General features: G+C 44.5%; 8 protein-coding genes, 2 long non-coding RNA genes and 6 other non-coding genes across 42 annotated transcripts in view; 8 read left to right on the forward strand and 8 right to left on the reverse strand.

Moving 5' to 3' along the window:
- Nucleotides 1-716: 716 nt before the first annotated feature.
- Nucleotides 717-844, forward strand: LOC127219875 (small Cajal body-specific RNA 4). The gene has a single exon (XR_007834307.1). It is a non-coding gene; the product is annotated as a small Cajal body-specific RNA 4 (non-coding RNA).
- Nucleotides 845-26,198: 25,354 nt separating this feature from the next.
- On the forward strand, nt 26,199-26,270 carry Trnaw-cca (transfer RNA tryptophan (anticodon CCA)). The gene has a single exon. It is a non-coding gene; the product is annotated as a tRNA-Trp (tRNA).
- Nucleotides 26,271-34,002: 7,732 nt separating this feature from the next.
- LOC127219840 (zinc finger protein 287-like) lies at nt 34,003-40,207 on the forward strand. The gene is made up of 4 exons (XM_051181597.1): nt 34,003-34,416; nt 37,221-37,818; nt 38,407-38,498; nt 40,202-40,207. Exons 2-4 carry the CDS (start codon nt 37,416-37,418, stop codon nt 40,205-40,207), a joined length of 501 nt encoding a protein of 166 aa, XP_051037554.1. The 5' UTR covers nt 34,003-34,416; nt 37,221-37,415.
- Nucleotides 40,208-40,597: 390 nt separating this feature from the next.
- Znf287 (zinc finger protein 287) lies at nt 40,598-46,320 on the forward strand. Its single transcript, XM_051180401.1, has 3 exons — nt 40,598-40,731; nt 41,607-41,693; nt 44,687-46,320. Exons 1-3 carry the CDS (start codon nt 40,611-40,613, stop codon nt 46,312-46,314), a joined length of 1,836 nt encoding a protein of 611 aa, XP_051036358.1. The 5' UTR covers nt 40,598-40,610; the 3' UTR covers nt 46,315-46,320.
- Nucleotides 46,321-76,848: 30,528 nt separating this feature from the next.
- Nucleotides 76,849-90,555, reverse strand: LOC127219146 (uncharacterized). The gene is made up of 3 exons (XR_007834263.1): nt 90,187-90,555; nt 79,469-79,607; nt 76,849-76,960 (listed from the first exon to the last, which is right to left on the reverse strand). It is a non-coding gene; the product is annotated as an uncharacterized LOC127219146 (long non-coding RNA).
- Nucleotides 90,531-130,963, forward strand: Lrrc75a (leucine rich repeat containing 75A). The gene is made up of 4 exons (XM_051180402.1): nt 90,531-90,891; nt 117,941-118,069; nt 125,783-125,898; nt 129,621-130,963. The coding sequence occupies exons 1-4, from the start codon at nt 90,646-90,648 to the stop codon at nt 130,153-130,155; spliced, it is 1,026 nt and encodes a 341-aa protein (XP_051036359.1). The 5' UTR covers nt 90,531-90,645; the 3' UTR covers nt 130,156-130,963.
- Nucleotides 130,964-131,060: 97 nt separating this feature from the next.
- On the reverse strand, nt 131,061-132,806 carry LOC127219751 (uncharacterized). Its single transcript, XR_007834286.1, has 4 exons — nt 132,440-132,806; nt 131,959-132,007; nt 131,441-131,522; nt 131,061-131,233 (listed from the first exon to the last, which is right to left on the reverse strand). It is a non-coding gene; the product is annotated as an uncharacterized LOC127219751 (long non-coding RNA).
- LOC127219881 (small nucleolar RNA SNORD65) lies at nt 131,309-131,380 on the reverse strand. The gene has a single exon (XR_007834312.1). It is a non-coding gene; the product is annotated as a small nucleolar RNA SNORD65 (small nucleolar RNA).
- Nucleotides 132,082-132,152, reverse strand: LOC127219871 (small nucleolar RNA SNORD49). The gene has a single exon (XR_007834304.1). It is a non-coding gene; the product is annotated as a small nucleolar RNA SNORD49 (small nucleolar RNA).
- LOC127219872 (small nucleolar RNA SNORD49) lies at nt 132,568-132,639 on the reverse strand. The gene has a single exon (XR_007834305.1). It is a non-coding gene; the product is annotated as a small nucleolar RNA SNORD49 (small nucleolar RNA).
- A 2,388-nt stretch (nt 132,807-135,194) lies between the features above and the next one.
- Trpv2 (transient receptor potential cation channel subfamily V member 2) lies at nt 135,195-154,340 on the reverse strand. The gene is made up of 14 exons (XM_051180403.1): nt 154,088-154,340; nt 151,428-151,561; nt 149,167-149,457; nt 147,844-148,142; nt 144,066-144,239; nt 143,643-143,798; nt 142,961-143,059; nt 142,401-142,471; nt 141,817-141,982; nt 140,527-140,593; nt 139,412-139,722; nt 138,294-138,421; nt 137,398-137,477; nt 135,195-135,453 (listed from the first exon to the last, which is right to left on the reverse strand). Exons 1-14 carry the CDS (start codon nt 154,273-154,275, stop codon nt 135,365-135,367), a joined length of 2,253 nt encoding a protein of 750 aa, XP_051036360.1. The 5' UTR covers nt 154,276-154,340; the 3' UTR covers nt 135,195-135,364.
- A 23,732-nt stretch (nt 154,341-178,072) lies between these two features.
- Nucleotides 178,073-180,057, reverse strand: Ubb (ubiquitin B). 5 transcript variants are annotated; one of them, XM_051180407.1, is made up of 3 exons: nt 179,976-180,057; nt 178,934-179,371; nt 178,073-178,705 (listed from the first exon to the last, which is right to left on the reverse strand). In XM_051180407.1, exons 2-3 carry the CDS (start codon nt 179,363-179,365, stop codon nt 178,220-178,222), a joined length of 918 nt encoding a protein of 305 aa, XP_051036364.1. In that variant the 5' UTR covers nt 179,366-179,371; nt 179,976-180,057; the 3' UTR covers nt 178,073-178,219. The 5 variants fall into 5 exon arrangements, with proteins under 5 accessions (XP_051036364.1, XP_051036366.1, XP_051036365.1 ...); XM_051180409.1 differs by having other exon boundaries at nt 178,073-178,477; nt 178,706-179,371; XM_051180408.1 differs by having other exon boundaries at nt 178,073-178,249; nt 178,478-179,371.
- A 6,829-nt stretch (nt 180,058-186,886) lies between these two features.
- Nucleotides 186,887-186,995, forward strand: LOC127219915 (U6 spliceosomal RNA). The gene has a single exon (XR_007834340.1). It is a non-coding gene; the product is annotated as a U6 spliceosomal RNA (small nuclear RNA).
- A 7,455-nt stretch (nt 186,996-194,450) lies between these two features.
- On the forward strand, nt 194,451-209,883 carry Cenpv (centromere protein V). Its single transcript, XM_051180410.1, has 5 exons — nt 194,451-194,972; nt 197,393-197,491; nt 199,796-199,865; nt 207,370-207,484; nt 209,549-209,883. The coding sequence occupies exons 1-5, from the start codon at nt 194,611-194,613 to the stop codon at nt 209,671-209,673; spliced, it is 771 nt and encodes a 256-aa protein (XP_051036367.1). The 5' UTR covers nt 194,451-194,610; the 3' UTR covers nt 209,674-209,883.
- Nucleotides 209,884-213,207: 3,324 nt separating this feature from the next.
- Nucleotides 213,208-267,592, reverse strand: Pigl (phosphatidylinositol glycan anchor biosynthesis class L). Its single transcript, XM_051180444.1, has 7 exons — nt 267,163-267,592; nt 255,749-255,848; nt 225,642-225,732; nt 221,340-221,407; nt 216,794-216,825; nt 214,401-214,534; nt 213,208-213,763 (listed from the first exon to the last, which is right to left on the reverse strand). The coding sequence occupies exons 1-7, from the start codon at nt 267,395-267,397 to the stop codon at nt 213,665-213,667; spliced, it is 759 nt and encodes a 252-aa protein (XP_051036401.1). The 5' UTR covers nt 267,398-267,592; the 3' UTR covers nt 213,208-213,664.
- A 642-nt stretch (nt 267,593-268,234) lies between these two features.
- Nucleotides 268,235-287,245, forward strand: part of Ncor1 (nuclear receptor corepressor 1) — a 143,110-nt gene continuing 124,099 nt past the window's right edge. For 21 of the 23 annotated variants that reach the window (XM_051180411.1, XM_051180419.1, XM_051180414.1 and 18 more), the window contains exon 1: nt 268,588-268,775. The gene's annotated coding sequence lies outside the window, so the exon portion shown is untranslated. Of the gene's footprint in view, nt 268,493-268,586; nt 268,776-287,245 lie in introns of those variants that run through there. The other 2 variants (XM_051180412.1, XM_051180428.1) reach the window with 2 other exon arrangements.

Raw genomic sequence — 287,245 nt, forward strand, 5'->3', positions numbered from 1 at the left:
AATTATAGCTTGATTATATTTTAAAATGTAAAAAAAAAAGCCAAGCATAAACATTTCCATATCATTCAAGAAACCACCAGTTACAGTTGTAATTGTTATTTGAATTTCACAAATGCTGGAGCATCAGATCAGGATACCCCTCAGCAAGCCATGTATCTGTGAGAAGATAATGTAGTAAAGGAAAGGAGTTTCTACCAAAAAGTACTTGATTCCTCAGGCCAGATATAGTACCACTCACTTAGCATGGGTAGCAGAGAAAGGAGAGAGTAATTTTCTGGAAACTATAGCTAAAGTAGGCATTATATGATAAAAATGCCTTAGGGGATCAAGGCAGTCGATGGCTGAATCTGTAAAATGTCTCACAAGCATGAGGATCTGAATTCAGTCCCTAGCACTCACATAAATAAAAAGTCAAGTGTGACAATATGCATCTTTAACCCCAGTACTGGGGAGACAGAGGTAGGATGGTTCCTGTAGCCAGTCTATTCAAATCAATGAACTCCAGGTTCATCAAGAAAGCCTATCTCAGTAAGATGGAGAATGATTGAGGAAGACATTTGACAATACTCTCTGGCCACCAATACACATGGATATGTGCCCACACTTGCATAAACACACACATGATTTAGTGTTAAGGTTTTAATTACATCTAATTTAGGGAAGTCAGTGTCACCATTCAGAATATAAAACTTACTGCATAAAAAATTCTAACTGTAACTGGAGGATCAAGAAGGCCGAGTCTGATGAAGCTAGACTTTGCTGATACACTCTTCCTAGACAAAGGGGTGGAAAAAGCAGCCCTTATCAGAGAAAACCACAGGGTTGACTCTACTACCCAACTTTGTCCAGCACTGTCTTTGCTGTTCTTTTTAAATTAACATCATTGAAGAGAAGTGGGTATGCTTACTCATCACAAAAGAAAAGGGTACCAACTGTACCAATTTGGCAGGTAGTTTGGTTATCAAGTCTTTCATAGTTGTTATTTTCTTATATATATTTTCACTTGAATAAAAACAGAAAAATCTCAAGGTGGGAGCTCTATGTCTGTGTTTTCTCTTTTCTCTTCGGTCTTAGGAGTCTATTGCTATGATAAAACATCATGACCAAAAGCAACGTGGAGAGGGGAGGTTTTATTTCAGCTGATGAAGAGATGTCAGAGCCGGAACTCCAGGAAGGAACCTGGAGGCAGGAACTGATGCAGAAGTCATGGACTAGTCTTTTTGCTGGCTTGCTTCCTATGCTTTGCTCACTCTGCTTTCTTACAATGTTCAGGACAATCCACTCAGGTGTGGCACCACTCCCTGTGGGATGGGCCCATCAATCATTAATCAAGAAAATGTCCCACAGGAGGCATTTTCTCAACAGGTTCCCTTTCCCAATGGCACTAGCCTGCATCAAGTTGACATTAAAACTAGCCAAAATACCTTTTTTATTTCATTCTTTTAAGGATTCAACTGGATCATTTGGTGCCCAGAGCCACATGAGCTATCCCTTACCATATGTTTTATTGGCAAAGTGTGGGGAGAGTCTATTCCCCCTTGGTAATACATATAATATGGTGTTTATGGGCTCCTGTATAATTTGATTGCTGATGTCAAATAGATATTTTCACCATATAATTGTCTCTTTTATGAGATAGTCTGCCTTAAGGTAAGGTCATGCTGACTTATCTCCATCCACTTGGGCTCAGCCTTTTGCTGTGGGTCCAGGATTCCCATAGTTCATCCCTGCTGCCCCTTTCAGCTTTTCCTTCTAGCCCTTCTCAGTTTCTATGTGACTCTCACTGACCCACAATTGCCTTGGACCCAGGTAGGTGACCTTTATCTTCCTTTCTGTTCTCCATTCTAGTCTTCCAGGACTTACCCTTGTCTCTGCCTGCAACCTGCCCACCTAGGCTCCTCCTCCTAGCTCCATCCCCTCAGGACCTGGCCTCTTGATATAGACAACAGGAAGAAGTAATGACTAAAGAAGTGGGCAGAAATCATCAAATTCAAGGCTGAAATCAATGAAATAGAAAAAAAAATACAAGAATAAACAAAATGAAGAATTGGTTCAGTAAGAGTAATAAAACTTCAGTGAAATTGACCAAATGACAGAGAAAATTAAAATTAATAAAGTTAGAGATAAAAGAAAGACATTACAGCAGACTCCAAGGGAAGTCAAAAATCACAAGGACATATTTTAAAGATCTGCACTCCACCAAACTGGAAACCCTAAAAGAAGTGAATGGATGTGTATGTGTGATGTGTGTGTGTGTGTGTGTGTGTGTGTGTGTGTGTGTGTGTGTGTGTCCTACTAAAGTTAAACTGAGATAAAATAAATAATTTAAACAGACCCATAACCATTAGTGAAATAGAAGCAGTAATAAAAATCTCCCAACCAAAGCAAAAGCCCAAGGCCAGATGGCAGTGCTTAATTCTACTAAACCTTCATAGGAAACTACTGCCAAAATTCCTTAAATTATACTGGAAGTGAGAAACTGGAGGAACATTTCATAATTATTTTACAAAACTACTATTACCATCTTACCAAAACCACACCAAGACCCAACAAAAAGAGAAAATTTTAGAACAATAACCCTTATTAACACAGCTGCAAAGATTCTCAGTAAAATACTTGCAAACCACATCCAAAGCACATCAAAAAGATTCTCTACTAGGATTAAATCAACTTCATCCCAGAAATGCAAGCATGGCTTAACATCTGTAAATCAACAATTATTCACCATGTGAGCAGATGAAAATACAAAGTCACATGATCATCTCATTAGATGCAGAAAAGACTTTGACAAAATCCAACATCCTTTCATGATTAAAAGTCCTAGAGAGACTGGGAATACAAAGGACATACTTCAACATAATAAAGCAAGTTTATAGCAAGCTCACAGCCACTATAATCCCCAATTCAAAACATTTTCACTAAAATCAGGAACAAGACAAGGATGTCCACTCTCTCCATACCTATTAAATACTGTACTTGAAATCTTCGATGGAGCAATAAGACACCTGAAAGAGATCAAGGGGATAGTAAAGAACTAAGTCATCTGCATTTGCAGATGATATAGTTTTATACATTAAACTTCTAAAGCAATAAACAGTTTCAGCAATGTAGCAAGATACAAATTACAGGAGCCTTCCTATTTACAAATTACAAAGACACAGAGAAAGAAATGAGGAAAATAATACATTTCACAATAGCTTCAAAAACTCTAGGGGTAACTAACCAAGCAAGTGAAAGAGTTGTGTACTATAAACTTTAATACATTGAAGAAACAAACTGGAAAATATACCAAGGATGGAAAGATCCCTCATACTTATGGATCAATAGTGTTAATATTGTAAAAATGGTCATCCTACCAAAAGTAATCTTCAGATTCAATGCAATCCCCACCAAAATTCCAACACCATTCTTCACAGAAACTACAAAAACAAATTTTCTCTTCATATGGGAACACACACACACAAAAACAGAATATCTAAAACAATACTGAATAATTAAAGAACTATTGAAGGTATCAGCAGTTATACTATAACTACAGTTATAGTATAAAAACAACATGATATTGGCATAAAAACAGACATGTTGATAAATTGAATGGAATTGAAAACACAGACATTACTCTATACACTTAAATAAACCTGATTTTTGACAAAAAAAAAAAAAGCCAAAAATACATACTGGAGAAAAGATGGCATCTTCAACAAGTGGTGCTGGTCAAACAATAGCTGCATATAGAAGAATTTAAATAGATCCATATATGGTACTCTGCACCAAAACTCAACTCCAAAGGTCTCAATGATCTCAACATAATACCAAATATCCTGAATCTGGTAGAAGAGAAATAGAGACTAGTCTTAAACTAATTGGCACAGCAAGGAATTTCTGAACAGGACACCAATAATCAGTCACTAACAGTTAATGAATGGGTCCTCATAAAGCTAAAATTCTTTACAGCAAAGGACACAATCATTTGAACAAAGAGGCAACCTACAGAATGGAGAAAGGCTTTACCAATTTTACATCTGATAGAGGATTAGTACTGAGAACTAAATACTAAAGAACTAAAAAAAAAAGCAAATTTTAAAATAGGAAATAGAACTAAACAGTTCTCAAAAGATTGAAACACAAATGGCTGAGTGTGACAGTTTGAATAAGAATGGCCCACATAGGTTCTATATTTGAGTACTTGGCCACCAGTTGGTGGAACTGGGAAGGAATAAGAGGTATGGTCTTGATGGAAGAGGTGTGTCTTGGACCAGGCTTTGAGATTTCAAAAGACTCATGGGATTCTCAGTCTCTCTCTCTCTCTCTCTCTCTCTCTCTCTCTCTCTCTCTCTCTCTCTCTCTCTCTCTCTCTCATTCTCACTCTCTCAGCCTCGTACTTGTAGATCAAACATAAACTCTCAACTGTTCCTGCCTCCATCTCTTTGCTCTGCCAATATGCACTCTAACCCCCTGAAACTATACCTTGGTCATGGTGTCTTAGCACAGTAATAGAAAAGTAATTAACACACTAAGAAACACTTTAAACATTTTAACATCCTTAGCAATCAAGGAAATGCAAATTAAAACTGCTTTGAGATTTCATCTTACCCCAGTCAGAATGGCCAAGATCAATAAAACGAGTGACAGCACATGCTGGTGAGTATGAGGGGGAAAGGAAGCACATTATTGCTTTTGTGGGAGTGCAAACTGATACAACTACTATGAAGTCAGTGCAGAGAGGTTCCATTAAAAGCTGAAAATTGTTCTACCACAAGGTCCAACTATGCCATTCTTGGACATGTATCCAAGGGACTTTACATGTTACTACCGAGATACGTGCTCATCCATGTTCATTACTTCTCTATTTATAATAGGCAGAAATTTGAAACAGCATAGATGTTCATCAGTTGAATGAGTAGATAATGAAAATGTGGTACATTCATGCAATGGAATATTACTCATCTGTTAAGAAAAATGACATTATAAATTTTCAGGTAAAACCAATCATCCTGAGTGAGGTGACCCAGACCCAAAAGGACAAATATTTCATGTTTTCTCTTATATGTGAGTATTAGCTTTTAATCTTTAGATATATGCCTTCTAGTCCAAATAACCACAGAGGTTAAGTAGATAGTAAGGGCCAGGGGACAGAAGGGGCCCTCCAAGGAAGGGGAAATTGGATGTAGTGTTATAAAGAGATGACAGGAAATGAATAGGAGGATAAAAGTGGGCAGGGGTGGGAAGGCAAGATAAAAAAGGGAATGTAAATAGTAAATATATATTTAAAAAAGGAAGACGGGAATGTGGAGAGGCACAACTAATATTAAAAGCCTTTTGAAAAGCTATGTGGAAATCTACCACTGTGGAAATTTCCTAAAATATATTCATTTATGAAAGGAATCTAAATGGAGTCACCATATAATGGAGAGACAGTACCTCAGATAGGCATTCTATGCCACCAAGTAAAACCCCCAGTGCCAGGGATGGGCTACCTATTGTTGAGTCATTGACCAAAGGGATCCTATAGATACCCCAAAATATCAATGACCATAAAGAAATCAAGCTGGCACCCAATTAGAAGATTTGCCCCTACTGTTCATCACAATAGAAGGTATTTTGTATGCTACAGGAGGAAAAAGTTATCATCAGTATCACCCAGATACAAAATCTGTGACCTGTAATAGCGACCTGCCTGCAAGGTACACTGGTGCAATTGTGGCAGAAATGTTATGGGAGAAACCAATCACTTTTTTTTTTAATTTAAGGCTCACTTCATGAGCTTGAACCCATACCTGACACTGATAAAATGGTCAAGAACTTGAGACTAGATAGATCATGGGCACTAGGAAAAAAACTGTCATTATTCTGCTAACTGAGCATAGTGACACAATAACTCCTAATAACATACTGCCATGCCCATACATCAAAACATCACTCAGGCCCTCAGAGAAGCGGCTTCTTATAGTAGTTGATAATTAACAAAGAGACCTACAGTTGGACAATGTGTGGAGAGTGAGAGACTTGAGAACACTCAGCCTTAATGGGATGTCTTTATTAAACCCTTCCTCTTGGGGCTCGTGGATTTATGCAAAAGAGGAAGCAAAAAGGTTATAAGAGCCTGTGGTTGACCCCAACAGTGTCTTGCATGACACAACAGGACGGATTGATGCATATATGAACTAACAGACTGTGACAGTTCATGTAAGATCTACACAAGTTCAAAACAGGTAAAATCCAAACAGTAAGAAGGGAAGCAGCCACAAATTTCTACCTCTAAACAAATTGCAATTGATACCTGCTAGGAAAGGAAAAATCAGTTATCTCCAATGGGGTATCACTAGTATGTCAACCACACTCCAGAACACATCCAATGTGCAGAAGTAGTTGGCCAGCACAAAATGGACTGTGGTTGGGTTTTTGTTTTGTTGTTGTTGTTTGTTTGTTTTTGTTTTGGTATTTTTGTGATACTGTTTTTTGTTTGGTTTGATTTTCCTTTTTTATTGAAGGGGATCTGATTGAGAAAGAGAGATCACATGGAGCTGGGTGGAAAGGATCTGGAAGAAGTTAAGGGAAGTCAAAGAATATGATCAAAATATATTGTATAGGAAAGCTTTGAATTAAGTTGACTATGCATAATATGTGCATACCTTACTCCCCTTCTATCTTTCTATAACACAAAAAATAATTCAGAGACAGATATTGGGGTTCAAGCTTCATGCTGAAAATCAGTGAAGCAAAGCTGCTAGATACTAGCTTTTACCTTTACCTCAGCTCAGACCAAAGGGGCAATCCTCAGACTGCTCCTGACTTCACTGCTCCTCATATTCACTCAGACTGCTATGCTTTCCTCGGTGTGGTTGGAGAATCCTGAGACTTCGATGTAGCTGGAGAGTGAATGCCAGCTCTGAGACCCTGTCCCTGTCTTATATACCTCTCATGAGTCCTGGGCCTAAAGGTGTGAGCTTCAGCCACATGGTTCTAGCTTTAGAGTCAAGAATACAAGAAAGGGGTTATGGAATCTCCCTCTGCAACTGAGGAAAGCTGCTAAAGTCAGGCATGTGTCAGGGGCATCCCAGCATGGAGGCCTAGAGAGGCCATTCTCTGAAGCTGTGAAGGTGAAACCTGGTTTGTCTTGGAGACCCAAAACGTTAAAGGTGTCAGAGTTATGAGATATTTGACGAGTAAAGATGTTAACAGGAAGGGGAACCAGCCCAAGAGAAATAAGTATATTGCAATCAACAAAACTGAAAAGAGTTGGAGATCTGAAGAGCTCTTAGACATCAGAAATGGAGATGCAGAGTTTGGAGTTTGCTCAGTTGGTTTTCAGTCTTGCTTTGGTCTAGTATTTCCTCATTCGGCTTCCTTTCTTCCCTTTTGGGATGGTAATGTATATCCTGTGCCACTGTATTTTGGAAGTATGTGATCTACTCTTTCATTTTGATTTTACTGAGGGTTATAGTTAAGAAGTTGCTGTCAGTCTCAAAAGAGACTTTGAACTTTTGAACAGTGTGGAGACTATGATAGACTATAGTTACAAGTACTTTCCCACCAGCCTGGTCCCAAGGCTGTGTCAGTCCCAAAATAATACACATAGAGAGTGTATTAATTTTGAATCTGTTGGCCAGTTACTAGTGTTTCTTATTGGCTAGCTCTGTCTTAAATAATAACCCATTTCTACCAATTTAAATGTTTCCACGTGGTCTTATCTTACCAGAGAGAGGGTCCGGACCTCTTCTCTCATGTCCTACATTTGACCCCTCTCCTACTACATGTCCCAGAATCATCCTTGTTTCCTACTCCTGCCTATCTTGCTTTCCTATAGGCCAACAGTGTTTTATTCATTAACCGATAAGAGAAACATATTTACAGAATGACACCTCCCTGCATCTCCTCTTTTCTGTCTAAATAAAAGAAGGGTTTTAATGTTAACATAGTAAAATATATAACAAAACAGTTATCAAATAAGAACTATAACAATATTTACTCCATTAACATTTATCAAGATTTAAAGAAAATATTCCATCATCTATCCTATCTAAAGTCTTTTTTTGTGGAAAGTAGAACTTTAATAATTAAGTCCAACCCTATCTTGAGAAAGGGAGAGCAGTGATAATATTTATGCAACTGGAATTGTTATTTTAAAAAGATCATACACACTTTACTACAAGTCAGTTTTACTTAAATCAGGACTGTACAATAAAAACATTATTACCCATTCATGATCTGAATTTTGGTGTATGAATTAAGTTATGGTATACATTAAAAGTCATGAGATATTTGTTTGTAATAAATAAGGCAGTGGAATTACTCTTTTTTAAAATAAGCTAATAGGTCCGCCCTCTCTCCCTTTTTCTTAATCCCAGCGAAGATCATTTTTGTTCCAGGGATGTACTTTCTGGGATTCTCCAAATACTCCATCAGGGTATCCTCTCCCCAGGTGATGCCTTTGTTCTTGTTGGCATCTGTGTATGAGAATCCAGCAGCTTGACCTGTCTTCCTCCCAAACAGACCATGGAGATTTGGTCCAGTCTTATGCTTGCCTCCCTTTTCCACAGTGTGGCACTGGGCACACTTCTGAACAAAAATCTTCTTGCCTTTTTTCAACATCACCCATTTTTTATTTGCTCCCAGCTGATCAACACCACAATCTAGCCCAAGGACACGCTGGTCCACACCTATCCTATCTAAAGTCTTACATGTAACTTATCTTTAATTCTAACTAAGGAAAAGTATAACCATAACTATCTGTCTTCAACTCCATCAAAGACCATAGAAGGATAGATATAAACTCTAGAAATGACAGAGACATCTTGCTACCTGGAAAGTCATCCAAAGTTCTTCTGTAAATTGAAGTGTCCATCTTTGGCCCATAGGCCATGGTGTATCTGGCAGACTCCTCATCAAAGCAGAAAACTTTAAACTGTCCACTTGTATTGGCAGTTTGTCAGTTACTTTTCTCTGTGTCCTGCAGAATGTCTAGCAGACCCTTCAGAGAAGAAGAAACCCTGTAGCACTGTCCATCTTGTTTGAGCAGTCACTTGTGAGTTCTGCATGTCTACTTTATAAAGCATATAGTTAAACAGTCTAGACAAGAGCAGTATTTTGTCCAAATGGCTAGTCTTGTCATATTGGAATCAAACTCCATAACGAGTTTCTTCAATGTCCATCTTCCCTTCTGACGCAGTTGGTGTTACCAGGAGCAATTGTACCTCACTGTTAAGAAAAATCCTTAACCATTTTAAATGCCATATTCTTTAGGTCTTTGAAAGGTTTGAAGAATATTTATCAATCTCAAATGTATCTCTGTATATCTAGAAATCCTAACTAACATAACTAAAAGTTTTGACTATTGTAGGTAACTATCTATAATCTGTACTAAATTATACATTACATTTAAAATGAGCTATATAAACACAATACCTAAACAAGAGGAGAAATATACATATCACAAAATTGACCTTAAATTGTATCAATAAATGAAAATCCATTCCAAAACAAAGTATTCATTTCTATACCATAATCTCCTTTTTATCTTTAAAAAGAAAATGGTTGTGATCATTAACCATTTATAACCAGCCCCCTTTAAAATGAAAACAAACATTTATAGAAAATATTTGGGAATTTGGGCGTCGTTCTTTCCAAATTTCTTCCTGATGATTGGAGATGCTATAATACCATGGGAATCCTAAGAAGACACAGAAATCCTGGCTGTAGTGGTCTGCAAGGCTGCCTTGTCCCAGCTGTTTTGAATGTTGGATCACCTGGAACACTGCTTCAGGAAATCTTGCTTGATCAAACCTTGTTAGTCAGGAAGAAATCCACAGCTTTTCATTTTCTATGGAAACAAAAGTAAAAATTCTTTTTCCCAGTAACCTGTCCTTATACTTAAATTGAAGTCAGAGCATTTTTTAAAATATATAAATTGGACTAATTCAGCAGCATTGATAATCAAGTGTATTTTAGCAGTTGAGCAATTGAGCAATTCAAAGACACAATAGCATACAGTATCCAGACTCTGTGTACTTTCCATCTTCATGTGGCTTTTTTATTACTCTATTTCTTTTTCTTCTATTGTTTTTATTATTTTTTGAGATAGGGTTTCTCTGTGTAAATTTTGCCCATCTGGAATTCACTCTGTATACCAGGTTCACTTTGAAATCACAGAGATTTGCTTGCCTCTGCCTCCCGAATGCTGGAATTAAAGGCATGTGCCACTATACCCAGTTACTCTCTTTATTTCTATTTTATAAACCACTTTATCCTGTTTATTTTTCTCTCCCAAGCCTATGTATATTTTTAAACACACTGTAAAAACCTTTTAGGTTTTACTTCATCTAAATCTGTCTAAACTGTATATTTGTACCTTTTTTCTAGCCACATGTCTTTTATCTGCTAAACAACATTGATAAAATTAAAGTCTTGGCTATTTTAGCCAGCTGTTTGTGCATACAATTCAGTTGTTAGCAAGGCTTCTTAAATAGCCCTGAGGTTTTTTTCTGCTAATGTCAAGTCAGGAAACCTTCTTAAAGGAGCCACTCCAGATTCTGCTTGTCTCTAGCAAAACAGAGCCTGCCCAAGAAAAATTTGTTTACCAAGAAAACTTGTTTATCTCTGTTCTTTTGTTTCTAAAATCCCTTCTTAAGCTTTTGTCAAGTTTTAAGTGGAAGTTCTTAGTACCCATGTTGTAGGCGCCATTTTGTTACAGGCTGTTTCCCACCAGCCTGGTCCCAGAGCAGTGGCAGTCCCAAATAACACACAGAGATGCTGTATTAATTATGAAACCATTGGCTGGTTACTAGCATTTCTTATTGGCTAGCTCTGTCTTAGCTATTAACTCATTTCTATCAATCTAAGTGTTTCCAAGTGGTCTTACCTTACTGGAGAGAGGATTCAGACCACTTCTCTCATGTCCTTCATCTTGACTCCTCTCTACTACATCTCCCAGAATTCTCCTTGTCTCCTAGTCTCACCTATCTTGCTCTCCTATTGGCCAACTGTTTTATTCATTAACTAATAAGAGAAACATATTTACAGAATGACATCTCCCATCAGACTATAATTGGGGTCTTTTGAAGTTGGACTAAATGCATTTTTGCACTATGATATGACTATAAGCATATGGGGAGTAGAATATGGTGGTCTAAATGAAAATGGACCCCATAGGCTCATAGGGAATAGCACTATTAGGAGGTGTGGTTGTAACACAATAAATAAAAGACCCAGAGACAGACATTGGGGTTCAAACTTGAAACTGATGATCAACAAAGTAGAAGGTCACTACCTCTTACCACTACCTCAAGACGAATGTGGCTGGAGAATGAATTCCCGATATGGAGACCTTACCCCTGTCATATATACCTTCCTAATTTGGGGGTTAAAGGCAAGTGCTGAGATCACCTTTGTGTGAGCTGTTTTTCTTTAGGACTAAGTATATATTGTCTAGATCTGGGTGGCCTTGGACGCATTGAGATCCATCTACCTCTTAATCCTGAGTCCTAAGATTAAAGGTGTGTACCACCACTGCCTAGCTTCTGGCTGATGGGATTAAAGGTATGTGCCTGACTTCTATGGCTTGTGGCCGACTTTGCTTTCTGAATCCTCAGGCAAGCTTTAATAAATCATAAATAATATATCACTACATGTGGTTTTGTTGGAGTAGGTGTGGCCTTGTTGGAGGAAGTGTGTCACTGGGAGTGCCTTTGAGGTTCAAGCCAAGCCCAGTGTCTCTTTCTCTTCCTGCTGCCTGATAATCCAGATGTAGAACTCTTAGCTACTTCTCCAGATAGTCGGATTATATATACATGGGAAGTGTAGCTGGTATCTGGCAGGGGAAGCTTGGATACCTTTGGACCGATTTCAGGAACTATCCAACCTACAGGAGGTTATAATTTGGTAGTTTTTAAAAAGGAGAAAGTAAATATAAATATTAGAGAAAGAAGAAAAGACCTAGAAATAAGGGAAGTACATGAGATATGAATGAAAAATACAGCAAAGAATACCTTACAGTCTAGAGTGAGTGAAGAAACAAAAAAAAAACCTAAAACCTATCAACACTATACCAACAAAAGCAAAACCATGAGATTGATATGTGCCAGCCTGGAGATTAAATAATAAAAAAATGAAATGAGTACTTATGGAATGGATTACTGGCACAGCTATGGTGACTAGAAAGATGAAATTCTCAGAGGCCTCGGCTCCATTTGAAGCTGAGGTGGGAAAGATCAGTGGGATCTATTCAGTGCTGTCACACTGAGAACAAAGAGTCTAGTGACAGCCTCACAACATACACACACAATGTGACCACGTTGGGAAAAGGAACAAAAGTCCAATGACACCCTCCACCCAAGATCATCTTCACGGTCCTGACAGGAGGGTTAGGTTTAAATAGAGGACAGTCTTGGTCGAGGTGTGGTCCTGCCCATCATCTTTCTAAGACCCAGTTAGTCTCCTGTGGAAAGTGGACTGGCATGTTGTCAGAACTGTGTGAAATCTTCCTTCCAGGACACAAGTTTCCCCACATGCTGGCACCAGGAAGCATATTCTGGTTATAGAACCAGAAATTATAGTGTAGATTGGTGTCGCCCATCTTTTCTATCAAGAAGTTCCAAGTCAAACAAAAGCTTGGACATTCACCAACTCTGCGAGCTCCTGAGGCTCCCTGCTTTCTGGGTGGCTTTCTTTAGCTCCACAGAAGTGACCTGAGGGAAATGCCTTGAGGTATCTAGTGCTACTGAGTGACACGGCCAGAGACTCTAGATGCACATTTCCCTAGACCATTGAATTTCTTAGATCGTCCGGAGGGTCGATAAGTAGTAAACAGTTCCTAAGCTCCAGGAGGGGCGAGGGGGAGAGGGGAGGGAGTTCTGGGTGCTGTAGTCCGCGGGGCGGGTTGCACAGGGGCACTGGCCTATTCGACGCTGCTCCGCCACCACCCACCAAACGGCCGCCAGGAACTGCTTGCCCGGGTGCCGGCAGGGTGCGCACGCCCTTCCTAGGAGCGGAGGGCGTGGCCGGTCCGGAGCTAGCCTGGCGGACCAAGCCGGGCGCCTGGCGAGGGGTTGCCCGAGGGGCTGGTAGAAAGAGGGCTGCAGCTCCAGCAGTACGCCAGCCCTGCCACGCCCGAGCAGCGTGGATTTGAGAGCGGTTAATCGAAGGCCGTTCGCAACCGGAGCTGGGCTAGGGCTGCGAGCTGCGCTGTGTTCCTTCATCAGGCAGCCTGCACTGGCTGGCTGATTTTAAGGCATTTCATTCAAATGATAGCTTTTTAAGCCACCTGTCATTCCCTTGCACGGTCCAAGAATAAAGTGTATTGGTTGGGACATGCTGGTCTGATCCGAGGTGCTGAAGTTCTCAGCCAAAACCAGTGGGTAATGGGGCTTGCTGCTAAGTCTAATGACCAGAACCTGATGTTAAATGGAAAGGACCAACTCTCACCAAGTTGTCCTCTAACCTCCACACATGCCCTGTGGCACGCATGCTCCCTCTGCCCCCTCTGCCCAACTATCATCGTAGAGCCTTCATCCAGTAATTTATTTACATTCCAATCACAGTTCTCCCACTCTTCCTCTCCTCCCCTCTCACCTTCCCCCAGCCCACTGTCATCATCCACCAGAGGGTACAGACTACCATGGGGAATTAACAAAGCCTAGCCCCTTGAGTTGAGGCAGAACCAAGCCCCTCCCCCCTGCATTAAGACTGAGCACTAGCATCCCACCATAGGCAATGGGCTCCCACAAGCCAGCTCATGCCCCAGGAATAGATCTTGGTTCCATTGTCAGGGGCCCCTCAGATCAAGATACACAACTGTCTCCCACGGGTGTTTATCTTTCTGAGTCTAAGTTACCTCACTCAGGATGGTTTTGTTGTTGTTGTTGTTTGGTTGGTTGGTTTTGGTTTTGTTTTTCCTATTCCATCCATTTGCCTGCAAATTTCATGATGTTTTTTGTTTTTTGTTTTACAACGGAGCAATACTCCATTGTGTAAATGTACCACATTTGCTTTATCCATTCTTCGGTTGAGGGGCATCTAGGTTGTTTCCAGTTTCTGCTGTTACCGATGCATTCAAAGATACTTCACACATTCTTTTCTATCAGGTTAAATGTAACTGGATTTATGTGGAGGTCTTTGATCCACTTGGCAATAAATATGGAACTATCTGCAATCCTCTACATGTCGACACACAGCTATGCCAGCACCATTTGCTGAAGATGCTTTCCTTTTTCCATTGTACCATTTTGGCTTCTTTGTTAAAAATCAGGTGTTCATGGGTGTGTAGATTAATGTCAGTTTTCTATTCTATTATATTGGTCCATGTGTCTGTTTTTATGCCAATACCAGGCTGTTTTTATTACTTTTCTTTTCTTTTTTTTTTTTTTTTTTTTTTTTTTTTTTTTTTTTTGGTTGTGAGCCTAGCCTTTAAAGGCTGAGCCATCTCTCCAGCCCTTTATTACTATAACTCTATAGCAGAGTTTGAAGTCAGGGGTGGTAATGCCTCTAGAACTTCCTTTATTGTACAGAATTGTTTTAGCTGTTCTGGGTTTTTTGTTTTTCCATATGAAGTGGCTCATATCTTAGTTAAAAGGGAGATAAGATGCTGCAAGGTGATTAGCACTAGCCACTTATTTTTGCTCTTTGAATGAGCATTAGAGAGCTTTTAAATTTTTAATTTTAAGCATTTATTACTTGTGGCAGAGGGAGCATGCATGCCACTGAGCATGTGTAGAAGTCAGAGGACAATTTGTGAGAGTTGGTCCCTTTGTTCCCTAGGGGACCTCATCCCTGTGCTCCCTAGGAGACCTCATCCCTGTGTTCCTAGGGGACTTCATCCCTTGTTCCTTCTGTGAACTCCTCCCTGTGGTCACTCATGGGCTCATCCCTGTATTCTCTCTTGGGATCCTGTGTTCTCTCTTTGGACCCTCCTGTGTTCCCTTGTGGGATCCAGCAAATTTGTGTCAGGGTTCCACACTGATGAGCCTGTAGTTCCCAAGGCAGGACTGGTTTTCATGGCTTTCTTCTCTTCCCTACACACACCTCTTGGCAGGACAGCCTCCCTTCCAGAAAGCAGATCACAGGGGCAGACATTATGGATGCTGTGCTGCTTGTACTTGGACCTCTGGTAAGTCCGGGTCCTCTGTTTCTGACCTGCTGCACTGGGTGGAGAACTGTCTACTGTTCCTGGAATTTCGATGCTTCTCTGCCTCATCCACACTCCAACTGGGAACAGAACTAAACTTTTTGACCCATAAAAAGTGGGGCCATCACAATAAAAGTTATGATCTATAAAAAAGATTCGCTGTACGTTGGGGACACAAAGGTCCTTGTACCCACAAAGCACTAGGGAACCAGAATGTTAAATATGCAAGGGCCTCTTCTCAGTGGAGGAGATAAAATACCTGTTTTCCCACTCAGAAGACTAAGAATAGATATTGTTAATGACCTGGTGTCCTTTTTGCTATCTGTGATGGCAGACTTCATCCACCTTTTGCTATAGGGCAGACCTCACCCATATTTATCCCAGACTCCCTCCCTAGACCTTTATCTTTAGCTCCCAGTTAAACCCATCTTTGGGGGGGAGTGTCATAGGTATTTTGTAGCCTGCTGATCTCTATAATATCTGAGTCAGAGGCCACACTAGATCCTAGACTTTTTAGCTATAGAACCTACCCTGTGGTCACATTGTAAATCACAACTTAAGCTTTATTGTGCACCTGAAATTGGAGTGGTTGTTGCCTGGAAACTTTTCCCCAAATTGTGCTGTATTTGAAATGCTAATGAACCATCTGGCACTAGACTCCCCAAGTCTGATCCAAGTTGACAGTCAATCTGAACAGAGTTTAATTCTTACCTCTTTGCTGTTTGCTTCCTAGCCTGTGCACCTGTAGGATCCCCTTCAACATACTGAATAAAATATCAGGATATCTGGTCTTAAAAAAAAAAGTCTGAGTTATTTTTAAATATTATACCAGTCTTGAAATTTTACTTTTGGACTGTCTAACAGGAAATTGATTTTTAAGGTAGTAGAATTTTGTATTTTTCAATTGAGAAGGAAATTTGAGGGGGTATATGTATACACACACATGCATGCATGCACATGTGTGTACCCCTACCCCACAGGTTCTCCTGACCATGCTCAGTGATCTCTATTTTCTACCCATTAAGAAGCACTCAAGCTTAGTAGACGACATAGAAAGGTGTGTGAGACACAGCGCTTGGCCATCAGGAGCTACAGTCTCATTTAGAGTAAACAATAACCAAAAAATATATTATATAGTATGTTTAGGCAGACAGTATGTTGAAATATGGGTGTTATATAAGGAGAGAAATGGGATATTGACGTTACCCAGGTTGGTCATGGAAATCTCATGAGAATCGGTAGATCTAGGCTGTGCAGTGGGAAAGTTGTAAAAGATAGGTAAGAAACTTAGATAAAGCTGGATATTTGATGTTTCCCTGAAGATTTGTGTGCTCTTAAGTGTGTGTGAGATGAGCATTAACGCGATGAAAACTTTATTATACTGGTCATTGTGGAGTAGGCAACTCAGAAGAGAGATAATAGGGACAGGTATAATTTGTCGGCATGATGACCTGTGCATGCCTGTCCTAGTGATTTTCCATCTTTGTCATCAGACTGAATAGTGCATACATATTCTTGAAGGATGCCTCTGGAGCCCTGAATGAAAACCAAAATGCTGTTTTGGTCAGCAGGTCCAACTTTGTGTGGTGATACACCATGGATCATTCACATCCATTCCTGCCACCCAAGCTGTGGCTCACACCGTCACCACTTTTCTGGAAGCTGGGTATTTGTAGTTTTTTAGGTGAATGTGATTAGGATAACATTTTTTTCATGAAATGTCTTTATTACCCATATTTTAAACAATGACCTAAAATCTACAGTGGATAAGCACTACTAGAAAATATAGTAAATTTGACATTCATAACAATTGAGCCCTTGTAAAAAATGTAGTCTCTCAGGTTTGGAAGAGAATGGTGTTTTGTGAGAGGTCCTTGAATAATAACTGAGATACTAGTACCCACCCCCAACACTGTCCTGGATTTTCTCCCATTTTTTTATTTTTAAAATTATTTTACATGTATACATGTGTTCAAGCACACATGCATGTGTGTGTGCATGTGGAGGCCAGAGGATAACCTTAGATGTCATCCTCAGGAATTCTGTCCAACTCTCTTGAGACTGGGGTACTCTCTCCCTCTCCTTTCCCCTCTTCCTCTCCCTCCCCCACCCTTAATTATATATATGCTTGTATGTTTGTGTGGAAATACTTGTAGGTGAGTGCATTTGCTCACAGAGCCTGGAAGAGAGTTTCAGATCTCCTAGAGCTAGAGGTTTATGTGTGTGGGAGCCCACAGTGATTCTATTTCCATCTTGACTTAAGGTTGAAGAGTTCAAGCTTATTCTTGCTCTTGAAGGCCAAATAACAGGATGTTTGGCCAAAGGAGTGGCTCCTTGATGTCTTACTCTTCAAGACCAAATAATAAGATGTTTGACTTAGGGTGTGATTACTAGATGTTTTGAGACTTAAGAAAGTAATTATTCTTGTTTGTTCCTTGTATCATGGTAAAAAAAAAAAAAGTCTTTTGCCCTCCCCTTTTGCTTTGGGTATAAAAGGGCTATGAGAAATAAGTTTGAGGTGCCTATAGTATTCACTGACAACCCTCCACACTCTATCTTCTGTCTTTCATCTCTTTCTTTTCTCAGTCCTCACCTCATTTTGCAAGCATGTGTGGTGATACATTATTTATGATTTATTAAAGCTTGCCTTCGGTTTCAGAAAGTAAGGCTAGCCACAAGCCATAGCGGTCAGGCAATGGAGATTCACACATTTAATCCCAGAAGCCACACTAGCAAGCCATAGAGCCAGGCGGTGGTGGTACACACTTTTAATCCCAGGACTCAGGAGATGGGCAGATGGATCCTCTGAGTTCAAGGCTACCCTGTCCTACACAAGAGTGAAGAGTAACAGAGCTCGTGCCTTTGATCCCAGAATTGGTGAAGGTGATATCTACCATCATTTGTGAGGGGGATAAAGAGAAATGACCTTACTGCCTCTGAGCCTGTCCTTATATTCCCTGTCAGTGTAATGAATGTGGAAAAGCCTTCATTGTTTCTTCATCACTTATGGTACATCAAAGGATTCATGGTAAGGAGAAACCCTACCAGTGTAGTGTCTGTGGGAAAGGCTTTAGCCAATGTGCTCGCCTTAACCAGCATAAAAGAATTCAGACTGGAGAGAAAGCCCATAAATGCACCCAGTGTGGGAAAGCATTTAGTGATAAATCAAAACTTATGTGACATCAGGAAACTCACGATGATGAGAAGCCCTACAAATGTAATGATTTCGGGAAAGCCTTCAGAAATAAATGCTATCTTAATGTCCATCAGAAAACCCACACTGAGGGAGAAACCATACAAATGCAATGAGTGTGGAAAATCTTTCAAATATACCACGACTTTTTAATGTTCATCAAAGAATCCATACTGGAGAGAAAACTTTTAGATGTAATGCATGTGGGAAAGCCTACAGAAGCAATTCAAGCCTTATTGTACATATCAGAGCTCATACCAGGGAAAAACCATATGAACTGTGGGAAAGCCTTCAGCCGTATAGCAAATTTCACAGAGCATCAAAGAATCCATACAGGAGAGAAACCTTATAAATGTAATGAATGTGGAAAAGCATTTATTAACCATTCGTGCCTTACTGTCCACCACCAAATGCATGCAGGAGAGAAACCCTATAAATGCAGTGAATGTGGAAAGGCCTTCGTGCATTCTTCATCTCTCATAATACATCAGCGGATTCACACTGAAGAAAAACCTTACCTGTGTAATGAATGTGAAAACCTTACCTGTGTAATGAATGTGAAAACCTTACCTGTGTAATGAATGTGGGGTGTCTTTCAGGATAAAGCCACACTTAACTGTACATCAGAGGGTTCATGACTGTGAGAGAGCATTCACCAAAACGGTAAATCTCAAGGATCATCAGAAAATTCATAGTGGAATTAAACCCTCTAAATGTTATGACTGTGGAAAGTCCTTCAGGTCTAAGTCATACCTTATTGTGCATCTAAGAACCCACACTGGAGAAGAACCATATAAATGCAGTGAATGTGACAAAGCATTCACTAATACATCACAGCTAACTGTACATCAGAAAAGGCATCCCGGAGAGAAACCCTATAAATGTGATGAATGCGACAAGGTTTTCACAAGTAACTCAGGATTTAATACCAATCAGCGAACACATACCTGAGAGAAACAGTTCAAGTGTAATGACTGTGGGAAAGCATTTAGCCAGATGGTGCATGTTGCAGAGCATCAGAAGAGCCATAGTGGAGAAAAGCCCTTACAGTGCACTGGAGAACACTTACCGGAGAAAAGCCCTATACCTGTAAGGAATGTGGGAAAGGTTACATTACAGGGTCATAGCTAACTATGCATCAGAGGATTCATACTGGGGAAAAGCCTTATAAATGTGAAGAATGTGGAAAGGCCTTTATAACTCAGACTTCACTGTGCATCTGCAAATGCATACTGGAGAAAAACCCTACAAGTGTAATGACTGTTGCAAAGCCTTCAGGAGTAGCTCAAGCCTTACTGTACATCAAAAACTACATCAGAGAGGAACTCAACTAATGTAGGGAATAGTGAACCATTCAACCAGTGTTCAATCAAGAATCTTGTGAACTATATTTAATAACTATAGGGAACTTGTCAGTAGAAATTAATTAGATGCTGTTCACTAAAAAACTCTGAATGTTAGAAGAACTTAATTATATTCTTAAAAGTGATTCACACTAGATTAAAAATAGACAAATGATAACCTTCATCCATAGTTCATACTTTACTCATTTAACAAATTAAAGTTAATTGCCTTTATATACTTCTTCCTGTTTTTCTATTGGTTTGTCTTTTTTTTTTTTCAATCTTGAGATACCTTGTATATTTTTTCTATATTACTCCTTTGTCACGTGTGTAGCAAATGTTTCTCTTAATTTAACATTTGTCTTTACACTTTTATATGCCAAAATCACATTTTAATTTTTATAGTAAAATTTTACATCTTCTTAGGTTCTTAATTTTTTAATAGAAATGCCTACCTTTAATCCCTAAGTTGTACATAATCTAAATTTTGTTTGAAATTTTTGATAATTTAGTATTTACATTTAAGTCTTTAACACAACTAGCTTAAATGTCTGCTGAATGAGACTCCAAATGACCGTGGGCCTATGAAAAGATTTTAACCTAATTAGTACTCAGAGAAGCCATGTACTCTTACTTAAAGGTTGTATAGCTTATGTTTCCACCAGCAACCCAGTAACTATATACTATTTAAGTTACCCATTCTTATTTGGGAATTTATCCATAAAAATAAAGTATCATCAAATGTATGAATACAAATAAATAAGAATCTTTGTTGAAGTATTGTTCTTAATAGGGCAGAAAAGTCACAAGTAGAAATTGCCAAGTAATAGGAAAATAGATAAATGTTGATATATCCATATTTTGGAACAGCCTGGGTAACTTTTAAAATGAGTTCATATATGTTAATTTCAAGATTTCCCCCAATTTTTATAAGTAATTGCTTGTTAAAATAAATGCATATACATAAAATTTAATTTTTGTTAAACTAATTATTACCTGTTCCATGCACTCACATGAGTAACTAGATTACATGAGACAAATATAGAAGAAAGTATATCAGGCTATAAATATTAGCTACCTTGAAGGAAGGCAGAAAAGGAGGAAGGATTAAAGGGTGAAGAGACTATAAACATAGAAAAATGTGAATGTAGCATGTGTTATAAAACTACATGTGGCATTAATACTGCTATGAATTCCTGAGAGATGAATTAAAAAATAGTCTCTAAAAAGTTAGTGGTTGTTACAGAATTATCAGACCAGCAGGCTTTATTTGATGTTTCTGTGATTTTCGGTACCTTTAAATTTCTCTTTGCAACGAACATGTAATGTTTACATAAAAAGAAAAAAAATTTTTCCTTCTTCTAAAATCAATTTACTGTTCAGCTACTGCATTCCATGAAGTACTTTTTAGGTGCTGGACCTGAGGACATGGGTTGTGATATGTAGGTTCCAGGTAAGTTACTCACCATCTTGTTCCTCTTAACCTGAGTTTCAGTTGAGGTAGTGATAGAAATTTCAGATGAAAAATAAATCTAAATAATGTCCCAAATGTTTATATCAGATGTTGATCAGATGGTCACAGCCCCAGAAAGTAGTTCTACTTTCAACATTATACCAAAAGTAGTTGTTAAAGATGATTCACTGCATATCCTTAGTCAAGTACGGAGAGGAAATACCCGGAAACTTGCACATCCCTAAGTCAATACTCAGAATTTTTGAGAACACTAGGAAATGCCTACAGCCAACATGAGAACCTAGCGGCTGTAACCAGGTACCAGGTGCTCTAACAGACCATGTGCCTGATACCCAGAAGAACAAGACACGTCATGCTATACATCGTTTGGAAGTGGAGGAGCCTTTGAGAGATGGTGCCTCACTGGAGGGGAGGGGGACTGCCCCTCTTTTTTTCTGTTGTAATGTGAATTTGTGGCACTCCTGCCATAATGCACTTCTTTCTTATTACTGACCAATACAACAAGGCCAACTGATCATGGATGGCCTGGAACCTCCAAATCTTTGAGCCAAAATAAGCCTCTCTTGTAAGTTTACTGCCTCAAGCTTCTTGTTACAGTAACTGAATACATAGGTTAAGCACATTAAAGAGTCACACAGACTTTAAAAAAAAAAAAAAAAAGCACTTTCCCAACCAAGAGTGGGCCCCTGTTTGAATTCTCCACTTTTCCCCCTGTGTCTTCCATCTGTCAGTCACTTATGATTTCTTGCTAGTCTGTAGTCTGCCTGTCAGAGCCTGTCTGATTTCTGACTGTCCGACTCTGTGTCTGTGTCAGTAACAAGGGGCTGTTCTACATTTAACAGCACAGGAATTATCACAGGGGAAGGAGTGAGGGGCACAGTTTTACAAGAGATTAAGTCACTGGCCCCAACGGACCCAGATTACAAACAGGACTGCCAACACACCATTTATCAAGTAGTAGCTCTGTGTTGTTCCCAGCACTCGAGGCAGATGGGTATTTATTGAATAAGATCACTTTTGACCTATTTGTTGTTTTCAGCACATGGTTATAGCACACACACATGCAGCTCCGTCTAGGTTGCGCCTGCAAAAACATGGCCAGCAGATCCACATGAGACACGAAGGCAATCCAGTTCAATGCAACTTAGTTAGCCAGTGTTGTTTCGAACTTCTAGAGTCTGACCCTGGGCATTAACTTTTGACATATTTAAATACAATACAACTTTGAAAAACTTTTTCTGATGGCAGTGTGTACATCCCTTCTGTTGAAGAGACAAGCCTGCATGTTAACATTCTGGTTTCCCTAGTGCTTACCTGTGAGCACAAAGACCTCATGCCCTCTACACTAAGTCAATGGCATGAAATATTATATAATTTTAGATTAGAGCTGATGTTAGCTTACATTGTTAAAACTGATTACGTAGGAAACCCAAGACACAACCTTACAAAGTTTAAAGAAATCAGAGGGTGACTCTTTAAAACCAAGTATTTTGTCTCTTATAGCACTTGAAGGGAAGAAAATATTTTCAGTCCCTCGTCAGTTCCTGTTCCCAATGCCACGTGCTGTTTACATTCACTAAGGGGCAGGCTCTAGGGATGGGAGTTGGCCCTCTTACTTCAGACCCAAGCCTGTCTGTCTTGGTGTCCTTCAAAACCCCTGTCCCAAGTCAGGATGGCCCAAGGAAAAAGAACCCAAGTATAAAGGCATTGTGCTGGTAAGGACCACTAAGGGATGAACTGTTTCCAATAGAAGCTACCATTGTCTATCTCATGATAGAAAGCTGTCTATAGTAAGATTGGTTAGTGAAATACTCATCCACAGAGAAGAAAAGGATAGCTTCCTGCCTAGAAGTCACTCAGCCAGTAACTCCAACATAATCCACCTAACAGGGCTTTCTTGGTTGACTGGAAGGATGTTGAGACATCGACTTGAGTTGCTTTGCTACGTTCTCTCTATATGCTATTTACACTCATTCAAAACCAAAAGTACAGGTAGTATAGAACCTTTTCTGGGCTATACAAACTACAAACCAAAGGACAGGAGGCAGCTGCTGGGGAATTGATCATGAAAAAAAAAAAAAAAGCACAGGATGAAGAGGAGGAAGCCCAGCAGCCCCTTGCTGGTCTGTTTTGATCTAGAGGAGGAATCAAAACAATGTAAAAGACATATGGATTTTTTTAATCCTAAAATAGTTAATAAATGTTACAAATGGGGGGAAAAGAACACTTTAAAAAAAAAGAATGCCCAGCTAGGAAATGGTGGTGCACACCTTTAATCCCAACACTCAGAAGCAGAGGTGGGCAGATCTCTTGTGAGTTTGAGGCCAGCTTGGTCTACAGAGCAAGTTCCTGGACAGCCAGGGCTACACAGAGAAACCCTATCTCGAAAAACCAGAAACAAATAAGATTTTTTTAAGTGCCCAACATAATAATAAAAAAGAACATGAGGCGGGAGAGATTGCTTGACAGTTAAGAGCACGAACTGTTCCTCCAGAGGACCTGGGTTTTATTCCCAGCACACACACATGGCAGCTTACAGCCATTTGTAACAACCAGTGCAGGGGATCCAATGCCTGGTCAGGCATTGTACATATGTGATGCCTACACATATAGGAAGGCAAAAACACATAATTGTGTGTCTATTGCTATGATAAAGCACTGTGACAAAGCAATCTATAGAAAGAAGGGTATATTTGGGTTTACAGTTCCAGGAGTCCATACCATTTGTGGTAGTGTGAATGGCAATGCATACCCCATGGGCTTGCATATTTGAATGCCTGGTCCCTGGGTGGTGGAACTGTTTAAGGAGGACCAGGACAGCCACAACTACACAGAGAAACACTGTCTTGAAAAACAAAAACTAACAAAAACAAACAAAGAACTAGGAAGTGTGGCCTTGTTGGAAGAGGTATGTCATTGAGGGCAGACTTTGAGGGATTCTCATTGGCCTTATGTCCTTGGCCAGCAAAGTTGAAATAGACCCAGTGGCCAACCTCTGCATTGAAGCTGGACCATGAAAACCTACTAGAGTTCTTGAGCTGGACCACCAGCCTTCTTCATGATGTCCACCTTAAGGTGGGCAGTGATGGCAAAGATATCATCAAGCTCACTGACACCTGTGACAAAATTGGCCAGGGGTCCTTTGGATGTTCTGTCCTGTTCTCTAGGAGGACCTCTGACTGCTGGCCCTTCCTACATTGCCCCCTTGGCCAGCTTGAAGTAGAATGGTCTATACCGCCCCCCCAAAAGAAACCTCCAGAAACAGAGTGACCTCCAAGAGGGGATAACAAGAGCCCAGGAGCTACACAGATAGGGAGAGCGGCCACAGATAAATAACAAAGATAGCAAACTTCTGGCTTTTTCTTCATTTTCCTTGCCTGAAGACAAAGGCCTGGCAGACATTGTCTTCTCCTCCATGAGTAGCCCCCACCCCCTTCCATACAAACAATGGGAGTCTGTTAAAATGGTAACAGAGACAAGGAAGATGCTCGCCCCTAAAGAAGAGGAAGTGTTGACAATGGGAATAGTACGTTATTAGATGCTAGTGAGAAGAGACACTTCACAGTTAAAGGTGCCCAAAGAAATCTCTAAATCATTTATTGTGAAGAAAATTTATAGTGTAAGTTCAGAAAAGAAAAAGATATCAAAAACATAAAATACACTGAACGTTTTTTTAGTCGGAAGGCAGTGGTGTACTGGAAGACAAGAGCCCACCGGAAAGAGCTTATAATGGCTGGAGTTAAACATTTTTAGCAACAAAATAAATAAAGTTCTATGAATTAACAATATCCATGAGTCTGTATGGTGCAAGTAAATAATTGAATTACTGTCTTAGTTAGGGTTTCTATTGCTGTGAAACACCATAGTCAAAAAGCAAGTTGGGGAGGAAGGGGTTTATTTGGCTTACATTTCTACATTGTAGTCACTGGGGTAGGTCAGGACAGGAACTCAAACAGGGCAGGAACCTGGAGACAGGAGCTGATGCAGAGACAGTAGAGGGGTGCTGCTTACCCTCATTACTATAAGCCGGCTTTCTTATAGAACCCAGGGGTGGCACCACCCACAATGGACCGGCTGACCCATATCAATCACTAATTAACAAAATTCCCTGCAGGCTGCTGCACAACCCAATCTTACCAAGGCATATTCTCAGCCCAGGATTCTTCCTCTCAGATGACTACAGAGTGGGTCAAGTTGACATAAATCTAGCTAGTGCAAATACATGTGTAAATAAGAAAAACGAGCTTTCTCTCTAAGGAGAAATATAATGATGAATGTAGATGAAAATCGCCATTAGTCAAATACCGCAGTAATAATTGTTACAGGCATAATAGATACCGCAATCCGTGGCTCCAAGAGTGAGAAGAAATGTGCACGGTCGATAGTATCCGCACCCCTAGCTGTTTATTAGTATAAAAGGCAGAAGAAACTCAGCCGAACCACATGTGACCACGTGATCTAAGTAGTAAGATCTACTAAAGGTATGTACCGCCTATGCCTCAGGATGGTGGATGCTGAAAAGGGCACACCACTCCCTTAGAGGATGAGAAGGAGAGAGTGTGAAGGAAAGCAGATGGATAGTAAACCTTCCTTAGATTGAAAGTGAGCTGCATTTCCCACAGAACCACGGTGTTTATGGGTGCACCTGTGGCGGTAAACTATGTCCTGAGAGGTGGCTGCGCCTGGTTGGCAAGGCTGTGGCTCCGCCCCTTCACCTGGCTGTCAGAAGAAGGAACGCTGATGGCGGTGGGTGTGGTTTCTAATTTTTATGATGCTACCCCTTCCCATGATGTCCAATTTTCAATACGTTTAAGTTTTATAGCTACAGAAGGAAGAGGGAAAAAATTACACAACTCGGAGCATTCTGTTCTGATGCTGTTCCAGAGTCATCTTAAGTGTGACCTGGGGATCGGGTTTTCCTTGCTCCCCGCCCTGGGGCCAGGAGTTGCCTAGGCGGCTGGGCTTACCGCGCTGCCTCCGGGACTCTCCGTGCAGGTCCGAGAAGGAGTTGCATGAGGAAGCTGCCAGGATGCTGGAGCCTTAGAGGATCAAAAATCACTATGCATTGGGGACCTCGTGGCGCAATGGTAGCGCGTCTGACTCCAGATCAGAAGGTTGCGTGTTCAAATCACGTCGGGGTCAGGTATACCTGTTTTCCCATAATAGTCTGCTGTTTCGGTGAACTTTAAAAGGCAGAGTGATGACATTTTCCAATACATAGAAATGATTTACCCAACGCTTCTCTACCCCAACAGGGAACTTGGCCGCTTAAATGTAAAACCACCTCCCCCACTGCTGTGGAATTAAGCAAAGAGCCAAATCAGTTCACAGAATATGAGTGCTCGTGTAAGTTGTTTAATAAATATATTAAGAGAAACAACAGAATGAAAGTGAAATTTCAAATGAAACTCTGAGTTTTGTTTAATTGGCTGGTTAGTTTTATTGTGGGTGTCGGGGGCCTGAATACATTTAAACTGAAGTTGGTATGATCAAAAACTTTTCGCTGAAGTCCTTTGCTCCATATTTCAAGCTGCGGAGCACAGCAGAGACTTGAAACACAGGAATGAGAGGAATTACAATGATTATAAAGAGTTGTCTTCACTCAGCTGGTTTAGGAAGGCTTTCTGACATATTTCTAATGCTTTTAGCGTAGTACCTGAAGTAACATGTTTTAATGGAGTCTAAATCTCCCTAATTAACAGGAAACACCTTTGCATTCATCCACAACTCCTATAATTCATGTTTAATTCACTGCCAAACACGAACTCTTTAAGTTCATTAGATTCTTCAACCTTTCCAAATGTTTATAGTTAGTGAATCTCTTTTTTAGCAGTATATTCTAAGGATTAACTCTGTGGAAACATTTTTAATATCTAATGCTCAAGGTTCTGAATTGATAAAAAAAAATTCACACATGTCTCTAAGTCAGGGCAGCCGACTCAGTGGGTATCCAGTTAGTGGTTAACCTTATGATTCTTTGTTAGAAGAGATTTATAGATTTTAAATTATACTGAAGAAAAAAATAATAAAGCTAGTGAGTATTTCCAAGTAAGATTAGTCTCTAAAGTTTAAGATAATGGGCTGAAGAGAGTCAACCTGCAGTCTGGCACTGCCCTCTGGTGGCTACATGGGAATATTACGTGACCACTAGGTTTGCCCATGGTTTTTACAACAAATGGAGCCAGCATGCACTGGTCCAGAGTACCTTCACCTGCCTTCTGGTACATCTGATCCAAGCCTGTAAGATTCGGTGTCTTAGAAATGCCTTCTAGACGAATCCACTTTTCCATGTCACACTCTGGAAAGGGGGGCTGCGTCCAAAGTAGTCTATCATGGGAACCAGAGTCAAGGCCTGGATCACAGTGATTAGCAGGGCCTGGTTTACACCACAGCTGTGTGTGGTTACACCCTATAGGGTACACTTTGCTTGTCTCATTCCGTTCGGTACAGGTAATAAACCTATCTCTCGGGCACAAGGCATCCCCCTGAACCAGCCTGTGCCTGCTAGCAGGAGGCTACAGCCCACTGTTCTGTTTTTCCAGAGAAAAAGCCCCACAAAAATGAAAGTCAAAATAAACAAAGACCAATAAGACCAAAACAAAATTTAAAAACAGAGTAAAATGAAACAAAAAATACCACTGCGTTCATTTTGTTCATTTTGTGTTAACCTATTAATTACTGCTGGGCATTGTACCTGCCCTGGGATGTGGTTGATATACCCAGTGATGTCCCACTGGATAATATTGGTTTTCCCTTGGCCAGGGGTGTCAGTTGCAGATAGCTTCACGGTTAAGAGAGAGTCCTGTTGACCTCCCCCTCTCAGTGCTAGGACCCTGCTTAGCTTGAACCTGTGCAGGCTCTGTGCATGCTGCCACAGTCTCTGGCACTATCATGCCAGATAGAGTCTGGAAGCCACTATTTCCTTCCTTGGAGTCATCCATCACCTCTGACGCTACAATCATTCTGTAGCTGCCTGAGCCTTGTGAGGAGGGGTCTGATTTTTTTTAAAACGTCCTATTTAGGACTGTGAGTGCTCCAAGGTCACTCTGTGCATGATATCCAGTTTTGAGTCTCTGTGATATTCCCATCTACAGCAAGAAGCTTCTCTAATGTGAACTGAGCAAGGTGCTGATCTTCAAGTACAGCAGTATGTCCTTACGAGTCATTTTATTGCTATATTCCTTTAGCAGAGGTACAGTGTTTGCTTTTCCTCTAGACCCAGGACCTATCTAGTCCTGGGTTTCTGTCCACTCTAACAGTGTCAGGTATGGGTTCTTTCTCATGGAGTGAGAAATTAAATTAATTAAAACTAGTTAAAAAGTGGTTGCTTTCTCCCTTAGCATGTTGCCTCTATTGCACCAGTGTGTCTTGCAGGCTGGCCACATTGCACCTGCAGTCAGCAAGCAGAAAGCAATACATGCTAATACTCAGCTCAACTTGATCCTCCTTTCTATTTGTTCCAGAACCCCAGCCCGTGGAAGTTTGCTACTCACAGTTAAAGTGGGTCTTCCCACCCAGATTAGCCTAATCTAGACAATCTCTCACAGCATGGGTCAGAGCTTGTCTTGTAGGGGAGTCTAGATCCTGTCGAGTTGACAACAGTAATCCCTTGTCAACTTGACACCCAAACAATACGTTATTTAAATAATAACTTTCCACCCTTGTCCCCATAGGCACATGACAGTCTCACAATGCAAAATGTAGTCACCAAAAGTCCCCATCATTTTTAATGAGTCCGACACTCTTCAAACGTCCACACTTCACCTGAGAGCTAAGGCAGTTTTTGAACGGTGAGGACCTAATAGCCAAAAATGAGCTACATAGTTACAGCATACAGTGCTATAAAATAAGCATGGAATTCCAAAAGGGAAGGGTGGAGGCCGAGCAAGGAATGATCATACCAAAGCAAGACCAAACCAGTAAGGAAAAAGTCAGATCCTCCAAGTTTATGTCTGGGAAGAGAGTAACTCCCAAAAAGTCCTCTGATCTTCACCTGCGTGCTATGGCATACATACACACACACATACATACATACATACACACATACATACATATATATGTCACACATACCATACATACACATACCATAAGTATACACATACATATGTACGTACCATACACACACACATATATACCATATACACACATATACTATACATCATATACACACACACACATATAATAAAGAAATGTAAAGAAAGTCTAGGCTCAGACTGCAAAATTTGACCACGCTCTTAAAAAGAACAAACATAGAGAAGGAAGGATAACTGCTTCCAACTCTTTTTATGAAGCCAGTATTATCCTGACACCAAAGCCAGATAAAAGCACAGTAAAAAAATTACACAACATTCTCCCCTGGTGAGCAAAGAAAAGAAAAACAATAAAATACAAAGTGAATTCAAGAACGCATCAAAAAAGAGCATTCACCACAATCAATTTGGCTTCATTTTAGGGATGCAGGGATAGCCCAACTAATCAGTAACTATAATAAATAACATAAATAGACTCAAAGATTAAAGTCATACAATCATTTCAACAGATGCAAGAAAGGGCCTTTGACAAACTCTAACATCCCTTCATCTTTGAAAACACTGAATAGAAAGGAATAGAAGGAACATATGTAAACATGATAAAAGCTATTCATGACAATTCTATAGACAGAAAAGCTGGAAGCATTTTCACCAAAATCATGAACAAGGGTGTCTGCACTTTCTATCCCTGTTCAAGATAGTCCTTAAAGCCTGAGAGCAACAAGACATGAGGAAAAACATAAAAAAGAATACAAACAGGAAGAAAAGAAGATGCCAAAGTACCCTTAACTACAGACTGTGGAGGTTTTAATGTAATTGACCCCCATAAGCTCATAGGAAGAGGCATCATTAGGAGATGTGGCCTGTTGAAGTAGGTATGGCCTTGTTGGAGAAAGTGTGGGAGTGGACTTTAAGGTCTTATATATGCTCAAGCCACACCTAGTGTCTCAGACCACTTCCTGTTGCCTGTGGAATCAAGACGTAGTTCCAAAGTTGTCATGCCTGCCTGCATGCCACCACATCCCACCATGATGACAATGAACTAAACCTCTGAACTGTAAGCCAGCCAATGAAATGTTTTCCTTTATAAAATTTACCACAGTCATGGTGTCAGAGTAATGACTCTACCAAGAAACTGTCAAGAGTCAGTAAACATTTTTAGTAAACTTACAGAACACAAATTTAACATACAAAAATCAGAAGCCTTATTATATACCAATGTTAAGCATACAGAAACAGAAATCAGAGAAATGATTATATTCACAATAGCAACATAAACAATAAAAACACCTTGGAGTAAACCTAAGCAAGGAAGTGTAAGATTTCTACAGAGCAAGCTTTAAAACAACTAATAAAGGAATTGAGGAAAACACTGGGAAGACTTCCCATATTTGTGGATTGGAAGAATTAATACTCTAGAAATGACTGTCCTACCAAAATCAATTTATAGATTTAAAGCAATGCCCATCAAAACTGCAGGGTCATCCATCAACAAATGGGACCTTATGAAATTAAAAGACTTCTGTGCAGCAAAGGAAACTGTTAATTGAGTGAAAAGAATAGAATAAATTCTTCACCATCTGATAGAGGACTAGTATACAGAATATACAAAGAACTCAAGAAACTAAACATCAAGTAAGCAAACAACCCAATCAGAAAATTAATTATAGAATTGAACAGATATTTCCCAAAAGAAGAAATATAAATTGCCAACAAATATTTTGAAAAGTATTCAGATCCTTAATAATTATGGAAATACAAATTATAGCTACTCTGAGCTTCTATCTTATGCTAATCAGAATGGCTATAATAAAGGTTAAAAAGATTAAAAAAATTGTTAATGAGGCTGAAGAAAAAGAGGAGCATCAATGTTACTTGTGCTGGCGGGTCTTATGTCAACTTGACATACAAACTAGAGTTATCTGAAGGAGGTGATCTTAACTGAGAAAATGCCTCCTTAAGATCCAGCAGTTGTAAGGTGGTGGTGGTGGCACACAGCTTTAATCCCAGCACTCAGGAGGCAGAGGCAGGCAGATCTCTTTGTAAGTTCAAGGCCAGCCTGGTCCACAGGGTGAGTTCCAGGACAGCCAGGGCTGTTACACAGAAAAACCCTGTCTTGAAAACAAAAAGAAAAAAGATCCAGCTGTAAGACATTTTTTAAATTAGTGATTGATGGGAGAGAGTCCAGTCCACTGTGGGTTGTTCCATCCCTGGGCTGATGGTCCTGGATTCTATTATAAAGCAGGCTAAGCAAGCCATGGGAAGCAAGCCAGTAAGCAGCATCCCTCCGTGGACTCTGCATAAACTCCTGCCTCCATGTCCCTGCCCTGTTTGAGTTCTTGTGCTGACTTCCCTTGATGATGAACTGTGATATGGAGGTATAAACTGAATAAACCCTTTCTTCCCCAACTTGAATTTTTGGTCCTGATGTTTCATCACAGCAATAGTAATCCTAACTAAGTGGGAATATAAACTAGTACAACAACCATGAAAATTACCATAGAGTTGCCTCAAAAAGACCATCCTCTTAGATCAGCAGAATTGATATTGTGGAAATGCCATATTACCAAGACTAATCTACAAATGAAATACAGTCCTCATTGAAATACCAATGGCATTCTCCACAGGAATGGGGGGGGTCATAAAATTCATATGGAAATGAAAATACCATGGATACCCAAATCAATTTTAGGCAGAAAGACATAGCGTTATCACATGACCTAGCTTCAAAATATGCTACAGAGCCATAATGACAAAAACAGACATGGAGATAAATGAAACATAATATAGGACACAGGCATGGAACCCTATTCAATAAACGGTGCTGATAAAACTAGATGTTCATCTTCAGAAGAATGAAATTAAATCAATATCTCTCATCCTGAGCCAAATCATCAATCCAAGCTGGGTCAAAAACCCTAACTTAAAATCATAAATGTTGAAGCTGCTAGAGGAAACTACAGGGGAAACATTTTGGAATACAGGTTTACACAAGAAATTTCTGACTAGCACTGGCAAACTGGATTTCTTTAAAGCAGTAGTTCTCAACCTTCCTAATGCTGCAACCCTTTAATACAGTTCCTAATGTTGTGGTGATCCCCGCACAAGCCATAAAATTATTTTTCTTACTGCTTCATGACTGTAACCTTGTTTCTGTTATGAATGGTAAATGTAAATATCTGTTATGTAGGATATCTGATATGAGAGCCTGAGCACAGATTGAAACATGCTTCTTTAAGATAAAGGCACCCGCACAGCAGAAGAAACTGCCAACACATTCTCTATAGAGGGGGAACCTCTGACAGGTACACTTCAGACAAGTTAGACTAGTGGTTCTCAACCTCGCTAATGCTGTGTGACCCTCATGCTGTGGTAACCTCACCACCACCACCACCATAAAATTATTTCGTTGCTACCTCATAACAGTAATTTTGCTACTGAACCTGGGTCTTCTGTAAAAATAAAAAGCACTCTTAACCAATTGCCATCTCTTCAGTCTTTTCTTTGCTCATTATGTAGTCCATGTAGCCTTGAACTGGTTACATACACTTGGCTGGCCTCAAACTCAGAGACTCGCCTCTCTCCTGCTTTGCACCTGGTTTTAATGACCCAGTGCATTTAACTGGTTTTGCTTCTGTGAGCATGAGTAGGGAAAAAAATTGTTATTTTGGCATTGGGGGAACCCACACAGAAATGCTGGAAATTACAAACTCAGTGAAATAAACAGAAAAACAGTGGTGACACCACCAATACACTGGGCCAAGCAGAATAAAGAATATCAAGGACAAAGGACAAGAAGTCTGGGTTTCGATCAGAATACCAAACCAAAGAATACACAGACCAGAAGAAGGAACTGAGAGAAACACTAAAGACAGACAATTTGTCTATCAGTTTAATATGAGGATCCCTGTTGTAGACTATTATTTTAAGGTGTGGCACATTTGTTTCTGCTGTGGAACATTCGATTAATGGTGAAAAGATGTGTTACATTCTTTTTTAGTATTTATTTTTCTTATTTTACATTCCAACCAAAGTTCTCCCTCCCACCCCTTCTCCTGCCCTTGCTTGCCTCCTGCTCAGCCCACACACCCACCCCCCATTCACTCCTCCCAACAGGGAAGGACTCCCATGGAGGGGCCTACATAGTTTGGCACATTAAGTTGGGACAGGACCAAGCCCCTGTGTTGCATTCTTTTAATGTTGCATTTGTTTAATTCTGTGAAGCTGTGTTACTATGCGCTTAAAACACGTGACTGGTCTGATAAAAGAGGTGAAAGCCAATAGAAAGGCAGGAGAAAGGATAGGCAGGGCTAGCAGGCAGAGGGAATAAACAGAAGGAAAAATCTGAAAGAAAGGTAGAAGAAGCAAGAGAGGAGAAGGGAGCCAGAAAAGGGGCCAGCCATCCAGCCACATAGTCAAACATGACAAATAATAAGCCTCCGTGTGATTAATTTGGGAGCTGGGAGGCGGGCTCCCCAAAAGAGCTCAAAAAGCAAAAGAGTCTTAAGTAGACAATCAGGGTCATTATGTATTTATGCACATTACACCCTGAAAGGAGTGTGGATTCTCCTCCCTGCAAGCCATATCTTCAACTCCTATCTATCTCGGCTTTACTCTCCAAGCGCTTTCCCAGCTGCTGTTACATCCCCGACGTCCAAGTCATGTGCCAGGCAGGCCTGTCTCTACCCAGGGAAACTTTAAAGTTTCACGTCAAGACCTTGCAGCTAACAAGCAAGTCATGGTGATGGGTGGAGGAGGTTACCATGGAGACAGGTCCAGGGCCAGGGACTCTGGATGGGGAGGCCCGGGTTCAGCTTCCCATTGGCTCTAAGGACGCGCAGCGTTCCTGTAGCACATGCGCAGTGGCGCCGAGGCGAGGTCGCTGCGAAGCCCAGGCGCTGGGGATTCTAGCCCGGGCCTCTGGGGACCGAGCTGGGACTTGCGCGTCTTGGCGGCTCGCGGCTCTTCCTGGAGAGGAAAGCCGTGAAGCTGAGACCCCCACCCCACACACACACACACACACACACCCGTGCAGCTCGGGGTCGAACCTGCCACGCAGGCGCCCACTACGCCGCCGCCATTGTTGCCCGTGCTGCGCGGACGGGGCCGAGCGACAGGTACTGATGTCCCCGCGAGTGTCCACGGGGAGGCCGGGCCCGGGCGAGGCCGGGAAGGGGAGGCGACTGAAGGCGAGGACGGCACATCTCCTCGGGGCATGACTGCGGATGAGCTGGGCAGGGAGTTGGAGCCCCGGACAAGTACGTGTGGGTTCTTCTCCGCGTCTGGATACTTTTGAGGTTGGCGTTGGGGATCGTGCTTTCGGTTTATACTTGAGGAGGCTCCTGATCGGCCTCCAATCACGGTCCAACGGGCTTGTTTTCCTTGCTCCGAGAGTAGAGTAGATAATGCAAGGCAGATAAATAGATCGCCTTGGCCCCACCCCCCACGAGGTTGTTTGGAAACCTCCAGTTTGTCCTAGTAATCGCAGATTTGTGGTTGCTGAGAACACCGGGAACATCAGAGACTAAGATAGTAAGATAGTGAAACATTTCTTCTGTAAGATTAGTTTTTTTTAACAAGTTAGAAGTTAATCATTGTCATAATTCTTTGAATTATTGCATACACATACACTTCCTCTAAGATAAGTATATTCTAAGTCCAAGGATAGAGGGAAGGAAGACCGGGATGAATCCTATGTGTCTATCCAAGCATTCTGCAGAGTCTGTCTCTGAATGATGAGTAGCATGGTATACCAGGAATTCTTGAGCTTATGGTCCATTCTCATGCTGGATAGTTTATGTCAACTTGACATGATCTATAGTCATCTGAAAGGAGGGACCTCTATAAGACTAAGCTGTAGGCAAGACTGTGGAACATTTTCTTAATGATATAGGAGGGCTCAGTCCATTGTGGTTGGAGCCACACCTGGGCAAGAGGTCCTGGGTTCTACAGAACGCAGGCTGAGCAAGCCAGTAAGCAGCATGCCTCCATGGCCTCTCTCTGCTCCTGACTCCAGGTCCCTATCCTGTTTGAGTTCCTGTCCTGACTCCTTTTGATGATGGACAGTGATATGGAAGTGTAAGCCAGATAAATCCTTTCCTCCCAAGTTGTTTTTGCTCGTGGTGTTTTGTCATAGCAGTAGTAACCCTAAGACAGGAACTAGAAGTGGGGTACTGCTATTACAGACCTGACCATGTTTGGGGAGGATTGTGGAAGGATGTTGGGCTAGAAAAGCCATTGGGTGTTTGAGAGCTCAGTGGGCTGTTTTGTAGGAGCTGAAGATAAAGTTGGAAACAGAGCAGATGATGGTCTGGTGTGTGACGTTTCAGAGGGAAGCAAACTTGGCCTTTTTCTGTGGAGAATCTTTGGTGTCTGGTACCTGGAACTGAATAGTCACCTGTGATTAAGAAGAGACCGGCATCACAGAGGTGAAGTCTTATGGGAAGTGTTTCCTTGGGATCAGCACACTGAAGCTGTGCTCCTGAAGCAGCCAAGGTTGTACCTCCTGACGGCCGAACTTGTCAGGGTAAGAGTCACTCAGGTGGTACTGGTTTTGATGACATGAAGGGGTCATAGAGAGTAGCTTTTTGGCACTGTGGCGGGGCTGGCATCCCTGAAGGAAGTCCAGGAGAGGCTGTCTTAGTTAGGGTTCCTGTTGTTGTTTTGAAACACCCTGACCAAAAAGCAAGCTGAGGAGGAAAGAGTTTATGGGGCTTGTACTTCATATTGCTGTTCCTCTTCAAAGGAAGTCGGGATAGGGACCCCAAACACAGCAGGAACCTTGGAGGCGGGAGCTGATACAGAGGCCATGGAGGGGTGCTGCTTACCGGCTTGCTCCCCTGGCTTGCTCAGCTTGCTTTCTAATAGAATCCAAGACCACCAGCACCAGAATGGAACAACCCACATTGGACTGTGCCCTCTCCCATCTATCACTAATTAAGAAAATGTCTTACAGCTGGATCTTATGGCAGCATTTTCTCAGTAGAGGTTGCCTCCTTTAAGATAACTCTAGTATGTGTGTCAAGTTGATAAGACTAGCCAACCCAGAGGCTATTTGGTGAAAAGTACAGCCCAGTTTCAGCAAAAGACCCCAACATTTTGGAGATGCCAGTACCACGGGGTGATCCCCAAGACTCAGCAATAGCAGTGGACCAGAGCCTAGAAAACAAGCTTTGTGTGCTGCTGGAGGCAGGGCTGGAGAAGTGACCCAAGCCCCTCAAAGGAGCCTAGAAGATCGTGACTGGATTCCATACATTGGACACTGAGTTATTCACACAATTGGAGGTTTTGCTTGTTTGTGTTTGTCCTGGAATCCACTCTATAGACCAGGCTTGCTTCAAACTTATAAATCTGCATGCCTCTGCCTCCCAAGTGCTGGGATTAAGCTCATGCACTGGTTTTGGTTTGATTGTGACTGTTCTCTGGTGCTCTCCTTTTGAAATAAGAAAGTATTTAATTAAATTTTCATTTTATAGGAGCCACAGTTGAGACTTTGGATTTTAAAAGAAACTACATTTTTTTTTTAAGTGTTTGGGGAGCTTTTACGTTTAAAAATGTTTTATACTGTGATGTTGATATTAATGTATGGTCTTGGGAATAAACCATAAAAGAAAGGTTGTGGCTTAACAGTGATGTTGTGTGTCAAGGTAACAAGAGGTCAGTTGTGTTGACTAGTTTTATGTCAACTTGCAAGCTGTAGTGATCTGAGGGGAGGGAATCTCAATTGAGAAAATGCTTCCAAAAGATATGGCTGTAAGGCATTTTCTTAATTAGTGATTGACATGGAGGGCCCAGCCCATTGTGGATGGTGCTATCCATGGTGGTCCTGAGGTTCTATTAGAAAACAGGCTAAGCAAACCTTGGAGAGCAAGCCAGTAAGCAGCACTCCTCCATGGCCTCCACATCAGTTCCTGCCCTGTTTGAGTTCCTGTCCTAACTTCTTTGATGATGAAAAGTGATGTGGACGTGTAAGCCAGATAAACCCTCTCCTCCCATCTTGCTTTTGCTCATAGTGTTTCATCACAGCAAGGTAACCCTAACTAAGATAATTCTTGTGTTTCAGGTTCTTGCTCATCCTTTCAAGTTCTAGGCGCAGAATTTGTTACAGGCTGCTAGCTTTACTGTGGTTCCATTCTGGCCCTGGCTGTATTAGCCATTGAGGAAAAAATAATTGTGACTGTAGCATGAGACTTCAAGCAGTTGGCTCAATACTGGAAAAATAAAAGACCCTGCCAGATCAGTTCTCCTGTCTATAGCAATGTTTGCCTCAAGAAAGAGGATGGCCAACTCTTCACGCTCACAGGTCCTCCTGATGTGGAAGCCAGACAAGGTTCAAAGCGGGCCCTGCAGTGACGAGAAGCAAACACTCACTTCAAGACTCTTGCGTGACACTGAGACCTGTCGGCAGAATTTTAGGAATTTCTCATACCCGGATGTGGCAGGTCCCCGGAAAGCATTGAGTCAGCTCCGAGAGCTCTGCCTTAAGTGGCTGAGACCTGAGGTTCACTCCAAGGAACAAATCCTGGAGCTGCTGGTGCTGGAGCAATTCCTGACCATCCTGCCTGGGGAGGTTAGGGCTTGGGTGAAGTCTCAGTACCCAGAGAACAGCGAGGAAGTGGTGACTCTGGTGGAGGATGTGACTCAGATTCTACAAGAGGAAGGTGAGAATTATACAGCAGAGATGGATAGGGACCCTGGGTGGTTAGGAGACACCTAGGGCCTCTGAGACCGCCCCCCCTTAAATGAAACTGGGGAGAATGTGGTCAGTGAGTAATGAGCTTTAACACGAGGTCCATGCCTCATTGTGTCCCCTTCCAGAGTACTTGGGACCTCTGTGACTCGAAGAGGTTTGCACCATTATGCTAATAAACCGTTAGTTTTATGAATTATGTTTTACAAAAATATACTTCAAAAATAGTGGAAGTATCCAAAGAACATTCATGTATAGAGACAACTCATAACTTTGTATCCGAGACTTAGAGAGCAGGGGACATGTGTAGCCTGGTGGTGGAGTGCAAGGTTCAGGGTTCAATGCCAGCACCACCCCCCAAAAAAGAGGTGTATGGATTTTCTGCATATATTCAGTGCTGAAGCAGGCTTGTTTTTTAAATCTGCCCTGGTGAGTTAGGGCAGTCATTGGCCTTTTTCTATGAAGTATTAATGAAGTTTTCACTTGTCCTTTGCCTTCTCACATTGATGAAGTGTGTCCTAGACCATGCAAACAAACTAATCATCATTGTCTTCCCCAGCTCCTCAGAACCCTGCCCTTCCCCAGGAAGTCCCAGAGGAAGAACCCAAAGCTGCTTTCCAGGCAGGGTGGCTCAATGACTTGGTGGCCAATGTGAGTTTGACTTTCTTTTGTAATTTTAAAGCTTCTTCTTAGTGTATGAGGACATTCTGTTCTGGGCCTGTAAATACTAAGCTCTCAGAAGTCCCATTCAGAGCCTAGGCCTCAGTTTCCCCTGGTAAGCACCGTGCTTCCCTCCCTCCCTTGTCTCTATCACCCTGACTTCAGTATTGTGTGAAGGTTAAGAGTCTGACCCCACTGCTAGATGGTATCTGTGGGGTGACTATGCTAGTCACTTTGTGATTTGAGACAAGATTCTTAACCACTCACAGCCTAAGTTCTTCAGAGCCAAAAAGGAGACTTTACCTTTTAGATTGTAGACACTAAATATGAGATATCTGATTATTTTAGATTATAGTAGTGGTTGCTAATATTTTTCCTCATCAATAAGTAAAGGCCATATATTCTATGATCAACTGTTTGAATGACAGTCTCTTATTTATGAAATAATACCTCAAGCAGGATTTATTGGAGGCAGAATATGTATATGCATGTATCTCTCTGTGTGTGTGTGTGTGTGTGTGTGTGTGTGTAGCCTCTGGTACCTACACTGATTTTTTTATAGTTGATATAAACATATTTACTTGGAAAATCAGAAAACCAAGGGGAAATATATTAGAATAGAAACAGACTGCTATAGAAAATAACACACAAAAATATATCCCATGTTATATAAAGATCATATGATTAAAATAAAAGATTAGTCTGTACCATACACACAAAAGGAAACTTTAAGATAGCTAGAACTAAGTATAGTATGGACTTTATAGTATTTTCATATCCTTTGTCATTTTATGGGATGTTAAAAAAAAAAAACCTTGAATAATTGCAAAGCTGGCATCTTCCTAAATTATAAACTTAGTATGATTTTAGCCTCTCAATTTTTCAGTTGAGCAGAGCTAAAGCAATAGTGTCCTGAATTCAAGACCAGCATAGGCTACACATTAAGACCTTGACTTAAAAATATATGAATTTTTTTTTTAAGATACAACCACAAAAAAGGAGCATGCCAGAATAATGAAGAGCCTAGCCTGATGGTACGCATCTTTAATCCCAGCACTAGGGGAGCAGAAGTAGGTAGATCTCTGTGAGTTCAAGAAACCAGCCTGGTCTATTCAGTGAGTTCTAGGCTAGCCAGAGCTACATAGCAGAGATTAAAGCATTTTTTGGTTGTGAGCCTAGCCTTTAAAGCCTGAGCCGTCTCTCCAGCCCAAAAAATAACAAAAGAAAGAAAGAAAGAAAGAAAGAAAGAAAGAAAGAAAGAAGAAAGGAAAAGGATAACGAGAATGATTCTGCATTTCATTGTAGAGAATACAGATTTTTAATTATAGCAAAACCAACTCTGCCATCTAGTTTTCAGCCTATCCTGTGGGCTTGAGAGATGACTTAGTTGGCAAAGTACTTGCCACACATATATGAGGACCTGAGTTTGATCCCCAGAACCCACATAAGCTAGAAGTGATAATGGGCATCCATAACCCAGAGCTCTTGTGGCAAGATAGGCAGCAGAGACAGAGAATTCTAGGAGTTCACAGGCGAGCCAGAAAACAAGAGGCCCTGTCTCAAATACACCTGAGGTTGTCTCTGACTGCCACGTGCGTCCTAACACACACACACACACCAGAGCACGCATGCATGCACACACACACAAAGTCATTTTCTTCCCCCCTGCCCACCTCCTTTTTTTTGTTTTACAGTGCTAGGGGTGAAATCTGAGTCTAGAATCCACTAGACAAGTTCTCTACCACTGAGCTACTCTGCAGCCCTTTTCTTCTTTAAGATGGAGCCACTGAATGCATGTGCTAATAACATCTGAAAACAGTATATTTTACCTTATTTTTAAATGTCCCTTTAAGGACCTTTTAAGGTTACTATGGAGTCAGCCACACATTGGATGAGGGTTTGGGGGCCTTGGTTTGGTTGGTTGGTTGAAGACAGGATCTCACCATGTACTTCAGGCTAGTCCAGAACTCATTGAATACTGGTATTACAAGTGTGGGCCACCACACCCAGTAGGATGACCACCACAGACACACCCAGTGTCACCTCTGTCTCCTTCCTCTAGTTCTCAGCTGAGTTAGGGTATGTTTGACATTTTAGGAGTCAATGACATTCACAGATGTGGCCGTGGATATCACCCAAGAGGACTGGGAACTGATGCGCCCCGTTCAGAAGGAACTGTATAAGACTGTGACTTTACAGAACTATTGGAACATGGTTTCTCTAGGTAAGGTCCATACCTCTCCTCCCAAAAGGCCAGCCACAGTATGTCCCTGCCCTCCTTACTAAAAATCGTGTTAGGTGCCTGAAGGGCCTGACTGAAGACAGTCTAGACGTGAGAAGTCTCCTGCAGGCACTAAACTGTCATGTTCTACTGTTCCCCAAAAGAAAGGCTTACTGGGTGGGTCAGTGGGCATCACAGCACACAGCTGTGCAGTGCAGCTGCTGGGTGGGTCAGTATACATCACAGCACACAGCTGTGCAGTGCTGCTGCTGGGTGGGTCAGTGCGCATCATCACAGCACACAGCTAGCTGTACAGTGCTGCTGATGGGTGGGTCAGTGTGCATCACAGCACACAGCTGTACTGATGGGAGATGTCATTCTGTAAATATGTTTTAAGTATTGGTTAATGAATAAAGCACTGTTGGCCAATAGGAAAGCAAGATAGGCAGGACTAGGAGACAAGGAGAAGAAAGGAAGTAGTAGGGAGGAGTTCCAAGATGGAGGATGGAGAGAGGAAAACACTAGCCCCTCTCTCCAGTAAGATGAGACCACATGGAAATACTTAAATTAATAGAAATGGGTTAATATTTAAGACAGAGCTAGCCGGTAAGAAATTAGTAACTGGCCAAGACCATTTATATCTAATACAGAGTCTCTGTGTGTTAATTGGGACTGGTGCTGCGGTGGGTCCAGGCTGGCAGGAAAAACCTACTTGTAACACTGTACAGTGCTGCCTCTGGATGCTCCCTCACACCTAGTTCTCCTACTAGGTCATGTCCATGAGTCATTGTCTCCCCACAGAAGCCCAAGTAGAAATCAGGTATCAAAGGCACATAGTTCCTTACCACAGGGTAAACTCCTTCTGTTCTCCTAAGCAGGACTGACCGTCTACAGGCCAACTGTGATTCCCATCTTAGAAGAGCCATGGATGGTGATAAAAGAAATTGTAGAAGGCCCTAGCCCAGGTGAGAAGGAAAGCCAATGCATGACCTTACACTCAAGAATCTGTGTCCTCGGTGTAGTGATACTTGATTTGTAAACATAGCAAGGTGACTGCAGAGGCATCCAGCTGGTCCAAAACCCAGAGCTGCTGACATCATTGCCTTATGGGAAGTCTTCAGGAAAAGTTTCTGAGTGTCATTTTTATGCCTTTGCCAGTGTCTGCACTTTTTATCCTCAAAGATCCCTAGATCCCATCTCTACATCTCTAGGGCTTCACAGTGCCATTCCCCATCCCTGTATACATAAGTGTTATCAGGGCTCTCTACAGGAGCAGGCTGACTGAATGAAATATATTTATATGGGTGATTTCTCTCTGTCTCTGTCTCTCTCTCTCTCTGTGTGTGTGTGTGTGTGTGTGTGTGTGTGTGTGTGTGTGTTTGTTTGTGTGTGTGTGTGTGTGTTTATGAAAGTGAAATTTAAAGACTGGTCTGAGTAGTTCAACAGTGGCTATCTCCCACTAGAAATGCCAAGAATCGACTGACAATGATGGCGCATGCCTTTAATCTCAGCACTTGGGAGGTAGAGACAGGCAGATCTCAGTGAGTTCAAGGCCAGCCTGGTCTACAGAGTGAGTTCCAGAACTGCCAGCTACACAGAGAAACCGTCTGAAAAAAAAAATCAGTATTGTAAGGAGTAAGGTTTTTCCACCCGCCTCTGGTCTTGTCCCGCTGCCGTGCCAGCCCCAATTAACACACAGAGACTCTGTATTTGATACAATGCTATTGGCCTGGTACTAGTTTCTTATCGGCTAGCTCTGTCCTAAGTATTAACCCATTTCTATCTATTTCCACGTGGTTTCACCTACCCGGGAGTGGCATCTCGTCTCCCCAGTCTCTTCATGCTGACTCCTCCTTACCACTTCCTCTTTCCTCCTTGTCTCCTAGTCCCTCCTATCTTCCTTTCCTATTGGCCAACAGTGCTTTTATTCATTAACCAGCATGAGAAACATTTACAGAATGACATCTCCCATCACAATATAACTATACTTCCAGCACCGAATAGCAGTAAAAGTAACAGCTAATTTGTTGGAAATTAGAAAAACTATTATTTTTCACTTCTTCATGATAGCATTTTCTCATTTGATATTACTCCTAGACATGTTCTGCTGTCGGCTGTGGTTTTTTTTTATTCAAATCAAAGTAATAAAAATGGTTTGTAAATTCAAGCTGCGTGAGAGAGCAAATTAAATGTGTGGCTTCTCCCCTCAGCGATTGCCAGGACCTGGTCCCTCACGCCATCAACATTTCCATCCGTGATACATGCAGCATGTCTTTAGAGATAAGACCACCCTTGGTCCATGTGCTGCTTTACCCCTGCTTTCGTTCACTCAGTGTGCCTGTCCCACTTTTCCTAGATCGCCAGTACTCCACACATGCCCTGCTCATAGATGCAGATTTTCATTATCAGGGGCCACACACTGTCCTGTTGATCTGACAGGTCGGTAAAGTTATCATACCTTGAGCTTGAGCTGCATTTAGTTTCTGAACCATCCAGTACTGTTTTCTATATTATACATTATTCACCATATTATATAACTAAGACTTACGTTATATATTGCCCACTTGGCTTCATAGAGGTGTAGCATAAAATTTGTTTTAAATCATCTATTGGAAACATAGCAACAGGTATCAATAAATGCATACTTGAGTGCCTTGAAACCAGGTTTTGGGTTAGAGATTCTTTTTGTTTGTATTTTGTATAAACAAATCATTATCATTACAAGTTATATCATTTTTCTAAGTTTATTTGGGCCATTTTCTGAAGGAAATGAAAAAAAAAAAAAAAAAAAAGATACAACCTGTTTCCAGAGATTACATCTAAGTTGAAAATATGTTATGAAATACAAAGTTGTTAAATAATTATATAAGGGCAAGTTCTGTCATTGTATTAAGTTGAACCATACTGAGATTGCTGATAGTCAGCCTTTGGCCTTTGAGAAGACAGCTTAATCTTTCATTCATCACCTCTATATTTAGGTCATAGGAAGGAATGTTGTGAAGGAAACAAAGTGAACGGCAAGCATCTCTCTATATAGGTAGGAGCAGACAGTTTGGAATTAGCATGGTGCTTAGACTGAACATAGCTTTGAATTTAAGTTAAACTAAATATGAGGTACAAAAGACATAAGAAGGTAAAAGGCTAGATTATTTGGGGCTAAATGCCAAGAAGAGGTATTTTGAACTTTTGCGGGGAGGGGGTCCTTTTTTAGTCTTTAGGCTGCTTGTCCTCCCAACTTTTCTGTGGAACAAAATGGCATTCTGTGCTTGCTAAAGCAAATCGTTCAAACTTACCACTGGTGTCCTTAAATAAGTTTAGGGTGGGACCCAGTCATTTCAACTTATTTACAGATGACGATGAAACTTATACTGCTAGTTCGGGGACAGTAGATTCAAGAACCTTTGTTAAGGCTGCTAGCTACATACTTGAGAGTAGAAAGCACTCCATGAGATTATTTTTAAAGTATTATGTGAGTTGGGCTTAGTGGTACACACCTGTAATCCCAGCACTAAAGAGGCAGAAGCAGGTAGATCTGAGTTCAAGATCAGACTGGTCTACAGAGCTAGTTCCAGGACAGCCAGAGCTACATAGACCCTGTCTCAAAAAGAAAACAAAATGTATTATCATTATTATTATTTGGGGTTGTGTCTATAGATTGGAAGGGAAAAATAAAGCAGCATGGCTTCTTTATGAGATCACTGTATGTATAAATGATACCATGTTTCTCTTAACACTGGCACCTGTCACCTCTATGCGCTTTATACCATACTAACAAGTAAGAAGCCCCTCCATTCTCAGTGATTTGTCTCCTCCTTTTCTAATCATTCATTTTCCTTCCCTGCACTTTAAGGACCATAGTGAAGTTATCAGAACTGTAGTCTTCAGAAATTTTATTCATGTATATTGTTTTGTTTCCTTTAAAGAGAGTAAGACTTTTAATGTTTTTTTTAAATTTCAGAATGGGAAACGAAAGCTCAAGCACATATCCCATTAAAGGATCTTCCTAAACTCAAACAGAATGGAACCCAAACCATCAAAATGGAAGAAACCTATGACTATGATGACAGATTAGAGAGGCAGCCAGTGTATGCCTTCAGGAAGATGCACATGGATGAAAGAGACTTCAATTTGAAGTCAGAGATTTCACAAGAAGACCCAACAGAAGAATATCTTAGTAAATATGATATATATGGAAATGACTTTGAAAAGCACACAAACCTAATTGTACATTTTGATACCCAGTCAGATAATAAAACTTCTCTGTATAATGAAAGCAAGCCAACTTTCAGTAATGTCTCATCTGGTATTGTACATGGGAAAATACTTCCTGGAGATAAGCCTTATTCGTGTAATGTCTGTGGGAAAAAATTTAGAAAATACCCATCACTCCTGGCACACCGAAATAGCCATGCCAAAGAGAAATCTTATGAATGTGAAGAATGTGGGAAAGAGTTTAAGCATATCTCATCCCTCATTGCACACCAGAGAATGCATACTGGAGAAAAACCATATGAATGTCACCAGTGTGGCAAAGCCTTCAGCCAGCGTGCACACCTTACTATACATCAGAGAATTCATACTGGAGAAAAACCCTACAAGTGTGATGATTGTGGAAAAGACTTTAGTCAGCGTGCACATCTTACTATACATCAAAGGACACATACTGGTGAGAAACCTTATAAATGTTTGGAATGCAGTAAAACCTTTAGCCATAGTTCATCATTGATTAATCATCAGAGAGTTCATACTGGAGAAAAACCTTATATATGCAATGAATGTGGGAAGACTTTCAGTCAGAGCACACACCTTCTCCAACATCAAAAGATTCATACTGGGAAAAAACCATATAAGTGCAATGAGTGTTGGAAGGTGTTTAGTCAGAGCACTTATCTTATTCGACATCAGAGAATTCATTCTGGAGAGAAGTGCTATAAATGCAATGAATGTGGAAAGGCCTTTGCTCATTCCTCAACTCTTATACAACACCAAACTACCCACACTGGAGAGAAAGCCTATATATGTAATGTGTGTGGGAAAGCCTTCAGCCAGAGCGCAAACCTTACTCAGCATCATAGAACACATACTGGAGAGAAACCGTATAAATGTAATGTGTGTGGGAAAGCCTTCAGCCAGAGTGTGCACCTTACTCAACACCAGAGGATTCACAATGGAGAAAAGCCCTTTAAATGTAATGTGTGTGGGAAAGCATATAGACAAGGTGCAAATCTTACTCAACATCAAAGGATTCATACTGGAGAAAAACCCTATAAATGTAATCAATGTGGAAAAGCTTTTATTTATTCTTCATCCCTTAATCAACATCGAAGAACTCACACTGGAGAGAGACCCTATAAATGTAATCACTGTAACAAAGATTTTAGCCAGAGAACATGCCTTATTCAGCACCAGAGAATTCACACAGGAGAGAAACCCTATGCATGCCGTATATGTGGGAAAAGTTTCACCCAGAGTACCAATCTTATTCAACATCAGCGTGTGCATACAGGTGTCAGACACCGCAACAGGTGCCAGACACCACAGTTATTTGACATGACTTTGTTTAAGCTTTCAAACTTGATTGCTTAAATTTCATGTTGTGTGCTGTATCAAACTATTTGAAAGAAATCTGAAGTGCAATATGCTAGATACCATAGTAGCAGAAGTACCAGAGTTAGTAATATGGCTCTTGTCCATTTAGATTCTAGTGTGAAACTTAAAGCTCCATCAGCTGCTTAGCTTTTGTCTCATATCACTTTAATTCATCCCAGAAAGAAATACTGTGAAAGGGTATTTCAAAACCTGTGACTCATCAACTCTTATCATATTTCAAGTATGTTTTATTGAGGCCTTATGACTATAACTTGGGCAAGTGTCTGTCACACTAGATTACTCACACTAAAAAGTAATCCTGACATTGTAGGAAAGAAGGTATGGATGCTTTGGGGGTCTTAGCTCCTTTGCTTCATCCTAGCTTTGAAGCCTTAAAATAAGTAAAAGGCCCCTCCCATTTCCTCTTTTCCCATTACAACGTCCATGTGAAGCCCAGTAAGCTTGAGGCAGAAACCTGAAAGGCTATTTTTTGTTTGTTTGTTTGTTTGTTTTTCAAGACAGGTTTTCTCTGTATTACTTTGGAGCCTTCCTGGAACTAGCTCTGTAAACCAGGCTGGCCTCGAACTCACAGAAATCTGACTGCTTTTGTCTCCCTATAGACCATGCTGGCCTCGAACTCAGAGAAATCCAACTGCCTCTGCCTCCTGAGTGCTGGGATTAAAGGCGTGTGCCACCAATGCCCAGGGATCTGAAAAGTTCTTAAAAGATTTCTATATGACCACTGTTAACTACACTTCCTCCAGGAGAGGAGGCAATCTGATAAGATAAAGCAGTGTGTACAAAACCTTAGACATAACAAACTCAGACACAGATTAAACACCCCAAGCTTAAAGTTACCTTTTAGTACAACAGTATTTTTAGTTTCATTGGGTTTTGACATCCAGTGTCACCCTGAAGAAAAAAAAGGCTCACTGTTGCCATTTTTTTCCAGCTAACTTTTTAATTTCCCCATGGCTCTTGCTGTAGCAAAGCCATTTCTTTCATTAAAACACATTTCCTAAGAGCCTACTGTGTTCAGGACAGACTTTTGTATTGATCCCTTTCAGTTAACAAAGATCTTTAAAGAAAAGAACATGCTCTTAACTACTTCATCATGAAACAAGCATTGTCCTACCTAAATGAGTTTCCAAATACTACCCTATCAGCCAAGTTCCGTGAGCAGTGAACATAGCTTTATAAATAATTTGAGAGTAAGTAATAGAAAAGATTCTGGTCCAGTGTGCAGAGGGAGCAAGGGAAACCCAGGGTGGAAAGGAGTGAGGAAGGGAGGTATGCAAATAGCTGATGTGACTTGAAATATAATTGGACCCCCTTTACCTAAGGAAATCATAGTGGTAACAAATTAAACTATTCATAGAAAACTAAAAATGAAATTATTTTCAGTAATAAGAAGCCTAGTACTCCTCCATACATGGTAGTAAAACAGAAATTATACTTAATGTGTTAGGAAAATACTTCATTGGAAAAAAATATTGGTACAGAAACTATCATTAACCAGTAACCATTAAATAACTGAGTTCATGGGTCTTAACAGCATAAAAGAAAGATTAGCAGGAATTGATTTTTATTTGTTGTTGCATTTACTATCCATAGCATCACACCCTCAGAATATAAAGCAGAGCTTCATTTTGCTCATTCTTGTTTCCCTACTGCCTTACATATGATTAATATATGTTGGCTGAATTGATATATAAATTAGAGTTGAGTAGTAAGGTAAAATCACAGGCATGGAGAGAAAATTGGTGGGACTGAAAATAACTGTGTCAGTGTCTCACATGTTTAACAAAAACTACTGTGTAATAACAGCTTACCAGTGGAGAATCAGGTAGGGTGGCAGTGGCACATGACTTTAATCCTGGTACTCCGGAGGCAGAGGCAAGCAGATTTCTGTGAGTTCAAAGCCAGCCTGATCTACAAAGCTAGTTCCAGGACAGCTAGTGCTGTTACACAAAGAGACCCTGTCTCAAAAAAAAAAAAAAAAAATCAGAAGTTGTGGGGCATCATTGCCCAATGAACTTTCACTTAACTAAATGGAAAAAAAAAACAAATAATGGGCCATAATATAACCTAAGCTTATATTGACAATACAGCATCACTAACACCTCAAAGAGGTTGAAGAGAAGGTTGAGGCGCTGCCATCCTGAGTGTGTTTTGGTTGGTTGGTTGGTTGGTTGGTTTTTTTGTTTTTTTTTTTGTTTGTTTGTTTGTTTGTTTTGTTTTGTTTTTTTGGTGGGGGAGGTTGGTTGGTTGGTTGGTCTGGGTTATTGGTTAGTTTTTCAAGACAAGGGTTTCACTGTATAGCCCTGGCTGCCCTGGAACTTTCTGTAGACCAGGCTGCTTCTGCCTCCCTCAAAGTCATGTGCCCCCACTGCCACCACCATCCAGCTGTGTTTTCTTAATGAAATTGTCACTTTCTTTTTTTCCTGACAATAATTACCTTGACTTCATTAGTATTCACAACATACTGGTTAAAAAAAATACAAAGATGATGCTCATTCCTCAGTTATGTTAGCCATAGCAATTGTATTTACTAGTTGGTTTTTGATGTTGCTTAATGCCTTGCATAATGCTTCTCTCTGCTGGGATGAGTGTTGTGTGGTACAGGCCATAGGGCAGTGCTTTGTGTTTCCTGCCTTTGTGTGTTTTGTGTAAATAATATAAAGTCTTCCACTGATACACAGAGGCAAGTAAGGCTCCTATAAAAAAAAAAAATAGAACAATAGTACAGAATCCTGTCTTTGTGTGGTTTTCCCTCATTTTAAAGTTGTCTAGCCCATAAGCAATTCAACAGATTTGCACAAGTATTTCCTACAACTTTTTATTAGGAACATTGCTAAATAGTTTTTTTTTAAGTTTAGAAATCATAAAATCAGCTGATCAGTTAATATTTTGTCATATTGAAAAGTAACTTAAAGACATTTCACCTCTAAATACATCTCATAAAAGTAAGTTATTCACATAACTATATTACCTCAAAGAAAATGGGCCGTCCTTTCTAACATCTAAATACCTGATCCATTTTTTTATTTCCCGCATTGAGCCAGTGAGTTTCTGCACACCCTTTATAGGATCTGTTTCCTCCCACTAGAACAGCCCCTCTCATTTTTGTTTTCAGGATGTGTCAATTGTCACATTTGAGATTTAGATAGTTTATGCATGGCTTGCACACTGTTTATGGCATGACAATTGGCTATTGAGGTAAACACCAGATTGTCCCAATATAATTCTTCCTGTTATGGTTAACCATCTGTGGACTGACACTTGAGCAATTATTAACCAATAATTTTGTACTTAGTCATATTGTTATCTAACAGTAATCCTTGCCTGGGTCAATCTTTTCATTAAGGTCTGCAAAACAAGAGATTTTCTATTGCTCTTTCCACATTTGCTGAGCAGTATTCTATAAGGAAGAATTTTCCCTCATTAGCTGAAAATGCATTAGAAGCAAAATAATGCTAGCTCTTTTCCACTAATTAACCAGTTTAGAAGTTTCTTGTGTTATCTACAGTGATGACAGATGAGTCAATGTGTTAGTCAATTACAGTCACTGTTTCTGTCAACCCTTCTGGTATTGTCTCTCTAGTCTCTGGGTGCTTTATTGCCTTCTAACACATGATATCTCAAGTTCATTCCTACATTTCCAAAATTGCCCCATACCCAGATGGAAACAGCTCTCCTGAAACCCCTGGCTCCTTTTATAATTAGCTATTTAGAAACAAGATCTGGGCACTAACACACACTCATTGCATTAGCAAATGTTTACAACCAACTTTATAAAGAAGAAATCCTCTCCATTCATTTTGTGTGTGTGTGTGTGTGTGTGTGTGTGTGTGTGTGTGTGTGTGTGTGTATACATATATATATATTGCACTTTTACAGTGGGTAACTTGGGAACAAACCACCAGGTCTTATAACCATCAAAGAAAATTGAACTGAAAGGTACAATTACAACCACAGAAGGTCTGGTGCAAGGTCATCAGCCGTTTGGAGGAATGGAGTTTGTCAGTTAATCTGGCAGTGGGTTAAATGCAGGGCATTTATGAAACCAAGCAGGTTTTATTTGGGATGCTGATTGAACCCAGGGCCTCACAGGTTAAACTAATGCTTTACTACTAAGCTACACCACCAGATCCCTACCATATTTCTTTTGTGTGTATGATGTATGCATGTACATGTATGTGATGCACTTGTGTATATGTTCTTATGTACATGTGTGTGTGTAGACCAAAGGTCAGTGTTGGATGTTCTCAATCGTTCTTATTTTTTTAATCTACTCTTTTATTTTATGTGTACGGGTGTTTTGCTTGCATGTACATCTGTGCACTGTATGCATGCAGCCCCTGCTGCAGCTAGAAGAGAGCATCAGATTCCCCCTGATCGGGAGTTACAGATGATTGTCAATCACTATGTGGGTTCTGGGAATCGAACCCTGGTCCTCTAGTAGAGCAACCAGTGCTCTCTTAATCACCAAGCCATTTCTCCTGCCCTCCACCTTACTTTTTGAGACTGGGTCTTTTCACTGAAGCTGAACCTCACAGATTCCACCAGACTGGCAGAACAGCAAGGTGTCACCTGTCTGTGACACCTCAGTGCCAGGTTGCACATCTGGCTGTTACATGTGTGCCAAAGATGTGAGCTCAGGTCCTCATGGCTGCACAACAGACACTCCACCAGCAGCCATCATCCCCGCCCCTGCATCATATTTCTTACGCTAGTTCTCTGAGGATCTGTTGAATGCAAATATAAGCAGTGCTTTGTCTGTTTCAGGCAGGGTCTCACTGTATAGCCAGCCTGGAACTCATTATCCTCCTGTTTCAGCCTCCATAGTGCTGAAACCATCACTGTGTACCAACAACCGGGCTTAGCAATACTTTTGGTCTTGTTTGACTGAGTTTTAGTACTGAAACCTTTAAGGTGTAATGATTCACTTTTGCTTGCTCTTGTGGCCACTCATGTTTAAGTCTATAAACAGAATTTGCATCCCCCATCTTGCTCTCGACAGGGCTCTGTATTTCACTATAATTGTCCCAAAAACATTAGAACCATTAAAGATGCTAAGTGTGTTCACTTTGGTTATACGTTAAACATCATCTGGTGCTCCACACTGTAAGCAAGGGGAAAGCGAGCCATGGTGTTGAAGTGTCATTTTATAGGTCACGTAGTGACAGAATGTGATTTGAAACCCATACCTTTCAGCACTTGAGTTCTTGTAAAATAATAGCAAGTAGAAGCTCTAAGTACAACTAGTATGTATATAGCTCTACAAAGTTATTAGAACACTATTCCTGCTTTTTTTTTTTTTTTTTTTTTTTGTCCTGGAACTCACTCTTTAGACCAGGCTGGCCTTGAACTTAGATCCACCTGCCTCTGCTTCCCGAGTGCTGAGATTAAAGGTATCTATACCTGCCTTTTCGCCTTTTCATACATGGCTTCCTTAAATAGGAAGCTCAAGATCACCTCCCATATCCTCACAATGTTTCAGAACTATATAGTCAGTGATCACTCAGAACACCTGAGTAATACCTCAAGTAGTTTGAAACGTAACTGTTTTAACCCTAAAAGGCTTTTTAAACTCACTGCACCTGATGAGAAAGCTGGAAGCCAATGTCTTCATCATAACTTAGTCCTGATGATTCTTACAATGAAGTTCCCTGTTTTGTGCTTACTGAGTGATGTCTTCTCCTGAAGACCAGTCTTAGGCCATATTCAAAAAAGATCTGTGTCTAAAAGTGAAAAATATGTCAGGCATGATGGTGCATGCTTTTAATTCCAATACTGGGGGTGAGGGGATAGAGGCAGTCAGATCTCTGTGATTTCAAGACCAGCCTGCTCTACAAAGCAAATTCCAGGACACAAGACAGCCAGGGATGCTATGTCACAGAGAACCCCTGTCTCAAAAAACAAAAACAAAAGAAAAAGAATTATCTCACTCCACTGGAATTTGATTTAAAATACAATGTAGTGGACCACCAAGATGGCTCCCCAGGTGTTTGCCACATAAGCCTAGTAGAAGGAGAGAACCAAGCCCACAAAGTTGTCCTCTGACCTTGATGTCACACACACAGAGTATACGCTAACAACGGTGTTTATTTCAGTGCTACCTAGAGGCTAGCTGGAGGCAGGAGCTGATGCAGAGGCCATGGAGGAGTATAGCTTCCTGGCTTGCTCCCCATGGCTTGCTCAGCCTGCTTTCTTATAGAACCCAGGACCATCAGCCCAGGGGTGGCCCTGCCACTATAAGCTGGGCCCTCCTCCATCAATCACTAACTAAGAAAATGCCCTACAGGGTTATGTACAACCTGATCTAAGGGAGGCATTTTCTGCATTGAGGCTGCCTCCTTTCAGACAACTCTGCTTGTACAAAGCTGACCTACAACTATCCAGGACAGATACTTTCTTCTATGATAGACCATCAGTCATACAATTTATGATATGAAGTAATTAGAAAACATTCACACATAAGTAACCCCACACTCGTTTCCTTTAGGGCTATACAGTGTTTCCCAAAATTGGCAAAGGTATCCCAGTACCCAGAAGAGCTCTAACAGGGGACACTTTTTAGAACATTATATGGTAAAGGGAAGAACAGTATTAATTTTGTGAAAACTGGAAACCAAAGAGCAAAGGTGCAATCCCACCTGAGACCTAGCTGCAAAGACAAGGGTTAGCTATTTCTTCCCTTCCGGGCTGTAAGGCAGAGGAAGGGGAAAGGCAGACACTCAGGCCTCCTTGAGGTGCTCTGTGCTGCAGTGAAAGGGCCAGTGTGACCTTGAACAAGTCCTGCTCTCTCCACATCCACAGACACGGGCTGTGAATTTTGTTCCCTTTTGGCATCCACTTCCCTGAACTGCCAGAAGGTCTAGGCAGAGCCTTGTTCCACAGTCAAGATTTGGCAAACTATTGCTGGATGGCAGCTTAGGCTAAGAATGGAGGGGGAAAACTAACTCATAACATAGGAGAAGTATGTAAAGCTAGGCTAAGAATTCGAGTCCAGGATGGTCTGGCAGCCTTGCAAAAGGTAGTGGTGGGTTCAAGCTCCACTGTGTGGACACATGATCTCAATGTTCTTTCCTCTAACTTGAGTCCTTTAGACAAATCTGCAAGGAGGGCAGCTTCTCAGGTGTGAGTCCCTTTTCCTACTTTTTTTGAGAGCCCTCCACCCAAGCCCTATCAACTTTCTCCAAATAGGTGCCCATCTCCTGCCCCTGGAGAACATATGCTGACAACCAACCCCTTCCAAAATCACTCAAGGAGTCTGAGCAGGAGACTGCCTTTCTCCAACCTCATAGCAGGGTCAGGTAGCCAAGGCCCAGAAAGGCTTCAAGGGCTGCTGGGAGGCTGGGTGGCTAAGGACAGAGTTCTGGGAAATGTGGTCCTGCCTGCTTGACTTCATTATCCCAAGCCCACAGGAGACACACCAGCCCTGGGGGAATCTGGTGCCAGTAACTTAACAGCAGAGCATGGACTCATGCCTATAATGCCAACATTTGGGAGGCTGAGGCAGGAGGACCGAAGTAAGTTCAAGGCCAATTGAGATTATGGAATAAGACCCTTTCTCAAGTTTGGAAGATGGCCCAGGAGTTAAGAGCACTCACTGATTGCCCTTATAGAAGACTCCAGTTTGATTCCCAGCCCCTACTTGGTGATTCACATCTACCTGTAACTCCAGTCCCAGGTTGTTCAATGCCCTCTTCTGGTTCCCATAGCCACACAAGGTAAACAGCAACAGGCAGATAAAACATTTATACATCTAGAACTGAAAAACAAAAGTTATGGAAAGTGGTTAAGCAGTAAAGCCCTTACGGCCCAAGCTGTAGACTAGGGTTGAAGTCCCCAGTATCCACATAAATGAGTGGACCTGGCCAGGGAAGCTAGGAAAGCTAATAGCCAGACTACGCTTTCGACGAGCTGTGACTTTGGTCTTTGCAATTACCATATGTACCTGTTTGGTGCTGATCAAGTTAACCACACAGAAGCCACTAGGGCTGTACAAGGACTTGTGATGGCTTAGAAATTGCAGGTTCATGGCTGGAAAGAGAGAGTGTAGTTATTATTTATGCCGAAATCCTTGCTCCATGCTGGCAAGAGGCTTCAATCTGATTTCTGGATGAAGGACTTGTCTTAGTCAGGGTTTCTAGGACTGTGAACAGGCACCATGACAAGGGCAACTCTGATAAAGGGAAACATTTAATTGTGTGTCTTACAGTTCAGAGATTCAGTCCATTATTATCACAGTAGGACATGGTGACATGCAGGCAGACATGGTAGCTGAGAGTTGTACATCTTGTGCAGGCCAACAGGAAGTGGTCTATCTCACTGGGAGTGGCTTGAGCATTTATGAGACCTCAAAGTCCATCTCCACAGTGACATGTTTCCTCCAATAAAACCACACCTACTCCAACAAGGCCACACTCATAATAGTGCCATTCCCTTTGGGGGCCATTCTCTTTCAAGTCATCTCTGTCCTGCCTTAATGTAGGCACCCACTGGTAGTCATCACATAGGTCTAATAATCAACAAGAGGAGAGTTGTGGTGATATTTATGATTTATAAAGCTTCCTTGAGGGTTCAGAAAGCCAAGTCAGTCACAAGCCATAGAAGCCAGGCACATACCTTTAATCCCAGAATCAGGATTAAAAGGTAGGCAGATCTCTGTTAGTTCAAGGCCACACTAAGCTACTCGAAACTGACCTAGTCCTAAAGAGAAACAGCTCACACAAAGACGATCCCAGCACCTGGGATCACACACCTTTAATCCCAGCATTAGGAAGATATATAAGACAGGAGCAAGGTCTCAGTATCAGGGACTCATTCTCCAGCCACATTGAGAATAGGAAGACATGAAGTCTCAGGATTCTCCAGCCATGATGAGGAGAGGCAGCAGCCTGAGGTTTGGTGGAACTTTCCTGACCTTCAGCTTGAACCCCAATATCAGTTTCTGGGTCCTTTTATTTTTTGTGCTACAGAGATTAGCTGTCTGCTTTATTTAGTTTGACAGTTTTTTAAGTTTAGTTAGGAGTGGGTGTAATGTGTTTCAAATTCATTGTGATTATCTTTTTTAAAGATTCATTTTTATGTACATGAGTGTTTTACCTACATATATGTATGTATGTATACCACATTCCTACCTGGTACCCTTGGAGGTCAGAAAAGGGCATTGGAATCCCCTGGAACTGTTGTTACCTACCATGTGTGAGCTACCATGTGTATGATGGGAGCTGAACCCAGTCCTCTGGAGAAGTGGCCAACACTCTTGACCACTGAACTATCTCTCCAGCCTATAGTATTCTTTACTGACTATTAAATTATGTCTTAGTCAGGGTTTCTACTGCTGTGAAGAGACACCATGACTACAGCAACTCTTATAAAGGAAAACATTTAATTGACTTACAGTTCAGAGCTAGCTTTTCTCTTTTTTTAAATTTTTTTTATTTTACATAGCCCAGTTCCCTCTCCCTCCCATCCTCCCATGTCCCCCTCCCCCTCCCGTCCCATTCCCTACCCACTCCCTAGGAAGGGTGAGGCCTTCCAGGAGGGATCATTAAAATCCGTTAAGTCATTTGGGGTAGGGCCCAGGCCCTCCCCTGTGTCTCTAGGCTAAGGGAGTATCCCTCCTTGGGGGATGTGCTCCCAGAGTCCTTTTGTGCATCAGGGATCCATCCTGGCCCCATAGATTGCGCAGGCCTTCTAACTGAGACCCACGTTCAGGGGGTCTGGGTCGGTCCTATGCTGGTTTCCCAGCTATCTGGAGTTCATGAGCTCCTCCTTGTTCAGGTCAGCTGTCTCTGTGGGTTTCTGCAGCTGGGTTTTGACTCCTTTCAGGCCTAGTTTTTCTTAAATTATCCCATCTACCTTTTGCCTCTGAGCTTTTTACCTTCCTCTATTCTCTACACCTTTTGTTCCTTCTTACTCCATGGCTGGCTGTGTGTAGCTGGGTGCTGGTCCCCTGCTGTCCTCCTTTTCTCGCTCCTCTCCTCTCTTTTTCCCCTCCTATGTATTCTCTCTCCTGCCTTGCTATTGGCCTTTCAGCTCTTTATTAGATCAATCACAGCTTCACAGAGTTAAACAAATGCAACGTCAAAGAAAGAAACACATCTTTGCATCATTAAACAAATACACCACAGCATAAACAAATGTAACGCATCTTAATAATAATCTGCAACACCCCAGCTTCCCAACTACTCAAACTACAGGCATCTCATCACATCTGTCACTACGTTCTTAATTACACCAATATAGCTAGTCATTTATATTACCAAGCAGTATGTTTTTTAAAAATCCTAGACTAACCATATCACCAGCAACATCATTGAAACCTGCTGATTTGAGTTTGACGTTGTGAATTTCAGTTTGGGATTAAGACAGAATTTCCAACATTAGCAGTTATAAATCAAATGTCATTCAATTCTGAAAATTGATGAGGATGGTTTGTGTCCTACAGTACTAAATAAATAGTTAGCTAAGACTACTGTGTGTGTGTACTATAAATAAGCCCATCTAGCCTATTAGTATGAAATTTTGCTTTCATCTTTAGCAAGTGATAAAGTTCCATGTATACCAAAAGATTATTTTAAAATTAATTTCTCTATTTTATTTCTTTAAATCAGTAACTGTTTGATTTGTATGGATGTTTCTTTCCTTTTTTTTTTTTTTTTTTTTTTTTTTTTTTTTTTTTTTTTGCTTGCATGCATTCATGGGTGTTTTGCCTGCATGCCTGGAGTTACTAGAAGGTTGTGAGACACCAATGTGGGTGTTGGGAAATGCACCAAGATCCTCTGAAAGAGAAATCTGTGCTCCTAACCACTGATCCATGTATCTCTTTAGTCCTTGTGTACATGTTTTGTAAACCTATATACCTAGGGTCACAGAGAATTTTCTGAGTGGAGATTTTTCTAAGGAGCCCTTTAATCCCAGCACTTCTCCCAAGTGCTGGGATTAAAGGGAGGTGAGTGGATTACTGTGTGTTTGAGGACAGCCTGGTCTACAGAGCAAGTTCCAGGGCAAGCAGCAGCTCCGGAATTAATAATGGCCCCAAATACATCCACACCCCAATTCCTGAATTTGTGAACGTGGAATTTTTTGTTTTGTTTTGGCCAAGTGCCAGGATTACACTGGGGATTGAATTGTTTCATGAGAGCTGGGCAAGCACTCTTATTTTAAGGAAAAGTAGTGGAGAAAGAGATAGGCGAAGTCATCCTGCATTACCTGGGAGTGAGTGCTACGTTGAAGTCACAAATGCATTGGAAGAGACAGAGGACAATTTAGTAGGAGAGAAAGTAAGGAGAGCACCAAAACCAAAACAACGCTGAGTCATACTCAAGCCACCCAAACCGAAAGGACGGGTCTAGATTTTACCACTAGAGGGAGCAACAGCACTGGCATCTTGAGGCCTCGCAAGTGAAACCCATAAACTGCGTTGATCCCGCGGTCCAGTTCACTTCCTCTAATAGCTAGCCATGGTCAACTTCACGATTTTCTCGCCGCTATCTTAACAGAAGGAAATACAAACACATAGTCATTTTCTTGCTTCTCTTTGTTGAATAAAACACGGTAAGGACATCTCTCCACCTTGGTTTTTTACCTAAAAAGACACAGTAGACTCCCTACAATGTTTCCTTCCCACTCCTAATCTTAGTAACTAAAATCCTAACACAAAGCCTCTTGCTCTGGATCTTTTATCCTCTAGCTGTGTTAAAGTCAAAGGGGCCTCGATGATTGATTGGCTGGTACAACATTTGCATAGTGCCATATCCCGAAGCTGTGGTTGCTTGCATAGGCAATATTCTTCTACCCTGGGAATAATAAAGAAGAGGAACTAACACCCATGCTTCTCAAAGTACTCCATAAGCTAAGAAAGAAAGGAACATTAAACTTTTTTTAGTATGATGTCAAGACCAGATAAAGACACAGCAACAACAACAAAGATTATAGATTAATCTCTTTGATAAACATAGACACAAAAATTCTTAGGTTCTAGTCTGTATTGTGGAAAGGGTCGTGTGTGTGTGTGTGTGTGTGTGTTTTCCCGCTTGACAGTTTTGATGATGTTGAGGATTGAAGCTAACTCATCATGCATATGAGGCAAGCAGTCTGCCAGCTTCCTTCCTACAGGCAAAAATTCTAAACAAAATCATTGTAAGTCAAATTTGAGATACATCAAAGGTGCTAGAGAGATTGTCCCAAAGTTAAGAGTACTGGTGGTTCTTGTAGAGGACCTGAGTTCAGTTCCCAGCACCCACACAGCAGCTCGTGGCCATCAGTAACTCCAGTCCCAGGACATTTTATGCTCTTTCAGCTGCTGGGAACACCAGGCATGCACGGGTTATACAGACACACATGCAGGCAAACAATAACAAACATAAAATAAAATTTTAAAAAGAATACATCTAAAAGATCATTCACCATGATTATACTGTCTTTATTCCAATGATGCAGGGACTAGTCTCTGCAATAAATATAATACCAAGTAAATGGACTCAAGAACAAAAATTTCATGACCATCTCAATAGGTAAAGAAAATGCTACTGACAAAATCCAACATCCCTTCTCCATAAAATCCTTCAAGACACTAGGAACATATCTCAAGACAATAAAGGCTATATATGGTAAACCCACAGCCAGCACTTAATACTAAGTGTGTGTGGGGAGCATTTCCACTAAAGAAAAGACAAGCATGTCTACTTTCTTGGCTCTCATTCATTATAGTTCTGGAAGTCTGAGATAGAACAGTAAGATAGAGAAGCAAAAACCTAGAAGTAGAAAGCATCATTGTTTACACATTACAGGATTCTATAGATGAGATGAGAGAGACTGAACTATACCCTTGGTACTGATGAACACTTTCAGCCAAGTGGAAGGATATGAAATTAACACATGAAAGTCCATAGCCTTCCTACAAACCAGTGAAAAATATGCTGAGGAAGAAATCATAGAAACAATCTCATTCATAACAGCCTCAGGATAAGGGGACACCTAGCAAAGGAAATAAAAGACCTCTATAATGACAACTTTAAAACAAGAGAGACATTAAATTCTGAATGGTGGTGACGCATGCCTTTAGTCCCAGCACTCAGGAGGCAGAGGCAGGCAGATCTCTGAACTCGAGGCCAGCCTGGTCTACAGCTCAAGTTCCAGGATAGGCTCTAAAGCTACATAGAGAAACTCTGTCTTGAAAAACCAAAAAAAAAAAAAAAGAGAGAGAGAGAGATTAAAGAAGACACCATAGGGTAAAAAGACCTCTCATATTCATGGATCAGAACAATATTGTGAAAACATCTCTTACCTGTAGCAATCTATAGATCAACGTAATCCTAATCAAAATTCCAATCTTGTTCTCCCCACCCCCCCCCCACACACACGCACACACACACACACACAAACAATCTTAGAATTCAAAAGACCTTGGCTAGCTAATCTGGAGGCAAAGGAGTTGGCTGGAGGTGTCACCATAACTAATTTCAGGTTGTATTTGGAGACCTAGTAACCAAACACATGGTGCTGACACAACAGACATGCTGATTAATGGGACAGAATAGAAGATTCAGATATAAATGCATGCAGCTACAGCCACCAGCTACCTGACTTGCTTGAAATGCTGGCTGGAGAAGGGTACCTCTCACATGGTGCTGGGAAAATCTGGGCATCTACATGTAGAAGAAACAGAGCCTCACCTCTCGCCCTAGACAAAATCAGCTCCAAATCACTCAAAGCCTTTGATATAAGACTTGAAACTCAGAAACCATTAGAGGAAAAAGTAAACAAAACACCTCAGATATCAGCCTAGGTAAGGACTCCCTGAGCAGGGCTGCAGTTGCTTGGGAAATAAGGCCAGCAGTTGATAAATGGGGCCTCCTAAGATTAAACGGATTCAGTAAACCAAAGGAAACCGTTGATCAAGTTAAGACAGCCTAGAGAATAGGAGGAAAATCTACTCGATACACATCCAACAAAAAATTAATATCCAGAATACCAAATGGCTCAGAAAAACTAAGCAACTCAGGCTGGAGAGACGACTCAGTAGTTCAAAGTACTCACCACTCTCGTCCAGGACCTGAATTTACCTCTCAGCAACCACGTCAGACAGCACAGACACCTGTAGCTTCAATTCCAGGGGATCAGATGCCCTCTGATCTCTACTGGAAACTTCAATCACATGCCCAAACCCACACATAGATACACACACACACACACACACACACACACACACACACACACACACACACGATTGGAGTTTTTTTTATAATCTTAAAAAAAAAAAAAAAAAAAAAAAAAAAGGGGGGGGAAACTGCCAGGTGGCCATGCACACACCTTTAATCCCAGCACTCGGAAGCAGAGGCGGGGGGATCAATGTGAGTTCAAGGCCAGTCTGGTCTACAGAGTGAGTTTCAGGAGAAACCCTGTCTCAGAAAATGAAAAAAGGAAAGAAAACCAAACAATAAGAAAACAAATGGCCAGTACTTATTTATAGCAGGCTTTCTTTTGGGCCAAAAACCAGCTCACAAATCATGACATGGAGACTTATTACTAGTTATAAATGCTCATCCGTGTCTTATGCTTGTCCCACTAGCTCTTATAACTTAATTTAACCTGTTTCTCTTCATCTGCGTTTTGCCTCCAGGCTTTTTACCTTTCCTTTATTCTGTATGTCCTGCTCTGTGTCTGACTGGCTGGCAGTTGTCTGGCTGGCTGGCTGGCTGGCCCTGGGTGTCTTCTCTTTTCCCCTCATTCTCTCTGTCTTCTCTCCTACCTAGATTCCTCCTCCTACTTATTCCTTCTGCCTATCAATCCCATCTATCCCTCTACTGACTACCTATTGGCCTTTCAGCTTTTTATTAAACCAATCAGGTGTCTTAGCCGAGCAAAGCAACGCATTGTTACATCATTAAACAAATGCAGCATAAACAAATGTAACACATTTTTCCTAGTTAAATATTCCACAACACACATTTTTAAAGTGTTTAACACCCATAGCCATCAGGAAGACTAAGATTAGAATTATTTGAAATTCTGTCTCACCCCTGTAAGAATGTCTGTCATTAAGAAAACAAAAGACAATGATGCTAGCTAGCAAGGATGTTGGAGGAAGAGAACTGTACTCTAAAATCGGACTGCTGTGTGCCCCAGCTATTTTACTCCTAGGCATTTTCTCATGTACCCTACCATGAAGACACTTGTACATCAATTTTTATTGCTGTTCTAGTCACAGTACTGAGGAAATGAAATCAGCCTGGATGTCCATCAACAGATGAATGGAAAATTTAAAAAAAAATGATACATAATCACAATTTTATTCAGCCATAAGAATAAAATTATGAAGCTTACAGCAAAATTCATGGAACTAGAAAATGTTATATTAAGTGAGATAACCCGGTCCTAGAAAGATAAATATCACGTTCTCATATGCAAGCCTAGCTTCTCTCTCTCTCTCTCTCTCTCTCTCTCATTTTTCAAGACAGGGTCTCTCTGTGTGTAGCACTGGATGTCTTGGAACTCTCTTTGTAGATCAGGCTGGTCTTGAACCCACAGAGCTCTGCCTTCCTCTGTCTCCTGAGTGCTGGGATTAAAGGCAGGCGTGCGCCACCATCATCTGACCTAGCTTCTAATTTTTATGTGACTCTATGTGAGCATGAGTGCATAGAGACCAGAAAGTCAGAAAGGTGTTCATGAGGGGGAGAAAAAAGAGGCTTTGGCAGGACTGACTAAATGCATCGTATGAAGCTAGAAGGGCAATACCAGGGGAGGAAGTTTGAGGGCCAACCAAAGCTGAGTATATGTGAAAAAGCAATAAGAAATCCACTACCTCTTAAGATACTTAAAAAATAAAATCAAAGCCAGTTGGTGGCGATGCACACCTTTAATCCCAGCACTCGAGAGGCAGAGGCAGGTGGATCTCTGTGAGTTCGAGACCAGCCTGGTCTACACGAGCTAGTTCCGGGACAGCCTCCAAAGCCACAGAGAAACCCTGTCTCGAAAAACAAAACAAAACATGTTTTCTGGATTCCAGTGAGCCCTGTCCGGTGGCTGTGTCATCTGAAGATCGGGGGACAGGGACAGACACCATAAGAAGCGATCACACAGGAAAGCAGAGGTCTGAGTGCTCTGACAGTGAAGGAGTACCACCAGAAGGCAACCACCAGAAGCTCGAGAGAGCAGGGAAGAGAAGCCCCTCAGAGGATGCAGCCCAGAAGACATTGCCACCATGCAAGAACACATCTGTGTTGTTTTAAGCCACCTGCTTATGGGTCTTTTTTATAACACCCCTACCATACTAATGCAGTCATTAGTGGAACTGGGGAGCAAACATATTAGAGACCCATAGCAGCTGCACTACGCATAGCAGCCTTCTCGCCCTGGGCAGCTCTAATGCCATTTAAGGAAACCCATTTTAACAGTGTGGAATATAGGCTTCGTGGACCTCGTCGATTGCAGCTCCTAATGGTAGATGCTAAGATTGCCTCCAACTCTTGGCTACTAGATAGGGGTGTGTGTGTGTGTGTGTGTGTGTGTGTGTGTGTGTGTGTGTGTGTGTGTGTCCCAGCCTGTATTTGTAATAGTTGGCTATTTAAGTGGAGAAACCAGAAGTAAATATTACAAGATGTTAACCTCTGCTAATATGGATGACAGACATGTAGGTGTGGTATTTTTTAATGTGTGAAATACTCTAATCAAAATTATATTCAAACATCATTCAAACAGAATAAAGAAATGGCTCACTCAGTGTAAGTCATTCTGTGGAATTTCTTCTGATAACAGTTTCCAGGTGACAATCCTGCCAAAAAGCCTCAAAATGATTCATAATGAAACTCATTATTTTGTATGCTAATGAAAAAAACATAAAAGAAAAAAGGAGCTGGGTTTGGTGGCTCACATCTGTAACCACAGCACTGGGAAGCTAAGGAAGAGGATTACTGTGAGTTCTAGTCCAGCCTGATGGGCAGAATGAGACCCTATCTTTAAAAACAAAATAAACAAAAGTAGTCAATAATTGTTCCTATGTGTGTGTGTGTGTCTTCATCTTAGGAATTCCATGCAGAGGTTTTAGAACATTCACACTGTGGACAACCCTCACCACCATCTAGTTCCACGTTGTCACTCCCCGTAGGAAGCCTCTGGCACACTAGTGGCTCCACAGTCCTCCATTCTCCAGCTCCCGCTGGCCACTGATCTGCTTTCTGTCTGTGGGTTGAGCTGCTCTGGGAGCTGCATGTGAATGGAATCACATGGAAAGGCCTCTTGTGGACCAGCTTCTCTGAATTATCCCTTTGGGGGTTCACCCACATTGAAACACACGCTGGCTCCTCCTTCCTTTTTATTACTGAGTGACATCCACCAGGGGGATGTGCCGGGCTCTGTCCATTCATCGTGGAGCTTCTGGGCTGCTTCTGTCCTGTGACTGTTATGACTTGTACTGTTATTCATAACAGTACATGGACGATTTGTTTTGGTTGGTTTTAGAATTTTTTATCTTATTTGGGCAGGGGTGTAAATGCCTAGGAATGGGATTGCTAGGCAAGTGACGAATCTACACTTAACTGAGGGGCTGCCAGCCCATTTTCCACAGTAGCTGCACTGTTTTCTCACTCACCAGCAACAGCAGTCCCAACTTCTTCACCCTACCCCTTGACCCCCCTCCCCACCTACCTTCACCCCCGTGACGCCTAAGCCATGACAGCCATCCTGTGAGGTGAACTGGGTTTGCTTTTGCTTTCTCATTGTTTGGCTCTCTGGCCACAAGTAAGCTAACTCCTGGTTCATATTTTCTCACTCATTAAGAAATGAACAATGAGCCAAGCAGCAATGACAAATGCCTGTAAATCCTTAAATCCCAGCACTCAGGAGGCAGAGGCAGGTGGATCTCTCAGTTTAGGCCAGCCTGGTCTATAGAGTGAATTCCAGGACAGCCAGGGCTACACAGAGAAACCCTATCTTGAAAGAAAAAAAAAGAAGAAGAAATGAACAACTTCTCAGAAGTTCCATGAGTATTAAATGAAATGGCATGTGTGAAGTGTTCGTCTGGAACAGTATGACAGGTCCTGAAAAGATGACATATAGATTTGTCACATGTGGTGGTTTGCATGTGGAATGCCTTCCAAAAAAAGAATGTATTAAAGGTGTGGTTATCAGCTGATGGGCTCTAGGGAGGCAATTGTATCACGTAGGCTCTGACTTTATCTGTGGGTGAAAACAGAATATCAGCCTAAGGTTCTCAGGCTGCACGCATTCCAGCATAGCTAACAGATATAGCTCAACACATACTGCAATAAAAAGGCTGGACAGCTGACCCACTGATTCAGAAATTAATGACAGTATTGAGAGATGGTACAAACTATTAGAGACAGCAGACCATGTATTAAAACCACTGGAAATGACCTAAAATAAAACTTTCCTGTTTTAAATTGCTCCTACAAGTTATTTGTCATGGTAACAAAAAATACTAATATGATCCTGCAATTCCACTCCTGGGTATATACCCAGGAGACTGAGAGCAGGACTCAAGCGGGTACTTACACACTTACATCACAGAAGTCTTATCTGTTACGAACGCTTTCCTGACAGCCTGGTCCCTCAGCCGAGTCAGCCCCAAATAACATACAGAAATGCTGTAGTAGATATAAAGTGGTTAGCCTGTTACTAGCATTTCTTATTGGCTAGCTCTGTCTTAAATATTAACCCATTTCTATTAAGGTAAGTATTTCCACGTGGTCTTATCTTACTCGAGGGCCCGGAGTTCTGTCCTCTAGGTCCTACACATTGAAACTGTTCCTACCTCTCCCTGGAATCCTCCTTATCGCCTAGCCCTGCCTATCTTGCTTCCCTATTTGGCCAACAGTGCTTTATTTATTAACCAATAAGAGAAACATATTTACAGAATGACATCTCCCATCACTGACACCTCTGAAACCAGGAGCCCAAACGAATCTTCCCTCTCTGCAGCCACCTCACCTGTGATGTCACAGTTATCGAGAACCCATCCTTCATGAGTGCAGGTGTTCCCTCACAGTGGATGCTCAAAACAGAAGATAGTAGCAAACCCTACCTACACTGAACCTTAGCACACCCTTTTTCTACACACCCTTAGCACACAGTTTAGCTTACAAATTAGATCCAGAAAGAGTCCACCACCAACAATAAGATAGATGGGCCATAGCAAAATGGCCAGCACCCCTTGTGTTGCTCTTTGAAGAAATTGTTGAGGAAAATATAGGCAACTGGAAAATAAGCGTGTGTGACCGCGGCAGTGACTCTGACAATGTGGATGGCCATTAGTATATGTTCACACAGATACTCTGGACAAAGGCATAGTTCATGTCCTGGGTGGACCAGAGCCAGACAGAGCCAACTTCATCATAATATGCATAAGGCATTGCTGATTTTCTAGAATTTTCCATTTTATTACTTTGACCCAGGTGGACCAAATGAACACCTGTGAATTCTGAACTTCGGTATTTCCAAGGGCCGAGCAAGCTCTGATGGCATTTGCAGGTGGTAACATAGTTGGAGAATGGTGACATAGTTCTTGCAAATGCCAAAACTCACACAGATTCCTGGATAATACTGATTAGGTAGCTGAAGCGACCAGGAGCATGATGCCCAGGATTAGGCCTCAGCACAGATGACGCTGCCTTCCCCTTCCCTCCCCTGAAAACACTGTCTCCTTGTGGCCATCCCTCCCTCTGGGTCTGTTCATAATCCTCTTACCCATCCACCAGGTGGCAGGAGAGGGATACCCAGCTGAACTGTCCATGGGCAGTCTCAACAAATTGTCCTGACTTCCTCTTTAACCATGCTTTTGGACTCAGAGGGCAGAACATATCGATGGAGGCTCCTCTGAGATGCTGAAGGGTTGTTTCCTAAGGTACAATTAGGGCGACACCAGTGTGGAAGACATAGCAAAGAAGGATCTTGGGTGAGGAGTAAGTGGCGCTGAGCAGATGTTCTGGAGCAAAGCTTTGCTGGCCACTGTGGCAGAGGTGACGACCCCCCTTTATATGCTCCATGGCTCCACCTTGCTGATCTGTCTCCTCGAGACTACTGGGCATCCCCATGTGGCAGCACATTCTGTGATCCCGGCACTCCAAGGTGGAAACAGAAGAATCTGGAGTTCAAAGTCATCCTCAGCTACACAGCAAGATCAAAGCTAGCCTGTGCTACATAATACTCTATCTCCATTAATAATAATAAAAATAATGGTGGTGGTGGCGGTGATGGCGATAATACCACCATTGGGTAGGAGAAGCTGGTCCCAACAAGGCAGCCTATGCAATGCTACAAAGACTGTCCAACTTTTCACTAGGCTCCTGGGGAGTTTGAGGACACACACACTGAAAAGCAAGCACACAGACAGAGCTTGGCCTCTGAAATGTGGGAAGCTGCAGGTGTGGCTTAGGCACCATTCTGGTGAATCCTAATAATGTCTTACTTCTTCCTAGCGTTTTGAGACAGGCTTTCTCTGTGTAGCCCTGGCTATCCTGGAATAAGATCTGTAGACCAGGCTGGCCTCGAACTCAGAGAAATCCACCTGCCTCTGCCTCCCTAGTGCTGGGATTACAGGTGTGCGCCACCATGCCCAGCTTCAAAGCATTTTTCCATGTGTATACTACTGTCAGCAGCATCACCAAGGCCAGGTACAGTGAGTGGACTGGGCCAGAGTTCCCGATCTCCATCTTCTCGGAGGATTCTGCAGCACAGGTGACATAGAGGACCTCTGCTTCTCTGAATCACCAGGTGACCTTTGCTCTATAGGAGTCTCAAGTCCTGGCAGCTTGACTCCTTCCTTTCATTCCCACAGCTCCTTACTATTCTGACTCTGGCTCCTCAGTGTGCAGGTTCATGCCTTTGGGTCCTCCAACACCTGTGCAAACAACTTTTATATTAAATATTCAATTCTGAGAGAGAGAGAGAGAGAGAGAGAGAGAGATTGGGTGGGGCACAGCTCCCCAGCTGGTTGGAGCAGGGATGAAACTAGCAGATGCTGACCCCTGCCTCCCAGCTATCCTCTTCCTACCACAGAGGGCTAGGGAAGAGATGCGGACAGGATTTTTTCTTCCTTCCCATGCCCCTTGTCTAACTCAAGCTCCATCATTTACCAGCAGTGTGGCCACAGTGATGTGATTTGATCTGCCCAGGCCTAGGTGCTTCTGGAAAATGGATTTGGGTTGGACCTATATCTCAAGGTTACGAGAACAGAATGAGATTGTTTGTTCCCAGGGTTTCCCATGAATACAGCACTTTATAAAGGACAGAATTTAATGCCACACAGAATACGTAGTGGTCAGAAAAGCAATTCATTTTTAAATGGTCAAAACTGGGGCTAGATAGCTCAAACTGTTCTTCCAGAGGACCTGGGTTCAATTCCCAGCCCCAACATGGCAGCTCACAGTTCCAAAGGATCAGACACCCTCTTCGGATGTCCCATCAGATATGTACATACATGCATGCAAAACACCAATAAACATAAAATAAAATAAATAGCATGCTGCCCGGCCGTGCTAGTGCACATCTTTGATCCCAGCACTTGGGAGGCAGAGGCAGGCAGAGCTATGTGAATTCAAGGCCAGCCTGGTCTATAGAGCAAGTGCCAGGACAGGCTCTAAAGCTACACAGAGAAACCCTGACTGGAATATCAAAATAAATAAATAAATAACATGAAAATAAAGTTATAATAGTAAAAGGCTAGGTGGGGTGGTGCACACCTCAGTCTGAGCACTCAGGAGGCAGAGGCATCTGGGTCAAAGGCAAACCTGACAAACTGAGTGAATTTCAAGCCAGTCACTGCAACATAGTGAAACCATGTCTGAAAAGAGTAAAAAAAAAAAAAAAAGCAAAAGTGACCAAAGGACTTGAATAAACATTTCTCCAAGGACACATGCAGTCAGACAATGGGCTGAGGGATGGCAGCACTAGTGACATGCTCACTGCACAAGCTTGAGGACCCGAGTCCCACCCCCAGCGCCCGTGGGTTGCTTTTTGCTTTTTGTTTTTTATGTGGCTCCAGGGCTGTGGTGGCATGGCAGTGTGCAATCCCAGGAGCAGGAGGTGAGACAGGAGAATTGATTCCCTGGGCTCCCTAGCCCATCAGTCAAGACAAATCAGCAAGCTTGAGGTTCAGTGGGAGACGCTGTCCCAGAGAAATAAGGCGTAGAGTGACAGAGGCCAATGCTCTGTCTGTACCTCTGTTTTCCACATACCTGAACACACATGTGTACACGTACACACACACATACATACACACACACATACTCAGAGAGAGAGAGACAGAGACAAAGAGCGAGGCAGAGGCTGTCTGAGAGGCTCATCCCTTCTCATTAGGGAAATGCAAGCTAAAGCCACAATGAAATGCTGCTTCATACTTACTGGCATGGCTACCATCAAAAATGCAGAGGGCTCAGAGCCATCAGCGGGTAAAGTTCTTGCTGTGCAAGTGTGAGGACCAGCATTTGGGTTTCCAGAACCCACATGAAAGCTGGCAGATATGGTGGTAACCACGGCATTTGGAGGTAGAGACAGGATCCCCAAAGCAAGCTGGCTAGATAAGCTAGTACATCCAACAAGCTTCAGTTTCAGTGAAAGTCCCTGCCTGAGTAAATACAGCAGAGAGCAACCCAGGAATGTACTCATGGTCAACCCTGACCTACATGTATGCACAACCTTGGCTGCGACACACAAAGACACATAAAAAAATTTTAAAAATTAAAAAAAGGAAGGGAAGCTGGGAGGGTAACTCACCATGTGAAAGACTGAGTCCCATCCCTAGCAGAGGAATGAGAGGAAGGAATAAGGATGTGGGACCTTTGGACATCATTGACAGGTTTACAAGGGGTGCAGCCACTAGAGAAAACACTATGGAGTTCCCCAAATTAGGAATAGATATGACGGGAGCTGGAGAGACGGCTCATCAATGAAGAACACTGGCTGCGATTCCAGAGGTCCTGAGTTCAATTCCCAGCAACCACGTGACAACTCACAAACACTTGTAGTGAGATCTGGTGTCCTCTTCTGGCCTGCAGGGATACATGCAGACAGAACACTGCATACATAATAAATAAATCTTTAAAAAAAAAAAAGAATAAATATTACAGCAAGGTAGTGATAGCACACACCTTTAATCCCAGCACTCTGAATTTGAGGTCAGCCTGGTCTACAAACTGAGTTCCAGAGCAGCCAGGGCTAGTCAGAGAAACCCTCTGATGATGATGATGATGATGATGATGATGGAGGAGGAAGAAGAGGAAGAGATATGACATCCCAGCTCTGGATAGTTATCTAAAAGAATTGAAAACAAGGTACCACTCCACTCGTGGGACTTACAGCAGTACCCTTAGCAGGTTTCTCGTTCTGTAGTTTTAGTTACTGGAGACACCGGCAAGCCCATGTTAGGTCACACCAGCCGGGGGGGGGGGGCACCTCAAGAGTCCATCAACAGATTAGCACAAAGAGACAGTGTAGTGTGCAGACACAACGTAAGAGCCTGCATGTTTTAAAACTAAGGAAATCCTGTCATACGATACGCGATGGAGCCTGAGGGCATTGTGCTAAGAAAAATAAGCCAGTTACGACGGGACAGGTGAAAGTTACACAAAGGATGCAAACAAACAGCTAGCTCCCTTCCCGTTTCCCTCTAAACTGCACAAGGAGTCAGGAACGACGGAAACCATCCTTTCCTTCTACCACACTTCCTCTTGTTCACCGTTTATTTACTGAATAAATGTTTGTCTCGGATCTATTGTATGCTAAGCCCCAGGGTTGGCTGTGGAAACTACAGTGGTAAGAAAGGCAGAATGCTGCTCTCCAGTCAACAAAGTAACTTCAGAAAGTAGAGATGTCATGCTGAGGAGAAACAGATCTGCCAGACTCAAGGACAGCTTAAAGTGAGAAATACCAAGCTGGGAGCAATGGTAACTTCTGCTAGAGGAAACACACACAAAAGCCCAGAGACAGAAGACAGCTCACCATATCCAAGAACAAAGAAAGGCAGCACTGCTGGAGGAGAGGCATGAGAGCAGCTGGAGATGTGTGACAACAGACTTGCTGGGCTCGATAGGCATGGCGGGAAACTAGATAACATAATGGTTTGGTACAGTGAGGAAAATGACAGCTCTGAACACCAGGACATGAGTGAAGGATGGGATCGGACATCCTCAAGTTCTCACGCAAGGTTTGCATGTGACTCCTATGAGCCCTAATCCAAGGGTTCTCAAAGCTGGATACGCACTCGGATCACCTAGTCTTATATAACAGGTTCCTGGGCCACCCCAGTTTGATCAGGTAAATCTGGCCAGAGTCCAGAATTTGCACATCACACTCAAGCCAATATTGCTGATGCCGGCAGTCCTCCACCACACAGAATACGATGCTGGAAGCAAGTCTGAGGTCCTTTCAGAATGTCCCTTCTGGAAAGGTGCCCTTCTGTCCTCGTGGGCATGGCTATCAAAAGAGAGAAAATATGTCCAGGAAAGCTGTGGGTGGGGGTGGGGTGGGGAAGTATCTTCCTGTGTAGTCCTGGCTGCCCTTGAATTCACTAGGTAGACCAGGCTGGCCTTGCAGCCTGCAGCAATCCTCCAGCTTTTGCTGGGATCACAGGCATGTGCCACTATGCCTGCTGGGAAAGCCTTTTATAAAAGGAAAAAGACAAACACATGGAATCACTACCTTCAAGATGCGCCCTTCCCATCTGCTTCCTTCATAGTTTATAAGAAATGTTCTCATCTAAGAGGTGCAGCTGACTGCTTAGGAGCAATAGCGATTTTATGCTGTTTATCATGTCTGGTCATTTGAACATGTGAGCAGCTGCTAACCCACAACATTATGGCAATAGCTATCTTGCCCTGTCTTGGAGAAACCTTACATTCACCTCTATTGTTCTCTTTGCCGGTAGAGCTCCATACCGCCTTCGAGGACCCATGGTTATTTTTGTCAACCATCATTTCGTCCCACTCCTCCCAAACAAAGCTCTCCTGTGAGTCATCTGGGGAACCCAGAGGCATGTGACAGTTGCTCAGCTGGTATCTGGCCATTCAGAAGGAGAATATTAATATTCTCTTGCACACAGTTGGAACAACAACACAGATTCGTGGGCTGCTTAACACTCCAGAATCTAGAATATGCATATATGATAAATGCTTAGCGTGTGTAAGTCTGTTTACCTTCATTCACAAACTCTAATTATTTGGGGACTATCTGTTATGTACCAGATACTGTTGTAGGTTCTACAGACACAGCAGTGTGCAAAACAGAGCCCCCCCCTTCCATGGAGTTTATTAATGTTCCACTCTTGGGACATACAGCAGTGCCCCTCATCAAGGTTTTTCTCTCCAGTCTCAGTTACCTAGTGTTGACTGCAGTCCAAAGAAATGTTAAAAGGAAGATTCTAGAAACAAGCGGTGGGTATGTTTTAAACTGAAATCTAGTGCCAGCATCATGTGAATTATCTCTTTATCTTGAGTATCCATGCAGTGTATGTTTCCCACCTGTTACTCTCTTAGTGGCTGTCTGGGTTATCAGACTGAAAAAAAAATATTATCTAACAGACTCAGTACTTTGCAGACATCTACTCTAGGTCTCGGATGTGTCCCCAGCACATAAGGAAGACCAGTGTATTCTGAAAGTGTACTTGTATGTCAGGTGTTGACAGAGGAGACAGCCACGTAATCAAATAGGTGAATTAAATGTAACAGGGATTTTGATGGAGGCAAATATGGGCTGGGGTATAATAAAACATAAAGAAGGAAAGGCAAGACAATTAGGTATTCAATGGTGGGTGTCATTTCCCAGGTTCACTAAGGGGAAGCTGTTGTGGATTGAATCTAGACTCCACAAAATTCTGACATGTAGGGGTCCTAACATGACCTTTCTCCGTTCCCCTTTCCTTTGGGCTTGGGAAGTCTAGGTCATGTTTGCCCCACTAGTTTATTTTGGAAGCATGTAATGTATGGTTCAGTTTCACAGGATCACAGCTGGAGAGAAACTTTCATTCAGGAAGATCCACTCCTGGAATTTATCCAACACATGATTTAGATGAGATATTGGACTTAGAGTAGATTTGGGAAAGGTTAGGACATCGGTGGCTGTGAGAATGGACTGGATATATTTGCATATGAGAATTACTTTTTTTTTTTTTTTTTTTGGGTCAGGAGAAAGAATATTACAGGATGAATAGAACCCCCCCAATTACATGTTGGAGTTCAATCCCTAGAACAAGATTATGAGTGTCTTTAAAGACATAATTATGCTAAAATGAGGTCACTAGTAAGGGCGGAATCCTTATGAAGAAGACAATACAAACACACGAAGGGAGGTCTACATGAAGACAAAGAAGACATCCATCTATAAGCCAAGGAGAGAATCCTGGGAGGAAGGAACCCAAGCCAATTCCTTGATCTTGGCTCCTAGCCTCCAGAATTTAACCATGTTGCTTGCTTCCTCGTATCTACCTAGGTCCTGTCCTGTCATTGAGGATCCCCTGCCTAGGAAATGGTGCCACCCATAGTGGGCTGTCTTCCTACATCAATTAACAATCAAGACAATCCCCCACAGACAAACCTGCAAGTGTCCTGAAGACATGGAGTGTACTGTTCGAGGGATGGAGAGGAGGCTGGAGAATCCGGGAGGGGCTTGGCAGTGAAGGCCCTCCAATGATGAGGATTTGGGCTTAATTTTGTATCCATGGTATCCAGGTGTTGAAAGACTGAAGCCAAGGGTTATATGACAGTGCTGGTCTAGGAATGGTAGCAATTTAACAGGACAGTACAGCTAAGAGAGATGCGGATTGTACTCATAGCATAGGTTATGTCCATGAGATGTTAAATGGTACGGCTTTGTACTAAAGCAAGGGTAGCCTGGATGGGGGAGCAGAATCCCTCAGAGGGGCAGGGAATGTAGATCCGACAGGTCGTGGCTCCCCTGTGAATGAAGACCAGGAAAATCCCGGGGGGAAGGAAACAAGACACAAGTGGGTGGAGAAAATACTGCTTCCATTCTGCATAAATGGAGTCAGAAATGCATATTGCAAAAGGACAGGAATGTTCATTAACTAAAAACAGGCAATCTTGGACCAGCCCACAAGAGGGCAACCCAACCCAACAGTGCTAGAGCTTGTGGTGGTTTGAGTAAGAATGGCCTCCTGAGGGAGGGCGTAGTCCCTACTCCAAATGACTTGACAGATTTTGTTGATCCCTCCTGGAAGGCATCACCCTCCCTGTGCAGCAGGGGTAGGGGATGGGGGGGAGTAGGAATGGGATGGGAGGGGGGTATGGGAGGGTGGGAGAGAGGGAACTGGGATCGATATGTAAAATAAGAAAAAGAAAGGCTCTTTGAGAAATAGTTTTTTTTGTTGTTGTTTTTTTTTTTAAATAAAACAGATTAGGGCTAATGCTGAAGGCAGTGTACTTATTCTAGAGTTTTGTTTTTTGTTTTTTTTTTTTTTTCTGAAAAGTAGCAAAGAAGGTGTCTTATCCTACATAGGTTCATACGGTCATTGGACAACTCTCATAAGGAAAATGAAGCTGGCCCAGGATTCAGTGAGCATGGTTCATACAGGCTGCATTAATACGCAGGAGGACAGGAACTCTGGTTGGTGGGTCCCCGGAGCCCATGTCTAAAGAGCAATTCTGCATTGCCCAATGTGTGTTCATTCACTGCTTATCCAAACATTATCCTGAAGATTTCTGGGTGCTGACTTAGCACTGCAGCAAATGTTTACTTAGAGCAGACATACTCTTTGCTCAAGGAGGGCCTTGGACGGAGGATTCAGCTTTTCCCATTAGAATCAAACTGGTTGGGGCCAGAGAACTAAGTGAAGATGCTTGCCACCAGACTGAGCACACATCATAGGTTTGATCTTTGGGACCCACATGGTAAAAGGAGCAAACTGACTCCCAAAAGTTGTCCTCTGACTTAGACAGAGAGAGAGAGAGAGAGAGAGAGAGAGAGAGAGAGAGAGAGAGAGAGAGAGAGAGAGAGAGAGAGAAAGAAAATACATCTTTAAAACTTTTAATTAAAAAAAAAAAAAAAAAAAAGAATGGCCTCCTGAGACTGGTAAGTGTGAATACTTGATCCCCAGTCTGGGAAGGATTAGGAGATGTGGCCTTGATGGAGGTGTGTCACTGGCAGTGGCCCTCAGGTTTAAAAGCTTTGCATCATTCCCAGTCTCTCTTTTTCTCTCTGCATGAACTCTCAGCCATTCGTGCCACCATGTCTTTGCTCGGCCATCATGTACTGAAACTGTAAGTCTAATTAAACACTTCTTTTTACAAGTTGCCTTGGCCCTGGTGTTCTGCCACTGCAACAGAAAAGTAATTAAGACAGGTGTCTTGGAATGGGAAGAGGGCCACAGACAGGTCAGAAGGGCCATATGGCGTTCAACACGTTGGAGGAGGAAGGGACTCTCTGGAGAGCTGTCAAAGGAAGGAGGAAGGAAATACAGGCTTCCTTTACTACAGCCGGGGGCAGGAAAATCCAGACAGCAAAGAGCAGCAACCAGTCTGAATGCTGCAGACCAGTCAACATGGCGTCTGGGGTTCACAGAATAAATTGAGCCTTTCCTGATAAATATGTATGGAAAAAAAGCCAAGTATGCTGGTGCACCCCTTAAATCCTAGTGCTTGAGGCAGAGGCAGGTGGATCTCTGTGAGTTCAAGACCAGCCTGATACACACACACACACACACACACACATATATATATATATATTGAGTTCCAGGTCAGTCTCACTCTACCTCCCTCTCCCTCCCCCCCCCCCACACAATAACACTCATATCCTTGCCCCTCCAACAAAACACAAGCAAAGACACATCAAGCACTAAGTCAGGCATGAGGGACACCACAAGGAACCAAGGCAAACAGGATCTGGCCCTCAGGGAGGTGACATTCTTATAGAAGTAGACCATAAGGACAAGTAAACAAACCAAGCACAAACATAACCAACTGCTAACCAAAAAAAAAAAAAAAAAAAAAAATTGGGGGGAGGGGGGAATTCATCTGTACTGAATTTATGCATTTTATTATCATCATTCCCTAAACAATGCAGTATGACTTTTTTTTTTACAGAATTTACATGGTATTAGGTAATATACATAATGTAGAGATGACTAAAAGTACATGGGGGGTAGGCATAGGTTATATGCAAATACCACGTCATTTAAAAACTACTTGAGCATCATTTTCTAAAAACTACCTAAGCATGGGAGGATTCTGGTTCCTGTAGATGGCTGTAGAATCAGTTTTACACAAACACATGCACACGCCCCTTGTTGATTCCTGTCCTCTGACAAAGCCTCACACATTTGCAAATGGCAGACTCTCATATGGAGCCATGAGCACAAAAGGGAAGTGGATGGTTAACCAGACCATAGAAAGCGACACATGGAATTGGCCACAGACATTCTTACTGGCAGGGCAAGGATTTCTCCACCTCTTATCCCCGCTGCTCTGGAACACTGGCCTCCATCTCTCCTTCACAGTTAGGCCTCTTCACACAAGGAAAATCATCACCAGTCTGAGAACTGGGAAGAGACTTGGTGAGAGCCGCAATGAAGACCTGGACCGCACATTGTGAAAACCCCCACATCCCTCAAGAATGTAGTCAGCGAGCAGAGCCCAGGGAAGCCTATAGGCAAGTCTGAGAACCAGCAGGCTCAACGAGCAAGAAGGGCTGATGTTTGAATTGAGGGGACAGAGCCAGAGAAAGAGCAATGTCTCAGCTCAAGCACGGAGGAGCATGTCTCTTCCTTTTTGTTCCACTCAGTCCCTTGACTGGGTTAGGTCCACGTGCATTACTGAGGGCCCTCTGCTTTACTCAGGCTGAGATTCAAATGTTTGCTTCATCCAAAAACATCTCCACAGCTGTTCAACTTCCTACAGCTGAGACAGGGTACCTGTGATAAATATCTTTTTGGGTTTTTGTTTTTGGTTATAGTTTTTATTATTATTAAGTCTGAAACATCAATAAAAATAAAATACTGACGTGTAGTTGGTGTCTTACATTCCCAATGCCAGTACTTAATTCTGCTTCTGTCCTGTTACTTAACTTGTAAAAAGCTGAGCAGGGCAATGATTCAAACTTCAGAACTTCAACAGCATGTCAGAAGATGATGCGCTCATGTTTTGAAGCACGTGTTGTATCCAGAGGCTGGAACAGTCCACGACCAGGATGACGAAACACATAAAAAGATGGGCGATTCCGTAAGGCGTCGAAAGATTTATCCTTTAGTTCTGAAGTGGCATCCCTGTCTTTGAACTCCCCTGCAGTATGAACTACACCATAACAGGTAACTGCAAAGGCCAGAAGTGTCTGCAGAACTATGTCTGTTGGCAGCGGCTCACACCCCTTTTCTGCCACTCGTGTATGAGAATGATGCTGCGCAGCCGAAAAGGCAGCGTGGGCGAGGGCAAAGAGGCCCATGCCTACCAACCCCTTCCACAGCCACAGCACCATGACTCAGAAGGTGTGGCAGCCCCAGAGCTATCCTTCCACACAGGGATGAATATCTTAGAAACGGGGGGGGGGGGGGGGGATTTGTCCTGGCTCACAGTTTCAAAGTCCCCGTGCTCATTTGGCCTCGTTGCTTCAGGCTTGTATCGGCATCATGATGGGAGCACTTAGCAGAATAGTGTTCGGCTCACGGCCACTGGGAAGCAAAGAGAGAAAGGATCAAGGACATAGCCCCAGTGACTTAACTTCCCCACTAAGCCCGCATCTTTTCCTCTTTCCGGTTATTGCAGACAGTGTCTCACTATTTAGCTCAGGTTGGCCTCACATTTGTGGCAATCCTCCTGCCTCAGCTTCCTGGGTATTGAGATTACAAATACTGCCCCACCACATCCTGCCGGTCCTACCTCTGAAATGTTCTCCTGCTTCTCAATGGTGCCATAGGCTGCAACCAAGCCTTTAATACACGAATCTTGTAGGAAAACACCACAGACCCAATTGGAGCACAGAAATGGTCAGAACAAATAAATACCTGGACATCCTGGGGCTCAATCAAGTTGACCAGCTTGATGTAGCTGGATCACAAAGAGCAGGAATGGCCCTTCATGGCAAGCTTAGAAACAACCGAAGGCTAATCTCAGGGACAAAGGCAACTTGAATGCTTTCTTCCCCTGCCCCTTTGGTTGTTAGACACAGGGTTTCTCTGTGTAGCTCTGGCTGCCCTGGAACTCGCTCTGTGGACCAGGCTGGCCTCAAACTCACAGATCTGCCTGCCTCTGCCTCCTGAGTGCTGGGGTTAGTGTGACACCACGCCCAGCTCTGGCATGCTTCTCCTAATGTGCTTTCTACTTGTTTGTTTATAGGTGTGGGGCAACTTATTCACTGAGATATGCTTTTGTGACTCCTGTAGACTTAAACACAAAAGCTCACTGTTTTCTAGCACATCTGCAAGCCAGACATGGTGGCTCATGCCTCTAAGCCCAGCACCTGTGATTCCTGGTACCTATGGCGGCTCAGAACTCTAGTTTAGGGGATCCCACACCTTTTTCTGCCTCTGAGGGCACCAGGCATGCATGAGATGCACAGACATACATGCAGGCAAAACATAACAAAATAAACTAAAAGTAAGTAATGAAATAAACACAGTTGTCCTTTTTGTTTTGTTTGTTTTCAAGACAGGGGTTCTCTGTGCAGCCCTGGCTACCCTGGAAATCACTCTGTAGACCAGGCTGGCCCTGAACTCAGTGATCCACCTGCCTCTTGCCTCCTAAAGGCTGGGATTAAAGGTGTGTGCCCCAACACCCAACCACACCATGATTGTTTCGGTAGCACACATTAAAGTCCCAGCACTCCTATGGCAAGATGGAAACCTGTAAACTTGAGGACCAGCTAGCCTAGAATACACAGGAGGAGGAAAGATGTGAGACCCCCCACTTCAACAAAGTGGAAGGAAAATCAACTCCCAAAAGTTGTCCTCTGACCTCCATATGTATGCTATAACACATGTAACCAGCACAGCACACACATATACATCACATGCACAGTAATACCAAAAGAATAAATTTTTTAAAATTCCACCTATATTTGCAGTAGATGCCCCAGATGGTGACTCAGGGTCTAGGTTCCAACTGTGGCTCTCCTACAGACCCTAGTCATCATCTCCATCTTGCCAGAAGGAAAGAGAACCCTTGGAGAGCAGTAGCACATTTCATTTTAGGTGATATACAATTGGTGAGAACCAGTCACATGCTCACGCTGCAAAGGGGCTAGGGTCTTGCACTGCGCAGTAACTCTCAATTCTGTGTCAGGCTTTCTTTTAGATTTGGAACTAGAGTGACAGATGGCCTTGAGCCACCATGTGGGTGCTGGGAACTGAACTGGGTCCTCTGGAAGAGCAACAAGTGCTCTTAACTACATAACCCACTCTACAGCTCCCATATCAAGGCTTTTCAATTTTGACACCATTGCATAACTACTTTTTATTTTAGTTCAGAAAGAGGAGGTTGTACAGTGCAGAGCAGGATGTTTCATAACACCTCTGGCTTCCACATATCTGTTGCCAGTAGTACCCCAGTCCCAGTCATAACAATATATTAAGGATGTCTTGCCAGCTAGACAAGATGGCACATACCTTTAACCCCAGCACTCATGAGACAAAAGCAGGTGAATCTTTGAGTTCATAGCCAGCCTGGTCTACATAGCAAGTTCCAAAACAGGGTTATATAAAGAAACCCTGTTTCCAAAAAAAAAAGAAAAAAAAGAAAAAAAGTCTCTCCACACAGATATCATAGCAACATAAATAAATAAATGTAAGAAAATGTTTTAATGTCTCTAAGCGTTAGAAAATGTAACTGGAGTTACAGAAGGTTGTGAGCCACATGGGGGCTCTGCGAATAGGACTGAGGTCTCTGTGAGAGCATCAAGTGCTTTAACTGAGCCATCTCTCCAGTCCCAAACTGATGGCTACAACCCCATGTTCACTGTCTTCTATAAACAGGGTGAAACCCCAGTTTTATGACTTCTTCCCTTGCTATTTAATTTGGAAATAAGTTTGGAAACCTTGGACAGGAACTCACCCCCCCCCACACACACACATACACCCACCCACCCCAACTAAGAATTGTTCTACATAAGAAAGAAACAGGATAGGATATATGTCAGCTAGATAATAAATGTAATGAAATAGCATGTTGGGTTTATCACTTACAAAGCTCAGGGGATCGCTGTTAGTTTTTGACAGAACAGCAGAGGCGCTGACTTGAAGATCCAGAGAGAAGTGCGTGACGCTTCCTCGAGCTCTCGGCTGTGCTGTTCCGAATAGGACAATAATCTCCAGAGGTACCACACTGCTTGGCAAAACCAGAAACACTGCTTGGCAAAACCAGAAACACTGCCTCCTCCTCTGAAGCTTAGTGTGACCATGTGACAGCTACAGAAGAGACCTAAAGTGATGCGTGCCACTCCTAGCTAGGGTTCCTAAGATTTCTCTTCCCCTGTGACTAGAATTAAGTCATTTTTGTTTGCTTGTTTTGTTTTAGCGTGCTGTGAAGAACAGACACTCTGAACTAATTGTTACAAATTCCCTGAAACTTCTGCACAGAAACAAGGTTTGTTTCTGATAATTTGCCTAACGCAAGACAGTATTTGTCAGCGCCTGGGTTCTTGCTCTTTTTGAGGGTGATGAAATAGATTGTCAGGGAGGACATTATTTCCAGGAAATGGACTAACTGATGAGGGTTCCCTTTGGCCTGATGAAAACAGGAAGTGGTAACATCCAGACAAGCCTTGGGGCTATCTCCTAGACGCCTAACAGCAGTGTCTTGCTTTCCTAAACAGCTTTCCAGGCTGATGGGGGAGTCCTTCACACTCCATGGAAAGCTTTTGGACAAGTGTCTGGGTTTAGTTTGTAGTCCCAATGAACTCCAGGTTTGCAGCCAGCTACCAATATAAAATATCAGTCTCTGTACTCGGCAAATACACAAGGCTCTAGAAACAAATAAACGTGGTTATTGGAAAACAACTTGATTGTAATCAAATGCAAGGTGCTATCAACAAAAATTAATTTGAAGCACAACTGGAAAAAAGTAATCTAGCTGCTGGAGTTTCCATGAGAGAAGAATTCACATGTCAATCCTGGGGTGTCCCTGCCGCGTGGAGCAAGGATCTGAATAGGTGAACTTTTAAGATTTTTGGTTTGTGTATATGAGTGCAATGCCTGCACAGGCCAGAAGGGGACATCCTATCCCTGGGAACAGGAGTTACAGGCGTTTGAGCCACCATGTGTGTGCTGAAAACCAAGCAGGGGGCCTCTATAAAGGTATCAAGCGCGCTTAACTGTTGAGCCTTTGTTCTAGCCCTACAACTGATGTTTTACAGCCCCACATGTATAAAAATCTCTATAAGCAGGCCTGAAAACACCTACCTTTATTACCCTCCCCACCCACCCCCCATCCCACCCCAGGTTTTTCAAGACAAGGTTTCTCTGGGTAGCCCTGGCTGTCCTGGAACTCCCTCTGTAGGTTGGCCTTAAACTCACAGAGATCTACCTGCCTCTGCCTCCCAAGTGCTGGCATTAAGGGTGCGCACCACCACCTCCCAGCCTCTCTGTACGTTTTTATAAGACTGAAACAATACAAAAAAGGAAAGCCATTTATATTACAAAGTATGATGATCCTGTTCACTGATTAATTTGGTCTTTCCTATATCATGTCATATTTTTTACAGTTCAATTTTTTTTCCTCCCCTGTGTGACTAGATGGCATTTTTACGTAGCTGTTTGTCAGTTGTCTTAGGTTAGTTCTGACTTATGGCTGTTGTGAATTAGTTGTGAGGCTTTTTGGTTTGGTTTTGGTTGATTGGTTTTGTTGTTATTGTTTAGAGACAGAGTCTCACTGTGTAGCTCTGGTTGTCCTGGAACTCATTTTGTAGACCAGGCTAGCCTTGAACTCTGCCTCCCGAGTGCTGAGATTAGAGGTGTGTGCCACTATGCCTGGCAAGTTCTGTTGCTTTAATCTACCAAAATTGTGGTACTTTGTTACAGCTTTGACTCAGAACAACACAGCAACCTAACAGAGACACAAGCAAGATATACAGATGTTCAACAGAAAAGGAAACATGAAGAGGTAGTCAACATCTCAGGTTGACCTAGTCAGTTTGTGCCGCTGCCATAGCAAACCCACAGGGTGGGTGGTAGAACAGAAATGTATCCCCTCAGTTCTGAAAGCTAAAGGCCAGCAGGTGGAGTCCTAGTAAGAATCCTTCCCAGCTTCTAGCAGCTTCCTCCTTGCTGTGTTTGAAACGGCCTTTCCTTGGGGACATGAAGGACACAGTAAGTTCTATGGTCTCAAGAGCCCAAACCTCCAGACTTCATCTAAAGCTAATTACTTCCCAAAAGCCAGTCCCTAAATAGCATCACACCAGGGGCTAAAGCTTCTGCATGTGACCCGTGAGAGGATGCAATTCAGTCTGAAGCACCCCACTCCAGGTCCACAAAGCTTATTTTCTTTCTTTCTTTCTTCCTTCCTTGTTTTAAAAATGAGCATGCAGGGACTGGAGAGATGGCTTCGCAGTTAAGAGCACTGGCTGCTCTTCCAGAAAAGCGGGGTTTGATCCCCAGCACCTGCAAGGCAGCTCACAGCTGTCTCTATACTCCAGTTCTAGGGGATCCTATGCCGCCGGCCTGCAAGGCACCTGCACGCTTGTGCACATGCCCACTTGCAGGCACACACACCTACATACAATTAAAACAAATAAATCCTTTCTTTAAAAATACAGTCAGAGCAGTGCTCTTCCCAACAGCAAAAACCCACAAACAAATTGAGCTGCATCAGTGACAGGGCGGAAAAATAAGCCAAGGGTTACGCATGCAAGGGGCCATTACACAAAGTGAATGATCCATGATGACACACTGCAGGGTTCTACCGATATATTAATAGTACATGAAAAAAGTTGCTCCAGCAGGGTGTTGGTGGTGCACACCTTTAATCCCAGTACTCGGGAGGCAGAGGCAGGTGGATCTCTGAGTTCGAGGCCAGCCTGGTCTACAGAGCTAACTCCAGAGACAGGCTCCCAGAGACAGGGAAACCCTGTTTTGAAAAAAAGAAAGAAAAAGGTTGCTCCACAAAAAAATTTCATTCAGCAAGATGCATTTTTATAAAGTTAAAAATAACCCAAAGCAAGAGTAGATACTCTTCAGAAACATACACAGAACACAACTGCCTAAAGGGGGTAGGAACCACAGGCCCCCAGCCTCAGAGGTTCAAGGCCTACCTGAGCCACACGAGGTCAAGGCCAGAAAAAAAATGCCACCTCAAAATAAAAGCATAAATGGGAGCCTGGGGATATAACTCAGGGATGGAGTGCCTATGCAGAAAGCACAGGGCCCTAGGTTGGACCCAGCACCACAAACAACCAAATTAGAACTGGAAAGGGATGAAGGTTGATAAAGCAAGATCAGACTAGTCTCTTGAGCTGTGAATGTTTGAAATTTTCTACTTGAGTAAACTTTTAAAAATATATGAAAGGGAAAAAGCAAAGACTGATATACATCGAATTCAGGGTGTGGGTTACTCAAGCAGTGGGAGACAGAATCTTGGGGTAGAAGAGAAGCCTACAATCCCGTTCCAGTTCCTGCTAAGTGTTAGTTAACTTTCTGTTACTATCACAAAAGGCCTTGGCAATCAACTTACAAAGATGAAAGGTCTTTGTGGGGCTCACAATTTTGGAGGTTGATCCCCACTGATTTTTCATCCTTTTCTACATTTATCTTACATGTGTGGGTGTTTTGCCTGCATGTATGCCTGTACACCACTTGCATGCCTGGTGCCCTCAGAAGCCAGGAGAGGGCATCAGGTCCCTTAGGACTGGAATTATAGACAGTTGTGAGCAGCCATGTGGATGCTGGAAATTGACCCGGGGTTATTTTTAACTTCATAAAAAAGCGTTCATTGCTCTTAACCACGTCCATTGCTCTTAACCACTGAGCCATTGCTCCAGCCCCTCCATAGCTTTTGAGTCTATGACAGGGCAGTACATCCTGGCAGGAGTAGAGGAAGCTGCTTGTGGAAGCTAGGAAATGAAAGAAAGCAGTAAAACAAAGGGGGGGGGGGATAAAACCTTCAAGAGCATGTCCACAATGACCTAATGCTTCCCAGCAGGCCTCACCAAGTACAAGGTCCACCACCTCCTCAGAGAACCAAGCCTGGGACCTCACCTTTGAGCACACATTCCAGGTCCAAGTGATACCATCCCAGCTAATGTGCTGCTCGGTTTGGTTTTGGAGGATGAGTTTATGAGCTTCTATTATAGAACAAACTAAATAACTAGATTAAGGTAGGCCATGTATGGCATAATGAAAAACAATCAGAGTGGAAAGCAAAGCGTGAAATGACTGTCCACAGTACTTGGCAGCACGAGGCAGGCAGAGCCCAGGATGTGTGCCTCTGGCTCTGTGAGGAGATAGCACAGACTAAAGACTTGGCTGCTAGCTCTCCTGCCCTTCCCTGGCTCGCCCTCCCTGGAAGATCTTTTCTTTCATCAGTATCTCTGACCAGCATTGACCAGCAAAAAATCTGAGGTATTCTCAGGCTTCTGGATTCCTGACTAAGAGAGGTGCTGGATACTTAGGATGTCACACAATTAGTTGGCTCGGACTAACCTCTATTGTTGTTGGACTAACCAACAGAGGTTTACATCTATCTGTCCTTGGCATATGCCTTTGTAATACTGACTGTCAGGACCTAATAGACTCACCTAATAGACAAAGCTCTGGGCATGTTTCTGAGAAAGTTTCTAGATAGGGTTAGCAAAAGTTGGAAGATCCATCGTAAATGTGAGTGGAACCATTCCAAGGGCTAAAGAAGGCCTAGACTGAATAAAAAGAAGGGGGGAAAATCTGCTGGGCAGTGGTGGCACCCGTCTTTAATTCCAGGACACAGAAGGCAGAGGCAGGTGGATCTCTGTGAGTTTGAGGCCAGCCTAGTCTACAGAATGAGTTCCAGGACATCCAGGACTACACAGAGAAATTCTGACTCAAAAAAAAAAAAATTGAGATAGGGTCTCAATTATGCAACTCTGGCTGGCCTGGAACTCAGAGTCACCTGCCTCTGCCTCCAGAGTGCCAGGATTAAGGGCATACATTGTCATACTCAGCCAAAAATCTTTAAAAAAAAAAATTAATAGACAAAGCAATCAAGAGAAGTTCTAACATCTGTCTGCTTCCTAACTACAGATGTGGTGTGATCTCATGCTGCTATGACTTTGCCACCATGATAGACTTATATTACCCTCAGCCTATGAGCCAAAAAGATCTCTTCCTTCATCTGACTGCCAGGTGTTGTGTCACAGCAAGGAGAAAAAGCAACAAAGGAACCCTAAAGGTACGGGGTGCCAGACCCATGATAGAGAAATGAATGGGCTACTGTGGACAGACACCCTAGAAAGGCGATAACTGGACTACCATGGACACCTCTGCAGAGAAAATGAACCTGTCAAAGAGAAAAGGTTCCATACCTGTAAAAGTAGCACAAAGAAAACCTTACCCGAGATCGGGTCCCCAAGTTAGAGACCACTAACTACAGCAGACCTTCAGTTTAGAGAGAAGTGGAGCTCAACCCCAAGTACAGCACAGACAGGGAGATTTAGGGTAAGGGTCAGCGGATGGAAAATTACCAAGAGGACACAGGAAAAGTAAGAGGGAGTCTGGCTAAACTGACCTGACAGGATTCTTACTGAAGACAAGCCAGCGTGAACAAGTGCTACCCAGAGCTTGGTGCAGACTAAAGAAGCCTGATCGTGGGAGCAATCAGATAATGAAGACAGAGGGTTCTGGACAAATGACCTTGGCAGAGTTCTTTGCCAAAACCAGATCTTACAGGAAATACACAGATGGGCCTAGGAGAGAGTTCAAACTAAAGAGATTGGCTAAAATTTGATCAAGCAGAAGATGGCTGACAAGAGACAGAAAAATCCTTTGTTGTACGGAGGTGGGGGGTGGGGGAGATGAAGGGACTGATGTCCACTAAAGGTCAGTACTAAAGTTGTCTCAGTCCAGAAATGATCATGAGACTGAGGGGAGAAAAGCTCGCACTGACTCTCTCACACCCCAGCACCTCTAGCTCTCCTGTGGTCCCAGACCTGAGCTGACTGGCAGCCTAAGTATCTACAACAACTCCTCAATGCAAATGCCCTCAGTCACTTAGGCACTGCTGTAACCACACCAACCAGAAACTACTGAAGTGGGGGAGGTTTGTTTTGGCTCACAGTTCCAGAGGATCTCAGTGCATCATGGAAGGGAAGACAGAGCAGAACGGGTCAGTCCATGGTAGTAAGAGCACATGGAAGAAGTTCAAGATGGCTAATCCTCATTATCAACTTCATTGCATTCAGAATCACCTAGGAAACACATCTCTGGGCAGCAGCATCCCATGGGCTGGAGTCCTGAACAGAACAGAAAGAAAGAAAGAGAGAGAGAGAGAGAGAGAGAGAGAGAGAGAGAGAGAAAGAGAGAGAAGAGGGAAGGAGGGAGGGAAAGGAAGAAAGAGCAACACCAAAGGTCTCTAGTGTGGCACTACTTGAAGGCAGTGAAAACATGAAGAGGTGGACCCTGGTGGGAACTACTAAGACCACTGAGGTCACAGAATGGAAGGACTGATTTCTCTTTCACTTCTCAGACACACAGTGAACAGCTTTGTCCTTCTATGCACTCCCCACCATTGCTACCAAGCACCAAAACAGTGACCTAAAAGCTCTGAGTCTTCCTGACCATGGACTGAAAAACCTCTAAAAGTCTGAATCTGTTGGATGTGTTGACTCACACCTATAATCCCAGCATTTGAAGCTAAAGCAGAAGGACTGTAAGTTCTGAGTCCAGCCTGCGCTGCATAGTAAGATGCTATCTGGAAGGAAGAAAAGACTAATTTTAAAATAAAAACAGGAGCTAGAGAGATGCTCAGCAGCTGAGTGCATACTGCTCTTGCACACACCTGGGTGGCTCATCACTACCATTAACTCTAGCTACAGGGAATCTGATGCTCTCTTCTGGCCTCTAAGGGCAACTGCATTTGGGTGCACAGACCTATACAGATACACACCAAAGCAGTAGCTGTCTATCAGAGAGGGATGTATACTAAAAGGAAGACCAATGGCATGAAGTACTAACAATACAGGCTTCCAGACAGACTTAAATTCAACTCTCTGGCTCTGCCCTTCACCATCCATGTGACTTTGAACAAATGAGAGGCCATTTTTCACCTGGGAAATCAGGACCATAAAAAAGCAAACCTCACAGCAAACCTGCAGACAGGATGAAATAGAACAATATATGCAAATGACACAACCCAAAGCAAGGCATGTGGAGAACCAGAGACCCCGCAACAGAGCAGAGCCGCCAGCCTTGTTGTCGGCGTGAGCAGACTCAGTTAGTTAGGTGCAGGTACTCTCTCCAGGGTCTCTGGCCTGTCCCTGACAGTGAGCAGAGACCGGAGTGCTCCACCTGGGCAGCAGGCCTGGGAGAGGACATACTCACTGGAAGAAGGTGAGGGGCCTGCTGTTGAAAGACAGTCCTCCAGGAGCCTGGCACTCTCTCACATCTTGTGAATGGAAAGACTCCCCCTTTTTACTTGAGCCTCTTCTCAGTGCTGCGCTTATAACAAGCAACCTTGAAGGATGCCATACTACTGCCCTCCAGGGTAAAGAGCAGTCTTATTTGCTGCTTCCTTTATAAGCCGTAGATCTCCCCACCCCACCCCCAAGCTCCATGTTTCTCAGCTATGACACAAACCATCTGCTAGCAGGGCATCCATCTGGGCCCATCATGCTGCCCCTGCAGGACTTGGAGGCAAGAAGAACTTACACAAATATGCTGATACTCCTGCTATTTGCTCTGCCGGGGCAGCAAAGTCCTAGGTCTCTAATCTCGAAGTCACATGTCTTCTGCCAATAACCAATGGCAAGTTCGCTTATTAGCTCATAAACTAGAAGGAGTCAGGGTTACCCGTGTGTGCACGGTGTGAAAGCCATGGGTATAAATGGCAAAGCGTACAAGGAGGGTTCAGACAATACCTGTGTGCCAACAAGTGAAAGACAGAGGTAAGAAAGAGGGCTCCAGAGGACTCAGGAAGGAAAGCATACAGGCTCTGGGTTCTGTCTCCAGCACGGCAAGAGGAAACCCGCAGAGTACCTCCTTTTCAAGCAGGCTTCCTCTATAGCCCAAGTAGTCCTCTATAGCCTATGTAGCCTCAAACTTGCCATCCTCCTGCCTCAGTCTTCCGAGTGCTGGCATTACAGGGCTGCACCATCAGGCCAGACTAGAAAGTAGTTTCAACCAAAACTGAGTAGGCAACAGGATGAGATGCCGCATATCCTAGTAAGATGAAGGAAGACCAAAAGTAGCCACTGAATTTAGCAACTAGGTCACTGGCAAGATACATTTCAATGATGTGGCGTGGCCAGAAGCCAAACTGTAGTAGAAGAAGAATGAATGGAGGTAAAGAAGTTGTAACAATAAATACCAGGCATTTCTTAAAAGCTTGGCTGAAATGGAAGGAGGGGGTGGGGCATCGGTGGCAAGAGGAGGTGGGGGCAAACTCAGCCCGTCTCTTAATAAATGGAGATCTGCACTGTTATCTCTGAAAGCAAGGCTAGAAAGAGAAAATGAAGAAGAAGAAGAAGAAGAAGAAGAAGAAGAAGAAGAAGAAGGAAGAAGAAGAAGAAAAAGAAGAAGAAAGCCTCAGATCCTGACGAGACTGCATCTGCTCCAAAGAAGAAGAAGAAGAAAGAAGAAGAAGAAGAAAAAGAAGAAGAAAGCCTCAGATCCTGACGAGACTGCATCTGCTCCAATCACACATCCCCAGGTCAGCCTGCTGACTCAAGAGTGGTGTAGCTCTATCTCCAGGGATGTGGAGGGCCCCCACCAGTAGGGGTCCTCCCTCCATAGCTACTTCCATGGGTTGTCATGCAGGCCATAAGACACAGGAGGATTTCCCAAACAGGATTCTCAAGACACCAGTAGGTGTGTTCTGCATACAAAAGCACAAGTGGTTTGGAATGCTATGCTAAGCTGTGGAGTCAGAGTAGTATTCTCAAAGAAAGTCCAAAAGTCCAAGAAAGTCTGCAAAAGGAATCTGGGGAGACCCAAGGCCTCCTCCTCAAGGCACTCAGGGTTGGCAGAGAAGGGAAGAAGGAAAAGAATTCTCACTTCGGCAACACCTCTGCTTGGAGTTCATCTATGGATAAGAGTCTCTGCTTAGCCACACTTGTCAGGCTCCTGAATTGTTCCAGGCCCATCATGCACTTTCTTGTAGAAAGAGTTTTATCAAGTCAGTTTAGGAAGAGCTGGGGATAGCTGATCACCGGCAATATCTGATGAGGTTTTTTCATCCTCTACCAGACTGCAGGGGATGCTGACTCTGTCTTCAGCAATTCTGTTAGGCCAGTTTAGCCAGAATCCCCTTATATGTGCTTCCACTTAGTCATTTTCCATCCATCAACACCCACCCTGCTGTGTTGCTATAAACTCAGAGCCAAACTAGGTCTCTCCCCCTTAGTGCCAAACCCTGAGGATGGTCTTGAATAACAAGTGTCATTACATAATTTTTCCAAAGTTTCCACTGGACTGAGACACAGCTCAGTTGGTGAGTTTGATATCAATAACTTACTTTTTAAAAGAATGAAAAAAAAATTTTTTTGTTCGAGATAGGGTTTCTCTGTATTGTTTTGGAGCCTGTCCTGGAACTCACTCTGTAGATCAGGCTGGCCTCAAACTCCCAGAGATCCCCCTGCCTCTGCCTCTGCCTCCCGAGCACTGAGATTAAAGGTGTGTGCCACCAACGTCCCGCCAAAAGAATGAAATTTTTAATTGATTTAAAATTTAAATTTACCGAGGCAGTAGTGGTACATGCCGTTAATACCAGTACTGGGGGTGTGTGGGGGGTTACCAAAAGGCAGGCAGGTCTCTGAGTTCAAGGTCAACCTGGTGGTCTACATAGAAAGATCCAGGTTAGCCAGGGATACATAATGTGACCTGGCTTTTACGAAAAGCCAAGTGTGGCAGCATTCACCTAACAATTCTAAACTAGGAAGGAGGAAGATAGGTGGATTTCTGTGGCTCATTGGCCAGCCAAACTAGTCCCTTAGGGAGTTCAGACCAGTGAGAAACCTTGTTAAACAAACAAACAAAAAAAACCAAGTGTATAGACACACACACACACATACACACAGAGAGAGAGAAAGAGAGAGAGAGAGAGAGTGAGAGAGAGAGAGAGAGAGAGAGAGAGAGAGAGAGTGCCAGAGAGAGAGAGAGCAGCTGAAGGCTACCATGATATGGCTCAGCAGGTGGTAAACTCCAGCCCTCTTGCCTGAAGAAACAAGAGCTAACAAAACTGCGGTCGCTCCTACAGCTACCAACAGGGCAGTCACAGGCCTCCCAAAGTACCTTATCAAAGCACCATGAGTTCCCAGGGGGTTGGCAGAAGAAACCCGGGAAGAAGGCAACAGGAACGTACAAGAAATCGCATTTCCGTTTTGAAGGAGTAGGGCGACGTAAAGGGCCCCTCTCAGCAGAGGGAGAACAAGAATGCAGAGTTCACAAAAAACAAACAGTTCAGAGGATCCGGGTCTGACTCCGTGCACAAGCCACCATCACTCTGAAAGCCACCGGGGCTCCAGGAGTGAGCATCGGAACCACCCAATATGCTAGCTAAATGCACATTTCCAGGCCCAGAGAAGAGACTCATTCAATGGGCATGGAGCCAGGCCTGCGATCCTGCGCTTCCAGCCAGCTCCTCGGACAATCTGCAGTACCGGGTCTCTGCGGAGCCCACTCTGAGAAAGCAGACATTGGGGCAACAGGGTCTCCAAGTTCCAAAGTTTTCCCTTCTCGCTCGGCACACCGATCTCTCCCCACCACCACCACCCCAGGGGCCTCACCCACGCGCGCGGTCATGGAAGCGTCGGGAAACTCAGTGATGGGCTCAACGGCCTTTTGCCAGGGCGCCGCGGGCCCCAAAAGCGCAGCACGGTGGCCGGCAGGGGGCGCTGCACCAGGGACAATGCAGGGCGGGGGCGCCGGGCACCCCTAACCCAGAGCCGCGCGGCGGGAAGGAGCGGGCGGCGGGGAGGGCCGGAGACACGCGGCGGCGGCGCGAGGGCGGGGCAGCCTGCGGGGCGGGGCCGACGGGCTGGCGGCGAGCGCCGGGAGAGCGCGCCGGGGCAGCGAGGAGGGAGGAGCGAGGGGAGCGCGGGCCGCAGCCGCCCCCGCCCCGCGCCTCCCGCGCCTCCCGCGCCTCCCGCGCGCAACAGTTCCCCCAAAGTTGCGGCCGGGGAGGCGCGCGGCCGGCGGGGGACGCGATCTTGGCCCGGCACGCGTAACCTCGGGCGGGCGGCGGGATGGGCACTCGGCAGACCAAGGGCAGCCTGGCGGAGAGAGCCAGCCCGGGCGCGGCGCCCGGCCCCCGCCGCGAACGACCCGACTTCTGGGCGTCGCTGCTACTGCGCGCCGGGGACAAGGCGGGGCGCGCGAGCGCTGGGCTGCCCCCCTACCACCGGCGCGTCAGCATGGTCCAGGAGCTGCTGCGGATGGTGCGCCAGGGCCGGCGGGAGGAGGCGGGGACGCTGCTGCAGCACCTGCGCCAGGTGAGCGCGGGGATGGGGAGACGGGGGCGGAGGGGGGGACGCGGCGGCTCCCGGAGTGCCCCGCCTCTGTGAGGAGGGGGACGAGAGAGCCCTGAGGCACCGCCCAGGGTCCCCTTTCAGCGGAGATGGAGCGGTGTGGCAGCAGGTGCCTCTGCGTTCCCGCTGAATTTGGGGCCTCAGCCTAGGACGAGGAAGGCTGACCCGGCCAGGCTGGTGAAGGGGACCTGTTGGAACATTGTCCCTGCTCCTCTCTTCCACAGGTCCCCAGGGACAATTGGCGAGAGAGGATACAGAGATGTATGCCTGGTCTGGGCCAGGGCTCTCTTTTTCCTTTCTGCCCACTATCTGTCACCCTCTTCCAAGGGTCCCCAGGGAATGCACAGTTTTCTACTAAAGCCAGCTTTTGAGACATGTCCCTAGGACTGGTAAGATTTCATTCAGTACCTAGGTCATTTGCCACTTGGAGATATTGTGTATTGTGGTTTCACCTTCCCTAACTTTGACTGGTCCTGGCCATGAGCCGCTGCTGAAGTCTTGGCCAGAATGAAGCTAGGCTTGGTTTCTTGGCCAGCAGGGACAGAGACTGTACTCTACCCTCAGCCTCGTCCTCATCCACTGGTTAGGGGCAAACTACAGATCTGGTCAGTTCCCACAGTTCAAGGCCTGATGCTGTCACCCACTCTGTTTTTGTTTTCCTTTTTCGTTTTTTTTGTGGGGACAGGTGTAGCCTGTACTACCAAGTCTTGTTGAGTGGCAGGGGCAGGAGGGCGCATAGGTGCTCTGCAGAATGGTAATCAGATTGCTTTGGTCTGGCTTTGTGGCCCAGACTCACACAGACCTTATATTCGTTTCTTTTCTTTCTTTCTTTCTTTCTCTCTTTCTTCCTTTTTAGACCTTATAATCTTGAAGGACCCCAGTAGATATGCGGTCTACTGCCAATAGGGGAGGGAAAACCTCAGCTGATCTTTGAGGTTTTCCCATTACTGATAGAAGAGGCTGTAGGGACAGTTTCCTGGGAGGAGCCTCCAGAATCTCTAATTGCATACGTATCTCCCTGGATTCTGTACCATGGCTTCCTTCACACCCTTAGGGTGTTTCTCTGGAGTTTGTTCCTAAGGTGTGCACTGTGAAAGAGAGAGACCTAGAGGCCAGGGGACTTGGGAAGATGAGATGTAAGGCTTTCACTTTTCCTAATGACATGGCATCCACAGTGATGCCCCAGAGGCTACTGGATCCTTGAGTACTTTTCCTGGGTTGAGAATCATCAAAGAAAGATGACATTTTACACCACATAACTTTAGTGATGTGTATTCCTCTGTCTTTTGAAAAAATTAGAAGCCCACCTTGTATGACCTCCATGATAACTGTCACTTTCACACAGAAAATGGATTTTCCAGACCATCATAAGCCATTTCCGCAATAGACAGTAAGAGGGTTGTACGGCTCACATGCCGTTTCCCCAGTACTAGGAATGCCACACTGAAGAATGCTAAAGCGTGGAAGCTGACAAGCGCTTCTTGAGGGGTAGGGAGAAAATGAAGGTGGCCATCCGTGAGCACAAGTTAGAAGCTCACCAGAGGAGGCTGAGGTCTTGGGGAGGAGGCAGATGTTTTGGGTATCTGGTCTAATTACACATTGCATTGTGGGAGTCTGGGCCTCTCCCTTTAGGGTCTTCCGCTCACTGGTCTTTGGATCTCTGGCACCTCTTCAGCCACAGGCCTGGAAGAGCTAAAGGGAAGGGGTAGGGTTATTAGACTTCTCCCTTTCCTGGGGCTGCCTTGCCCTGTGTCTGACAACGAGGGCTGTGGACCTGGAGAGCTGCCCTGTGTTGCCTGTAATGTGGGGATAGGACCCTTCCAGGGAATGGTCATTGGCCTCAAGCATGTGGGAGTGGAGCTCAGGGATGTCCAAATGTCTGTGACAAATGAGAAGGGTGTTTTCTAGGACCCTGAAACCAACTAGCAGAATGTCTAGCCAGATTTGTGCTGCAGTCTGAAGTGGCTCTCCCCCCAGATACTATTTTCATCTTAGTTCATCTTAGTTCCCTCCTGGCAGGAGCCGGGGCAGTTTTGACCACCACCGTCCACACAATACTTTCTCCTGTAGTTGATATGTGTTTGGGTTTGGGATTTTGGTTTTTTGAAGCAAGGTCTCATATGCCCCAGGTTGGCCACCAAGATGATGACCTTGAACTTCTGATCCTCTAGCCTCCACCCCAAAGTGCTGGGATTACAAGCTTGAGCCACCATACCCAGTTTATTTGGTACTGGAGATCAAGCTCTGGACCTTATGCATGCCAGGCAAACATTCTTCCAATTGAGCTGCTCCCCAGGGCTCAGCACTGGATTTCTGTGTGTTCAGAGCATATACAGGGTTAGAGGAAGCATTGGTCCCTGACTCCTGTGATCCTCAAGGAACGAATCCTTGATCTTTCTGAGGCTCCTGAAGAGCCTCAAGTACTCTCCTCGGACAAATGCACCTGATCTTGCAAAGAATTTGAAGAGGTGCACAGAGCCCCTGAGCACTACCCATAGAGCCCAAGTGTAGAGTCACTGTCTCATACCTCCATTCCCCCTGCTTTGTAGTCTGCACATAGAAATAGTCCAGAACTGTGTGTGGCAGGCAGTTCATGGTGAGCTGATACATTATGGCTGCTGGTGCCACTTGAAGGATTCAGGGAGTGTTTCCTCACTTGGAGACTCTCCAGCTTATCATGTGTGGAAAGGCCTCACACACCGTTCAAAGGGTGCAGGCAGGATGCCAGGCAGTTACCTTGAAGGATCACAGAACTATCCCCTTCCTTTGAGGAACAGTGTAAAGTGAGAAGGGCCTGAGACCCAGGATCCAGCTTGGGTAGCTTGCCTTTGGTCTTCAGTCTGCTGTGACCTTGGGCCTAGTGGTGACCTTCCTGAGTTGTGTTTCCTCATTTCCCAAAGAGGGATCCTTGGTACTGAGCAGAGTAAATGCTATCAAGTGTGTGAAATTTTGTTGGCACTGCCAATCAAGATGTGTTCTCATGGCAACCAGGAGAATCTGGCCTACTTTGGGTATAGCTGGGTTAGGGACAAGGTCGTGTGGCCTTTCTCTTCAGACCTAAACCAAAAAGTTCCTGGTTCAGAAGCAGCCTAGAACTGATGCTCAAAAGGATAAAAGAATTTCCCCCCACTCTTACCCCATTGTGCCCCTCGCCTAGGCTTCCTCCTGCTCGTGCACCGTAGCTTTGGGGGCTTAGGCTTGCCCTCTTTAAGGAGTCCTGGGGAAGGAATGGTTTGACAAAGAAAGGATAAGTGCTGGGCGGCATAGAAGGTGCATAGTCACTGTCTCAGCCCAGCAGTTTCTCTTGGGTCCCCAAAATTTCAGGCTGTATTATCCCACTTCATGGAGTGTCAGAATACGAGGAACTGGCATACTCCCCACTGAGGTGACCCATCCCTACTGTGTTAGTCAGCTGTCACTATGACAAAATGCCCGAGATAGTCAGTTTATGAGCAAAGCTCCGTCTGGGCTCACAGTGTCAGAGGTTTCAGGCAGTGGTCATTTGGCCCTGTGGTGGGACAGTGCATCATGGCAGGCAGTGTGTAGCTGAGGAAACTGCTTGCCTCATAGTGGCTGGGAAGCAGAATTAGAGAGGAAGGGGCCAGGGTTCCAAGACCTCCCATGAGTCCCCACATCTTAACTACCTCCCAAGAGCAACACAAGTTAGAGCCTCGTGGTCTTTGAAGACACTTATCCAAACCCTAGCAGGGAGTCCAGTTGTCTGGTTTACTACTGGCATGGCATATCCCTAATAGGCAGAGCTGTTCTTCTATATACCTGACTGGCCTCGAGGACCACAGTGTAGCCTGGATTCACTGACCCAAGTGGAACTGAACAATGTCCAAGTACCTGGACACTCCCTGTTGACTGGCAACAGAAAGATAAACACAGTGACCTTTGAAGGTCATCTTTTCCCTCCCATATCCCTTCTAAGAGAATCTCTTGGTGAGCCAGTGGGAAGGCCACCACACACTTTGCAGACTGGTCCCACTGTGACCTCTTATCTTCCTCTACCTGGAATTCATCTCTTTGTTTGCACACGCACTCCTTACCTTCAGCAGGCCATCTTCCCGAGCACTGAGCACACCAGCCCATGCTCTGGCCTCCAGTTAGTTCATCAGTACCACCATGGTGCAAGGTATTTAGTCATCCAGAGCCCTCCCCCGTGACCTTTGATTTGTCCTGAGATTAGAGACCCACCATCACCAGTACCCACGGTACAGTATTAAAAAGCTGCAGGCTGCCTTGTGGTGGCCCATGTCTTTAGTCCCAGCACTCAGGAGGCAGAGGCAAGTGGATCTCTGGAGGTCAACCTGGTCTACAGAGTGAATTCCAGGCGGCCAGGGCTATGCAAATAAACCCTGTCTCCAAAAAACAAAAGAGGAAGGAAGAAAGCCTGCAGGTTTGTGACAGTCCTTTCTAAGTCTTTGTGCGATAGAGGTATGTGTATAGACTGGCATCATGGTGTGTCCTTGGAAGGCACTTGGATGCCCTATTTCAGCCATGCACCTGGTTTCCAGGCTGCCAGTGTGGCTGTAAGATCCTGTGCATTTGCTTGTAGGTTTCTGTGCATGTCAGTTTCAGGAAATCCCTGATGGCCACAGGCTTGACTGTGCCTGGCATGGTGCCAGGCTGAGGTGTTCTTGGAGAGAAGAGTGGCATGGTGCCCAGCCTTGGCACCACAGGATCCTATTGGGCAGGTGTAGTCTGGGGCCTCTGCTGAGGTGGCAGGCAGAGAGCAAAGCCTGCTGGGATAGTTGGGCCTCCCCATTCCTGGCCGACTATTGCAGGATTGCATGTATTCCCTCCACAAAGGAGCCTTCCTTTTTGAACTCTTGTGTATCTGCCTGGGCTGCCTGTAGGCGTTTCCAGGGATCGAGGTAGAGTCTTCTGATGTCGGGACCTGCTTTGTTGCTTTCCACAGCCGCCAGAGACACTGGCCAGGAACACAGAGACCTCTGTAGTGGCCAAGCTAACCACAGGGCCTGTAGTAGGCTAATTCTCTGACTTCATGATCTGGTGGAACAATATAACTGTTCCTCCTTTTGGAACAAATGCCATCTTTTTGGAGATTGCCTGAAGCTGTTTTTAAATCCACTGTCTCCTTTGAGCTCCTGCTGTGGCCCAGCCTCCACCTCTGATGTGCAGGGTGGTGAAGTAGTACTGCCCCTCCCCCAGTATCATGACGTTTGTGCGTGTGCCTTCCTAGGACTGAAGCCATAGACTAGGTACCTTAACACATGGTCGGGTTTCAGAAAATCCCTATAGACTTGTTTGTTTTGGGTTTTTCCTTTTCTTCTCGTGGGGGGTTGGGGTAGCAGCAGCAGGATCTCATTATGTAGCCCAAGCTGTCCTGGAACTCCCTATGTAGACCAGGATGGCATAGAGCTCATTGAGACCCACCAGCTGATTAGCGTCTTTACACTGTCCCCATGAGAATACACAGAGGTAGGGTCAGCTAGAAGAGGCCCCTCCCCTAAGTAGAGATGGATGTTCAACCATCTGACTCACCTCCCCCACCAGGAGCAACACAGTTTTACACGAGAAAACACGAAGGTGCCCGCAGAAATGTTCACAGATACATATATGTGTGTTTGCTTGTCCTTGTTATAGATCGTCCTGACCCTGTTTTTGCCAGTTATATTAGTCCTTCAGGCTGCTAGAACAAAATACCCGTGGCTGAATAATAGCTAATCAACAACTAGAAGCCAGAGGCTAGGACCCCGATTATGAAGGCACCAGCAGGTTCAGCATCTGGTGTGGACCCACGGGCAGTGGATCTGAGTGCCTGTGTGTGTGCAGGAGCAAAAGTCTGCCCCGGGGACCCTTTTTTTTTAAAGGGTTCTAGGGCCCTTGTAACATTAACGGGTCCTGAAAATCCCAGCTGGGAGGTTAGGGCTTCAGCATCTGCCTGTACAGGGGAGGAAACCCAGCTGCCCAGACTCTTTCCTGCTCTGCCTCATCCTCCTACTAAGTAGTGGAGGGGGAAGGACCCAGTCATCAGACCTTACCATTACTCAGGGAGTTGAGTGTTCAAAATGAGGACGAGACCTTGGCATGCTGAACAGGGGCGGGACCCTTCTGACAGCGCCTGCTTTTCTCCCCATCCCACCCCACCCATCCCAGCTCTGAGTGGTGCCCACGTGGCTCTCTGGGAGCATTTCCCAGCTTTGCCTTTTTTTTTTTTTTTAACTTTTATTAGCTCAGACTCCTGGCTGCTGCACCCATATGGAGTTCCGCCGACAGCTGCTGCTCAAAGGGATGTGGCATTTTGATGTTTCTAACTTTATCTTAACCAGGATAGACACAGGAGTCCAGCTGAGACTAGGGAGTACCCAAGTGTGCTTTCCTGCAGAGGCGGACTCACTTTGAGCCTGAGGCCCATGTGCAATGGTTTGAGTGTGACCTCCCAAAGATCCTGTGTTACACAGTTAAACCCCACATCCACGATGATAGGATATGGGGGGGGTGTGGCCTTTGATAGGTAATTATGCTGAGATGAGGTCATGAGTACAGGTTCCTGTGATGTGATGGCTTGAGCTGACAATAGACACATACTTGCCCTGAGTCAGTCCAGACTCAGAAGAATGCTTCTCCAGATGCCATGCTGTGCTCTCGGGTATCTGACCTCCAGATCTGTGAGCTAAATGAACCTGAAACTCTTGTTTTGTATAACTTACCAGCCTGGGACATTTTGTTACAGTGGCAGAAAGCAAGTAGAACAAGCTCACCTGCCGAGTGCAGAGCTGCCCCTCACCCTGGGCTTCCTCCGTGTCCACCTTCATCTCCCTGCCTCGATACTTTCTGCTTCTTGTGGCTTCCCTTTGAGTCTGTCCTCACTCAGTATCTCTGACTTCCCTAGGTAAAAAGCAGACTTTGAAAATGTCTCTTGGGCCAAAATGTGGTGGCATATGCCTTTTATACCCGCATTGTGGGTGGGGTGGGGTACAGATAGAAGGAACTGGGAGTTTAAGACCAGCCTGGGCTACATGAACCTCTATCTTAAAAAAATAAAACTAAGCCAGGCATTATGGTAGGCAGATCTCTGAATTCGAGGCCAGCCAAGGCTGTTACACAAAGAAACCCTGTCTCTACAAAACAAACGTCTCTCATAGTCTACCTGAGTTTGGCGGGCTTCCCTCTACACCCCTCCCAACCCTCACACAGCTGAAGATAGGCAGTGAAGCTGTGAGAACTGGAGGGTGTTCTAGGAGACAGGAAAGGGGGTCTTGGCTCATTTCAGTTACCCAGATGTAAGCACAGTGCCTAGGCAGGGAGAGTAAGCTCTGGAAACCCAGTCTGTGTGGGTTTCTAGTCCACAAACCATATTCATTCATTCGTTTGCTCGTTCATTTATTCTCTGTCTTTTTAAGTCAGGGTGTCTCATGTAGCCTTGGCCAGCTGGACTCTGTGTAGAGCCAAAGATGACCTTGGATTTCTCATCCTCCTGTCTCCATCTCCTAGTGCCGGGATTATTGGCATGTGCCACTATGTCCGATTTATGCAGTGGTGGGGATCCAACTCAGGGCCTCATATATGCTAGGCAAGCCCTCTACCAATTGCGCTGCAATCCCAGCCCCTTCTTAATTCCTTAAATAGTTGACTCATGGTTTTTTTTGGGGGGGGTTGTTGTTGTTGTTGTTGTTTGGTTGGTTGGTTTTGTTTGTTTATAGGCAGGGTCTATAGTTGTATGCCACCATGCTCCTTAAAAAAAAAAAAAAAATTGTGGGCCAGGCAGTGGTAGTGCATGCCTTTAATCCCAGCACTTGGGAGGCAGATGAAGCTGGACCTCAGTGAGTTTGAGGCCAGCCTGGTCTACAGAGAGAGTTCCAGGACAGTCAAGGCTACACAGAAAAAACCCTGTATCAAAAAAAAAAAAGAAGAAGAAGAAGAAAGAAAGAAAGAAAGAAAAAAGAAAAGAAGTAAAGAAATTGTGGGATTAATATAGTGTTATTTAAAGTACAAGTAGGTTTTTAAATATACTATAAAAAACAATATTCAGTCATTATGGAAAATGAGATAATATAGATAAGCAGAAAGGAAAACGAACAATGGAATTAATGTGTTCAGCTGTTGAGTACCTGTTCTTCAGGAGGCAGCTCCAGATATAGGGGTGCAGTATGCAAACTGATGGGAAAGGCCCCAGCAACAGTTGTGCCCTCTGTCACAGAGGGTGCCTGGGACCCAAGACTGATATCAGGCATATTTGTTCAGCTAAGCAGCAGGGTTGCCTTAGCTGGGAATTGGAGTCTTCCTGTCTGGGCCAGGGTGCTCATTCTGGAGTGGATAAAGGGGCAGAATGGCTTCAGTGGCTGATGGGCAATCAGAGCTGTGTATGGCTACTCATGTTCTAGCCCCTGACTTGATTCTGATTGAGTGTCCTTGGGGTCTTACACAGGTACACTGGCCATTGAATGCTGCCCTCCTCCCTGTGGGGCTTATAAATGGTCACAGATACTCTGTCCTAGCTGCAGGGAGCCAAGCCACCTGCCACTTTCTAACTAAGACTTTGTCTCACCTGTTCTGCTGGGCCCTCCCAGCTACCCAGTGCTCAGGCCTGTACCTTCCCGCCCTCTAGCTCCTGTGACTGTGACTTTTCCCTACTCCGCAGCTGATGTCTCTCTCCATGGAACATCACCCACAGTCACAGGCTGCCCATGGAGCTTCTTCAGACACCCCTCTTCCACCAAGGGACACCAAGCAAGGGTTAGGACCTCAAAGGGAGAATCCTCCCCCCCTCCACAAATGTCTCACCATTCAAACTTGCTGTCTGGAAGAATCATGCATTCATATAGCCTGGGAAGGTGGGGGCCTGTGCCCCACCCCACCCCACCCCCCTTCACCTTTTCTTACTTGTAAAGTTCATCTGTGCAGCTTGTACCTCTTGGAGCTCTGGGCCTGAGCCTTAGGTTGTCTTCTGGGCAGGAGCAGAGCAAGATTCCCCCCTTAAATGCAGTGGGCAGGTGCCTAACACTTAGACCAAACAGCAGTTCCCACACTGGACCTGTCCAGCCCAGCACCTCTCCTGCCACACACACACACACACACACACACACACACACACACACAATCTCCTCCCTAGTATGTGCAAGGAAAACAGAGTAGATATGGCTTGATGGAGTAGAACATTTCAAAGGGTGGGTGTGTGTGTGTGTGTGTGTGTGTGTGTGTGTGTGTGTGTGTGTAGAACATTTCAAAGGGTGTGTGTGTGTGTGTGTGAGTAGAACATTTCAAAGGGTGTGTGTGTGTGTGTGTGTGTGTGTGTGTGTGTAGAACATTTCAAAGGGTGTGTGTGTGTGTGTGTGTGTGTGTGTGTGTGTGTGTGTGTGTGTGTTGCTATCTATCAAACCCAGGGCCTCTTTCTTGCTAATTACACATACTACTGCTAAACTTCACTTCCAGATGCCAGAAATTGTGCTAGAAAACTGTCAAAAGACCAACCAAGAAACCCAAAGGAGCCAGGACCGCCATCAGAACAGATGCGGAACACAGCATTGGAGCAGGTTCTGCCTGAGTTGTGCTTATGTTGGAAGATAACCACTGTGGGAAGTACTATGGACAGGGTCAACAATGCTGAGAACACTGGACTGCTATCAGTCCTATGACTTTGGCCCTTCCCCGTCATCCATCTCTGCCTCCTCTGCTTCACTCACTTCTTTCCTCCCTCCTAAGGTTCATGGAAGTTATGGGCACGCTCGGAAACCTTCTAGAAACCAGGCAAAGTTTCCTCCCATCCTCAGGGGATATGGCTGTCTCCTCCCTGTAGCTTTGATAACTCACTGATTCCTTGCTCCTGCAGTGATGGTAGCAGCAGCCCCTGGAGCATCCTCTCTCAGGAGCATCAAGACCGGAGGGCTGTGTGAAGATGATTCTGCTTGGGTGGGTGGGGTCTCCTGCTGAGAAGCACTCAGGAAGAGCACCTGTCACTTCTTAAGAGCTCCCTCTGTCCCCAGTGTCCAGAGTGACAGAGAGCTGAGCTCCACTCAGGCAGGGCCTCACTCGCAGCCAGCCAAGGGTCCTGGGGAATCTCCCCTCCTTTGAGCTGGGTTCCTCATCTCTTCTGAGTCATCTCTGCCCAGAAGAACAACAAGAGGTCTGAGTCCAGATACTGGAGATTTGGCCTTGGCTTTGGCCTTGCTTCTAATGTTGAAATTTAAAGTGATAAAGACCCTCCCTCACTTCACAGTGGTGCAGATTTTATGTGTCCCCTTGGTTACGCTATGCCCACCCCCCAGTTTGGTCAGCCATTAGGTTAAATGTGTCTGGAGGTGTTTTTAAATGTAAGGAACATGGAAATCAGTAAACATGGCATTTTAAAAAAACACTGGCTTCCATAGCATGGGTGTGCCGTGTTCAGTCAGTTGAAGTCCTACAAGAAAAGATAGCCTCCCCCCTTCCAGAAAGAAAAATCCTGCCTCCACGCATCTTTTAGCAGCAAAAACAAGACAGCTATGCCAGGTCTTGGGTAGGCCTCCAGCCTGTCCTCCTGCTCCACAGATTTCAGCATTGCCAGCCCCCACAATCACATGACCCAAGTCCTTAAAATAAACCAAGTTCCCTCTCCCTCTCTCCCCCTGTACACACCACACACACACACACACACACACACACACACACACACACACACACACACATCTATTGGTTGTTTCTCGGGAGAACTTATTCTAATATAAGTAACTCCCAAGGGCTGGTGGCCAGGGAGAGGTGGAGTTAGACACTTCTGGGGGCTCTGGGTTCCTTCTGTCCTGACTACTGCCTCACTAAGAGAGTCAACCCCTAGACCTCAGTTCGTCACTCTGAGAAATGGGCTGTTCCTGTGAAGTCTCCCTCTAAAGGAGCCAGAGGGTCCTCCAAATCATCCCTCAGCCTTTCCTTGAATCCTTCGGTGATGGGACAAACCTTTCATCTAAATGGACAGAATTTGCCATGGGAAGGGATAATGGACTTGAGTGGGTATGCCAGAAGGTATACACAGCTGATTTTATTATTTCCCAAGAGGAAATGCAAAATGCCAAGAATTCAGGGAATTCGGGAGCCTGGGGACCGCTGGGACTTCTGTCCCTGGCCTCATTGTCTACAGAATCCCAGTTGTACAAAAGGCTCTGGGAAAGAGAGACACTAGGGAATCAGTTGGGAGATGTACTGTGAATGCTACACCTGTCAGAACCAGGAGGGCAGTAGGACTCAGCGGGTGGACGGACGGACGGACGGACTGACTGACTGACAGACAGGACACAGAAGGCCTGTCCTCTCCCAGCACTGAAAGAGGAGAACCACAGGAGCCAGAATGTCTGAGAGGGGGATGCGGGAGAGGGAGATGTTGAATTCTTTGTATTCTCTGCTCCCTCCTGCTTCCTGCCACTGGGCCCTTTCCAAAGAGTGATGGAGGAACTATCCCAGAACTGGGTCTCATGTCTGTCCCGACCCCATGTGTACAGGGAGCTGTGACCCTGGGGTATTAACCTAGTCCTCTGTTTTCTTAAAGAGAAAGCATCCTTTTATAGTTGTTATTACTGTAGTTTCTTAGGTTATAGTTATGCTTAGCAGTTGTGGGGTGTCTGTTTCTAGAGAGGGCCTCTTTTCTTTAAAAGAATTATTTATTTAAACATACATGTATGAATGTTTTGCTTACTGTATGTCTGGATCCATTTTTTGGTACCCTTGGAGATCAGAATAGAGTGAAGAATCCCTTGGGACTGGAATTAAGGATGGTTGTGAATCAAGGTGTGGGTGCTGGGAAGCAAACCCAAGTCCTCAGCAAGAGCAACAAGGGCTCTTAGCCACCAGTCCTTCTCTCTAACCTCCAGAGTGTTTGTTTGTTTCAACCTTTATTTTATTGTGTGTGTATTTGTGTTTGGGTGCATGCATGCCACAGTGCGTGTGTAGATGTCAGAGGGTGGCGTTAGTCAGTTCTCTCCATCCACTCTGGAACTGTGTCAGGCTCACTGGTAAGCACCTTTACCTGCAGAGCCATCTCACCAACCCAGAGGATATCATCTTTAAAGACTTAAAACACAACTGGCTGGGCATGGTGGTGCACACTCTTCATCCTAGAACTCAGGAGGCAGAGGCAGGTGGATCTCTGAATTCAAGGAGAGCCTTATCTACAAAGCAAGTTCCAGGACAGCCAGGGCTACACAGAAAAACCTTGTCTTGAAAAACCAACACATACAGAGAGAGAGAGAGAGAAATAGCGAGAGAGAGAGAGAGAGAGAGAGAGAGAGAGAGAGAGAGAGAGCTGTAGCCAGTAAACTTCACTGAATGAAGCTATCAAACATTGTCCATAGCCTCTAGCCATGGGGTACCGGCCACCACTGAGGGCCATTATGCCTGATACTTTGCTGCAAGAAAGAACCTACACAGCTCAACCAGCTTTAGAAGAGCCTGGGAGTAATAAGCTACCCCTGGGAGGACAGTAGCCATAAAGGGGGACCAGAGAACCCCACCATTGCCCCTGCCCCTCAGCCATACTGAGGAAGTTGGACAGAGGCTATGGTGTGTCTATTAGCAGTTCCCTTCTTTGATTTCCACACAGGAGTCTCCATGGACTCGTGACCATGGTAGACACTAAGCTAGACCGCAGAGACTGAAACCAAGGCTGGGTGATGGCATCCTGGAAGGAGGGAGGCTTCATCCTCAAACAGGGCCCTTTATCTAGATGTACCCAGTCTCCATCTGCATGACCTCACCCTTGGTGTTACTGGGTTAATGTTTGAGCATGTATGTACATACAGGTACTTACTGACTGCACATTCTGTGAAACACATCATTGAGCATTTTTATTATGCAAAATCCTAGAGTTGCGAGCACATACCTCAGCGGTGCCTGATGGATTACTCCACAGGGCTTCGGTTGCAGCTAAGAGTGAGATGGCTCAGGAAGTAAAGGCACTTACCACACCTGACTGGCAACCTTAGTTTGATCCCAGGTAGAAGCAGAGACACAGCTCCACAAAACTTTCCTCTGCCCATCATGTGGTGCCTTTCCACACATGTACCTGCGTGTGTGTGTGTGTGTGTGTGTGTGCGCACACACACACACACACACACACACACACACACACTGCATACATAAAGTTAAAAAAAGCAGGAGATACACAGTGAGTTGGAATGTAGTGGGTCACTGAGGAATGGGGCAGAAGAATGACGAGTCCCAGGCTAGCCTGGGCTACATAAAGAGGCTGTCTTTAAAAAAGAGAGAAGGATAAACACTGGATGGATCTGAGGTAGCTGCTGGTGCAACATAGCATCCTGTTTTATAGTGAAAGTTGCATAAGTAGGATACACACTAAAATAGCAAGAAAAACAGACTCATGCATATCCCCTCCACATGCAAGGCCAAAGAAGCCCAGCCCACACACCAAGAATCTGCATCATGTGACTTGGGCCTCTAACCTCCAAAACTAGAAGACTCTCCAGGGAAAGTTGTAAGGAACCAGCCAAGATTGTGAAGTCATTCTGACCTAGGCCTAGGTAACTTAGACTAAGTTTTGTTCGTTATAAAGTGAAACTCTCAAGTACATTTGTGTCTGCCGCTTTTCTTTCTTTAAAATCTTATTTTTAGGGCTGGAGAGATGGCTTGAGTGCTTAAGGGCACATACTGTTCTCCGAGGATCACAGTTCAATTCTCAGCATCCACATCTGGTGATTTACAGCCACCTTTAACCACAGCTCCAGGGGGACCTGGCCTCTGACCTCTGTGGGCACTTGCATTCATATGCACATACCCCCATACACATAATTAAAACAATAAAAATGTTTTTAATCTTATTTTTATTTGTGTGTGTCTATGATGTGTATCGTGGGTGCACATGTCAGAGTGTGTGTGGAAGTTGGAGAGTAACTTTGGAGCCTATTATCTCCCTTCACTTTCACATGGGTTCCTGGATTTGAATCCAGGTCATCAGGCTTGCTGTGCAAGCATCTTTGCCCCCTGAGCCATCTTGCTGGCCCTTTTTTCTTTTTTTGTCTTTTCTGTTTTTAAGAGTCAAGGTCTTACATAGCCCAAGCTGTACTCAAACTCACTATGCAACCAGAGCTGGCCCTGAACTCTGGAACTTGCCTCTACCTCCAAAGTGCTAGGTCTTGAAGTACGAGGCACCATTGCAGCCATGATACAGTGTTCTGTTATGTCATGGTGTCTGTGGTGCCACCACACAGTGGGAGTTTCTGTGCTCTGCTGTTACCTGCTGGGACTACTATTGTGTTCCTGGGCCTCCGTTATGGAATCGTAATTCTACAATTTGTGCCTGCACTGAGATTTTCTCAGTTAATATTCAGCATGCTGCAATGGAAAACCTAGGGCTTCCTTAAGCTATTATTTATGTATTTCCTTTGTTTATTTGTTTGCTTGTTTGTTTGTTTTGAGACAGGGTTTCTCTGTGTAGCCCTGGCTGTCTGGCTATCTTGGAACTCGCTTTACAGACAAGGCTGTCCTGGAACTCAGAGATCTGCTTGCCTCTGCCTCCACTCTGTGCCAACACCACCCAGCCTGGTTCCTTAAGCTTTTAAGTTAACTTACCAATTTGACTCCTACCATGAATCCAGTAAAGGTACACCGCTGCATCCAAGGGCGGGGAGGTAGTAACTTAGGTTATTAAACTTCCTGAAAGATCCTTTTCTTCTGCAAGCGCTGGAAATCAAACCCAAGCATTGGAACATGGGGCGCACACTTCCCCTTAGATCTTCACCCAGCTCTCTCAAAATTTTTAAAGTGATTTTCTAAATTTAATGTATCCATGTTTTTAGTTTTTAGATCTATTTATTTTATTTTATGTGTGTGTTTGCCTGCATGTACACGATGTTCATGCATTGTCCATGAAGGACAGAAGAGGGCATTGGATCCCCTGAAGTTATAGGCTCCTGTGAGCCATCATGTGGGTGCCGGGAATCGAACTCTGGTTCTCTGCGAGAACAGCCAGGGCTTTTAACCACTTAGTTATCATTTCTCCAACTCCTATATCCAGTTTCTTAAGTTTATCAATACACATCCTAATAAAGCAGGACTTGCTAGGTCTCTAACCCATTATTAAATGTCAATAAATTTAGTTCCTAAATATGGTGACTATAAAGTTTTCTCAATGTCAATACTGTCATAAACTTAACCTAATTTTCCTTCAGTGTTCTGCTTAAAATCTTAAGACCAAAATCAACTAGTCATTTTTTATTACTTGTATGTGTGTTGTGTGTTGTGTGAGTGTTCACATGCCAGGCCCACATGTGTAAGTCCTTGAGTTCTACCCCACATGTCTCTTCTCTCCTACAATACAGGTCATCAAGTTTGGCATTGGGTTGTCTAGCCAGGCCCCTCTTTTCTACATTGGTTGGTTTGTTTTGGACATTTTCATATATGTATACAGTATATTTCATCACATTTTCCTCCCCTTCTCTTTCCTTCTCCCTGTCTCTGAATTATTTCTTCCTATCTAGTCCCCCTTTCTACTTTCATGCCTGTGTGTATCCGTCTGTCTGTGTCCCACTCACTTTAATGATGATGGTTGCTGGCATGAGGATCGGTGGGAGGTGAGCGTGAACACCTCACCAGTGGCTACACCACTGAAGAAAATGTTTCCCGCTCCTCTAGCAACCATTAATTACCTCCTGAGCCTCTCCCCCATCCGTGAGGAAAAGCACAGCTCAAACTTGTGTCTGGAAGACAGCATTCTAGAGTACTTGTCTCCATCCTCCAGTTCTTACGTTCCTTCCCACCTTCTGAGATGTCTCCTGAGCCTTGGAGGGGGAGCTGTCTTCCTGCTTAGGGCTGCACACTCAGTAGTCACTTGTTCTCTGTGTCTTGAGTGTCTGCTATTACAGTGGTTCCTAACCTGTGAGTCGCAACCCCTTTGGGGTCAACCGTCACCTAAGACTATTGGGATTACAATTCGTAACAGTAGCAAAGTTACAGTTATGAAGCAGCAACGGAAGTAATTTTATGGTTGGGGGTCACACCATAAGGAACTGAATTAAAGGGTCACAGCATTAGGAAGAATGAGAACCACTGCCCTATTTAATTCTGGCCCTTTCTGGACTAGGGATAGCTTAGATCTTTATCTTAGACCTTTACCGGAGGACCAGTCTAGCACTAGAGCCATTGCTTTCTGAGCACCCATTTCCAGGGCGTGTTCTCAGCCCTAGACTTCTAGAACAGTGCCTTATTTCCTTTCTGATCTTCTAACCTAACCCAACCCTGACAATCCCACACCCACCCTACCCCCTGACCCCATGGGATGGTTTAGCAGCTAAATTAAGTTCTTTGTATTTCTCAATTCCTTCAACACTCATCACCCGTTCTTCATCCCTCGGTGCTCTGGACTCTACCTCTTGCAACGTCTTTGTGGATACCAGGATCATGCTACTGCTTGGACTCTCAGGGAGCCAGGGAACATCCCCAGAATATGTTTCCTATGTGGTGAAATCCTGCTACAGGCATGCTAACCCATGAAAACTTTACCTTTGCTTACATACTTCCTGAATCCTGGGCTTGGTGGCCTTCCTTTACACATAATGCACTCACTCGTTAACTTCCCACTGAAACAAACTGAAGAAACTCTGGAAGTTCTCATTTGCCTTTTGGTCAATGGAGACAGGCAGATCACTGTGGGAATACATAGTGAGAAAAAAACCATTACCTTATATCCAGAAGGTGAGAGAAGAAGGGCCTGGGTGTATACTGCCCCTTCAAGGGCACATCCCAATGACCTGAGCATGCCCCATGAGGTCCCACATGTTAAGTTCCACCACATGCTAATAGTACCATGAGCTGGACCCAGGAGGACCCTGGTTCTATTTCCAGCATCCACATAGTGCTCACAGCCATCTATAACTCCAGTTCCAGAGGATCTTATACCATTTTCTGACCTCCGAGGGTACCACTGCATGCGTGTGGTACATACATACAAGCAAAATATCCATACACATAAAATAATAAAATGCACTTTTGTGAAAACATAAACACTAAACAAATGTACCATCTGAATTTTTTGAGATAGGATCTCACTATGTAAACCAGGCTAAACTCAGACTCAGAGATCTACCAGCCTCTGCCTCCCAAACACTGGGATTTAAGGTAAGCTCAACACACTTGGCCTCCATGTCTTTGAGTCTTTTTCCCCACTTGGTATTTTTTCCAGTGCTGAGAGAAAAACTCAAGGGCTCATATGTGCTATCACCAAACATCTCACACCCACTTGGGTTTTTATTTATAATTTTTTACACACAGGAGTGTCTTGTATACATGTATGTATATGTACTGCCTGTGTGCTTGGTACCCAAAAGGATCAGAAGATGGTGTCAGATCACCTCATATTGGAGTTACGGATCGTTTCGAACCACTGTCTTGCTGCTGGGATCTGAACCTGGCTCCTCTACAAGAGCAACAAGTGGTCTTAACAACTGGTACACCTCGTTCTTAATTTCTATTTTATTTTTATGTGCATGTGTACCACATGTATACCCAGTGCCTATGGAGGTCAGAAAAGGGGCTTCAAATCCCTGGGACTGCAGTTACAGATGACTTTGAGCTGTCATATAGGTGCTGAGAATCAGAACCATGTTCTGTGGAAGGGCAGCCAATGTTCTTAGCCACTGAGCCATTTCTCATTGAGCTGGGGACCAGCTACTGTGTGAGCTGTCAACAGACAGAAGCCCCGAGCCTGGGGAAGAAGGAAGCAGAATGCTAAGCAGTGCCAGCCTTTATGGCCCTGGCTAATCATCTCAGCTGGTGTCAGCAGTGTCCTGGAAGGAAGCTCCCTTTCACCTGTTGAAGCCTGAAGGGCCACCATTGTCTCAAGCCACTGTGCTAAGTTCCTAAAGCAGCTGGAACAAATTACCACCAACTGGGTGGCTCCAACACCAGGATTTCTGTTTTTCTTTTCCTCCCTTCAAGATGTTGTCAGCACATTTCTCCCCTCTCTGCCTTTGCATGGCTGCTTCTCTGTACTCTGAGGACACCTGGGTTGGATTTGGGGAAACCTGGATAAACAAAGTCGGTGTCTTCTCAGAGCCCTTAAATTAATCTCCTCTACAAAGACCTTTTTCTACAAATGAGGGTCACCTTCACAGGTTCTGGGTACAAGAGCATAAGGGTGTCTTGAGAAAGGAGGGCACAGTTCAGCCCTCTGTGTCCATGTATCTGCGTATCTGCGTGTGTTTCTCACATTGGATGTGTGCGTATATTTCAAGCGTCCCTCCCTTCCTTGTGACACTTTAAAGCTACCCTTCCTCCCAAGATACCGTTGTCTTCCTAGGAAGCTCCCCTCAGGCTCTTCAGCTCCAAGCTGTCCTGGTTTCTCTGTCTGGAGGCTTCCTGGAGCTTTGTTTCCTAACAGCACCTGACATTTCCCTCCCCTCCACTCCCCCGGGAATCCCCTGGAAGGAGATAGTTCAGGCATCAGCTGCAGCCGGTGTTTCCCTAGCCGGTCCCCTCCCTTGAGAAAAGCTGTCGGTGCCACTGAGCCTGGAGGAGAGACTGCCTAGCTGCTTCCTGTTTACCCTCTGGACATTAATTAATTTCCTTCTGCTGGGGGGGTGGTGCGGGGAGAAGCTGTGCTTGGTCACAAGCTCATTAGCAGCTTTGCACTCAGACGGTGGCAATGTTGGAATGGCATCTGAGCTGCTGTCTACCATTCCAGTTAGTATTCAGAGCTACAACCTCCCTCCTCTCCCCACTGTTGATGCAGAGTCGTGCCTGGAGGAGAGCTGCCACTTTATTCCCTACAGGGCAGGTCTTTGAAAGAAAAGGGGGAGTTGGGGTTTAAAATAGAAAGTGCCGAGCAGTCGCCTCTCTGGCTTCCCCTGCAGCATTCCCTTCACACACCTCAGTAGACAGCCCCCCCCCAAAAAAAAGAGGACCAACAGCAAGAACCTTGCAAACAAAGACAGATGGACAGCTGGAGAGAAACCCCCTGTAGGCTTCATGGAGCTTGTTCTAGAAGGGATGCAAGCTTCCTGAAGAAAGGTCAGAAGCCACTTTCTCCCTCAGCCTGAGGGCTTCACCAACCATGGGTCAGAGATTGGCCTGAGAGTGATGATTTGGGTATGCCCTCCCCTGTGCATGCCCCCTCCCGTGCCTGTGTCTACATCCATGCAAAGAGAACTACACAAAGTCCACAGGCAGGAAGAGCGTGACCTAGGATGTATGTGGCTGCCCTCGGAGTCACAACAGCCAATACCTAGCCAGCCAGAGATGAATTCTGCTCCCACCCCAGGAGAAGGCCATTCTGAGGTTCTCAGGTGTCCCCAGATATCACTTTCAGGACTGAGCAAGTGGTGATGTGGGAAGGAAATAGGATAACTACCATGGAACCTGAGCCTCACCTCTGAAATTGAACTGTGGAATTCCACGAAAATGAACTCGGTGGGAAAGGACAAAAGGGACTAAGATGGGGTGGAGGCACAAAATGAGATGATAAGGAAGATGAATGAGTGAGCAGGAGGAGAATCACGGAGAACTGAATGCTAGCTGACTCTCCATCCTTCCTTGCAAAGTGGCAGTGATTCCACCAAATGTGAGCTCAGAGGTGTGGGAGGCAGTGAGGCCACGAATTGCTGAAAAGTATCCAGAAAAGTGAAACACAGAGGCATTGAGAGCCAGCATCAGTTTGCCTTAGAAAGCAGAGGCTGAAAAATCTGTAAATAGATAAAAAGATCCCAGACTTTCTGTGACAGTGATTTGGAAGGGATATTTCATCACTGGACACACAATTTAAAAAAAAATTAACAGCCATTCAAGCACACCTTCATCCCAACGCTTAAGAAGCTGAGGCAGGAGGATTGCTTAAGCCCAGGAGTTTAGGACCAGTGGAGACAACATGGTAAGGCCTTGATGCTTAAGGAAAAAAAAATGTTGTTTTGTTTTTTGAGACAGGGTTTCTTTGCATGACAGTCCTAGATGTCCTGGAACTAGTTCAGGAGATCAGGCTAGCTTTGAACTCACAAAGATTCACTGACCTCTGCCAACCAAATGTAGTAAGTAGGGATTGGTAAAGCCAAGGATTCCTGCTTCAAGATAGTGTATATGCTTGCTGGCCTGTGGTCTTGCTTTCTTTTTTCAAATGATGACAGATCAAATGTGATATAAAACTTATTAGTTCAACTTTAGTGTTTTGGTGTGGTGCTGAGGATGACACTAGGACGTTATCGTGCCGTACAAGCATCTTCTGCTAAGTCATAGCCCAGCCCCTCTCAAGTGTAAACTTCACTCACACTATGCAGCCAGTCTCCAGAACCCATCTTGCAAAACTGAAACTCAACATCTGTTGAGCAGCATTCCCACAATCCCCTGCCCTGTTCCCAGGCAACCACTGTTGTGTTGTTGCCGAGTATTAACTACTGTAGGGGCCACACATACAGGATTTGCCCTTCCATCACTAGCTTATTGCATTCAAATTAATGTTCCCGTCTCTATTATGAATGTGAGTGTGCAATGCTTGCCTTCAACTCTCCTGGCTGTGTATCCAGACATGGAATATGCTGGATCTTATGATAATCCTGCATTTGATGTTTTAGAAACTGCCGTACCTTCTCTGCAGTGACCACACCAGCTCACATTCCTACCAGCAATGCACAGATGTCCCAGCTTCTCTACTTCTTCCCAGTGCTTTTTATTTCCGGGGGCCTTATGGAGGGCAGGGCCTCTGGGATCTAAGGACTAGATCAGGCCAAAGACAAGTCAGTTGCTATTGGGCCGGGTGGGGTGAGGTGGGGTGGGGAGGGGAGCTGAGAAGCTGTGGAACAGTAGAGGTAGTTGGAGAGTTGGGGAAATTTTCTAGAAATGTGGGGTCATAAATGGATACCTGTTTGATGACTGAGATAGTGTCATGACAGTACCAACTAAGTTATTGACCTCCTGGGAAACACAGCTGGGGTTTAGTGTCCAAGACAGACCTATGGGATCCTGGTGTTGGAAAAGCAGCTGGAGAAACAAAACTTCAACAGCCTCAGGTGTCTGCAGTACAGACTACCCAGGGGTGGCCAAGTACCTGATTGTCTCCAGGTGTAATTTCAACATAAAGGAATTTTCCTAGTCTGTGTGGGGGAAGAGCCCTTCTGCCTACTCTGAGGGGAATGGGCCCTGGGCAACTGAGTATAAGATACAGTGGGCAGGAGGCAAGACGCAATGGCGAGTGTGCAAGCCCAGTGTAGAGTTCTAGGTGCTTGTGTGTGCAAACCTGAGTATACAATACCAGATTTGATCAGCATTTAAAATAACAATAGTAGAATAGTAGAAGCTGGGGAGGTGGCTCTGTTAAAATGCTTACCCTGTAGGCATTAATGGCTAGGAGTTCAGATCCCCAGAAATCACTGACTTAGTTTCCCGTTACCATGATAGAGCATTTAGTTTGGGATTCACAGTTCCAGGGGGTTAGAATCCATGGCCATCATGGTAGGGAGCATGGCAGCAGGCAGGCAGGCATGGCTCTAGAGCAGTAGCTGAGAGCTTATATGTTGATCTACAAGCACCAGACAGAGAGAGATAACTAGATATGTATGGCCTGGGCTTTTCAAACCTCAAAGCCTGCCCCCAAGTGACATACCTCCTTCAACAAGGCCACACTTCCTGATCTTCCCCAAACAAGTCCACCAAAGGGGAACCAAGTATTCAAACCCATGAACCTACGGGAGCCATTCTCATCCAAACCAACTCAGCCACATACTTGTGGGGTAGGCATGGCAGCCAGCCTACCTGTATTTCTAGCCTCAGATGGCAGAAACAAATCCCAAGACTAGCCATATCAGCAAGCTCTGGGTTTGATTGAGAGAGCCTGCCTCAGGGAAGAGCAAGAATGACTCCAGACACCAACCTTATGCAGTGTGCATGCAACCACACACATGCAAAAACATACACATAGGTCTACGTACCATACACACATGAAAGGTGAGATAACTATCACAATAACAGCAATAGCAGAAACCTAGGACTGAACCCCCCCCAGTTACAGTAACAAAGGCTACAAAAGGAGTGTGCTGGCCCAGACAAATGTTGACATTAAAGAGCTTTTCATATTTCTCTCACAGATGGGAATGGATCTGTTCTCTCGGGCACAGATTGTCACAAAGTGGGTCAAAGCCTTTCCTACACGTGTTCATGCTGTGTGATGCTGTCTGCAGTGTCACAACACAATGTGAGACCTTTACCAAATGTGACCATCCTTTGCTGAACTCCCCAGTCTCAAGAATCATGACTTAAATATAAATTTATTGATAAGCTACACAGACTTGGGCATTCTGTTATAGCAACAGAAAGTGCAGGGAGACAGGTCCCTGGGTCCCTGTCCCCATGCTGTGAGCTCTCTCTGGCAGAAAGTCTGAGGCCCAGTCCCTTGGGTTGATAGTGTTCTTTTCTCCCACACACCAGCTGTGGGCATGGGTTTCCCTTGAGCACACCTGTACCCACACATCACCTGTGCCCACAGGGACCAGGCACTCCATTGGCAGGTTGGGCATAGTGGTCATAGGCAAAGCTAGCTGTGTGCCCAGAGCAGTTTTTCAGGATGCAGAGTCAAAGTCTCCCCTGAGGCTCCCCTTAGTCCTTTTCTCCCAGAATAATGCATTCATTTGTCGCAGCAGCTCCTAAATGTTTGGGGTAAAGTCTTTAAAATTCAAAGGATTTCTCTCATGGAGGTCTTATCGAATGCCAGTGACAGTGTTAGAAATTAAAACAAAGGCCAGGCGTTGGTGTTGCATGCCTTTAATCCCAGCACTCGGGAGGCAGAGGCAGGCGAATCTCTCTGAGTTCAAGACCAGCCTGGTCTACAAGAGCTAGTTCCAAGACAGCCTCCAAAGCCACAGAGAAACCCATAGAGAGGCTCATCCCAGTGCCTTCTCCTGGCACATATGCAGTACACAGGGCATACCCTTTCAGGCAAACACTCGTTCACATAAAGTTAAAAGTAAAATGTTTGGGGGGTTGTTTCTCTCTGTATCCCTGGCTGTCCTAGATCTCATTCAGTAGACCAGGCTGCCTTGAACTCAGAGGGCTGAGATAAAAGGTATGTGCCACCATGCCTGGTTAAGTAATCCCTTTTATTTTTATTTTTTATTTATTTATTTATTTATTTATTTATTTATTTATTTATTTTTGAGGAGGAAGATCCCTAAAGGGCTTGCTTGTTAATTTAAAATTAGTTGCAATAAAGAAAAGGGCAGTGTTTCTGGAACGGTATACAATTACAGTTAGACAACAAAAGGAGAAGGAAATCCAGAATAGAGCCAGAAAGTAGGTAGATGATTTTCCTGTGCCTGAGAGAACAGAATTGGGAATGGGTAGTAGTTACAGAGAATCTTGTGAATGAAAATGTTCTAAAATCTCTCATGGTTGCACAAAGCTTTGAACAAGTTAAAAAAAAAAAAAAAACCACTGGATTTTATATTTCCTCTGTGTGTGTGTGTGTGTGTGTGTGTGTGTGTGTGTGTGTGTGTGTGTATGCATGTGCCCGCACACGCGCGTGCTAAAGATTGAACCCAGGGCCCCACACATATGCAGAGCATATGATCTGCCACTAGCTATGCCTCAGCCCCAGACTCTGTCCTGTAGATGAGTAAATTGTATGTGCATTACATCTCAACAGAGCTGGGGTTTTTATATTTTAAAAAAATTGATAACAAATTTACATGTGAGAGAAATAGACTTTTACAAGAAGTTTTTAAAGGAAAATAAAGACATAAAAAGGGGGCCGGCTCCTGTTGTGAGTGTCTGGTGCCTTGCTTCCTACCAACAGCTGGTTTCCAGGGTGGCAGCTGCCACATTCAGGCAGGCCCAGCAGGTTGTTTGGAGCTGGGATCTATGCAGAAAGCTCAGCATAACACAAGTTATGTCCCTGGAAGAGGCCCCTGAAGAGCCTTGGCTTTCTCAAGGCTCTCAGGCTCCTCCCAGGGTCTTTAAAGGTTCTTACTTCCTGTATAAATCTATACTTGCCCTTTGGAAGCCCATAGCCTTGGTCCTAAGCCCATTATCACTTGTCCCATTGCAAAATGTCCCCAAGCCTGCTTATCTGAGCTCATGTCATGTGGGCCCCACCTCCTTGAGATGCCTGTGTGCCTGTCACCTCAAGGCACATCATTTCAAGTCATGGAGCAGTTAGTAGCTTGGGGATAGCCTGGCTACACCCTCCTAGCAGAACTCCCACCAGCAATGACTCAATGCCTGCTGCTGGATAATACTCCTTTCGGGTGAGCAACCATCTGTGCACACAGTTCCTAGAGCCACTGTGAGGAAGATGAGATCCCCTGGGTGCCTCACTGTTGCAAGGCAAACCAACCCCTCCAAGGTTAGCATCTGTAAAGGCCACATCTGGATTTGATTCTAACCATTCCCTCACACTGCACTGGTATTTTCATGCCTACAGCTGGCTTCCCCAGGGCTGTGGCCCAAACTGCAGTCACATGGGATACCCTGAGAGAGCTCCTCTCTCTCATATCCAGTTTGTGGACTATGACACAAAAGTCCCCCATGAACTGAAAGACAGAGAAGAGGCCCAGATGTTAGGGTCTATCCTGAAGTTGCACAAGTGTCCTTGGACACAGGTGTAGCTGGAAATCAAGCAAGCAATAAAGGATAGCAGCCTTTGCCCGGCCCCAGGCTGGTGTTTCCTACTTAGCCCTTAGACCTTTGGGAGCTCCACCCCAACTGGAATTCTTCAGAAAGGTGTTACCTTGTGACTCAGTTACCCAATCTCCCACTCCTAGTGGGGGCACCCTCCTCCCACCAGAGAGATGACCACTGTCAGCCAGGGGGCTCCTGAGTTGAAGGGTAGAGGCAGCTACTATGAAGAGGCCCTTGAGGCACCATGGCAGGTGCTCAGTCTCTGGATTAACCCGTGGCATTTCTTAGTCTTTCCAAGAATATAATATGATGGCCTCACATGGCCTGGAATGTGGGGGGGCTTGCAGAGATGGGATCCGGTGTGGCTACATGGAGGGCAGGAAGCCCACCAATCTCCCACTTTTCCAACTCTTTGGCAATAGTTTGTTTATTTAAGAGCCGCTTTGCCTCCCTCCTGTCTCCCCCCCCCCATACCACCTGCTGACCCCAGGACCTTGGTACACAGTTTGACAACTTTTATGTTTGACCTGCCCATTTCATAGTCAGGAAAAAAAAAAAAAAAGAAAGAAAAAGAAAAAAACACATCCTAAGGGGTGGCATCTCTTGCTGAGTAAGCTAAGGGGCCTACAGGGGCCTGTGAACATTAGGTGAGAATTATTCCAAGGACAGATGTACGGGACAGAGACCAGCATTAAGTCAACACCAAAGAGGAGCAGGACAGATGGAAAGAGAACCCTTAGCTGGATGTGGCCTCTGTTCCCAATAGTTGGGAAGCTGAGGCAAGAGGTTGCAAGTTTGAGGCCAGCCTGGGGTACACAGAAAGGGACAGGAAGAGCAAGAAAAGAAAGAACCCCCCCAAAGCCCTGACCTCCTTCCCTGAGCTATGCTAGCCTCTAGCCCTGGGAATCACCATCATGCTGCCCCCTTTTCCTCTCCCAAGAAGGGAGACTTCATCCATAAGCAGAGGTCTGGCTGGGAAGCTGAATGTTAAGCTAAGGCCCTTTGACCACATGGCCTTCTGATGCCCTTGGAATTGAGGCCTTCCCAGCTTCCTTGTTCCCCAGTCAGGGTGGGGATGTGTCTTCCTCATTCCTGGGTGATAGTCCCAGAGTTCTTCATAGCCCAACACACCCTCCTGACCACAGGGTCAACACGGAATGGATATGCCAAGGTCCCTGTCCTGCCCTGACTCCTGTATTTTCTGAAGAGCTAATTGCTTTCGGCACATTCTCAGATGGGTCATGGGCTAAGGGAGCTGCATGGTGTGCTAGGGAAGGAATGAAGAGCAGATGGGGTCAGGAGGGGATTTGGGGGAGCCACAGGGGACACCGATCCCTGCCAGAAGCTTTGCTCATGTTTTGCTTCCCTCGTCTATCTCTGATACCAGGATCGCTGTCTCCATTTTACAGAGAGGGCATGGGCTTGGAGCTGTTAGGTAGATCACCAAGGGGCTGCATCGCGCCTGAGGACAGAGGCCAAGGCAAGTGCTACAGTTGCCAGCCCCCTTCAGAAGGCCCTGCACTCAGCCACATGGCACCTTGTGTCACTAGGTGACAAACAAACAGTGAACATAGCCCATAGAACTCAGCTTGCCTCTAAGGCTGGTGCCTGCCCAGCGGAAGGCAGAGCCCTCCAAAAGGGCCCTTAACCGTGGTAGATAGAGGGCACTCTGTGAAGTTCCCCACCGGAGAGGGGACTTGGCGTCCTGGTCTCTCCAGATCCATGGGACAGAAGCCCATTTTTCTTTGTTCTCAAAGGTGCGACTGCCACAATCCACAGCCCCTTTTATTGCTCTGTATTGGTCATCACCGGCCGGACTCACCCCTAGCGGTGGGTGAGGGGTGATCAGTCCTTTCAAAACAGTGGGGCCTGGTCCACCCTCCCCCCAGATGTCAACATTGTAGGAAGTCAGCCTCTTATTTCTTTCTCTGCAGATCTAGACTATTGATTTGCTGCCTTCTTCCTTAAAGGCGTGTCTAAGATCACAGGCATAGGATAGGGAAGGTATCTGGAGAAGTTTAGATTACCCCACCAAATGATGAGAAGGCCCTCTCCAGGAGCTCAGCCAGTCATCCCAACTCCCGCTCATGGCCTAGCCCAACACTCCCAGGTAGACCACGTCTGTCCAGTTATCTCTGAGTGGAGAGCCGTCAGTTCAGGACACTCAGGCTTGGGAGAGGGTTGGGCTGGCCTGTCCCTGGCGGTGTGTAAGAATCCTAGGAAGTCCAACAACCCGGAACAGCACAAACAGGGCTCCTGGATCCCACTGCTCTTGGCCACACTCCAGCAATCCTGAGCCCCGGTGGAAGTTCTACAAATGGAGTGTAGTGCCTCCTGTGGGGTTGTGGGAGTTGTATCTTCCTCATCCATCCTGAAGCTAATGGCCAAGACACCATAGTAGAACTTCCCACGAGGAAAATGCTCTAGGTGAGTTGGCCGGCTCTTGACCTCTGGGTATTCTCTTCTCTCTTAGGACCTGGGCATGGAGTCAACCTCCCTGGATGATGTGCTATACCGCTATGCCAGCTTCCGGAACCTGGTGGACCCCATCACACATGACCTCATCATCAGCCTGGCACGATATATCCACTGCCCCAAGCCGGTAGGCAGTTGTGGTCTGGAGTGTGAGGTGGACCCCTTTCAGACGGCACAGACCTGACCATGGTTGCCTAGGGAGTTGGAACTCTGCTCCAGGGAAGAGAAACTTCTGGGGTTGACCCCATCTGTGGCTTCCTCTGGGACCTTCTCCCTGGCTCCTGGAACTGCCTAGTGTCAAGATCTAGAGAGGATGGGAACAGGCAGGGTCAACAGAAAATAGGCAAAGGAGCTATGAGTCAAATACGGGACAGCAAGCAAAGCTAGTCTTGAGGGTTGGTGGACTGGGAGAGGAGCTAGTTAGTGCCAAGAGCCGCACGGAACCAAGTACAAGTAGCTGGGGAACAGTAAAGTACTAGAAACGGACCTCTGAGGAATTACCTAAAGGTGAGAAGAGGGACAGGTAGTAGAACTCTCAAGAATAAATGAAATGAATAGGTGAAATATTATCTCCATGTCCATTCGAGAGCTGAGGAAAACAGGTACTGAAGAAGTGCATTGTGCCTTTCATGAGGACTACAGAGGTGATTAGGCCCACTCTGCAAATCTGGGGCTGGGCAAGACAGGAAGTTCTAACTGCCTCACCAGACCCAATGACACAGGACCAGACTAGGCCAGGAAAAACCTAGAGCTCTTTCCCTTCAGCCTAGGTGGGGCTGGGGCCATATCAGTCAGTGTTACTCAGTGCAGGCTGCTACACAAGGTACCATGGCCTGAGAGCTTCTAGACAAGAATTCTCACATTGGCCAGAAGTGCAAGTTTGGGTGTCTGATGGGGTCTGTCTCCATCTCAGATTGCTGCCTTCTGTGCCCTGGCATGGTGGAAAGCCAGTAAGAAGTTCTCTAGACCCCTCTTAGAACAGCTCTGATGAGGGCTCCGCCCTCACAGCCTCATCATCTCCAGAAGTGGGATGGAGCAGAAGCCTTCAGCCCATTGCATGGTGTGACATTTCCCACATCACTTGATTTCCAGAACTTCATTGTCCTCAACCCCAAAATGGGCATCAAAACCATCTCCCCCCTGCTGAGAGCACCTGCATGGGCCCTGTCTGTATGGCCACCTGTGCACAGAAGCTGGCCTGTGGCACCTTGTGTGTGCCACCAAGGTACTAGCAGGGCAGCATAGGAAACAGCAGTTTCCTAGCCAGAATGCCATCCCTTCAGCCCTTCTGTTCTGATAAATTTCGGAAGGAGACTACATAGGGCTGGCTATGAGGAGCAAAGGGCAGGGTAGTCTGGGAAGTTTCACACATGAATGAGATGACTAGGCCCTTTGCTCCTCCCGATCCTAGATCCTACTCTGTTGCTCCCATTACTGGGCCCCAACTAGACACCAGGAACAAGAGGACCTGGTGGTGTACTTTTGAAGACAGTCCTATGAGCAGAGAAGGGCAGAAAAAAGGCTGGGGGATGGGAGTGGGGTGGGGCGAGCCAAGGAAGACCAGCGGGCAGTCTGTCTAAACAATACCCAGTGTGTAATAGTAAGCAGAGCCGTCAGATTAGCCTGATTAGTGAGTGAGTACATCTATGAATGAGGGAAGTCTTTGCATGGCAGACAAGGTTGGTGGAGTCCTGGGAAATGGAGGTGGCAGATGGCATCTGTTCCTTGGGAGACCAGGGAAGGCTGTAGGTTGGCCTTGAGCCCCTGAGCCTCTTTCCAACAGACCGTGGGGAAGTCCCTCAAACAATTCCCCCAGTGCTTCTGGACACTGTCACTGGGCAGTTCTGGCAGAGCCCAGAGTCCTGCCAATTGTGCCATGCCCCCGCTCCTTCCTTCGCCATGGGTGGGAGGAGGAGCTGCTAGGAGTGTCCCACTGTCTGACGCTGAGCCTTCTGCATGGTTAATTGCAACTCACAGACACCCACACAGTCCAGTGTCTTGTGGACCCACAAGCAGCCCAGCATTACGGAGGCTTTGGAACTACTGAGCAAGCGTGCTGTATAAGTCCATCCATCCCCCTCTGCTCCATTACAGTTTCCTCTGCGCAGGGCTCTCCCCACCCTCCCACACGGTAGGGAACATGGCTATCCACAGGCCCTGTTCACTTGTCCAGGTTCCAGTTCCTAGAAGGTGTCTCGTTTGCACTGTCGCCTTCTGTGCTGGTGGTCCTTTCTTGCCACCACCACCACCACACACACACCACCCACACACACACACACACACACCACACACACACACACACACACACACACACCGTTCCCTTCTGGGCCAGCCCCACTCAATCCCATTCTCGTCTGGAAGAAGGCCTTGAGGGAACCTGAATGGGAAGGAGTTGGGAAAGGATAAAAGCATCTTTAATGAATATGCAAAGGGCCAGATTTCTAACAAGGGGAGTGGAGTGTGTAGGTTAGTAAGAGCCAGGGGACATCTGAACTTATTCCCACTGACAAGGTGCATGTTGAACAGTATGCCTCAGTTCCCTCATTTGTGAAATGAGAGTGGTAGGAATATGCCCAAGTGAATGAAGGAGATGCATAGTGAAATCTAAAATGCTCAGTAAACGTTAAGGGAGGGAAGGGTGGCTTGTGCTAATGTGGCCCTGCCATCTTTGCCCAGGGTGGGTCCCAAGCACCACAGAAACAAAACAAGAGAAGACCCATGGTGTATTATCTAGTTCAGGCAAGCAGAGGGGAACTGGTCCCTATGGTTTTTAGGTCAAACTCAACTCTTACTGGCATGCTCAGCTATTGTCCCTGTTTGGCCAATGAGAAGACCAAGAATGACTCCGGTTCTCTGGTAGTGGCAGCCTCGCCCTGTGCTCGGCTGCCCCCTTGTGGCCGACGCTGTGCACTTCCAGCCCTCTTTACGCCTTTGTTCTCTTAAGATTCTGCGGTCAGAGCTACTCCAACTTGGATAACTGAGGGAGAGGGCGTGGCCCCGGGTATTCAGAAACCCAGAGAACTGATTGGAGGAGAAACCAAAGCAGAGGAGCTCTGCTGTGGGCTTTGGGTTGGCTTCTTCTGAAAACTGGCAACAGTTCTGGCCCAGAGAATCCCAAAATGATGCTTTCTGGGCGTGCCCCCGATCCTATCCATTGGCTCCTCTTGTCCTTAAGGCCCCTGAGCCCGTGCTCCTCCCCTGTAGCTGCTCAAAGGGATCACTCTTCCTGCAGGACTAGGATCCGGGAAGAAGGAATTGGGAGGCGGGGAGCAGTCAGGAATAAGCGAGGGAATGGGAGCGAAGACAGACAAAACATTGGGGTTTTCCGTGTGTGTGTGTGTGTGTGTGTGTGTGTGTGTGTGTGTGTGTGTGATGGAAGCAGGAGAGAGCCCCTGAAGGGACCAGCGAGTGGGAGGAGGGTCAGAGGAGAGCAGTAGGAGAGAGAGTATGAATAAGATGTAATGATGTATGTATGAAATGTACACTATTTTGTACACTAAAAACAAAGTTGATCCACTGCCAAGGGACCTGCCCACTCTTCACTAGTGTCGGCCTTTTAAGGTACCCTGGGAATCCAACGTGAGAAATAAACTCTAGGTGTGCCGTCTTCTGTGCCGTGTCCCATCCTCATTCCGGATTCTTTTGCCTCCAAAGTCAGGTGTCACCATTACCAGTCCGGGCCACTACTCCTCACCTCTGCCAAGCCTGTGCTGGAAAAGCCCTCATTGGCCATACAGTAGCCACCAAGGGCGACTTTAGCCACCCTCATCCCTTTGCGTCACTCACCTATTTCTCTGTGCCTCCTCCGTCTCCTTGCCCAGTGTTGCCCCACCCCACCCCCCAGCTCATTCCATGGCTGAGGGCTCAGCAGATCCTGAGGATCCCAGATGGAGGTCCCATGGGCTCCTCCTGTTCAGCATGTCCCCATAGGAGCTGGTCACTCCCCACCCTGCCTTTACACCTACTTTTCCTCTGGAGCCCTTGGTGATGTGATGAGTACTACGGTAAAATCAACTTAAGAGAAAAAGGGTTTATTATTGCTTACAGTTCAAGAGACGGGGGGGGGGGGTGGGTCAAAGTGTCAGAGAACTTGAAGTTAGTAACTGGACACATTGCATATTGGATCAAAACACCGAGATGCATGTGTCTTCCTGGTTGAAGGATGACTCTCCCTACCCCACTTTACATATTCAAGATAATGCCTCACAGGCGTGCTTAGCAGCCCATCTCCCAGGCAATGCCACACTCCTGTCTCATTGACAGTTAATACTATCACGGACCTTGTGCTTTCTGCCCAGCTCTCTAGCCCAGATTCCCTATCCCTTCGTCTGCATTCTGCCCACACCTTCTCTAACCTGGGTATGACCTCTGTCACTTTCAGTCCCTTCTATGGGCATGGCCTGAGTCACCCTCTCAACTTCCCAGCTCTCACACCCCATCTCCCTGTAAGAAAATCCCAGGATTTAACTTCACCCACCATTCCCCTATACTGACTCCCTTACAACACCCTCTTGTCTGTGTCCCTTGCTCCCACCCTGTGTGACTAAGCTAAGCAAGAACCTGAGTCTAGGAATCTGATGTCTACTCTAGGGGTTCAGTGAGATTGGCTGGAGTGGGCGAGCAATGCCCGTTTGTCAGCCAGCCACACTGCTGTGAGGAACAAGATGGTCCCTTCCAGAGCAGTCTCTTCAGTGGCAGGCCACTGCGATGGCTCCCGGCTTAGATGGACTTCACTTCTCCAGGCCTGCAATTGCAGGCCTCCCCACTCCTGTCCTACTGCTCAGACTTTCTTCTCTTACTGTTCGACAATTACAGCTCCCTGAATCTCAGTTCCCCCCTCTTTAATGGGGGTGGTGAGGTATGTGGTGCTCTGGAATGTAGGCATTCGGTACATTTCTAGCTTGGTGTCTGCTGTAATCCAGGTGAGAGATAGGAAGGTTTGGACAAGTGGTAGCTTGGGGGTGGTTGGATTTGCCCAGGCCAGATTCTTACTTGCTGCTTCATGCCTGTAGAACTCCCCTCACCAACTGTTGCTCCTCATTCAGGGATATCTCAGATTTCCTTTCTCCATTAAAAGAAAAATTGCTATCCATCTATTCTTAAAAACTCAGTTTAAGGGCTGGACATGGTGACACATGCCTTTAATCCTCATGCTTTTTGAGGCAGAGGTGGTTAGGTCTCTGAGTTTGAGTCCAGCCTGATCTACATAGTGGTTTCCAGACTAGCCAGCACTACGCAGTAAGACAAAACACAAAACCAGCTTACATCTGAGCCCAGGCAGAAATGACCTTTGGTCTTCAGCACTGCAGCTCAGGATACCACACTGGTCTTTCCATGGAGGGTGAGTACGAACCAGGACCATGTAGGTACCAAATGCACTTGTCCCTTCATAAAGCAGTGTAATACAGGTCCACCCTCCTTTGCAATGAGCAAAGGTAAATGCCATGTTTAGGGAGTAATGACAGAAAAATTGAGTCTGTCCATGTTCAGAACAGACATAGTTCTTTTCTGAGTAGGGTCTCTCCTGGCTGTCCTGGAACTATGTAGACCAGGCTGGCCTCAGACTCACAGAGATCCTCCTGCCTCTGCTGGGATTAAAGGCATGTGCATCATGTCTGGCTTTTCTGGGTACTCTTGATCTGTGGTTGGTTGAATTCCTGGATGTGTGCACAGCTACAGGCTGTATTCATTGAGCAAGCTTGGGTTCTATACAAAGCACCTGAATAGTAGTGACTCAGTTAATTCCCCAAACCCATGTGAAGACGCGTGCACGTGCGTGTGTGTGTGTGTGTGTGCGTGCGTGCGTGCGTGTGTGTGTGTGTGTGTGCGCGCACACACACACACGCACACACACACGCACGCACACACACACTTACTTTACGGATGAGCACTGAAGGCACAGAGAAGTCACATTAATTTGCTCAAAGCCACAGACAAAACCAGGACATGAAATTGCACAATCCGGTCCCAAGTCCCATGTTCTAAATGATTTCATAGGCTGCTTCTCCAGTAGCAGAGTGGCAGTGGTAATCGTAATTGAAAAGCTGATACTGCTTGATGCATTGAACCTCACCACCTTCTGTTGGTGATTTGCACTGGAGCTCCAGTGCTCCTGGCTCTTTGCCCTCAGGGCTGGGCCTTCTGGCAGGAGCACACTCGTGCCCATTCCCAGCTTAGAGCTGGTACAGGAGCTGTGTTGAATTGATTCTCCTTGAGATGGAGTCGGTGTCTCTCTATTAAATCTTTCCACTGCAGTTAATCCAGTGTATAATCGGGTGACTTAATTGACAGAAATTAATGTTCTCACTGTTGTAGAGGTCAGAAGGCCAGACGTGGCTTCTCCTAGTCTTTTGTGAAGAATTTTTCCCTGCATGCTTACATAGATCTTTCCTCTGGACATGTCTGTGCCCTAATCACTTCTAAACACACCAGCTGTATTGAGTTGAAGTCCACTCAATGGCCTCATTTTTCCTTTAATTACCTTTAAATGTCCTGTCTTTCAATGCAGTCACAGTCTGAGTAATTGAAGGTTAGGAAATCAATATAGAGCTGGGCAGCAGTGGCACACACCTTTAATTCCAGCACTCAGAAGGAAGAGGCGGTGGAGCCCTGAGTTCAAGGCCAGCCTGGTTTACAGGTTGAGTTCCAGGACACACAGGGCTACACAGAAAAACTGTCCAGAGAGAGAGAGGGAGGGAGGAGAGAAAGAGAGAGAGAGAGAGAGAGAAACAATATATAATCGTTAAAGGGACACAGTTCAGCCCCATGTTAATCAGGGTCGTCACAAAAAAATGTTGATGAAAGAGGGCTGGAGAAATGGCTCAGAGGTTAAGAGCACTGACTGCCCCTCCAGAGGTCCTGAGTTCAATATCCCAGCAGCCACATGGTGGCTCACAACCATCTATAATGAAATCTGGTGCCCTCTTCTGGAGTTCAGGCATGCAGGCAGAACACTATATACATAATAAATGTATCATTTTAAAAAAGAAGAAGAGAGGGGGCTGGGGAGATTAATTAAGAGTACTGGCTGCTCTTGAAGAGTACCCTGTTTCGATTCCCAGCACCCACATAACAGCTAACAATCGTCTCTAACTCCAGTTCCAGGGAGTCTGATGCCCCCTTCTGGCCTCTGCAGGTACTGCATGCATATGGTACACCATCATACATATAAACAAAACATCCATACACATGAAATAAAAATATTTTTAAATGCTAATGAAGCAGACAGGTATTGTAGATGGGCAGACTGCAGGGCACGGGGAGACTTGACCCTCTCAGGTTTCTGTTTTCCCACATTGGGGAAAGACATAAGTTAAAACAAGTCATTTTATTATGTGAACTATGAGAACCTTTGTTCATGACCATAGCCATGCTTCTTAGTAAGCACTCAAAGATATATTGTTCGTTCGAGTGAACAAAATGACTCTGGATACTGCGAGCTGACAGGGGTTGTACAATTTCTGGCTCAACAGCTCTGTTGTAGCCAGTCATGGTCAGACCACCTGCAATTCAGACTTTCTAAATGTGTCAGGTTTTCCAGTGATAGCAACTAAATCACAAGGCAGAGACTCAGAGAGTAGCTCAGTAGTAAAGCACTTGTGTGGCATGTTTGGGGCCCTGGGTTCGACTCCTAGCAACAAACACACACACACACACACACACACACACACACACACACACACTTGCACCCACTACTCCTGCCAAAGGCAGTCACTGGGGCCAGCAGAGCAGGCCTCCCTTATGCTGAGCCCCCTGAGAGTCTAGAGTGGGATCAGAGCACCTCAAAGTCCTCCAGGGTCACCTCACAGACCTAGACCTATGCCTGTGATTGCCTCTGCAGGAAGGTGATGCGTTGGGTGCCATGGAGAAGCTGTGCCGGCAGCTGACCTACCACCTTAGCCCTCACTCACAGTGGAGGAGGCATCGAGGGCTGGTGAAGAGGAAGCCACAGGCCTGGTGAGTGGCAGTCCCTATAGTCTGCCCTACCCCAGTCCTGCTGACTGATAACCCTTCCTGGGAGGATTATGCCAAGGAAGGACCAAAGCCAGAGGGTATGTCAGTAAATTCTACTTGAAGGAGGTAAAATCGTGGTGGATTTAAGGACTAGAGAAGTAATTTGATCATTCCAGGTACATGAGAGATGCTGAAAAGGAGGTCCCTGGGGTAGGAGCTGGGGAGCATGCCCTGCAGATGGACAGGTGGGGATGGGACATGAGGCATTTCTAGTCCCTGGTGTTCCTAGTATTCTGGGATGGAAACCAGGTTTGGTGGGGTACCTCTGCAATTCCGTACTTTGGAGGCTAAGCCAAGAAGGTTGCCTCAAGTTGTGGCCATCACAAACCACTTCCAGAAACTTCTCTGGAATATCCTTCCAGGGGATCTAGAGTCTAGCCTTGTCTCAGCCGTGCAGCAGTAAAGACCCTCTTAAAGACCAAGAGGATAGAGGACTTGAGACACAATACACAGAAAATGTCTCATGGTAGGAAACAAGGGAACCCAGCTGAGAGGCAGGCTTTACAAATGACACAGGTGAGTGGCTTGCCTTCTCAAAGACTGGCAAGGCCCTGGTTCTGTGCCCAGATCATCCAAGTGGCTCCCAGTGGGCGGCAAATGACAAGTGCACTCCCTTTTCTAGTTTCATTCTCTGTTGCTTTGGTAAAACACCCTAACAACAGCAACTTTAAGGTTGCTTCCAGTTCCATGCTACAGTCCATCATTGTGGGGGAGTCAAGATGGCAGGAAATTGAAGCCACTAGTCACACCTACAGTCAAAAGCAGAGAGAAGATGAACGCATGCATGCTTAACTCTCAGCTCTTTTTCCACCCAGACAGTCCTGGACTAACTTTAGCCTGAGTCTTCCTGTGTCAAATAACACAAGCATCCAGACAGTTCCCCACAGACATTCCCACAAGTCAGCCTGATCTAGACAATTATGGAGGCTCTTCCCATGTGTTTCTCGACATTGACAATTAAAACTACCCATCATGGGGCTGGAAAGGTGGCTCATGGAGTTAGAGCACTGGCTGCTCTTGCGGATGATTGGGGTTCAGATTCCTAGCACCCACGTAGACTCACAACCATCTGAAACTCCAGGAGATCCAACTCCATTCTGGCCTCCTTGGGTATCAGACACACACATGGTGCACAAATACATGTGTAGGCAAATTTAAATAAAATTAAAAATTAGTGTGTGTGTGTGTGTGTGTGTGTGTGTAGTGATATATACTTGTGAGTGCAGAGTCTAGAGGCATCGGATCCCCCTGGAGCTGAAGTTCCAGGCAGTTGTGAGCTGCCTGACAGGGAACTGAACTCAGGTCCTCCACAAAAGCAGTTTGTGTTCTTAACTGCCAAGCCACCTCTCCAATTCCCCTACCCCTGCACCTTCTTTCTTTTATTGATTTGGGATGTTTGTTTGTTTGGGGGTCTCAATCAAAGGATAGCTCTTGAACTCATTGTGTAGACGAGGCTGGCCTTGAACTCACAGAGATCCATCTGCCTCCCAAGTGCTAGAATTCAAGGCATATACTGCTGTGTTCAGCTTTGGGTTTTTTGTTGTTTTGTTTGTTTTGTTTTTTTTTCTTGAGACAAGGTCTTTGTTATGTAACTTTGGCTGGCCTGGAACTCACTATGCAAACCAAACAGGCCTCAAATTCATAAGAGATCCGACTGCCTCTGCCTCCTTAGTGCTGGGATTAAAGGTGTGCACCACCATACCTGGCTTTCTGAGATGTTTAGAGTCTTAATATGTAAGCCAGTCTAGCTTTAAACTCACAATGCCCCTGCCTCTGCTTTCTTCCAAGTACTGGAATAGCAGGTATGTGCCAGCCCCGGGCCAGCTAGTTCTGTCTGCCAGTGCCCACACACAGAGGCTAAGTCCATTCTCCATTTGGGAACCTTGTTAATGAAACCTACTCATTCCTCTCAGGTGGCTTCTCATCACACTTGAATGGCATTGTCTGATCTGCCCGTGCCTCCTCTGCCTTCACCTCTCTGTGCTACCTCACCTGGGCTACAGGGACCTTCCTGCTGGTACACACATACACATGCACTTGACAGCCTCAGGGACTTCCCCCTTGACATTACTTGGATTGGAACTCTTAGTCAGCTCTTCTGATGGCCCATGCTTGCTTTTGCTTTACATCAGGTTATTGTAATATTTTTTTCTCTTTTGGGGGACCCACCACCCAGCTCCCAAATCAATCACATCACACACAGAGGCATATTCTTAGTTATGAATACCCAGCTGTAGCTTGGCTTGTTGCTAGGTGGCTTTTCTTGAATTATTCCTTTTATCTTTTGCCTCTGGGCTTTTCCCTTTTCTTACTTCTGCGTTTCTTTCTTTCTTACTCCATGACTGGCTGGGTGGCTGGCCCCTGCCGCCCTCCTTCCCTTATGCTCTTGCTCCTCTTCTTCCTCATTTTTCCTCCTGTTTATCCTCTCTGCCTGCCAGTCCTGCCTATCCTTGCTCCTGCCTCGCTACTGGCCGTTCAGCTCTTTATTAGACCATCAGGTGTTTTAGACAAGCACAGTAACACAGCTTCACAGAGTAAACAAAATGCATCGTAAACAAAAGTCACACACCTTAAATAATATTCCCCAACATCAGGTTACGTATTACTCCTCAGAGTACACAGCCACAGCCCCAAAGCTACTTTGTCATCTTATTTGTTCTTAGTCTCCCATGATAGAGGGAAAACAGGGCTCCTTTCCATTTCTTTCACCATTGTGATGTTGGTGCCTAAGACATTGCCTGACACATAGTAGGGCTGTAACAAATGATTAGAGTGTGGAGTCGAATTTTGCCATTTGACTGGCCAATCTTGAACTTGATAATCACTGGGAATAGATTCAAATCCATCCCTGACTCCAGGGCATAGACTTGTTAACCATCCTCACAATGCTGGGTTGGCTTCATGACTGACACTGGTGTAGAACCCAACACTAATGTCATAACCAACAAATTCCAGGCAGGATTCTAGGCAGTTAAATTTGAAGAGGTTTGTCTTCAAATCCAAGGAACAAAATGGGTTCATCTCCCAGCTTCAAGAGGGCCCCAGGGTAGCTGCTTTGGTAAAGCTGTGACCCTTGAGGCGCCAGCATCGGCACACTCTTGCAGCAAGTTGAGCCATCTGCAGGGTGCCATCAAGCCAAGTGGTCTGGCCTCCAGACCAAGGCAAGGAGGGGCAGATAGCAAGGAAAGAGATGAAAGCATCAAGCCTCCAGGAGTCCTTTTGCTTTGCTGTTGGAGGCAGGTCAGCTGCCACTCAATTGTGAAAACTCAACCCCAAATGGCTAACAGTGACATCATTTACTCATCTGCCTATAAGAGGCACTGTTGTAACACTGATAATGGTTAACTTTTTATTAGGCAAGCAACTGAATGAAGCACAGACCTAGGTAGAACTAGCTAGAGAGCACAGGGTAGGAAACAGGAGTTAAGAGGAAACTCAAAGCATCATACAGAAACATAGGCTTGGAGAGCTACTGGAAAGACAGCCTCAAACTTCATGCTCTGCCCACTCTGCTGAGCCTGAAGCAGATGCTACAGACTCCAGTCTCCCCATCCTGGCAAGGGATAGGAGAAATGAGGTCCCAGGCCAGAGTTACGCAGAGGCCAGTTCTGTGGTGATAGCCTGCCATGCTTGCTTAGCCTGCTTATTCCTTCTGTTTCCTTCAGTCTCAAGGCCCTCCTAGCTGGGAATCCTCCAGACAACATGGTGGATCTGTCAGGCATCCCACTGACCTCGCGTGACCTGGAGAGGGTGACGAGCTATCTTCAGCGCTGTGGAGAGCAAGTGGACAGTGTGGAGCTGGGCTTCACCGGCCTCACAGATGACATGGTCCTGCAGCTTCTGCCAGCACTCAGTAATCTGCCTCGCCTCACCACACTAGCCCTCAATGGCAACCGATTGACCAGGGCTCTGCTGAGGGACCTCACTGACACCCTGAAGGATCCCAGCAAGTTCCCCAATGTCACATGGATTGACCTGGGCAACAATGTGGACATCTTCTCTTTACCCCAGCCCTTCCTGCTCAGCCTGCGTAAGCGCTCTCCAAAACAGGGTCACCTACCAACCATCCTGGAGCTGGGTGAGGGGCCAGGTACTGGGGAAGAGGCCAGGGAAGATACAAGTCAGCAGGACCCTAGGGGAAGCCCTGTGACACCTACCAGAGACCATGAGAGCAGGGAGACTGACTCAGACATGACCTGAAGTAGGGAGAACTTGTCAGGATGGCTAGGGCAGGTTAGCGGCCTCTCCCATCAGAATGTCTGAACCACCCCACCCACCAGGATGACATCAGAGTAATCTTTTATCCTAGTACCTGCCAGTAAGAAGCCACCTCTTGCTGTAAGGGTTTTGGGATATCTCCACTCAGCCAGTTCTCCCAATTTTATGCAGCTGGACCAAGCTCTCCCACCATGATAGTGAGCCCCCTTAAAGACCCTTGGAGCACCCTCCCAATTCAAAGGGGCCTCTTGAAGATGCTGTGTGGTTCAGAGGAAAAAGTATGGAAAATGCAGTTGAAGCTACAGATGTCCCTTTTTGACTAGGGGGGATTGAGGGAGGCATCGTACTGTGAAGGGCAGTACCATACCTAGTTCCTTTACCCCTCAACCAGCACAACTTTTCCTACCAGCTGGTTATCAGCTCAGGAATGGCTTTCCAAGTTTTCCTATCATAACAGAAGGTTCCCAAGACTAGTTCAGCCCTAAATTGGGGTCTCCATGGCCATTTCCCAATAATGCTCCAAGGAAACCAGGAACTGGTAGACAAAATCCAAGCTGAGGGAAGCAAAGCCTTACAAGCCAGGTAAGGCTTATAGGATCTGAGCAAGGTTGGGGCCTTCCTTACATGGTACTGCCTAAATGCAGCCAAGGGACAGGAATTCAGTGTGGGTGCCTTACATGCTTTGGAATCTTGGCCCAAGTCTTAGACTGGCCAGAAGTTTACAGTGCTAAAGCTGGACCACTCAACACCTGACACTTTTACTCTTCAAATACATGTTTTTAAGGACCAATACCAAAGATCCTGCTTTATTATATAGAGCTCTGTAACTGCAAACACATTCTGACCTGTGAGTGAATTCACCCAATACAGCGGCAACCAATTTTGTTAATAAGCATTTATTAAGAGGTTTAGAAGCTCCTGTGGGGTGGGATGACCAAATGTGCCTGACCAGAACAAGGTTGGCAGACACACACTTGGGAGTACTTTCATGAGGATGCTCAAAAGGTGATAGCTTTCAGTTGATGGTAGCCCTGTTGCTGTTGACTCCTCTGGACAGAGCCTGCAAAAGAACTAAATTTCAGAATCACACTTGCTTCAAACTCCAACCAATGGCATTCCCAACATTTAAAGATATCTTCAGAAAACCATAGGCTCACCACTACCAATCTGCCGGTAATTCCAGCTATTTTAGGTTATCTCATCATTTGATATCAGAGTTAAGGACAACTAGCTGCTTGAGATTAAGCACCGTACAGGTCAAACCTACCTCCTCCTTCATTCACCAGTACTGCCAAGACAGGCTGCATTCCAGCATTCAGTTCTCAAAACTTGAGGAAATGAACACAATCCTAAGATTATAGAAATAGGGCAAAGTTATTTCTAGTGGCAGCCCCACTGGAACCCCATTTTAAGCACAACCTAACAAGAGCATCGAAGACCTTACAAAGGGTATGTATTTTTCAGGCTACTAATAATACAGTCAGTGAGATTGCTTCTGCAAAACCAACCCAGCTAGGTTCCATGGAACCCAAATGGCAAGGTGAGCTATACAAACTGTCACATAAATGGTTGTTTTTCCACCCAACCAGGTTTGACTCCCACCAAGCACAAGGTGATTCTCACAACCACCTCCAAGTCTAGTCCCCTTTACTCAGCCTCCATGGAGGACATACACCTATGCACTCCACCCTGATTTAGCTCCCCCCACCCTCCCAAGCACAAGTATTGAGTACAAGCACTCCAAGTCAGGATGGACTGATGCACGCGAATTAATGTTATCCTTACCTCATGGGAGGCCACAGCTGCTGACAGTCCTGCGCTCCAAATCTCCGACCTAGGTGAGTAGGGTAGTTGTTAGTTCAGACCGAGTTAGTCCTAAACACCAGCAACAGGTGACGGCTTGACTGCAGTCAGCCAGGAATAATTATCGTCAGTTATCGCTTCTGACGGCACTTCCTATTAGTGATCTCATCATTGCAGTCAAGCATTCCGTTGCCCCACAGCAACACATGCTTTCAGGCATCAACTGCAGACCCTTTTTAAACCAAGCAAGTGGCCATGCACACGTGGTGTGTCGGGACCAGAACACTCCCTGTCACCACAGTCCAGGTACTTATGATAGTATGATGGAGTAATTGGCCTCTTAGCAGCGCCAGGAGAAACTTTGCTGAGACTCTTTATGCATGAAGCGGAGGCTGTGGCGGGGAGGGGAGATCTACAGGTAGCGAAATCACAATTTTAGAATTTTACCTCCAGAAACTCTTACCTCATGGTGGGGTACTGCTCCTACTCGACGTTCGGCTAATTCCCCCATCTGAAAGGTTAAAAGGGTAAGAGTGCAGCGACATTCGCACACTCGTGATCAGCAGTCATCGCTGTGGCTTGTGCCACTGCGGTCAGCTTAAGAAGGGAGGTCGTCAGTTGTCGAATCGGACGGCACTTCCTATTACAATTATCATCAGAGCAGCGGACACCCAACCCACACGCGGCGACCCGGGATGCAGATCCCGACCTACCCGGCACCCTCAGGTCTGCGCAGGGCCCATGGTGGGGCTGGGAGGCCGGGCCAGCGCGGCATCGCGCCGGCTCCGCTCAGCTAGGCCCACGCGCCAGAGGCAACTACAGGAAACACATGAAGAGAGCCTCATAGCGCCTACAGAGGACGAGAGACTGGGGCCCGTGTGCACCCCACTCTTAAGGGGCCGGAATAGACCACTTCTCACACTAGAGAGGGTGAGAGAGGCAAAGGCTCACGGGAACTCCCGGCGCACAGCCCAGGGCTCGCTACCCGGGACTCCCCCGTTCTGTTGAGCGAGTGGTCTCTACCGCCCCAAGAATTCTGGGTAGCGAAGAGCCCAGCGAGCTCCAGTGCGCCTGCGCGAAGGGGTCAGCGCGGGTTTCTTTGGCCCCGTGGTCTTTGGAGAATTCTCATTCCTTTGTAAACTCGTGTAAAGTTTGGAAAACGTGGAGTTAGCTCTGATAGCGCAGGCATGAAATCAGAACTGCTTCGGAGTCTCAGGCGGGAATTAGAGTCTAGCCTGAGCAATATAGTGAGCCCTGTCAAAGAAAGAAAAGAAGGGCCGAAATAGTCTGGCTGGGTAGTGGAGAGCTTGCGTAAGCATGCGTTTAATCCTCAGGACCTGGGAATACAGAGTAAGACACTGGCTGTTCTGAGCTTCGCCTGATATAACACACCAGAAACCGCATTCAGAGACCATAAACAGTAGCTGCTGCTTGATGATTCGGGCCGTTCTGCGCCCGGTTTCTATTTCAGCATGTCCACGGAGCCCCTCAAGACCCTATGCAGACAGCCCTCATCACACTCCTTAGAGAATTGTAGTCTAGAGGGAATCTTGTTTGCTCTGTTTTCATTGTCCCCTGCCCTTTCCGCTTCTGACTTTTGCATCGGGTTTATCTCATGGGCAATAGAAAACTGATACTATTCCATCAATATATGAGCATGTTCGGGTGTCCCTTAGGGGTTGAGGACATAGCAAACCTGAAACTCTTAGTTCCATTCCCAGCACCTCATAAACTGGGTGTTGTGGCAAACTCCCAAGTTCTGTGGAGGTAGAGGCAGCAGAATCGGAAGTTCAAGGTCTTTTTCAGCTATATAGAGACTTTGAGGCCAGTCTGGGATACTTAAGCCTGCTATCCTAGCGCTGAGGAGGCTAGAGTAAGGTTCTTGTGCATTCAAGACCAGCCTGGCCTACAGAATGAAATCCTGTCTCAAAAAACCTCAGTGTAAAGTCTGATCGAGTTATTATATACGAGGTGCCAGGTTCAATTCAACAAGACACCTGTGCTTGCATACATTTCATACGCAATTTTGACAAAAGAGAACTCATTTTGTCAGAACTGCCAAGTGGTCATGAGACAGTAATCTAGGTAGGTGGTCCAGGGAATAAACCTAGGATTTTAATGGAGAGAAGTGTCAACTTAAAGGGAATAAGATCGTTTATTTTAGAGCCAAATATGAGTGACCACGGGCAGGAACACAGATTCAGATTTCCCCAAATACCATGTTCCATTTTGGAAGAGATTTTATTAGTGTTTTAAGTTACTGAACAAGGAAAGTCCCAATTAGCAAGTTACAGCAGCAGGTTTCAGGTGCTATTCAGTGATGATCTTAGTTTTGGGGTTTGTGGAAACTAGTGGTCTAAGAATAGTAGTGTAAGGTTTCGTTTTATTTTCATTTCATTTATTTATTTATTAAGTATACAGTGTTCTGCCTGCATGTGTGCCCACAGGCCAGAAGAGGGCACCAGAACTCATTATTGATGGTTGTGAGTCACCATGTGGTTTCTGGGAATTGAACTCAGGACCTCTGAGCTGCCTCTCCAGGCTCATAGTCTAAGGTTTTGATGGTCACAAAGATGTTAAGTCAGACACAGTGGGGCAGGGAGTTCAAAGAGACCAAGCAATAGCCCAAGATAATTTGACTGGTTTGAAAAACAATTTCAAACAAGTCATTTGGCCTTGAATCTTTAATACAGGTGCAGTTCCTGCCTTGCTGTCTTCCTTCTGGGAGTTTCAAGTCACAGAAACATCCAGCAAATGCCAAGTCATACAGTCAAATATGAGGCCCTTCAGGTTTCATGAATAATTAAGAGGAAGTACTAAGGACTTTCCATCAAATTCCCCTGAAAGTAAAAGGTGTACAGGGTTGGGGGGGAGGGTCTAGAAATCATGAGCAAAAACATGCAAGAGGATACTTCTCTCAGGCCTTCGGAGTTCAGAGGTGACTTGCTTGCCTTGTATCTTAAGAGGGCCTTTCTCACTTTCCTGCAGAGACTGGTGAGGAGAAGTGGGAAGCTGAGGCCCAAGTGTGTGGAAAAACATTCCAGATCGTAATGGAGACTTAGTCATCCTAGAGGTGGGAAAGTGGCTTCATTTGTGCCCAACCCTCAGCCTGCCACATGGAAGAAGACCGTGCTGCAACTGAGATGTGGCCAGCCAGTGAAGGTTTCTGAGCAGGCTAACCCCAGAGCCAGGTGGGCACTTAGAGATGCATGCAAATATTACCGGATGCTAGGGTCCCATAGCTTTATCCAAATAACACGTCTAGAGCACTTAGTTACACAAAAAAATATTTATATTTCCACCAAAATTCAGTAGCCTCAGAGCCAGCAGATGTGGCTGGGAAGATCCCCCCACTTGGTCCTGCCAGCCTTCTGCAGATTCTGGGCCATCAATGGGACTGGAGGACCTGGAGGGACAGATGGTCTTCCTCTGAGGCACTGTTCTTCCCAGATTTAGAGGTTGGGTTCTTCTCATAACCTGTAAGTGGACAATGAACACTGTGCCTTTGCCCTTGGCATATCCCCTGGCAGTAGGTACCAGGGAAACAAGAAAAGGCCATAACCATGAAAAGCCACAATGTTCTGAGTATAACAGTAAACCTGCTTTCCTCCTTCCACAAGAATCTCTGAACCCCTTCCATGGGCCATCCAGGGACCTCACCACAGAATTCAAAAGCCCCCAGAGCTGACAGGCTCTATCAGAAACCAGAATGAAGAGCAGGAGAGAAGTAGGTGAGGTACTCAAGGAGCTCAGGGGAGAGAGGCGACCCTTCTTTAGAGTTGGAGGTGAATAGGGACATCCCGAGAAAAGGAGAGGACAGAGACAGACAAGGAAGTGTCAAGGAAGCAAAGAACCAAGAGTATCACAGCATGGATGGCTGCCTTGTTGACTGAGGAATGAGTCAGACAACAGCTCTGGGACCATGACCCTTCAGCTATGTATCGTGGATCCTGTGAAGTCCTTGTCTACCTTAGCCAGAATGCAATGGGACAGGCCTGAAGCAGAAAGTTTTGTTTGAAGGTTGAGGTGCATGCTGAGACACCTTGCAGTGGGTACAGAGGTAAAGTTAAAGGGATGCCTGAGAGGCCAAGGACATCAGCATCAGACAGGAGGGATGGGCAGAGAAACCCCCATCTTGGTGTGAAGGGTGGAGCTATATCCATGCTACCTGCTAGGGCAACCCCAAAGCAGTTTGCAGTCAAGCTGGTGGCCAGCAGGCAGCAGAGTTTGGGATGGGGACTCAGGTATAAAATAGCTGGACCAGATTGGGGGGCAAGGGCAAAATGACTCATTATTCTGTCACTGTGAGAATGGGTAGAGAAAGTGGAAAGGAAGCCTTGGCGTGGGGATAGGAGGTAGGAAATCAGGCTTTGGAGCAGCAAGATGCCAGCAGTCTCCTTGTAACAGGTCACACTCAACTTGAGTAGATATTAGGTAGAGGGCTGGGGCATTTGGCAGGAAAGAGAAGGGAAAATTGAGACACCCCTCCCCCCCCGAGCATCGGGTTGAATTTCCTGGTGTTCATCTGTTTAGGTTGTAAGTTATTTCTCCCTGAATAAACATCTATTCGGCCTATTTGCTTATCCTGATCCTTATTTAACCGCAATACTCCCCCTCTCCGAAAGCTGGGGAGAACATCCCTGGTTTGGGAGGGAGGAGTTGATTGGGTGGAGGCAGAGGTGGAGACAGGAAGAGTTCTTACTATGCTAGAACAGAAAGGCCAAATGCCACAGAGACTTACAGGAAGTGACTTTCTCCCTCCCCCCCCCCCCACCTTTTCCTTTTTTCTTTTGGTGTTTCCAGACAGGGTTTCTCATTGTAACAGTCTGGCTGTCTGAGAACCAGGTTGGCCTCAAACACTTTACCCCAGAGATACACTTTAATCCCAGGGCTGGGATTAAAGACATGCACAGCCATCACCTGGCAGGAAGTGACTTCTACTGTGGGATTAAGGGGGTGGTGCATATGTAGTGGTGGAAATCTCAGGTCAGGTAGGCTGACCTGTCAAGCAAAGCCATGGCCCAGGGAGATGCCACCTCTGTTGTGGGCCAGGATAGGATTGGGGACTAGAGGGCAACACACTCCCTGACTTCTTCCCTTGCTGGGAACCAAATCCAGCCCAAGCCTGGACAAAGGGTGCACCTGATAACCAAGGCAGGGAGAGAAGACAGCAGAGAGGTCAGAGTGAGACAGACGGGCAGAGCATATTGCAGGCTGAGAATCTTTCCCTAGGCAGGTCAGTAGGGCAGACATGCCATAGAGGGACTAAGGCACCAATCCCTACAGGAGGAGCAGCTGCAAAGCATCCACACAATAGGACTCTGAGTCCCACCCCGGATTCTCAAAGGCAGTGTTGCCAGCAAACTCACAGCACATGCTCACAAGGACCAGGGCAATGGCGCTAGCACCAGGACTACTCACCAGGGTTGCCCGCCCCTGATGGATCCTCAGACAAGGTGGGGAGCGTTTTCTCCCATGCAGCCCAGTTCACTTCCTCCACCCTGCAGTTGACAAAACAGCCCTAAAGTTCAGAGAGGCTAGCAAGCTTTGCCCCTGGGAGGGATCATCTCCCTCCTCCCAGTGGACTGTGCAGATAATGAGGAAGATGGTCTTGGTTTTGTTTCTGCCCCTCCCTAACAAGGCACTGGTCCACCCACATCCTGCAAGCACTGATCCTGTGACTGTTGGATTACCCCCCCCCCCCCGAGACCAGATGTCCACGGGGAGGAAGAGGCATCCTTCTCCCCAACTGTTCTCAGTGTCTGGGTTTCCCAGAGCTAGGGAGTGGGATCAGGTGTATTTCTGTGCCACAAGTTGTAGGCTCTTTTGTGGCCGCTCGTCATGAACAAAGCCCTCGTTTTCTCCCTCGCTCAGCTGCTGCCTGTAAAGGTGTCAACTGTGGCCAGACATTAGTTAATACATTCCCTCTCATGGCAATTGAGAGGGGACATTGAAAAGCCTGGTTTCCATGGAAGGGGATATAGCTCCAAAATCAGACTAGAAGAACTAGGGATGAGGGTAGCCATAGTGACCCCAGAATACTGGCTTCTTGGCATGAGAGGAAGTCAGGAGTCACCAGGGAGGGACCTTAAGTTTACACCACTGGGATGGCAAGCTGGACAGGTTAAAACACAGGCAGTGGCCTCAGTGTCAGGGAGTGGGCTCTGTGTGTCTCTTAGATCCAGCATCCCTGACCTTACCTGCCCAGATGGCAGTACTCTGGTTCTCCTCACCACACCTGACTTCTGCAGCCATCTGGGAGAGGGAAGCTATCCCCAGCTATCCAGGCCCCGCCCCGCCCCGCCCACTTCTCTCACCTGAAGCACCAGCGCTCATCAGGCACACCGTCCCACCTGGTGCCTACTTTCAGCAGCCTCCCGGAGCGATGCTTCTTCTTCCTGCACCACCAGTAACCATTCTCCATCTCCAAGACAGAGATGGCTTTCTGGGGACAAAGGACATACCAAACAAAGCACACTGAGACCCTGCTGGGAGGATGAAGCACCCAGAGCAAGGGGGAAAGGTGCCCTCACAGAAGAACTTAATGGTGTATATGCTAAGCACGTGAACTGGGATCTAGCTTGCAAGCAGTATCTGATTTCCTGTGGGGCTCAAGGTTCCAATCCTCTCAGAATCTCAGTTCCCCCATCTGTAAACTAAGGGAAAGACACTTCAGACGGTGTTTGTGGTATACACATAAGGAATGCTCAATAGTGGCTTATTCTTATGCACTTCAGACTCCAGACCACATCCCCTCTCTCATGTGCATGCCCACTCACACACATGTTAGGGCATCCCAGACCCCAATGGTGCGGGCACTTGAGGCTCAGGAAGGAAATGGCCCAAGGACAGTAATTATGTGGCAGTAGAATCCAGACTCCAGGGCAAGGCCAAAACCTACACAGCTAATGCTTCCGTAATCCAGTCAGACACAACTAATGCTTGGGGAGGTGGGGTCGTGTCAGACTCCCCCCATCTTTATCCCCACCTCCCACATAAATCTAACTATATCTTACATATGTGGAGCTCAGGAGGGGCCTTTGTCTTGTTCTCCTCAGGGCTTGTACCAGTAATAGGCATTCAAGACACCCTTGACATTTAGGCAGAGTAACTCACACCAATAATCTCTGCACTCACAAGACTGAGGCAGGGGGATTGCTGAAAATTGGAAGCTTGTCAGTGACATGTAGCGAGACTCTGTCTCAATAGTAATGTCAGTGGATCATGGTAACTGACTCAATGAACACCTACTATGTGCCAGGCACTGTCCTGGACGCTTCATATTCCTGAGCTCTTATGGTCCTTACAACAACCCTATGAAGGAATGAATGGCTACAATCTGGAGGTTGGTTTTGCTGAGCTGAGCCCACATGACTGGGTGCTGGGCTCTCAGCAGGGTCTCAAGGGTGAGAGAGGGGGGCCTCACTGGCAGTACCTGCAGCTTCCAGATGCTCCAGCTGTCAGTGGCAACGCTGTTGACAGTCTCACTCATGAGGGCAATGAGCATGTTGAGCAGTAGAACGTAGGTGAGAAGGACGTAGGCTAACAGTAACAGCAGCACCACCCCACGAAAGCGCAGCTGTTCCTGGAAGGCCAGCTCACCCATACCAATGGTAAATTTGAAGAGCTCTAGTGAGGCGTCCAGAATGTCCCTGTATGGTGCTGCCTCTTCCTGTTCTGTCGCTGTGGTGTGGTTATCAGCAGGGGCTTTGGGGCTTTGGGCCTCCCGGCTCAAGCTCACTAGGGCTGTAGGTAAGTGAGAGGGGAATCTCAGTCCCGGAGACAACCAGGCTGGCTGAGGGGGTGGAGGGAGCAAGAAGGGGTATTTGGACTGGGGAGATGGCTCAGGGGGTAAAGGTGCTTGTGCTGCAGGCAGGCATGAGAACCTGCGATTGAATCTGTAGCACCCATGCAAAATGTTGGGCAAAGGATCGGCAAAATGGCTCATCAGGTTAAGGTGTTTGCCTCCAAATTCTGATGACCTGAATTTGATCCCCAGGTCCCACTTGGTGGAAGAAAAGAACCAACTCCCCACCACCCCTTCTGAGTCCCCCAAATAAATAAATAAATAAATAAATAAATAAATAAATAAATAAACAAACACAATTAAAAAAATTTTAGAGCCATAGCTGGGTGTGGTGGTGCACACCTTTAGTCCCAACACTCGAGACACAGAAGCAAGTGGATCTCTGTGAGTTCAAGGCCAGCCTAGTCTACAGAGTGAGTTCTAGGACAGCCAAAGATACACAAAGAAACCCTGTCTCTAAAAATAAAGAAAAAAAAAAAGCCATGTGTGGCTATAACCCCAGCATTGCAGGGCAGAGACAGGCAGATCCCTAGAGCTCACTGACCATGCTAGTCAAAAACCCACAAGCTTCCAGTTTGGTAAGAGATGCTGTCTCAAGGCAATAAGAAAGACAATAGCAGAAGGTACCTTGTATCATGCTCAGATCTCTCTGCATGCATGCATGTAAGTTCACAGACCCACATTTGCATGCATGCATGCACTACACATGAACACACACACTCAAATTTTAAAAGTGTCTTTACCTACAGCAAAGCCAAAAAGGAAGACTAAGTAGACCAGCAGGAATCGGAGCAGGTCTCGCAGAATGACCTGGAACACACAAGGCCACAGGGAAGACTGGGTGAGTGGTCCATAGCATACCTACCAACCTTACACAGCGTACCAACCCCTCCCTCAGGCTGTGTATGCACAAACACAGGTCATTCTGAACAGTGGGAGCTTCTAAAAGAATCTGCCTCCAGCTCAAATGAAAGTGGGAGAAAGTGCTTGCCCACAAATGTGTGAGTAAGCCTCTCCAGCCCCTAATTTACCAGTTTTAAAGCCCCAGGCACCCACCTGCGACCTACTCCCTCCCCCTCACTTGGCCTCTTTGGCAGTGCAGTCTCCTGGCTGCCTCATGCACTCTCCACTTGTTCTGGCTCTTTGCCTTTACTTTTATTGTTCTCTCTGAAGAGGATGCTTCCTCCTCCACTCTCAGGTCACTGCTAAAGGACTGTGGGTCTATCTCAATGGTAGAGTGCTTGCCTAACTTATATGAGGGTCCAGGTCCCATCCTCTACACTGCATAAACATAAAACTTTAAAACCCCCTCTTCAGCTGGTCTGTGTGGCGCATGCCTTTAATTCCAGCACTGGGGAGGCAGAAGCAGGCAGCTCTCTGAGTTCGGGGCCAGCCCGGTCTATAGAATGAGTTCTAGGACAGCCAAGACTACACAGAGAAACCCTGTCTTGAAAAACAAAACCTCTTCAGAAAAGCTTCTATGCACCATCCCCTCTACAGTACCATCTGTCTTATGTGTTTTCTGTGTAGGGCTTTGTAGTCAGCAACATCCTGGACTGTTTTCTTAGTAGTTTCATTCCCCACACTGGAACATCAGCTCCAAAAGAGGAAGGACTTGTCTGTTTTGCTCACTGCTGTGTTCCCAACATGTAGAACAGAACCAGGAGCATAGTGGGCACTCCTAAACATTTGTCAAATAAATGGGTGCAGACCAATGCAAATGTCCCAAAGCTCAGATAAATGGAAAAGTGCATATGAATATCATCTGCTCATTTATGAAGGATGTACACATACCTATGTGGACAACTGCCAACAAATGTTATGTGTATACATCAGCATATGCATGAAGACATCCAGGTACATGCACACCCACACCTTCAATAATGTTGGGCAAGTGTTTGGGTAAATAACACATGTTTTCCTCTGCTCAGGTAGAGAATAGCTCCTGCCTCAAGAGGCCAAAAGGAATCTACAAGCAGGTGGTGTGCAGGCCTCCCTAGTCTAGCTGTACCTGGTCCACCCCCATCTCTCACCTTCTGGATCATCACACTGTAGATGCCTGTGTGCTGGAAGCCACGTGTATAGTAAAGCAGATTCAACCAGCCCAACACCAGGGATGACACTAGCAGAGGTAGGTACCATTCAGTCTCCACAAAACGCAGCACCTGGGACAGCACCGTGAGCAGAGCCTGGACAAGGCTGGGAGAGGACAAGATCTAGGTCAACTTTCAGGCCATTAGGTAATATCCACCACTGACTGCCTATACCACCTCAGATGGACTCCATCTGTCTGGAGCTGAACCAATCATAGCCTGACCTCCATCCTGGGCAAGTTATGTATTTATGCTCTGTGCTTCCTACTTGTAATAGTGATACCTGAATCAAAGAATTTTTCAAAAATTGAGAGTACGTGGAAAGGGACTCTCTACAAAGATAGGAACCCAAGCAAGCTGGCCAGCAGCCAGGATTCCCAGGTCTGGCATACATCCCCATCCTTGCCTCCTAAAACAGCTTGGAGCCCTGGATCCTGGCCTCTACAACCAGCTTGGTGCTCTCTGCCACACCTGACACACCCAGACCTCAGAGACCGTATAGGAAAGGAGTGAGATTCACATACAACAGGATTTCAAAGTAGCTGTCCATGAATGAGATCCAGATGAACAGACGCCGCCGCCAAAAGTACCACAGCTGTGGAGAAGAGAGACGTCAGAGTATGAAATTTGCTCTTCAGTTCTAAGTGCAGCTAGGCTGCCTCTGTGGCCTGGATTGCAGCTCCCCCACTTGCTTCCAGCTTTGGGAACCTGGCTAACACCACCTCAGGGGCTAAAACTGTAGCACCCACCCCACTCCACTCCCCATATTTAGCTTGTGCTGGACAGTTTTATGTCAACTTGACACAAACCAGAGTCCTCTGAGAAGAGGGAACCCCAGCTAAGAAAATGCCTCCATAAGATGGAGCTATAAGCAAGCATGTAGGGCATTTTCTTAATTAGTAATTGATGGAGGAGGGTCTGGTCCATTGTGGGTTAAACCACCCTTAGGCTGATAGTCCTGGCCTGTGTGGGAATTTGTTTCTTCAACAGTGAAGACAGCATAGTTAACTCCCTGTAAAGTCCTGGTTTGCCTCATGGTTGACTGGGAGCTATGCAGGGTGGAGAAATAGGAAGAAGGCCTTACCTGGCTCAGTAAGAGGTAAACACCCCCAAGCAGAATCAGTATGTGGCCCAGCAGCAGCATGGATTCCCCAAAAGTCGCTTTTGATGAGGGAATGGTTGGCTGAAGAGACAAACACTCCCATAAGACCTAGAGTCTTGGGTCCTATCCCCAACAGCTAGCTGTCCAAGAGCCCTGGGTGAGAGAGAATTCTGAGCCTGCACTATGAACAGGCCACTGAGCATCAGAGAGAACATGGGCTCTGGGGAAGAGCCCTTGAAGTATATGATATAGCAGTGATTAGTATTGGGTTTGGAGCCAGATTTCCTGGGCTCAGGTCATCTCTACCACTGCGAGCTTTTATTACCTTAGATAATATGCTTAACCTCTCTGTGCCTCTCCCTCATCTCCATAGTAAACTGAGAATGGCAGTCCTTCATCCCAGAGCTTGGTGTGAGCAGTCATTAGTTAATACATGCTGACCACTTAGACTATTGACTCACATCTGGCAAGCATTCAGTAAGAATTCACTGTCATTGCTGTCGTTACCCTAGGGGACTGTTCCCAGAAGAGCTCTGGATATGTCCCTCAAGCTGCCAAAGCCTCAGCGTTATCTTTGGTAAGATGGGCTGGTGCTCCTTGCCACCTCTCACTCCAGGGCTGTGTCAAGCAGGTGTGCCCCAGGACAACCCCACCCAGCTCTTGCCTTCTCTAGGGAAGGCTGGTGGTAGGTAACGATGGTGAAGATGAGCATGTAGACCAAGTAACAGGTGAAGTTGAAGAGGAACTTTGGGATGAGATGTTCCCATTTCTCCTGCAGAAGCTTGTTCAGTGGCTCTAAAACCACCATGCGGTGCCGGTGCTAGGGTGGGAAAGAGAGAACGGAAAGCACCATGTAGGAAGGACACCGCTGGGTAGATGACATGAATGAAAAGCATCATGCATTTCGTGGCATGCTCCATGCGAGGGCAAAGGGAAGTGGAGAGGAGCACATGGGGAACACGTTCTCAGACCCAGGATCCCTGAAAGGTGCTTTCCACATGCCTCCATTCCCGCCCTTGTACTATGAAGTGTAGGAAGACTTGCCCTTTGCCAGTGTCTCCAGGCAGACCAATACCCGTGGACTTACCGGGCTCTTGCAATGAAAGGCAATGATCTCCAGCACCGAGTTCTTTTCCCAGTTATCCACAGAGGACAGGTCATACAGTGACACCCGGACAGGACCGTAGCACCACTCCGTGAACTTTCGGGAAAGGGGCTGGTACAGTCCTGAGAACTCCCGCTGCAGAATGTGCCTGAAAATCTACAGGGTAGTCACATAACTCACCTGCTAGTCACCCTCCCTGCATTAATGCTATGCCAGGGCTGGGCAACACTGTGAGCCCCTGAGAGCGCATAGGTCCTAGCGTGTTTCACCTCTTACATACACCCAACCAAGGGTGAACTATCACAGTTACATTCCTATATATGCACAGGCTGACAGGCAGTGTGGCTCTTTCTTCCCTTGTCCTGCCCCATGGATTTCTTTCCTCAGTTCCTCAGATAGCAGAGATCCCATCTGGGGACTTGAGGTCACTTGAAATCAGAGTCCACCAGTTATGCATGTGTGTGCACTTCTGTGGTCAGGGTGCAGACATTAACAGATTAGAAAGGGGTCTCTACACCAAAACAGGTTAAGAAGTCTTTGACTCCACACATGGGAAATGATGAAGAGGGTGCAGATTGGGTAGCAACTTACATAGGCCATAGAGCTATGCCTTTTTTTAATTTTTAAGGATTTATTTATTATGTACACAGTATTCTGTCTGTATGTAATGCCTGAAAGCCAGAAGAGGGCACTAGATCTCATTATAGATGGTTATTAGCCCTCATGTGGTTGCTAGGAATTGAACTCAAGACCTCTAGAAGAGCAACCAGTGTTATTAACCTCTGAGCCATCTCTCAGCCCTAGAACTATGCCTTTAAAGGTTGTTTGTTTGTTTGTTCATTTTAGTGTGTGTATGGGTGTTACACCTGCATGTATGTCTGTGCACTACATATATTCAGCATCCACAGAGGACAGAAGAGGGCATCTGATCCCCTGGGATTGGAGTTACAGACAGTTGTGAGCTGCTCTGTATATGCCAGAAATCGAATTCTGCTCTGGAAGAGAGCCAGTGCTCTCAACCACTGAACCATCTCTGCAGCCTCAGCCAGGCTTTTAGACAACAAAGAGAGGCGCACACACACTCCAGCAAGAGCACAGAAGTTGAGAGCAAGAAACAGTATTAAATCTAACACTTATGGCCAGGTAGTGGTGGCACATAACTTTTATCCCAGTCAGAGGCAGGCAGATCTCTGTGAGTTTGACGCTAGCCTGGTCTACACAGAAAGTTTCAGGACAGCCAGAGCGACAGAGAAATCCTTTCTTGAAAAACTAAAAAATGAAACAAAACAAAACAAAAAATAAATAAATATAAAAAATAAAAAACAAACCTGACACTTAAGTTTATCTTATTTTGACCTAAAAAAAATCCCCTCTGGCTGGGTGGTGGTGATGCACACCTTTAGTCCTAGCACTCAGGAGACAGAGACAGGAGGATCTCTGTGAGTTTGAGGCCAGCCTGGTTTACATAGTGACTTCCAAGACAGTGCTTCAAAGCTCAGGGTGGAAAATCCCCTCTGAGCTGGGCAGTGGTGGTACATGCCTTTCATCTCAGCATTCATAAGGCAGAGGTAGATGGATCTCTGTGAGATGGAGGCCAACCTGATCTACAGAGCTAGTTCCAGGACAGCTGGGACTATCCAAAGACATCCTGTCTCAAAAATCCAAAAATTAAAAAAAAAAAAAAAAAAAAAAAAAAGCCAGGCAGTAGTGGCCCACAGCTTTAATCACAGCACTCAGAAGTCAGAGACAGGTGGATCTATTTGAGTTCCAGCCCAGCCTGGTTACAGAGTGAGTTCCAGCATACACATGATGGGAGATGCCATTCTGTATATATTTTTCTCATACTGGTTAATGAATAAAGCACTGTTGGCCAATAGGGAAGGAAGATAGGAGGGACTAGGAGACAAGGAGGAAAGAGGAAGTAGTAAGGAGGAGTCAAGATGGAGAGTCTGGAGAGAACAGAACCGTCATTCCTCCGCTCTTAGTAAGACCACATGGAAATACATAGAAATGGGTTAATACTTAAGACAGAGCTAGCCAATAAGAAACAAGTAACGGGCCAACAGAATTATATCTAATACAGAGTCTCTGTGTGTTAATTGGGGCTGGCGCAGCGGCGGGACAAGACCAGGCGGCGGGCGGAAAAGCCTTACTCCTTACACACACATAGCTAGAAAAACCCTGTCCTGATATATATCCCCTCACTCTAAACACTGGCAGTTTGCACATCTCTATGATATGAAACATCTCTGAAAATAAAATTTAAATACTTGCTGGACAGTTGTGGTGCATGCTTTTAATCCCAGCACCTGGGAGGCAGAGGCAGAAGGATCTCTGAGTTCAAGGCCAGCCTGGTTTACAGAGAAAATTCCAGGACAGGCTCCAAAGCTACACAGAGAAACCCTGTCGAAAAATACCAAACAAACAAAAAAAACCTTAGATACTCAGAAGGCACTTGGGAGGGAATATGATATCTGGGTAATGCTCACTCTTTCTACCAAAAGTACTTTTAAACAAATCAGGTTTAGACATTAAAAATAAAACCGTAGGGCTAGAGAGATGATTCAGTGGTGAAAAGCACTTGTTAGTCTTACAGAAGACCCTGGTTCAGTTCCCAGCACCCACATAGTGGTTCACAATTATCCAATACTCCAGTTTTAGGGTATCCAATACCCTCTTCTGACCTCTGCAATAAATAAATCTAAAACAATTTTTAAGTAAGTTAAAAACAAATAACAGTGCCAAGTATGAATGATGCATGCCTCTAATCCCAGCACTGGGGAGGTTAAGGTGAGAGACCTTAGCCAAGACCAGGGCTGATGACCTGAGTTTAATCCCTGGAATCTACATGGAGCATATATATCCCAGGAACATACATATAAAAATAATTAATTTTAAAACAATATTATATATAACATATGATCATATCACATATTGCATATGTAATCTTGTGAAAAGTATTAAGCAATGGGAAAACCAAGGCATTTAAAGGTGCTGGCAATCAAACGTGGGTCCTCTACAAGAATAACATCTGCTCCTCTCCACTTAGCTATTTCTCCAGCCCCAGTCGTATTGTTTGCCCTAACCATATAGGTTTTTTCCCCCCACATAGTTTTTTAAGCTTATAACAAGAGAAAAATGTGAATGTCAGAATGGGTAAAATCTGCAGGAAAATCTAATAGTAAATTAGACAAAATGTAGAAGAAAAGACTATGCCCAAATAAACCCTTCCTTCTCTCAGGTGTTTTATCACAGCAACAGAGCAGTAACTCTGTATGCTGGAGCCATCACTTAGGGGTTAAAAGCATTCACTGCTTCTGCAGAAGATCCAGGTTCAGTTGCTGGCACCCACATGGCAGTTTATAGTTATCTGTATGTAACTGCACCCTCTTTTGACCTCCACAGGCACCAGGCATTTTCCCAGTGCACATATGTTCATACAGGCAAAATACTTATACACATGTAAAAACAATCATTTTTTTAAAACATTGTTTCTTGGGAAGAGGCAGTCATTGTCAGCATGTGAGCCTTCCAGGTACAAATGGGTAGTCTGAAATCTATGATCTCACAGATGGCCCCACTTAAACCCAAAACAAAAGAACTGAACGTGAGAAAGGAATGTAAGGGGATGAGGTTGATAGGAAAGGGGAGATAATGAAGGGCCCAGGGTGAGAGGGGCAAGAACGCATTATCTACATACATGAATTGTCTGCCTGAGCACTGCTGTAGCTGAGAGAGGCAGGCTAGGGACGGTACTCACCTCAATTTTGCCTTCCTTGGCAGCCAGCTTCAGAGGTGTGAGGCCTTGATGGTTGCAGATGTCCTCGAGCTGCACAGTGGGGCAGAGGCGGGCCCCCACTTGGAGAAGCCCATCATACATGTGGATCACCAGTGCACTGTTCTCAGGTGAGTTATCTGCGATCATTACCAGAGCATGCAGGACTGTGTTGCCCAGGGAGTCAGTGGCCTCCAGGCTGGCAGGCTGGTGTGGGTTCTCCAGCAAGTACTTCACCACATCCCACTGCTTGGTGCATGCAGCCAGAGAAAGGGGTAGCTCGCCTGTGGACCATGACGACAGTTAGAGCGTCTGCTCCCACCTTACCACATCTGCTCCTTGGCAGAAGGCCAGGCCTTCCTGAAGCAGATCAGGAAGAGCAAGAGGCAGACAACCGGATGTCCCTCCCACTTGCCTCTTGCATTCTCACTATCCCTTAATGCAATTCTTCTTGATCAGGTTCACTTTGACTTGGTGGGTTTGGGGTTTGGGGTTTGGTTTTGGTGGTGGTGGTAGTGGGTCAGGTCTTCTTGTTTTTGTCTTTTGAGATGGGGGGTGTTAAAAATGGAACCCAGGAAGATGAGGCAATGGCTCATTTACTAAAGTACCTGCCACAGTTGGATGTGGTGTCGCCTTTAATACCAGTGCTCAGGAGGCAGAGGCAAGCGGATCTACACAGCCTGGTCTACAGCCAGGGCTACACAGAGAAACCCTATCTCAAAACAAAACAAAACCAAGCCACCAAAGAGAGAGATAAAGGCACCTGAAATCAACTTCTGGCCTCCACACTCACTCGATCACACATGAACAAGTATTAATATACACTCCACACATACATAACTTTAAAAAGTTGAACCCAGGGCCTTCTGCATGACAACCACATGCTCCTCCACTGAGGCACACTCTGAGGTCTGCCTACTAAGTCTTAGCACAATCCAGTTCTTGCAGCCCATCCTCTCCCAAATTTGGACTTGGCTAAAGGGGGACTAAGCATTCTTTGTCTTTTGGTTTGGTTTGGTTTGGTTTCCTTTTTCGAGACAGGGTTTCTCTGTGTAGCTTTATAGACCAGGCTGCCCTCCAACTCACAGAGATCCGCCTGTTTCTGTCTCCTGAGTGCTGGGATTAAAGGCATGCACCATCACCATCCAACTGGACTAAGCATTCTTTAAACAAGTTGTAATTTCACTAGTCTGGTTAGAAGCAGGCTGACTGGGGTTCAGTGCTGTCTCTGCCAACCACTAACCATGTGACCTTGGACAAAGCTTTCCCCACTTTGTGCCTCAGTGTGTCTAAGAAAAGTTCCCTCACCAAAATAGAAACAAGTCCCTTGGTGCTTTTGGAAGAAGCGGCCACAGGCTCGGATATGAACATTTGCTCCATTCTCTACCAGCAGCTTCACGCACTGCAGGCTCCTCTTCTCTATGGCAATATGAAGGGCACTGTGGCCTCGGTAGAATTCATCGGTGCACTGGGCATTGACAAGGGGCTGAGGATTTCCAGAATCCTTGTCAATCTGCAGCAGGGGTAGAATGCAGGCATTGACCCCGTCCTGAAGGTTTAGCACAGCCTTCATCAGACATGTCTTCCCTGTAGAACCCTCTGCAAGGAGAAAGGGGAAGGCACAGGCAATGTTCAGACCCAGTAAGGCTGGAATATCTGCCAGTCAGTACAGCAAACCTACGCTCCAAAGTACCCTATGGGAGGATATAAAAAGATTGCTGCTATATGCAACTGGTGGGAACACAACTCTACTGTGAGATATTAATGCTCCAAAGTATGGGTGGGTATTTAAATACCACCAGACCTGACTAGAATTTCTGCCTTAACACCAAGTTTCTACGGCATAATTTAATACAAGTGTAATATTATCTGTGTGGGTTTTTGGTGGTGGTGGTAGTGGTGTGTGTGTTGTTTTGTTTTGATGTGGGGTCTTTTGGGGTTTTTTAGATTTATTTATTTGGTTGCTGGGAAGTGAACTCGGGACCTCTAGAAGACCAGCTAGTGGTATTTTGTTCTGTTTTTGGTTTTTGTTTTTTGTTTTTTTTTTTTTTTCAAGACAGGGTTTCTCTGTATTGCTTTGGAAGCTGTCCTGGAACTTGCTCTGTAGACCAGGCTGGCCTCAAACTCACAGAGATCCACCTGCCCCTTCCGATTGGTGGGATTAAAGGCATGTGCCACCAATGCCCAGCTTACAGCTAGTGTTCTTAACCTCTGAACCATCTTTCCAGCCCCTGACACAAGGTCTTATTTTGTAGTTCTGTTTGGCCTTGAACTCACAGAGACCCACCTGCCCCTTCCTCTCGATTGGTGGGATTAAAGGCATGTGCTACCAATGCCCAGCTTACGGCTAGTATTCTTAACCTCTGAACCATCTTTCCAGCCCCTGACACAAGGTCTTATTTTGTAGTTCTGTTTGGCCTTGAACTCACAGAGACCCACCTGTCTCTGCCCCCCCAAGTACTGGGATTTAAGGCATGAGCCACCACACCTGACCCTGTGACTTTCATTTTCTATAAATATCCAGGGCAGTGCTGAGGACATTGGGTGTGAGCTCCAGCACCACAAAAGGCTAGTCGTGGTAGCACATGCCTGAAACCCCAGTGCTTGGGAAGTGGAGGTGAGATCAGGAATCAAGGTCATCCTTAGCTATACAGCTGAGGCCAGCTTGGGCTATATGAGACCTGTATTTAAAAAAAAAAAAAAAGTCCAGTGCAGAATTTGCAAGTGACTCCCTCAGTTAATGGCTCTGGCTCCTTCGGCAAGTGATGTGGCCTATTTTAACCCATTTTCCTTTTTGATAAAAGGAGATATTCTAGGATTATTATAAAAACTTATGGGAATAACATAAACAAAGTGCTTAGCACAGAAGGCCAAACACATAGCAAGTTGAGGTCTCAGACTACAATCTGAGTCATATACAGGTGGTCAGTCTACACCACCTGTACCATGAAGCTTGGCGTGGCGGCACATGCCTTGCAGCACACAGGAGACTAAGTCAAGGCTAGCCTGAGCTACACAGTGACTCCCCCCCACCCCCCATCTCAACAACCAAATAAATGAATAAGATGCATACAGTGGAGAGGGGAGTAGCATGCTATAAATGTGGCAACACTTTATGTATCTAATCTTCTGAACAAATCTGGAAAGATGCCAAGCCATTAGCAGTGACCCTGGGATGACAGGCTGTGTTTTTCTTAGCCTTGCACATTTCTTGAATCTTCTAGAGTACATATTCCCCCCCACCCTTGTTTTTCGAGACAGGGTTTCTCTGTGTAGCCCTGGCTGTCACAGAACTTACTCTGTAGAGTTCAGGTAGAGATCTGCCTGCCTCTGCCTCCCAAGAGTTTATTTTATAGTGCATGAAGTCCCATGAAGGCTAGAAAAGGGCATGGGATCTCCAGGAACTGCTTTTATAGATGGTTGTTAGCTTCTATATGGGTGCTAGGAATTGAACCTGGGCCCTCTGGAAGAGCAGTCAGTGCTCTCAACCACTAAACCATTTCTCCAGCCCTGAGAACAGCTGCCTCTCTGATCCTGAGCACAAAGGATACCAAAGGGCAAGGGGCTACCTGTGTACGCAGAGTCAGTGAGGTACTTGCTGGTCCGGCACAGGTATTCTTGCAGTCCAGCCAGCTCCTCAGGGACACCCCGGGAGACCACACTGAAAAGTCGGTCGCGGTCAAACCTGTTTGGGTCCTGTTGGCTGTGGAAAATGTGTTTTGTGACTCACCTTGGAGAAAGATGGCAATCCCTCCTCCTGCACAAAGCCTCCTCATGCATGGAAGCATTGCCAGTACTCCTAGAGCATTACACCTGAGGTTACACAGAATGCTTTTGAAGATTTCTCTCCTAGGGCCCCAAAAACTCAGAGGTCCAGGTGAGGAGAAGAAACCCACTGGGACATTAGTCTGCTGCAATACTGTGGCTCTACTCATCCCAGGCAATTTTCAGCATCAAGTGCATCATCTTTCAAAAGACTGTTATCCCAGAGGAGTTGTTTCAGCCCCACACCTGTGGAACCCTCTGCAAGGAGAAAGGGGAAGGCACAGGCAATGCTCAGACCCAGTAAGGCTGGAACATCTGCCAGTCCATACAGCAAACCTATGCTCCAGAATACCTCATGGGAGGATATAAAAAGATTGCTGCTATATGCAACTGGTGAGAACACAACTTTACTGTGAGATATTAAGGCTCCAAAGTACAGGTCCTTGTATGTTTGTATGGGTCTGGACAGGGTTGTATGAGGTGCCTGCAAACTAAAGGCTGTATGCATCACTGATTTTGAAGATGAAATGGAAACAGGGATTCAGGTAGAGCTCAGCAGTAAGTGCTTGCCTGGTTGGCATACAGCCCTCCGTTTATCAACAGCACCAGTAAAAAGGTTGAGAAAAGCTCATCCCCCTCAGAAAGCATCTGTTCATTAGTTAGAAGTCTGCACTATTGGTCTGCACTCCAGCCCTACTGGCAGAGAGTCACCCTTTTCTCCGTTAGGCAGACACTTCACCTAAAGTCAAACAGTGGAGATCTGGGAGAGCCATAGGGGCTGCCCCATCTCTAAACCCCAAGAGAGGATCTCAGCTGGACAAGCAAGATGTTTCCCAGAGATAGACTATCATGTTCACCCAGTACTAAATATCATATACTGACATGGTTTTACTGAGAAGCCACACTTCTGGGAAATCTCTTCCATAGAGCCCAGAAGAGACACACACTGGGTCTGTCTTGTGATGGGGACAGTTGCTTAGTGAGATGGCGCCATCTCCTTCACAAGTCACTTAACCTTTTTTAACCTAGTTTACTCTTGGAAAAATGGAAATATTCAAGGATTATTATAAGGATCAAAGGAAATATCATCAAACAAGTGATTAGCCCACACAGTGGCATGTAGCATACAGCACATTGAGTCCCCAGATGAGTCTAGGCAACCCATTCCTAGGCCACGTCAATATTCACAATGGCCTGCCTAACTTTGGGACCCCTGGAACTATGAAAAGAAGATATGAGGGAAGAGAGGCCAAAGTAAGAAAAAAAAAAAAAAAAAAAAAAAAAAAAAAAAAACCAGCTACTCCATGATTTAGGGACTCAAGTCCCAGATTAACATCTTCAGAAAGCTGGGCATGGTAGCACATGCCTGTAATCCCACCCCTCATGAGGCTGAAGCTAGAGGGTCGATCACCTGAAATTGGAGGCTAGCCCCGACTACAGAGCAAGCTCCTCCCTTAAACAAGAAAGTTAATGAGCAAATCTCCTGTGGAATGAATTTACCCAGTAAGGATTGGTGACACTGACACATAGGGTAACTAATGGTGGCATCCACACTTGAAGCCATACAGCCATGGTGTAGTTAGAGCCAGCCCTCACATCTTCGACACCACACAGATATGAGCTGAATTCACCCAGTTAGCCACATGACCATGAAGGACTCTGTCACAGCCCTGTGATCTGTCTGCTTGGAAAACATGGCCATTTGAACAGCGCTTCCTACACCAGGATAGGAATAGGGAAGCAAAGCACACACTACTCAAAGTTGCCTCCCAGGCACCTGTCATAAATCTGGCCACAGCTCTCTGGAACAAACAATATAGTGGGCCAGAAGGCTGGTGGCCAAATCTCAATGATGAGCAAGGAGCAATCCTGGCAGACTTGCTGGCCCATAAGGATTCTGGAAAACCAGGTGCACTTCTCTAACAAGACTAGAAGCAGTATCCCACTCCCCCCCACACACACACCAATCACTTCTGAATTGGTAGGGAATTGGTATTGAGAACACAGGAACTCAAAACACAGATGATGAAAAGCAGAATCCCACTGTCCTCAATCCTCCGGGTTCACATTGCCTGAATGACTGTGTCAGCTTTGGACCAAAGCAGAGATACACTCAAGACATTTCCAGATGCCTTTGTCTCTCCCTGGATGCACCATGGGTCCAGCCACCACCCATGCTACCACAGAGATTGTAACGGGTGGGAATCAAGGCATAAACAGTGGGGTTGATTGTCAGTTGCACACTTGGTACTGAATGAAAGTGTCCCTACCAAAAAGCATAATCTTGGCAGAGGGCCAAGTATGGAGAACCTTCTGGAAGGAGTAACCCTAGGGAGGAGAATGTGGGACTTAGGAGCCAACATAGCTAGGCTAGGAGGAACAGATATGTGCTGGATTGATCACTGAGCAACTTTGGCGTGCTGTGTGGGAGCCTGTCTTGTCCCTTCTTCATCTGCTGCCTTACCTGGCACCTCGTCCCTTTCGGTAGTTGAGATTTACTTTGATCTGAGGGGAGAAATTCCGGTCCTCGCCCTGGAATGGTGATTCCATGGGGGGTGGCTCATGCCTTCCTTTGTTCACTTCTGCACTGTCTTCTTGGTCTCCATCTGATGTCTCCAGCCTAAAAGCTGGGGGACTGGAGGGTGACGTCATTCTAAGAAAAGAGGATGCCCCTTACAGCTGGAGCTTCTGCGGAGATGCCTATGTCAAAGCTCCTTCTCTCTCATACTGCAGTGGGACCTGTAGAAGGTGATATTGAGAAGCTGACAGTAGGAGCTGGGGCAGTAAATAGAGTGCTTATTTACCATGCACAAAGGCCTGGCTTCTATCCCCAGCAAAGCATAAGCCCCCTGTAATCCAATGCAAGGCACTGGGAAGATGGTTCAGTGGTTAAGAGCACTGGCTTCTCTTCCAGAGAACCAGGGTTCAAATCCCAGCACTAAATGTTGGCTCACAGCCCTCTGTAACTCCAGTTCCAGAGGAGCCAACATATTCTTCCAACTTCCACAGGCATAAGGCCAGACATTCAAAAAAGAGGTAGTTGTGCCAGGTGGTAATGATACATGCCTTTAATTCCAGCACTTGGGAGGCAGTCAGGAGGATCTCTGAGTTCCAGGCCAGCCTGGTCTACAAATCGAGTTCTAGGACAGCCAAGGATATAGAAAAACCCAGTGTTGGGAAAAAAAAAAAAAAAAAAAAAAAAAAAAAGGTTGGGGCAAGAGAGTCATTTTCAAGGTCATCCTCATCTACATAGAGTTTGAAGCTAGTCTGATATACTGTCTCAAAAAATAAGAAGGAAGGAAAGAAGAAAGGCAGGGGAATAAGGGGCTAATTTAATTAGTAAAATTCTTGCCACACAACCAGAAGGACCTGAACTTGGGTCCCTGGCCCCCACATAAAAAGCCAGGCACTGAGACATATTTTTAATGTTAGTGAGGAAAGGCAGAGATGAGAGGCTCCCTGGGGCTCGCTGGCCAGCCAGTCTAGCTGAATTCGTGAGTTTAATGATAGCCCCTGGCTCAAACAATGAAGTCAGGATTGATGAGGAAGAAATGTCATAGCTATCTACCTCTGGTATCTACATACATCCACATAAACAGAGAATAAATAAATAAATAAATAAATAAATAAATAAATGAGAGAACCGTGTCTTTAAACCCAGCATTCAGGAGGCAGAGGCCAGCCAGATCCACATAGTGAGTTCCAGGGCAACCAAGGCTACATAATGAGACCCTGTCTCAAAAACAAACAAATAAAGCAGGCAGTGGTAGTGCCTGACTTTAAGCCCAGTACAGGGAGGCAGAGGCAAGCAGATCTTTGTGAGTTCCAGGCTAGCCTTGTCTACAGAGTGAGTTCCAGGACAGCCAGGGCTTACCCTGTCTCGAAAGCCAAACCAAACCAAAAAAAAAAAAAAAAAAAAAAAAAAAAAAAAGAGGCGAGGGTGGGGGAGGAGCAAGCAGCTCCACAGCACAGTTAGCCCTACAGGAGAGAAGATGAGTCATGAGGGAGAAAGGTAGTGTCACAAGGATGATGTGCTGGGGAGCAGGGATCTGACAGAGTTGTCGCATTGATACCATCTCTCAGGAATTCATGAGTGTCTTTAGCTTCTCCCTTGGGAATTTCTGATATTTAAGAAACCTCAAAGCCTATTTGGGGGTAAGAATGGGTGTGTTCACAACCCCACCCTTTCTCTATAGGACGTCAAGCCCAGTGCCCAAGGGTTTGAACAGATAAAACTTCAATTGCTGAGCAGGCCAGGGTATTGTAGAAAGGGAGATTCTCCAGTCAAACTATTGGTCTATCAAGTCCCTCCTTTTGCTACCAGAACAACTGAGGCTCAGAAAAAGGAAGTGAGCGTCCACCTCGCTTTACGTCATGGTGTTTCTCTTCAGTTCTCGTGCCCAACTACGTCTCCTGTCTGACTCATACCTTAGGGCATCAGGTGCCACCTCTGTAGGGGCTTTAGACTGGCGAGCTCCACCTGCCTTCCCACCTCAGACTCCATACTGGGTCTGGGGTTAACTGACTGCTAACCTCAACCTCATCAGGGAACTACAACCACAGCCTCCATCACGTGGCCAGGGCTGGGACCTGGTTAGAGCTGGGGAGCCTGTATTGCACAGAATGCAGAAACGGAAGGAGAGAATCAGAACCGGGTCAGGGGACATAAAGATGGGAGAAAGGCATAGGGAGCAGGTAGGTGGAAGGAAGGAACAGAAAAGAACCAGGCTAAGAGATGAAGTGGCAGCGTAGCCTGGGCCCAATCTCAAATTGTTACAGGATCCCAGTACCCTCAGAGAATTGGGTGGGGCATTTTCCATAACAGCCAGGGGACCTGACTGCCTAATGCCACTAACTTTTGTGACCCTCACCTTTCTGCCCACATTAGGGCATAGGTATCCTCCTTTCGTGAAGCCTAGCTTCTATCCTCAAGCAAATTCTGGCCCATGATGCCTCTGACACCATTTAACCCCCCCACCCCCACCCCCAGCAGCAACAACTGTCTCCCCATTCTGGCAGCAGAGGAAGAGGCCTGGAGGTTCAGGGAGCCAGAGCCCACGCAGACCCTTACTCCAGGATGGAGCTACACAGAGAGCCACCCGATAGATCGTTCACTGTCAGACTTCCAGACGCAACCCCCTAGGACATCCCGAAATTGCCAATAGACTTACCACACACCCTGAAGCCAAGGCGTGAGCCCAGCAGACAGCAAGCTACCAGAATCACCAAGCCTAGCGGGGCTCCCCAGCAGCGGCAGTGGGGACCGAGAGAGGAAGTGCAGCCGGGAGGGGCGCGGCCCTGGCGCTAACAGCAAAGGGTTGCGGGAACCTCCGCAGCCCGCTCCGAGCTCTCTGTGTTGTCCACCCTCAACCTGTTCTTCGCGCACAGTGGACAGTGCGGGTTTAACGCCCACCGGTCAAGGATCGGTGACTGGCCATCAGGCTTATCATCTGGACTGTTGGCCACACCCTGCTCTGGGGAGACAAGCCCTGCCCCTTCATCGGTACACTTTCACCCCCACTCTTAGCCAGAGAAGCCCCTGGGGCAATCAGAGGCAGCTCAAGGGTGCTGGGACCTTGGTTCGGATGGGAGCTGGCATAGATGTGGTATTCGTGCTGCATTACACTGACCCCCACCCTTCTTACCACCATGTGTCCCCCAGCAGTCACGTGGTTCACAACTGGCTGACCCATAAACCAGGGAGAGAAGATTGTGATAGCCCCAGGGAGAGGAGAGGTTCTGTCTAACTTTTGTCCCAAAGAATGCAGTCCCACCCACCCAGCCATATTTCCATCTAGGGAGAGATTCCCTCAGCGTTTTGACCCCAAGGATCCCCAAGGCTCCAGTTTCCATTTATGAGGGCACTTCCAGAAGAAGCCAATAGGTGAGGACAAAGAGGCCAACAGGAAAGGTTGGAATTGTACAGCCTTGATCCTGCCTTGAAGAACAGGGACTAGCCCACCCGCCCTCCCACCCCCCTTCCCTCCCATGCCTCTCTCTAAGACCTCTGTCCTTGTTCCATGTCCAGAATTTGTCTGATTGGTCCAAGCCACCAGTTTCCTCCCTTAAGAAAGTTCTACCACCTCCAAATTTGTCTCTCTCACACACTTCATCTTACATAAACTAAGCTGACCTGCTAAAACCAAGGGCCAGCATTTAGTTTAGTGGTGGAGCACATAGTGGCACGTGTAAGGACCTTGGTTTCACACACACACACACACACACACACACACAGACACACACTCACGACAGAAGTAAGAAAAAACTAAATAACAATAAATAAATGAATACCAAGTCAGCCCACTCCTCTGCTGAAAGCCACTATTTCATATAATTAGAATAAAATGCAAACTTCATCCAACAACTTCAGGCAGTCCAGAGATCCTGCCCTGCCACTCCACCTCACCACGTTACACTTCAGACCTGTACCATCCCGTATGGCAGTCATTAGCCACAGCAGCCATTCAGATTTTAGTTTGGCTTATTTTTTTATCTGAGGTAGGGTCTTGATATGTAGACCAACTGTGGCAAGCCTCTGCCTCTCCCTCACAGTATTGGTATTACAGTTGTTTGCCTCCATGGTTAGCCACCTTTCAGATGAGTTGATTATAAGACAAAATTCAGTAAATAGTGGCCAGCATGGCTCTATGGCTCTAGACACCCTGAACACCCTTCACTGTCCCCAATATGTTCTGTCTTCTCTGTATCGCAAGCTGTCCCAACTGCCAGGAGCAACATGCACACACACACACACACACACACACACACACACACACACACAACACACACACACAAAGCACCTTCATGCAATGTATATACCATTATCACCACAAGCATATTAACCTTAGCTCTCAGCAATCTCTGCCTCTGTTTGTGTTTCTTTGTTGGTTTTGCTGTGCGTGTGGCCTTACACATGCTAGGCAGTAACTCTACCGCTTCTTCCCAGCATATGCTCTCTCAGTTTAAACATCACTTCCTCACAGTAGACCTGGACCCTAAACTGGGTTGGGGGATGTTGTCCTAGAAATATGCTAGAATACTTGCCTTGCCCCTGGCCTCATTTGTACCGTGTTCACTTCCCCCATAATGGCATAATTAGCAACCCATTGTTGTTAAAATATATTTAGGAGTGGAAGTGTAGCTTAATGCTAGAGCACCTGTTTAGCATGTGCAAAAAGCCAGATATGTGACTCCTTGCATCAAGAACCAAACTGTATGTACACATTTAACCAACCAACTTTATAAATGTTTAAATCTATGCTTAAAATCTCCTTTAATAAACTGTTTTTGTTGTTGTTTTTCATTTTGTTTTCCAAGTCAGGGCTTCACTGTACAGCCCTGGCAGTCCTGGAACTCACTTTATAGATGAAGCTGGTCTTGAACTCAGAGATCCGACTGCTTCTGCCTCCCCATTGCTGGGATTAAAGGCATGTGCCACCACTGACTGGCTACAAACTGTTTAGTTAAAGCAGTTGCTTCATATTAGCTTGTCCTAAAATTCTTTTCTGAGGTGACATTAAGGATCCAGCTTCACTTGAAAGAAGTATAACGAAGTCTCTGAAAGGGAACTCTTCCAGCTGCTGTGGGCAGAACTGGATATAGCCAGCGAGATGGCTCAGCAGGTAAAGGTGATTGCCATGCAAGCCTGGTAAACAGAATTTGATCCCTAGAACCCATGTAAATGTGGGAGGAGAAAACTGAAAAACTGATTCCACCAACTTGTCCTCTCACCTTCATACATGTACTTCGACATACATACCCACACGTGCACACGCACACGCACGCACACATACACACATATATATCAACAAAAATCCTCAATGAAGCCCGGCATCAAGGATCATAGCTGACATTCCAAGGCTCAGGAAGCTGGCGCAAAGGGATTACAGTAATTTCTAGGCCAGCTTAGATGAATTCCAGTATGTATGTATGTTTGTATGTAAGTATGATGAATTCCAGGCTATCATGAGCTACACCTAGGCATTTCCTTAAAAAAAAAAAAAAAACTGGGCACGGTGGCATATACCTTTAATCTCAGAAGTCAGGAGGTAGAGGTAGGCAAATCTCAGTGAGTTCTAGGCCAGCGTGATCTACAAAGCAAGTTCTAGGACAGCCAGGGCTGTTACCATAGAGAATTGTTGTCTCAACAAACAAACAAAAAAGCATTGGCAAGGATCTGGAGGAACTGGAACCTCCTAAATGATAAAAATATAGTGGTTGTTTCTCCAGAAGACTAAACATAGAGTTAACACGTGACCCGGAAATTCCAGGCCTAATCATGTACTTAAAAGAAATGGACCATGACTGCACAAACACTGTATATAAATGTTATAACAGCAGCATTATTTATATGAGGAAAAAAAGGGTAAACCATCAGGGAATGGAAAGAGAAAGGGACCCCTCACTTTGAAGTATGGTTAAAGCTGACAGTCAAGAATTCTAGCTCAATGGGCTGGAGAGATGGCTCATCAGTCAGTTAAGAGCATTTGTTGCTCTTGCAGAGGACCCAGGTTTGGTTCCCAGCACTTGCATGGTGCTTCAAACCATTCATAACTCCTGTTCCAAGAGATCTTAGGTCTTCTTCTGGTTTCTTTAGGCACCAGGCATGCTCATGGTGCACATATATTTATTTACATACATTCAGACAAAACACTTAAATCAAATATAGACATATACAGCTCAAGTGACAACATTTGCTCTAAAGGTTGTCAAAATAGAGAATTTTTTTTTTTGAGACAGGTTTTCTCTATGTATCCCTGGCTGGCCTAGAACCTACAGGTATCCACTTGCCTCCACCTCCTGAGTGCTGGGATTAGAGTCGTGTCCCACCATACTCAACATGAAACAGTATTTCTCTTATATAGGAATATTTCAAATGAGAATTTAAAAATAGCAGTGACTCATGCTTAAGGCCAAGTATACAGTGGGTTTTCTTATCTCCCAGCCATAAACATATAATGCTTGGAATTTCACAAGAAACCCCATCTGTATTAATAATCATGTCATAAGTCCCTGTGTAACCCTTATGGCCCATGGCTTTGCCTTACCAGATTGGAATTGTGTCCAAGGCTCCTCCATAGCCACTCTGTAATCTCACTCACTGAAAAGAGGAAAAGAGAGCCAGACAGTTGTGATACATGCCTTGAATTCAGCACTCGGGAGTTAGAAGCAAGTGGATCTCTGAGTTCGAGGCCAGCCTAGTCTACAGAAAGAATTCCAGGACAGCCAGGGCCACACAGAGAAACCCTGTCTCAACAAAAGAAAAAGAAAAAAGAAAAGAAAAAAAAAAAAAAGAAAGAAAGAAAAAGAAAAAGAAAGAAAGAAAAGAAAGGGGGGCAGGGAGGAAAGAGATCAAGGAGGGATTTCCTTTAGAAACCAGTTAATCAACATCATCCCAAAGCCTCCAAAATTCTATATACATGCTAAGACACTTAATTGTGACTCTCCTTTGAGAAGCCCTTAACCATTCCTTTGGATGTATATAATTCTCTCCATGAGTGCCTCTCTTTCTATGAACAACAGTATTTAAATCTGTAATAAAAAAAAAATTATTTTTAGCCAGGAAGTGGTGGCACATGCCTTTAGTCCCAGCACTCAGGAGGCAGACCCAGGTGGATCTCTGTGAGTTCGAGACCAGCCTGGTCTATAAGAGCAAGTTCCAGGACAGCCTCCAAAGCCACAGAGAAACCCTGTCTCAGGAGGAAAAAAAAAATCTTTTTTAGCTGGACATAGTAGCATATATACCTTTAATACCAGAACTCTGGATACAGCAGGCAAGTGGATCTCTGTGAGTTCAAGGCCAGCCTAGTCTACATAGTGAGTTACAGGCCAGCCAAGGCTACATGTGAGACCCTGTCCCAAAAAACAAACAGACAAAAAACAAAACAACAACAAAGCCTTTAATGAACTCTAACTCTTGCTTTATATTATCTTGTTCTGAAATTATTCCCTGTGGTGAAAACCAAGGATCCAGTTTCACCTGTGTGGAGGTCTCTGAAAGAGAAACTTTTGGGCTGCTGAGGCAGGAGAATGGTCTATGCCTCCCCACCACTCACAAAAAACAGCCCAAATGGCCACCAACTGGTGAGTAGGTGTGTAAACTGTGATATCCACACAACTGAATGACACATAGCCATAAAATAATTTTAAAAAGGAAGTACTAATACACTTTACAACAATAAACTTTTAAAAATTAGGTTAAATGAAAGATGCCAGTCCAAAAAACAAAACAAAACACACACACACACAAAACAAAGAAAAAAGATAAAAAAAAAAACAGTAAAAAAAATGAAAAAAAGAAAGATGCCAGTCAAAATACAAAATATCACAGATTACAAACCTCTTGTCATTGTTTTTCCAGTACTGCAGACTAAACACAGTGCCTCCCACGTGACAGGCAAAGAATCTACTGCTAAAGCCACATTCCTATGCCAAGATGCTCTGTGGTTGTGCTCCTGGCTGCATGACTCTATGAATCATACACTTTACACTGTGGTGAGTGCCAGCTTTACCTTTTTTTTTTTTTTAACCCTAGGGTTGGAGATGACTCAGTGGGTGAGAGCACTTGCAGGTTTGACTCCCAGCATTCACAACTCTAGTTCCAGGGGACTGACACGCTTTTTGGTCTCTGAGGGCAACAGAGCATAGGGTGCATATACCTACAGGGAGGCAAAACATTCCCACATAAAAATAAACAGGGTTAAAAAACAAGACAGGGAGGGGAACTGTTATGAGAAGGCAGACTTTCTCAAAGCCCGTGCTGGACTCAGGTTTCAAAAGCTCTTAGTCCAAGTAAAGAAACTCTGTCCCTGCTTCTCTGGGCTGTCTTGTATAGATAGCTTCCTTGACATCTGGGAAACTCATAACTCAGCACCCCCACCCTGAAAAAAATGCAAACTTCTCAGGCTGCTTCCAATCTGGTTACTTCCTATTGCACTTCGTTTCATTTCACAATTTGTAAATGTTTCTTTTTATTTAAATTTATTTTCACTTAGATTTTTTTTTTTTCTTTTTTCTTTCTCGAGACAGGGTTTCTCTTTTCAACAGCCCTGACTGTCCTGGAACCACACAGAGACCCTCCACCTGCCTCTGCCTCCGCCTCCCAAGTGCTGGAATTAAAGGCATGCACCACCAAGCTCGGGTTCACAGAGATTCTTCATTCTGCTTTTTTATTTTACTTTCTTCGTATGGGTGTTTTGCTGCATATCTGTGTACCACTAACATGCAGCAGATCCCCTGGCACTGGGGTCTCAGACAGTTGTGAGCTGCTGTGTAGGTGCTGGGCATCAAACCTAGGTCCTCTGGAAGAGCAGCCAGTGCTCTTAAATGCTGAGCCATCTCTCCAACCCCATAGATCACTATTTTTTTTTTTAATAAAATGTGAATGCTTGCACAGAAGTGTCACATGTGTACCTTCTACAGAAGGAAACAAATATCAGCCATGAAAGGCCATTTTCTGTACAGTAGTGCATTCTAAACTGTTTGAAATCATTGTCACTGAATTTATGTGAGAGAGGGGAGTTCTCCCTGCCTTAGAAGAAGGATAAGTGGGGTAACAAGCCAGAACCTGGGCTTACCGACTACTTCTTTATACTAATTTTCAAACTTGCTTAGAGCCAGGAATGGGGCAATGTCTACAGGCCAGATGGAGCTTCCTGAAGCTGAGTGTCTGAGGCTGGTAACAAAGCAAGAAGCTAGCTTCCTTAGACCTAGCAAGCTTCCTGGAGCAAGAGAGGCTAGACTAGAGTGGGGTGGAGGGAGAGGTTTAAAACATGATTCCAGGGGTCCCTTCTGAAGAAAGAAAGCAATGCTCATCTGGCAAGGGACAATGTTCAGGGCCTGGGAGAATCCCTGACTCTCACAGAAAATGGGCTGTCCCTTCCCACACCTCCCTAGGGAGCCCCTGCACAGAGAGGCCTGGATGTGTGCCTCTGTTTCAGGATCCAGAATAGCCCCAGGCAGGCAGGCCCCAGGCCAACTCCAGGCCAACTCTGAAATCCCAGATGCAACCCCTGACCCCTCTAGGAAGTTTTCATTCCAAAAAGTCACCGGCCAGAAATGGACATCTGGTTTTAGCATGAGAAGACAGAGACAGGAAGACGTTTCCTGTCTTGGGAAACCACAGCAGAGCAAACGAGCAGGAACCCAAGCAGTAGCAAAAGCAGAGAGACAGTCACAGCTAGAAGACTGAACCTGGGGCTGCGAAAAGCCAGGATCAGGTGGCTCAGTTTGGGCCAAGGCTACATCAGACTGAGGCAGGGGATGACTACAACCCAGGAAACAGCCAAGGCAAAGAAAGACCTAGGGAAGCAGAAAGCAGGTCCACAGCCACAGTTTAGGGATCCCAACCAGTCAGCATGCTCCGGCAGCCCACTCCCCAACCTCCCACCCACCCCTCTTCTTCCTGCCCCCACTGTTGCATCTTCTCCCCGACCCCTCTACCCCTTCACCCTGCTCAGTCACCTCCAACTCTCCTGGCAACTCTCTCCCACCGGTTCGACTGCAGACTTCCTTCCACCCCTTCAGGCCTGCACTCAGATCTCCGCTCTAAGAAGACTGGGTCTCTCTTAGAAAGGGCTGCTCTGGAACCTCCCTCTCGACCCACTTCTCAGGGCAGGACCAAGAAGATGTCAGTCTGGCTGGCACTGGCTTCTCAGCAAGGGAGCCCGTGGGCGCTGGAGTGGGCGGGACCACGTACCATCTCCCTCGGACTTTACAGAGCACAAGGGTATTCCCAGCAAGGTCTTGTACCTTACATATTAAGAGGGACATACACAGGGAATTAGATTCTGTTACCTCTATTTAAAAGGGAGGCTACTGAAACCTGTTTGTAAATGGCGCGGTGGATTGGTTAGTTTCCATGGATTAGCTGAGAGCTGCTTGAACTTTTACTTGCAATCTGATTTTGTCTGAGGGGAGAAAGACTTTTTTCTTTCAAGACATAATCTCTATATAGTCCTTGCTGTCTTGGAGCTTATTCACAAAGAACCTCCCGACTCTGACTCCTGAGTGCTAAAATCAAAGGTGTGCTCCACCAAATCCAGCTGCCTGGGAAATTTTTATGTGGTCCTATGTATTTAGATATATGGAATAAGAATGTAAATAAAATATTTTCTGATGATATATCAAAGAATTTTAAACAGTTTGTTAGTACACATTTAATTGTATACTTCTTTCTTTCTTTTTTGAGACAGGGTTTCTCTGTGTAGCTTTGGCTATCCTAGAACTCGATCTGTAGAACAGACTGGCTGCCTACTCACAGAGATACACCTGACTCTGTCTCCCTAGAGCTGGGATTTAAAGGCATGGGCCATAACCTTGCTGCATTGTATACCATGCATTAAAGATGAAGGCTAATCATATACCAAGATGGATGTGTTTGCTTATTTTTACAGAAAGAACTAAATTTAGCTGAATTTTTGATGTTGCAGGATGTAGAGCATTTTCAACTTTATTTAGAGCTGATTGATATTTTGATTGTATGATTGTCAAAGCTGAGAACATGGCTTCCCATAAATATAAAACACAAAATACAAATATGTTTAAAGCCATTTCAGAAATTGTTGGAAATTCTAGTCCCAAGTCAAAATTCATTTCATGATTTTGAAATGAAACTTAGAGTCGGCAGGAGCCAGGAATGGAGGTTGGTGGGTGCTTGCTGAGCATAAAGCCCTGTGTTCAGGTCCCGGCACCTCAGAAACTGGGTGTGGTGGCACACACCATAACCCCAACGCTTGGGAGGCAAACACAGAAGGATCAGAAATTCAAGGTCATCCCCCAGTAGTGAGCTCAAGATTTACCCGAGATACATGAGACCTTGTCTCAAAAAAGAAAAAAAGAACAAAAATGAACTTTAGTCGGGAATTCAAACATGGGTTTTAAAACTAAATATTCCAACACAGTATGATTTAAAGATACATTAATTTGTTGCTGGTGCATGCCTTTAATTCCCCAACAGTTGGGAGGCAGAAGCAGATAAATCTGAGTTCCAGGGCAGCCTGGTCTACAGGGGGAGTTCCAGGATAGCCAGGAACACACAGAGAAACCCTGTGTCAAAAACAAAACAAAACAAAATAAAAACAAAAACCATTATTTTGATAAATAATGATGAGTGACTAGGAAAATAATAAAAATGTTTTAGGGGAGTTTTTTGAGTTGCACACCCGATTTCTCTCACACAAAATGTGTGTGAATGGGGTGTGTGTGTGTGCATTTGCATGTGTGTCGGAGGACAGTCTTAGGTATTGAAGACAATTTTTTGTTGTTGTTTGCTGGGAATGGTGATGTCAGCCTTTAATCGCATACCTCAGGAGGCAGAAGCAGACACTGGCACATTTTTATGAATTTGAACACAGCTTGGTCTACATTGTGAGTTCAAGGCCACTTAAGGTTACACAATGAGACCTTGCCTCAAAAGAAGGTTGGGGAGCAGTTAAGACAATGTGTACAGCCTATTCTTTGGAGGTGTTTCGTCTTATAGGGGAGCAGAGAGATAGGTATTAAGTGGAGGGAGATGACAGTGGGGGTAGCATGATGGCTCAAAACTGAGGCAGGAGGATCAACATCCCTTTGAGGAAAATCTGGGTCACATAGCAACTTTTAGGCCGGCCTGGGCTATAGAGCAGGACTCCCTCAAAACAATAAGGAGGGCTATGCAGCTCAACTGGTTTGCCTAGTATACATGAAGCCGTAGGTTCAATCCCTAGCACTGCATAAAACCAGATATGCATACATATCTGTATTTCCAGCTACTCCAATTGGGAGGCAGGAAGATGGAAAATCCGAGGCCTACCTGGGCTACAGAGTAATCAGGGCAAGCAGGGATAGTTTGGTGAAACTATGGAAAAGCATAAAGTTGCTTGTGTGTAGGTAGAACCTATACATGCCCCAGAGTTCAATCCTCATCTCTGTATTAGTCTAGGAGCAGAACTGATAGAGGGTATATAGAAATGGGATTTTTTAGATTGGCTTGCATGCTGTTGTCTAGGTAGTCCCACAAAGATTGTCTTAACACTGCAGAGGCTGAGAATTAGGTAGCTGCTCATTCCTTGAGGCTGGACAGCTCAGCTGTCCCACCCCTCAGGTGGTGCTGAAGGCCAGAGGATTACTGGAATCCTGAATAAACTGGCTCTAGTATTGGCAAAGGAATGCTGCAGCATCAGGAGAGATGAAATTGCCAGCAAGAGTGAGGCGAGCAGGCAAAAAGTAGTTTCCCTCTTCCATGTCCTGGGCTGTGGACAGAAGGGTCTGCCCTCATTTTGAACGGGACTTCCTGTTTTAAATAATCAGATCAAGAAAACCCCTCGCAGGAGTGCCCAGCAGCTTGCATCTTGGTTGATTCCAGATGCAGTTAACAACCATGATTAGCCATAAAAGCTGCCCTTTGTCAACTGTCATTCTCCACAACCCATCTGTTTTCTTTACGGGCCAATGGGGAGAGTTAAAGGGAGATGTGGTGGCAACCACCACTCCTGCATCTTTCAAGTCCTTGATGTTGGTCTAATTTCTGAAATTCCTTCTGGAATGCAATATTGTCTTTGACTCACTCTTTTCCTTGCTAGTGGCAACTCTGGTGGCTTCATTTGGCCTTCCCAACCATAAAGCCCTCACTCCACTGTCAGAGAACCAGTGTGGGGGATTCTGCCAACTTCTAAGTTTATCGGTCCCAAATATACATTCTGGAACTGGGGAAATAACCACAGGAGGAGTTTGAGGACCCACTAGATTCACTGTCAGACTTCAGCCAAGGTTCCATTAATCCCCCAACCTTCACAAGCCCCTATGTTAACCGGAAGGCCACAATATTTCTTGGATTATCCTGGGATCGGGATCAATTCAGAGCCAGTATCCAGTAAGCCCCCAGGAAATCTAATTGCTGCATTCTCTTCAATGTAGAGTTGCCCTTGTAAAATATTGTATGTTCCTCTGGGGAAAATATGGGAGAAAGACTAACATGAAACCCTTAGGTATTTAACAAGTTTCTTCCGCAGAGACACCTGGTCTTTCCTTCATTCAGGGACTTCTGGGTCTGTGAAGTGACTCAAGTCTGGAAATTGTTTGAAGGACTGGGCTTCCCCATTGCTACAATCCAATTTAGGTAATTTATTCTAGAGTTTTCCTGTTATACAGATTAAACAGTACGGAGCAGTAGGCTTGGGGCTGGAGAGGTGGCCCAGCTGTTAAAACACTGACTGCTTTTGCAGAAGATGTAGGTTCAGTGCCCACATGGTAGCTCAGAGCTGCCTGTAACTCCAGTTTCAGAAGGTCCCATGTCTTCTGGCTTCTGCAGGCACTAGTCATGCATGTAGTCCATATACATATATGCAGGCAAAACCTCATATACATGAAGCAAAATAAATTAAAAGTATTTTTAATTCCTGGGCATGGTAGTGCACGCCTTTAATCCCAGCATTGGGCTGGCAGAGGCAGGTGGATCTCTGTGAGTTTGAGGCCAGCCTGGTCTACAGAGTGAGTTCCAGGACAGTCAGGGCTACACGGAGAAGCCCTGTCTCCAAAAGCAAAAACACCCAGAACCACCACCAGCAACAAAAATCCTTAGTAGACTTCTTATCTATTTTATTCCTAGAAACACCATGATTGGTTAGCCAGTACCAAAGGTCCATACTACTTAGGCCATTATCGACCTTGCTTTGCTGATACTGTCTATTACCATAACTAAACTCATCTTGCCTTTGACATTTCAATGCTGCCACCTGACCCCTGCTACTCTGGGGCCCAGTTAAACCCATTACATTTAGTTCATTCAAGGAAGCAGCAGCATCTCCACCCCTAGGGTCTTGGTGCAAGGAGGAAGAAGGTGTTGGCAACTCTCTCACTATCCTAAGAGGCCCCTCCCCCATTACCTATGCTTTGGGTGCTGCAGACTCAGGTGCTGGGAGCTGAACTTGCATTTCTCCAGTGTCTTCTTCATTCCTTTTTTATTTTATTTATTCACTTGTTTTGGAGGTGGGGAACCAAGGCAGTCAATTGTTTCAGTGCTCAGTTTTGCCACACTTTAAAATTTTATTTTCTTGGGGGCTGGAGAGGTGGTGGCTCAGAGGTTAAGAGCACTGGCAGCTCTTTCAGAGGTCCTGAGTTCAATTCCCAGCAACCACATGATGGCTCACAACCATCTACAGTGAGATCTGGTTTCCTCTTCTAGCATGCAGGCAGAATAATGTATACATAAATAAATAAATCCTTAGAAATTTTATTTCCTTTTGTTAATTTATTCTTACCAGTATTTTTATCATCATCACCATCATTACCATTATTATCCCTGTGTTCATGTGCATGTGCTTTAGGGGGCAGGGCACTTGCACACTAGGGCATGTGTATGGAGGTCAGAGGGCAACTTTGTGACGTCAGTTCTCTTCTGCCTTTGTGTGGGTACCTGGGATCAAAGCACCTTTATCGACTAAGTCATCTGGACAGCCCTGTTACCTTTGAAGTTGTTATTCTTTTCCAGCCACATATTTGAGAGTTGTGATGTGTGTGTCTTTCTGTTATCATCTCTTGCACCCTTCCCTCATTTTGTGGCTGTTTGGGCTCAAGCACTTGAAACACATTCTGTTGGAGTCTACTGGTATTTACCTTGTAATTCCTCCAGGGCCATCTGGGTAGGGAGCGGGTTAACACAGAACAAACCAGTCATTAACAAGTTAGTAATAGCGTGAGCATGGAGATTTCTTTTTATGACACGGCACACAAATATGTCTTTTTCAAAATTAATTTATTTTGTGAGTGTTTTGCTTGCATGTATGTTTGTGTACCATGTGTGTGCTTGTTGCCCAGGGATGTCAGAAGAGGGTGTTGGGTCCCTTCCTGAAACTGGACTTACAGATGGTTTTAAGCCACCATGTAGGTGATGGGAATGGATCTCTGGAAGAGCAGTCAGTGTTCCTAACCAGTTAGCCATCTTTCCAGTTGCCTGTTTGAGGCTCTCTTTTAGAGTTCAGGAGAAGGAAGGGTTTGGTTGCTAGGGGCTTAATTCCAGGGTTCTCTATCCTTATTGCACACGCATCTCAAAGTATTTAGGTAGGTCTGGACTGACCCTCTACCCTCCATACCTGGAAGTATCAGGAATATGTTTGAATAGAAACTGTCCAGATTATTTTTTTTCTCTCTCTCTCTTTTTGGTTATTTCAAGTCAAGGTTTCTCTGTGTGACAGCTCTGGCTGTCCTGGGACTATCTCTGTGGCCAGGCTGTCTTTGATCAAACTCACAGAGCTCCACCTGCCTCTGCCTTCCTAGTGCTGGGATTAAAGGCATGAGCTAACACCCAGCCAAAACTGTCCACATTTGATTGTCCTTATATAGAGCAGAAACTTGTTCCACTGTTTTGAGTTGGGGTTCAACTTAATGCAGGGGGAGTTTCTGGGTACCTTGTTCACTGAGCCTGTATATAGCTCAGGGCACGTTGGGCTCTCAAGCATCTAGGTATATTGTTTGGAGTGGGATGTGTACACGCAGTATATGAAGGTAGGGTTCTCAGGCTGCCAAGTGCATAAATAGAATAAGGATGTGAACATAGCCCAGAATGAGTGGAGTCCCAGGTGGCAAAACTATTCCCTGTGCTTGCCTGCCTCACCTCTGTCACATTGTTTCCTCTGGAAAAAAGGTTTTGGTTTTGGTTTGTTTTTGTTCTTTTGAAGACTTTTAGTTTTAAGCCTGTTGTGGTGGTGCACAGCACTCAGGTGCCTTTAATCCCAGCACTCAGGAAGCAGAAGCAGGTGTCTCTCTGTGACTTCAAGGCCAGCCTGGTCTACAAAGTGAGTTCCAGGACAGCCAGGGCTACATAATTGAGAGACCCAGTCTCAAACATAAATGTGTTTGTGTGTGTGCTTATGGATACACCGTGTGTGGTGTGTGTGTGTGTGTGTGTGTGTGTGTGTGTGTGTGTGTGTGTGTCCGATTCCCTGGAGTGGGAGTTACAGGCCTTTGTGAATCTCCTGAAAGTTAATTCTAGGACCCATACTGAGGTCCTTGGGAGAACAGGAAGAACTCTTAGCTGATGAGTCATTTCTCCAGCCATCGTCACACCCCTGTAATTCTTATCCTGAAAATAATACAGTTGTAAATTTTTTCATTAGAAAGTGGCAATGCTCTTGAAAACCCTCCTCATTTTTCCTTGGAAATTCATTTCCCCCAGGAGGCCATATTCAAACAGCCAGAGCCTGATGGGGTAGAGAGAGGAGCCTGAAAATACTTCACCCAAATCAGTTTTTCACACTTTGCTTTCCAGGGAACAGGAACATAGGACTCGCTCCTAAAAAGTAATGGGGCTCTGAGTATTTGGAGGGGGGAAGGAGAGTAGGTAACTGCTAAAAGTCAGATGACTACTGAATTTTCTCAGCATTACTGGGAAGCCCTGATTCCCAACCAAGTGTGCCAGAGCAGAGGTCTGTGTCACTGCAGATGTGGAAGGCTGAAGCAAGTACTGTCTGGCGGGCAGTGGTGGCACATGCCTTTAATCCCACCACTGGGGAGGAGAGGCAGACAGATCTCTGAGTTTGAGGCCAGCCTGGCCTACAAGAGCTAGTTCCAGGACAGCCTCCAAAGCCACAGAGAAACCCTGTCTCAAAAAACAAAAACAAAAGCAAGTACAGCCTGTTCCACAGTCATGCAGACCCCACCACTCCATGTCATCTCCCTTTTTCTTTTTTGTTTTTCGAGACAGGGCTTCTCTATGTAACAGTTCTGGCTGTCCTAGAACTCTCTCTGTAGACCACTGCCCCAGCTACCATGGTTTCTTTCTAAGTCATCCCAGGATCTTCTTTTTCCGGTGGCTGGGCCAGCAGCTAAGCCTGACTGGTGTCTATTCCTTGTGCTTATGTATCTGTTACTTCTCTGTTCCACGACTGAGCACATTTCCTGGGTAGCCAGGCCGTGGGAAAGACTAGTTTCCTTTTATAGATGTGAGACATATACAATCAGGCTTAGAAGATACTCATGTACTCAGCAAGTGTTTGAGCTCCCCACATAGAGCTGGTAGGACCCCCTCCCCTGTGTTCTATGGTTGGTTTGAAGTCTCTGAGAGAGTCTCAACTCATCTTCTACTACTTTATTGTATATCTTAGGCTCAGGCTCTCATTTTATTATAACTTTCCCTATCAGAAGATCTGTATCAGCCACTACTCACCCGAACCCAGTGAACAGAGCTTGGGGCTTCCCTGTGCTTTCCAAAATGAAAGCAGGAAGGACAGAGCCCACAGAGAAACAAGATTATCTTGGGTACATGAAATCAGTCTTTCAATGAAGCAGCCACGTAAAGGAAACCAGCACACTGCTGGAAACTCAAAAGCAGCTTCACCCAAGGCCTCGAGGGTTTGCAGCAAGAAAAAGCAGCTGCGCCAACTGCATGGTAATAGCCCAGGCCTAGAGAGGCAAAGCAGGTGACCTGTGCCCCTGTCCTTAACCTCTTCAGGCTCTTCAGGCATGAATGTTGCCTCTCAGATTTTCTCTCTATATATATCCAAGGCAGAAAGAACTCAGCAGTTGAGAACACTTACTGCTCTTATAGAGGACCTGGGATCCATTTCCATCACCCACCTCAAGAGGCTCACAGCTATAATTCCAGTTCCAAGGAGATTTGATGCCCTCTGTCCTCTGACAGCATATGCACGCACGGGCACACACACACACACACACAGAGAGAGAGAGAGAGAGAGGGAGAGAGTGAGAGAGAGAGATATTTACAGCTTTACAGCTATATTATTTATTTATTTACTTTGGTTTTTGGAGACAGGCTTTCTCTGCATAGCCCTAGCTGTCCAAGAACTATCTCTGTAGACCAGGCTGGCCTCGAACTCAGAGATCCACCAATCTCTGCCTCCCAAGTGCTGGGATTAAAGATGTGCGCCCCCACTGCCCAGCTACAACCATATCATTTTTGTCTCTGTGTGTGACACAGATGTTCGTGAGAGTGCAGGGACGTGCCACTGTGTGCAAGAGGAGGTCAGAGGACAACTTCAGGAGTAAGCTGTGTCCTTCAATCATGGATCCCAGGATGGAACTCAGGTCATTAGGCTTGTATGGCCAGAGCTTTTGCTGTCTAAGCCAGCTTGTTAGCTTTTTGAATTTAATTTTATTTTTTGAGACAGGGTCTCACGTATCACAGGCTGTCATCAAATTCTCTGCAGTTGAGGATGACTTCAAACTTCTGTCTGCCTGCCTCTCCCTCCGGAGCTGTAAGGTTACAGGAAAGTTCCACTGTACCCAGTGGATTCAGTACTTGGGACTGAACCCAGTATTTTGTGCACTTAAGTTAGCAGTCTATCGAATGAGCTAAAGCCTCAACCTCCTCCCCTCCACCCCTATTTTTAATTTGGAGATTGTCTTGCTGAAGTGCTCAGACTGGCCTTGAACTCTATATCCTAGGAAAGCTTTGAACTTCAAATTCTCTTACCTCACCTGAAGGGACCCTAGCCAGCTAGAGCATGGCTGGCAAACATGGCCTTGCCCTTCTCCCTCATTCCCTCTGCCTTGCTATAAACCATTAGATTCCATTCCTAAATAGCCACTAAGGTCTAGTCCCTTGTTTGGCCACTTCCTCCTCCTGAGGCTGACCATCAAGGTCCAGCTATCAAAGTATTAAAGTCCAGCGATCAAAAGCCCCCTTTGGCTCACCTAATTTACACGCTAATTAAAATTAAACACCTCATCCTAACAAGGTGTTTCCCTTTTTACCTTTATAAACCACCCTTTGCCTCAGGTCACCTCTTTATCCAGAGACAGTCCTTTGTCCTCAAATACCCCCGTCCCCTCTCCCTTGTCCCTTCCCCTTGTCCCTTATCCTCTATCTCCTATCTTGTCTCTCTCTTATTCCCTGCCCTTTGTCTCTCTGGAGCAAATAAATCTCCTTCGTGCTGAGAACTTTGACTTGGGGTGTCCTAAACTGATACTGGTCCTTTTCATCACCCTTTGAAATAACTAGGATATAAGTTTGCTCCTCGGGGCCTGGCTTCTTTTTTAAAAACTTGTTTTAAATATTTTATTATTTTTTTATGTATGAGTGCTTTCTAGCATCCATGACATGTGTGTCTGGAGGCCAGAAAAGGGCATCAGATCCCCTAGAACTGGAATTACAGATGATTGTGATTCACTATGTAGGTGTTTAGAATTGAATTTGGATCCTCTGGAAGAATAGTCAGTGCTCTTAACCACAGAGCCATGTATCCAGGCACATTGTTTTGAGATAGAATCTTTCCATGTATTTCTGGCTCTTGTGGAACTCACTCTGTAGATTAAACTGGCCACAAACTCAGAAACCTGTTGGAATGCTGGGATTAAAGGTCCATGCCAACATGACCAGCATCTTTTTAGGGTTCCCCCCCAAGACAGAGTTTCTCTGTATAACACTCCTAGCTGCTCTGGAACTAGCTCTGTAGACCAGGCTGACCTCCAACTCACAAAGATTTGCCTGCCTCCACCTCCCAAGTGCTGGGATTAAAAGTGTGAGCCACCACTGCCTGGCTATTTTTAATTTTTTTTTAAGATTTATTTATTTATTATGTGTACAGTGTTCTGCCTGCATGTATGCTTGCATGCCAGAGGAAGGCACCAGATCTCACTACAAATGGTTTTGAGCCACAATGTGGTTGCTGGGAATTGAACTCAAGAGCAGGCAGCGCTCTTAACCGCTAAGCCATTTCTCCAGCCCTTTGTCAATTAAGTTTTTAATTAATTGACAAAGTATTTATATATTTTGGGGGGGTTCTATGTGACATTTCAATACATGTACTGCTCTGACCAGGGTAACTGACATATCTTCCACTTCAGGCATGATCATTTTGTGTTGGGAGTGTTCACTATTCTCTCTACTAGTTATTTTGAAATATCTAATTATTGTCAACCATAGTTATCCTATGTGAGTCTTCCTAACCTACTTCACCCCTACTTCACCACCAGCCAATCTCTCTTCAATGAAAGTTCCTGCTTTCCTTTTTTGGTGGGTCTGGAACTTGCTATTGCTGCCTGTGCCCCCTGAATGCTGGGACTGCAACTGTTCCCAACCTGTGGGTGGAGACCCCTTTGGGGTCAAAATCAGATATCCTGTATATCAGATACTTAAAGTAGCAAAATTACAGTTGTGAAATAGCAACAAAATAATTTTTGGCTAGAGGTCAACTGTATTAAAGGGTCACAGCACTCCTCATGGAAGGCCTCACCCTCCCTGGGGAGCAGAAAGGGGATGGGCTGGGGTTTGGTGGGGGTGAAAGGGGAGGTGGGAGGGTGAGGGAACTCTGATTGACATGTAAAACAATCTTGTTTCAAATTTAAATTAAAAAGGAGGGGGGAAAAGGGGGCGACAACATTAAGAAGCTGAGAGCCACTGGATTTAAGGCTGCCACACTCAGCCTTCTGGCTCTATGCCTACTCCCTTCTTCTCCCTTCTCAAGTTCTTGGCTGCTGTGGGAATAGGAGCCATGCATACTGTTCCAGGAAATCTTGCTGCCTGCTTCTAAGAAAAGCCCAGAAGGAGGGACAGGAGTTAGGTTAATCTAGAAGTCAATTAAAAATAATTTGAACCTAAGTGTTGGCTGTGAAAGAAGAGCAGGCCAGCTTCTGAAGATTACTCAGAGGCTGGTGTCTGGGAGAACCACTTCTAGGGAAGCTTCAGACAGAGTGGGTGTTGGCAGCTTTGATAATTCACATAGACCTGGATTTGGTATGCAGTAGAAGTGAAAGGAGAATACTATAAAATCCATGAAGTTGTCCTCTGGCCTTCACATGCACATCATTGCATGAACACCCATGCACACGCACATTCACATGGAGTAATTAAGGCCCTGTCCCAAAAAACAAAAACCAAACCAAACCTACTCTTTCTCCTTGAAAACAAACAACTATGGAGTCCTGAGCAATGATGTAGTGTCATATTTTGCTATACAGGGTATTTGAGGCCAATCTGGACTATATGACACATTGCCTCAAATAAAAAGGCTGGGGATAGATCACATGGCAGAGTGCTTGTCTTGCATTGATCCCCAGCATCACACACACACACACACACACACACACACACACACACACACACACGATTAACACAACCCCCTTATTGAATTCCTTAGAGGGGAAATGAAGTTATGACTGAGGGTGCCTGCTTTTTCTGTGAACTCAACAATTTCAAGGCAGATGATGTGTCATGTAAGTAGTTCTCCTATTAATCACCAGGACTCATGGGCCTGTGAGGGAAACTGGAGCCAGGTGTGTGTGTGTGTGTGTGCGCGCTTTCCTATGGTTTTGTTTTTTTTTTTTTTTTTTAGGCAATGTCTCTTAACCCTGGCTGTCCTGGGTTTCATTATGTAGATCAGGTTTGCTTCAAACTCATAAAAATCACCTGCCTTTGCCTCCCAAATGCTGGGAATAAAGGCTTCCATGTTCATTTATTTGTGTTTTTGAGGCAGTCTCATTCTGTAGCCCTGGCTGGCCTCAATTCACTGCTGGGGTTGAAGACATGCACCAAGAAAAGTCCATGTGTTGCTTAGCATCTAGTCTAAAACTGAATCAACAATGTTTCTGGTAATTAGAGAACCTGGAAGAGCAATGGCCCATAGGCTTTCAAAATTACATTTGTACATGTGTATGTTAGAGGACAACTTGTGGGAGTCTGTCTCCACCCACCATGTGGGTCTTACTTGAAACAACAGCCTAGCTTAAAGGTTACAGGTACATACCACCATGCCCAGCTTGGAGAAATTTTATCAACTCTCCTCTTTCTGCATTATCTCAGAGCAAAGGTCCACCTCCTAGTTATATTTCCCCACAAAGGTGTATGGGTGTCTCAGCAGTCAGGAGAAGCTGGGACCACAGACTACAAATGGCCTTTTACTTGGTACAGAGGATTTGAGGCAGTTAGACTTGTTATGTAACTCACCCTGACCCTGAATATAATCATAGGTGTCACTACAATCAACAAACTCAAAAAAAAAAAAAAAAAAAAAAGCATTAATAGCCAGCATATACCTTTCCTTGAAATCCAATTTTGTATGCAGTTTGAGACCTACAAAGTTTTTTTAAAAACTACCTGGCCAGAGCCGTGGTGGCACAGGTCTTTAATTAATCCTAGCACTCAGGAAGCAGAGGGTGAATGTGTGTGTCCATAGGCCATCTTAGAATACATAGGGAACTCCATGACAGCCAGAACTACATAGAAAGGCAGACAAAACAAAATCCTAGGCAAGTTGGCACACACTTTTAATACTTGCAAAGCAGTATTAAGTTTGAGGTTAGCCTGAATCTATAATGTGCACCAGGCCAGTCAAGGATACCTAGATTGTCCTCTTTAAAAAAAAAAAAAAAACAAAAAAAAACATGCCTCTAAGAGGCAGAGGTGGATTAGGAATTCAAAAGCAACTAGTCTGGGCTATCCTTTCTGCTAAAAAAAAAAAAAAAAAAAAAAAAAAAAAAAGCATGGGGTGTGTTTATATGTTCCAATATTCCAATATATTGGAACAGATTAAGCTGCTTGCCAAAGCCAGACCACTTGATTGATCCTAACACAACTGTGCTCCAGTTAGAGGGGAATATAGGAAAGATTCATGTTTAAAACTCAGGTTTACTGCATGCTATATACTTATATAGGCTGGCATTTAACTACTAAAAGGGTAAGACTGCAGGTGTGATGTGATCCTGCCTCCAATTAGATTCCAATTCTTCTTGTTGACAGGGTCTTTTTAGCCACATAACTATGTGGTCCAGGTTTGCCTTCCTGTTTCCCCAGGGCTGGGATTAAATGCAGGGATTTAATTTACACTACAAACCTTATCTCCAGGCAGAAAAGTACCAGTTACAAAAGGCATTTTAAAAATCTTAAGACATTAACCTCAATTAAGTAGTTTAGCAAGACTGGTGGGTTTGAGTTCTTGGTGAATCCCTAAGACATAGCCCCATTTGAAAATGATGGCTAAAAGCTGGGAAGTATATGGGTCTGAATTTCAAGTGAGCCAGTTAAACTGTCTCAAAAACATTCCTAAAAACTTTTGGGATTGACGGGATGCAAACATTCCACCCACAGGTGTTCACAGTGAAGGCTTTAACTTTTCCATTACTTACCAATTCTCCAAATGTGGGGTTCCTCTTCCTTGTCAAGGGCATTACCCCAACCATCCAGTATCTCACCCAAACAATGTAGCTATATACTTCAAAACCCCCTCCTAAACACAATACCATCCAAAGAGCTAAAAAAAACTTTGGCTATTCCCGCCAAAGTCTTTGATGAGCTTCAGGCAAGTATGTTTGCTTACCCCCAATGTAAAAAGGCTGTGTGGGAGATCCCCTCATATTGTTGCAAATCAGTATTATAGCGTCATCAGTAACTTTTAAGCAAAGTTCCCAACTCTATACAAGCCATAAATGATGCAAATTTTAAATACATTAAACACCTATTTCTAAAGACAGTAAGTGCCCTTGCCCAAGCCACCATAGAAACTTCACAAATGACACCATGTATGCTTACCATGCAACAAAACCTTTATTAACATTTTTAACAGGTTCAGCTATTACTGAAACTTGTAATTTCTAAACTTAAATTGGGGCAAATGGCTATAGGGCAGAGTAATGCCATCATTGCCCACTGGGAATGCAGACTGAGGAATTAATAGCCACCCCTGAGGCGAAGGACCAGGTGGAGAGTGGACTCTTTCTGGATGTTGTAATCAGAGAGAGTGCGGCCATCTTCCAGCTGCTTGCCTGCAAAGATGAGTCGCTGCTGGTCAGGGGGGATGCCCTCTTTATCCTGGATCTTGGCCTTCACATTCTCGATGGTGTCACTGGGCTCCACTTCCAGGGTGATGGTCTTGCCGGTCAGGGTCTTCACGAAGATCTGCATCCCTCCCCTGAGGCGGAGAACCAGGTGGAGGGTGGACTCTTTCTGGATGTTGTAATCAGAGAGAGTGCGGCCATCTTCCAGCTGCTTGCCTGCAAAGATGAGTCGCTGCTGGTCAGGGGGGATGCCCTCTTTATCCTGGATCTTAGCCTTCACGTTCTCGATGGTGTCACTGGGCTCCACTTCCAGGGTGATGGTCTTGCCGGTCAGGGTCTTCACGAAGATCTGCATCCCTCCCCTGAGGCGGAGAACCAGGTGGAGGGTGGACTCTTTCTGGATGTTGTAATCAGAGAGAGTGCGGCCATCTTCCAGCTGTTTGCCTGCAAAGATGAGTCGCTGCTGGTCAGGGGGGATGCCCTCTTTATCCTGGATCTTGGCCTTCACGTTCTCGATGGTGTCACTGGGCTCCACTTCCAGGGTGATGGTCTTGCCGGTCAGGGTCTTCACAAAGATCTGCATCCCTCCCCTGAGGCGGAGAACCAGGTGGAGGGTGGACTCTTTCTGGATGTTGTAATCAGAGAGAGTGCGGCCATCTTCCAGCTGCTTGCCTGCAAAGATGAGTCGCTGCTGATCAGGGGGGATGCCCTCTTTATCCTGGATCTTGGCCTTCACATTCTCGATGGTGTCACTGGGCTCCACTTCCAGGGTGATGGTCTTGCCGGTCAGGGTCTTCACGAAGATCTGCATCCCTCCCCTGAGGCGGAGAACCAGGTGGAGGGTGGACTCTTTCTGGATATTGTAATCAGAGAGAGTGCGGCCATCTTCCAGCTGCTTGCCTGCAAAGATGAGTCGCTGCTGGTCAGGGGGGATGCCCTCTTTATCCTGGATCTTAGCCTTCACGTTCTCGATGGTGTCACTGGGCTCCACTTCCAGGGTGATGGTCTTGCCGGTCAGGGTCTTCACAAAGATCTGCATTTTGACCTTGAATTTAAAAGGTAAAGTGCCACTTATATTTTTAAACGTCTAGTAAAAATTTCGATTCCCACAAAATACCTCTAGTGAAAACCCCTCCCCCCGCGTTTCTTCACAACATAGTTATTTGTTTTGTCATGGTTCCCAGCTACTAAAGCATTTCAAAACACCAATCTGACATCCAGAACCTTCACGAATCGCTAGACATCCGAGTCTGCCAGTAACAGCCGTGATAATTAAGATTGATAATAATAAAAAAGATCCAAACCACAAGACCATTAATAAAAATTCCCATTTAAACAGAAACACATAGCCCCTACAATGAAATTAACCTCAAGTCTGGCTAAAGCCGGGAATACCTCTTTTCTGCCTTCCCCCACTGAAGTAACCACGATGGACTCTCCATCGGTTAGGTGTCCGTTAAGCTCCCTGGCGCGCGCGCCAGGGCCGCCCCCGCTCCGCGCACGCGAACAAGGCCCACTCTTCCCGGAAGGCCCGTTGCCGCGTCACGTCACCTCGCGCTCCCCTCCCCCACCCCGAGAAAAAAGCCCGCATAGCCTAACGCAATCCGCGTTCCCAGCCCTCCCTGGGTTCAAGCGCTTCAGACCATTACCTGTTAATGAATGTGATGAGACCACAAACCGCCGAGCGCGTAAAAAGACGCAGGAGCACTGACCTACCAAGCGGACAAAGCCTCTCGTCACTGAGAGCCGCGGCGGCGCGAGCCGCTATTTATGCAGCGTCTGTTGCGTTACTTACCACGCCTACGTAGCTGTAGTCTCCCTGCGCCACCGAAAGTAGTCCCCCGGATTCCACCTCCCGCAGCTCAGTCAGGCTTTTCAGCTGGGCTCTCGATCCCTCAGAACCGAAGAAAGGAAGCTAGCAAGTGAAAGCACCTTTCTTTTCGGTGACTCGCCTCCCCTTACGTAACAATATGAAGAAAATCACCGTGCGGATGGATCCAAATTAAAGGGCCCTCCCTCGAAAGCTCTGGAAACTTCCTTGCTGCGCCAGCGCTGATTGGTGAGGCGGCAAAGATTAGGCCGGCGCTGATTGGTGAGGAACGCGGGCCCGCTCTATTGTTGCTGGGCTAGGTTCTGGGGCAGTTTAACGTCGACGTTGCTAAGTAACCGAGTGCGCATGCGCTGCGGCTGGTTTCGCGAAATATCGGCGTTTCCTGCCTGAGGTGGGGGAAGGGGTCTTTTCTTCCCGCGTCTGGGACCCTGCTCCCCGCGTCCCCTGTGGCTTTCTCGCACCCTGCGCCCCGCGAATTTACGCCGTAGGGTGAATTGCGACCCGGTGCTGCTCGCACTACTGGACGTTAGCTTCGCTCTGGCCCCTGCAGTGTGGACACTTGATGCTTCTGCAGCCAGAGCGCATTAGCGGCTTTGTCTTGTTCTTAGCGGTACCCAGGCTCAGACATGGGAAGGGGGCGTCTGCGGAGCTGGAGGCTGAGGGCTCAGCGAGAGACCCAGCCCGCCAGATCCTCTTCCCTCCTCTGCAGTCTCCAAACAATGGAAGGAAGGAAAGAGAACACATGCCCGTTAGGCTCAATACTCCGGGTTCACCCCCCTCTCTCATTTGGATGCCTACTGTGCAAAAGAAGGGAAAGGAGGAAGGAGTTAATCCTAGAACCTCAGGACTGGGTTCAGACATCCTGGGTGTGGCTGCTTTTCCCTCATCGAGGTAAACAAGGAACCAACAGGGCTGAGTGGATCGCGATGTCATGCGGAGTCACGAGGTTGGCCTTGTAAATAACCTTGAAAACAGCTTTGCGCGGCTGTCAACCTCCGTACTGTAAGACATCAAGAAATTTTTAACAAATTAGGTAAAGGTTCACTAGTTAACGTATGAACGAAACATTGGGAATATATCTGGTTTGCCTCGCTTGAATCAAAAGCCCCAATTTGATCCCCCAGCCTAATGTCTACTATCTAGAATAGAGAGCAGGAGGATTTTAATTAGAAGTGAATTGAAATTTAGAAAATATCCATTTTATATAATATTTTATTTTTATTAGGCCACATGACTTGGCCCTTGTTTCACCAAGCAGAATACGTCCTGAGTCAGACATTTTGATGTGCAGATTGAACTAGAATGCAGATCTTGTGACTTGTGTGATGACTTCACTGGGTTATGTTCTAGCAATCGCCAGAACTTAGTTTTCACTTCCTGGTTTATTGTTTTCTCAAAGTAGATCATTTGGTTACTTCAACACAGCAATAACGTTTCAAAAGAATGGCATCTGGATTCCTCCCGAAGTAGACAAGTTGGCTTTTTCCATGGTATAGTTTTTGTTTGGTCCATGTGTCATCGTCGTCATCTTTTTTCCACTCCCCCCTCCCCCTTACAGGGCATCACCTTGTAGCCCTGCTTTGCCTGGAACTACTATATAGATCAGGCTGGCCTAGAGGTCACAGGGATCCTCTTGGCTCTGCTTCTGAGTGCTGGGATTAAAGACGTGAACCATCGCGCCCCACTATAAACAGGTTTTTAAGAAATTTAGCTTATGTGTACAAGTGTTTTTCTTGTATGTATGTTTATGTACTACCTGTGTAGCTGGTACCTGAGGAGCTCAGAGAGGAGACTGTCGGATACCCTGTCACTATATATTCAGTTGTGAGCACTCATGTGGGTGCTTGGAAATTGAGCCCCAATCATCCACAAGAGAACCCAGTACTCTTAACTGCTGAGCAATCGCCCTGTAAACAGATTTCAAACAAAACAGGACAGGGCTTTCTAATCTTGAGATTAGAAATGCGTTGAATTAACACTGTGCTCAACAATGTTTCTTCAGTGAATAAGGAACAGTTTTCCATTTTGTTCATCTAAAAAAAGATTTTTGCTTTTGAGGTTTTTTGTTTGTTTTTTCAAGACAGGGTTTCTCTGTGTAGCCCTGGCTGACCTGGAACTAGCTCTCTAGACACCGCTGGCCTTGAACTCAGAGATCTGCCTGTCTCTACCTCTCCAGTGCTGGAATCAAAGACCTATGCCACCAAGCCCAGCTAATAGTACTATGTTTAACTTTTTTAAAAATTTGTTTAACTTTATATGTATTGGTCTAAAGGTATCTGTCCCCCAGAACTGAAGTTGCAGACAGTAGTGAGCTGTCATATGGGTGCTGGGAATTGAACCCAGGTCCTCTTAAAGAACAGCCAGTGCTCTTAACCACTGAGCCATCTCTCCAGCCCCATGCTTAACATTTTTAATATTAGGACAGATGGTTCTTGCCTAAACAGCCCCTTTGAAACTGAAGAGACATTGGCTGTGACTAAGTGATTTTACTTGGCTAGTTGTCTATTACAGCATTGTGAGAGACCTGTGTTCCAAAGAAAAATGTAGAATAAAAATAAAAGAGGACAGAGGGGTTGGTCAGTGATTGTAGTACCATCTAAGGCAATATGCTGTCTTAGAACAAACCCTCCCTCCTTCCCTCCCTTCCCTCCCTCCCCCTATCCCTCTCTTTTTTCCTTCCTTCTCTCCCTCTCTCTCCTTTTTTCCTTTCTTCCTTTCTTTTGACAGGGTTTCTCTGTGTATCCCTAGCTGTACTGGAACTTGATTTGAAAACTAGTGCTGAGGTTAAAGGTGTGCACAAATACCACCCAATAAGAAATATTTATTGGCTGAACAGTGGCTTAATCCCACCACTCAGGAGGCAGAGACAGGCAGATCTCTGAGTTCAAGGCTACAGAGACACAGTGAGTTCCAGGATAGTCAGGACTACACCAAGAAACCCTGTCTCAAAAAAGAAAGAAAAGTTAAATAAAGTAATAATAATAAAAAAGAAAAAAGGAAGAGAAAGAAAGAAAAGAAATATTTATTGAAAAAGGGCCTCATTTAATCCAGGCTGGCCTTGAATTACTATGTAGCCCAGGCTGCCCTCAAACTCATGATCCTTCTGCTCTACCTCCTAAGTGCTGGGACTACAGCCTTTCATTACCATAACTCTACTGGCAGGTAGAGTCTGAGACTCTTGTGTTCTTCCATTAGGGTTATCAGACTTTTGAGATAGTAGACCCTAAGAAATTGGGATTTACCAAGGAATCTCATCTGAGAGAAGGAAAAGGTTTAAAAGCCTGGTTCCTGCCTGGTAGGAGTTTATCTCTTAAGATGAGATTTCACACAGGTCCAAGAACTTTTCCACCATCCTGAAGGAAGACCTGGAGTCCAAAGTATGGAGACCACACTTTGATCACACCTGCTTAGCTATATGTATAACTGCCTTGTATTTTAAGGATTTTATTATTTTTTTAATTATGTGTATGTGAGTACAGATGTCTGCAGAGGCCAGAAGAGGATGTTGGATACTGAGGAAGCTGTAGTTCCAGGTGGTTATGAGCTACCTGGCATGGGTGCTGGGAACCAAACTCAGGTCCGCGGCAAGAGCATCAAGTGCTCTTAACTGCTGAGCCATCTCTCCAGCCCCTTAATTTAAATTCAAACCTCGTATTGGCTGTTTGAAGATGGACCTGAGGGGGAAGGTGCTGGACCTCTTTGTTCCTCTTTCCGGTGGCACCACATTGGATAATTTTCCTTTTTCTGCTTTTTACTATTAGTTGTCTAATTGGCCTGAAGACAGGTGGCCAAGCCTAGCTTATTAGGACTGCCAGGGCCCTGGTTCTGACTGTAACCATGCAGGTCTGTGGTGATATTTAAAATGTGATATTAGGAGACTGGAGAGGTGGTTAGGAGTTAAAAGCCCTTACTGCTCTTGTAGAGGACTTCAGTTCCATTCCCATACCCATGTCAGGTGGTACCATCTTGCCTCTGTGGACACTTGATGGATACTGATACATATATAGCTATTTGCGTAATACAGTTAGAAGACAGGATTTATTTCAGGTCAGAAATTTATTTATTTTGGTTTTTAGAGACAGAGTTTCTCTGTATAGTCTTGGCTGTCCTGGAACTCACTCTGTAGACCAGGCTGTTCTCAAACTCAGAGATCCACCTGCCTCTGCCTCCCAAGTGCTGGGATTAAAGGTGTGTGCCACTACTGCATAGTCAGTCACTCATGCCTATAAATTCCAGCCCTTGAAGAGCTGGGACAAGAGGACTAACAAGAGTTTGAGGTCAGCCTGGGCTATATAGTTCTAGGCTACTCTAAACTTTACAGAGCATTACCTTGTATGCCCCAGATAATCCTCAGCACATAAATTGGGCTGAGGTCACCCTCACAGAGGACGGAGACCAAAGTTGAAGGTCATTCTGGCTACATAGTGAGTCCAAGGACAGACTGGGATACATTATGTTTCAAAGAATTAAAAAGGTAGAAAGTTTTATATTGAATATCCAAAAGAACACAGAAAAAAATACTATAATTTTTTTTTTTTTTTTTTTTTTTTTTTGAGACAAGGTCTCATTGTATAGCCCTGCCTGGCTAGTCCCAAACTCAATATGTAGATCAGGCTGGCTTTTCACTCTTAGTCCCTTGTGCTCATCTTCCTGAGTGGTGGAATTGTATGCAACCCTAGCACTTTGGAAAGCTGAAGCAGGAGGATCACATGTTAGAGAAAGCCAGAGCCACATTAGGTGACCTTAAAAAAAATCCTATTTGGATTCAGTAGTAGAACATTTGCAGTAGAGCACAATGTTTTGTGTTCTATCCCGATGGCTGCAATAAAGTAAAATTTATGAAAAATGATTATGTTCATGAAATTTGGAGATTGTGTGACATGTAACTACCAATTTGCTTAAACTTTAAAGAGTTGTATTTATTGATTTTAAAGTCTTTTTCTAAAGATTTGTTTTGTGTGTGTTTGAGTGTGTGTGTGTGTGTGTGTGTGTGTGCGCGCGCGCGCACACATGCACACCTGTACATGTGTGTGCACACAGAAGTCACAAGTGGGCTTCAGGTCTCCTGGAGCTGGAGTTACTAGTGTCTGTGAGCAACCAGATGTGGGTACTGGTATTTGACCTTTGGTCCTCTGATTGAGCAGTATTATTAACCACTAAGCTGTGTCTCCAGCTCCAAAATTTATTTTATTTTATGTCTTTTTGAGAAAGGGTTTCTCTATGTATTCTTGGCTGTCTGGAACTTACTTTGTAGACAAGGCTGGCTTCAAACTTAGAGATCCACCTGCTTCTGCCTCCTGAGTACTGGGACTAAAGATATGTGCAACCACACCTGGCTGAATTTAAACATCTTTAATTGTGGGAAAAAAGATGCTAGGGTAGCGCATGCCTTTAATACTAGTACTAACGAGGAAGAGGCAGGTAGATCTGTTAGTTTCAAGCCAAACAGAATTACACTTTGTTTCAAAAAAGCATAACAAAAACAAGGAATAAGACCATTTTAACCACTTTCACTGTATGTACATATTATTACCCAATAGAATGTGAGAACTTTAAAATTTTAGTGTGTATGCTGTACTTCTGGGGTCAGAGGAGAACTTAGGAGTCTGTTTTCTCCATCATATGGGTTCCAGGGGTCAGACACAGGGCATTAGGCTTGGTCAGCAAGTGCCTTTATCCATTGAGCCATCTCATCGGCCCTGAAATCTGAAACTTTCAAGCACAAATATATAACTTCTGAGAAGTTTGGGTTTTAGGATTAGAGGTGGTCAACTCATCAGCAGAGTTTCCTGCTTTAGATCCTAGCCAGCACCTAGTACTAACTTTTTACAGCTTTGCTAATATGATGGGATGGTTTGTCTTTATAAAAATTCATAAAAATCCTCTCTGATGTAGTTTATAAATATGAGCCTTATATGTTTTCAGGCAAGATCTGACTGACTTCAGGGAGGCAGTATTGTGATGGCTCTGACAGTTTGATAGATCTGGCTGTAAGATAGCTATTCATTAATAATAGGCACTGCTGACCCTTTAAAGAACTGTCATATGCTTGTAACTGTTAATGTTATAGTATGAGGGCAAGAAAGAATATTATATTAATTTACACCAGTCCTGTTAAAATTTGGCTAATCTGTTTTTTAGTGAAAATTTAAGTAATTAAGTCAAATACAATAAGCCCTCTTGAGAACCTAAGATAGGGCTGGAGAGATGGCTCAGAGGTTGAGAACACTGGCTGTGTTTCCAAAGATCCTGAATTCAAGTCCCAGCAGCCACATGGTAGCTTACAACCATCTGTAATGAGATCTGGTTCCCTTTTCTGGAGTTCAGGCATATACACAGCAGAATACTATGTACATAATAAATCTTAAAAAAAAAAAAAAAAGTAACCTAAAATAGCTGGTGGTGGTGGTAGTGGTGGTGCAGCACACCTTTAATCCCAGCACTCTGGAATCAGAGACAGGGGGATCTCTGTGAGTTTGAGACCAGCCTGGCCTAATGAGTGAGTTCTAAGACAGCCAGAAATACACAAAAACCCTGTCTCAAAAAACAAATGAACCTAAGACAAACCAGGTATGGTAGGACATGCCTTTTATTCCAGCCCTCTGAAGGCAGAGGCCTGTGAGGCCAGCTTGGTCTATATAGTGAGTTCCAGGACAGTTGGGCTACAAAGAGAAATCTTGTCTCAAAAGCAACAACAAAATCTTGTTTACTGTGCTTTAAAATGCATCAGTGTTCACTTTGGCAGCACATATACTAAAAATGGAACAATACAGAGAAGACCAACATGGCCCCTGGGGCAAGGCTGGCATGCACATTCATGATAAAGTATTCCATTTCTTCCCAGCAGCTGGGGAGGAAGACCAGAAGGCTAGGAGGGGTGGTGGATAACAAAGCATGGTATATAAAAATATCTTTTGTTTTGTTTTGTGTTTGTACTTCAAGACACGGTTTCTCTGTATTGCTTTGGAGCCTATCCTGGAATTCATAGACCAGGCTGGCCTCAAACTCACAGAGCTCCTCCTGCCTCAGCCTCTCGAGTGCTGGGATCAAAGGCATGTGCCACCAATGCCCAGCCTATAAAAATGTCTTAATGATACCTATTTTGGTTGTTGGTTGTTGTAGTCCAGAGATTGAACACAGAACCTCACAAATGTAGTCATAATGAGCTACATCTCAAACCCAAACCTATCATTTTAACAACAAATATACATTTAAAAAATTAAGCTTCAAATAAAATCTTAAAAAAAAAGGGGGGGGGGCTGGAGAAATGCTCAGAGGTTAATAAGAGCACTGGCAGTTCTACCAGAGGACCTGAGTTCAATTCCCAGCAACCACATGGTGGCTCACAACCATCTATAATGAGATCTGGTGCCCTCTTCTGGTGTACAAGCATGCATACAGATAATTGTATACATCATAAATAAAATCTTTTTTAAAAAAATTAAGCTTCATTGAGATGGACATGGTAGCTGTGATTGCAACCCTATCATGCAGGAGGTAGAGGTAGGAAGGAGCATTTGAGAGTTAAAGTCCAGCCTGAACTACCTAGAGAGTTGAATACATCAAGCCAGCCAGGCAGTGGTTGCATGAGTCTTTGATCCCACCACTTGGGAGTCAGAGGCAGGCAGATATCTCTGTGAGTTCAAGGCCAGCCAGGTCAACAGAGTGAGTTCTAGGCTAGCCAGGGCTACACTGAAAAAACCCATCTCAAAACAACAAAACAAAACAAAAAACAGAAAAAGATGAGGCCTCAGAGTACAAATTGGTGCCCTTTAACTTGCTCAGTCTGTGTGCTGCAGGATCTCCTTCCTGCTAGCTGTGTTAGCAGAATAGCGGCCTTTGGAAGGAGACTACCATCTGCAACCCAAATCCTGTCTGAAAAGCACGTTTGCATATGAGAGAATCACTGTTGACTGTCTGCATTTGTACTTCTGTAGCCTTGTTACCCCAGATAAGAATGTGTAGAGCAGGATTGCACACTATTCTGCGTTCAGAATTCCCTTTTCTAAAGTCCAGGACAGGTTGTCAGGGATTTTGTTTGCTCACTTTACAGAGTTGTGTATGCTCTTCAATTTGTCTTTTTGTTTTGTTTTGAGACAGGATCACACTGTGTAGCTCTGGAACTCACCGTGTAGATCAGCCTAGCCTAGAACTCAGATCTGCCTGTCTCCCTGCATCTCTGCCTGCAAAGTGCTGGGATTACAGCTATGGATCACCACAGCCAGCTGGATTCTTGTTTTGTGAGCACATCCCATGAGGGTGAGTCCTCATGTCTTGCATCTCCACATCTAACATGTTGACCTTAGGAACTTAAAACCTGACCCTGAATGCTTAAACTTTTCTTTAAGGATCTGGAGAGGTGTTTCAGGTGTTAGGAGCTTTTGCTGCTCTTGCACAGAACACTGATTTGATTCCTAACACCTAAATGGTGTGGCTTATAACCCCTTGTGACTCTAGCTCCATGGAACATGTCACCCTCTTTGGGCTTCTGCAGATACCAAACATATGTGTGCAGACACATTTTTAAAATAATAAAACAAAGACATTAATTTTTCTTTCAATTATGGCAAGATACCTTTAAAGCATATTGTTTTTGTGAGACAGAGTTCCACTATTTTATCCAGGCTGGCTTTGAACTCATAGCCCTCCTGCCTCAGCAGGATACACACACACACACACACACACCAGATCACAGACATTCAACTTCATGCCTCTATTTTTTCCTACTTTTTCTTTTTGGGAAATTTAAATAATGCATTTATTTGTGTGTATGTGCCACAGTGCACATGTGAAGGTCAGAGGGCAACTTGAGGGAGTTGATCTGTTCTCTTCTACTATGTGGGTTCTAGAAATCAAACGCAAGTCATCAAGCCTTTATCCAAGGAGCCATCTGGCTGGCCATTTTTTTTTTTCTTTTAGACATTTGAAATGTAAATCTCAGTTTTATTAAATATATTCATATCATTTGCAAACATCCCTACTATCCAACTTCAGAACATCTCATCTTAGATACTGAAAGTATCTCCAGAAACACCAGCTGTCCCTTCACACCTCATACAACCCCAACAAGTACTATGTATCTGATTGCTGTACATTTAACTACTCTAGGGCAAAAATGCCATGTTCTATTTTCTTTGTTCAAAATACATTTTTATTTTATTTTGTGGGTGTGGGTGTTCTGCCTGTATATGTGTTTGCACACTGTGTGGTGTAGAATCCAAGGCCAGGAGAGTGTGTTGGATCCCTTGAGATTGAAGTTACAGACAGTTGTGAGCCACCACGTGGTGCTGGAAATTGAACCTGGGTCCAGTGCTCTTGTCCATGAGCCATCTCTCCAGCTCCTATTTTTTATTTTCATGAATGGGCTTATAATAATAATAACAGTTGTTATTATTATTATTTTATTATTTTATGGTTTTCAAGACAGGGATTCTTTATGTTTCCCTTGCTGTCCTGGAATTAGCTTTGTAGATCAGGCTGGCCTTGAACTTAGAGATCTGCCTGCTTCTGCCTTCTAAGGGCTATGATTAAAGGTGTGTGCCACCACAGCATGGCATAAGAGGCATAGTAAATCTTTTGTCATATACTTCTACCATATGCACTTATAAAACATTTTCTTTTTGACCCCATTCTTTAAAATCCAGGACTTTTTTAATGTTTTATTTATTTATTTAATTACATTTTTTATTTACTTTTATCTTGTGTTCATTGTTGTTTTTGCCTATATGTATGTCTGTGTGAGGGTGTTAGATCTTAGAGTTAAAACAGTTGTGGGCTGCCATGTGGGTGCTGGGAATTGAACCTGGGTCCTCTGGAAGAGTAGTCAGTGCTCTTAACCACTGAGCCATGTCTCCAGTCCCAGGTTTTATTTTTATTTTTTATTCTCTGCATGAGAATGCAGGTGCCAACAGAGGCCAGAGGTGTCATATCCTTTGGAGCTAGAATCACAGGCAGTTGTGAGTCACCAACTTGGGTGCAGGGAATTGTCCTGGGGGTTGACTGTAGGAGCAGGACCAGCTCCTAATTGCTGAGCTGTCTCTTTAGCCTCAGGACAAATTTCTTTAATGTTAGAATTGGCATGAGCAAAAATTTACCTTTAACTTTTCTTTTCTTTTTTCTTTTTTTTTTTTTTTTTTTTTTTTTTTGAGACAGGATTTATTGTATCCTAGGCTGGCCTTGAACTCCGTGTAGTCAAAGATGACTATGAACTTCTGACCTTTCAGCCTATCCTGGCACTTGCTCTGTAAATCAGGCTGGCCTAGAACTCACAGAGATCCACCTGCCTCTGCCTCCCTGCTGGGATTAACAGTGTGCACCACCACCACCTGGGTATGGTTAGCTTTTTTTGTCAACACATCTGGAAAGAGGTAACCTCAGTTGAGAAAATGCCTCCATCAGATGGCTGGATAGTCAATGTGGTGGTCTGAATGAGAATGGCCCCCATAGACACATACATTTAAATACTTGGTCCCCAGTTGGTAGAAGTGTTTGGAAAGGATTAGGTGATGTGGCCTTGTTGGAGGATGTGTGCCACAAAGTCTGGGCATTGAAATTTCAAAAGTCTGAACCAGCCCCTGCAGGCTCGCTCTCTCTCTCTCTCTCTCTCTCTCTCTCTCTCTCTCTCTCTGTCTCTGCCTGCTGCTCTTGAATCAGATGTGAACTCTCAGCTACTACTACTTTGTCATCCCTGCCTGCCTGTTGCCATGCTTCTTGCCATGCCATGCTAGTCATGGACTCTAACCATCTGCAATAGTAACTCTATTATAAATTGCCTTAGTCATAGTGTCTTATTACAGCAATAAAAAAGTAACTAAGACAATAAGTCACCACACCACCACCAGAAAAGCTAAGTTTAAAGACCAGCAGTGTCAAGTTCTGTGAGGTGTGGGACAACCATAATCATCACACAGTGCTGGTAGACTACAATGCTGCCCATCATCACACAGTGCTGGTAGACTATAACTGTCCATCATCATCATCACATAGTGCTGGTAGACCACAACACTGTCCATCATCATCATCACACAGTGCTGGTAGACCACAACACTGTTGTCCATCATCATCACATAGTGCTGGTAGACCACAACACTGTCCATCATCATCACACAGTGCTGGTAGACTACAACTGTCCATCATCACACAGTACTGGTAGACCACAGCACTATCCATCATCATCATCACACAGTGCTGGTAGACCACAACACTGTCCATCATCATCATCACACAGTGCTGGTAGACCACAACACTGTCCATCATCATCACACAGTGCTGGTAGACTACAACTGTCCATCATCATCACACAGTACTGGTAGACCACAGCACTGTCCATCATCATCATCACACAGTGCTGGTAGACCACAACACTGTCCATCATCATCATCACACAGTGCTGGTAGACCACAACACTGTCCATCATCATCACACAGTGCTGGTAGACCACAGCACTATCCATCATCTTCACATAGTGCTGGTAGACCACAGTACTGTCCATCATCACACAGTGCTGGTAGACTACAACTGTCCATCATCATCACACAGTACTGGTAGACCACAGCACTGTCCATCATCATCACACAGTGCTGGTAGACCACAACACTGTCCATCATCATCATCACACAGCTGGTAGACTACAACACTGTCTAGCCAGGCTAAAATTGTTTACTTGTTCCTTAAAAAGAATGGTGGCACCTGAGCACAGTGGCACATGCCTGTAATCCTAGAAGCTGTGAGGTAGAGGCAGGAGGATTGTGAGCTGAAAACAGCATTGGCTACATTGTAAGACACAGTCTTAACCTATAAGCCAGAAATTCCACTTGTGATATTTGGAAGAGAGATCATTCTACAAAAAGACTTGGATAGAAATGTGATGTAAACACTAGCTTTATCCACAATTGGCACAAGTTAGAAACAACCCAAGTATCCACTAAGATTTATTTTTCTTCCCAGACAGGTTATCTCTGTGTAACAGCCCTTGCTGTCCTGGAACTCCATCTGTAGACCAGGCTGGCCTCAAGCTCACAGAGATTTACCAGCCTCTTTGCTAGGATTAATTGAGGGGATTAGGGACAGCTCAGTGAATGAGTGTGGGAACACAAGCATGAAGCCCTGAGTTTGGATCCCTAACACCCAAATAAAAGTGGGCACATGCCTGTAACCCCACCACTGTGGGGTGCTAGGGGTGCAAGGGACCTTGAGTTCAGTGACCTTAGAATCTATAGCCAATGGGTGAACTCCAGTTTCAGTAAGAAACTCTATCTCAAAACTAAGAGGAAAATCGAGGGAGAAATCCATTATTGAACTCTGACCTACACATAAAAGACACACAAGAGAACAAACGTTAATAATGTATTCATGTGTTCATTTTCTTCCCATTTCTGTGCTATAAACAAAAACAACTTGGGGAAGGAGTAAGTCCCAGGTCACATGCCATTGAGAGAAGTCAAGGCAGAACTGAATCAGAGGCCATGGAGGAATGCTGCTCACTGGCTGGCTCCCCACAGCTTGCTCAGCCTGCTTCCTTATACAACCACCTGCCCAGGGTTGGTACTGCCCACTCCCCCATCAATCATGAATCAAGAAAATGAGCTACAGACTTGCCTACCTCCTAATCTGATGGAGGCATTTTCTTCAGTTGAGGTTCCATCTCAGATGACCCTTAGCTTGAGTCTTGTTGACAAAAACTAATGAGCACAGATCATAAATATTGACATCAATAAATATACAGAATGATTTTCAAAATGTTGATCAGTGTTAGACTTAACAGAATACATGCTCGTTTTGAAACGACATTCAGAGACAGGCTCAAGTTTGTGGTGAATAGATCACACCTGTAAGTCCAGCACTTAGGATTTGGAGGATGGCTACAGGTTTGAAGCTAGCCTTAACTACATAGTTTGAGGTTAGACTAGGCTACAGAGTGAAACACTAACTCCAACAATCAGGGCATTTGAGTACAGGTACTTGTCACCAAACCTGTTTGGTGGGGTGAACAAATGATGCAAGCTGTCTTCTCACATGTAAATGTTCACTCATTCCCCTCCCTTAATAAAGATTTTAAAATGTAATGTGTATCAGAAGGCAGAGGTAGACAGATCTCAGTGAGTTCAAGACCAGTTTGAGTTGCACAATGAGTTCCAGAAGAGCCAGGGCTACACACTTTGACCTTGTCTATAAATAAACAAGTGAAAGTAACTCAGTGAGAAAAGTAAAAATAGGGGTCACTATTATTTTCTTTTTGGAGCTATTTAGTGTGCCACATCTGAATAGGTGGGTGCAATGTACATTTAAGATATGGGCACTATATTCTAACTATAACTCAAAGGAAACAGCAAAACAAATGTGTATCTAGGAAGTTTTTTGGCTTTTTGTTTTTTCAAGACAGAGTTTCTCTGTATTGTTTTGGAGCCTGTCCTGGCACTGGCTCTGCAGACCATGCTGGCCTCAAACTCAGTGAGATCCACCTGCATCTGCCTCCTGAGTGCTGGGATTAAAGTCGGGTGCCACCAACACCCGGTGTATCTAGAAAGTTTTAAGGAGTGAGAACTTTGTGTTAAAACTTCATGAAGATTTATAAATTGATAAAGCTATACTTAGGAAAATCTATAATCAATATGTTCATTGTTACAAAGACTGAAAATAAATGGAGTCTATATTCCAGTGAACGTAGGAATTAAAATCAGAACTAAGAAGAAAGTTGAAAAGGGAAAATTCGAGAAAATGAGTAGGAGAAATGTTTCTTTTGGTGACTATCTGAGATACCCTGGAGGGACACACACAGGGAGTGTGTGAGGTGGGTGTTCTTCAGATTTTTTTTTTCTTTAAACTTCAGTATACAGGTAGAATATAATCCTGGGTCCATTCATTTACCTAAAATTGAAAACAAAATCCGGGCCTGGGAATGTGGCTCAGTGTAATTCCCAGTTCTGCAAAACAGAAATAAAGGCAAAGAAAAAGTTGACCATCAATCAAACGGATTCCAGCTGTCATTTATGCTTCAAATGCAAGTGCTAGACCAATTATGTACGTTAGCTCATATTGAGTACATGATGGCTTCTGCAACCTTGGTAGTGTCACCACCTTGGAGACCAAGTCGCTCAAGTTTGTCACCTCTGATGTGGCTATGAATTGAGGCCTCACTTAGACCTCCCCAGGTCACGAATGTATGTTTGGAAGTCCTGGTGTCGGTGAGGACAGAAGCGCCTTCGCTGATCAAACTGGCACGACTACCTGCACGCGCAGGTGGAGGCGCGGTCCTGTTAGACGCTCCTCAGCACCGAGAGCACACGCCCGGGGTCTCCTGCTGCAGGCTGGCCGCAGCAGCCCGGTCCGGAGCTCGCGTGTCTCTGAGCGCCGCGCACCACCCCCGGGGCTTTCAGGTTGTCAGAGGCGGGGACACGCATCAGCCGGCGGGGACGCGCAGAGCTGAGAGGCCTGCGCGCCGAGCTAAGGGAGGCATGCGGCGGACGCGGAGCGCCGTGACCACAGATCCGCGGGAGCAGCGGCGCTCGGGCGCCTCCGGGAGCCTAGCCGGCGGCGAAAGTCGTGCGCGGCGCTCAGGGAGCAGAGCTTGGGCCGGGGCCGGGGCTGGGGCCGGGGGCGGGGCGACCGGTCCGCAGCGGTCGGCAAAGCCGCGGCCCAAGCCGCCGCTGCCGCCGCGGGCCCAGGAGGCGGCCTCCGAGGAGCCGCCGCCGGCGGACACCCCCACCGCCTCGGTGTCTGCGCTCGACCTGGGGGAGCAGCGGGAGCGCTGGGAGACGTTCCAGAAGCGGCAACGGCTCAGCTTCGAGGGCGCCGCCAAGCTGCTGCTGGACACCTTGTGAGTGTGGCGGGGGCGGCGGGCTAGCACCTGCGAGGTGCGCATTGGCGGCGGCGGGACCCAAGGTTGAGTGGGGAGCGGAGGCCAGGCGCCCGCTGCCACGGCTTTGCTGCTCAGGACGGTGTCCGACTGCATGCGCAGGAGGGCCTCTCCGGGTGAAAAGGACAGACATCCCACCCTTCCCCTGCTACCCAGACCGTTTTACTCCTGTTTGCACGTGCTTTCGGAGGGTGGGCGGGAGGAAAAGTCGAAGTGGAGAATTTAGCAGCTTTGGGGAGCGAAAGCCCTTTGTTCCGGGTAGTTCCCGGGAAGGAGGGTGCGGGATATTGATCCCGGAGGGAAGCGCGCGCAAAGCGATGTGCTGGACCGAAGCGTGCGAGAGGGAATGGGAAACTCAGGCTTTGTGCCCTCATCCCGGGTCTGGGGTGGCAGGCTTTACTTCCATCGGTGCTTCTGAAGTTACTTAGATGGCCTACAGAGCGGGTAACTACTCTGGCCAGGCCAGAACTGCCTCCTCTTTCCCAAATGGGATGTGCACCCTTTCTTCCTTTAAAACCATTGTGCTACAGAGAACTATTGAGTACTCTAGCCATAGAAGCTCTCATTTGCAGATGGACTGAAAAAGAACAAAAAAAGGACGGAGAAAACTAACATTAACTTAACAGTTGCCTAAAAATTTGAATTTTCATCATAAACAGCAAGATGTTCTTTTGTCTTTGTTCTCTTGGTTTTGGTGCATCCTCTCAGAAACGGAATATTTATTTAGATATCTTTGTGCTTTGCTTTTTAGTTTTATCCCTTTGGTCTATAAATTGAGTACTTTAAAATACTAATTTAAAACAAAAGCCAATTAAAAATAACATGTTAAGTACCTGTTGTGTACTAGCTACTGGGAGGTCTAAGAGATACTCTATAAAGATCCGTGGGGCTGGGCACAGTGGCACATGCCTGTAATCCTAGTATTTTGGAGGTGGAAGAATACTATTTCAAGGCTAGCCTGGGCTACAAAAACATCCTTTGTCGAAATAAAGAAAGAAAGAAGAAAGGAAGGAAGGAAAGGAGAGGAAAGGAAAGAAAAAAAGGAAAAGAGAGAAAAGGAAAAGAAAGGAAAGGAAAGGAGGAAGGAAAGGAGGAAGGAAAGGAGGAAGGACAGATAACAGAAACAAGTCATGGGTAATGTGGTCCATGTCTGTAAACTCAGTGCTTGGAAGGTGGAGGTGGGAGGTCATCCTTGTCTACATAGTTAATTTGAGGCCAGCCTAAGTTGCATGACACTCAGTCTCAAAACAAAATAAACAAAAAAAGCCCCAATCCTTAGATGCACAAAGCAAAATTTTGAGTTAGTATTTTCCCTTAAAACAAACTGATAATGATCTAGGAAAAGATACTAAAAATGTTGGCATGAAAAGATGAGCTTCACTCACCAGATTTGCATTCTGTATGCTTCCTTACATTTACTTTTATGTCCTCTAACTAACTTGTTTTTGTGCCAAGAAAGTGTATGTTATATACACTAACAATTTTGTTCAAACATTGCATAGAAAAAAAGTTTGGAGGAATATGTAGCAAATATGAATTCTCTCTTGGTGGGATGACCACAATTACTAAATATGATAATATTTGTTTTTTTTCTTCATTAAACAGTATCTATAGAAGAAGAAGAAATTGAGATGTTAGCTTGTTAGAGAAACTTGGGAGAGCATTCAGTCTTGCCATTAATCAGATGGCAAAGTAAAGCTGCAGCCAGAGGTTTTTCCTGGGGCTTTTGCTCAGAAGTTGTGGTGGAGTGTTCTCCCATTTATTATTGGCAAGAATTATTAGCCTTTGGGGAAGGGGCTTCATGATGTCCATTGAATCTCAGTGTTCGGTTATGGAGCTGGCTCCAACTGTGCATAGAGTTGTGTAAAAAGTCATGTACTTGGGAAGTACTGGAGCAGAGTGAATGGAGCTAGAAAAGCTTTTGTTATCACCCCAGAAAGCATTGCAAATCATTAGACCCAACTAGGCAATATGTCTTGCTTTTTCCTAAGCATTTCTACTGTCTTTATTACACTCAAAATTAAATATTATTTAGTCAGTTTGCTTGGTGGCTGCTTAAGGTTAGTCAGGGCTCTTGGTACTTAGCTTATAAATATATTTTTTTAACTAAGCAGTTGGGGGAGGGGAAGAGCTAGGCGTCTCTACCTTCATATTTACTGAATTCTGAGAATGTTTTATTTTGCAGTCTTATAAAATTCAAGACAGTTCACAGCGAAAATATTGAACCTCTTTTATGAAATGTACCTGGTTGTCCTATAAAAAAAGGCTTCTGTCCCATCCTGGCTTTCTTTTAAGAACAGAAGACAGCATGAAGGATCTGTGCCATAAGGCCCCTGCTTGCCTGTTAGAAATTCTTATGCTCTAGTTTTTATTTCATTTAGTGAGTACCAGGGCCTGGTGAAGCACACGGGAGGCTGCCACTGCGGAGCAGTTCGTTTTGAAGTTTGGGCTTCAGCAGATTTACACATCTTTGACTGCAAGTGAGTATTTTATCTTTCCAAATTGGCTTAGAAGACTTGAGGAGCAAAAAGGCTGTGTTTCAGACCAATCTGGGGAGTCAGGGTATAGATGAAACAGTGTTGGCTATGAGTTGATAACTGTTACATCAGGTACTGGGAACATAAAGGCTCATTGTTTTGTTCTTTCCCCTTGTGTGTATGACTTGGAATTCTCAGTGATAATTTAAAAATCTATTATATGTTACACACTCAGTGTGTGTGTAGGTCCTAGGATCATCCAGTCATCCGGCTGGTGGTAGGTACATTTACCTGCCAAGCCATCTCACTAGTCTGATTATTTATTTAGTTAGTTAGGTTTTTTTGGAGACAGGGTTTCTCTGTGTTGTAAAGTCCTAGAACTCACTCTGTAGACCAAGCTGGCCTCAAACTCAAAGATCCACCTGCCTTTGCCTTCTGAGTGCTGGGATTAAAAGTGTGGACCACTACCACCTGGGGTGATTTTCTTTTTTTTTTTTTTTTAAGGTAGTGGAAGGCTAAACATGCTGAGTTAGTCAGAGTAACACCTATATTATAGTTTGTGTGTGTGGAGCCTGTGCCTGTATGTGTATATACCACAGAGCTCCAGGGTACAGTTCAGATGGCAAAGCAAGCCCTTTCAAGGTATCAGGGCTTATAGGCTCATGCCTGCCCCTGATACCACTGATTTAGGAGTGATTAGCAGGAGGTGGATCAGGCTGGCCATGATTCCCTGCTGGGATGCTGGGGATCCCACCGAGGGCAGAATCTTCTTAGGAGTCTATCCCTGAAGCTAGGTGAAAGTAATCAGATTAAGAGTATGTGTCCCCAGAAGCTTGTCATGTACTGGTTCTCTCTCTTTTTCTCTCTCTCTCTTTTCTTGGCATGAGGCCCATGATACCATCCAGATCAGTGCTGCTTCTTAGCACCTTCCCTGGCATAGTAATAGATGAGAACAATAGGTTCTGCCTTCTGGCCAGCTGTTGATGTGTACTTAATTACTCAAGAGGGTCCAGCCCTTTTACCTCTAATGGTACCTGATTTCATATGAATAATAAATACTGTGAATTTCCTCAAGTAGAGAACTGGCTAGTCCACTAATAGAATCCAGATTTGGAAAAAGGCATTATGGCATAATTTCTTAGAGACTCCTATACTAAGACAGAAGGTTTTAAACGGTGAATTAGGGCTAAGGGTGTGTAATTTGGTAGGGTGTTTGCCTAGCATGTTCAAAGCCCTGGACTTGATCCCCACTGGTGCACACTGGGCATGATGTCACATGCCTGTCATCCTGGGGGAGGTAGAGACAGGAGGGTCAGGGTTAAAGGTTGTCCTCAGCTGTACAGTGTTTGTGGTCAGCTTGTGTCCTTGAGATTCTTCTCTCAAAATCAATAAGCAAGCAAGCAAGCAAAAGAGCTTAAAGCCATTCTCAACCCTATAGCAAGTTTGAAGCCAGCTTGGGGATACATGAGACCCTGCTTTAAAAAAAAAAAAAAAAAAAAATTAACATGACCCCTCTGTCTCAAAGAATAAAATAAAGTGAAAAAAATTTTAAATTATCTATATTTTATGCATGTGGGTGGTTTGCCTTCATGTATGTCTGTCTGTTCACCACATGCCCCAGAGGTTAGAAGAGGGTGTTTGATACCCTGGAACTGTGAGCCACCAGGTCGATACTGGGTATGGAACCAGGACTCTCCGAAAGAACTGCCAGTGCTCTTAACCACTTATCCATCCATTCTAACTCTGAAGTTAAACTATAAAAAAGGTGAATTGGAGAGCTTGGGGTATACACTTTAATGCCTGCTTAGTATGAATGATAGATATCCTGAGTTCACTATCCCCAGATAAATAAAAACAGACAAAAATGGTGACTTGAAAAGAACAGATTTTTAACTCCATTTGCAGTTTGGTATTTCTTGATTTTGTTATGTGGAGACAGAGGGAAGGCTCTGCCGTGCCTTTCTAAAGAGGCATTAGAATGTAGCAATGTCTGAATTCATTTTCTGAGTGTCTTTTAAGTCCACTGTTTCTCTTCAGGGCCGGGAGGGGGGAAAGCAGAAATGAGGTCCAGGATTGCTGAATGCTGTGTGGCCTCCCCTGCTGGCTTTGTCACCAGCAGCCTTCACTGCCATGAAGAGCAGAGGCTCCAGGTGGCCCGTCCAGCTGCCTAAGTTTCCCTTTCCTGGATGGTGCTGAGAAGGGTGTCCTGTTTGAGGTCAGCTGGTTCTGTAGGCATTGGGTTGGGCTGCTCGGGCATGTGGACAATGCAAATGGCAACTCACAATCTGGCCTTCGCTCTTTCTGTAGCTGTAGCATTTGCAAAAAGAAGCAGAATAGACACTTCATTGTTCCAGCTTCTCGATTCAAACTCCTGAAGGTTAGTACTTATGAGCAGGGCCTGGGCGGGCGGGTGGAACACATGTGTAAAGACCCACGAGCCCCTATTCCTTCTTTCTAGCATGCTTGCTGTACAGTGTGAGGGGAAGAGAGATTAGAAGGAACTTTTAAGGGTCTTGAGATCCTTGTTTTGCTCATTGTGTAGCCCAGGCTAGCCTCCCAAGTACTGGGATCACGGAGTTATACCATTATTTTCCCTTGGGTTTCTTTCTTTTTCTTTTCTTTCTTTCTTTTTTTTTTTTTTTTTTTTTTTTTTTTGGGGGGGGGGTAGGTTCTGGGGATTGAACTCAGGGCCTCGATTATGCTGAGCAAGTTCTTTGCCACTGAGCTCTGTCCCTGGACCACAAGTATACTTTAACTGCCTTAGTTGTTTGTTCAATTAGATTTTTTTTTTTCTTATCTATCAGTGGGGTAGGTATATGGTACAGCATGCTCGGACGCAGAGACCAGCTTTGTGGAACTCTCTCTCTCTCTCTCTCCTTCCATCTTTACAGGGTTTTTAAGCATCAGACTCATGTTGCCAGGCTTCCGTGATTAGCTATCACCTTTACCTGTTGAGCCATCTCACTAGTCCCTGTTTATTTACCTTTTGAGTTGATAAGTTGTTTGTTTTGAGACAGCCAGGCTGGCCTTGAACTCCTGATCCTCCTACTTCTGCCTCCAGAGGGCTGTACCACTATGCCTGATGCTTGCCTTCCCTTTGTTTTGGAAAGCATATTTGATATTACTGTAGAAACATTTTCAAATTCAGAGAGCCAGAAAACTGACAAATAATCTGAATAACCTGAATTACTTTTGAAAAATATAAGAAAAGTAAAATCATTCCAAGGTGATCACTACTTTTTTTTTTTTTTTTTTTTTTTTTGACACATAGCTTTATACATTATCTTTTTCTCTCTCTGTGATTGGGTCTCATGCATCTTAGGTTGGCCTTGAACTCCTGATCCTCCTGCCTCTATTTGAGCACTGGAATTACAGGTGTGTGCCACCATGCCCAGCTAGGGATTGAACCTAGGGCTTCATGCATACTAGGAAAGCACTCTACTAATTGAACTATATTTTTTCCCATTTGTACAGTATTTTTTTACATATATAAATAAATCTAAATATGTTGTTACAACTGATGGTGCACACTTTTAATCCCAGCATTCAGGAGGCAGAGGCAGAGTTTGGAGCCAGGCTGGTCTACATAGTGAGTTCCAGGACAGCCAGAGTCACATAGTGAGTCTCAACAAACAAACAAAAAAGCAAACATAAATATATGTAGTTGCTTTTTAACCACTTTTTAAATAGTGAATTCCTTGCTTGAGTCCAGTTTTTAAATTTTTATTATTTTATGTGTATGAATATTTTGCCTGCATGTATATATATGTACCTTTAATGTGCCTGGTGTCAGTGGAGACCAGAAGAGGGCATAAGATCCCCTGAAATTGGAGTTAAGGATGGTTGTAAGCTTCCATGTGGTGCAAGGAACTGAACTCAGGTCCTTTTTGAGGACAGTAGCTAAGTTATCTCTCCAGCCCCTAAATTTTATTTTATTTAATACTATATGTATGTCTGTAGGCACACATGCCATAGTGTACTCGTGGAAATCAGAGGACAACTTACAAGACTAAGTTTTCTCCTTCTACCATGTAAGTCCTTAGGATTGAACTCAGGTCATTAATTAGGTTTGCAAGGAAAACTCCTTTACCCACTGAGTCATCTCACCTTTATTTATTTATTTGTTTGTTTTAAATGTGGGATCTTGCTCTGTGGTCTAGACTGTCTCCTGGGCTTCTAGCCCTAAGAGACCCTCCTGCTTTGGTCTCCTAAGTACCTACAACTACAAGTGCATACTCCCATGCTGGTGTGATTGTCATATGTTTTTTTTATCAAAATAGTATATAAGACAGTATGCTGGCTAGATTTATGTTAACTTATCACAAGCCAGTGTTACTGGGGAGAAGGGACCCTCAATTGAAAAAATGCCTCAATAAGATTGGGTTATAGAAAGGTACAGTTCTTTGTGGGTGGGGCCAATTTGAGCAACATGGCTATATTCTGTCTTAAAAAAGTGAAAAAGATAAAGGGTGTTATGTGTGTGTGGGGGCATATGTAACTGTTCTATCTAGGTGTGGTGGCTCACACCTTTAATCCCAGCCCTTGTAAGGCAAAAGTGGATGGATCTCTGTGTGTTTGTGGCTGGCCTGATTGATCTACAGAGTGAGTTCCAGGACAGCCAGCGCTACACAGAGAAACCCTGCCTCCAAATACATAAATACATTTATTTATAAACTACTTTATTATTTCCTAGTGAAAAAAAAACAGATTGTTTTTGTTTTCTTTTTTATTCAGTGTTGGAATTGAGCCAAGGGCTTCGTGTATACTAGGCAAGTCCTATACCACTGAGCTACATCCCTAGCTGTTTTTTAAGTTTGATTTCATCACTGTGAACTTGTACAGATCATCTCCCCCTTCACAAGCCAGTTTCCTGACTGGCTTACTCCATCACTCTTGAATTTGCAGTGGTGCACTCCTGGCTTGAGTCCATTTAAACCATATATTTTACTTGTGTGTTGGGGGGGGGTTTACCTGCATGCACGACTGTACACTGTATGAATGCAGTACTCTTAGCAGCCAGAAGAGGGTGGCAGATCCCTTGGAACTGGAATTACAGAGAATTGTGAGCTGCTATGTAGGTGCTGGAAATCAAACCTAGGTCCTCAGATAGAGTAACCAGTGTCTCTTAACTTTGTTTTTGTTTTGTTTTTCAAGACAGGGATTCTCTGTGTTGCTTTGGAGCCTGTCCTGGAACATGCTCTGTAGACCAGGCTGGCCTCAAACTCACAGAGATCTGCCTGCATCTGCCTCCCGAGTGATGGAATCAAAGGCATGCGCCACCAACACCCAGTATGCTCTTAACTTTTAACTCATCTCTCCAACCCCCATGCCACTCCTTGAATTACAAACAACATTGTGATGAATGTCCTTTGTATAAGTCTTTGACAATTTTTCTTTAGAACCAGTTCTCTTACAAAAACAGTCTCTGGGAAGGAAAATGCAAATTTTGTAAGATGCCTTTTTAGCAAAGTCTAGATAAATGTGGGGTGTGCAGGGCTTTAATTCTGCCTTTCTTTCCTCCCCTTCCTCTCACAGTCTCACAGACTTTGTCAGCTTGTACAAGAGTTTTACTATGAGACTACGGGTGTGTCCAAGGCCAGGCCTACCAGTTGTCATGCTTGAGACAGTTCCAGACCTGGTGGGGGTTTAGGGCTCTCAGTAGGCTCTGGGGGGAAAGACTGAGTAGATGTCTGTAAGGCGTAGATCTATGTATTTCTCTTACTGGGGAGCCGGCCGGCATACTGCTTTCTCCAGACTCTCCATCTTGACTCTCCTTACTACTTCCTATTTCCTCCTTGTCTCCTAGTCCCTCCTATCTTCCTTTCCTATTGCCCAACAGATGTCCGTATGTGCCTTAGTCTTTTTAAGTCATTGCGGGTTTCTCTTAATATTTATGGCTGGGTGTGGTGGTGCACAACTTTAAACCCAGCATTCAGGAGGCAGAAGCAGGAGGATCTCTGTAAGTTTGAGGCCAACTTGGTCTACATAGCAAAGTCCAGGACAGTCGGGCCTATAGAGAGAGAACGTGTCTCAAGAAGGATAACTTATTTTTATGTGTATGGATTTTTGTCTGCAAGCATGTGTGTGCACCACATGCGTGCCTGTTGAATCCGCTGGAGCTGAGGTTGTGATAGCTGTGAGCCACCATATGGGTGCTGGGAATTGAACCCAGGTCCTCTGCAGGGGCAGGAAGCACTCTTAATTGCTAAGCGATCTCTCCAGCCTACCAAGTCTGTGAAATTTAATCTCCAATGTGGGAGGCCAGGGTTCCTTTCTTCTCATTTCTCCTCCATCCCTCTTCCTTAGGGGTTTATCTATGGTGGTAAGTAGTTCTTCCTCAGGGTCTTCATTATCTGGAGTAGAGATTGAATGAGAATGGCCTTCATGAGCTCATGTGTTTGAATGCATAGTCTGTAATTGGTAGACTGTTTAAGAAGGATCAGGAGGTGTGGCTTTGTCTTAAGGTTGCTATTGCTCTGATGAAATACCATTTATTTGGCTTACCATTCCATATCACTGTTCATCATTGAAGGAAGTCAGGGCAGGAATTCGAACAGGGCAAGAAGCTGGAGGCAGGGGCTGATGGAGGAGTGCTTCTTACTGGCTTGCTCCCCATGGCCTGCTCAACCTGCTTTCTGATAAAACAGCCCAGGGGTGCCCCACCAACAATGGACTTGGCCCTCACCTATCAATCACTAATTAAGAAAATGCCCTCCTGGCTTGCCTACAGCTGATTTTTGGAGGCTTTTTCCTCAATTGAAGTTCCCTCCTTTCTGATGACACAGGCCTTGTTGGAAGAGGTGTGTCACTGGGGATGACCTTTGAGGTCTCAAAGGTCCAGTCTCTCTGTCTACTGTTTGTGGAACAGATGTAAGCTCTCAGTTATTGTTCCAGGGCCATGCCTGCCTGCCCACAAGCTCCCCACCATGGAGAGCAAGGACTCACCCCCTGAAGCGGTAAGCAAGCCCTCCATTCACAGCTTCCTTTCATAAGCTGCCTTGGCCATGGTGTCTCCTCACAGCAGTAGGACCATAAGTAAGACAGCGAGAGAACAGGTATACATCCACTTTGTGTTGTTTTCTTTGTCTCTATCTCTGCCCCTATACTTTTGTCTATACCTCTGTCCACATCACAGAATGTGTGGTATGGGTGTCTGTTGGTAGAGAGCACAGGGATCCTTCATCTGGGCCATGGCATGCGTGTTCCCTTGTCAAAAAGGTAACCGTTTGGGACTGTAGTTCTGTGAGAGAGTGCTTGCTTCCTCACATGCATGAATTTCTAGGTTCAATTCTAGAACTGCTTTAAAAAAGAGAGAGAGAGAAAAAAAAAGAAAATGGAGTCATTGGATTTGTCATTGGTGTTTTCTGCCTGCCAAGAAGTCAAGGAGTAACCCATGTGGGAAAATTTCTTTTCCTAAGCAAAAGTCTCACACTGATTGTCCTGGAACTCACTCTGTAGACCAGGCTGGCCTCAAACTCACAGAATCTGCTTGCCTCTGCCTCCTGAGTGCCGGGACTAAAGGCATGTGCCACCACACCTAGTTCCACGTGGCAGATTTTGATGATGACAGGCTATGCGTTCTAGTGACGAGCAGTGCACATGGGATAAAGTTGGTGGGTGGGTAGATGAAGAGGATCTGGGTACCACTGGGTGACTTGTAGTGATGAATGAGGTCCTCTCTGACCCTGGTGTGGAGCTAATTTTACAGGAATGGGCACACATAGCTCTAATTAAAACAAACAAAAACCTTAGAAAGCTTAGTGTTTGAGGCTTTCTTGTGGTAGATTGCATGCAACAGCCTGCAAGGAATTGTGGGAAAAATGTGAAATGTATAACAGTAATGAGAAATGTCTTCTACCCCTGTGTAAAACGTCTTTAGATGGAGGCTGAAACTGACTGAGTAGTTAAGAGCCTGTGCTGCTCTTGCAGAGAACCTGTGTTTGAATCCCACTACCTAGTGCCTCTGGCTTCCGAAGCACCAACAAACTCGTATGCATAATTAAAAACAAATCTTCAAAAATTATTTTTTAAAAAAACATTTTTAGGGGCTTGGAGAGATGGCTCAGAGATTAAGAGCGCTTATTGCTCTTCCAGAGAACCTGGGTTCAGTTCTCAGCACCCACATGCTGATTCACTGCCATCCATAACTCCTGTCCCTAGGGTCTGATGCTCTCTTCTTACCTTCATGGATCCAGGCACACACTAGGTGCACATACATATACATGCAGTCAAAACACTCATACATAAAACACAATAGATGTAGCTTTACTTTTTTTTTTTTTTTTTTTTTTTTTTTGGTATGGGGCTGGAGAGATGGCTCAGCAGTTAAGAGCACTGGCTGCTCATCCAGAGAACCCAGCTTCAATTCCCAGCACCCATGTGGCAGCTCACAAATGTCTATAAGTTGGATACCCTCACACAGGCATTCAGGCAGGCAAAACACCAGTGCACAGAGATCCATCTGCCTCTGCCTCCCGAGAGCTGGGATTAAAGGCATGTGCCACCACCACCTAGTCCATTGTGATTTTTAAAAATTCTTTATTTTCATTTCATGTGCATTGGTGTTTTTCCTGAATGTATGTCTGTGAGGACGTCAGAGCCCCTGGAACTGGAGCCACAGACATCCATGAGCTGCCATGTGGGTGCTGGGTCCTCTGGAAGAGCAGCCAATGCTTCCAAAAGCTAAGTCATCCCCTCTAGCATCTACCATTGTGATTTTTAAAAACAAAAACAAAGATTTGTTTATATTTTTATGTTTGTGTATGTATGCCTGCAGTAGGCACATGTACATGCCAATGCCCATGGAGTCCAAAAGAGGTTGTTAGATCAGTCAATTTTAAGTGCGTGCGTGCGTGTGTGTGTGTGTGTGTGTGTGTGTGTGTGTGTGTGTGTGTGTGTGTGTGTGTATAAGAAAGAGAGGGAGGGAAGGAGGGAGAGAGAGGTGTGAGTACAGGTGCCTGGGGAGGCTAGAGGCACTGGCTGTCTGTGGAGCGGGAGTTATAGGCAGTTTTGAGCCACCTGATGTTGGTGCTGGCAGCAGAACTCTCAGGTCCTCTGCAAAAGTGGTGTGTGCTAACCACTGGGCAATCTCTCCAGACTCACATTTGCGATTTTTAAAATTTTTTTCACCAAGTCCTGAGAAGTATTTTGTTGCAGCTCATCAGTGTAAGCATCATTTCATATGTCCTTTTCTTTCTCTCAACTGTCCATTCATATACTTTGCCTGCTTTTTCATTCATATTGTACATTAAGAAAACTAACCCTGCCAGGCTGTGATGACACACACCTTTAATCCCAGCAGTTGGGAGGCAAAGACCGGCAGATCTCTGTGAGTTCTGGGCCAACCTCCTCTACAGAGGCAGTTCCAGGACAGGCTGCAAAGCTACAAAGAAATCCTGCCTTGGAAAACCAAAAAGAAAAAGAAAAAAGAAAAAAATAAATAAACCAACCAAAGACTTTTTTCCTAGTTTTCCCTTTATAAATAATTTAGGTATAGTCAGTAGTGCCCTTCACATCTTGAGCAGTGCTTTTTGGGGACATGGAGAGGCAGTCCCTCAGGTGCGTGGCCCTGAGAAGCAGACACCTGTACTCCCTGACTCATAGAGGATATTCTGTGTTAGTGTACTCAACTTGAGGTTGGGTTGTTCAGTGCACAGATGGGATAGGAACATCTGTGGACTGTCCTGCTCCAGAGTGAACTGTGTCTGGGGAGTACAGATGGGTCTGTGTCTTCAAGAAGCTTTCAGGCTTTTCTAGGAAATGGGAGCCCTCTCCATAGCTCTACAGAACTCTACAGAAGGGGGCCCCCACTATCCCTCTAGCAAGATTTACTTTTAATGACATGAAATGATCTCCTTGCCCATTTGTTTCTGTTGTCCCAGGGCGCTGAGAGTATAACCACATACACGTTCAACACACACAAAGCCCAGCACACCTTCTGTAAGAGATGTGGTGTTCAGAGCTTCTACACTCCGCGCTCCAACCCCGGAGGCTTTGGTGAGTAATGGAGCTTCTGTAGGCTTAGGACCCTGAGGAAACTGGGGTGCTGGTTGGATAGCTGGACCCTGGCATGTGTCAGAAGAACAGGGTTCCTCTGATGGGTCCTGCTCAAGGGTCTGGACATATGGTAATGGTTTTCAGAGTCCGTCTATAGGTGGTTCTTATTCCCTGGTATTGTAGGGCTGTGGGGAGACCCTACAAGGTAGAGAGAAGATAGGTGGAATGGGACTGGAGAGATAGCTCAGTGCTTAACGGTACTGGCTGCTCCTCCAAAGGACTTGGGGTTCGATTCCTAGTCTCACTCTATCTGTTATTTCAGTCTTGGGGATCTGGCTCCTTCCTCTGGTCTCTGCGGGCACTCTATGCATGTGGTATATGCAGGCTAAACACTAAATAAATTTTAAGAAAAAAAGATGATGGGAAATGGGCCTGTGAGTTCAGGGGAGGCCACTGGAATAATGACGGGTAAAGGGAGAGAAGAGGCCAGATGATGTTGCTGAAGTTATTTGAAAACAAAATTAAGAGCTGTGGCTATAGCTCAGTCAGTGGTAGTGAGCATTTGCCTGGCATTCATGATCTTTTACCTCATCCCTAAAATAGATAGATAAAAATATTTTAATTTGGTTTGTGAAGAAAAAAGAGCCAGGTATAGTGGCACACTGATCCCAGCACTTGGGAAGGAGAGGAAGGTGGATCTCTGAGTTCAGGGGCAGCCTGGTCTACAAAGTAAGCCCTAGGATAGCCATGGCTACAAAGAGAAACGCTGTCTTGGAAAACCAGAAAACAAAGAAGCAAGAAAACCAGGTGGTGGTGCACATCTGTAATCCCAGCCCTTGAGAGGTGAAGGCAGAGTTTTCAAATGTTGAAGTTTTAAGTTTAGTTTGTGGTAACTCTAGGCCAGACATCCTGTGTCAAAACATGGGGGAGCTGGAGAGTCAGCTGATCTTACAGAGGACCTGGATTTGGTTTCCAGCACCAAAAGGTAGCTCAGTACTGTCTGTAATCTCAGGGGTCCGGTGCCCTCTGTTGCTCTCCACAGGCACCAGGGACACACATATGTAGTCCACAGACATAATACACCCATACATATTCTTTTTGTTGTTGTTTTGTTTTGTTTTTAAGACAGGATTTCTCAGTGTCACAGCCCCAGCTGTCCTGGGATTCAATTTGTAGACCAGGTTGGCCTCAAACTCACAGAGATCAGCCTGCCTCTACCTCCCGAGTACTGGAATTAAAGGCGTGTGTTGCCACTGTCCAGCAAATATATACTTTTAAAAAGAAAGAAGAGGAGCCCTGCTTGACCTGGAGGTGGCATTGATACAACCAGCCCTTAGACAGAGTGAAGTGAGGCTGGCATGTCCCCATGTCATAAACACTGGAGAAGGCAGGGCACCATACCAGTCTCTCTACCCTGGGTCTTTAGCAGCCACTGCTGGTTCCCTGTCTGCCAAATCCTGGTGATCTTGAAACAAGAAAGGGTTTTTTTGTGGGGTTGTTTTGCATTAGTTTTGAGACTGTCTTTACTGTAGTCCAGGCTAGCCTCCTGGCAGGCCTCACTTCTGCCGCCTGATTGATGAGATCAACGCATGTGCCACCATGCCTGCTCAGGAGGTTTTAATAGTACAAAGTCCTGTATAAACTGGGAAGTCTTTAATTCTTTATCTATCTAACCCCAGGAAAGTCCTGAGAATTGGGCCGGGCCTGAACCTTCCTAATACTTTCTGCATTCAGCCCCATCCCACCCCACCCTCATCCCTTCCCCTTGCGCTGGGGATTGACCATATCAGCAAGTGCTCTATCACTGAGCTATGTCCCAGGCCTCAGAGATTTTGGCTGACCATCATTCAGGGTATCTGACCTTCACATGACAGGTGAGGACCAGAAGGCCGAAGGCATAGGCCGAGCTAGAACCTTCTTGGTATGTCAACAGGCCACACAGCCTCATAAGCCGAGGCATGCCACTCAGATAGCTCACCTGTGGGATAAAGGTGAGGGCCTGTCTGAAACGTTCTCTCTGGTCTCACTCACACTTGGCCCTCTCTCTGTTCCACTTGCCCCTAGGAATTGCCCCCCACTGCCTCGATGAAGGCACTGTTCGGAGTGTGGTCACTGAGGAATTCAATGGCAGTGACTGGGAGAGAGCCATGAAGGAGCATAAGACCATCAAGAACATGTCAAAAGAGTGAGCTCATGCTTCCTCCTTCCCAAGAGGGAGCAAGCAGTTGCTGCGCAGACCTGGGCCACCATCTCCACTCCCAGTGTCCCTGCAGTTTGCCACCATTCCTTTAGGCAGCTCCGCCCTTAGCCCAGACTTCATGTAAGACGGTTGGCCTTCTCCCTTCCCACAGACTTTTGTGTGATCTTTTAGAGAATAAACATTTCTGACATTAATGCTATTACTGTGATCCCTCATTCGTGTGAACTTTGACTTTTGCCTCTGTGTCCTGTCACTTAACCGCAGACTAAAATTGTGAGCACCACTAAAACACCTGCAGCCAAACTGAGAAGAGGTAAGAGAACAGCAGTTACGACCAGAAGACTGAGTGACAGCCGTCCGTGTGAGTTGTGAGGATGTGGACTCCCGGTTGGTGCTCATGGGGCACAGGCCTGAGCGCGCTGGCCTTGAACTTTTAGTTATCTCTTATCCATGTATTTGTTTATTTGTGTCATCATGGCATCATGGTGGGCTCTTTGTTGGTGGCGCTCTCCCGCCTTTTTGATGGTTTCATTATGTAGCCCAGGCTGACCCGACTCAACACTTCTGCCTCGGCCTACTGCATGCTAGGTTATAAGCATGCACTACTAATGTGCCTGTTTTTTAAATAAGGTAAGCCAGCTTCCTTGTTTGTTTTGATTTTCTGTTGTCACTTGCTGTGGTTAGCAGCCAGGGATACATGCATGCTAGGCAACAGCATTGACCACTTCTCTCTTTGTGGTCAGATAGGTGTAACATAAAATGTAGCATCTTAACCACACATGGGAATACAGCACAGATTACACATATGCACATACCACACATTTACATCAAAAATAAAAAACCGACATCAAAAGAGGAAGATTTGGATAGTCACTGACTGAGGTTTTAGTATCATAAGTTTGGCCTTTACTATAAAGGTATTAAGAAACTGAAAGCAGCTTTGAACAAGACAAATACAGCCAGCCTGTTGTGCAAACTGTTTAATGTAATACACATGTTTATTAAATACTTAATATTTTCCAGAAACTCTAATATTTAAAATAGTTAAGTAGCCTGGCAGTGGTGGCACACATCTTTAATCTCAGTACTCAGGAGGCAGAGGTAGGCAGAGCTCTGTGAGTTGGAGGCCAGCCTGGTCTTCAGAGAGAGTTCCAGGATGGCCAGGACTTTTAACTGTTGAGCCACTAAACTTGTTTGTTTGTTTCAAGACAGGGTTTCTCTGTGACATCCTGGCTGTCCTGGAACTTGATCTGTAGACTAGTCTGGCCTCAAACTCAGAGAGCCATGTGCCACTTTCTCCCAAGTTCTGGGACTAAAGGCTTGCACCACCACACCCAGCTCTAACTTTAAATCTTAAAAAGATTTCATTTTATATGAACGTTTGCCCGTGTGTTTTATGTCCTCTACTTATATGCAGTGTCTGTAGAGGTCAGAAGAGGGTGGCAGATCCCCTGGAACTGGAGGTGCAGGTTCTGGGACAAGAGCATTAACTGCTGAGCCATTCCTCCAGGCCCAAGAATATTTTCTTACTAAGGTCTCTCTCTGTATTTACCTGCATTTTCTTCTACTTTCATATTTTATCCCCTCTTTGCAGTTTCTCTCTTCCATTCCCCTTAACATGCTAGATCCTGTGAAAGGTGTAAGGGAGGGGCTGGAGAGATGAGAATTTTGACATCTGTTCCAGGCCTCAGGGGCTTCTGCCTAGTCTGGTTAGCATGTAATCTAACAACTGGCTGTTTGGCCCCTGGGATGGACTTTTTATTTTTTTGAGATAGGGTTTCTCTATGTTGTCATAGGTGTCCTAGAACTTGATCTTCCTACCTCTGTCTCCTATTACAGTATCTAAAAATGCCCCAAGATAACTCAGTTCTGGACATGGAGTCTTTCAACCTCTCTGCATCACTGCTCGTCAGTTAATCAGCCTTGCAGAGGGATCATTATAAAGCATTTTTCTTTTCAGGAACACAATACAAAAGGAATCTTCTTCAGAGACATGCTCCATAGGCAGGAGCAGCCTCTGCTTACTTACACATATGGGTATAGAAACACATTTTCCCCCCCAAACAAAATAGGTTAGGGAAATTATTTGCTCATCATCTTGATTTCATCATGTAATGTGCCTGATAGATTTTTACTTGTGGATATATTGCTTTATTTAAAAACAGTTTTATGATACTCTATCCTATTGGGATATCTATAATTTGTTTATTTGAGATGTGCTGTCTTGGAACTCACTATATAGACCAGGCTGGCCTCATACAGAGATCCACCTGCTTCTCCTGAATTAAAGGTGTGTGCCACCATGCCCAGGCTGTGTTTGTTTTTTGAGACTCTCACTGTATAGCATTGGCTGACTCTCTGAGTCAGCTACACAGTGGCTGGAATGCACAGAGATCCACCAGTGCTGGGATTAAAGGTGTGCATGGTCATGTCTGGCTTAGAATAGTGGTTTTTATGTCTTTGTTTTGTTTTGTGTTTTTTGGGACAAGTTCTCATGTCTGTCTGCCCATAGTGTTAATAACTCTTCTAATAAATTTCCTACCCACAGGACAGTCCATCTCAGTGCCCTCTTAAACCCAACAAAGATCTTTCAATACTGTATATATGCATATGTATGCATTTTAATTACTCTTAAGTTAGCATATTAATTAATGGCTTCATTATGGCATTTTCACATGTAGTCACAGCTGCCCTCACATTTCCAGTAATTCTGTCTGCCTGCTGAATGCTGGAGTTTTAGATATGTGCCACTGTGCTTGGCTACAGCAGATTCTTTTTTTGTTTGTTTGTATTTTGAGACAGGGTTTCTCTATGTAGTCCTGGCTGTCCTAGAACTGGCTCTGTAGACCAGGCTGTCCTCAAACTCAGAGATCCACCCAGCTCTGCCTCCCCAGTTCTGGGATTAAATAAAGGTGTGCACCACCACTAACCCTGTTGACATCAGATTCTTCAGTGCTTAAAAAACAGTTCCAGGTTTGTCTTTTCTCTGTTTCCTACTTTTTCCTTTTCAAGACAGGAGACAGACTATCTCCAAAGCTCTGGCTGTCCTGAAACTTGAACTCACAGAGATCCACCTGCCTCTGCCTCCCCAGTTCTTGGATTAAAGGTATTTGCACAGCTCCTACTTTCAAAAGGCAGAGAACCAAGATGTTTATTGGCTTCTCAAAGGGAGGACACACATCAGTACCACGGTGATAAAGTACAGCTTTCCTAGACTAAAGTTCTGGGAAGCAGGCCGCAAACAAACAAACAAAACCCAAGGAAGTATGGTTGAACCACCTGGTTTCTCTCTCTCTCTCTCTCTCTCTCTCTCTCTGTGTGTGTGTGTGTGTGTGTGTGTGTGTGTGTGTGTGTGTGTGTGTGTAACCTGTGTCATGGTTTGGCCATGTCCACAGAACTCACGCTGGTGGTGGTGTTGGGAGATGAGACCTTTTGCAGGTGACTGGGTCACATGTAGGTGTGGCTTTGTTCTAAAGGAGTGCTCTCTGGCTCACTTGCTCTATGTCCCAGTGACTGCCTTTGTCTTTGAGAAGCCCCCCCCCCCAGCTGTGATGCAGAGGCTGCCATGCTCTTAGACTCTGCAGCCTGCAGAAATGTGAGCTAAGTAAACCTCAAGTCTACAGAAACCCTTGTCACAGAAACAGAAGACTGACCAAAACAGCCTACTTTGGAAGCAATGTAAAAATCCCATCTGGGGACTATTTTTAAGGCACCTTTACATTCAATTACGGTAAAGGCAACCTGCCCAGGCTTGGCTAGATGTTTGATATACATTCTGTTATCATGCTACTATTTTTCACAAGAACTGGTAAATTAGTGAGGTAGCTATTATTGTGTTGGTGCAGTTTTTGTGTCAAAGGCTGCTTTATTGGGACCTGTAGCCCTGGGGATAAAGAGATGAGCCAGCCCAAAGTCAAGCCCAGGGACTTCTTGGTTTGTTTCTCTCTTTTGCTCTGAAGATCTGAAAATTCTTCTTGGCTTCAGAGGAACTGCAGTGAGTTGACTCTCAAGTATCTAGAGAAGGCGATGTAGAGTCGGCGGAACCAGAGGAGCTGACTGTGGTGGCAGGACATGGCTTTCTGGAAAAAAATCAGAGAGGACCAAAGATGGAAACTTCCTCTCCAGCTGTTATTGTTACATTTTCCCTTCTCATCAGAGCAGGGCACATCAACTCACAGTCCCCCACCCCAACTCTAATGAGTCACCTGACCCACTGCCAGCTTTAAAACAAAAGGTTTATTTTATATGTATGTGTGTGCTTGAGTACATGTATGTGCACCCCTTATGTACAGTGCCCATGGAGGCCAGAAGAAGGTGACAGATCCCCTGGAACTGGAGTCTCAGATGGTTATGGGCTGCTCAGTGTGGGTGCAGGGAACTGAACCCAGGTCCCCTGTAAGAGCATCAAGTGCTCCTAACCACGGAACTATCTCTCCAGTCCCTCATTTTTTTTTTATTTTACTGATACTGTTATGTATTTCTGAGTTTCCTAAAATGAACATGTGCCATTTATTTAAAGTTTTTATAATCAAAAAAAAAAAAAAAAAAAAAGCCCGTGATTGAAAATGTATGCCTGTGAGGCGTAGCTGAAATAGTCTAGCAAGCAGAGCAGGCCTTGTCCCTGTGCAGGGGGCTTTGCAGGTGGCAGGGCTTTGAGGAGCCAAGGGATCCTGAGGCTGGGTCCGCAGCGAAGTGTCCAGGAAGTACAGTCCTTACCTTGGCCTGTGCCACTTCTTTGCTGGTGAGCATGAAGAGGACATCCTGGGGCGAGAGTAGAGACCAGAGCAGATCCAGGGGGTAGAGGTACTTCCGTAGCATATTCACAGACTGCAGAGTGAGTACAGAGCACCCTGGGCGAGGAGGGGTGGCAGATGGCATCACGTGGTTGCTCTCAGCCATGAGCAACCTCCCTCTTCAGGTGGCTCACGGAGGGCAGAGCAGTTGCTCTCCGGCTGCTAGGTACCTTGTGGCACCTGACCTGCTCTTTGACAGTATTCCCCCACATGGGAAGAGTGGCAGGGCCACAGAAGCTCCCCACCCATTGTGTCAGTGTCACTGTAAGAGGAAGGGGACTGCTGGAGGGTGGAGAGAAGATGATGGAGACAGGAATTTCTGAGTCAGGAGGCCAAAGACTCATTTCAGCTTTGCTCTGACATGAGGTGCTGGGTGTGGTGGTATTCACCAGTAATCCCAGTACTTGGAAGTCAGAGACAGGTGGACTGCCATGAGTCAGAGGCAAGCCTGGGTTACATAGCAAGTTTGAGGTAAGCCTGGGCTTCAGGGTGAGAACCTGTCTCTGAAAAAAAAAAAATTGGTGTGGAAAGTCCCTTAACTGCCCTGGATTTTAGCTTCCTAGTCGCTAAAGTAGTGTTGATAGTGTAGAGCCTGCCCGTCTCACAAGGGGGACACACCTGTGCTCCTAAGACCTCACAGCCTGTGAAGACAGCACACATCACTTATGTTTCACTGTTAGATCTCGTGTCGCCCTGGTGAGGCAGGCAGGCCAGGCCAGAACTTGCTCAGAGAAGGCAGTGAATGGCCAGTGTGGTCCCATGCCTCCCAGGCAGTGAATGGCCAGTGTGGTCCTATGCCTCTCAGGCAGTGAATGGCCAGTGTGGTCCCATGCCTCCCAGGCAGTGAATGGTCAGTGTGGTCCTATGCCTCTCAGGCAGTGAATGGCTGGTGGGGCCCTGTGCTTCAGAGGGGTTTAGAAAGTGTTACTATTTCTTCCCTTTTTTTAAAAAAATTATTTATTTTGTGTTTTTTGTTTGTTTTATGTATGAGTGTTCTGTCTACACATATGCTTGCAAGCCAGATGAGGGCATCATATCTCAGTATTAATGGTTGTGGATGCTGAGAATTGAACTCAGGACCTCTGGAAGAGCAGCCAGTGCTCTTAACTGCTGAGCCATCTCTCCAGCCCCTGAAAGTGTTACTATTTCAAAGTCATCAATTTATAAGGAACTTGTGAGGCACTTATAACACCCTAATTAAGTGGGTGGTGGGAGGTGAGTTTGTGCAGACTAACAAAATGCCAGGAGTGGAAAAGCGCTACCTTCTCTGGGAGGAAACCACATAGAACACTTGGTAGTGATACAGTCTGAACCTGTCACACACACCTGCCTGAGTCAGGGAGAGTGGCCCACCTCCCAACACTTGCACAGTCTAGGGCTGCTCTGTGTAGAGGTGCCCTTCAGTCTGCAGCGATACTTCAATGGATGCTCAAGTCTCTTCTATTAAATGACACAAGATTTACATAGAGCCTATTCACACCCTCTTGTATATGTTAGATCACTTCTAGGTTACTTATAATCCCTGATATAAGGTAAATGCCATGGAAATAGTTGCTAGATCTAATTGTCTAGGTGTTGTAATTTAAGAAAAGTGGTGTTCGAGAGAAAGATGCCATGCAACAGGGTTCAAGCAGAGGAGTTTTTATTAGGGAAAGGGATCATAAAAAGGGGAAAGGGAAGGGGGCAGACTGGCTTCCAGAGACAGAAGGAGAGAGGAGAAAGAAAAGAGGGGGAGAGAGAGAGGCAGGGAAAGGGAGAAAGAGAAGGGGAACAGACAGGGAAATAGAGAGAAGGATGAAAGGCAGGCAGGGCCCTTTCAAAGGGAACATAGTGAATGTGCACAAGTAGTGCTCTTAGTGGCTGCAGCTGAGGGCATATCCTGTCAGAACCCTAAGGGCAGGCCAGTACTGATGCCTGAGTACTAACACTAGGGTCCAATGAGGAGAAAAGAATCTGCATGTTCAGTACAGATGCCCTTTTTTCCGTGTGTGTGTGTGTGTGTGTGTGTGTGTGTCTGTGTTTGTTTGCATGAGTTTATGTGCACCACATTTGTGTCTGGTGTCCCGGGAACTGGATGCCTGGATGCCTGATATGGATGCAGGGAAATGAACCCAAGTCTTCTGTAAAGCTAGTAAATACTCTTAATTGGGTAGCCATGTCTCCAGCATCTCCTTGAATAATTTTGATCCCAGGTTGTGAAATCGACAGATACATAGAAATCCATAGATTTCTGACAATACTTGTAAATTTCCTTGGCAAATTTCTTAAAGGGATAGTAACTGTTGTCTATTTGCAATAAAACCAGGCCTTCCTTACCATTAGGCAGCTTCCCTCCTGAGTGTAGGGCCCTGGAAGGTGGAGAAGACAAACATTAGAGAGGGCACGAGTCACCTACTCTTCTGTGTTAACAAGAGGAACCTTCAGAGCAAGGCCTGTGTGGCCGTGTCCCAACCAAACACAAAGGCTCCCTGCGGTTTCTGTTGTATAAACCAACATCTAAATATACAGGATTCCACACCCCTGGCTATTGCTGAGGGGACCAGAATGGGCATTTCTTTCCCACTCAGCTTAGTCCAGAAGCTGCTGTATGGCTTAAGGAACAATCTGACCCAAGTTTTACTCATTAGAGATGAGGGTAACTATCCTCAAATATTTTCTCTTGAAATTATAACATGAGTTAATTGGGCTTGGTGGTGCACGCCTTTAATCCCAGCACTCAGGAGTCAGAGGCAGGAAGATCTCTGAGTTTAAGATCAGAGTAGTCTACATAGTGAGTCCCAGGACATCCAGGGCTATGCAGAAAAAAATGTCTTGAAAAAACAAAAAGAAACAAAGAAAGAAATTACACACTCAGGTGGCAAAGGCATCAGAGCTATTACACAAAGAAACCCTGTCTCAGGAAAAAAAAATATATATCATGTGAGTATGGTGAAAGAATGTTTGAACAGGTTAATTGGTATTTCTCCCCTAGTGACCCCCTCACTCCCATTGTCTGACAGTAAAAGTTGTTCTGAGTTTACTACTGCAAAGAGGGGCACAGTAAATCCAACACCAACACCAGTCATCTCTGGATTGCTTCCTGGCTTTGGTATCAGAACAGGGGACACAGATGGAGACACACACACACACACACACACACACACACACACACACACACACACAAGGGCTCAGGGCTAGGGGTCAAAGTGAAGGAGTCAAAAGAGAGTTGATAAATGCATGGGGACCCTAAGAAGCAGAAAACCCTGAAAGAGGTTTCTGGGATTCTGCACTCTGGGCAGAGCCTGGGGACAGTCTGACTTGGAGGCAGATGCACCGGTACAAAGGTGAGTGAGCATTGGAGGACCACATGCGGGAATCACATTCACAGCCCTCACAACCCTTGAAGAACTTTACTGAGTGGGGCTGGGAAGGGAGCCCTGGGAACAGGGACACCGAGGGACCTCGGGTGGGAAGGAAGACAGGAAGAGACTGAGAGATGACCAGTGTTACCTGGGAACATCAGCCAGTGTCAGCAAGTCAATGTCAAAGCAGCATTTTGATGAGTGGCAGGGACAAATACCACAGAAGGGCAACGGCAGGTGAAGACAAAGAAAGGTGAAGTCTGATGGGTGTAGCAGACAGGAGGAGGGTGTAGCTGGTCAGCATGCCTGCGTGTTGTTGCTTTATCTGGAGTGCGGAGCCACATTGGAGCAGAGAGGATTCATCAACTGAGAGCCCATGGCACTCCTGCATCTGAAGAAATGCCAACTGCAGGAGGCCTGTTTGCAGAAAGCTGTGCCCTTAAGTTCCCTCCCTATGCCCCATTTCAGTGTTAACTAGTGTCCTGGTTTGCTTTCTGTTGCTGTGATAAAAACCATGACCAAAAGCAACTTTGGGAGGAAAAGTTTATTTCATCTAAAAACTCCCAGATCACTATCACTCAGGTCAAGAACTCAAGCAGGGCTGGGCAGTGGTGATGGTGACTTATAATCCCAGCACTCAGGAGGCAGAGGCAGGTGGATCTCTGTGAGTTTGAGGCTAGCCTGGTCTACAGAGTGAGTTCCAGGATAGCCAGGGCTGTTACACAAAGAAACCCTGTCTCAAAAAACAAAACCAACCAACCAAACAAAAAGCCCTCAAACAGGACCCCAGAGGCGGGGACTGAAGCAGAGGGCATGGGGGGGGGCACTGCTTACTGGTCTTGCTACTTTTGGCTTGCTCAGCCTGCTTTCTTGCACACCCCAGGACCACCTGCCATAGGGGGCACCACCCACAGTGGGCTGGGATGTCCTACACCAATCATCAATGAGGAAAATGCCCCACAGGCTTTCCTACAGGCCAATCTGATGGAGACCTTTTTTAAACCTTCCCAGATGACTCCAGCCTGCGTCAAGTTGACAAAAAACAAACACCACAGGCACGGATGGAACTAACCAAGTCCCACTCAGGTGCCCTGCCCGACCTGACCATTTTTCTGGTGAATACTTGGGTACAAATATATGGCTCTGTGTGGACCTGGAATGAAGTGGAGCCGGTGTTCCTACCCAACAATGGCTTGCTTTCCACTTTGGCTAACATCCATTCCCGGGATGTATACTTTTTTGTGTATCTTCACTGAAAAATTCCATCTTCTATTGAAATCTGTGGTATGGCTTTCTTAGCTATGAATGAACCTAATGTAGCTGTTACCACAGAGCTGTATCCATGGCCTCTGTTGGGCCAGGAAATGAATGATTTTTTTTACAAGAGAAAAGTGTGGCCTCAAAAAAAAAAAAAAATCAGGATTAACTGTCTGGGAAGAAAATATGAGTACTAATTTCGAGTATTTTCCAAAGTTGCATACAATTAAAGATGAGGCTGGGAGCCATCAAGTTGGGTCTGCCTTCATGTGCATCCAGAGGAGGCACCTAGTGAAGGGAGATGCAAGATGATTGAGTTCTAGTCCTGTCTCCGCTACTGTTGAGAGTTGAGTCTTGCATTAGGCAATCCTCCTCTCTGCCAATTAAATGAGATGGTTGCACTCCATGACCAGTGAAGTCATTTCCAACTTCATAATGTTGAACGCTTCAGACAGAGTGGTGAGCATGTTTGGAAGCAGGAAAGCAAGACTTCCCAGTGCCCCTTTCCTTCCTCAGTAGCTAGGACAAGACCTGCACTCTGCATAAGTATTCGCTGGAGGATAAGGAACACATTTGCTGGTTTGACCTAGGTCAGGCACCATTGTTGAGGCTCCATTTTGGTTTTACTGGTAATATGAACACAAATGTCAATAAAATAGGATGGTGCTGGAAAATATAGGGTTTTTTTTTTTTTTTTTTTTTTTTTTTTTTTTTTTTGAGAAAGTCTTGCTTTTGGCTTAGAATGCCTGATGCCAAGACCATCCTGCCACAGTCTCCCAAATGCTAGGACAATAGGCATGTTAACAGGCAGACATTTGGGATGTCATATTATGCACATCATCATCTTCCTCCAAAAACCAAAACAAAGCAAAAGCCTGGGAACAGCTTAGGAGAAACTTAACAGAACATCAATGAGGAGGAGGGATGAAGACACGAAAACTGGGTGTGCTGGTCCACAGGTCTCACTCCTGGAGTCTCCTTCGTTCGCTTAGAGGGCTGAGGATCTGGCCTGTCAAGTTTCCGTGGCCAAAGTAAAAAGGGAAATAGAATCAGTTTCCCCATTTGTATCCAGGGGGCAAAAGTAGAACTCAACTGTTAAGCTGGACAGGTACATACTTGTAATCCCAGCATCAAGAAGCACAGACCTGAGGTTCATTGTAAGTTTGAGGCCAGCCTGGTCTACATAGTAAGTTCTAGACCAGCCAGAACTACATAGTAAGACCCTGTTTCAAAAACAAAACCAAACAACAATAGAAATGAATATAAACCCCCACCACCCCTCCCCAAGGGTCTATAGGTAGTTAATGACTGCTGGGGCAGGAGAAACATTTTCTTCAGTGGTGTAGCCATTGGTAAGGTGCATGAGCTCCTGTAAATGCCCTCTTTCCCATGCTCCTGTAAGCACCCTAATGGAACACAACACACAGAGACACACAGACACACAGACACACACACACACACACACAGAGGAAGGAAGGACAGTCAGTCACTTATCCTAGGGAAGGGAAATAGAGAACAATGGAGAATGAATATGATCAAAACATATCATACACATGTCTGAAAATTATGAGAAACCCACTATCATGTATATTTAATGTAGACCAATAAAAATTTTGTTTTGTTATTTCAAGTCAGGGTTTCTTTCTGTCACCCTGGGCTACACTATGTAAGCCAGGCTGGCCTTGAACTCTCAGAGATCCGACTGCCTCTGCCTCCTAGTACTGGGATTAAAGACATGAGCCACCACCTCTTTGCTAGGCAAATAAAAACATTTAGAAAACACAATATGTCTATACAATACTCAATAAATAAATAAAATTTGAAAATAAAAACCCTAAAAAATAAAAAATTTAGGAGACAGTCATTTCTTCTTCTACTAAGACTTGTGGGAGTTCTCATAAAGAGGATGTGGGGCTGGGGAGATGGTTTACAGCACTGGCTATTCTTCCAGATGACCCAGGTTCAATTCCCAGCACCCACACAAAGGCTCACAACCACCTGAAACTCTAGTCCCTGAGGGATCTGACAACATCTGGCCTCTGTGGACAAGGCATGTTACTCAGGCATACATGAAGGCAAACAGCGTACATGTTAAAATAAAAACAAGACATGGAGAGGTGAGCAATAGGGCAACAATGCCTGCATGGTGACAAAAGAGGACCTTTTCTGGGGCTCAGAAAACAGGCAGGGAAGGTGTTTTAGTGACTGTGACCCTGGGACAAATGGAGAAACCTTTCCCACTTCCATCGCCCACAGAAGCATACCTCACAGCTTTGTGCAAAGCAATATGGTTGCTGTGACCACTGACTCCTTCTGCATCAAAAGTCACCACCTGTAGGACAGACCCAGGAGGAAGGGCTCACTCAGAGCTGTTGAATGGTTTCTCCACTGCCTCACTTTAAAGGGGCCCTCACCGTTCCTGTGCAGAAGGAAAGATCGGAACCTGAATCTCTCTCTTTTGGGGGGGGCTTGTTTTTGTTTTTAGAGACAGGGTTTCTCTGTGTAACGGCCCTGGCTGTCCTGGAATTCACTCTGTAGACCAAGCTGGCCTCAAACTCACAGAGATCTGCCTGCTTCTGCCTCCTGAGTGCTGGGATTAAAGGCCTGCGTCCGTAGGAACCTGAAATTTATCAAATTGTGAGCAGCTGAAGTAGCCCGAGCAGACAGAGCTATGTGCGGTGACTGTCGGTGTGTGGTTCACACTTGTTCCTGGCAGTAGATAGAGCAGAGTGTGATCTGCCCCACGACAGAAACTTGTGTTCAGAATCTTTGTGTGTGTGCAAGTGTGTGCCCCTTGGAGACCAGAGAAGAACTGCAGGTGCTGCTCCCCGGGAACTGTCTGCTTTGTTTTTGAGACAGGGTCTCTCTCACTTGCCTGGAGCTTGCTGATCAAGCTAGTCTGGCAGGCCAGGGAGCCCTAGGGATCTGCCTGTCTCTATTTCCCCAGTGCTGGGATCATAAACACACAGCACCAGGCCTGGCTTTTGTGTTGCCAACATGGGCTCTGGAGATCAAACTCAAGTCCTCATGCTTGCAAGGCAATTCATTACTGACTGTGATGTCTCTGAGGCTCGGGATACCTTTGCTGTAAGCTGGGGATGTGGCTTAGTTGGCAGAACTTGCCTAGCAAGCATGAAGACCAGGGAGGGTTTGTAAATTAGCACTGCATAAGCTTGCTGTGAGGGTGGGTATATGTAAACCCAGTTCCTGGGAGAGAGAGGCACGAGACTCAGAAATTTAGGGTCATCTTTGAGCCACAGTAAGTTTGAGGCTAGTCTGGGACACATGAAAACTTGTCTCAATAGGTATTTGTTTCTTATCTGCCTGGCCACTTACTAGCACACTCATTGGCTGGCTGCTGCCTAGGAATTTTTTCGGTGGATGCAGCCTGATTCACTGGGGTTCCTTTCCTCATGCCATACCACAACTACAACGTCCCGGGGTCAAGCTCACAGAAGTCTGTCTGACTTAGGCTGCTTCTGGTTCCATCTGCACGGTGCCTTCAATATGAATCATAGAAAAAACAAGAAAACAAGGATTCAGGAAAGGGACTAGGGATGGCTGGTTAAAGAGTGATAGAAAGAGAAGGGCTGTCCCCAAGGACAGAAAGCGTCCTTGCACCATTGAAGGGGTTAGAACTGGAATTAGGGTAACCTGGGGAAAGATTCACTCTTGCTCTGTTTCTTTTGGGATTATGATTTTTTTTTTCTTTTGAGATATCTCAAGTACCCCAGCCTTGCCTTGAACTCTGTGTCGTTGAAGCTGGCCATAAACTCCTGGTCTCTCTGCCTCTACCTCCCAGGTGATGAGATTACAGACCTGTACCAATACACCAGGCTTGGTTTTTCTTTTTACACTGGATAGGCCTTGGCTATCATGATAGCTGGGTCTCCTTCTTCAGGAGCAGCATGGAGCATTAGTGCCATTCAGGGCATTCCTAGACAGTCTCATGATGACAAGAAGAAGGGCTTTATGGCCCAGATAAATGTTCCCCTTTGCTAAGACTAAGAAGCAGTTTTCTTTCTTTCTTGGTTTTTGCATTGCTGGAATTCAGGGCACCTGGCATACTAGGCAAGCACTCACACACTGGGTTAGAACCCCAGCCCTGAAGCTCAGAAGATTTCTGCCATCCTCCTCCTCCCATTGATTGGTCTCAAACCATCATCACAAAGTATCCCTGTGCTCATCGGTGGTGGCATATGCCTTTAATGGCAGCATTTGAGAGTTAGAAGCAGTGGGATTTCAATGAGTTTGAGGCCAGCCCGGTCTACAAAGGGAATTCCAGGACAGCCAGGACTATTACACAGAGAAACCCTGTCTCAAAAAACAAAAGAAAGAAAGAAAGAAATAGGAAGAGGAGGAGGAGAAGAAGAAGAAAGACTCAAAGTGCTCCCTGGAGTTGGTTGCTCTTTTCAGGAATTTTTTCTAGGGCCAGGCATCAGAAGTGGGTTTTACTACTAAAATAACATATTTGTGTTTCCCCATAGCCACCAGCAAATCTCTAGACTCAACCAGTGTGAAACTTAGGACCTGTAAAAAGTCATCACTAGGATGGTTATTGGATCCTCCCATCCCGTGTGAATGAAGGCTGTGGAGAGTACAGCTGCTCTGTGGACTTAATACGCATTTGCTACACATGTCCTGTTTCCCTGGAACCTGACTCGTTACTTCGAGTAGCAAAAGGGATTTTGCAGTGTTATTAAGGATTTAAAGATGGAGAGATTATTCTGCATGGGCTGGTGGGCTCAATGTAATCACAGTGGTCCTTAAAAGGGGGCACAAAAGGGTCCGAGGAAAAGGCCATATGGCAAGAAGCAGAAATTGACAGGATTCATTTGAAGATGGAGGAAGAAGGAAAAAATGGGACATGTAGCTTATGCCTGTAATCCTGCACTCTGCTCAGAATCCTCCCCACCCCCTGCTGCTGTAAAAGATACCCAGCCCCTAAAATGAGGACAAACCTATTCACCTGTGTTCGGACATAAGGGCCAGATCAAGAAAGGCCATGACTTCCAAGTTTGGAATGAAGAATTTCCCCTACAAATGGAGTGGGTGGTAATGAACAACAGTTCTAACACACTATGATGAGGACTAGGATCGGCTTAGTCCTTGGAAAGCCACTGCCATAAGAAAGCAGGATGCTGAGAGGCAAAAAGATGGCTTGGTGGTTAAGAGTGCTTACTGTTCTTCCTGGATACCCAGACAACCACCTGTAACTCTAGTCTCAGGGGACCCAACCCTCTTCTGTCCTCCATGAGCTCCTGCATACATGTGGCACACATATACTCACATATACAAATCACAAAAAGGGAAAAAGAATCTTAAAAAAAAAAAAAAGGTCTGATGTATCCATTCATTCAACGAATGGGTCATTGACTGAATGAAAAGTCCAATCAGCTTCCTAACCAGCAGGCTCTGTCTTTTAACAAAACCCGAGCCAACCCTAAGAAAGCTGAGATGGCTTTGTCCACCTTTGCAAGCAAATGTGAATTTCCATTACTGATCTAATGGTGACTGAAATTTTCCTTATAAAGTGAGTATGACTTTTTTTTAAAAATAAGCAGGTTATTATTTTTTAAGATGTAGTATGCATACAGCGTTCTGTATGCCTGCAGGCCAGGAGGTGGTTTCTGGGATTTGAACTCAGGACCTCTGGAAGAACAGCCAGTGCTCTTAAACACTGAGCCATCTCTCCAACCCAACCCCTATGGAAGCAGGTTTTTAATCCTTATTTCTTTTTTCTAACAGAAATGGGGGCTAGTGTGGGATGGTGGCTCACACCTTTAATCCCAGCACTTGGGAGGCAGAGGCAGGCAGATCTCTGTGAATCTGAGACCAGCCTGGACTACAGAGTGAGTTTCAGGACAGCCAGGGCTACACAGGTGGAAACCCTATCTCAAAAAACCAAATAAATAAATAATATAAAAATAAGTGGAGGCTAGCTGGGCATGATTAATCCCAGGACTTCAGAGGCAGAGGCAGAAGCAATTTGGTCTATGTGAATTTCAAGGCTAGCCTTGTCTACACAGTGAGATCCTGTTTCAAACAATTGAAATGGAGGCTTAAACACCATAGCCACAGAATTGGGAATGTAGCTCATTGTTAGACCTAGGGCTTATCATGCACAAAGCCTGGGTAAGATCCCCAGATTCCCCCACCCCATGCACATCCCTATATGTCTCTGGAAACCACCCATTCTGGATCAAATAAGAATGATACCGTAACTGTGAAACCACTTGATATGAGACTTTCTGGATCAATGAAAGTCTCCTGTGGGTCCCTGAGGTTCTGAATTTTTAGGAGGCCAGGGAAAGGTGGTGGAGCAGGACATGGTTTGGAAAATGCTCTTCTGGGCCTGAGGGTTGAAAACTTGTTCACTTGATCACACATAAGATCAAAGGATATTGGAAGGTGTGTCTGCTCCTCAGTGGGTTTAGCAGACAGCCTTTTAGAGTGGGCTTGGATCAGGGCTGGGAGTGGGAGGCAGCCACAAGAAAAGTAGCTGAAGCTAGTCCGTGTGACAGGATGGGGACCCTGGCTTTCCACTCAGAGTGGCATTGCCTTACCAAGTTGATGCCATTGGCATCTATGTATTGGAGGAGGGTGCTGGCCACACACTCGGTGTCCCACTGCACTCCTGGGTCATCTGGAAACTCACTGAAAAAGAGAAGTACACTTTATTTTTTATTTTATTTATTTATTTATTTATTTATTTATTTATTTATTTATTTTGAGAAAAGGTTTTTCTGTGTAGCCCTGGCAATTCTGGAACTTGCTGTATCGACCAGGCTGGCCTCAAATTTAGAGTTCCTCCTGCCTCTGTCTCCCGAGTTCTGAAATTAAAGGTGTGCACCACCTTCTTGAGACCCAGTGGGTGTGTGCTCAGTTTTGTGAGGAATTATATCAGCATTGAGGAGCACCTACCCTTCACATGCTCAGATTTCAGCTAAATAAATAAGGTTTATAAACATAAAACTGCTAGAAATCCAGGCTTATCACATACAACACACACATAGCTCTTTGCTCCCAACCAGGCAAGCTGCCCACACAACATTCCTATGGTTAGGGTCAATAACTGACCTTAGAATTCTGGGCCAAGAAGAGTCACAAGGTTTTCCAACAGGAGTCTCAACACTGTCATGTCATCATTTCCTTTGACTCATTGGTAACCTCTACCCCACATGCCTAGCCTTCTGTAGAGAGCCTGGTTTGTCAGCTCATTTGGGATGTTCTGCAGTGATCATGGCAGACAGCCCAGTGAGCAGAGGCTGGACTTAGAGAAAGGAACAAGGGTACAAAATCCAGCCTTGCTCCCTGGAAGTGCATGCCACAGCAGGGTTCTGAAGCTCAGAGGGCAATTTCCAACAGTTTCTCTCCTCCCATCTTTATGTGAGCTCTGGGGTTTAGTCCAAACTATCAGGCTTGGGGGACCAGAGCCTTTCCCCACTTAGCCATCTCACTGGCACAAGACTGTAACTTTTACAAGACAGGGTGATCAGAATAGGGCCCCTGAGATCCTGTTTCCTTCTTCAGGACTCAGTCAAGCTCCTGAGATTCCTGCCTATCTGTTGAGATTTTTTGTTTTCCTGAGGTTGTCTTTTTGTCTAGAATGGCACCAGGCTAAAGGGAGCTCATTAGAAGCCATTCCTGTTATTGGTTTGAAACATATTACTTCTCTCTGGTATCCTACAGAGGAACTGTGTTCATCCTTGTTAGGAATGATGCTGTTTAACTTCAGGTGAGTGTCATTAGTAACCACTGATCTAAAGAAAGGCACAGCATATACAAATGTTTTCTCTAAAATTCTGGCTTCACCTTGCTTCAGTCTGTTGGAGATGGAGTTCTAACACGGCCAGCCTTCCTAGGAGCATGAATACAATGAAGTCAAAAAGAGTGCCTTTTGCTCCTGGGACCCTCACTTCAAACAGAATGTCCACTTTGGGCCCCTTATTAACACAATATTTCTCCCTGCTCTTTCCTACTTCTTTTTCTAGCACATTCCACCTAGCACAATGCTGCCTCCTCCATTGAGTCTTCTATGAGGAGCTTGAGGCCATAAAGCTCAATGGTACAGTCCTCTACACTGCCTATACTTTTTTTTTTCTGCCTATACTTTTTAAAAAAGTAAATACTTACTGAGGGGTGCATACATATACACCATAGTGTGTGTGTGAGAAAGAGAGTGAAAGAGAGAGAGAGAGAGAGAGAGGACAGCTTTTCAGTTTTTAGGAATGAGATCTTTCCTTCTACCATTCAGGTTAGCAGCAAGTGCCTTTACTGCTGAGCCCTGCCTTGATCTTTGATACCAGCTGCAAGTTCAGAAGTTTCCCTAAACCATCAGCAATCCACAAGAAACACATATACTACTTGCTGACAACTGTTCCATGTGTGATTGAACAGAAAGGGTATAGGTAAAGTCAACCAAAGGAAGAGTTGCCTAAGGCAGAGTCTAGGAAGTTTCTGGATGCAGAGGTTACATTGTGCTCCCCTGGAAAGACTACATTGGTCTAGCTTCAGGGTGTGGCAGTATATAGGGAGCAGTGTCAATCAGGAAACGCACCCATTTCCATGTTCAGAGTTTTCTGAGTGACTGACTAACTGTGGTTGATCGCAGCTTCCATGCAACTCATACCATATCGCCCAGAGTCTTCACCGAAGCCAATACTATCAGCTATGGTACTCGGTTTCCAAAAGCCAAGGGCAACGTCAGATTCTTTACTGTAGATTGCTCTTGTGTATAAGAACCTTCAACATCTTCATCTATCAATACGGCCTAGATTGTGTCTGTGTCCTTACCTAAAGTAAACAAACATATATAAGGATAAAGATATTTCTTGTGTACTTGGTATAATTCGAGTTGAAGGACAATTTATTTAAACAAGCAGTCAGAACCCATGCCTCTCCATGTACAAGGCACTTTTGTTAAGGAATAATTAATAAGCACCAGTTTGTTCAGATGTAACTTATCTGGCTACACTAAAGACAGTTAGTTATACTGACCTCTTGGCAAGAACTTAGACAGCACCTCAGGGATGGAGAGATGGCTGAGTAGTTAAGAGCACTGGCAGCTCTTCCAGAGGTCCTGAGTTCAATTCCCAGCAACCACATGATGGCTCACAACCATCTATAATGAGATCTGGTGCCCTCTTCTGTCCATGCAGATAGAACAATGTATACCTAATAAATGAATCTTAAAAAAAAAAAAGACCGCATCTCTATAAAACAGATCTTTGCTGGGCAGCAGTGCGCACAGCATTCATGAGGCAGAGCCTGTCAGATCTCTGAGTTTGAGGCCAGTCTGGTCTACCAAGTAAGTTCTAGGACAGCCAGTGGTACACAGAGAAACTTTGTCTTGAAAACAAAACAAACAAACAAAAAAGATCTTACAAGCTGGATATGATGCCTGGAATCTTAGACAGGGGGATTTCCTGCACATTTGAGGCCAGCCTGCTCAATATCGAGTTCCAGACCAGGCAGGATTCCACAGAGAAACTTCTTAGGAAACAAAAACAAAGGCTGGCATGGTGGCTCACATCTGTAATCCTTGAACTTGGGAGGCTGAAACAGGAGGATCTCTAAGATTTGGAGGCCAGCCTAGGCTACAGTAGTTCCAGGATAGCCTGGGCTATAGAGTAAGACTGACTCAAGAACAACCACCACCACTGCCAAAAAACTGAGTTAAAAAGCACACGGACTGGGCAGGGATTGCAAGGAACCCTAACAGCCTCCCTCCAACTCAATGAAACAAAATATAAAATCAGAAAAACTTTTCAAACCAAATGAGTTTTCCCTTTGCCAATGGTGTACTTCTAATCAGGGCAAAGCCTGGGTCTAGGAATAACCTTTGTCTGATTTCCCTCTCCTTTGGTAAAGTAGCAGTGTTCTGCTTTGGTAACCGTGCTGGCAGAATGTAAACAGGCATGTTGGAGTCAGCCTTTGGACTCTAAAAAGACAGTTGGTGAATGACCTGTGTCCAATTTTCTTTGTACAGTCTTTCTTCCTGCTGGAGTTTACACATGCTGATTAGAATTATAGTTGCCACTTTGGTCTGTAGGAGAAACAGGTGTAAAAGACAGAAACAATAGAATAATACAGTCTCAGATAGCACAGCTGCTTCTACCATAGCCAGGTTTTTGATATCTACAGCAGATGCAATTCCTAAATTAGAGTTGATTGTATGGTGTGTGTTGTGGTACATATATGTAGAAGCATGTGACCCAGGATGTGCATGGTGGCCAGAGAAATCAATGGGAGTCTTGTTCTACCATTCTTTATTAAAAACTATTTATTTATGTATTTGCTTATTTATTTATTTATTAAGTATACAATGTTCTGACTGCATGTATGCCTGCAGGCCAGAAGTGGGAGCTGGATTTTATTACAGATGGTTGGGAGCTACCATGTGGTTGCTAAGAATTGAATTCAGGAGCTTTGGAGGAATAGCCAGTGCTCTTAACTGCTGAACCATCTCTCCAGCCCCCTATCCCTTATTCTTTAGAGACAGGGTCTCTAGATAAACCCAGAGTTAGGCTGGCAACCAGTAAACTCCAGTATATCCCTGCTTTCACCTCCTGCATTGCTAGGGTTGCAGGTATGTGCAGCCAGGCCTGCCTTTTTTACATGGATATGGGGGGTTTTGAAGTCAGGAAGCATTCTTACCCAATGAGCCATTTCCTAAGCTGCTGATTTAACTTTTAAAAGGTTCCACATGGTCAATTATTTAGGTTGTTTCCTGCTTTTATCATTGTATTAAGTTTATAACAAGCACCTAACACATGAGTTGAAGGTGAAGTGAGTAGTATGTGTGTAGAATAACTCTTACAAGAAGAAGGGTAGATGGAAACTGTTGACATCAAGAGGGGAGAGTGTGACAGGGAGAAAGGTTCAGGGAGGGCTGTGCATTCTATAGGCTGAAAGGAAAAGTGTGTGTGCGCATGCATGTACATGTGTTTCTGGGGACTGAACCTAATGCAAGTTAGGCAAGTGTTCTACTTTTGAGCTACACTATTATTATTATTTTTTTTAATTTGGAGACAGGGTCTCACAATATCTCCTAGGATGGCCTGGAACTCATAGCATAGACCAGGCTAGCTTTGAGCTCATAGATACTCCTGCTTCTGCATCCCAAATGCTGGGATTAAAGGTGTCCTCTACCAGACCTCTGTGAGTTCAAGGCCGGCCTGATCTACAAAGCAAGTTCCAGGACAGCCAGAGCTGTTACACATAGAAAACTGTCCAGAAAAAAAAAAAAAACAATGAACAAACAAATAAAAAAAGATATCCACCACCATGCCTGGCCTGAGCTATACTTTAGAGTGATAAATTTCCAAGTCTGGCCATGTATTTACTGTATAGCTCAGGCTGGCCTTGAACTTTAATTTCTTCTGTTTTGGCCTCCAGTGTAGCTTGAATTACAGAGCAGGTGACTAGGTCCAGCCCTCAGGTTCTTTTACTTACTTTTATCTATCTATCTATCTATCTATCTATCTATCTATCTATCTATCTATCTGTCTGTCTATCTATTTATTTTTTGAGACAGGGTTTCTCTGTATTGCTTTGGAGCCTGTCCTAGAACTTGCTTTGTAGACCAGGCTGGCCTCGAACTCAGAGATCCGCCTGCCTCCACCTCCCGAGTGCTGCTGGGATTAAAGGCATGCACCACCAATGCCTGGCTTGTTTACTTTACTATTCTTATAAGCACCTGGTCAAGGTCAATTCTATGACTTAAACAAATATTTAATTTTATTTTATGTGAATAAGTGTTTTTGCCTGTATGTATGTGCACCACACGCATGTCCTGCCCATAGAGCAGAAGAGGGCGTTGGATTACAGGGGCCTCTGGAGTTACAGACGGTTGTCAGCAGCCATGTGGGCACTGACACTGAACCCAGGTCCCATCAGTCTCTGGTATTTGGAAGTGTGGCCTTGTTGGACGAGCATGTGTTACTGGGGTGGGTTTAAGGTTTCAAAAGCTTCCTGCAATGCCCAGTGTGCTCTCTTCTTCCTTCTTGTGAATCACAATGGAACTCTCTGCTGCTGCTCCAGGCTGGGCCTGCCTGCTCTCAAGCATGACAGAGATGGACTCTGAACTGGCCCACATATGCCATTCCTTTCAGAAGTTGTCCTGGCCATGTTTTAGCACAGTAATAGAAATGCAAGCACTATATGCATGCCCATGATCTGGAGTGCATTTTGTCTTCCTTATGCCTCTCTCATTAGTATTAAAACATCTTTATAAAGCCTTCATACTTGTTGGTGCTGAGGGAAGGTCCCTAAGAGTCTAGCTGAACTTCACAGGCTGCTAAGGGTGAAGCTGAGCCTTCTTCCTGTGATCCCCAAAATGCTATCAGGGAGTCCTGATTAGAAGACAATTCCTGAGATGTTTAGTCCACAGTCACTAAGGGAGCCATCTGATAACTGAACTCATGCTGTAAGGACTTTACCAAGTCCTAGGCAAAGTTTGTAAGTAAGAGAGAGGTGCAGATCTTACATTTTGGGTCTTCAAATTCTGGGAAGGGAAGCTAGAAGCACTTTCCACTTGAGACAAGTTCCATTTACAGAAAAGTTCTCCCTAATAGACAAAAAATATCACAGGTTCCAAACAGACTTAATTCTCAGATGCATTTTATTTGTCCTAAAATAATCTGTCCACAAATATGAAACTATAAGCAACAAAATATTTCCTATAGTAGGGATTGATGAGAAAATGTAATCTATGGGAAGAAAAAGATTAAATAGAATATTGTAATAAAGTGTTTTACTTTTAATTAAACAAACAAAAGGTCACAATTGTATCCTTGTAGCCAACTGTCTTCCTTAGAAGTCACGGGGATGTCACTGGGAGACAAGCAGAAGCTAAGCTTTACTTACGGCTTCACATTAAAACATCAGGCATCGCCTTCCCTCTCTGACACAGGTGAAAACAAGATGAATTGGTGATCAATTTGCTCCAGCAACAGGCAGGTTTTGTTCTGCAAATGAAAATGGGTGTTTTGTCTATGTGTATGCCTGTGAACCACATATATGCCTACTGTCATGGAAGCCGGAAGGGAGCAACTAATCCCCTGAGCTGGAGTTACAGACCACTGTAAACTACCAAGCAGGTGCTGGGACTCGAACCCAGGTCCTCTGGAAGAGCAGCAGTGCTTTTTTTTTTTTTAAATCTATTTCATGGATGAGTGCTCAATGTGCATGTTTGCCTTTATGCCAGAAGAGGGCACCAGATCCCACTATAGATGGTTGTGAGCCACCACGTGGTTGCTGGGAATTGAACTCAGGATCTCTAGAAGCCAGTGCTCTTAACTGCTGAGCCACCTGCCCAGTCCCAGCAGACAGGCATTTATTACTATTACTGCCCAAGTGTAGATTCCTGGAAACCTCCGGGGAAGGGCAGCAAAGTTATTGTGCTCTGACAGCTCTGGCTGAGAGTTCCATTTGTTTGCTTGTTTAGAGGCAGGGTCTCACTAAGTAGCCTTTGCTACTCTATGGAACTCTGTAAATAGAGCTATAGAAATCTGCCAGCTTCTGTTTCCTGAGAGCTGGGATTAAAGGTGTGGGCCACCACATCCAGCCGGACATCACTTTCTTAAACTCTCAGCAGTTGTGAATAAATGCATACAACCTGCATAACATTGGGTTCATCCTGAACTCACTAGACCCCACCCACAGATAAGGATCTATAGGGGGTTAATGGTTGCTGGGAAAGAGAGGCATTTTCTTCAGTGTAGGCTCTGGCAAGGTGCCCATATTCCTGTAAATAAACCCTCATCCATGCTCCTGAAAACAAACTTGAGAAAATTCACTAGGTCAAACACACAAACAAAAGGAAAAAAAAAAAAAAAAGACATGAACATAGAGAAGAACTATCTGGGAAGAGAAAGAGAAGCAGCTTGAGGGGTAGGGGCAACCAAAGAAAGGGTCATGGGGGTTGATTATGATAAAGATACATTGTATACACTTTTGCAACTGTCAAAATGAAACCCATTGTGTACAATTAATATATACTAATAAAAATTCAAAAGTCTTAAAAGACTGTTGGAAGCTGATTGTGGTGTTTTACATATATAGACTCAGGGGACTGAGGCAGAAGGATTGAAAGTTTGAGGCCAGCCTGTATGGAGAGAGAAAAAAAGATTGTTTAAGGAAAAACATACAGCCAGGTGTCGGTGGCGCATGCTTTTAGTCCCAGCACTCGGGAGGCAGAGGCAGGAGGATCTCTATGAGTTCTAGGCAAACCTGATCTACTACAGAGCTAGTTACAGGACAACCTGCAAAGCAATACAGAGAAATCCTGTCTGGAAAACCAAAAAAAAAAAAAAAAAAAAAAAAAAAAAAAAGGAAAACAGGCAATTTACAAGGAAGGAACTCAAGCTGTCAAAATAGAATGTAATTTTCTGATTCTCAGGAAAAATGGAAGAAATGCAAGATTAAAGCAAGATGCCTGTAAGGAAGGACACAGGGGGGCTTAAATGGCTACAGTGAAGCAATTTGGGTATATGAGATTGTGTGTCCTCTGACCCTGTACTTGTAAAAAGTTATGTTAAGGAAACAGACGCTTAAAAGCCACAGTCAAACAGGTCGAGATACCAACAGTCTGCAGTTTCCAAGGGGCTGGCAGTTCTGCGTTTTACCAGCAGGGGGCTTCTCTAACTTCTTGAATAGTGACTTGTAAAGATGACACACATCTTTGGGCTTGTTCAGAATGAAAGTGAGGACACAGCCAAGATATGGGATGTTAATGTGTATGCCAGAAACAACCCCCGTCCCTGAACTTTCGCTTGTCTTCACATAAAGAACAACTTACAAGAAAGGGCAGCAAAAATATGAAAAGAAATTGGATTTTCCAAACAAGTGGGAGAACTGCCAAATAAAAGGCTCCTAAGAGATGGAAGTCTCCAGACAACCAAATCTTAGCTTCCCAGGAAGCCTAGACTGAAGGAAGACGGGCTCAGTGCGAAGTTCAGGAGACACGGACTGTAGCGGGCAGGAGTGAGCCACAGAGGACCTGGGAAGCAGGGCAGTTTCATGGATTTGGCAGAGTTGTGGACTTGGCTTGTAAGATCCCACAGGAGTCTAAAAGCTGTTAGAAAAGCACCTCAGGCCGAGGACATATTTTCCTCTATAGCCCATTTGCTCTCCAGACTTCAGAGCTCTGGTGCTCGAGGACAGAAATGATCATGGAAGCCAGGTGGGAAGCCCGTGGTAGAGGGAACCTGCCGCATGGGTTTGTCAGACAGGCAGTGGGTATCTGGAGAATAAGGATGCCAGGGACCCCAAGACAGGGCACCAAAAGCAAATTCACACTGAGAATGAGCACGAGCACACTCTTATGCACCATGCATGGGGCTAAGTTTTGAGAACAACATGAATATAGGCCACTCTTCATTCCCTCAGGATGCTCAAGGCTGAGTGGGAGTGAAGCCTGGGTTCTTGCAGGATGAAAGAAATTACCAGGAGAGGGAGAGAGGAGCTGGCCAAGGGGTCAGGAATTCCAAGCCGGGGTGGCAGAGTGACTAGTTGGCAGCAGGAGCAGCTGGTAGTGCTTGCTGAAGCACGCCAGCAGCTGCTGGAGATGAGGGCACTCAAGACCTCTGAGGAGAAAGAGCCAGTATTTTTTTGGCAGCCACCCAGCACAGCAGAAGAAGCTGAATGTGACCAGGCTTTTGGTTTGACAAGCTAGAAAAGCGCCCTTGGGGGTGGGGAGAGGATGGAAGTAGGGAACCCTGTTAATACTACAGGAAAACCCGCTCCAGACTCCCAGCTCCATCCTGGGCCTGTGTTTTGTAAACAAGCTGGCCTCAGTCTGTGATGCCTGCTTTTCTAATAGTAGAATATCCTCAAACTGTGACCTTCCCCACACATTCTAATGACTCATCCTTACTGGTACCTTTTACAGTTCCTCAGCAGCATCATGTAAACATTCTGGAAAATCTGTGGGGCAGTAAACCCCTCCAGTCACTAGATGCAAGAAGGAAGGCCCCTTCCCTCCACTAGCAAGAAGAGGCTCAGGCTACCCTCCCTCAGAGACCTCTGCAGAGGTGGCAGCCACATCCATGGATGCTGCAGCTGTGGACTCCAGCTTGATTAGGTAACAGCTTATCTCTCTGAGAACCAAGTCCCACTTTTGCACACTGCACTGTGAACTCTAATACAGATGGAAGTGGCTCACACACCCTTATTTGGTCTTGTGTCTTGTGTAGCTCAGTGCTGGCAGAATCAGCTGCCCTTCCTCCACCTACTTCAGGCACATTTCTAAACTTAATTACTTCCTTTGTCATCTAAAGTGGGCAAAGGTCAGTAGGGTTCAGTGTAACAGCTTTGGCAGGCCCAGGGCCTGCAAGCTTAGCCGGTTGGTGTAAGGCAGTTGGCCCCGCCCCACTAAGGGATCATTCTGGGAGGCAGTGACTGTCTTCCCAAGCTGAGGCCATCTTGCAGTGTTCCTCCTGAAGCACAGGGGAACCAGGAAAGTGCAAAGGGATTGAATCTAAGTTAAAAGGTTAGAACCAACATTTGAAAGCAGGGTTCAACAAGCTGTAGGTCTCTACAGGCTGATGGAGGAGGACTAATGATCACTTAGCTTCTTCCAAGATAGTACAAGAGAAGGGGAAGATAAGGCCTGGCAGATAAGTGGGTTGTACCAACTAGTAGTTCAGCCTGGAGCACTGTTTCTCTCTGCCTATTATGTGCTCTACATACTGTTCTTCATATGTACCTTACATACATGATCTACAAACTGCTGCTGTGGAATAATCCTTTTGAACACTGTAAAGATTTGTCACCGGAATTGGTTTAGTGAAACAGTGACTGGCCGGTAGCCAGGCAGGAAGTATATGTGGGGTGATCAAACCGCGGATGCTGGGATGAATAAGGCGGAGTCAGATGAGTCACCAGCAGATGCAGAGAGAGCAAGATGGGCATGTTGTACTGAGAAAAGGTACCACGCCATGTGGTAAAACATAGATTAAGAAAATATGGGTTGATTTAACTATAAGAGTTAGCTAGTAACGGGCCTGAGCTATATGCCGAACATTTGTAAATAATATTAAATCTCCATGTTGGTCATTCAGGAGCAGGTGGTCGGGACAGGAAAACTCTGCCTAAAGACATCTCTACATACCACTCTACACATGTGCTCTACACACTCCTCTACACATGTGCTCTCCATACTGCTGCTGCTTGAGGACTGAACACCCCTGTGTGAGTAACAAAAGATGTCCAAACTCCCATGGAGTCCTGAGCTTTCTTTGGCATTTTGAAGAGGGTACCCAGAGACGGCTGAGGGCTTGTGTTTGAACAACAGTACTATACAGAAATCAGTACCTGTTCTTCTCAAAGACATCTTTCATATTGCTACAACAAAGCTTGCAAAGCTCTTGTAGGGAACTTTGTTTCACAGTTTGCTGTTTACTGTGGTGTTGAGGTCAGGCTGTGTTCTGCTAGATGCTACTTCCCCTCATATAAAACAGTGGTTTTTCAGGCTTTGCCTTCTCCTAAGAAACACCAAATTACAAGTAACTTTTGGGTTGATTTTGAGGAAGCTGGAGGATTGCAGCCCCTGCGTAGACTCGAAAACCACTTCTGTCAGGCTCTACCCATCCAGCACAGGCTGGCAAGTGACTTACCCTGGGAGAAGTAAGGGGGCCACTCTGGGCTCAGTGGCTACTCTTTCAAAGGACAGGGAGGTGGATTCCCAGCACTGATATGGTGGTTCAAAACCCTCTGTAACGCTAATCCTAAGGGACCTGACTCCTTCTCTGTCCTCCACAGGCACTGTGTACAGGTGGTACACACACATACGTGCAGGCAAAACACACATATGCACGTACACACACACACACACACACACACGCCCACTTGCTGAGTTTTGGCATTGAATAAAAGATGAATATTTAGTTTTTAAAAGGGGATGAATTGGCCAGGTGTTGGTGACACATGCCTTTAATCCCCGCACTCAGGAGGCACAGGCAGGCAGATCTCAGTGAGTTTGAGGCAAGCCTGGTCTGCAGGTTCCAAAGCAATAGGGAAAAAACCTGTCTTGAAAAAAAATAAATAAATAAAGGGGGTGGTGAATTGAGTAGGGGTACAGTACATGCTTGCATTGAAATCATAACCAGGTCCAAGGACTTATTAGACATACCAGACTAAGGAAAAGGTAACTCCCTCACATAGACCCTATGAAGTAATGGACACCTATCACTGTGGATGGCATGGCCTCACAACAACTTGCTGTCTGATAATTGGGTGTGTGTCAAAGACTGACAAGCAGAGGCCTTCCTTACTATCCCTGGAGATTCAGGTTGGGTTGGTCCATTGTTGTTGATGAGGTCTGTTCTACTGCCTGCCCATCACCTGCTTGCTGTCAGGATGTTTCCTGCTGTGCCAGTCTGGCCATCCTCACCTGGACTCTGCAACTTCTCTCTCCAAGCCTCATCCCAGCAGCTCCTGCAGCAGTTTTCTCCTGGCCCACCACTAGTCCAGGTCATTGCCTTATCAATACAGACTCACTCCCTCTCCGTCCAGTCCTGAAATCTCCTGGACACTGCTGCAGCCCCTAACTTGTGCTTATTCTGTAAAATACATATGCATGTCAATATATAGGTATATTTACTGTGAGCTGTGTGATATCAGAGTTACTATTAGGGGGCTGGAGAGATGGCTCAGAGGTTAAAAGCATTGACAGCTCTTCCAGAGGTCCTGAGTTCAAGTCCTAGCAAAAACATGGTGGCTCACAACCGTCTGTAATAGGATCTGATGCCCTCTTCTGGTCTGCAGGAAATGTAGGCAGAACACTGCATACATAATAAACCTGTAAGAAAAAATTAAGATTGGTACAAAAATGTCCCCTGTAGTGGCAACATGCTCTAATCTTAGCACTCAGCAGACAGAGGCAAGTGGACCTCTGTGAATTTGAGGCCAGGCTGGTCTATGTATAGAGTTCCAGTACAGCAAGAGCTATACAGTGAGTCTATGTCTCACAAAAAAAAAAAAAAAAAAAAAAAAAGAGAAAGAAAGAAAAGAAAAGGAAGCCAGGTGGTGGTGGCAGTAGTGGCACACACTTGTCTTTAATCCCAGCACTTGGAAGGCAGAGGTAGGAGAGGATCTCTGTAAGTCTGAGGCCAGCCTGATCTACATACCTACCTAGTTCTAGGACAGCCAGGACACAAAAAGAAACCTTGTCTCAAAAAACCAACAAAACAAAAAAACTGAATTTGCCTTGGCCAGATTACTAAAGTAGGTGGAATTATGGCAAACTGCTGCCATTGAGGTCTTCCAAACTTACTGCTATCCAATGAATTCTGACATTGTAAAAAATACAAATGTGACCATCCATTTCTGGTATAACACCTTAGTAACATGTGGCTATAACAGAAAGGAACCTGTGTAATGAACTCATTTCAAAAATGTTGGTATTCTGCCTGCCTAGCCCATCCCCCGCCAGGGGTGGTTTACAAGGCAGTTGCCTGTATTTAAACTCTCTAGTCCTTCCTCTGTTTCTCACAAAGAGAGTGGCAGTGATGTAACAAGACTAGAACCTGCTTTTGTTAGAAACACTTCTCATCTGAGCTCACAAGGTCCACAATGCAGGCAGAGTCTGACATCTGTCTTCATTCTGTTTCTGTGTCCTTGACTCGGCTCCCTGCCCAGCTTCACAAGTAGGTACCCTAATAACTTACAGTAGGTGGTGGTGCTGGGCATGCAGGTCAGTGGTAAAGTACTTGCACAACAGTTACAAGGTTCTGGACTTGGCACAGGGGCTGGAGTGGGGGCAAGGGAGAGGTTATGTCTAAGAATGGGTGATACAAAATTGCTTTGCCCTAAATGGATCACAACCATCTTCGTTCTGCTTCCAGGCTGAAAGCATGACTGAGTAGAAGCACCCTCTCCACTCCCTCGAGGGACAATCATCTCATGTGAACTAGATCAGCGTTTCTCAGGGGTCACCAAGCACTAGTATGGAGACCAGACGATGACTAACCAGACCACAGTCTGACCAAGACTGTTTCATTATGTGTGCCCCTCCCCATCCCGGAGCTCATTCCAGTGCCCCCAAATGGGAGAGCTGCTTCATCTCCTCCATCTGCCCAGTATGTCATACTGAAAATTAAGTTTTTTTTCTGTCATGATTTTTTTTTTTTCTGTTGTTAATGGCCACACCTAAGTTGTTGGAGTCACCCAGAGTTGAAGAATACTTAGAAATATATAAAAAGAGAAAAAAAATATAAATAAAAACAAAAATCCGCCAGGCATTGGTGGTGCACGCCTTTAGTCCTAGCACTTGGGAGGCAGAGGTAGGCAGATTTCTGTGAGTTCCAGGCTAGCCTGGTCAACAGAGCGAGTTCCAGGACAACCTCCAAAACAATATAGAGAAACCCTGTCTCGAAAAAACAAAAACAAAAACAACCCCCCCCCAAAACAAAACAAAACAACCTCAAAAATCCTTCTGGCAGAAAGTTGTTATTTTGTTTTGAATGGAGAAGAAAGGGCTAGTAAGAAATGCTTACCCTTCTGATTGCACTTAAAGTCTGCCTCATTCTTACTAATTAGTATTTTATTTAGAGATAGGGCTGTGTAGACCAGCCTGGCCTTGAACTTACTATGTAGATGATGATGACCTTGAACTTATGATCCTCCTTCCTCCTCCCAGTTGCTGAGGTTGTGGAACAGATGCTACCATATCTCCTTTGTGCCCTGCTGGGGGTGGAACTCAAGAGCCTCACTCAAGCCAGGTAAGCACACTCCCAAGTGAGCCATATCCCCAGTCTAGAGTCTTCATGTAATAGAACCAAAAGGCCAGTCACTTTGGCAAAGAAGAGACATATTTCTGATTTTGACAGAGAATATGGGGCCCTTAATCCTTCTAAATTCCCAACTGTTCACGGGACCATCAGGCATTTTGGGTGCTACCCACTGGGATCTCCAAGACAGCAACAGGGAAACAGGAAAGCTCTCCATGGAAATGTGCTTCCATATTTGGACTTGACTGAGCTACTAGGACTGTGAGAGATGGAATCCGGGGGTGAGTAGAGAGAAGGACCAGCAAAGCCTTCAAGCAATGAAATCGCAGAAGGAGAAAGGAGTGCAAGAAAAAGTGACCAACATGCTATGGAGGTTCAGAGGAGGAAGCCAGAAGCTTCTGGAATGTAGATGGGAGCTTCATGGGCTGGAGGCACAGCTCAGTAGGAAAGTGTGTCACAGGGCAAGAACAAGGCCCTGGGTTCTTCCCCAGCACCAAAACAAAGAAAAAAACCACCCCAGTGTCATGAAGGAAGAGGCATCATGGCTGGAATGAGATGAAAAGACCTTTCAACAAGATGTTGGGCTTAGAACAGCCGTGCTAAGGGTTACCGAGGAGGGGTGGGAGTAGGTGACAGCTGTTCTGAGAACAGGTTGTCAGTCATAGACAAATGATGTACATTGAGGAATTTTTGGGGAGGTCAAATATGCCTTACGAAATTAACCTGAAGGAATAAATTGGGAAAGTGGAGAATATTTAGGGAATTTCAATAGTGTAGCTCAAAGGTGGTAGCCAGGCAAATGGAAAACAGCTGTTGTTAAAGAAGTCTATTAGAGTTAGCAGCAAAATGGATCCTTGGAACAAGGAAGACAGTGGCAGTACAGAAGACTCCAGGCTGAGGAAGGAGCTCAGCAGCAGATCATTTGTCTAACTAACATATCGGAGCCCCTGGTTTCATCGTCTGCACTCCTCTGCACTGAAAACATCACGGCCCCTTAAGACATGGCCACTTTAGTCACAGCTTGGTAAAACAATCCGAAGAACAATAGCCAATAGAGTTGGTGGTTCTTAGTTAACAAGAGTGCACATGGCCACATTTCTGGTTAAAGACAATAAAAATTAAAATAGCACATTTATGTGCAGGGAAATGGCTCAGCAGGAAAAATGCCACACAAGTCTGAGACCTAAATTCAATCCCCAGAAGCCACATTAAAATGAACGGATTAGTGGACATCCTTAATCTACCAGTAGCTCATAGTGAGATGGAAGGCAGAGACAGGAGAGTCAGCTAGAAGGCAAGAAAGAACCAATTCCCCAAAGTTGTTCTCACCTGGCATAGAAGCTGTGGCACACATGTGCACACATACACACACACACACTAAATACACACACACAAAATTAAAACAGAATATTAAAAATACTCTCAGCTAGGCAGTGGTGGCACACGCCTTTAGTCCCAGCATTTGGGAAGCAGAGGCAGGAGGATCTCTATGGAGTTTGAGGCTAGCCTGGTCTACAAGAGCTAGTTCCAGAACAGCCAGGGCTACACAGAGAAACCCTGTCTCAATAAACCAAAACCAAACCAAAAAACCCAAAACAAAAACAAACAAACAAAAAACCTCTCATAAACCCGTACACTCTACTTTATGCCTATAATCCCAACTGTGTAGGAGGGTAGGACAGAAAACTCCAGACTGGCTAGGTCAATGAAGCAAGATCTCATCTGTATGTGTTGCTTTTTCTTTCAGAGACAGGCTCTTATGTGTCTCATGCTGACTTTGAACTTGTAGCTATGTAGCTAAGGATGACATTGAACTTCTGATCCTTCTGCCTCGATCCCAATGCCAGGATTACAGGAATGTGCTATCACACCACATTTTATGACATACTTGGTAATGAAGCCAGGGCTTGATGCATGCTAAACAAGCACTCTACTGATCAGAGCTATATCTGTATGTACCCTGTTTTTTAAGCTAGATTTTTTAAATTTAATTTTATCGTGTGTGTGTGTATGAGTGTGTGTATAGGTGTAGGTCAGAGACCAACTTGTTCTTTCCCATCACATGGGTACCAGGAATTGAACTCTGGTCATCAGGCTTAGCAACAAGAACCCTTGCCTGCTGAGCCACTTGCCAGCGCCTGTTGAAATGATGAGAAAATTTGAATAGATATTGAAAGATCAGAAATAAATGCAAATGTCTACTAAGGCATATTACAAGTACAAGGAATTACGGAATTACGTGGCAAAGGCCAGTGATGAAGCTGTAAGTAACAGATGTGTCAGGTGTAGTCTTGGCAGCCAGTTCTAGGAAATAGGTCACCAGTAACTTTCCTCCCTGAATTCTGGGAATTTATTTAACAGGTAAACAACAGAGTAAGCAGTAATTTGATATGCACAATCTGTTTCAAACTAAGTAGATAAAAGATGGGTGGGACCAGCAAGATGGTTTAGAGCAGGAGGCACTTGCTGTTGACCCTGACCACAGTGTAAGAAAGAACTGACTCCTGCAAATTGTCCTTTGATCTCCACACATGTGCTGCGCGTGCACGTGAAAGAACGATAGAGGGGGAAAAGATAGATGGTAGGGCTGGGCCACATGCCTAAAAAGAGTCTGTGAAAACTGAAGGACCCAGGTTAAATCTCCAGCACTGTAATTCTAGTTCCAGGGGATCCAAGGCCCTTTTCTGACCTCTGCAGCCAAAATGGCCACACACAAAATGACTATAAATAAACCATCTCCCCAGTTTATTTTTGAATCTAGTTTCTGCAGATAATAAAATCCTCTGAAATGGCTATATCAAATTTTTATTGATTTTAATGTGTGTGTTGTGTTGCTAACCTGCAGTCTCACATGTGCAAACATTCATGCTACACTGAGTTAGACTCTCAGACCCATAGTAACTAATGAGGAAAAGTGTACTGTTAAATTGAGCAGTTACTCAAACCTATGCCATTTATAAAATGTTTAGAAATAATAGTTGGCTGAGGAGATTATGAACCAAAAGGAGAATACTCAGCATCATTGTAGTATGTAGTCATCTCATGGAAAAAAAATGAATAAACTCTTCCTAAGTAGTAACAAATATCTTGAAACTAAGTGTGAGATCAATACCAAATCAAAGGTTAAGATTACTTTCTATGAGCCAGGCAGTGGTGGCACACATGCCTTTAGTCCTAGCACTTGGGAAGCAGAAGCAAGGTGGATCTCTGAGTTGGAGACTAGCCTGGTCTACAAGAGCTAGTTCCAGGACAGCCTCCAAAGCCACAGAGAAACCATGTCTCGAAAAACCAAAAAAAAAAAAAAAAAAAAAACAAAAAAAAAAAAAAAACCCCAAAAAAAAAAAAGAAAGAAAGAAAAGAAAAAAGAGTACTTTCTATATCTTCTTTAAAAAGTTTTAGTTCTTGTATTCCACCTCCTCCATCCTGAGATAATAGGTAAAATCATCATCTTGTTTCATTTTACATGTAAGAAAAGAGAAGCCCAGAGAGAAGTTACTTGTCAAATGAGACACAGCTAGTTTATGGCAGCACCACAGCCAGGATTCACATTTCATGACTCCAGGACAACAGTACTAGTTCTAACACACAGTATTTTCCTCATTTTCTTTTCTTTGGTCTTACGTTGTTTATATCTACCTTTTCGGCTGCCAGTAGGTACCTGTCTAAGATGAAAGAAAAGATGTGTGTAGCTCAGTTGGCATAGTGCTTGCCTGGAATGCATTAAGTCCTGGGTTTCAACCCCAGCACTTCATAAACCAGTCTTGGTGCCATGTACCTGTAATCCCAGCACTTAAGAGGTAGAGGCAGGAACATCAGAAGTTCAAGGCTCTCCTCAGCTACATTAACAAACTGGAGGCCAGCTTGGGCTCCAGGAGATCCTGTCTCAAATACTTCTGGTCACACTACTTGTGACACTTCACTCTCTTCCCCCAAACTCTGTGGAGAACAGTAGAGTAAAAATTAAGTAACAATAACCTTAATAAAAAACATGGGATGAGGCATGCCTGCCTAGTACTGTAGCCATCTGGCAAGTGGTACATCTTAGACATCTAACAGGACATGAAGCATCTCAGAATGGAGCTTCACCTGTCCCAGGAGCACCTGGTGATCTCTGTTGTGATGCCATGAGGTCTAGAGACAAGGAATGGACCCAAGACTAATATTTTTGAAGGAAAATCAGGTCAATAAGTTCTTTTCAGTGCTTATATCAACCTTCTTTTCCCCTCGTCCTAGAGCTAAACATGAGAATAAACTAAAAATATAGATGCCTCCACATAAAGAGAATATCTGGTGAATTAGAGTTGAAGACAGTAACATTAGGTAGAAGCTTCAGATGGCCTCAATGAGATAATCCACACCCTTTTCTGTTCTTCAAAATCACCTTCAGCAGGGAGCTGACTCTGTTCAAGCATAAAAAGCAATCTATATACAACACTTCAAAAACAGAAGAATAGAATGATAAAGATGAACAACCTAATAATCTTAAAATATCTTTGGGAGTCTCCAAGAATTACTTGTAGTTTAGGAACAAACAAAACAAAACAAAAAAAAAAAAAAAAAAAAAAAAAAAAAAGGCTGGGCAATAGTGGCACAGGCCTTTAATCCCAGCATCTGGGAGGCAGAGGCAGGTGGATCTCTGTGAGTTCTAGGCCAGGATGGTCTACAAAGTGAGTTCCAGGATAGGCTCCTAAGCTACAGAGAAACTCTGCCTTGAGAAATCGTAAACAAAACAAAAACCCAAATAGGGATAGAAAGAGGGGTCTTAAAAACAGGAGATTCCGAGAAGGTGTCTATAAAACAAAATTGAAGTTCTTATAGAATATAACTTGGCAAATAGGCAAGGAAAAATAAATATTCAATTACTGAAAGTAAAATGATTTGCTAGAACTGTTTGAGAAAAATCCTAAAATGGGGCTGGGAATAGTTCCTGAGTTCTGACCCTACAAACCATGTAAAAAGCCAGAAGTAACATACATTATCTGTTACCATGTGAGCGGGGGTAGGGGTAGACAGGTAGATTCCCCCGAGGTGCTGATCAGCCAGTCTAGCTCTAACTGCGAACTTCAGATCCAGTGAGAGACCCTGTCTCAAAAAAATATGGTGGAGAGCAAAGAGGAGGATGGCTGATGTTGACCCTGACCTCCATAAGCATGTATGCACACACACCTGCACACATGGATGAACAAGATGTGTATGTGCACAGAAACAGATAGACATACCCCCTCACTCCGATATTCTGATTTGTCTGGTTGAATTTGCAGATTCAGAATTTGTAGGCATAGAGAACTAACTGTAGAACACTGAAGGCAAGTTTAAGGGAGTCCATAAAATCCAGATAAATGATTAACAGGTATTATGAGGGGAGCACTCACACAATGATAGTAAATAACGGCCACTGTCTTCCTGTTCCTGAATACATAGACTGGGCGGGACAGAAACTTTGGTCCACAGAACATAATCCTTTAGCTATACAGATGACAGAGAGACTGCTCTCTCCCTCCCTGTCTCTGTCTGTTCTTAGAAAGGGTCTCATATATCCAGGCTGGCCTCCAAATTGTTATTTATAGCTGAATATAATCTTGAGCTCCTGATCTCCCTGCCTACCTCTCAAGTGCTGGAATCACAGGCATGTACTACCATGTGAGGCTACAGATACTCTTTTTATTAATTAAAATATTTTACTTATTTCTTTTTCTGTGTCATGAGTTTTATGTCTGAATATATGTATGTGTGCATTGTCTGATGAGGTCAAAAGAGGGCACTGGATCTCCTGGAACTGGAGTTACAGACAGTTGTGAGCCACCACGGAGGTATTGAGAATCTAACCTGGGTCCTCTGCAAGGGCAACAAGTACTCTTAACCACTGAGCCACACATAGCTCCAGCCCATATAGATATTCTTAAACATATAAAAATGTAGCTGGCGCGAAGGTCATAGACAAGATGGTGCTCCCACTTCAGGTCTCTCCTCTCATCAAGCTCAGCTGATACTCAGCCATGGTCCTCAGCATGCTAAAGTTACCTGAAACCCTGGGCAGAGGAGGAGAGTAGGGTGGCAGCAGAGGAAGAGACTAGATGAGCTGAAATGGATTGAGAACTAGCAGAAGGTGACAGCATACTCAAGTGAAGCGCCTTTGAGCTTGTCTTTCTTTAGCAGCTGAAGATGAATAAAACTTAGTTGTGTGGGGAAAAAAAAAAAATCCAGCATCCATAGAGATGGAGAGATGGCTTAGTAGTTAAGAATGTAGGCAGCACAGCCAGGTGTTGGTGGCACATGCCTTTAGTCCCAGCACTTGGGAGGCAGAGGCAGGCAGATCTCTGTGAGTTCAAGGCCAGCCTGGTCTACAGAGCTAGTTCCAGGGTAGGCTCCAGAGAAATAGAGAAACCCTGTCTCAAACAACAACAACAAAAAAAAAAAAAAAAAAAAAAGAATGTGGGCTGAACAACTGAGAACTGAAATTTGAATCCTAGTAGCTGTGATCTCATCTCCAAGGGATCTGATGCCTCTTCTGGTCTTGTGTGTATCACACAGACACAGACACTACATCCATGCACTTTCCACTCTTCAAAAACATTTTGGTCAATGAATTTCTGTAAAGTGAGGGATGAATCAAAACCATGACTTGAGAAGTGGTAAATCATGGTAAAAGACAAATTATACTGTGATTGATTAAAAGGGTTAATTATAAACAGCAGAGAGAACAGAATCCCTTCCCCCTTTCCTTCTTTGTTTGTTGTTGTGTTTTTTGAGACAGAGTTTTTCTGTGTAGCCCAAATTGTCACAGAACTCATTTTGTATATCAGGTTGGCCTCGAACTCAGATCTGTCTGTCTCTGCCTCTGCAGGGATCAAAGGCTTGTGCCACCACTACCTGGCCAGAAAATATGTATTTTTAAATTCAATATTGTAGTTGAACAGCTTCCAAGGTTATTAAGTATGCATAGCAATCTCTGGATTGTGTTGTTTTAGCCACTATTCTATTGCTCTGATAGACACTATGACAAAGGCAACTCTTACAAAAGAAAGCATTTACTGGGGGCTTCCGTTTCAGAAGCTTAGTCCATTATTATCATAGCAGGGAGCACAGTCGCATGCATGACACTGGACAAGTACCTGAGAGCTATACCCTGGAGAGACAGGGAGAGAGAGGGAGAGGGAGAGGGAGAGACTGGGTATGGCACTTGTGCTTTTGAAACCTTAAAAGCACACCTCAGCTGGGTATTGGTGGCACACGCCTTTAATCCCAGCACTCAGGAGGAAGAGGCAGGTGGACCTCTGTGAGTTTGAGGCCAGCCTGGTCTACATAACTAGTTCCAGAACAGGCTCCAAAGCAATGCAGAGAAACCCTGTTTTGAAATACCAAAAAAGAAAAAAAGAAAGAAAGCACAGACCTCCTCCAATAAGACCACACCACCTAATCCTTATAATCCTTTCAAACAGCACCACTCCCTGGTGACTAAGCATTCAAATACACGAACCCAAGGGGGCCATTCGGCCATTCTTATTCAACCACTGCAATGATTTATTAGTGGTCTACTGAGAGACATTTAGCAAATATTTGCTATTATATATAGCGCTTTGATGAATACCATAACATACAAAGTTACTTTGCTTTTGTAATATTTCCACACTTTCTCTAAAGGACTTCTTCCCAGCTGCAGTATTAGTCCAGGTGTAGTGGCATGTGCCTGCAAGGGTAGGAGGGTTGCTGCAAAGACTGGTTTCATAGCAAGTTTCTTGTCAATAAGGCCTATACAGTTGAGACTCTGTCTCAGAAAAAATAAACCAAGGTTGGCCAGATGGATCAGTAGGTAAAAGCACTTGCTGTCAAGCTTGATGACCCGAGTTCAACCTCTAAGACCCATACACAGAAAGGAGAGAACCAATTCCAAAAAGTTGTCCTTTGGCATCCACATATGCACCATGGCATGTGTGTTCTCTCCTAAATAATTCTGTATGTTTTAAATTAAGTACAATTAAAAACATGCTATGGTTAATGTTAATTTTTTTAAAAAAATTTTATTTGCTTATATGTTTATATGCATGTGTGGTGGTCACAGGACAACTTGCTAGGTAGTTCTCCTTTTTACCATATGGGTTCTAGGAATCAAACTCAGGTCCTTAGTATTGGCATCGAGTGCCTTTACCTACTGAGCGATCTTGTCAGCTCCATGGTTATCAATCTGAAGGAATTCAGAATCACTATGGAAACAGATCCATGCCCCTATCTGTGAGGGATTATCTAGGTTAGATTAACTGAGTTGAGAAGAACTATCTGAAATTTGGGCGGCACCATTCTATGGGCTAGAATCCCAGTCTGAAAGGTGGGGGAGAAGGGGATGGGGCAAGCTGAGTGTAAGCATTTACCACTCCCTGCTTCCTGCAGATGCAATTCAACCAGCTAATTCCTGCTCCTACTGCCTTCCTTCACCTAACAGACTGAATCCTGTCCCCTTGGAAATGTAACTCAAAAACCAAAAGCAAACCCCAAACAAACAAACCAACCCCTTTCTTCCTTAGGTTGCCTCTGACAGGTACTTAGTTATAGCAAGGGGAGAAGGAACACGTCAGACTAAACAGAAGCACTAGATGCAAACACACACTTTCTTAAGGCGGTCCCTCCCTGGTCCCACCTTACTTCTTTTGTACCGACTCCCCTAATCATGTACTTGGAGGCCCAGCCTCTCTTCAGTTCCCAGAATAACCTAGGTTTAAAGACATATGAAAGTAGCTTTGTGTGCTCACATGGTGCCTCCCTATCAGCATGTCCACTTTGGTGTCTTTCCCTGGTTTCTTTTCTAGGAAACATTCTTGTCCTTTGTTTCCTTTCTGCAGCCAGGAGCCCCACCCTGTTTTGCCAGCAGAGCTGAAATTGTGCCTTTGAACCTCAGCACAGGCCCTGTGTGCATTTGGAGGAAAGGACTTCAGGTTTTATTTTAATCTTACACAATAAGAGGGGACAAGTACATTCTCTTTAGGTTTCCTACTGAAGGAGGAAGGTTCTGGAATAGAAGGAGCAGGGGTTGAGGTAGTCAATAAACAGCCCAGCGGTTCTAGGTTCTGACTCCTGGCTTCTCTTTCACTATGTGATCTGTATGGATTTATTGGGAAACACTTCCAGGCAGTGCTAGCAAGCCAGTCTAATTCACACTCCTTAGTGGACAGTAGATTGTATTTCCTTGTTCAGGTAAATTATTAAAGCCATGGGCTTTTTAATGCTCTGCCTCTGTTAAGATAGGCACTGAGAAAGATGACGATGTTTCAATGTGCTGACCCTTTAGAATGATGCAGGCTACTCAAGAAAATGGGAAAATAAATAGATTCCGAACAGTACTTGCAGGGCTGAGGATAAGACTCTGGAAGAGTACTTGCTTAGCATGTATGAGGTCCTGGGGTCCATCCCTAGCACCACAAACAAAGCAAGCAAACAGGCAGGAAACAGGTGAAAGATACCAGATACTCCTTTAGAACTTTCTACAAGGTTAAAAACAAACTGGTAAGTTATGGATTCACATTTTAATTAAGAAAATGATGAGAGTTTTAGGGTTCCATTGACTCACATATGCTCAGTGAGCAGCTGACCAATGTAGTCATGATGACTGCCTCGAGACTCTCAATGCCTATTTTCATATCCTGTACTTTAGCTTGTTTTTCTTCAAAATGTAGCATGGGGAGCTGGACAGATGGCTCAGCAGTTGGGAGCATTGGTTGCTCTTCCTGAGAACCCAAGTTCAATTCCCAGCATCCACATGGCAGTTCACAACTGTCTGTGACTCCAGTTTCAGGGGATCTGGCACTTTCACAGATATACTGCAGGCAAAATATGAATGCACATGAAACAAAAAATTAAAAAATATAGCATGGTGCTTTTCTTATTCTGACTAACTAGTAACATCTGTGGAAGTGCTTTTTCTTTCTATGTGTGTGGGTCTGTTTTGAGATAGGGCCTTACTACATTGCTCTGGCTGTCCTGGAATTCACTATGTAGACCAGGCTGGCCTCAAACTCACAGAGATCTGTCTACCTCTGCTTCTGCCCTATGAGGGCTGAGATTTAAAGGTATGCGTTACCATGTCTGGCTTCTCTTTCTGTTTTTTTGACACAGAGTTTCCCTATGTAGCCCAGGCTAGCCTTGAACCATAGTATAAACTCCTTTTGCCTCTGCCTCCTGATTGCTGGAATTATAGGTGTGCACAATTGGGCCCATCTCAAAACATGCATTTTAATATTATATGACTCATTAAATTAGCAAAACCTATCTTTAAAGGAGCTGTGTAAGTAACCATTTAGCTCCCTAATGACCGAGATGATGCCTGCTGTCCTCTGTTGCTATGATAAAATATGACTCAAAGCATGTTACAGGAGGGAACGGTTTATTTGGTTACAGGTCATAGTCCATCACTGAAGAAAGCCAAGAAACTCAAACAGCACCCTGGGGGAGGAGCCGAGGCAGAGGCCATGGGAGTACTGTTTACTGGCTTGCTTGCTAGGGCTTGCTTGGCTTGCCTTACAGCACCCAAGACCCAAGACTGAACCTGCCCTGGCACCACCCACAGGCTCACATCAACCATTAAAAAAAATGCCCCCCCACAAAGAAAATGTCCCACACATATCTGCACAGGCCAGTCTGCTGGAGGCAATTCCTCAAATGATCTTCCCTCTTTCCAAATGACTCTAATTTGTGCCACATTAACAAAAGCTGGCCAGCACACTCTTTCCTTGAAAACAGTTTTCCCCACAAAGGGTTTATTTGGGTGTGCTCTTTTGGCTAAATGCATCCTTGAAATCAAGCACTGAAGCTCAGAGTCACAAGAATAAACAGTTGACCACACACACAGCACTTTTAAACCTATGATGGGCTTTCAGACACACTAACGAAGTGGTGGCCTACTTCTCTGCAGAAACTCAGGATCTGTTTCACTATTTCATCTCCCTTTCTGTCTCTGAGCCCTACCTAGCCTTGCTATTTCTGTGGGGACTTTGTTTTGTTGTTTGAGGATTGCCATTCCTTTTTGTTTTTTTGAGACAGGGTTTCCCTGTGTATTGCTGACTGTCCTGGAACTCACTCTGTAGACCAGGCTGGCCTCCAACTCACAGAGATCCACCTGCCTCTGCCTCCCTGAGTACTGGGATCAATGGTGTGTGTCACCACTGCCCGGCTGAGAATTGCCATTTCTTAAATGTGTGATTTCCACTGAGTTCTCATTTCTCTATGTGCAACAAAACAAAGAAAGATGATAAAGCTGTCTCATAGAGTTAGCTTACAAATTAAGTGATATGGCCTTTGAAAGGATGTGGCCAGGAGTGTGTACTTCATACTTTGAAAGTACCCCATACTTTGAGAGTAGCCCAGAAAGATATTGCTTGAAGCTTATACTCTGCAGCCAGATGGCCCCAGTGCAAATGCCAGTTTTTCACTCTGGCAGCCCAGTGACCTTGAGCAAGTGACTCAGCCTGACCATCTCAAATTTTTATCTGTAAAATGGAAAATAATTGGATCACCTTCAGGATTAAGAAAGATCATGTATTACCAACAGTAAGGGTTTTATATCTAGTTATCACCATCACAGGTTACAGGTCCTCTATGGAACTTCCTTCTTCCCCCTTTCCCTTCATCTTCCTCTGAGATATATCTAGAGAGTCTGATTAAATGAAAAGCTAAGATGCTTTCATATTTCTATGAACTGAACTGCATTTCCCCTTATTCATATTAAGCTAAAGCTTAATATTTCCCCTAGAGTGACTATATTTGGATGTGGCTCTTAGGCAAATAAGGTTAAACGAGGTCACAAGGGTGAGGTCCCACCTGCCTGCTCCACATGTGAAGGTGGCCATCTGTAAAGAAGAGGGCTTTCACCAGGAACTGACCTCCTTACCTCCAGTATGAAGAACCGGGGTGGGGGCGAGGGTGGGGGAGTACGTTTCTGTTGTTTAAGTCATCTGTCTGTGGTATTTTGTTATGGCAGCCCAAGCAGAATAAAACAGATTTTAATACCATGAAATAATGACTAAATCTGTGGAAGTGGCTTTGGGACAAGACAATAGGTAGCAGCTGGATGATCTTTGCTAGTATGCTAGTTAGTTATTGTTTTGTCAACTTGGTAAAAAATAGGGTCATCGGGGAGGAGAAAATATCCCCCCCCCATCAGAGAGAAGCCTGTGGGCACATCAGTGGGGCATTTTCTTAATTAAGGATAGAATGTGGGAGGGTCTAGCTACTATGGGTGGCGACACCATTGGGCAAGTACTCCTCACTTGATTTGAAATGAACCCTTTTCTCCCTGAGTTGCTTTTAGGTGTGTGTGTGTGTGTGTGTGTGTTTAATTACAGCAATAGAAAGCAAATTAGGACATCTAGAAAAAAACTTAGATTATTTTGAAAGGATGGTCAATAGAAATATGGGCATAAAAGGCTACCTGGGTCTGGGGAGATAGATAGTGGATACGGTGCTTGCCATGTAAGAGTGGGGACCAGAGTTTAGGTCCCTAGAACCCACATATATGCCAGCTGGATGTGTGATAGCTTGTCATGATGTCAACCTCAAGCCTCTATATGCATATGTATACACATGAAAATGCTCATATATATGTGTGCCCCAACACATGAGAACACACATCCATTTAAGATATAACACATGAGCATACAAAATAAAAATGTGCAAATTTTCAAAAAAAGATATTCTAGCCTGATGATTTGAGTTTGATCCCTGGGAGCCACAGGGGACATGAAGAGAACCAACTTCTACAGTTTGTCTTCTGATCTCCACACAGATATCACGGCACGCACACACACACACACACACACACACACACACACACACACACACACACTGAATTTTTATCATACATACAACACAATAAATGTAATTAAAACTAAAAACAGATCATAAAAATCTTATTCACAACAATAACAAAAACTAAGGTTACTCAAAATAAACAGAAGGAATGCTTTCACTCCTAAATGAAAAAAAGCTGCAAGGCCAGGAGGAGCCAAGGAGACAGCATTTGCTAAGCATCACAAGGCTCAGGTTTGGTCTCCAGCACAATAAAAAAGCTTCTAAATTGATTAAATAATAAAAAAAAAAATGGAAGTCATATTCTTTGACCTACTAGCTTTTTTTTTTTTTAATTTACTCATTTATTATGCTTACATGTGTGCCACTAGATCTCATTATAGATGGTTGTGAGTCACCATGTGGTTGCTGGGAATTGAACTCAGAACCTCTGGAAGATTAGCCAGTGCTCCTAACCTCTGAGCCATCTCTCCAGCCCGACCTACTAGCTTATTATTGGGTAATCTTCTAATGGTTTAAAGATTTACTAATACACCTTGAAATTGCAAATCACTAGAAAAATCTAAATAGCAGGAAAATATGAAATAAATTATGGTAGATCTTGCCTAGGCTGGCATGCTCAGTTAATTATGATTGTTTTTATTTCTCTCTCTCTTTCTCTCTCTCTGTGTAGCCCTGGCTGTCCTGGAACTCTCTTTTGCCTTCAGAGTGCTGGGATTAAAGGTGTGTGCCACTATGCAGGGCCTAAGTATGGTATCTTTATTGTAAAATCTTCACAACCACTGAAGAGTTTTTGAAGATGCTCCTGAGCTACCCTGGACTCATTTTGTCTTTGGATGACTTTGTGTGGGAGAGATCCTCCATCTGAAACTAAAACAATCCCAGCAGACTAAACATTCATTTGTTATCTATTTCCCTCCTGTATCTAGAGCAGTCCCACCCTTCCCTCATCCAATAATATTCAGGTTCTAATCTTCTATGATCAAGAACCAAGCTGTCTCCACCCCAACACCAAACAAATTGAGATCAAGTTTGCTGGGAAGATAGAGAAAGCAAGATAAACAAGTGATAAGCATGAAGGGTCCCTTCCTGGTGTGTAGACTGGAGATCTCATTACTTGGCAGTCTTCTTACTCCTTGGATATTCTTATATCCAGAATCTATCGAAAGGGAGCACTTCTTAGACAAGTGAGTCATGTTTTCCTCCTCTGCATGAAGTCAGCCGTGTTTGTGAAGTTACCAGTTCACCTTCGACATCTGTTGGAGCTGCCTTGCAACACTGAACTAGGGTTAGCTCCTGGACAGCGAGCATTGAGAAACAGTGAGATAGACTCTAAAAGAGATACAATCTCTTTATCTAACACTCAGTTCTCTACAAATAGCACAGCAGGGCCAGTGAGACAGCTTAGAGGGTGATGATACTTGCCACCAAACCCGATGATATGTGAGTTCCATTCTGGGAATCCACATGATAGAAGGAGAGGTAGGATTCCCACACATTGTTCTCTGACCCCCACAAATTGTCCTCTGATGTACTCGCATGCACAGCGCACACACACACAGACACATACACACACATACTAAATACATGTAATTAAAAACTAGCAGAGAAAATATTAAACACACATCTGTTTATATATATTTAAACACATTTGTATAAATATAATTTAAACCTCTAAAAATTTATATTTTTTTTGTGTATGTTTGTGTCACAGGGCAACATATAGGAATCAGCTCCTTCTTTCTACCACATGGGTCTTGGGGGATTAAACTCAGTATATCCAGTTTGACAGCATCCCCTGACCCACTTAAAGTTTTGTTTTTTAAAATAGAGTCTCATTCTGTTACTCTGTTCCTCTAGACTGACCTTGAACTCATAGCAATATTCCTATCTCAGCCTTCCTAGAGGCCAAATATTTTAAGAAATGTTTGAAAAATTACTTCATAGGAATTGAACATGGGAGCACATGTATGCCTTTAATCCCTGCACTAGGGAGGCAAAAGCAGGTGGATCTCTGTGATTTGAAAGCAGCCTGGTCTACATAGCAAGTTCTAACATAGCCAAGGCTACATGGTGAGACCTTATCTCAAAATAAAAGAAATAAACCCCAGTCACAAACCCCAATATGTGGGCAAACTGATGAGTGATCTTAAAGCACACAAATTGAAATTCACAAAACTGGTACAGTGCAAGTTTTCAAACCCTAGATTTGGACAAACCAATTCCCTACTTTTGTAAAATTAAATAAATCAGCTGGGTGGTGGTCATGCATTATTAAAAAAAATTAAAAAAAAGCAGAAACAAATATATTTATATATAAAATATATGCTATTTAAATTTTTTTACTTTTTTAATTTTTCAAGTTAGGGTTTCTCTGTGTAGCCTTGGTTGTCCTAGAACTCACTCTGTAGACCAGGATGGCCTTGAATTCACAGAGATCCACCTGCCTCTGCCTCCCAGTTACTGTGAGTAAGGGCATGAGCCACCACCACCTGGTAACAGTATTAAAAAAGAAAATGAGAATTACGTCTGTGTCAATGGGAAACAAGATGGTCAGAGTAGGAGAAAAAAAACTTCAATTGTAAAAAAACCTGAAATACTTTTTATTATAATCATTAGTATACATTCCTGATTCTTCCATCCTTTAAAATATAGATGTCCTAGTTCTGCCCATTACCAATTGAGAAATAATGACCCTGTAAAAATGAATGCCTCTACTGTGCAGGTAAAAGTCTCTATACATTTTCCCTGCTAAGAAAAACCAGCCTTGGAGAAATTGCTGCTTCCAGATCTGGGACAGGAAGCTCACAGGAGGTCCTGGAGGCTGGGGATGTAGCTGGGTTGGTAGAGTACTCCCAGCATGTGCAAAGTCCTGGCTTTGATCCACACAGCATGTACCTGTAACCCTGACTTCAGGGGTCTGGATCAGAAGTTCAAGATCACCCTTAGTTACACAGGGTGTTCAAGGCCAGGCAGGGATTCCTGTGCCCTGTCTGAAAAACTAATCAGCCAAATAACAACTAAAGTAACAGTAGACTTCTGAAATAAGGATTTACACTCACATGGGGTTTGTGGCTTTTCAGTGTACCAATGTACATTTATTACCAATGGAATGAGTTTCTACATTATGGAAAAGGACAAATTACCTGTTGTCGATAATTGTTACACGGGAAGGTGGGATCCCCAAAACATCACAGCTCTGCAAAAGTTCTTTCTTTCGAATCTCTCCTTGACTGTAGTAATTTCCTGAGGAAACAGATATAGTGGTACTTTTTTTTTTATGATTCGAGGTTTTATTTTATATTTAATTTTTTAAATTTTATTTAATTTTATATAACAGTCCAATTAAATGAAAACAAACATTTATACACAATATTTGGGAATTTGGGCGTCGTTCTTTCCAAACTACTTCCTGCTGGTAAGGGGCGCTGTCTTGGGGGATTCGAAGAAGATTCAGATATCCTGGCTGTAGTCTGTAGATGCTCACTCATTCTTATCCTATCTTATCCTATGATGGCCAGGTGGTAGTGGCCCATGCCTTTAGACTCAGGAGGCAGAGGCAGGTGGATCTCTGTGAGTTCAAGGCCAGCCTGGTCTACAAGAGCTAGTTCCAGGACAGCTTCCAAAGCCACAGAGAAACCCTGTCTTGAAATCTCCCCCCAGGAAAAAAAAAAAAAAAGAAAGAAAGAAAGAAAGAAAAAGAAAAAAGAAAAAGAAAGCAGGCTGACAAGCCAGTGGGTGCAAGCCAGTAAGCAGCATTCCTCCATGGTCTCTGCATCAGCTCCTGCTTCCAGGTTCCTGTCCTATTTAAGTTCCTACCCTTTCTGTTTCTGATAAACTGTTATATGGAAATACGAGTGAAACAAACCCTTTCTTCCCCAAGTTGCTTTTGGTCATGATGTTTCTCGTCACAGCATTAGTGATCCTAACCCGTAAGTAAGACAGAAAACATCCTCTTTTATTTTAATTTATTGAAATAATCTCTATCATGTAGTTCTGGCTGTCCTGAAAATCCCTATGTAGACCAGGCTGCAGAGATCCACTTGCCTCTGCCTCCTTAGTGCTGGGATTAAAGGCATGTGTCACCAATGCCCAGCTCAGTCTGCTTTCTCATAGAATCCAGAACCACTAGCCCAGGGATGGTACCACCCACAATGGTTGAGCCCTCCCCTATTGATCACTGATTAAGAAAATGCCTTACCAGATCTCTGTGAGTTTGAGGCCAGCCTGGTCTACAGAGTGAGTTCCAGGACAGCCAGGGACACACAGAGAAGCCCAATCTTGAGAAACAAACAAACAAAAGATCCAGCTGTAAGGTGTTTTGTTTGTTTGTTTTTCTTTTTAGTTTCTGGAAACAGGGTTTCTCTGCATAAATTTGGAGCCTGTCCTGGAACTAGCTCTTGTAGACCAGGCTGGTCTTGAACTCACAGAGACTCGCCTGCCTTTGCTCCCGAGTGCTGTGATCCAGGAATGTGCTACCACCACCCGACTTGAGAAAACAAACCAAACAAGGCACCTATGCAGGCAAATCCACAGAAACATAAAGTACAACTAACTGTAGTCATAGAGGCTAGAAGAAGGAAGGAATGGGGAGTTATTGCTTAATGGGTTACAGAGTTTCTCTTTGGAATGATGAAATAGAGGTGATGGTTACAAAATCTAGTGAAGGTACTTGCTACTGCTGAATTTAACATTTAAGGATTTTCAAAAGAGTGAGTTTTATATAATAACTTTTTATGACATAATGAAAGAAACATTGAAAACAGAGACCAGTGTTTCACTCAATAAAACTCTCCCAGGGGTTGGTGATATGGCTCAGCAGGTAAAGGGACTTGATGCCCAGCCAAATGACCTGAGTGTGAGCATTAAGACTCAGGGTGGGAGAAAATAATAAAGTCCTTTAACCTCCATATGGCATGCACAGGCCCTTACAAATACATACATGCACTAAATAAATGTGATAAAAAATTTTAAAACCTTGAGTTATTATGAAACATAAATTATGCCTTTAAATTTGGTAGAACAATTATATATTTTTAAAAAAATCTGGATGTGTGGTTTGTCCAGTGTCAGATTCCTGGAGCTGGAGTTACAGGTGGTCTTGAGCCACCTCACATGGGTCCAGAGCAGAACTCAGGCCCTCTGCTAGAGAAGCAAGTGCTCTTAATCATTGAACCATCTCTCCAGCCCCTAAAAGGAAGTCATATCCAGTCAGCAAACGCCAGGAAGCACTGTCATACATGTATCATCACCAGCCTGTCTGGCCACATTTGTAAGTGGCTTTTCACTATTCCCAAAAGGTTGAACTATATTTGTATTTTTACTCACAGAAATACTATTTTGTTAGTTTTTTTGACCTGTAACTTACAGGTGGTCAGAGACAAGCATACTAAGGGGCTTTTTCTCATTATGATAGGCATATGTATACCAGAAGGAATGAAAATAATGTCATAGTGTCTGCTCACTGAGGTGAAGTTATAAAAAGTGTTTGCAATACCAAGTCCTTCACGGTTCCTGAAGTTCTTTTGAGTAGGTCCATTCGACACTTCTGTCAGAGTAATCAGAATAATGCTGCTATACATTTTTTTTTTTCCTAAACCTAAATCTTTACATGGTTCTCAGGGAATGTTTGTCACTGTAGAATTTCTCTTTGCTCTCTGCAATGATCTCTTCAACACTGAATTAGCATTTCCTTTGTAGCTTTCTATAGTTTAATCAAGTCTTCCAGTTTTACAATTTTAAATCTAATTCAGGAGCTGGGGAACTGGCTCATTTGGTAGAGTGCTTAGCTAGTAAGCATGATGCCCTGGGGCTGACCCCTGGGGCCTTGGGAGGTGGAGGCACAAGGATCAGAAGCTTAGGGCCGTCTTTAGCTACATCTTTGCTTTGAGGCCAGCCTGGGTTATCTGAGATGGTGTATCAACACAAAAACAAACAAGCACACACCTATTGCACAGACACAAAACTACTTCCCCAAATCTACTCAGCTGGGAATGCAGCTCAGTAGCAAGATAGCAGACTCAGTCTCCAGTACTGTAAAAACAAAACAAAACACCCCAGCTAAGTAAACAACCAGCAAGACAGCAATATTTCCTTATGAACTTACATTTATGTATGTGTGTATATGTGCATGCATGCATGCCATAGCATGAATGTACAGGTTAGAGGACAATTTTGGGGAGCCAGTCCTTTCCTTCCACCATTTGGATCTTGGGGATCTAAACTCAGCTTGTAAGGCTTGGCTACTGGTGCCCTTACCTGCTGAGCCACCTTACTAGTCCAATAATTCTTTTTGAGATAGCTATTCCTCTGCTGCTCAGACTGCCCTAACTCCTGGCCCCTCCTGCTTCGGTCTTCCTGGTAGCTGGAACTATACAGGTATATATCACCAGGTCCAGCTGACAACACCAGCGTTTTCATCCTTCCTCTTTCTCTCTTCTGTCTGTCTGTCTGCCTGTCTTTCTGAGATAAGGTCTTTTGTAGTTCAGGCTGCCCTTGAACTAAGTATGTAGCCAAGGATGGTCTTGATTTGGTCTTCCTGCTACCACTTCCCAACTGCTGGGATTACCAGCATGTACCTACCTGGCTTAACAGCAGCATTTTAACAAGCACTTATACACAGTGTAGCTTTAAAATAGGGCTGTGGGGCTAGTGAGATGGCTCAGTGGTTAAAGGCATCTACTGTAGCCTGACAACTTGAGTTTGACCATAGTTCCCACGTGGTAGAAGGAGAGAATTCACTTTTGCAAGTTGTCTTCTGACTTCCACAAGTATTTTGTGGCACTCCCATGAACACAAAACAAGTAAATGTTAAAAAAAAAAATAAAATAGGGGCTGTAAATAATTATATTTATAAGGAAAAGGTAAGAATACATTTTTTTTTTTTTTTCCAAAACAGGGTTTCTCTGTGGCTTTGAAGCCTGTCCTAGAACTAGCTCTGAAGACCAGGCTGGCCTCGGGATCACAGAGATCCACCTGCATCTGCCTCTCGAGTGCTGGGATTAAAGGCATGCACTACCACCGCCAATCGTAAACATACATTTTTAATGCATAAAGTTCTAATAAGGAGCTGGAGAGTTGGCTTAATAGTTAAGAACACTTACTGCTCTTGAAGATTACCTGGGTCCAGTTTCCATCACCCACATGGTGCCTTATAACTGCCAGTAACTCCAGTTCCAGGGGATTTGATGCCCTCCTCTGACCTCTGGGGGTATCAGGCAGGCATATGAAACACATGTAAGAAAATGTATTCATACACATAAAAAAAATCTTTAATTTTAATAAATGATCTAGTAGTCAACCCATCAGCCGAAGTGCTTACGAAGGGGCATTTCTTTCTGTTAAGCACTGGGCAGCTCTGTACTCCGGCGTTACCATCATGACTGTATCAGCTGGTTGTAATGAAGCTATTTCCTCTTGAGCCTGATATGTCTCTCTGTAGGCCATCATAGAGCAGAGACTGAGGTAGTGACCTACATCCAGTCATGGCAACAAAATAAGCAAAGCAATAATGATAATTAGGTCTGAGGTAAGGTAATGGCCCTGTTAACATTCCCCGCAGAAGGCAGGGAGTGTCACCAGACCCTCACTTGGGAGCCTGGTGCTGTGTCTTCTTATCTTATCCCTAGCTGCATGTCATCCTGTGCCCAGGCACCCCTCTCTAGCCTCCAGCACATAGGAGTTAGAAGGCTGAACGCAGTCACTTTTTCATGCATGTGTCCATGTGTGGTTGTATGAGGAGGTTAATATTGACTGTCTTCCTCTGTCATTTTCTATCATAGTTTCTTTTCTGAGGTAGGATTTCTCACCAAACCCAGACTTCCCTGTGGGTTAGGCTTGCTGGCCAAGAAGCTCTGGGAACCTAAATTCCTTGCTCCTAGACACCACCACAGTACTGAGTATATAGGTGTGTGCCCAGGTTTTATGTGGCTGCTGGGGATCTGAACTCACATCTAACCACTCCCAGCCCTTGGAATCACAGTCTCAAGTTTCAATAGCTCACAATTTAAAAGGACAATTTATCTAATGTGCATTGGTATAAGGATGTCTGATCCTCTGGAACTGTAGTTACAGAGTTGTGAGCTGCCATGTAGGTGCTGGGCATTGAACATGAATCCTCTGCAAGAACAGCAAATGCACTTATTCAATAAGCTATTCTTCTGCTGGGTGTTGGTGGCGCACACCTTTAGTCCCAACACTCGGGAGGCAGAGGCAGGTGGATCTTTGTGAGTCTGAGGCCAGCCTGGTCTACAGAGCTAGTTTCAGGGCAGGCTCCAAAGCAAATATAGAGAAACCCTGCCTTGAAAAACAACAAAAGGAAACAAAAAAAAACCAAAAAACAAAAAAAAAAAAAAAAAAAAAAAAAACAAAAACAAAAACAAAAAAAAAACAAAACCCCAAAAAACAAAAAGCTATCCTTCCATGCCCAATTCATTCTGTTCTTAATCATAATATAATTAATACTTAAGATTTTTTAAAAAAGAAACTTCAGATGCATTGGGTTAGAAGGAGAGGTTAAACTGTCACTTTCTCTCCCTCCCCTGATCCTTAAAAACAAGGTCTTATGTAACCCAGGCTGGTCTTAAATCACCATGTGTCAGGATAACCTTGAACTCCTGACATCTCTGCTTCTATCTACTGAGGGCCTGGATTACAGGTATGTGCCATCACAAGCAGCTTAGGCCACTCCCTTTGAGGCCGAGTTCAAATGTTTCTCAAGAAGGAATACTGTGAAGTCTTGTTAGTGACAAAAAAGGAATTATTTGAAATAACCCAGTAAGCTTTATTTTAGAAAATATGGTGAATCAGATGTTTGATGAAACTCTCTGAGCATATCTGACCACGTGAGACAAATGGCAAACACATTTGAGAATATAAGACTGACGTAGCAGGAAAGTAAGGGCTACAGCTGAAGGACGGAAACAAAAATAGCATGAATCCTGAGGGATTACATAACAGACCCAGGGCACTTAGAGAGCATCCACACAGCCTTGCTCTGAAGTTAGGTTTAGAGTTTAGCAGCAAACAAGGGGATGTCTATACAAAGAAAGGACCTTTAGAAGCCTACACCTTTATCAGATGAAGAAACAAACCAGCCAAAAAGCCCACCCTAGACTGAGGTGCTCAGGCTTGGTTTGAGTAGAAGGCAAATTAAGAAAAACATTACATACCCTCCTCCAAATTTCTTTAACTCCCACTCAACTTTCCTTGGTGTGAGTGACTCAACATCTCTAGCCGGCATGTATTTCTAGGAGCTCAATGCTTTCTATCAGCAGATGGCATCTACTTCTCTCCTTGGACCCAGATGAGACGTGTGACAATTTCAACAAGGAAAATGTAGAGGCGATACTGCAGGGTTTCTAAGGCTGGTCATGAAAGACAACATGGCTATTTTTGGATTCTCTCTCAGGACACCTGCCTGGTCTCTCAGGACACCTGCCTGGGAACCCAGCCACCAGGTTGTAAAGAAACAGAAAGTACTGGATAAATCATATGCGTATGTTCTAATTGAAATCCCTACCTAAGTTCCTAGCAACCAGACATGCAAGTAGAGGAAAACCTTAAGCTAAGTTCCTAGCAACCAGATATGCAAGTAGAGGAAAATCTTAAGGTGATTGCAATGCCCAGTTTGGAGGCTCTCATTACCATGGACAAGAGATACTGTACAGTGAAGACACTTGGGGTTGCATCCTCAACTTATACTACTTCTCTGGCCTGAAAAAAAAAATCAAGCTAAAAAAATTTGGAGTGATCTGAGGCAGGCAATGACTTAGATCACCAGGGGCTGCGGAGATGGCTCAGTGGATAAGAGTGCTTGCTGCTCAAGCACAAGGACATGGGTTTGAATCCCTAACACCCATGTATGAAATCCACATGTCCACTATGCCTACAACCCTAGTGCTCTGGAGGGGTGGAGACAAGGGTTTGCTGAGACTTGGTGGCTGTCAGCCTACCTCCAGGTTCAGTGAGAGACCCTGTCTCAAGAGGAAGGAGGCAGAGTTATAAAACAGGATACTCAATATCCTCCTTTGGCCTCTGCAAGTGCATATCAGCACATACATGTGTACATATACTACATATACCACCCACCCACACATACAAAATAAATATTAGAAAAAGTGAACCAAGCAGGGTGGTGGTGGAGCACACCTTTGATCCCAGTACTCGGGAGGCAGAAGCAGGTTGATCTTTGTGAGTTTGAGGTCAGCCTGGATTACAGAGTATGTTCCAGGACAGGCAGAGCTGTTACTGAGAGAAACTGTTTTGAAAATCCAAAAACAAAAAAAAGTGAACCATTTATGTGTTACCACAAATATGGTTTTAAGATACATGTGCACAAGCATATAAAAATAAATCACAAAGCACCCTTGTAGAAACCCAGAATAAGTTGTAAGAACAAAGAACAGAATCATACCTACAACTACTGAAATTGGGAGTTATTAGGAAGTCTAAGTAATTGAATAAAGTAATAAATGAAGATATCAAGTACAACTGATACTGTGACATTTGCAATAGGAAACTTTAGACAGGAGAAACAGACTGAAGGACAGAATTGTATGAACACCATCTCAATATGTATGGAAGACCTAAATGTAATACTCTTAACAGCCACATATGGTATGTGCCTGCTACTCTGGGAGGCCAAGCAGAGAAACCACAAGTTTGAGGCTGGCCTGGATAACATTGCAATACTAAAAGACCAGGGTGTAGGTCAGTGATAGAATACATGCTTAGCATGCTCAACGCTCTGGGCTCAAGCCCAGCACAGAAACCAGAACCAAACAAGACTCTTAACAGATATGAAAGAAGGCCAATATAAATGAGACATCATAAAATGATAGCCAGAAAGACTTTATGTTGTAAATTTGTCCTCTACTGACACTAAGTCAGTGAAATTTCAACGGGGAAAAGTGCCAATAAAGTTTTTTCTTGAATATAACCAACCTAATTCTTAAAACATATTTATTTAAGAGGAAAACAAGGTCAAAACAAGCAAGTACACCCTGAGCAGCAATCAGAGGTTCTAACATATTGGGTAACAGGGCTATAAAGTTTCAGTCATTTGGCTGGTGAGATGGTGTAGCAGTAAGTCAATGAGCCTGATGACCTGTTTGAACCCTGGAATCCAAGTAAAAGTGGAAGGGGAAAATCCTTCTCAAGGTTGTCCTCTGACCTTTACACATGGCATGGTGTAAGCATGCCCCACCACACATAAACATATTATTACAAGTTACAGTAATTAAAACAGACATGTCAGGGCTGAAGAGATGGATGGCTCAGCCATTAAAAGCACTTACTGCTCTTCCATAGGATCTGGGTTCAGTTCCCAGAACTCAGGTGGAGGCTCAAATCATCTGTAATTCCACCTCCAGGGAGATCTGATGCCCTCTTCTGGCCTCCATGGGCACCACACACACAGTGGTACACAGACATATGCACAGATAAAACAACTGTACAAATAAAACTCTTTTTAACTGGGTAGAGGTGCTTGCCTTTACTTCTAGCACTCAGGAGGCAGAGGGAAGTGGATTTCTGTGAGTTTGAGGCCAGCCTGGTCTACAGAGCAAGTTCCAGGACAGCCAGCACTGTTACACAGAGAAACCCTGTCTCGAGAAAAAAAACCAAAAACCAAACAACCCCCCCAAAAAAAAAAGAAAAAAAGAAAGAGGGAATCTCATGAGCCTGGAAAATCTGTACACACACACACACACACACACACACACACACAGAGAGAGAGAGAGAGAGAGAGAGAGAGAGAATACAAACTAATATAAAACCTCATATGAGCTAGAGGAGAAATGTTGGCTTTCATGATTCCAGTCTTTTCTATCAAACCATTTCCATGTAGATATCAGAATGAACTGTCTAAAGCAGACAGATTATTATTATTATTTTATTTACTTTTTTTTTTTTTAAAGACAGGGTCTTTCTCTGTAGTCCTGGAAACCTCTATGTAAACTAGGCTGGCTTTGAACTCACAAATTCACCTGCTGTGCTTCCCGTGTGCTGGCATTAAAAATGTTAAAAATGTGCTACCACACTTTTTATTAAGTTTTGTTTTGTTTTGTTTTTTGTTTTGTTTTGAGACAGAGTGTAGCCCTGGCTGTCTTAGAATTCACTTTGTAGACCAGGGTGGCCTTGAACTCAAATGCCTGTCTCTGCTTCCCAAGTGCTGGAATTAAAGGTGTGCACTACCACACTCAGGTTTAATTTTAGTTGTAATTATGTTTTATGTGTGCTATGGGGTGGTATGTACATGTGAGTCCAGGTACATGTAGAGGCCAGAGGAGGGTGTTGACTCTTTGAGATCTAAAGAAATAAGCTGTTAAAAGCCTCCTGAAGTTGGTGCTGAGGACCAAACTCAGGTCCTCCACAAGAGTAGCCCTCTTAACTGCTGAGCCTTCTCTCCAGCACCTCTGTTTTAAAAAATCTCATAAATAGTGGCTCGGGGCTAGATAGTGGGTAAAGGCATTTGCAGTCAAGCCTGATGACCTGAGTTCAATTCCAGGGACCCACATGGAGTGGAAGGAGGGAACTGACCCCTGCAGGTTGTCTTCTGCTGACCATCTGTGGGGCCATGGCCTGCAGGTTCCTCCCTTCACAAATAATACTTAATAGACTGAAAAAGTAGCTTGATGAGCTGGGTGGTGGTGGCACATGCAGGCAGATCTTTGTGAGCTCAAGGCCAGCTTGGTCTACAGAGCTAGTTCCAGGACAGGCTCCAAAGCCACAGAGAAACCCTGCCTTGAAGAACCAAAAACCAACCCAACCAAATCAACCCAACCCAACCCACCAACCAACCAAAAAGAAACCCCACAAAAAGTTGATGAAATAATGTTTCTTGAAATCTGACAGGGTACACAACACACAAAGTAATGGACAGCCTGGGTGTAATGATTTTGAGCAGCAGGGCCCAGGCCTCAGCTCTTTCATGGTAAAGTCTTGGTGATTCAATGTCTATTTGTAAAATAGAAATAATAGTGTTGTCTTATAAGATGGCTGAGGACAATTAACTGAGTCACCACTGCCAAACAAAACTTGCTTCTCCCTTCTCCTTGAACTGAGGATGTAGTTGGGATAAGCTATTGGCACAAATGCAAGACTTAACCTAATTATTTACTATGGCCTACAAGGCTCAGCTCTGCTCCCTATATAGCCTTCTTTTTTGAAGCCCAGATCAAACGAAACCCTACTTGGAGCCTTCTTTAAGGAAACCTTCTGCAAAGAGAATTAATGTTCTTCTTGACTTCCTGCCTACTGTGTTTTCTCCATTATATTGCTACAATTTCCACTATAGTATATTAAACATCACTACTTTCTTGGTTTGTACAACAGTGACCAATTTAAAATGGCAAGTTGGATTCAGAGGACATAATTAAAGGCATCAATAGAAGTACAGACTACTAAGTGAATACTTTTTATCTTTCATTAGAAAAAGATTTTGGGCTGGGCAGTGGTGGCCCGTGCCTTTAAATCCATCACTTGGGAGGCAAAGGCAGGTTCATCTCTGTGAATTTGAGGACAGCCTGTTCCAGCAAGTTCCAGTCCTTGGAGCCCTCACCTCCATTAATCTGCATTACCACAATTTAAAACACAATAACTCTCCCAAATTTAGCCAATCTCATAAATCAATTCTGATGAGCGCGATTTAGAATAAAGTCTAGCATAAATATATACTAAGTAAATAAAAAGTGGTGGTAGGGGAAACAATGTGTAAAACGTGATTTCTGTGAAAAGTCTGTTATCTAAAAATGAAGAACCGGAATGACACACAACCACATTGGGAAAAGAGGTCATGGGCAATTTTGAAAATCAACTTTATTGAGGTATAATTTAATATATCATAAAATTCAGTCACTGTATGTACACAGTTTAAGTTGTGCAGTCATCGACATATATAGGTGTCATTTTTTTTTGTTTTGTATCATAGTGCAAGTCTTATTTTTGAAGAGTTCTCTTAATGAAAGCTGGGTGGAGATGAACTCTAAAATTAAATAGTTTCTATCTATTCTGAAGTAACTCCTCCAATCTGACATACACATCTTTGTAGAGCACAATGAATTTCAAAGCACCAGGAATGTCTTTTGCTATCGCTAGGAAAGAAACCTGGTGGGTTGGGCAGACAGCATAGTTTAGATTGTTTGGTGCACGATTATATTTGATCCTTCTGTAAATAGATGGTTCCTCAGGATAAAAGGTCAGGCACATCCATCGGCTCACATCTGTAATCCCAGCACTGGGGAAGCTAGGCTGCAATGAGATTGTCTTAAAAAAACAAAAACACTCAGTCGCAGTTCCCAAAGGAACATGCAGGTACCGAATGGAACCAACGACGAGCAACCACTTTTCTGCTCCTCAATTTAGCTGGAGATGAGTGGAATTCGCTCGGGGTTCCACAACCTATCTGGGAAGCCGGCTGTTTCTGTGCCTGTGACGAGCACAGAGAAAGGACCTTCGGTATACTCACTTAGCTGCCTAACAGAAGACCTTTCTAGAGGAAATAATTGAGATCGGTTAGTTCCCTAACCCGGCTCCCAGCGTCCCTTCTACGGCCTCCTACCTGCCGAGAAGCAGAGCAAGAACACCCGCTGCTCCAGGCGGGCCAAGCCTAGCACCGTGGGAGCAAAGAACATGGCTTCATCGTCCGGGTGCGCGATCACCAGAAGGGCCCGGCTTCCGGCTCCCAGCAGGCCTGCCTGCTCCGGAGACTTCATTCGTTCCGCCGAGTCCCGAACCCGGAGGAAGCCCCATGTCAGGGCAGCCACCACCAGACACAAGAGACCCACCACTTCCATGCCGGGTAAGTGGCACCGCGCCTGCGCAGTAAGGAAGGCGGGGGGTGGACACGGGCTCCTGCGGGAAAACTGAACCCGCTGAAACTGCGTTCCGTGTCTAAGTGCTCTGTGGCTGGACAACGGCGAGATCCGTGGTCCTACCGTGGAAACTTCCACCCACACTGCGCCGTCTCATCTCGTATATAGCCATGGCAAAATCCTATCCCTGCTACCGTTTCAGGGCTAACCCGAACTTGAGGTCTAGTATACTTCCGTCCAGTGTGCTTAAAAGGAGGAAGCGTTGTGCAATTGTTTTGAGATAGTGTTTCACTGTGTGTACCCTTGGGTGCCTCTGAACTCACTTTGTAGACTTTGATGGGCTCGAATTTGCAACGATCCTCATTCCTCTCCTGCCCCCTACGCTGGCAGGTCAGGCGTGTCACAGCACGCCGGCTAAAACGGAAGCCTTTCCAAATAAACTTAAACATTTGGTAGGGAGAGTTCCCTTCTCTCGCTGCAGCTCGTTTTTTAAACCCACTTCTTATGACCCAAGACTTCGTGTAAACAACCCGTTATCCGGATGAAAGTTTTCCGAAGCGGGTCACACTTTGTTGTTTTTTTTTTTTTTTTTCTCAGTGGGCGACTTTGGTAGGGGAAAAGTAAGCGGCTATGAGCAAACGTCATTTCAGCAGAAGGGTCCGGCTGACAGCACGGTCAGGAGGTGCTTAAATTCTCTTAAGGGGTAGAGATTAAGGAGCGGCGCGGCGGAGAAGGCCTTACCCGCCATTCCGGGGGGGAGACCTGGTGTGAAATTAACGTGCATCCCAGCCACGTGGGCTCGGCTTTCTGTCTCCGGCGAGGAGCGCACAGCCGCTTTGGCGGCGCGAAAGGGTCGCAAGGTTTGCCTCGCGCCAGGCGCCTTGTCCTTTCCCACGCCTGAGGGGGAAGGCCCCGGGCGCGCGGGAGTGGCAGGCTCGCGGTGGCGCTCCTGGCCGGGTGCGCGATGGCTGCCGCGGCCGGCCGGACCCGAGGCAGTGCTGCCGGAGCCGGTAGGAGTGTGAGGGACAGCTTGAAAGGAACCGGCGCGGCACCCACGACCCAGGAAGCGAGGCCGAGGTGAGAGCGGCGCTCCGCCCGGGGAGGGTGTCGTCTCCCCAACCCTCCGGAAGGAGGAGGAGCCCGTGTCGGAGCCGCCTTAGCGCGGCTGCCGGGCCTGAGGGGGGGAGGGAGAGGGGTTGAGGCAAGATGGCGGCTAAGGTGGCGAAGCTGCGGCGGCGGCCGGAGTGAGCGCCCAGCTCGCCGCGCCGAGCGAGGGCCGGGCGGAGGGCCGCGCGCCGGGGCCGCGCCCCGCTCGTCCGGCCGTGGGGGCGCGCAGGCTCCCACGCTCCGCCAGCTCCGGGTGAGTAGGCCCGGCGCCTGCAGCCCCGGCCTCGGGGCCCTGCTCGCCCGGGAGCTTCCGAGGGCTGCTAGGGCTCCAGTGCCGGAGGCGGCTTCTCGGGCGGGCCGGGGGCGTCGCGAAGTGCGCGGAGCTGGGACCCATGCGAACCGCCGGTCGCTTCCTCTCCGCCACCCAGGGGCGAGTCGGGTGCGGCAGGGAGTTCAGGCTAGGCGAGTGGAGGTTTCTAGAGTTTATGGGGAGAATGGCCTTAGGCGAGCGGAGGCCGGCCTGAGATGTCTGCCCATTGGGGAGGGGGCGTGCGGTGCCTGCAGGGCTGGAGGAGGGGGTGTGAGGATGGAGGGCCCCGGGTGGGGCCGGCCGCAGGTGACCCGCCTAGGCCCACTGTTGAGGGAGAGAGTTGGTGGCTGTCTGGCGAGTGTGGAAGGGGTTAAGGAGGGTGACAGCGATGGACAAGTGTGTGAAGAACAAACTAGTTCACCTTCCTAACTGGCCCACTTGAGGTATAATGGCGAAGGGCTGGTAGTGGTGCAGATGCAAAGAGCAGCACCCTCTGCCTCCTGCCGCTTGTTATTGGTGTTTTCTTGTGCCAAGTGGGAGAGTGCACCCCTTCTTTGGGGAGACAACGACGACCGGGATTTGAGAAACTAATTGAGAAAGCAACCTTAACGGAAAGGACACCGCGTTCTTAGTATTGGTGTGGATCAGGAATAGTCATGTATGAAAAGGAGTGGATGGTATTTATGAGAAGTGTTTGCCAGGTTGTGTGCCACAGCGCCTGTACACTAGAGTTACGTTGGAGAGTAGCGTTATGGGTAGTTTTAATCTTTGGGATTAGTATATTCGCCTGTATCAGATTTGCTACTCTGATTGTATCCTATTATATTTGAAACTTACATTCCTTGTGTGCACTCTGGTGAGAGAATGATGGGAGGCTGAAAGTGGCTGTATGCAGAGAGCAACAGGCCTGGGATTTAAAAATGCCCACACATACATAGTTGTTCAATAGTTGTTCATTTGTTCAAGAGTATCTTGATGAATAGCTGCTGACGATTCTGAGTCACGTGGAATACCTTGTGGATAAATGGAGAGCTGCTGTTTTAAATTAATTAATTTAGTTTGTTTTGAGACCGTTTAAGTCTGTAGGACTTGCTGACCTGAAACTCCCCTTGTAACTGGTGCATGAATTGCATGCTTACACCACCACCATACCCGGACGGAGTACTGTTTAATTTTTTAATATTTTGAGGAAATGTTTTAATAAATTCTCTCAAATTTATTGGATAACCCAGTTCGTATTTGCTTGGGCTCAGTCTCTGACTTATCTAGATATGTGTAAGAATTACAGAAGGAATAAAGCTAACTTACTAGAGTGAAATCTTACTTTCTTATTCTATTAAAATCCTGTAGCCGTTTAGTTTATTTTGATATTTATAGCTTCCAGTTGTTTTGTCTTAAGTGCACCTGTTAGTGAAAATCAAAGTGTGTATGTATATGTGTTTGTGTTTATACATATCTAGAAAGTGATTACTCGCCACACCAAAACATTTATCTTTTAGAAAAGACTTGCCATATGTTATAATACTCCTGAGAAGTTGTAATACTAGGAATCATGATTCCCTCTGTCATTAACTGGCATTTAGAACATGTTCAACCTTTCTGTGCTACAGTTTCCTCATCTATAATATTAGAAAAACCCCTAACCTTACAGGTTTTGTTGTTGTGAGTCTAGACTGAGTTAATAGTTATGAAATTGGACTGGGGCTGTAGCCCATTTGGTAGAGAGCTCAGCTAACATGCCTGTAGCCCCAGGTTTGATTTCCCCAGCATGACATAGAAGCAGACACATGTCTGCTCAGGAGTTGGAGGCAGGAAGATTAGAAGTTCAAGGTTGTCTACAGCTATATATTGAGTGTGAGACCAGCCTGGAATATTCATGACCCTGTTTCAAAAAACAAAAAGGTTATACAATTACTTTAAATAGGATTGATTGTGTTTCTGTGAGATAGTAATGGTTTATCTGCAAATCTCTCATGGTGTAGTTAGAAAAAAATGTATCCACATTACAACATCAGAATATACCTGTTACTAATATATTTATATAGCTATGATTCTCTTCCATGAATTTGAAAAAATATATTGTTTGGCATGGCAATCTTAACACTAACTGCAGATCTCTGAGCTTGAGGCCAGATTGGTCTACATAGTGAGTTCTAGGCCAGAAAAGGAGAGACTGTCTCAAAGAAGAAGGAAGAGGAGGAAAAAGAGGAGTAGCTGATACATACTTCATTTAAATGACATTTTGTTTAAATGAACTATAGGCACAGGTAACTAAATTGTCAGTGCAATTGATATTTTGTTCTTGCCTTTGAGGATACAAAAAGTAATTTCGATGGTTAAGAGGATAGTTCTTTCTCTATCAGGCGTCCTTTAGGAATGTTGAAAAACTATGAAAAACCACTGCAGTGTAGCAGTAACTGTTTGGATCATCTGTGTTTTATTTTGGTATTTTTGTGATCTTGTTTTTTTTTTTTTTTTTTCCTTGAACATTTATTCTATCCTTTAGCCATTTTTGTTACCCCAGGAGTTTCTGTGGTCACAAAGTTACTTGGATAGTCTTCAGATACAACCTGTCCCCTCCACCCACTAGAATTTGAAAGTCAGAGATATAACAAAAACACTGTGTTGTCTGTAAAGTTCTTCAGTTTAATTTCATACTGCTGTTAACTTTCGTTTAGTTGTGGTCTCAAAAATAAATTGGTTAAAATAAATTGCTTACAATTCGTAGAATTCTAGAACGAGCATCCATATATAGATCCAGGCTTTTTATATTTGAATATCTTGAAAGAATGAATAACCGAGAATGAGGTGATCTGCTTAAATTGCTGCTATTGGGCAAAAACAAAAGCCACATTTCTGACATCTAGTGTGGTGTTTATGTACCATACTATCCATGGAGCAGTTCGATGATGGATTCTTAAAACAAAATTTGGGTTGGCTGGAAAATGAGCGATCACTTCAAATGTTCAGTGTAGTTACTGAATTTAAAATACTTCATAGCATTAAATTTCTGCAATGAATATACAGTTTAAAGAAAATGGTACTGATATGATTGTCACTGGGAATTACTTAATTTGCTTAAATTTTTCTCTGTTCTAATAAACATTACATTTTATTTTTTGAGTCGAGGTTTCATTATTTAGCCCTAGCTGTCCTGGAACTCAATCTGTGGAATAGGCTAGTCTCTAATTCACAAATTTCCTCCTGCCTCTGCCTCCTGAGTGCTGGGATTAAAGATGTAAACCAGCCCCATCTGGTGAAATTTTTATTTATTTTAAAATTTTAATTTAATTTGATTTTGTGTGTGTGGTGTTTTGCTTGCATGCTTGGTGCCCAAAGGAGACTAGAAGAGGCCATTGGATCTGGAGTTACAGGTAATTGTGAGCTGCCATGTGGGTGTTGGGAATTAAACCTGGGTTGTCTGGAAAGGGCAGCAAGTGCTCACGTCAAAGGCAGGGTCTTGCTGTGATCAGTCTGGGTTATCTTTGAATCCTTTTGCTGGAATTGCAGGCACGTGGCACCAGGCCCGGCTTGATTTTACAATGAGAAGCCCATTTGTGATTAGTTTGTTGCCTATTGCTTCTCACCCACCCCATCCCAGTGCTTTGAAAAGGGCGTTTTTGACCTCAGGATCCTAACTCAAGGCTTTGAGTTGGGCAAGTATGCTACCATGAAGCTGTATCCCTAGCACTGCTATATTAATTTTTGGCAAGTACTCATGCCATAAAATTTATTTCAAAGGAAAAACTGTATTATTCTCTCCTTCTTTTGAGACAGGCTCTCTCTGTATAGTCTACATGGAGTTCACCATATAGATCAGGCTGGCCTCACTCATAGAGATCTTCCTGCCTTTGCCTCCAGAGTGCTGAGATGAAGGGCGGGCATCACCATAACAGCAAATCTAAGGTAGTCTGTTCCACATAGTGAGTTCTAGGCCAAACAGAACTATATAGCAAGACCCTGTCTGAATCTCTTCCCACACTCCATTCCCAAAAAGAAAAAAAAAAAGAACTGTATTTTTTTCCCCCTTAAACTGACCTCTTTTGTGGATTATTCTTGTACTATCTTACTCTCCCAAACCCTGCTATATGAATTGTATTTTTCAGAGATTTGATGATATAATACTTAAACCAGGAGGTCTCCCTTCTGTTTCCTTTGCTCTAAAACATGTTTTTGTTATGCAGACTCTTCCTTCCTTCCTTCCTTCCTTCCTTCCTTCCTTCCTTTTTGGTTTTTCAAGACAGGGCTTCTCTATGGCTTTGGAGGCTGTCCTGGAACTAGCTCTTGTAGACCAGAGGGTCTCAAATTCACAGAGGTTCACCTGCCTCTGCCTCCTGAGTGCTGGGATCAAAGGTGTGCACCAACACTGCCTGGCTGGAGATTATTTTTTTTCACCCCCCCCCCCAAAAAAAAAAACTCTTTCTGTAAACCATGCTGGCTCTAATTCAGAGATCTGCCTGCCTCTGACTCTCAAGTGCTGGGATTAAAGGCATTCAACATCACTCACTGCCTGGCTGTATACTTGAGTTTTTAAATAATTCTTCCTTGGGGCTGTAGAGATTGCTCAGTAGTTAAAAACATTGGCTACTTTTCCAGAGGACTGGGGTTCAATTCCCAGAACCCATATAGAAGTCTGTAACTCCAGTTCCAGGGGATCCAACAACCCTCACACAGACACACATGCAGGGAAAACATCAATGTACATAAAAATAAATTATTAAGAAGTTGTATTATTAAAAAAAATTTCTTCCTCTTTACTTTGTTCCTGGAGTAGTTTGTGTCTAAGAAGAGCCTATAAGCTATGCTAGCTTTAGTGTGTTTGTTATAGAATACACTATAATACATGGCAACTGGTATTGAATAGTTTTTGAAAACTAAAAATGGAAGTGTACATATGTCATTGAAATAGCAGTGAATTATGCAAGCATTTCTTTCAGAAAAAAAAAAAAGTCCTGCCACTTTATTGGGATTTTTGTGAGGATGGGCAAACAAACATAGAGATTTTATTCATAGCCTTTTGTTTGTTCATAGCCTTTTAGTTCTAGGTAATGTTAGGTGCAAAAATGTTTTAACTGGTATATAGGGAAGGAAGTTTAGGAGTAATTTTAGTGCTAGGAAAAGTATATGATTTAGAAATTTGGAGTGCTTGGTTTATAGGGCTATAATGTAATATGGAAATAAATCCAACTATGTTAGTCTGAAACATGGGAAGCCAAGGCTACCAAACTATTTTGATTTCTTCCACTTGTATACTTGAACTGTAGAGTATTTGCTTTGTGTGTGTGTGTCTGTAGTATGGCAGTATAAGGAATGGAACCCAGGACCTGGCTCACAGTGGGCAAGTGCTGTACCAATAACCTACTACCTAACCTCAGCTATTGAATATATTGTGAATAGGGTTTGGTGTGTTGCCCAGACTGACCTTGAACGTCTGAGTTAAAATAATCCTGTCTCAGCCTCCCGAATAGCCGGAATTAAGGTTCACACCATAATGACAGGTTAGGCTCTGAGATTGCTCTGAGGACATCATTATGATTGTGGACTGCCTTTTTCCTCATGCATTTGATTAACTCCAGGCTGTTTTGTTGACATTTTGGTCTCACACAGTTCAGATTCAGAACAAACTGTTTTTAGGCAGTTTATTCCCTTGGCAATAACATAGATAATAATTTTGAACATGTTTGAAGTAATAATAATCATTATTAAAAGATACTTAATTTTGTATTAGTTTAAAATACTTTTTATTTTTGTGTGTGTGTGATGTGTATGGACGAGTGAACATACCATGGTGCGTATGTGGTGGTCAGAGGACAACTTTAGGAGTCAGTTCTTGCCTTCCATCCACTTCTATGTGTGTTCAGATATTGAACTCAGGTCTTCAGGCTTGTAAACAGTGAGCACCTTAGTTGTGTGTGTGTGTGTGTGTGTGTGTGTGTATGGGTGTGTCTGTCCATCGTCCCATTTTTGTGGCCCATGATGGCCTGGAACTGTGTAGTCCAGTCATGCCTCTTACTATTGATTCTGGGATTACAGGTGTAAGCTGCCATCCCCATCTATATTGCTTTTGACATAGTTGAAATGAAGCTGTCGGGTTTCTGAGATAGGAGGGCTGTCATGTGATTCATGATAACCTAGTCTGGGAGACCCTGCCTCAAAAAGGATGTGGGGTGGGGCTGGAGAGGTGACCCAGTGGTTAGGAGCACTAAACTGTTCTAGAACTGGGGCGGTTGTGATGAGCACCTTTAATTCCTGCACTTCAGAGACAGAGTTAGGAGGATCTCTGTGAGTTTGAGGCCAGCCTGGTTTACAGAGTGAGTTCCAGGACAGCTAGGGCTGTTACACAGAGAAGCCCTTTTTCAAAAACAGACAAACAAAACCCCCAAAAAACAAACAAAAAACAAGAAAAAAAAACCCTGTTCTTCCAGAGGACCCTACTGTAGTTCCTAGTACCCACAATTGCAGCTCACAACTGTCTGTAACTCCAGTTCCAGAGGAGCTAATGCCCTTTTCTGGATTTCATGGGTACCAGGCATGCATGTACTATATGGACAGATGTGCATCCTGGCAAAAATGCCCATACACATAAAAAATTATATTTTTTTATATTTATAAGTATTTTTGAAGGAAAGTATTTGGAACATTAACAAAATTTTTGCCTTCTAACAGTAAAGGACTAAAATAAGTATGGTTTATGTCAAATGTCAGTGTATACACATCGGGGGAGAAGGAAGACTTGAAAATATATAGAGTTCTACTTCTACCATAAAAAACTACCAAGCAGAGTATGGTGACTCATGTCCACACCAGGCTCTAGGCAAAGGCAGAAGATTAGGAATTCAGGACCCGAGTTGGCTTCAAGTAAGCTTGAGGCCATCCTGGACTGTGTAAGACCCTATGTCAGAAACAAACAAAAACTTCCAAAAGGAGAGTTGAGTGAGAAGATTTTACTGCGTATCATTTTGTATCTTTTAAAGACAGAAGTCTCACATTTTAATTAGATATTTTTATAGTTTACTTCCCCCCCTTTCTATATTTGCTTTTTTAAGAGAGTGTGTCTGAATAGCTCTGGCTGTCTTGGAACTTGTTTTGTAGACCAGTCTGGCCTCAAATTCAGACAAAGATTTGCCTGCCTCCGCCTCCTGAGTGCTAGGATTAAAGGCACCGGCCACCACAGCTTGACTTCCATTTCTTTTTCCTTTTTTTAAAATTGTAATTCTTTGATTTTGAATCTTTTTTTCTAGTATAGGAAGTGAAATAGAAATACATTTGAAGGACTATATGTAATTTCATGTTTTTTTTCTCCCTAAACAGCCCATTGTTAATCCTGAAATTTGCCAGAAAAACCAATTCTACCATTTTGGCAAAATTTAAGCAAGCTTTTGTTAAAATTTAAAATACTGAACAAGATGGAATTTGGTCATGACCACCATCTGGAAACTTTCTAGCTGTGTGGTTTAGAGACATGTATTGGCTGGGCTTGTATGAACAAAACCCATAGGCCATCATATTCTCTTATGAGGCTTTGTTGTTATTTTTTCAAGAACTACAATCTCCAGAGTCCCAGGAATTTGCCTGGTTTTTGGGCATTTGGGGCTTATAGATTAATTAAGGGTCTGACACAATTTATTGAATGATCTGTTTGCTTTTGCTCAATATTGGTTAGAATTGCAAGTATTATAATTTACCAAATCAGTTTTACTCACTATGTTTTGAGACTTTTTGATTTGTCCAGTTGATTTCTCAATATGTGTATTACAGTTTCCTTTGCATTGCTATTATTGCTTTATGAATTTTAGCATTTGTAAGGTTAGTCACTAGTTTCTTATTGTGTTTACTTCAAACTTTGATTACTCAGGTCTGTGAATTCTTTGGATGAACTTTGTGGAGTTCAAAAAGAAATTTTGAGGTTGGAAAAAATAGTTTTGTGGCTAAGAGTGCTTGCTACCCAAGTCTGCAGCCCCTTGTTCAAATCTAGAGTATTCATGTAGACTTTAGGTAACCCCAGCACTGGGGGTAGGGAGACAGGGAGATCCTGGGGCCTCACTACCCAGCTAGTCTAGCCAAAAAGGCTGTTATCTATGGGTTCTGTCAGAGATCTTGCCTTAAAAGATAAGGTGGAGAATGAATGAGAAAGAGACCTGATGTCAGTCTCCGCACACTGAGGCATAGTTTAGTGTGTGTGTGTGTGTGTGTGTGTGTGTGTGTGTGTGTGTGTGTGTGTACACCTTGCTTCGGTTTTATTGTAAATACTAAATATTGAATGGGAATACTGAAATCATAGATTAATTGTGGGAAAATTGACATCATGTTCTGTCTTTTGTGTTCAAATAATTTTTAGATTCCTCAGTAGACTTTCAGACTTTGCTTCAAATTCCATACTTCTTTCTTATTCCAAAGTATATTAGGGAATTAGGGTAATTTTAATTGTAGTAGGGTTAAGAATTTAATTAAACTCATCCATTTCAGATGATAGAGGAACACAGAAAAGGCTGTCTGAATGAGAGTAACTGCTAAGGCCAGTGACAGGAAAAGAGTGACAGGAAAAGCTCCTCTGGGAAGGTGGCTGGATGTGATTTGAACCAAGGACTGAATTAGTTACATGAATGGTCTAGGACAAGCATTCTCAAGAAGTATAAAGAAGGACCAAGGCCTGAGTCAAGGTAGGACTCAGTAGCTCAGTGAGACGTGGAGAACAAGCTGGAGTTGTTTGGACTGAATAATTGCCTAATCAAGTAGTACTTGTAGGCCACATCACAAAGTAGTTTGGATTTTATTTGTAGTTTGTAGAAAGCATTAAGGAAACTTAAATAGAAGAATGATATGTTTTGGTTGAATAGTCTGATTTTTGGTTGGAGAAAAGATTGAAGTGGGGAGTCCAGTTATAAGATTATTTATAATAAGAGATTAGGAGGGTGGAAATTGTGATGGAGAGGCCTGGGAGCCTTTGAGTATATGTGGCTCTTGCTGGTGGAGTGTGTTACTGAGAACTTGAGTCCTGGTGTGCTGCTGTGCTCTCTCAGATAGAAGTCTGATGATTTGGTTTTGTTTTTTTCCTGTAGAACTAAGTAAATTCCATTTAAAGTAAAATGCCTTCCACCCTCCTTCATTTTGTTATATACCTTAGTTTATATACTCTTTCTTGCTTAAGTAACTTGTATTTGTCTTTATTGGTGGCGTAAAAGAAAGGGGACATCAAATAACATAAACTACTTTTTATGATATGGGAATAACTTAGCCTCTCTAAAACTTTAGGTGTAATAGTATAATCAGAATTTGGAGGTGAATTCATGCACCCAAAGCCTTAATACACTGTGGTGTATAATAAATGTTTTCTTTTTTTTTTTTTTTTTTAAAGAAGTTAACTCTTCTCCTTAGATACTGTCTGTTAATCACCCCAGAACCTAAAGTTAAATCCTGTTGTGGTTTTTTAAAAGTGTATATCCCTCTTACCAATATTTAAAAAATTATATGTATTGGTGTTTTGCTTACATGTATGACTATATAAGAGTGTTGGATTACTCTGAAACTGGAGTTATAGACAGTTGTGAGCTGCCATATTGGTTCTGGGAATTGAACTTGGGTCCTCTGGAAGAGTAGCCGTTGCACTTAACTGCTGACCCATCTCTCCATTCCCTAAATCTTGATCTTAATACAGAATCCTTTTTTGTGTTTTTCAAGGAGAGTATTAGGAAGTAGTAACCTGTTTAGTTTTTACATTTCCTTTGTTTCTTTTTTTCCTCTATTAAGTTCATTTTTACAAATTTATTTATTTTGTTGTTGTTTGTTTTGATGAGGCTTCATTCTGCCTTCTTGGCTGGGCTGGAACTCTCTGAGTAGATAGACCTGGCTGGCATTGAACTCTAGAGATCCTCTTGTGTCTACTTCCTGCGCTGGGACTAAAGGATTATGCTACCTCAACCTGGCTCTTTCTTTCTTATAGTTAATTGGTCTTTTTGTTTGTTTGTTTTAATTTCAGAGGACTAGCTCAGAGTAATATAGCCACACCACACAGTGGTCAGTTTCACAGTTACTATGTAGCACTGCTGTCTTGGGAATCTTGCTTTTCATTTTATGAATAAAAGATCTCTGTGTTTCTTTTACTTATGAATTCTTTCTTTGAATGTTTACTGTAAGTTCACCAATTAATTGTATCCTTATTAAAGTTTTTCTTTTAGTATTATGTTTTCTGGAGGCTAGGGTCATTTAACTTGATTTTCTTTTTAGCTTCTTTTGTATTTTATCTGTCCGTCTTTTATTTATTTTGTTTTATGTGTATGTGTGTGTGCCTGCCCACAGAGGTCAGGAGAGGCATCAAATCCCCTGGAACTGGAGTTACAAGTGTTTGCAATCAACATTCAGGTGTTGGAACAGAATTCCTGGTTCTCTGCAAGAGCAGTAAGTGCTCTAATTGCTGAGCCATCTCTCCATCCCTCAGTGTTTTGTTTTTGAAAGAAATATTTATTTACCTTTATGTTTGTGTATGTATGTATGTGTATGTATGTGTCTGTGCATACTTCAGCACAGGTGTAGAGTTCATTGGATAACTTTCAGGAGACTGTTTTCTCCTTCCACTATGTGTGTTACAGTATATAACTGAAGCTTAGTAGCAAGTACGGCTGAGCCATCTAGCTGGCTCTATTTATCTGTCTTCTAAGTAGGACATTATACTGTCATAAAAGGGTATGTCATGTGAGACTTTTCTTTTTTAACAATAGTGCTTTATGTTATAAGAGAAAATTTATTCTAGTATTGTACAAATTACAGAATTTGCTTAGATAATTTCTAGTTTCTATTCTGGAATTCAGACTTCCAGGTGTTGGCTTTCTTTAAACAAGTCCCAGTCTGGAGAATTTTAGTTTCTTAGTTTGAAACTGGTCCTTTTTAACCTGCCTAACATTCTTTTGAAGTTAGACTGGAATCTTGGGCCATTCTGTGGGAGTCAGTAAAACTCCAATAGTTTATGTAGTTTTAAAAATTTATTTATTTTTTAACCATGCCACAGACAACATTCTTCTACTCTATTCATTTTTTTTTTTTTTGAAATCAGGTTTTATTATTTTACCAGTTAAAAATTAAATTGTAGTGTGGCAAGATGGCTGAGTATTTAAAGAGTACTTGTTGCTCTTACAGAGAACTCTTTGATTCCCAGTACCCACATGGTGTATCATAACCATTTGTAGCTCAGTTTCCAGGGGATCCGATGACATTTTCTGATTTTCACAGGCACCATACGTGCATGTGGTATGTATACATACACATAGACAAAACACTGGTACACATAAAACAGAATAATCTAAAAAAGGTAAGATAGAACCGAATACTTTATAGGATCCTATTTCCACATTGGTGAACTGTGGTCTTCATTTCCACTGTGACCCGTGGTAGATTCACTCTTATCTGAAGAGTCAGCTGCAGACTTGCCACAGAGAAGTATATTTTTAGATATTTTTCCAAGATAGCGTAGGCCACCTTGAAAACCTGTCCAAGTACATTTTGGTTATGTAAAGACTATAGGCTAAAAGCCAGGAGTTCCTCATGAGAGGAGGGTTAATCTTTTCTTTTTGGCAGATTGTATTTGAAATTTTGTTGTTTCTGAGTGTGTGTAAGTATGTATATGTATGTGTGTGTGTCTTATAAGATTATTCAAACAAGTATCTAAGTAGATCAATCTCATTTTGCCATTATTTTTTTGTTTGCATTTTTATTTTGAGGCAGGGTCTCACTCACTATATAGCCCTGGCTGTCCTGGAATTCACTATGTAGACCAGGCTGGTCTCACACTCATAGGTCTGCCTGACAATGTCTCCTGAGTGCTTGGATTAGACACCATGCCCGGCTCATTTTGCTTTTTTTTAAATCATCTGTGTATGAGCCTGGTTTTATTGTTTTGTGGCATTCAAATAAGATGTGCTTATGATATCTAGTTTTAACATTATTTTTATATGAAAGCATTGTGTGTGTTGAAATATATATGAGGTAGTTGTTTACAAAATCTTGGTTTCTTTTTAACTTTAATTTTGGAGACAGGGTCTCCTGTAGAAGTAGCTCTGGTTGGCCTCAGAGATGCTGCGACAACAAAGACTTATCCTGAACTTCTGATCTTCCTGTATCTACCCTCTGACTGCTGGGACTACAAGGGTGTACCCTGACACCTGGCTTGATCACGTTTCTTTATTTTATTTCTTTTTTCGAGACAGGGTTTCTCTGTGTAGCTTTGTAGACCAGGCTGCCCTCGAACAGAGATATGCCTGCCTCTGTCTCCCGAGTGCTAGGTTTAAAGAAGTGCGCCACTACTTCCTGGTTTCTTAAAGAGTTCATAGGACTTTTACATTTCATGAGTCAAGCATGAGTTACTGGGTTTTGTTCCAAGAACTGAATTTACAGCTCATGGTAAATGCATTTGTCAGTAGACCTTCCAACCTGAGTTCAGTTCCCAGAGCACAAATGATGGAAAGAGAGAACCTACTCCCACAAATTGTCCTCTGCCATGCACTCATCCACATACACATATATTCACACACAATAAATGTAAAGATAATTTTCAAAAGAACTGAATTTATAGTTTGACATTGACATTAAAAGTGCCATATTTCCTTTTAGCTCACCTTTAGATGGATTGTTTTATTTTAGTTGGTTTTGAAGTGCAAGATATTTATTTTGTAGAGGTGTCTTGCTACCCCAGGACTGGAGTAGTAGAGGGAATGATGGAATTGTAGAGGACCTGAAAAGAGAGATTCTAGACTGGCACAGTCTTACTGAGTCAGAGATTTTGCCTTTCTATCTTTGGCTTCTAAATGAGATGTTTGAGAAAATTTCCCAAGTTAGGAAACAGAAGGTCTGAACACTTTCTGTTTGTATTATGATAAGTTTTGAGGATGGGGGTCATAAAAACCTCCAGGCTGCATCTAAATGAGATTGGAATAGGTTGCCCTAACCCACAAATTTGTTTATCTTTAAGGGGTAGTCCTATGATTTAGCTACTTATTGCTTATGTTGGGTGGGATGGGTTATTTTATTTCTGAGAAAATTGTCTCATTTTGAGTTTCTTTTACTGTGTAGAGATACCATGCCCATGGCAATACTTAAAAAGGAAAATATTTAATTGGGGCTGGCTTATAGTTTCAGAGGTTTAGTCCATTATCGTTATGATGTGACATGGCAGTGTGCAGGCAGACATAGTGCTGGAGACGGAGCTGAATTCTACATCTTGATCCACAGGCAGCAGAAGGAGATACTCTACTGGACGTAGCTTGGGCATATTTTAGACCTGAAAGCCTGTCCCCACAGTGACATACTTCCTCCAACACGGCCACACCTATTCCAACAAGCCACGCTTCCTAATAGTGCCGCTCCCTATGGGCTAAGCATTCAAACATATGAGTCTATACAGGTCATATCTATTCAAATCAATACAGATGTCAAACTTCACTAAACTCATTCCTCAAAACCAAGGACATTCTGAAGGGTTTTGTTTTTTTGTTTGTTTTTTGTTTTTCGAGTTTTGGAGCCTGTCCTGGAACTTATTCTGTAGATGGGACTGGCCTTGAACTCATAGAGATCGGCCTGCCTCCCTCCTCTCCCCCATTCTGGGATTAAAGGTGTGTGCCACCACTGCCTGGCTCCACTTTTGCTCTTAGTTATTCTTTGTTATAGGGTCTTTGTGCATAGCTCAGGCTGGCCTCGAATGCACAATCTTTTTGCCTTATCCTCAAGGGCTGGGATTATAGATAGACATGTACCACCACAACTCCTTTATCACATGGATATCTGTCTCTCTCTCTCTCAAATCATTTATAGATATACATATATTGTTGGATGTGGTTGCACAAGTCTTTAATCCCAGCATTTGGGAGGCAGAGACAGGAAGGATCTGTGTGAGTTCGAGGCCAGGCTGTTCTACAGAGCAAGTTCCAGGACAGCCAGGGCTGTTATAGAAACCCTGCTTCGAACAAAACAAAACAAAAGAAACACACACACACACTTCATGTACATCAGATAATCTGATTTAGGGGAGTTTAGAGATAGATTACTTAAACATTTCTTAGGGTTGCAGATGAGAATTACTTAGAAAACATTTAGAAAATATGCATGAACATTCATATAATGAAATCTTTTATAGAAGGGAAAATACTTTGTGAATTGTAGATGACTACCAAGATATGCTAAATAATAAGAACAACATAGTGTATGTAGTATGCTATCACTATGTGATTGTGCTTATATGTGTATAAATGTTTCTAAAGGACACTCTACTTTTGGCTGCTTTCTGAAATTGCAGCTAGGTAGCACATGGAGCACAAGGATGGGAAATAGAATTTAAATTTTGAATCTTTGGTACTTTTAAGAACTCCCGAATCAGACCTATTTAGTTATTTCTGAAAACACAAACCCATAACCCTCTACCTCCACCCAACAACCCACAACTGTTGACTTTTAAACCCTCAATCTGAGCATGTGTAGGTCTGTAGATATGGGAATGGCCTTGAGTGGTTTGAGTGCCTGGTTCTACTGAATATCTGCACTCGGTATTAGTGAAGAAGCCAAGACCCGAGTTAAGTTCCTGTTGCTACAAAAGCTACAAAGCACTGTAGAGAGCATCAGCATCTCCTGTTGCCACTGCTGGCTGATACTGGAAGAGCTGCTAAGTTCTGTTCCTCAGATCTATAGTCTGTTAGTCCATGATCTCTCCAAACCTCACATCCTCACAGTTGCTGACTCTCCTGCCTTGGGTCTTGGAGGAAACAGCTAGTCAGCGCTCTCAGATGATTCTTAAAGTTTTTTCTCAAAGTTGTTTTCAAGTTAGTTTGTCGCTTCTAGAAAACTATTTTCTAAACCTAATTGGGTAAAGACTGAAAAAAATGGTGAAATTGGCCCAAGTTTGCTCACTTGCCTCTCACCCCCCCCCCCCCCCCCCCCAGTATCTTTATCTAGCAGGTGCAGAAACCTGGGTTTGATGCCCAGCATGGAGGGGAACAACCACAACAAAGAGTATAGAAAGCAACTGAGGGTTGGTAGAAGTGCCTGCCTAGCACAGGGGAGGTGGGGAGTTCAGGGCTTGTCCTGGTTAATGAAACCTGTCTTTTCTTCTTCTTCTTCTTCTCCTCCTCCTTCTCCTCCTCCTCTACTTCTTCTTCTTCCTCTCTCTCTCTCTCCCCCCCCCCTTCTTTTTTTCCTTTCTTACATTTTTTTTTTTTTTTTTGGTTGTTGTTGTTGTTTTGAGACAGGGTTTCTTTGTGTAGCCCTAGCTGTCCTGGAAATAGCTCTGTAGACCAGGCTGGCCTCAAACTTCCAGAGACCCACCTGCCTCAGTCTCCCAAGTGCTGGAATAAAAGGCGTGTACCACCATTGCCAGGTAACCGTCTTTCCTTAAAAACAAAAGCCAGTATGGCCAGGGGCCACAAAATATTAAATGGGGTGGGTAATGGATACACACACGCACACGCATGTGTGTGTTATATACACATAATATATATATTTGTGTATACATTTTAAATTTTAACATATGGATAATTCTTGTCCCCTATTTATGTATGCATGTATACATTTTCATCAAAATTTTACATATTTTTGTTATTCAAGTGGAATTTCTATATACATTCTACATATATCCTTTTTCACAATATATAAAAAAAAGTTTTCAATTATATTTGTAAAGTATTCCTATCTTAATTATGCTCATTCTTACTTTATTTGCTCTCTGGAGCAAAACCTGTAATTATACTCAAGGATAGGAATATCCAGTAGTATAAAGATAAAGACGTCTCCTCTCCATTTAGTCTATTAATTCAGTGTTTATATGTTTTCTTCTAGAGGAGTATTCTTTTCTTTGAGGCAGAGGTGTGTTAATTATTGCTCAGGTTGGCCTTGAACTTGTTTTATATCCCAGACAGGTCTCCTGCCTCTCAGCTCCTGAATAGCTGGGATTATAAGCCTGTGCTATAAGGCCTGACTCCACCCAGAGGTTTTCTTTGGGTTTTTGTTTTTGGAGACATAGTTTCTTTGTAACAGCTCTGGCTGTCCTGGAACTCACTCTGTAGACTAGGCTGTCCTTGAACTCTGAGATCTTCCTGCCTCTGCCTCTTGATTGCTGGGACTAAAGGTGTGTGCCACCACCACTCTGCGCAGAGTTTTTATTGGACCTGAAAAGAAGACTCCATACTTGAGTGAAAGAGGAAATGTGTTATATACAAAAGGCAAGGGCGTTGAAAGATAAGCAACTATGAAGTGCAGTGAAGGGAAACTTGTCCCAATAGACATCAAATTGTTACCATGCCATCTGTTTTAAAAAGTGTAGGGCTGGTGAGATGACTTAGCTGTAAAGCACAGTGCTGGCTTCCATAGGCCTGGGGACTTGAGTTTGGCCTCTGAACCTCGTGTAAAGGTAGAAAAGGACTGACTGCACAGAGTTGTTCTCTGACCACCACCACCATTATACTGTGTTTTATATGTACACACATGTGTGCATGCATGTGTACAGGCACATCCCTCCCCGTGAACATAATAATAAAAGAAAAACTTTTTTTTTTCAAGACATGGTTTCCTCAGTGTAACAGCCCTGGTTGTCCTGAACTTGCTCTGTAGACTACGCTGTCCTCGAACTCATGGCCTCGAACTCAGATCTCAGAGATCCTCCAGCTTTTCTTTCCCGAGTGCTGGGACTAAGGGTGTGTGCTGCCATACCTGGCTATTAGGGGACCCAGTTTTAGTTCCTGTGTTTCTAGTAGGAATTCTAGTTGGCCTTAATAACCCAGAGACAGATATTGGGGTTAAAGCTGAAGAACAGAGAAGCAAAGCGGCCAGCCACTAGAGAGTTCTCACCACCAATGTTGAGACTGAAAAGGCCATCCTGTCCTCAGACTGCATCTCATACCGCACAGTTTCTCAGACTGCACTGAGCTCCTGTCTCCTCCTGCCTTAAATTCCTCTCTAGTGCTGCTGGGATTAAAGGTATGGGATCCCAAGTGCTGAGATCACCTTTGTGTGAGCTCTGTTTCTCTTTTAGATGGGATCAATTTCTTGTAGCTCAGAGTGGCCTTGAACTAACAGAGATCCATCTGCATCTATCTCCCGAGTGAGTGCTGCGATTAAAGGTGTGTACAACCACTGCCTGGCCTCTATAGCTAGCTAGTATGGCTAGCTTTGCACTCTGATCTTCAGGCAACCTTCATTTGTTAGATCAGAAACAAAATATCACAACAACCCATAACCCCATTCTGACTTTTTCCTGCATGTGCTCAACATACATACATTCAGGCTAAATGCCTATATACATATGAAATAAATTTTAAAAAATGTGCAGAGAGCAGTATAACCAGTGGTTGTTTGTTTACATAGTATTGGTGTTCAAGGAAGCAATATTTTATTGAGCTTGCTTCTGCTGTAAAAACTTTTAAAAAACATTTATTTGTGTGTGCATTCATGTACATGTTCTATAGTGCATCTGTGAAAATAAGACAAAGTCTTTTCCCTTTACCATGTGGGTTCTGGAGATGGAACTCAGGTCACCATGTTGAACCATAGCTATCTACTGAGCCATCTTGTCAGTTCCTCAGTTTTGAATAAACAGTGTTATAGATGGTACTCCTTCCTTCCTGAGATGTATTCATTATCCTGGAGTAGGTGCTTTTTAAATTTAATGTATATTATAAACCATAAGTGTCTTGTTTGTAGTATATGGCAATATTGGATGAGATGTCAACAGAGTTGTATATGTTCTGAAATATGTACCTGTAGCTTACTGTAACTCTGGTACAGTTTTTATTATATGAACATAACACAAAATATTAACTGGAACTGAGAGTTTCTTTAACTTTTCTTATTGTGGTGCTACAGTAAATGCCTTTTGAATGTTAGCATGTGAGTTTTTCCAGGATATTCACTTAATTGCTCAAAAGTAACAAAGATGGCATTTTATTAACCAAGTGTTTTGTTGGGACAATTAACTATTAGTTTGGGAAGGAAATACAGTTATGCCCCTTATTTTTGGGAAAAGGAAAAAAACCTCAAAAAAACCTCTGAGTGTTTAAGAAGATAAATTATAGCTGGGCCTGGTGGCACATGTCCCAGCACTTGGGGAGGCAAAGGCAGAGGCAGGTAGACCTCTGGGAGTTCTGAGGCCAGCCAAGGCTACACAGAAACCCTGTTTTGGGAGTGAGGGTTGGTATTAAAAAAAAAAAAAAAATCTAAAACTTGAAGTCTAATCTTTTTAGAATTTAGCAATGGAGAAAGTCTTTTAAATTTGGAACAAGCATTCCAGAACAAATAATTCACATAATACTCTCTCCTCCCTCCCTCTCTCTCTCTCTCTCTCTCTCTCTCCTCCCTCTCTCTGTCCTCTCCCTCTCTCTCTCTCTCTCTCTCCCTCCTCTCTCTCTCTCTCTCTCTCTCTCTCTCTCTCTCTCTCCCTCTCTCTC

The sequence above is a fragment of the Phodopus roborovskii genome, unplaced genomic scaffold, assembly GCF_943737965.1.
Source record: "Phodopus roborovskii unplaced genomic scaffold, PHOROB, whole genome shotgun sequence".
Taxonomy (NCBI): Eukaryota; Metazoa; Chordata; class Mammalia; order Rodentia; family Cricetidae; genus Phodopus; species Phodopus roborovskii.

What these genes read in the sequence shown, in the direction of transcription:
- Trpv2 (XM_051180403.1), bottom strand. Translation starts at nt 154,275, where the DNA reads ATGACGTCACCCTCCAGTCCCCCAGCTTTTAGGCTGGAGACATCAGAT. An exon ending in AGGGACTTGTTTCTATTTTG is followed by an intron (nt 148,143 to 149,166) that starts GTGAGGGAACTT and finishes CATGGTCCACAG; the next exon opens with GCGAGCTACCCCTTTCTCTG. An exon ending in GATGAGCGCTGGTGCTTCAG is followed by an intron (nt 137,478 to 138,293) that starts GTGAGAGAAGTG and finishes TGTCAACTGCAG; the next exon opens with GGTGGAGGAAGTGAACTGGG.
- Lrrc75a (XM_051180402.1), top strand. Translation starts at nt 90,646, where the DNA reads ATGGGCACTCGGCAGACCAAGGGCAGCCTGGCGGAGAGAGCCAGCCCG. An exon ending in ATATCCACTGCCCCAAGCCG is followed by an intron (nt 118,070 to 125,782) that starts GTAGGCAGTTGT and finishes TTGCCTCTGCAG; the next exon opens with GAAGGTGATGCGTTGGGTGC. An exon ending in AAGAGGAAGCCACAGGCCTG is followed by an intron (nt 125,899 to 129,620) that starts GTGAGTGGCAGT and finishes TGTTTCCTTCAG; the next exon opens with TCTCAAGGCCCTCCTAGCTG.
- Pigl (XM_051180444.1), bottom strand. Translation starts at nt 267,397, where the DNA reads ATGGAAGTGGTGGGTCTCTTGTGTCTGGTGGTGGCTGCCCTGACATGG. An exon ending in CTTGCTCTGCTTCTCGGCAG is followed by an intron (nt 255,849 to 267,162) that starts GTAGGAGGCCGT and finishes CTGTTTCCTCAG; the next exon opens with GAAATTACTACAGTCAAGGA. An exon ending in AAGAAGTGGCACAGGCCAAG is followed by an intron (nt 213,764 to 214,400) that starts GTAAGGACTGTA and finishes ATTTTTTTCCAG; the next exon opens with AAAGCCATGTCCTGCCACCA.
- LOC127219840 (XM_051181597.1), top strand. Translation starts at nt 37,416, where the DNA reads ATGTTTGCCTCAAGAAAGAGGATGGCCAACTCTTCACGCTCACAGGTC. An exon ending in TCAGATTCTACAAGAGGAAG is followed by an intron (nt 37,819 to 38,406) that starts GTGAGAATTATA and finishes TGTCTTCCCCAG; the next exon opens with CTCCTCAGAACCCTGCCCTT.
- Cenpv (XM_051180410.1), top strand. Translation starts at nt 194,611, where the DNA reads ATGCGGCGGACGCGGAGCGCCGTGACCACAGATCCGCGGGAGCAGCGG. An exon ending in AAGCTGCTGCTGGACACCTT is followed by an intron (nt 194,973 to 197,392) that starts GTGAGTGTGGCG and finishes TATTTCATTTAG; the next exon opens with TGAGTACCAGGGCCTGGTGA. An exon ending in CTCCAACCCCGGAGGCTTTG is followed by an intron (nt 207,485 to 209,548) that starts GTGAGTAATGGA and finishes ACTTGCCCCTAG; the next exon opens with GAATTGCCCCCCACTGCCTC.
- Ubb (XM_051180404.1), bottom strand. Translation starts at nt 179,365, where the DNA reads ATGCAGATCTTTGTGAAGACCCTGACCGGCAAGACCATCACCCTGGAA.
- Znf287 (XM_051180401.1), top strand. Translation starts at nt 40,611, where the DNA reads ATGACATTCACAGATGTGGCCGTGGATATCACCCAAGAGGACTGGGAA. An exon ending in TTGGAACATGGTTTCTCTAG is followed by an intron (nt 40,732 to 41,606) that starts GTAAGGTCCATA and finishes TCTCCTAAGCAG; the next exon opens with GACTGACCGTCTACAGGCCA. An exon ending in TGTAGAAGGCCCTAGCCCAG is followed by an intron (nt 41,694 to 44,686) that starts GTGAGAAGGAAA and finishes TTTAAATTTCAG; the next exon opens with AATGGGAAACGAAAGCTCAA.